The sequence below is a fragment of the Metarhizium acridum genome, assembly GCF_019434415.1.
Source record: "Metarhizium acridum strain ARSEF 324 chromosome Unknown scaffold_555, whole genome shotgun sequence".
Classification (NCBI taxonomy): Eukaryota; Fungi; Ascomycota; class Sordariomycetes; order Hypocreales; family Clavicipitaceae; genus Metarhizium; species Metarhizium acridum.
The window spans coordinates 1-263,175 of NW_027094039.1; the positions used below are offsets into that span (position 1 = coordinate 1).

General features: G+C 45.2%; 68 protein-coding genes and 1 non-coding gene across 79 annotated transcripts; 26 read left to right on the forward strand and 43 right to left on the reverse strand.

Moving 5' to 3' along the window:
- Positions 1–1,299: 1,299 nt before the first annotated feature.
- Positions 1,300–2,280, reverse strand: J3458_018696 (uncharacterized protein; the record flags this gene model as incomplete). The annotated part of the gene is made up of 1 exon (XM_066121184.1): positions 1,300–2,280. One exon carries the CDS (start codon positions 2,278–2,280, stop codon positions 1,300–1,302), a length of 981 nt encoding a protein of 326 aa, XP_065973539.1.
- Positions 2,281–2,659: 379 nt separating this feature from the next.
- Positions 2,660–3,408, reverse strand: J3458_018697 (uncharacterized protein; the record flags this gene model as incomplete). The annotated part of the gene is made up of 2 exons (XM_066121185.1): positions 2,882–3,408; positions 2,660–2,792 (listed from the first exon to the last, which is right to left on the reverse strand). The coding sequence occupies exons 1-2, from the start codon at positions 3,085–3,087 to the stop codon at positions 2,660–2,662; spliced, it is 339 nt and encodes a 112-aa protein (XP_065973540.1). The 5' UTR covers positions 3,088–3,408.
- Positions 3,409–3,766: 358 nt separating this feature from the next.
- LPD1_2 (dihydrolipoamide dehydrogenase precursor) lies at positions 3,767–6,627 on the reverse strand. Of its 2 annotated transcripts, XM_066121186.1 has the most exons (5): positions 6,303–6,627; positions 6,134–6,198; positions 5,987–6,066; positions 5,221–5,925; positions 3,767–5,102 (listed from the first exon to the last, which is right to left on the reverse strand). In XM_066121186.1, exons 1-5 carry the CDS (start codon positions 6,362–6,364, stop codon positions 4,422–4,424), a joined length of 1,593 nt encoding a protein of 530 aa, XP_065973541.1. In that variant the 5' UTR covers positions 6,365–6,627; the 3' UTR covers positions 3,767–4,421. The 2 variants fall into 2 exon arrangements, with proteins under 2 accessions (XP_065973541.1, XP_065973542.1); XM_066121187.1 differs by having other exon boundaries at positions 5,987–6,198.
- Positions 6,628–7,285: 658 nt separating this feature from the next.
- On the reverse strand, positions 7,286–8,182 carry SGD1_2 (suppressor of glycerol defect; the record flags this gene model as incomplete). Its single annotated transcript, XM_066121188.1, has 1 exon — positions 7,286–8,182. The coding sequence occupies one exon, from the start codon at positions 8,180–8,182 to the stop codon at positions 7,286–7,288; it is 897 nt and encodes a 298-aa protein (XP_065973543.1).
- A 40-nt stretch (positions 8,183–8,222) lies between these two features.
- Positions 8,223–10,219, reverse strand: SGD1_3 (suppressor of glycerol defect; the record flags this gene model as incomplete). The annotated part of the gene is made up of 2 exons (XM_066121189.1): positions 9,221–10,219; positions 8,223–9,114 (listed from the first exon to the last, which is right to left on the reverse strand). The coding sequence occupies exons 1-2, from the start codon at positions 9,856–9,858 to the stop codon at positions 8,223–8,225; spliced, it is 1,530 nt and encodes a 509-aa protein (XP_065973544.1). The 5' UTR covers positions 9,859–10,219.
- Positions 10,220–10,339: 120 nt separating this feature from the next.
- Positions 10,340–11,596, forward strand: J3458_018701 (uncharacterized protein). Its single transcript, XM_066121190.1, has 3 exons — positions 10,340–10,516; positions 10,594–10,672; positions 10,774–11,596. Exons 1-3 carry the CDS (start codon positions 10,487–10,489, stop codon positions 11,049–11,051), a joined length of 387 nt encoding a protein of 128 aa, XP_065973545.1. The 5' UTR covers positions 10,340–10,486; the 3' UTR covers positions 11,052–11,596.
- GBP2_2 (g-strand binding protein) lies at positions 11,597–12,909 on the reverse strand (the record flags this gene model as incomplete). Its single annotated transcript, XM_066121191.1, has 2 exons — positions 11,597–12,411; positions 12,472–12,909. The coding sequence occupies 2 exons, from the start codon at positions 12,907–12,909 to the stop codon at positions 12,127–12,129; spliced, it is 723 nt and encodes a 240-aa protein (XP_065973546.1). The 3' UTR covers positions 11,597–12,126.
- Positions 12,910–13,018: 109 nt separating this feature from the next.
- On the reverse strand, positions 13,019–15,035 carry GBP2_3 (g-strand binding protein; the record flags this gene model as incomplete). Its single annotated transcript, XM_066121192.1, has 4 exons — positions 13,019–13,242; positions 13,701–14,034; positions 14,426–14,451; positions 15,032–15,035. The coding sequence occupies 4 exons, from the start codon at positions 15,033–15,035 to the stop codon at positions 13,019–13,021; spliced, it is 588 nt and encodes a 195-aa protein (XP_065973547.1).
- A 2,484-nt stretch (positions 15,036–17,519) lies between these two features.
- Positions 17,520–18,391, forward strand: COQ9_2 (Ubiquinone biosynthesis protein coq9, mitochondrial; the record flags this gene model as incomplete). Its single annotated transcript, XM_007808256.2, has 2 exons — positions 17,520–17,966; positions 18,059–18,391. 2 exons carry the CDS (start codon positions 17,520–17,522, stop codon positions 18,389–18,391), a joined length of 780 nt encoding a protein of 259 aa, XP_007806447.2.
- A 24-nt stretch (positions 18,392–18,415) lies between these two features.
- smc6_3 (Structural maintenance of chromosomes protein 6) lies at positions 18,416–22,851 on the reverse strand. Its single transcript, XM_066121193.1, has 3 exons — positions 18,896–22,851; positions 18,715–18,815; positions 18,416–18,654 (listed from the first exon to the last, which is right to left on the reverse strand). Exons 1-3 carry the CDS (start codon positions 22,346–22,348, stop codon positions 18,621–18,623), a joined length of 3,588 nt encoding a protein of 1,195 aa, XP_065973548.1. The 5' UTR covers positions 22,349–22,851; the 3' UTR covers positions 18,416–18,620.
- Positions 22,852–23,049: 198 nt separating this feature from the next.
- J3458_018706 (uncharacterized protein) lies at positions 23,050–24,973 on the forward strand (the record flags this gene model as incomplete). Its single annotated transcript, XM_007808254.2, has 2 exons — positions 23,050–23,284; positions 23,358–24,973. The coding sequence occupies 2 exons, from the start codon at positions 23,050–23,052 to the stop codon at positions 24,971–24,973; spliced, it is 1,851 nt and encodes a 616-aa protein (XP_007806445.2).
- Positions 24,974–25,133: 160 nt separating this feature from the next.
- On the reverse strand, positions 25,134–26,537 carry J3458_018707 (uncharacterized protein; the record flags this gene model as incomplete). The annotated part of the gene is made up of 1 exon (XM_066121194.1): positions 25,134–26,537. One exon carries the CDS (start codon positions 26,535–26,537, stop codon positions 25,134–25,136), a length of 1,404 nt encoding a protein of 467 aa, XP_065973549.1.
- Positions 26,538–28,662: 2,125 nt separating this feature from the next.
- J3458_018708 (uncharacterized protein) lies at positions 28,663–30,519 on the reverse strand. Its single transcript, XM_007808252.2, has 5 exons — positions 30,299–30,519; positions 30,041–30,205; positions 29,487–29,939; positions 29,261–29,401; positions 28,663–29,185 (listed from the first exon to the last, which is right to left on the reverse strand). Exons 1-5 carry the CDS (start codon positions 30,377–30,379, stop codon positions 29,078–29,080), a joined length of 948 nt encoding a protein of 315 aa, XP_007806443.2. The 5' UTR covers positions 30,380–30,519; the 3' UTR covers positions 28,663–29,077.
- Positions 30,520–30,651: 132 nt separating this feature from the next.
- Positions 30,652–33,216, reverse strand: J3458_018709 (uncharacterized protein). 2 transcript variants are annotated; one of them, XM_007808251.2, is made up of 4 exons: positions 32,631–33,216; positions 31,793–32,499; positions 31,208–31,734; positions 30,652–31,140 (listed from the first exon to the last, which is right to left on the reverse strand). In XM_007808251.2, the coding sequence occupies exons 1-4, from the start codon at positions 32,815–32,817 to the stop codon at positions 30,840–30,842; spliced, it is 1,722 nt and encodes a 573-aa protein (XP_007806442.1). In that variant the 5' UTR covers positions 32,818–33,216; the 3' UTR covers positions 30,652–30,839. The 2 variants fall into 2 exon arrangements, with proteins under 2 accessions (XP_007806442.1, XP_065973550.1); XM_066121195.1 differs by having other exon boundaries at positions 31,793–33,216.
- A 79-nt stretch (positions 33,217–33,295) lies between these two features.
- On the reverse strand, positions 33,296–35,347 carry J3458_018710 (uncharacterized protein). Of its 2 annotated transcripts, XM_066121197.1 has the most exons (3): positions 34,986–35,347; positions 34,450–34,925; positions 34,297–34,396 (listed from the first exon to the last, which is right to left on the reverse strand). In XM_066121197.1, the coding sequence occupies exons 1-2, from the start codon at positions 35,198–35,200 to the stop codon at positions 34,919–34,921; spliced, it is 222 nt and encodes a 73-aa protein (XP_065973552.1). In that variant the 5' UTR covers positions 35,201–35,347; the 3' UTR covers positions 34,297–34,396; positions 34,450–34,918. The 2 variants fall into 2 exon arrangements, with proteins under 2 accessions (XP_065973551.1, XP_065973552.1); XM_066121196.1 differs by having other exon boundaries at positions 33,296–34,385; positions 34,450–35,347.
- Positions 35,342–36,807, reverse strand: ERV1_3 (Flavin-linked sulfhydryl oxidase of the mitochondrial IMS). Its single transcript, XM_066121198.1, has 2 exons — positions 36,539–36,807; positions 35,342–36,460 (listed from the first exon to the last, which is right to left on the reverse strand). Exons 1-2 carry the CDS (start codon positions 36,652–36,654, stop codon positions 35,995–35,997), a joined length of 582 nt encoding a protein of 193 aa, XP_065973553.1. The 5' UTR covers positions 36,655–36,807; the 3' UTR covers positions 35,342–35,994.
- Positions 36,808–37,103: 296 nt separating this feature from the next.
- Positions 37,104–38,173, forward strand: HEM4_2 (uroporphyrinogen-III synthase; the record flags this gene model as incomplete). The annotated part of the gene is made up of 2 exons (XM_066121199.1): positions 37,104–37,434; positions 37,545–38,173. The coding sequence occupies 2 exons, from the start codon at positions 37,104–37,106 to the stop codon at positions 38,171–38,173; spliced, it is 960 nt and encodes a 319-aa protein (XP_065973554.1).
- A 23-nt stretch (positions 38,174–38,196) lies between these two features.
- On the reverse strand, positions 38,197–39,905 carry OXR1_2 (oxidation resistance protein 1). The gene is made up of 2 exons (XM_066121200.1): positions 39,159–39,905; positions 38,197–39,004 (listed from the first exon to the last, which is right to left on the reverse strand). The coding sequence occupies exons 1-2, from the start codon at positions 39,558–39,560 to the stop codon at positions 38,579–38,581; spliced, it is 828 nt and encodes a 275-aa protein (XP_065973555.1). The 5' UTR covers positions 39,561–39,905; the 3' UTR covers positions 38,197–38,578.
- Positions 39,906–40,584: 679 nt separating this feature from the next.
- On the reverse strand, positions 40,585–43,273 carry J3458_018714 (uncharacterized protein). Its single transcript, XM_066121201.1, has 4 exons — positions 42,295–43,273; positions 42,011–42,206; positions 41,540–41,921; positions 40,585–41,376 (listed from the first exon to the last, which is right to left on the reverse strand). Exons 1-4 carry the CDS (start codon positions 42,405–42,407, stop codon positions 41,000–41,002), a joined length of 1,068 nt encoding a protein of 355 aa, XP_065973556.1. The 5' UTR covers positions 42,408–43,273; the 3' UTR covers positions 40,585–40,999.
- Positions 43,274–44,164: 891 nt separating this feature from the next.
- SEC24_2 (COPII subunit) lies at positions 44,165–48,121 on the reverse strand (the record flags this gene model as incomplete). The annotated part of the gene is made up of 2 exons (XM_066121202.1): positions 44,165–47,442; positions 47,516–48,121. 2 exons carry the CDS (start codon positions 48,119–48,121, stop codon positions 45,211–45,213), a joined length of 2,838 nt encoding a protein of 945 aa, XP_065973557.1. The 3' UTR covers positions 44,165–45,210.
- Positions 48,122–49,020: 899 nt separating this feature from the next.
- On the forward strand, positions 49,021–50,889 carry J3458_018716 (uncharacterized protein). Its single transcript, XM_007808245.2, has 3 exons — positions 49,021–49,912; positions 50,075–50,332; positions 50,434–50,889. Exons 1-3 carry the CDS (start codon positions 49,896–49,898, stop codon positions 50,450–50,452), a joined length of 294 nt encoding a protein of 97 aa, XP_007806436.1. The 5' UTR covers positions 49,021–49,895; the 3' UTR covers positions 50,453–50,889.
- J3458_018717 (uncharacterized protein) lies at positions 50,890–54,247 on the reverse strand. The gene is made up of 4 exons (XM_066121203.1): positions 53,394–54,247; positions 52,597–53,334; positions 51,707–52,474; positions 50,890–51,611 (listed from the first exon to the last, which is right to left on the reverse strand). Exons 1-4 carry the CDS (start codon positions 53,451–53,453, stop codon positions 51,327–51,329), a joined length of 1,851 nt encoding a protein of 616 aa, XP_065973558.1. The 5' UTR covers positions 53,454–54,247; the 3' UTR covers positions 50,890–51,326.
- A 20,697-nt stretch (positions 54,248–74,944) lies between these two features.
- Positions 74,945–80,421, reverse strand: MSN5_4 (karyopherin). The gene is made up of 11 exons (XM_066121204.1): positions 79,083–80,421; positions 78,838–79,026; positions 78,302–78,767; positions 78,124–78,239; positions 77,964–78,035; positions 77,667–77,891; positions 77,506–77,609; positions 77,187–77,445; positions 76,986–77,128; positions 76,317–76,921; positions 74,945–76,249 (listed from the first exon to the last, which is right to left on the reverse strand). The coding sequence occupies exons 1-11, from the start codon at positions 79,938–79,940 to the stop codon at positions 75,447–75,449; spliced, it is 3,840 nt and encodes a 1,279-aa protein (XP_065973559.1). The 5' UTR covers positions 79,941–80,421; the 3' UTR covers positions 74,945–75,446.
- A 378-nt stretch (positions 80,422–80,799) lies between these two features.
- Positions 80,800–82,345, reverse strand: J3458_018719 (uncharacterized protein). Its single transcript, XM_066121205.1, has 2 exons — positions 82,028–82,345; positions 80,800–81,944 (listed from the first exon to the last, which is right to left on the reverse strand). Exons 1-2 carry the CDS (start codon positions 82,255–82,257, stop codon positions 80,963–80,965), a joined length of 1,212 nt encoding a protein of 403 aa, XP_065973560.1. The 5' UTR covers positions 82,258–82,345; the 3' UTR covers positions 80,800–80,962.
- A 184-nt stretch (positions 82,346–82,529) lies between these two features.
- Positions 82,530–85,363, forward strand: J3458_018720 (uncharacterized protein). Its single transcript, XM_007812867.2, has 3 exons — positions 82,530–82,886; positions 82,944–83,476; positions 83,566–85,363. Exons 1-3 carry the CDS (start codon positions 82,694–82,696, stop codon positions 83,965–83,967), a joined length of 1,128 nt encoding a protein of 375 aa, XP_007811058.2. The 5' UTR covers positions 82,530–82,693; the 3' UTR covers positions 83,968–85,363.
- naa30_2 (n-terminal acetyltransferase c complex catalytic subunit mak3) lies at positions 84,103–85,368 on the reverse strand. The gene is made up of 2 exons (XM_007812866.2): positions 84,788–85,368; positions 84,103–84,701 (listed from the first exon to the last, which is right to left on the reverse strand). Exons 1-2 carry the CDS (start codon positions 84,965–84,967, stop codon positions 84,321–84,323), a joined length of 561 nt encoding a protein of 186 aa, XP_007811057.1. The 5' UTR covers positions 84,968–85,368; the 3' UTR covers positions 84,103–84,320.
- A 376-nt stretch (positions 85,369–85,744) lies between these two features.
- Positions 85,745–88,418, forward strand: LRO1 (phospholipid:diacylglycerol acyltransferase). The gene has a single exon (XM_007812865.2). It carries the CDS (start codon positions 86,242–86,244, stop codon positions 88,135–88,137), a length of 1,896 nt encoding a protein of 631 aa, XP_007811056.2. The 5' UTR covers positions 85,745–86,241; the 3' UTR covers positions 88,138–88,418.
- A 170-nt stretch (positions 88,419–88,588) lies between these two features.
- Positions 88,589–91,091, forward strand: LDB17 (pre-rRNA processing). Of its 2 annotated transcripts, XM_007812864.2 has the most exons (3): positions 88,589–88,796; positions 88,874–89,409; positions 89,470–91,091. In XM_007812864.2, the coding sequence occupies exons 1-3, from the start codon at positions 88,733–88,735 to the stop codon at positions 90,403–90,405; spliced, it is 1,536 nt and encodes a 511-aa protein (XP_007811055.1). In that variant the 5' UTR covers positions 88,589–88,732; the 3' UTR covers positions 90,406–91,091. The 2 variants fall into 2 exon arrangements, with proteins under 2 accessions (XP_007811055.1, XP_065973561.1); XM_066121206.1 differs by having other exon boundaries at positions 88,589–89,409.
- Positions 91,092–92,809: 1,718 nt separating this feature from the next.
- On the forward strand, positions 92,810–96,386 carry J3458_018724 (uncharacterized protein; the record flags this gene model as incomplete). Of its 2 annotated transcripts, XM_066121208.1 has the most annotated exons (5): positions 92,972–93,581; positions 93,705–94,192; positions 94,277–94,614; positions 94,744–95,717; positions 95,776–96,386. In XM_066121208.1, the coding sequence occupies 5 exons, from the start codon at positions 92,972–92,974 to the stop codon at positions 95,796–95,798; spliced, it is 2,433 nt and encodes an 810-aa protein (XP_065973563.1). In that variant the 3' UTR covers positions 95,799–96,386. The 2 variants fall into 2 exon arrangements, with proteins under 2 accessions (XP_065973562.1, XP_065973563.1); XM_066121207.1 differs by having other exon boundaries at positions 92,810–93,581; positions 94,744–96,386.
- A 228-nt stretch (positions 96,387–96,614) lies between these two features.
- CHO1 (CDP-diacylglycerol-serine O-phosphatidyltransferase) lies at positions 96,615–98,576 on the reverse strand. Of its 2 annotated transcripts, none has more exons than XM_066121209.1 (4): positions 98,236–98,576; positions 98,054–98,149; positions 97,761–97,954; positions 96,615–97,660 (listed from the first exon to the last, which is right to left on the reverse strand). In XM_066121209.1, exons 1-4 carry the CDS (start codon positions 98,312–98,314, stop codon positions 97,292–97,294), a joined length of 738 nt encoding a protein of 245 aa, XP_065973564.1. In that variant the 5' UTR covers positions 98,315–98,576; the 3' UTR covers positions 96,615–97,291. The 2 variants fall into 2 exon arrangements, with proteins under 2 accessions (XP_065973564.1, XP_065973565.1); XM_066121210.1 differs by having other exon boundaries at positions 98,054–98,179.
- A 214-nt stretch (positions 98,577–98,790) lies between these two features.
- Positions 98,791–102,676, reverse strand: J3458_018727 (uncharacterized protein). Its single transcript, XM_066121211.1, has 4 exons — positions 101,575–102,676; positions 99,710–101,432; positions 99,530–99,656; positions 98,791–99,462 (listed from the first exon to the last, which is right to left on the reverse strand). Exons 1-4 carry the CDS (start codon positions 101,947–101,949, stop codon positions 99,366–99,368), a joined length of 2,322 nt encoding a protein of 773 aa, XP_065973566.1. The 5' UTR covers positions 101,950–102,676; the 3' UTR covers positions 98,791–99,365.
- A 3,001-nt stretch (positions 102,677–105,677) lies between these two features.
- Positions 105,678–107,677, forward strand: J3458_018728 (uncharacterized protein). Its single transcript, XM_007812860.2, has 2 exons — positions 105,678–105,881; positions 106,003–107,677. The coding sequence occupies exons 1-2, from the start codon at positions 105,810–105,812 to the stop codon at positions 106,984–106,986; spliced, it is 1,056 nt and encodes a 351-aa protein (XP_007811051.1). The 5' UTR covers positions 105,678–105,809; the 3' UTR covers positions 106,987–107,677.
- A 926-nt stretch (positions 107,678–108,603) lies between these two features.
- Positions 108,604–111,178, reverse strand: J3458_018729 (uncharacterized protein). Its single transcript, XM_066121212.1, has 3 exons — positions 110,670–111,178; positions 110,488–110,619; positions 108,604–110,206 (listed from the first exon to the last, which is right to left on the reverse strand). The coding sequence occupies exons 2-3, from the start codon at positions 110,510–110,512 to the stop codon at positions 108,660–108,662; spliced, it is 1,572 nt and encodes a 523-aa protein (XP_065973567.1). The 5' UTR covers positions 110,513–110,619; positions 110,670–111,178; the 3' UTR covers positions 108,604–108,659.
- Positions 111,179–115,284: 4,106 nt separating this feature from the next.
- Positions 115,285–116,286, reverse strand: J3458_018730 (uncharacterized protein; the record flags this gene model as incomplete). Its single annotated transcript, XM_066121213.1, has 1 exon — positions 115,285–116,286. One exon carries the CDS (start codon positions 116,284–116,286, stop codon positions 115,285–115,287), a length of 1,002 nt encoding a protein of 333 aa, XP_065973568.1.
- Positions 116,287–116,464: 178 nt separating this feature from the next.
- On the reverse strand, positions 116,465–117,364 carry J3458_018731 (uncharacterized protein; the record flags this gene model as incomplete). Its single annotated transcript, XM_007812858.2, has 3 exons — positions 116,465–116,772; positions 117,092–117,220; positions 117,280–117,364. The coding sequence occupies 3 exons, from the start codon at positions 117,362–117,364 to the stop codon at positions 116,465–116,467; spliced, it is 522 nt and encodes a 173-aa protein (XP_007811049.2).
- Positions 117,365–117,420: 56 nt separating this feature from the next.
- On the reverse strand, positions 117,421–119,475 carry J3458_018732 (uncharacterized protein). Its single transcript, XM_066121214.1, has 3 exons — positions 119,222–119,475; positions 118,864–119,126; positions 117,421–118,773 (listed from the first exon to the last, which is right to left on the reverse strand). The coding sequence occupies exons 1-3, from the start codon at positions 119,388–119,390 to the stop codon at positions 117,982–117,984; spliced, it is 1,224 nt and encodes a 407-aa protein (XP_065973569.1). The 5' UTR covers positions 119,391–119,475; the 3' UTR covers positions 117,421–117,981.
- A 3,420-nt stretch (positions 119,476–122,895) lies between these two features.
- MCA1_5 (Ca(2+)-dependent cysteine protease) lies at positions 122,896–126,119 on the forward strand. 2 transcript variants are annotated; one of them, XM_066121215.1, is made up of 7 exons: positions 122,896–124,052; positions 124,146–124,257; positions 124,332–124,431; positions 124,501–124,887; positions 124,984–125,422; positions 125,654–125,823; positions 125,887–126,119. In XM_066121215.1, exons 1-7 carry the CDS (start codon positions 123,973–123,975, stop codon positions 125,910–125,912), a joined length of 1,314 nt encoding a protein of 437 aa, XP_065973570.1. In that variant the 5' UTR covers positions 122,896–123,972; the 3' UTR covers positions 125,913–126,119. The 2 variants fall into 2 exon arrangements, with proteins under 2 accessions (XP_065973570.1, XP_065973571.1); XM_066121216.1 differs by having other exon boundaries at positions 122,896–124,257.
- A 293-nt stretch (positions 126,120–126,412) lies between these two features.
- On the reverse strand, positions 126,413–131,279 carry J3458_018734 (uncharacterized protein). Its single transcript, XM_066121217.1, has 2 exons — positions 131,274–131,279; positions 126,413–131,212 (listed from the first exon to the last, which is right to left on the reverse strand). The coding sequence occupies exon 2, from the start codon at positions 130,717–130,719 to the stop codon at positions 126,979–126,981; it is 3,741 nt and encodes a 1,246-aa protein (XP_065973572.1). The 5' UTR covers positions 130,720–131,212; positions 131,274–131,279; the 3' UTR covers positions 126,413–126,978.
- A 420-nt stretch (positions 131,280–131,699) lies between these two features.
- J3458_018735 (uncharacterized protein) lies at positions 131,700–134,333 on the forward strand. 2 transcript variants are annotated; one of them, XM_066121218.1, is made up of 4 exons: positions 131,700–132,478; positions 132,564–132,741; positions 132,800–133,911; positions 134,001–134,333. In XM_066121218.1, the coding sequence occupies exons 1-4, from the start codon at positions 132,069–132,071 to the stop codon at positions 134,173–134,175; spliced, it is 1,875 nt and encodes a 624-aa protein (XP_065973573.1). In that variant the 5' UTR covers positions 131,700–132,068; the 3' UTR covers positions 134,176–134,333. The 2 variants fall into 2 exon arrangements, with proteins under 2 accessions (XP_065973573.1, XP_065973574.1); XM_066121219.1 differs by having other exon boundaries at positions 131,700–132,741.
- A 15-nt stretch (positions 134,334–134,348) lies between these two features.
- Positions 134,349–136,326, reverse strand: J3458_018736 (uncharacterized protein). The gene is made up of 5 exons (XM_066121220.1): positions 136,006–136,326; positions 135,827–135,921; positions 135,670–135,772; positions 135,210–135,600; positions 134,349–135,146 (listed from the first exon to the last, which is right to left on the reverse strand). The coding sequence occupies exons 1-5, from the start codon at positions 136,159–136,161 to the stop codon at positions 134,599–134,601; spliced, it is 1,293 nt and encodes a 430-aa protein (XP_065973575.1). The 5' UTR covers positions 136,162–136,326; the 3' UTR covers positions 134,349–134,598.
- A 42,229-nt stretch (positions 136,327–178,555) lies between these two features.
- Positions 178,556–183,068, forward strand: J3458_018737 (uncharacterized protein). Its single transcript, XM_007812853.2, has 3 exons — positions 178,556–179,193; positions 179,269–181,492; positions 181,551–183,068. Exons 1-3 carry the CDS (start codon positions 178,729–178,731, stop codon positions 182,636–182,638), a joined length of 3,777 nt encoding a protein of 1,258 aa, XP_007811044.1. The 5' UTR covers positions 178,556–178,728; the 3' UTR covers positions 182,639–183,068.
- Positions 181,579–186,573, reverse strand: UTP22_4 (U3 snoRNP protein). Of its 2 annotated transcripts, XM_007812852.2 has the most exons (2): positions 186,202–186,573; positions 181,579–186,143 (listed from the first exon to the last, which is right to left on the reverse strand). In XM_007812852.2, exons 1-2 carry the CDS (start codon positions 186,445–186,447, stop codon positions 183,042–183,044), a joined length of 3,348 nt encoding a protein of 1,115 aa, XP_007811043.2. In that variant the 5' UTR covers positions 186,448–186,573; the 3' UTR covers positions 181,579–183,041. The 2 variants fall into 2 exon arrangements, with proteins under 2 accessions (XP_007811043.2, XP_065973576.1); XM_066121221.1 differs by having other exon boundaries at positions 181,579–186,559.
- Positions 186,574–187,753: 1,180 nt separating this feature from the next.
- J3458_018739 (uncharacterized protein) lies at positions 187,754–190,142 on the forward strand. Its single transcript, XM_007812851.2, has 3 exons — positions 187,754–188,148; positions 188,221–189,588; positions 189,664–190,142. Exons 1-3 carry the CDS (start codon positions 188,089–188,091, stop codon positions 189,793–189,795), a joined length of 1,560 nt encoding a protein of 519 aa, XP_007811042.1. The 5' UTR covers positions 187,754–188,088; the 3' UTR covers positions 189,796–190,142.
- Positions 190,143–190,325: 183 nt separating this feature from the next.
- On the forward strand, positions 190,326–191,883 carry J3458_018740 (uncharacterized protein; the record flags this gene model as incomplete). The annotated part of the gene is made up of 2 exons (XM_007812850.1): positions 190,326–190,585; positions 190,716–191,883. The coding sequence occupies 2 exons, from the start codon at positions 190,326–190,328 to the stop codon at positions 191,881–191,883; spliced, it is 1,428 nt and encodes a 475-aa protein (XP_007811041.1).
- A 286-nt stretch (positions 191,884–192,169) lies between these two features.
- On the forward strand, positions 192,170–193,071 carry J3458_018741 (uncharacterized protein; the record flags this gene model as incomplete). Its single annotated transcript, XM_066121222.1, has 2 exons — positions 192,170–192,415; positions 192,487–193,071. The coding sequence occupies 2 exons, from the start codon at positions 192,170–192,172 to the stop codon at positions 193,069–193,071; spliced, it is 831 nt and encodes a 276-aa protein (XP_065973577.1).
- A 2,005-nt stretch (positions 193,072–195,076) lies between these two features.
- On the forward strand, positions 195,077–196,007 carry J3458_018742 (uncharacterized protein; the record flags this gene model as incomplete). Its single annotated transcript, XM_007812849.1, has 3 exons — positions 195,077–195,143; positions 195,258–195,802; positions 195,891–196,007. The coding sequence occupies 3 exons, from the start codon at positions 195,077–195,079 to the stop codon at positions 196,005–196,007; spliced, it is 729 nt and encodes a 242-aa protein (XP_007811040.1).
- A 542-nt stretch (positions 196,008–196,549) lies between these two features.
- On the forward strand, positions 196,550–199,552 carry J3458_018743 (uncharacterized protein). The gene is made up of 3 exons (XM_066121223.1): positions 196,550–196,975; positions 197,054–197,137; positions 197,308–199,552. Exons 1-3 carry the CDS (start codon positions 196,955–196,957, stop codon positions 198,799–198,801), a joined length of 1,599 nt encoding a protein of 532 aa, XP_065973578.1. The 5' UTR covers positions 196,550–196,954; the 3' UTR covers positions 198,802–199,552.
- Positions 199,553–200,079: 527 nt separating this feature from the next.
- On the reverse strand, positions 200,080–201,528 carry VPS74_2 (Vacuolar protein sorting-associated protein 74; the record flags this gene model as incomplete). Its single annotated transcript, XM_007812847.1, has 4 exons — positions 200,080–200,169; positions 200,294–200,745; positions 200,841–201,087; positions 201,262–201,528. The coding sequence occupies 4 exons, from the start codon at positions 201,526–201,528 to the stop codon at positions 200,080–200,082; spliced, it is 1,056 nt and encodes a 351-aa protein (XP_007811038.1).
- Positions 201,529–202,325: 797 nt separating this feature from the next.
- Positions 202,326–204,292, reverse strand: J3458_018745 (uncharacterized protein). The gene has a single exon (XM_007812846.2). It carries the CDS (start codon positions 204,033–204,035, stop codon positions 203,010–203,012), a length of 1,026 nt encoding a protein of 341 aa, XP_007811037.1. The 5' UTR covers positions 204,036–204,292; the 3' UTR covers positions 202,326–203,009.
- A 120-nt stretch (positions 204,293–204,412) lies between these two features.
- Positions 204,413–209,439, forward strand: IFM1 (translation initiation factor IF-2). Its single transcript, XM_066121224.1, has 3 exons — positions 204,413–204,556; positions 204,631–207,547; positions 207,652–209,439. Exons 1-3 carry the CDS (start codon positions 204,533–204,535, stop codon positions 207,801–207,803), a joined length of 3,093 nt encoding a protein of 1,030 aa, XP_065973579.1. The 5' UTR covers positions 204,413–204,532; the 3' UTR covers positions 207,804–209,439.
- Positions 208,060–209,439, reverse strand: TSR3 (ribosome biogenesis protein tsr3). Its single transcript, XM_007812844.2, has one exon. The coding sequence runs from the start codon at positions 209,390–209,392 to the stop codon at positions 208,115–208,117; it is 1,278 nt and encodes a 425-aa protein (XP_007811035.1). The 5' UTR covers positions 209,393–209,439; the 3' UTR covers positions 208,060–208,114.
- Positions 209,440–209,737: 298 nt separating this feature from the next.
- Positions 209,738–213,656, forward strand: GGA2 (ARF-binding protein). 2 transcript variants are annotated; one of them, XM_007812843.2, is made up of 4 exons: positions 209,738–210,633; positions 210,713–211,427; positions 211,511–211,992; positions 212,083–213,656. In XM_007812843.2, exons 1-4 carry the CDS (start codon positions 210,091–210,093, stop codon positions 212,287–212,289), a joined length of 1,947 nt encoding a protein of 648 aa, XP_007811034.1. In that variant the 5' UTR covers positions 209,738–210,090; the 3' UTR covers positions 212,290–213,656. The 2 variants fall into 2 exon arrangements, with proteins under 2 accessions (XP_007811034.1, XP_065973580.1); XM_066121225.1 differs by having other exon boundaries at positions 209,738–211,427; positions 212,083–212,612.
- Positions 213,298–215,145, reverse strand: HPC2 (HIR complex subunit; the record flags this gene model as incomplete). Its single annotated transcript, XM_007812842.1, has 2 exons — positions 213,298–213,574; positions 213,635–215,145. The coding sequence occupies 2 exons, from the start codon at positions 215,143–215,145 to the stop codon at positions 213,298–213,300; spliced, it is 1,788 nt and encodes a 595-aa protein (XP_007811033.1).
- Positions 215,146–215,395: 250 nt separating this feature from the next.
- J3458_018750 (uncharacterized protein) lies at positions 215,396–216,256 on the reverse strand (the record flags this gene model as incomplete). Its single annotated transcript, XM_066121226.1, has 1 exon — positions 215,396–216,256. The coding sequence occupies one exon, from the start codon at positions 216,254–216,256 to the stop codon at positions 215,396–215,398; it is 861 nt and encodes a 286-aa protein (XP_065973581.1).
- Positions 216,257–219,098: 2,842 nt separating this feature from the next.
- J3458_018751 (uncharacterized protein) lies at positions 219,099–220,379 on the forward strand (the record flags this gene model as incomplete). The annotated part of the gene is made up of 1 exon (XM_007812841.2): positions 219,099–220,379. The coding sequence occupies one exon, from the start codon at positions 219,099–219,101 to the stop codon at positions 220,377–220,379; it is 1,281 nt and encodes a 426-aa protein (XP_007811032.2).
- A 1,985-nt stretch (positions 220,380–222,364) lies between these two features.
- J3458_018752 (uncharacterized protein) lies at positions 222,365–224,493 on the forward strand (the record flags this gene model as incomplete). Its single annotated transcript, XM_007812840.2, has 2 exons — positions 222,365–222,952; positions 223,027–224,493. The coding sequence occupies 2 exons, from the start codon at positions 222,365–222,367 to the stop codon at positions 224,491–224,493; spliced, it is 2,055 nt and encodes a 684-aa protein (XP_007811031.2).
- Positions 224,494–225,427: 934 nt separating this feature from the next.
- J3458_018753 lies at positions 225,428–225,512 on the forward strand. The gene has a single exon. It is a non-coding gene; the product is annotated as a tRNA-Lys (tRNA).
- A 46-nt stretch (positions 225,513–225,558) lies between these two features.
- Positions 225,559–228,554, reverse strand: J3458_018754 (uncharacterized protein). Its single transcript, XM_007812839.2, has 3 exons — positions 227,366–228,554; positions 226,846–227,259; positions 225,559–226,773 (listed from the first exon to the last, which is right to left on the reverse strand). The coding sequence occupies exons 1-3, from the start codon at positions 228,043–228,045 to the stop codon at positions 226,026–226,028; spliced, it is 1,842 nt and encodes a 613-aa protein (XP_007811030.2). The 5' UTR covers positions 228,046–228,554; the 3' UTR covers positions 225,559–226,025.
- Positions 228,555–237,248: 8,694 nt separating this feature from the next.
- Positions 237,249–241,649, forward strand: J3458_018755 (uncharacterized protein). The gene is made up of 3 exons (XM_066121227.1): positions 237,249–238,018; positions 238,215–238,373; positions 238,543–241,649. Exons 1-3 carry the CDS (start codon positions 238,005–238,007, stop codon positions 240,701–240,703), a joined length of 2,334 nt encoding a protein of 777 aa, XP_065973582.1. The 5' UTR covers positions 237,249–238,004; the 3' UTR covers positions 240,704–241,649.
- A 3,477-nt stretch (positions 241,650–245,126) lies between these two features.
- On the reverse strand, positions 245,127–247,264 carry J3458_018756 (uncharacterized protein; the record flags this gene model as incomplete). The annotated part of the gene is made up of 2 exons (XM_066121228.1): positions 246,697–247,264; positions 245,127–246,569 (listed from the first exon to the last, which is right to left on the reverse strand). The coding sequence occupies exons 1-2, from the start codon at positions 246,754–246,756 to the stop codon at positions 245,127–245,129; spliced, it is 1,503 nt and encodes a 500-aa protein (XP_065973583.1). The 5' UTR covers positions 246,757–247,264.
- A 690-nt stretch (positions 247,265–247,954) lies between these two features.
- On the forward strand, positions 247,955–248,338 carry J3458_018757 (uncharacterized protein; the record flags this gene model as incomplete). Its single annotated transcript, XM_007812836.1, has 1 exon — positions 247,955–248,338. The coding sequence occupies one exon, from the start codon at positions 247,955–247,957 to the stop codon at positions 248,336–248,338; it is 384 nt and encodes a 127-aa protein (XP_007811027.1).
- A 108-nt stretch (positions 248,339–248,446) lies between these two features.
- J3458_018758 (uncharacterized protein) lies at positions 248,447–248,917 on the reverse strand (the record flags this gene model as incomplete). The annotated part of the gene is made up of 1 exon (XM_007812835.2): positions 248,447–248,917. One exon carries the CDS (start codon positions 248,915–248,917, stop codon positions 248,447–248,449), a length of 471 nt encoding a protein of 156 aa, XP_007811026.2.
- A 1,635-nt stretch (positions 248,918–250,552) lies between these two features.
- Positions 250,553–252,023, reverse strand: J3458_018759 (uncharacterized protein; the record flags this gene model as incomplete). The annotated part of the gene is made up of 4 exons (XM_007812834.1): positions 250,553–250,732; positions 250,802–251,386; positions 251,442–251,756; positions 251,826–252,023. 4 exons carry the CDS (start codon positions 252,021–252,023, stop codon positions 250,553–250,555), a joined length of 1,278 nt encoding a protein of 425 aa, XP_007811025.1.
- A 167-nt stretch (positions 252,024–252,190) lies between these two features.
- On the reverse strand, positions 252,191–252,925 carry J3458_018760 (uncharacterized protein; the record flags this gene model as incomplete). Its single annotated transcript, XM_007812833.2, has 3 exons — positions 252,191–252,473; positions 252,531–252,796; positions 252,854–252,925. The coding sequence occupies 3 exons, from the start codon at positions 252,923–252,925 to the stop codon at positions 252,191–252,193; spliced, it is 621 nt and encodes a 206-aa protein (XP_007811024.1).
- A 2,049-nt stretch (positions 252,926–254,974) lies between these two features.
- On the reverse strand, positions 254,975–255,895 carry J3458_018761 (uncharacterized protein; the record flags this gene model as incomplete). The annotated part of the gene is made up of 1 exon (XM_007812832.2): positions 254,975–255,895. The coding sequence occupies one exon, from the start codon at positions 255,893–255,895 to the stop codon at positions 254,975–254,977; it is 921 nt and encodes a 306-aa protein (XP_007811023.2).
- An 83-nt stretch (positions 255,896–255,978) lies between these two features.
- J3458_018762 (uncharacterized protein) lies at positions 255,979–256,296 on the reverse strand (the record flags this gene model as incomplete). Its single annotated transcript, XM_066121229.1, has 1 exon — positions 255,979–256,296. One exon carries the CDS (start codon positions 256,294–256,296, stop codon positions 255,979–255,981), a length of 318 nt encoding a protein of 105 aa, XP_065973584.1.
- Positions 256,297–256,903: 607 nt separating this feature from the next.
- J3458_018763 (uncharacterized protein) lies at positions 256,904–259,288 on the forward strand. Its single transcript, XM_007812831.2, has 3 exons — positions 256,904–257,451; positions 257,552–257,733; positions 257,864–259,288. Exons 1-3 carry the CDS (start codon positions 257,235–257,237, stop codon positions 259,154–259,156), a joined length of 1,692 nt encoding a protein of 563 aa, XP_007811022.2. The 5' UTR covers positions 256,904–257,234; the 3' UTR covers positions 259,157–259,288.
- Positions 259,289–259,544: 256 nt separating this feature from the next.
- On the reverse strand, positions 259,545–260,344 carry J3458_018764 (uncharacterized protein; the record flags this gene model as incomplete). Its single annotated transcript, XM_007812830.2, has 2 exons — positions 259,545–259,743; positions 259,830–260,344. 2 exons carry the CDS (start codon positions 260,342–260,344, stop codon positions 259,545–259,547), a joined length of 714 nt encoding a protein of 237 aa, XP_007811021.1.
- A 1,236-nt stretch (positions 260,345–261,580) lies between these two features.
- J3458_018765 (uncharacterized protein) lies at positions 261,581–262,651 on the reverse strand. The gene is made up of 2 exons (XM_007812829.2): positions 262,415–262,651; positions 261,581–262,340 (listed from the first exon to the last, which is right to left on the reverse strand). The coding sequence occupies exons 1-2, from the start codon at positions 262,590–262,592 to the stop codon at positions 261,931–261,933; spliced, it is 588 nt and encodes a 195-aa protein (XP_007811020.2). The 5' UTR covers positions 262,593–262,651; the 3' UTR covers positions 261,581–261,930.
- Between the last annotated feature and the right edge of the window lie 524 nt (positions 262,652–263,175).

Below are 263,175 nucleotides of genomic sequence, written 5' to 3' on the forward strand. Positions count from 1 at the left end.
ACACGACTCAACGTTCTGATGTGTCAACCAAACGACGCCATTTCTTACAGGGCCAAGAGCAATTGCCGCCGCAGCGAGGCCAATAGTCCCCCCTTTCGAGCATGAGGCTGGTGGACTGCATAAGCATAGTCATTGCACAGTTGCTCGAGAATATCGTGTACTCGTTGATAGTCCTTAGACGCGACAAGTCTCGTATGACTTTCTCTAACTAACTGTCCACAAATCAGAGAAGGCGCTCGTCGTTCGATTCAACATGTACAACCGCATATTTAAAAAAAAAGTGAAGAGAATGTCAAGCAAAGGCGATAAGAAAAAGGGACACATACTCAAGTGCTCCGACCTTGCGCTTGTCGTATAGTTTGTCGTTCAGGGCGCGTTGAATGTTGGTATCCATGGTCACTAGATCATGCTTTTCAACTGCGTCAGATGGTTTGCGAAGGAAATTATCCGCCTGACCATAGGTGCACAAAGCTTATACAGAGTTACGTCGGAGTACACTTGACAGGAGAAAATGGCCGCTGCCCCGATAGCTGCCTTTGAAGTGCCACGATCCTAAGAGGACAAGACAGTAAGTAACAAGAGACGAGACAACTTGAGCAGTTCGGCGGTTGCGATATGGCGCTCGAGGATAAGAGCAGACGGAGGTGTGTGTATTGATGATGTGATGCTAATTTGGTAGTCTCTGACGACCAGTTTACAGAGCGACAATTGACGACATTGAAACAGGAGTGAAGGATGGTTGAGAATATCAAGGCCGGATGGCATTGTGGCACTGTGGCACTGTGGAGATGTCGCCGAGGTGTGGCGTCATGTCAGCTGGCCACCACCAGTTAGTTAGTTGACTGTTGACTATCCGTGCCTGTGTGTTGTTGAAGGTTAAAAAGCATAAGGGCAAATGTGGAAAATGACCACAAGATGGATGCTATAATATCGAGTGCCAGGCGTTTGTACAGGCAAGGTTCCAAACGCGGAGTATAATTACGTTCTTTCCAAGGTGCACGAGTACATCCCACGCGTTGAAACTCGATACAAAGACCACACTTTAACACTGCGTTTTTACCTATCTAGATTATTTGCCTTACCGTTTCTTCTTTATCATTAAGTTTATTAATGCCCTTCATAGCCTCAATGACAGTAACTGACGGTATTAAGATCAGAGGCTCGCCCATACCAAAAAGGAACTTGGCCTCCTCGGCTTCGCTTTTTCCTCCAACGGAAGCCCATAGGAAAGAATATATGTATCAAAGCACACCTGATCCATGAAAAATATCTTTGAAAAGTCCTCGAATTTCTCCTGCATCAGTCATCGTGTCCAAAGACACCGCCATTCCTTGCTACAGTCTGCTGGCATTTTGCCAGAATAGCAGCCTGTCGGGAGACCTCTGAAAGTCGACCAATGACAGCCTTATTTCCATCAGAAAACCCATACAGCGCATAGGGAATGCCAACGTCTCGGCAAAACTCCACTACCAGCCTTTGTGCCTTACGAAGGTTATGTCGAGGCACCCGAGGGAAGAGATGGTGGATTGCCTGAAACTGTAACCCTCCGTGTATGAAGTCGAGCCAGGGAGGGCAATCTACATCCATCGTGGTACGGAGCATGCGCTGTGCGAAGGACTCCTGCGGTCCCAAGTCTGATGTGCTCATGGCAAAATGGGAGAGCACAATTTGCACATGGAGCGGCGATGAGGTAATGTGGCTGACCATGACAAACATAAACCGCGTCCAGCCATCAGGGAGCATCTTGTACAAAATGCCATAACCAAACCAAGCCCAGAAAAAAAATTGCCCCGCAATTTCCAAGTACCAGTGCCAGGCTCCAGGGCCACGCCTTGGGCCCCTCCGAGCAATGAGATAGTCCCACGACAACCGGTAGAGATTGAATCGTCCTAACGCGAGTAGAGGATAGTATGTCCAGGCTTGGATTCTCAACATAAACTTGGCAACGGCATCGTACTCCATAACCCGATCGTAGTATGTCGATCGCAAGCTTCCCAGTAAACGATGTGTCACGGCGAAGAGGGGTATATGCTCAATGTCGGGATCATGCTCTGGGGCATTCGTGACGATGTGATGAACATTGTGGTTCCTCTTCCACCAGCCAAGGGACAGGCCGCCGATAAAATCAGCGACGAATATCCCAATAGCAGTGTCGATTTGGTAGTCGTGTGTGATCCCCATATGCCCCGCGTCATGAGCAAGGAAGACAAGTTGATGCCAAGCAAAGCCTAAGAACACCGCACCCAGCACGTATTGACTATAACTGAGAGATATGACCATAGCGGCGAATAATCCAACATATCGGCAGCATTCGAAGGCATATGCGGTCCGACTGCATTCGTAAAGGCCTCATCCATAATCGCCTGATGCAAGCTTTTGTATTTCGCTGCTATTTCGTGCTGGGTTGACAAGATCAACACCCGGGTACTTGTCGATGTCTATACTAATCTGCTCTCTTGTAAGAGCGTCTAGATACGACATTCCAGTAGTATCAGGTTCCACACTTGACTGCGAGGATATTGACGCTGTTCTTGTGGGGTGATCTTCGTCGTGGCCTCGTCTTCTCAAGCCGTCATGAGAAGCGTCAAATACAGGGGATGGCGATCTAGATATGGGAGTGCTTGAGGCTAGCACTTTGCCATTATGCAGCTCCTCACAATCAACGTTGTCGGCGTCCATAGATGAGCGAAACAGACCCCCCTGAATCGGTGGTCGGAAATTTGTCCAAAAACCATCCAATCTTGCCGATTCGATACCGCATCATTTGTTCTTGGGCGGCCTTAGAGTGAAGACTGGCGTGTAGGGAAGAGGTAAATCCAGTTAGCAGGAAAGGTTCACCTTTGCAACATTGAGAAACTGTCAAGAGTGTGAAACCACCTACGCTTGGATTTCATCTGTAGCATCCTTGCCTACCATGTGCAGTAAAGCTTTCTCACCACCAGGATGGTAAGGCAGCCATGGGTCGACTTTTAGGACATATTGATTGAAAATGACGATTTTTTGGCCGCCTGCTATACGACTTTCGATCTCGTTCCTAGACATGTAAGGGTATGTCCGAACCCCGGCAAGCGTTGAGGTCGAGTTCATCAGGTTTGATTCTTGGATGACTGAACCAAGAATATTGATTGGGGGCTGTCTACTCCGTAGTAAACAGGTTGAGTGCAGGATGTATGTACCGCCAATCGTGTCTCGTCAGGGCAGTACTAATCTACTGCGAAGAACCGTCAGTCGCACGCGCCACCCTCCCAAGTTTTTGATGTGCATGAGACGATAGACTCAGGATCCTGAGAGCGATTTGCCAGTATCCCCCTCAAAACACCCAGCAATTGAAAGGCTGAATCAATACCGTCGGGGTTTTGTGTGCTTCGCACGATCTTGCTGGCGGTCTGTGGATGTTGTATTCACGACGTTTCTTGTCTACGTCCAGGGGAGAGGGGCGGAGAACGCTGAAGCTACCAGACCGCTAACAAAATTCGTTGGCAAAGCCCACCGGCCACTTCGGCTCGGCTAGATGCAATGTGAAAGCAGCCCACTTGGGAGTTGATTGACCTGTTTAACGCATTGGGTCGCTAATCAGGGAGGCTACGGCAGGGGGTTGGTGCGCAAGTGGCACGGAGAACGGAGAAGTACGGAGTACAGGCTGGATCTTACCACCCGACATGCCACCTGGCCGGTGCAACCCCGGTATGGAGACGACGTTGAGGGTTGAAAAGGCCTTTCGAAGAGCCAACATTACACACCATTTCCTCGCGAAAAGGTTCCTCTAAGCGGAGGTGCTGCACAGAGAGGCATTTCAAATGGCTGTGATGACTCTGACCAGAAGTAGGAATGATTTTGGCCTCCGATTCTCCGAGACACCTTCTGCGAAATATTGTGAGAGACATGCTGGCATAGGCGCCCCTGTACTCTTAAAACCAATGTTGTGTAGAGCCTCGACGCGTACCTACCCAGTAGTAAGTAATAATTAATAGAAAAGTAACAGAGGCAGCTCAATCACCTCGGCATTTGGATCCTTTTATGACTGTCCAGTCATCACAAAACTGCACTAGCATTTAGATCACACTGCTGGTTTGACCGTCGCATTGACCTGCTTTTCATTTGGTTGCGTAGAATTGAAAGGTTCAAAGTCAAGGAAGTATATGCATTCGCTGCAGAGGCTGATTTAAATACTACCAAAAATAAGAGCTGGCCATATAGTATGGCAGAGGCTATAACTCCTTTAACAGAGGTTTCATTACTATTTTACACCATCTACCATGAGAATATCCGGAACTACAACAAGCACCATAGCCAAATGCTAGAAGGAAGACAGATGTAGGAAGAACAACTATGCTTAACCCACCACCGTCGGTTGCTCCTGATCGGAATCATTTCCGCAGAGGCTTTGACCACCCACCCGCTCGCTCAACATTTGACATAGTCTATCGAGAGCTAATGACTCCTGAGCCTCGGCCTACTCCTATTTCCAGAAACGATTGCCGCTTTAGAAGTGAATGGCTTTTGAGCTGGTGGCCATAGCGGCCTCCTTGAAAGCTTCCGCTAATGTTGGGTGTGCATGGCAGGTTCGTGCAATATCCTCCGTTGATTGCACCATACTCCAGGGCCAACGTGCCCTCCGCAATCATTTCTCCGGCATTCGGCCCGATGATGTGAACTCCAAGAAGTCTGTCCGTCTCTGGATCTGCAAGCATTTTGACGAGACCATCGGTGTCTAAATTGGTCTTGGCACGAGAATTAGCGCTGAATGGGAAAGTCCCGACACGGTACGGAATCTTCTGGTTTTTCAGCTCTTGCTCGCTCTGGCCGACCCAAGCAACTTCAGGATAGGTGTACATGACAGAGGGGATGCAACCATAGTTGACATGTCCGTATCCCTTCTTGATATACTCCACGACAGCTACAGCTTCTTCCTCAGCCTTATGAGCGAGCATTGGACCGAAAGTAACGTCGCCAACACAGCGGATATGCGGGATCTTCGTTCGGTATTCAGAGTCGATAATGACGCGACCTCGTTCATCAAGCTCCATGCCAATGTTCTCCAGGCCCAAACCCTGCGTGTACGGACGGCGGCCAATGGCAACTAAAACAACATCTGCACTGAGCTGCAAGCAGGATTAGCAGTGGTACTCATCATGAAACAGTATATCAAAACGGTCAAGGAAAGTAGGAACGAAAAAGAGGCCGAAAACCGAGCTGATACAAGGAATAGGTTCGACTTACAGTTTCAGGCTTGCCACCTTTGGCAGCGTCAACACCCAGGGTAACCTTATCACCAGATTTGTCACCGCTGACGACCTTGGTGTTCAGCTTAAAGTCCATTCCTTGCTTCTTCAAAAGCTGCTGGGTTGACTTTGCAATTTCCGTATCCATACCAGGACCTCCGATCTGGCCCAAAAACTCGACGACGGTAACCTTAGTACCTAGTCGTGACCACACTGAAGCCATCTCAAGACCAATAATGCCGCCGCCAATGACAACCATGGTCTCGGGAATTTTTTCCAAAGCAATGGCACCCGTGCTGGTAATGACACGCTTCTCGTCGATTTCAAGACCGGGAAAGGGGGTGGCTTCAGAACCGGTGGCAATGAGAATGTTCTTTCCTCGGACAGTTGTCTCGCCACCATCATTGAGGGCAACCTTGATATCATTTTCGTTGACAAATGAGCCTGCACCTTTGATGTACTCGACACCATTCTTCTTCAGAAGAAATTCAACACCCTTGGTGAGGCCGTTCACGGCGGTTTCTTTGGCCTTCATGAAGTTGGCAAGATTCAGTTTGACGTCGCCAACCTCTATTCCACGGTTCTTCGTATCGTGCAGAATCTGGTGGTACAAATGCGAGTTATTCAGGAGCGATTTCGAGGGGATGCATCCGACGTTGAGACAGGTACCACCAAGGGTGCCACGCTTTTCAATACAGGCAACCTAAAGAATCGTCGTTAATTTACAAAATAGCTATCAATAGGTTGAACATCTTTGACATTACCTTCATGCCCTCTTGGCCTGCTTTGATAGCGGCAACGTACCCAGCGACACCACCGCCGATGATAACGAGGTCCTTCTCCTCTGAAAAATCGTTAGCTCCAGACACACGTCATGTTCGGAAATGGCTCGCCAAAATGACATCACAAACCAGAGGAAGAGGCGTAGCCACGGGTCCATCGCGACAATCCTGGAGATGAGACGATGGTTGGCAACCTGAGAAGACACAGTAGTTAGAGAGCTGAATTGATTGCAACGATTCCTAGGGACGACCATGGATGACGCATCTCAAGTGGAAGCTCCAAGATCGGACAACTTACGAGGAATGCTGCCAGGACGACGGCCTGACCGCGACCCTGGAGACAAGACGGCTAGTGAGCATCTTGAGGCACCGATATGCAAATTATGGTTGGTCAATGGGTGCCGGATGACATGCGATGGCGACGAGAGGGAAGGTTAAGGTTTTGAGACACAGATGCGTCGTCGGAGAGCTCCTGCGAGGCTTGACGGCAAAACTGCAGGGTGGCCCCGGAACAGCTGGTAATTTTCCTTGGGACCCGGCGCTTCCCTCAAAACATTGGGCTAGGTACCTAGTAGGCTGGGCACAACGCACGCAGCGAGGTCTCCCGAGTACCTCAACATAATCCACTGGGCGAGGGATGACCAATGAGGCGGCTCTGAGTTGGTTGTCGTTGCTCAACGTGATTAATGCCTCAGGACAAATGCCGAGCCACAAGCCGTACGATTCCGCCTTGAGGCGACCTTAGCCGCGCCAACATCGAAGTTCGAGAAACCAAAGAGCGAATGGTATCAATTATCAATGGACAATACTGAGTTCCCTGACACACCAAAGTCAATGATTGTTATATATCTAAATACTGGGTGACTTTGCAGCCTGAGAAGCCTGCAGCACAGAGTCTAATGGCTGAATTGTAAAGGGAAAAGAGCCCCCCTTGACACAAACAGGAGAACCATTATTTACACCTGTCTGTGCACCTGACAACTTACCTCCTAGGTAGCTACTAGACATTTCTTTTGGATTTGACCTTCTCAAGTTCTATGAATCAAGCTGCTTGTGCTAGGACGTCATTCTGCAAACGATATCAATTGGATCATAATTTACGAATTACGCCAAACCAGAGTTTGTATGTACCGGCCTGCCTTTTTACTCGAAGGGAGTGGCTGTGAAACTGACTCGTGGGCTAGTAACTACCTAGGTACCTAGACCATGATCCTTCAATTCTAAAGATCCCCCACATCATCCGACGTCAAAAGGTCATTTACCTAAATAACATAGAGTACGCTATTGCCTATCCCCGTCTGATCCTTGGATAGCGGCTTGTGCCTTTTGTCTCACCCGTTGCATCGCCTTGGTCTGCTTGTTCTCTATATGCTTGGACTTGCGGACTTTTTTCCTCAAAAACCAGTGCAGATTGGCTGCCAGAGCAGGTAGCTCGCTGGCAGGGCCGAAGATACGTTTCACCTTCAGATCTTCATTGGTCTCTTTCCCTCTGCATTGCCGTAAGAGACTTAGAAGAAACAACTCCACAAATAACGAGGCCCATACATTCAGTTCTGGGAGGTCAATGGGTTTGAGGATGCTGATGCTGAGGGCACCGTTAGCCACAAGTGATGCGTAAAATTGAGCAATATTGCCCAGCCGGCGTTCGTTTTTTGAGTCTTTCCCCTTCCGTAGTCTCCTCAGCTTCCTCTGAACCTTCGCCGAACAGGGATTCGCCCAAGCTTCGAAATATTTTCCAAAGACGATCTTGAATGCGAATCTGATCCGGCTGTTCAAGCAAGCTTGTCCCCCCACCAAGGCATAATATTCATTGTAATCTGGTTCGCTTCCGACACATTGGACCAAAACTCTAGTTATTTCAAGCTGATCATCCTTTTTCAATTTCAAACCCACAAATTGGCGATGACCATGTTCGTAGTTAAGCCCCGACATAATGGCCGTAAATATGGCAATCTGGGTACCCGTATGGAGACCTTGCGCCTTCGCCTTGCTTGGATAATCTGGCAGAACAAAATCCATGTCCTCATCGTCCGCTGCATCTTCAAGGTCACGGCTCACTGTCTTGGAGATCATTCTCGCTCTTTCTTCCGCATCACGGTAGGTCGGAACACTGGCACCAACTAGCCACCATTTCCCATGCTTGTCCACGCTTTCAGTATCTTTAAGGCCAATACCCATTGGTGCTAGACCATCCAGCCGTCTTGACTGTGACTTGAGCTCACCGAGGCGCTTTTTTCATCCGAAGAACGTGCTCGGACACGATGGTAGAGTCTGTTCCTTTAGCACTCGGCTTGTTATTCTTCAGGCCCTGGATTGTTTCAATCATGAACTTTGTGCGTACTGAGATATTCGTATATCCAACGCTGTTAACAGAAGAGCTTAAAACGTTTGAAACATGCTTAAGCGCTTGAGGATCATCTCTTCGTAATAGCTTTCCAGCCATTCGACAGACCCTGAGTAGCAGTTCAACGTTCAGCTCGGAGAGGTTGTCTAACAGTTTTTCCATATAGTCGAATACAATTTTGCAACTGACGACTTCAAAGACGTACAGCTGCGTAAGAAAAGTCAGGAAATTGGAGGGTTCCTTTTTTAACGCTTGCTGACTGCTATCATGGTCTGCGGCTTGACCATAGTATTCACCAAACTCCTTCACTATATTTCGCACGAGATGTGATCCAAAGCTGGAACCCGTAATTTTGTAAACTGCGGCGGAAAATCCGCCGATCAAGACGAAGAATTGGTCAGGCAGACTCTCTTGTTTGCGCAATTGTGCCAAAATAGCATCAGTGAGAATATCGGTGACTTCCGCGCGGGCATTTGATTGGTATAACTCTTCGACAGACTGCACAATCGATATAAGGTTGGTGTCCGTCAACCGATTGATCAGGCCACGAACTTGTCGTTGTAGCCGAGGCTGGGCAAGCTTCTCTGATTCTGTACTTTCATAGCGTCGTGACAATGGAACATACTTTGCAGTCACTGACCCTCCGGTAGGTGCGATGTAAGGATTCTCTCTTTGCGGTTGTTTGTAATTTTCAAATGCTCTTTGGTCGGAATCATGTCCACCGGTGGTGTCGTCCTCGTCTATAACAGATGAACCCGGTGAAACGCTTTTCAGTCATATCCCGAGTCGGAGCAGACCTCACCCTAGAAAGAGAGTCTGAAAGGGGTTGTGAAACAGGTCTGGACACCGTCTTTCTCCTCTTTGAAGACAACCAGTCATCGTAGACAGATTTTCGTTTCTTCATATCATCTTCACTGCTGGCAATATCCTCGCCCGGCTCGCCAATTAGTTCCTCCAAGCCATCTTCCTTGAATGCTTGCGGTAGAGATCGACGACCCTTTTTGATACCAAGCTTCCTCTCGAAATCTTCAATTTCAGCATCATCTTGGGCTAACTTCTCCAGGTGTATCTTTGATAAGCCTCGTCGTTTTGTCGTATTGGGAGTTGTATCTGCTGAAATTTCACCGGACGAGTCCTCCCAGTTCTCCACTTCTTCAGTGCTGTATTCCGAATCGCTACCCTTGCCAGCATCTGATAGCATATCATCGACCTGGTCCACGTCTGAGAACTGGGATGCCAAAATGCGAGGTACTGGAGACAAGGTTTTCCTGTGACAAGATGCAGAATTACCCTCTTTTCTTTTCATCATGGGCCTCGAGGGATGGTTAGAGTGCCTCTGAGATTTCCTCTGCGTCCTTTGAAGTCTGCGATTTTCCTTGCGTGTGAGGGAGTGAGGTGAGCCATAATGTCGATGGATTGCCGCTCCTCCAGATTGTTTCTGTGTGTGTAAGTCGACGCCTATGCGCTTGAACAGTTTCTGTTGGAGGTCTGTAATTGAGCCTGCTGGCATTTTGAGCAGACTGTCTGCAAATGATTCCAGAACAGGCCGATTCTTTGTGTGTAGTGCACTCGTATCACCCGAAATAAATAGAAGACGGATGGGAAAAAATCGCAGATCTGTTAACTGGGACCTAAAGTTACAAAGCTTAGGAGGCTAACGATGCTCGGGAGGAAAAAAATGAAACGAAATGTCTGGGAAAAACAAGCAGACTCTCTCAGCAGAGGGGAGCTGTTTGCTTAAAGAGAAGTTATGGGGTTTTGGGGGGGATATGACAAAAAAAACTAATAAGTCTGATGAAAACCAACAGTGATAAGAACGGGCAAGACGCGTTTTCAAGCTGGAGATCCAAGCAAGGCAACTGTGCAAGTTCTGTCAACGGTCCAACTTCAAGAAGAATATGGTCAACTCAGAACTGGTGACCAGCGGAATGAAAAATAAATATGGAGCCCGCCACAACTCTCAGCCCAGGCCCATGACTTAGGCACCCATTGGTCGCCCCACATTGCACAACATTGCAAGCTTCCATGGGCATCAAGCTGCTAAACTGGGCTGCCGCTCAACTCTGCAAGTTGTTCACAACTCGACGAACAGATGCGCTTCTGTAGCCATTGACTTCTCGGCGCCGTGGAACTGTACAATGGAGCCTAATCAAGTAAGCCAAGATGAGGTTAGTGATCTGCACTTCACTCAAAACTCTGAGCTTTTTCTGCTAGATACAGCCATACGACTAACCCCGCAGAGCAGTTTTTCTCCAAACTTGACGAGCTCTTCACACAAAGGAAAGGGGCAAGTCATGGGGCGGTTTATTTAACTCAGAAGCGCTGTAAGTATAGTATTCTACGCCGTCACTGATATGGATATATACTCCCGTTTTGGCGACTCTCTGTTATGAACCTTTTGATTGTTGACTCTAATCATCTATAGTGATGAGCCATACAGAAGAAGATACCATGGAGAAGAGCGATGCAGGATCTGATCAGTATCCTACAGGTCCCATGCCCGTCCTCATCAGAGCGTCAAATGGGAAATCAAAAAGAAACAGGTCCGACAAGATCAAGATGTCGACAATAGTGGAACCACATGATCTTGACAGCTTCTATACCCGGTTTGCTGACATTTGCAAATCTGGAATGGTGGCGCTGAAGCCTAGAGATCGAAGCAAGAAGAAAGCCAAAGCAAAGAAGAAGAAGGCCGCGTCGTGAAATCATTTGTGCATTGTTGGCTGCAGGCCAAATTGAGTCTCTGTCCCAAGACCGGGTAATCAGGTGCGGCTACCTCGCATGTGTCTACATGGAGCATCTAGGCAGCGTCGGGAAAGCGATGTCCAAGCAGGAACAATTATGCTTGGTATGAATGAATACATAGGGTCTAAGCATCCTGTGCTATATTGCAACATGAGACTCTTCCTCAACGTTATTCATTTGTGTTCTTTTTTTCTAGCGGGATGAAAGTCTACATACGAGCAAGCATTCAATGGAATACGGTGTGGACGAAGGTTCAAGTGTCAACTGAGTGAAACCCCAAATCCACTCCATAGGGATTCACCGTTGAGATAATTCTGCTATCACATATTACCTTGATTTGACGGAGACAAGAATAAACACTATAAGCAGAGAAACTACACGGTATGTATTCAATATCAGGGCATTAGTGAAATATATCTGAATCAATGTGCTTTAATCGCAACGGTCCGGACGAGAACATCTGCTCTTCATCAATCTCCCATCTTCAATCACTAGGAACGTAGATTTTGTTCGACAAATCCCACACGACGTGAGAATGCATTACTGTCTGATTCATCTACGAACTTAAGATAGCAATCCCGTCTCTTAAAGCAGAGAATACCATCTGGTTTATAGTTTCCAGCATCACGCCTAATTACAATCACCTCTTATACCACGTTGCTCGTATCACTGGCTACACTGTTCATTTGCGTACTAGCATCAACACCATCCGGCGTGGAAATGTAACTGTAACGACACTGCTCACTAATCTCAACTCATTCAGAGGAGAGCCACCAATTTCCACGCAGCATGGACTATACTTCATCCAACTTTTCAAATTATCAATTTGCGGAAAGATTGACCCCAAAAAAAGAAAAAGATAGGAAAAAATCAAGGGAAAGACGATAGACGTGTGGTAGAATACCGAGGTGAAGTTCTCTAGTAATTCGCAGTGCAAATCCACTTGCGAAGGTGTAATCCACGGTCTATTTCCGGACCATGGCCAATTGAAAACCTTACCGAGATATCCGCACCAATCGTCAATCGTCCTTGCCTACATGATCTGGTCTTGTGTCAAGCCACCATGCGTGTCTGTCTCCATGCTCTCGCCACTAGGCTGATTAAGGTACTTGACAAAGCTCAGGTTGAGAGGACGACCGCCGTATTGGTAACCTTGGAACTTGGCAATCGCAGTTTCTGCAGTATCTGCAGTATCGAAACGGACGACACCTGTACCTCTAGACCGGCCACTAGGTTCATATTGTATTTCAGCCTGTTCCACCTTACCAATTGTGGTGAACAAGTCAACCAAATCGTCGTTGCTCGTGGACCATGGAAGCTAGTGACAAGTCAGCTCTGGGATTCCTGCTTGGTTTTTCATGGTTCGTTGCCGACTCACATTTCGGACGTAGATTGTCTCGCTCTTCTCAGTTCCAGCAGTAGCACCATCTGTGAATGGATTCGGGGCGACAGCAGTGGCGGTTGAGGCATCGAAGTTCGCACCACCACCAGAGAAGCCTCCACGACCGCCAAATCCGAAACCTCCACGACCGCCGCCATAACCTCCACGCCCGAATCCGCCGCCGAACCCGCCTCTCATACCGCCCCCGTAACCGCCACGTCCCGAAAAGCCCATACCGCTAGAACCGGCGTATCGGTCTTCACGGACTTCGAGCATTCGTCCTTGCCAGTCATACCCGTTGAATTGCTGAATAGCATTCCGAGCATCGTCGGGATTCTCAAACACAACAATACCAGAACCTTTGGGACGGCCATCAGGGCCGATGTGGACATCGGCGCGAATTACACCACCCACACGAGCTAACGGGTAATACATGTTAGAGGAGTTTCACCACTGAGCATAGTGTCCAATTCTTAACTCACCTGCTTGTCGGAAAAGATCTTTCAGATCCTGCCACCCGATGTTGAATGGAAGCTGCCAAGAGTTAGTCTGGCAACGCAACATTTTCCTTATCATCATTATATGAGGAACAAACATTAGCTACGTAGATCTGTCGGCCACCTGCGCCAGGAGGACCACCATAACCGCCTTGGTTGTTGAAGCCGCCTGACATCCCCCCACTAAACCCACCGCGGTTGCCTCCGGTGGCACCAATAAATCGTGGCTCAGCTTCACGATCCTTGATGAAGATTAGTCGAGTTACGCTGACTTAGGTATAAAAGAGACTTACCTCTCGAACGTAAACTAGGCGTCCCATCAAGTTCTGGTTGCTAAGTTGAGCAACGGCTTGCTGAGCCTGTTCTCTCGTTGCATATTCCACAATTCTATGACAAACGGTGAGCCTTTTTTCGTCATCCCAAGCAGGTCCACAATGCCGGCGTAGAATACGTACCCGCATCCCTACAATCATCCAGGACATCGTCCGAACCCGTCAACCCAGCCATCCATCAAGAGCCAGCGAAAGGGAGTGTGCCAAATAGGAGGAGAAACGGAGAAGGGAGTGAGAAAAGAAAAGAAAAGAAACCAGCCAAAAACTATGTGATAAAGCCCACCTTCGACATTCCATTAGGGAGAAGGAGCACATCAGCGAAGAGCACCTCTCCGGCTATAGAAAAAACAAGACCGTTAGATGTCCTGCGCCTGCATCATAGTCGTGGTCGACGTACCCTGTCTCATAAAATCTTTTAGATGATGCCATTTCACATCATAGGAAAGATTGCCGACATAGACACGGCGGTCTTGCTGTGAAGTTTCCCGAATGTTGTTCATCATTTGTTCCCTTGCCGCGGCTCGCTCTTCATAAGATCGATGCGGTGCTTGTCCGCCGTAACCTGCGCTGGATCCTCCGCTAGGGGCACCTGTTCCAGTCATGGGCGAGCGATCACGGCCACGACGATAATCGTCCCTACTATTCGACCTGCTACGAGGCGAGAATGAGCGCCTGCGTGATTGTCGACCCGGGCTTCTGGAGCGTCGGCGGGGCGATCGGGACCTCTCTCGCTTTTGCCAGTTAGTACGAAGGCTGCAATGAACAGATGGATGTATGATGGATGGGTGGATTGGGGAGGGCGATTGAATGAAGGCTATAGCAAAATTTTATGTGCGAGCAAGTGAGCCACGTAGCAATGTGTATTGAACCATGGGCTTGAACATGGGGAGGAGAGTGCTTTTCCAGCCCCAAAAGATACCGGCACTGCGTAAACGACCTCTTGAAGTCTTGCCGGCGCTACCAAGGACGCCCGAAGAGGAGACACTGCGCTGAGTTCTGCATGGAGCGGCATTTGGTGGCGGCAAGTCCAGAGAAGAAGGGGCCAAATAGTTGCAAAAGCATACAGTTGAGGGGTAAAAGCAAAAACAAAGAAATGGACGGGAAAGCCAAAAAGTCACTTACTGGTCGATAGGTATCGCCTGAATCAGCTATGCGAGAGGGTTAGATATTCCAGTGGACAGTATTCTTGAGGAAGATGTGACGGAGACAAGACGATAGCCAGGAATTGAGATCCAAACAAACACAAGAGTAGTTTGGAAGAAGAGTGTGGGGTGTGTACCAGAGAGAATACGTTCTGGCAGGGAAGTAGGCAGGACCGGAAACATGCAGGTAAGCGGGCTTGTGATAATGCAGTGTACGGGGAAGGGCCAGCAGACCAGAAGGTTGTTTGTGCCGGTGTGTATCTTGGTGTGGATGACAGTGAACACGTTACAGTAGGCAAGAAGAAATTACATCAACTGTGATGCGTGATAGTGATATGTGTGTAAGGCGTGCCGTTTACAGCCGATCGGCAACAAGGCTGAAGGCCTCGTATGGCAGGAAGAGACGTCGAGCAAATACGTGACAATTCGTAACAATTTGCTCGTGTGTGTGTAGACAACCAACGATATAGCCAGGAAATATCTGGTGGCCGTGGAAGGTCGTGGACAGCGAGGACAGCTTGAACGGCGTGGACGGGGTAGGAGAGGTGCGGGCAGATGCAAATGTGTGGCAGAGGGGAGGACATACCCATGACAAAAGTCTAAGCGTTGTGAACAACGAGGCTCTGTGCCCAAAGCTCGGTGAAAGGCGAGCGGGTGTCTCAACAGAGGGAGGGTAGGTCAAGCCTGGTTGCGGTTGCGGACACTGAGCGGGAATATGACGAAAGACGGACGAGCAACTGTGGTGAGGAGAAGACACTACAGTCAGCAAACAACAGAGTCGCGCATAAATGCAAGATGGATGCAGCAAAGTCGGAATCGGGATGGTGGTGGCGCGACGGTTGAAGGGGGGTGGGAGGACGATGGGGTAAAGCTTCCCAGAAGTGCCAGAGCAAGTTGGCGAGAAAGAAAAGACGCGCCTCCAGCTCCAACGAGGGGGGAATCAGGCAGCGAATGGGATTGCAAAGGAGCAAGACGACAAGGGGGTCAAGCTGCAAGCTACCCTACCTCAGGTACGAAGTACAAAGCTTGGCCTGGAATCAATCCACTTGGGCAAGCAAGAAAAAGGATTGGAAAGGAAAGGAGGGATAGCGCAGGGTCTGGATGAGGAATTTTGTCAAGTCTCGTCGCAGGTTGGGTGCAGAAGTTGGAACAGGGAGCGAGCGATTGAATGGATGGGCAAGCCGCTCAAGCCTGGTGCGAGTTTCCAAGGGAGGCAATGGGGCTGGGCTTACCGCTTACCGCTTACCGGTCCGGTCGGAAATAAATGCACGTTCAGTGTTGCTGCATCAGCTTTCAAAGCCGTCGTCGAGAAGAGTGCTGCCGGCGGGAGACAGTGCGTGGCTGAGACTTGCAGGCCCTGCTGAGCGAGCGAGTGCAGTTGATGAGAGATGAGAGCAGGCTGGGATATCAAGGTGGTGGTGGAGTCTTGAGCCTAGAGCGCTACGGGGGGGAAGCCAGGAACAAGACCATCTCGAGACAAGAAGAGCCTGGTCTGCTCTGGCCAACCTCGTAATTAAGTACCTCTAGTACCGGGTACATACCTATAAGTAGGTACCTAGTGGGCATGTATGTAGTAGGTACAATACCTAATACCCAGTGCTTTTAATGGTTGGTACTCCGTACAATACTCCGTATAACGCCCAAGTTGATGCGGCGGGTAAACGCTGCAGCGGAAATTTAAAGGCACGGGGGCTGGGGCTATTACTTGTTCTCACTTCTCGTCCACTTAGTCGCTGACGGGTAACTACTTGACATGTGTGATGGAGAAAAAAATAGGTAGGTAGGTAGGTAGGTAGGTAGGTACTTCGTCTAGGGCAACATGCATTATCCGTTCGCAAGACGCAGTGCTATTCTACGCAATCAATACAACAGCTTTCTGGCCATGTCTTGCCTGCTGCAGGAAGAGAGAGATCTTGACTCTAGCTCGGGCAGCCCAGGCCGCTATTTGAACACCTGCATCACAATGTACCCGAACATTTGTGATGGTGGCAAACCATCCCTCATTGCTCCGTATGGTGTGCCAGACTCACCTTCAACATGCCATAACGATGGGATGGCATTGGGGGCACTCGCAGCCACGGCTCAGCCGCGCTTTGGTCAACTGGCAGTGTAGCAACAACGCCGCTGGTGCATGTGTGCTCGACATATCGCACCGGTTGGGACTTTCGACACGAAAGCGAAACCCTTTTCAGCCCCCAGTACTCTGGAGGCAGGGGCTGTGGTGATTGTGGGAATCAATCGCTGAGTATTGGGACAAAGAGGTGCACGACTCCACCGAGTATCTCAATCCCGCGTAAAGGTTTTATCGAGCGTTCTTGTAGCATTGTACTTCGGTGCTACAGAAACGTAAGAATAATGAAGATGCCGAGGCTTGCTCCAGAAAGAACACGTCGAGAATACATAGTATTGAATTAATTCTCCTCTGAGACTTCGTGCTGCTTCGCTAGCCATGGGAAGTACGGGACATATAATAACTCTACCTACCTACCCTACTATCTGCCAATGCAGAGAGATGCTGATCAGCCCATTAGACAGTTGGCGGCAATAGAAATCGGTCCATGTTGCGGACCAGAGAGCTACCTACTAGGTACTAGGTAGATAAATGCCTACATGTACTGGATCCAAGCACTATTGCGAGCCAAGGGGATTCCCATTTTATTTTCTTTCAAGTAAGACTTACCACTGTGTGAGCTCTGGGAAGACAGTGTATGAGTCGAACAAAGTGAAACACAAATCCGACTGTCTTATTAGACACCTTCGCCTTTTGGCTCGAAACGAGTATTGTCTTGCCAGGTTGTTTAAAGAAAGGCACGGCATGAGAACTGGCACTCGAGTGTTTACAACCCACTCCCACCACCAGCGCCGGGGTCTCTATGGTCGGGAACAATTTTGCTATCGAGACTAGGCCGATCTACGACTGCCACATGCCATCAAACAAATTTCTGAGATCATAGCGCACAGCAGAACCGCGAATACGTTGCCTGTCTTCTCCCCGATATTTAACTCTTTTCTTCTTTTCCCACTTTGACTTTTAATTTATATCTTTATCTTTGGCACCCTCCTATGCAAAATCTATGCCAATGATGCGGGCATCACCGACGCGACCGACCTTGCTTCCGATTGCACAACTAGTGATTCCTCGATACACCTGCCTTACCCGAGCGAGCTTCCACTCATACGAGCATCCTCCGTCAGCGAAGTCGTTTGGTGACGTGGAAAATGCCATTCTTTCCGCGGCCTATCAGCATGTACCGGAACACGGCTTCTCTCACAGTGCCTTGGGCCTCGGAGCGCGCGATGCTGGTTATCTCGACATCAGCCCCAGCGCCTTGTCGGACGGCGTGTTCAGCCTAATACAATTCCACCTCGTCCGTCAGCGCCTGGCCCTTGCAGAAAAAAGCAGGGAGTTGTTTGATACAAGCAACACAAACGTTTCGGGCAGCGGCATTGGATTCAAGATAGCTACATTGGCGTGGGCCAGACTGATGGCAAACAAGGACATTATTCACAGGTGGCAAGAGGTATGATTCTCTTTCCCTACTTTGACACACTGTTTGCTTCGCAATTTTTCTTCTTGCGGTCTCTATGCCTAGGCTGACACCATTATTGCAAGGCACTCGCCATAATGGCCCAGCCGAGCTACGTCCCAGCCTCTCTGAAGGAACTCGCCATGCTCTCGGATGAGATGTGGTATCTAGCTGGTGACAAAGCAGTAGACTCTTCCTGGTACACCAAAAGGGCATCACTTTCTATCGTATATAGCACGAGCGAGCTATTCATGACAAATGACAAGTCGCCGGGCTTTGTTGATACACGCAAATTTTTGGATAGAAGGCTAGAAGAAGTGACTACAGTGGGAGGATTTGTCGGAACTCTCGGTGCTTGGGGTAGCTTCACAATGAATGCAGGTGTGAACGTCTTGAGAAGTAAAGGCATGAGAGTATAATGTACAAAACATTCGTCTTCCCAATGGGATCTACTTTTGTATTATATTTAGGCCATTATGAGTCTTGTATAACATACACCGAAGAACTGCTATATTACGCGGCCATCATCATGCCCCTATTGCAGCTTTTTCTATCCCCTTCTCAGGACTTGCGGTGGGATCTCATGGTCTGTTGGCTGTCCCGGCAGACAGTGCATCAATAAACGTCAAGGACAATTGAACAGCTCAGTTAAACCAGCGTGCGCTGTCGGGGATCCGTCAACCTTTGATGCTATTGTTAGCATTTATGGTCCTCATTTCGCAGCTGAAGTGAAAAAACGTACCGAATAATTTTGACGTCCTTATCAAGCCTGGCTCGTCCTTCAATTGCATTTGGAGTGATCAATATATATTGCCGCGACACAGAACGACGAGCCGCATCCACCTGGTTTTGCTGGTGTTAGCCTCATTGTTATCATGTTCCTGGACCTTGGGGAAACCTGAGAGAGAGATGAAACAACTCACCAGCATGTTAGTACTTATAGCTCTGTTTACGTTGTCCATAAAAACATCGAATTCGTCCAGGCACCGGATAGGGGAGCCAATCGCCTCCCAGACTGACAAGAGCATGCAAATTGAAGAGAAAGACTTTTCGCCGCCAGATAGAGTCTTGGTATTTCGACCTGCGGAGCTTTTTCTGGTTTCATCTGGCTCAATGTGAATAGTGACCTTTCGTCCCCGGTGATCGAGGTCTATTTTCCCTCGAAACCCACGTTCACTGAGGAGATAGTTGAACTGGATTCGTATGCGAGCGCTGATTTGTCTTTGAAACTGGCGCCATAAGTGAAGGCGGTGCTCAATGGCGCGTTTCATCAACATTATCGTTTCATCCACATCTTGTGTCTGCTTCAAAACACTCTGATACTTTATGCTGGCTTCGTTGGCTCGATCGTATATTTCCTGATCGGTTGCTCCAATCCGGGCTTCGCGCTGTGCAAGCTGTTCACCGATTTTTTCGTACTTCTTCTCAATACTTTGGTAGTCCTCGCCATTCGGGATATGTACACGGCCGGGTGCTACCTCCTCAGCTTGGCGGGTAAAATCCTGAACTCGTTCAGCCTTTTCATCACGTTTCGACTCCGCTCGATGCAGCTCAGCCCGCTCGATATCGACTCGTTCGAACCCGTCGTTTTTTTTAGATACAGCTATCCTCCTCATCGAATCATAGCTTTTAATCTTCGCGTCTGATTTACTGACACGATTTTGAAAGTCTTTTTGCTCGTCCCTTGCTGCATCGAGCTTCTTTTTGGCTTCGTCGGCCTTGGCGCCGAGCTCTCGCTTTGATAGTTTGAGACTCCCATATTGATTGCCAAGTTGAGTTTCTTCTGTACGCTTGGCACTAAGCTCAGACCGTAGCAAATCTAGACGGTCGTCCACACCTTCAAAATTGTCCAACTCCTCTGCCGCTTTCTCTATATCAGCCTGAGTTCGGCGAAGGTCGTTTTCAAGCGCCTTCATGTTCTTCCTGTGTTTCTCCAGTTCCTGCTTAGCCTTTTGCAGAGCTTGTAATGCCTGTCGTTCCTCTGCCATCAGGTCTCTAAGCTCGAGTCCGAGTTGCTTTAAATTGTCCTTTTGTATAGCTAGTTGCCGAGCAGCATCGGATTGCATCCGTGGTCTCATGCCCGATGGGATCACCGGAGCGGTCCCTATTGTACCAGCTCGATGAGTGATTCGCAAACCTTGTCCCCTTTTTCCCTTTCCATCGTGGAAGCATATGCAGGCAGCGACGTTCCGGGGGGGACCATTGTCAACCATGACGGCCTCGGCCTGAATTCGATCCTTTACGAGAATGACTTTTTCGATTTGATTATTGATGATTAACTGTGACCGAACAAGTTCATCGTCGAATTCCAACACGCGCAAAATTGTGTCGTATTCGTCGGCAGGTTCTTGAGATGCAGTGTCAATCTGACCTCCATACGCAATGTATACTGGTGGAGGCTTCTTCATGCCAGACTGACGAATTAGACTTGATAAGCGAGATTGGTCCCTTTTGCTCCTTACGACAAAAGCATTGAGGGCGTCACCTAGTGTCTTCTCCAGGATACCAGACCATTCTGGCTTGAGCAACTTGATGTGGGCGCCGAGCGGTCCCAGGGGCTTGCTGCCAAAACCCGAATCTGCTGCAACAGCTCTCACCAACTGTGTGATATCGCGATCAAACCCATCATAAATGGATCCCGTACTCTTCTCAAGCTCCCTGACCCCTTGTTCCGCAGCCACAATGTCCTTGCGCTTTTGTTCTTTGAGTTGCTGATGTCTCTTCACGGCATGCTCAACTTCTGCAATCTTGGATTGCAAGCTGGGTAGTTGTTGAGTGCAATCCTCGATCTGGTCATTTAGCTCTGCCTCACGGGCTTGTGCTCTCTTATGCTCCGCTTCCTTTTCCACCCTAGCAAATCCAGACGACGCAACAAGTTTTGCTTCTTCTTCCCGAATTCTTGTCTCGTATGTTTCAATGTCAGCTTTGACCGCCTTCAGCCTTGTGAAAGCATCCCGTTCTTCAAGGTGTAGCTCCGCCAAGTCTTTCTTTGCTCCAATGAAAACGCCTTCTGCAGACGCAATGGACTCCTCAATCGCGCCGTATTCTTCATCCAGTCCGTTCCGTATTGCCTTTGCACGCTCAAGTTTCTCCATGATATCATCCAGTGCGCGTGACAACTTGACACAGTTCTCTTCCAACTGGATGATCCTTTGCTTCCGTGCTTCCAACTCAGCATTTTGGAGTTCGAGTTCTTGTTCTCGTTCAACAACCTGTGACCAGACGAGTTGATTACGGTAGTGTCGAGCCCTTTCTCGTAGGGTGTTATTCTTTTGTACGGTCTCTGCTAGCCTTTGAGCGTCCTCCATCTCCTTCTTAACGTGGGCAATCTTCTCGCTCAAATCGTCTCTCAGAATGATTGTCCTGTCCAGTGTATCTTGTGACATTTTGTAGTCGTTATCAAGCTGTTCTAATTGGACACCAGAGACAAAATATTTGTATTTCTGGGACGGGGTAGCAGAATTAAGAAATTGTCTGGCGTTATCTTGAGAAAGCACAGTTAGTGGGTTTCCCATCTGTAAGGCATACCACTCGGATATCTCGTCTACTTCTTGCTTCTTGGTAGATATGATACGGCCTTGCTCATTTTTTATCTTGAAACCACTGCTTCCAGACTTGGAAAAGTGACGCTCAACAAGAATGGAGTCCCCGTATATATCAGGCTGGTAGGCATCTGACCCAGCATTCTTCATTTTGACAACAAGGCTGCCATGATCTTGACCTTCCTTCACAAATGACTTCAGGCTTCCTCCTCTATTAGTATCGCTCGCCTTGCCTCCAAGGCAGAGAGTCAGTGCCGTCAGAACTGCGCTCTTGCCGCTGCCGTTTTCACCAACAATGAAGTTGATCAGGGGGCCAAGCTCCACATGCAATCGCTCGTGGCACATGAAGTTATAACAAGTAATACTCTCGATAATACCACTTTCCGCAGCCATGTTCTGACCAACGGTTGTCGGGCGCTGTTTGAGTTTCTGCGTAGCTTGAAAATCATCTTTGTCTGTATTTTGCAGATGTTTGAAGCCAGCGTCACGCATTATTTCGTACTGCGTTTGGGGCGGGGAGTTGGGTATATCGGCGCCATTGTCGACATCATCATCATCATTGTCGTCGTCGTCATCATCTTCTTCTTCAGAACTTGATCCGTCCTCGCGCGTTGCTGTTCTCGGAATGCTATCACGGGCGGCTTCAAGAGATATTCGAAGTCTTTTCGTCTGCACATTATGTATCAGTCCATGAGTCCGCTCCGCGAAGATAACAAATATGTCTCTTACCATTTTGACATCATTTGCCAGAGGAGAACCGCCCTCAGTACTGTCAAGATCTCCGCTCATGTCATCGCTGTCTACAGCCATTCTAGTACGCTTCAACGGCGCCATGGTGACAGGCTGTTGTTCCCCACAAAGGCTGGGCAAAGATCGTTCACTCAGTGGTTTTGTGCTGAGAGAAATAGAGTCTGCTGTGTTGAAGAGTGGTTGCTAAAAATAACATGCGAGGTGCGCTGTAGTCCGTCATTCTAAATGGTACCGTGGGCAGCCGTAAGGTTGGCCACAATAAAAGTGATGATCTCAAACTGCAGAAGTTGCTGGGGGACGCGACTGGCGCGTCAGATCGCGGGGCGGGGCGGGTACAGTAAGCAATGAACCAGACAGCACGAGTGCACTGCACAGGCACAAACCCACCAGCCAAACGCTTGCGCTTTGTCGTTGGAGGGGATACTGATCCACTCCTGGACCCCCAAGTTTGCCAACATTGGATTGACTCTTTGTAACTACTCCGTACCTCCGACCGAGAGTATATAAATAATATAATAACATCCTAGATCTCAACACGTAATTTGATCACAGGCAAATGAATGGACTAGAAGCCATTTGCATGCCGATATGCAGAGTCACCTGTGAAAGTCTATTCAGCGCGTTCAAGTAGCCAGTTATATATTTATAGATTCGCATTTCCGCTGGCAGCAACCCGAGCCTTCCACTGACAACATATCGGCCCCATAAATTTTGCTCGTCCAAAACCTGTTACATCTTGCCTCATGACAACTCATGCCACCTCGGTACTGCACGATATGTGAGACATGATGGACGAGCAGTTGTCCTCGGTTCCCCCAGACTTCAACTCTGGTCGCGGACGAATTCCTGAAAATTACGTTGAATATGATTTGCTTCTTGTCCAGCAAAAAAATGGTTGTCGAACACTACTCCAGGAGCTGGAAGTGCTTCGAAAATCTGCCATCAATCTTTGTAATACACTTACGAAAGACTATATCTGGCAAAGAGATGAGTTCCATCTTGAACTGAAGTCATCCGAAGGTGTGTCTCCCCCGATTTTGCTCAGACTGGTGTATTCCCAACTTTCTAACTCGATTCTGGCTTGATATCGCAGGCATGACATATTTGCATGGCATGACTGACTATGGCGATGCTATCGAGGATGAGTGGCTCATTGTCTACTTGCTACGCCAACTGACCCAATCGTTCCCTGACCTTTGGGTGCACGTTGCAGATGCCGATGGGGAATTTCTATTGATCGAGGCCGCCAATGTGCTGCCAAAATGGATTACTCCTGAGATAGACCAAAATCGCGTTTGGATTCACGACTCCAAACTTTTAATCATACCACCGTCTTCAGCAGCCGACGCCCAACAAGAAGGGAAAGCCGCCAACATGACTTTGCGGAACGCGTTCGACTACCTGAGAACCAAGCCTAACGCGCTACTCCATTCTCCTTTGATTGAAGCGGAAGCCTTCTATCGTCTTGAGAAGTATCCCGATTATATACACCATTCCACACATTACTCCCTAGTCACTATCCCAAGAAAGCTCGCATATATTCTGCACCTGATACCGAAATCTGTTTCAATGGCTGTCGAAATGTTCTATCTTCGAGATGCCGTTACAATGAAGTCAATCTCTTCCGCCTCTGCGCCGCTAGTATTTCCCCCGGAAGACTTTGTTACTACAAGCGTTCGCTTTACGAAGGTGCTTTTCGCGCAGCTCAAGTCGCAACGCTTGGAACCCCCTCCGAGATGGAGAGCTCTTAATATGGATCGGTCGGAGGCATCTCCCTCGGATTTTCAGAAGCTAGCCCGACAAGATATGGGGATGAAGTTGACGTGTGGTTATGAGATGCTCTCGGTTCACGCCGATAAAAGTAGGCACCGAGTCGTCAGAGAGCTGGCTCTCTTGCTTCAAGATTTAGCCGAAGACGGAGATGCTGGATTACCTACAGATCGTGACATGGAGTCTTGGATAAATCATCAGCGTGATGACGCTGAAGATTGGATGGATATAAATTACCTAGATTTTGAGCGTGAGTTAGATGGAAAGCGCCAAGGTACATCAAAAGAGGGTGGCTCAGGTTTCGGTGATCCCCAAGCCCAAGATCACCTCAGGAAGATTGTATCACGTTTCGAGACGTTTCTTAGCGACAACAAGGCTGGCATAGACGGGGTCGATCTTGATCATTCGGATGGCAACGACAACGAAGACACCGACGATAGCGATGACGATGAAGACAGTGAGTTTGAGGACAAAGCTGTTAGCTTTGACGAGGAAGCCTTCCAACAAATGATGCGGGAGATGATGGGAATGCCCGGAGACGACGCAACGAATAACTGCGGTGTAGATGCTGGGGCAGTAGACCTAACGCAGCAACCGATTTGCGAAGAAATCGAAAGTAATCCCGATGATTTGCAGCAGCTTTCATCCGAAATGGAGGCTGAGTTGAGGCGGCATGGGGCTTTGGATCTGAAATCAGAAACACCTAGGCGCGTTAAAGGACCAGCTCCAGAGCAATCTCAAAACGAGCAGCAACAGTCTTCTGCCATCTCTACAGTTGAAGAAAGCATGGAGGAGCTAAATATTGACTATAACCTGGCTCAAAATATTCTGGAAAGCTTCAAAGGACAAGCGGGAATGGCTGGGCCAACTGGCAATCTCCTTGGTATGATGGGTTTCACGCTACCAAGAGATGAAGATGACAGAACAAGAGAAGATTGAGTACATATCCATATGCTGGACTCTTGTTTGAGGACCTACTGCACCCACGACAGAAAATAGCAGCATTGACAACCGACTATTCCCTTCGGAATGGATGTCTCCCTTCAAATCTCTCCGCTAGACACTAGTCTGTCATGTTCCTCTACAAAGGATTGATTGATCAGCCAGACTTTTTGCGCTTTGCGATGGGATGGGATGGGCATGGATGTGGATGTAACTTTCTACCCTGGTCGTCCAAGTCGTCCAACCTAACTATCGCTTGTACCAGCCTTCGTCGAGCCGGGAGCTCCCGATCATCGCCGTCGACTGTCATTCTATAGTATCCCGTTACTATTGCAGTCACCGAATGATAGCAATCGTACAGCAGCCGCCGCACATCCACGTGCTGGAAGTCTTTTGCCAAGTGGATTGCCTGTCTTACTGCTTTGGACTCAACATGGCCAGTTTGATCCATCAAGCCATCCAACATATCCGTATTCTTATTCCTGGTAAGCACGGACGTGAACAATGGATCACCAAAGACGCTGTTATGCCAGTCCTGAATACCAATAACTCTCGGTGTATCCGGGTTCTGACGCGTGGTGATTGGCACCAGCACCGGCACAGGGCCACGTTCGTCGTCCTTTCGCTCATTTCTGGCGGATCGATTTGCTTCCAGCAATGGGGCTGCTACAGTTTGAGGCTTCTCTGTTTGGAAAGATGTTTTGCCATGCCGTTGCATGGAGACTTTGAGGTCTTGCGTTGTGGAGTCGCTAGATGTAATGATATGGGTATTGACGTATTCGCCGGCATCAAGAATCACCAGGCAAGGCACTGTCACCTCATCAAGTATTTTCTTGAAGCGGCCGGCATGAAAACGAAGCCTGTCATATTCCAAAGACAAGGAAACGTCTTCTGCGTCTCTCAATACAGATTCAAGCAGCCATAAGAAGGCGTCGGACCACCGAGCATATACGGCATCGTTCGTAACCTGTTCAGTCGGCACAGTTGAGGCTATGAACATGGTGTGGTGAATACCAGCAGCCTTCAACACAGCAGAAGCGACCCCAAAGTGTCCATTTGGTGACTGGTAGGTAGATAATCCACGAATCAGCTGTCCAATCTGAAAATCGATATGCCTTTGTTGGGGTTTTGACAAAGTGTTGATCACAGACGAAAGCATAGCTCCACTTGTCCGTTTTGTCAATAGGAACTCAACGTCATTCGGACACTTGACCCGGCCATGTTTAACGACTCTCGGCAAAGTCTTCTTGAATTGACAAGTGTGCTTGGATAGTTTAGCCTCCGCGTCGCTGCCTTTGGGAGCTTTCTCAAGCGTTTCAGGGTTCCTCTGTCGTTCTTTTGTTAGGGGACTAACATGACCAACAGAACCTAGCCACTGCAAGAGCACTGCTTCAGAATTTATTGAAGCTTGTTCTGTTCGCAGAATCTTCGTCGAAGTGGGAACCAAGGTCAGTGTCAGTTGCTCCTCGTTGCTTGATGATGCAATGTAATGTACATGAAGTCTGTTTTCAGGTGTCGAAAGTCGTTTCAAGTCTACTGGATGAGCATCATCGAAACCCATGGCTTCCTGGAGTTCATTCATCCCTACTTTTCTGCTGTCCAGGCGCTGAAACGGTGTGGCAACACAAAAGGACTTGTATCGGCCTCAAGATCTCGATGTAGCACGTTGTGACTGTCGAGGCGGCCAGGCATCAAGCCGAAAGGCCGAATAATCCGCTGGTCGTATTCCAGGTTGGCCCACTGCTTAATACCTCTGGGTGGTACTGCGGAGTGCGTTATATCAAGGCTCAGAAGGAAAGGATCGAGGCGTTTTGAAGAGGAGCGGGACAAGTTCCGCCTGTCTGGCAAAACCCCATGAATATGTTGGTTTACCAGTTCGGGAGATGAACGTGTGGATGGGCAAACGTTAATTGTTATCGGATTGTAAACTGATCAGCAACCGGGCGAGGGTGAAGTCACGATTGCTTCTTCGCATAAGAATTAATATAGAAGTTTGCTCAGTTGACGAAGGATTCTGACGAAATATGCCCCGTGGTAATGGGATACCTCTATGTGTACGAGCCAACGTTGTGGGTCAGTTGATGCGGGAGACGCTGCCATGTAAGCCCTCTCGCATATGAAAACTGTCAAAAATGGGTCCAAAGATGAGGAATGCCCTTTTGTCTGTTGCATGAATGTTCTTGCGTATGTCTGTATACGACTTACTGCCGGCTATAAGGTCTGTCCGACTAGACATTCCATGAAATTATGTGCCAGGTAGCGGTTGAGATGATGAACGGGGACCATATTCGATATCTCATATTTGCGTCGTTTACCATGATCCATGCTGCCGCCACGTTGCCGGTGTCACTTAAAGACAGGTCTCCAGTACGAACGGGCGCAAATCGGCCTCCGCGTTCAGCGTTAATGCCTGGTAGTTCAATGTTACGTGTGCATCTGCATACTCGCGGCACTAGAATACGACACGACACAAGGGTAGACAACAAGGAGCGGAGGGAAGGAGGGAGGCCTTCGATGAGCAGAATGTGGATGGGAACTTTTGAATTGGCCGTACGGGCCAACAAGCTTCAAGGGGTTAAGTTAAGCGTTTGCGCTCAGGACAGGTCTCAACGCAAGAGCCACAATATGCAAGATGCTCAATGACAGGTCGTGTCATTTCAGTGTTTTCAAGCAGCCACCAGGACGTCTTTGCGTGTATAGAGCCGAGTCATCGTCATATTCGCGTCGCCTGCCTGGCAGTTGGACCTCGTCATATTGGTCCGAGCCACCTTTCAACCACTTGTCGACGCCGCTTTCCTCCATTGCGGCCAGCAACAAGGAGACGGGGAGACATTATTGGATTGCTTCTAGCGAGCTTGCATCGCCCAGCAAGACGGGATGACTGGAGCGGCGTAATGATCCGCGAGAGTGGCGTATGGTGAGTAGATACTACCCACGTACCCGTCCAATTGCCGAGTCCTCAGGGCGAGTGGGAAACCCTGTTTTTCACATTGGAATTAATATGCGGCACCAAGCAGGACAGTGAGTGGACCATGGAACGCCTTTTTTGCTTTGGGTTGAAACGAGCGTTGAGGAGGGTGTTCAGGAGCATACTGAGGCTATTGCCTAGTCGGGATAAAGTAGGCGAGACAGATGTCAACGCCGTGGACCTTATCGCATTGTGACATCCAGCGCTTCTTGATACTGACAACACCTCACCCCAAGACAAGCTCCAAGCCCCGTCAGTTTGTTGGTACGGTTCGGCCATCTAGTAGGGATCAGGTGGTTGGGTTGAGGAGACAGGGCTACACAGTACGGGATTAGTAGTAGCGTCTGGTACAGTAACATGTTGGGGACGGGACTGGCTCTCTGAACATGGGCAACAGCACCCCAGAGAACGGTCAGTATGTACAACCAACTGTACTTAAAAGTACTCGGTGCTCCGTATGCGACGCAACATTATCTCCCTCCATTGATGGCGATTCCTGGTGGAATGGTAATTGGTGGTTGCTACTCCAGAGTCCATCGTCCGGTCCAGTTCGTCGGTCAACCTGGCTGGTCGCTCATTGGCCGTCTTAAGCGAGGCTTCTGCGGTTGCATTCCGCGGACCACACCGCGAACTGGCAGGGACTTGACTTCATGCGGTAATGTGTAGGGCGCCTTTTAATATCGTCTTCACCCAATATTAAAACCAAAAGTTTGAAATGTATAGATGAGAATCAGAAGTTTGCAGCCGAGATCCCTATGTGGCCTTTAATTGATTGTACCGTTGCATACTATATCCATACGCACAAGCCTACACGTTCAAGCAGAGGAGTCGGACAGATGCGCCAAATGCAGCAGCATCACCATCACCCCCTAGGTATACTCTATGACCAAGTATGCCATTACACCATGAAAATCGTCCTTTCAGAATAAAATACCAAGTCGTCCCCGATCCGAGGATTGTTCCTGGCTTCAAAGTTTCCTAATAGCTACATAGGCAGTTATATGCCAATACACCCCATGCGACCGATGCTTCACTTGGCAATTTTCTGTGACAACGATGAACATTGAATACCATTAGCTCTTGATCCTGGATACTCCACCTTGTACCGTTCTGTTCCTGGCAGGCACATAAGTTCAGTCTTTCTTTCCTACGACAGGAGGAAGACTGTAAAGTTCGTTCATGTTGTACCGCTTCAGCTCTTCCCATTCCTTCCCGTCAACGACCGATATACCACAAAAAAGCTTTATACCGCAGTGTCAGCTCGAGGTTGGGTCAGGACAAAAGAAATAAAGAAGGTGAGGGGAGACTACACCGACCTGGAAGATTTCCACGAGGATCACCTTGTCCGGTTTACTCAGATTGACGCTGTGTTTGGCATCTATAAGACCCGCAATCTTCTGGATAACTTCACCCGATTTGAACGTGGTGTGATTACGAATGTTATGTCGAATGGCGTACTGAAAAGGGGAAGTTGTACTTCGGTTAGTTGCCGAGACTCCATTGCTTCTCACAGACTGTCAGATGCCAATGCATAGCACGTACCGTGTAAGGGGGGGACGGAACAGCTGAGGTGGGTGCTTTTGTTTTGTCTGCATCGCCTTTCTCTTCGTCTTTTAATTCAAACCAAGGTGACAGCACAGCACGTGCCACCTTGACAATACCGTTATCCGTGGCTTTGTCCATGTTGACCACGGGTGTGAGTCGGTTGATGTATTTGCACTTGCGCTGCCTTTGGTCTCGGCAGTCCCTGGCGTCTTCGCACATTCTCTTTGCCAGGGATCCAGGTTGAACTGGATCCATCGTCTTCATGAAGAATAGGCACTCAACGCCGGATGAGACTGGTTTGAAGGTTTGATTCATATCTGCTTTCCCACCCGACTTCATGCTGCTCAGTTCTGCTTCGATGGAGGCCTCAATATCCTGGTGTTCGTCCCCTTGCGCATTTTCGTCGTCGGCGTTTGCCGGGGGCTCAATACCATACATTGTCTTGCCGTACTTTGAACATTTTAGGTCAGCCAGAAACTTCATGGAACTGTTCTTGGGTGGGGGGTCACAAGGAGGTGTGCTCGAGGAGTTTACAACCAGTCGTTTCTTACCTCAACACAAAGCTCTTTGAATTCCCTTATTGCTTTGTATTTCATTCCTCTCGCGAATGTGACCCATATGCCTTGATCGCCGACGGCAAGTGTTGTTCCCAGTTCCACCTTTTCAGCTATTTTAGCCTTTTGATGAGGAGTTTTCCATCTTCCAGCGCTGCCCCCCTGGAGCCATCCCATGGGAAATGTCAGCTTCGAAAGTTCCACGTCAAAGAAGTGCGCTTGTACTTAGAGCTCGACATCACTCGCCATGCGTACCTTACTCTTCTTGTGGGCATGCTGGGTACTACCGTTGGCTGGCCCGGGGCCATCTTTACGTTTTCGCGACGTAGAATCCATGCGGCGCAAGTGTCTGGTGCAAATAGTAAAGGCCAAAATGTAAATGGGTCTCACGACTGTTGAAGGTGATTGAATGGGATATGAGCTTGACCCTTTCCCTATCTAACTTGCTGCTAGCGATGGGCGTTTTACACTTCCGGTCTTGTGTCATTCTCTGCCCTCTCTTTTCTGTCCCTTTTTTTTCTGGGCCGCGTCGTCTCCTCTGTCTACACGCACTGTACTGTGAAGTGGGGTTCTCACCACCGCGCGGAAGGCACCAGCATCACACACCCTGGCTACCCTGTGCTGAGTTGTGTTTTCACTGTTTATATGGCATGGTTGTCCTGGGACAAAACCCGGTTGACGATCTTCGCAATAATCACGCTTATACTGGCAATTTACGGGCGACATCACCTTTGAAAATGTGGTGCAGGTAGAAGGCGCCATTTGATTGCAACTACACTCATGTATTCATTACCTATTACTCCTTCCTTGCATTTGTTTTGGCACTGGCCTCGGCTGTCATCAACAGTAATCTCGGCGCATCCTTCTTTGGCATATATATCTCAACAAGCTGCAATTGGTTCGCGGCTTTAAAAGAAGGGCTTGCAAGCAACTCATTCAACTCATCCTTTGTTTTCACAGCAAACTTCTGAGCCTTCCCTTGGCCGCCGAAAACATCAACAAGGGCCCGATTGTCCCATTTGGCAATATCGTTGTAAGTTGCATCCATACCATGGATAAATCGCTCAATAGTGAAACCCTCGTTACAAATGACAAATCTATACGCAAGTCAGTATCCTGGCATGGCAGATTTGTTGCTGTGCTCCTTCACTGGAGGTAACTCACATGATGGGGCTCAGCTCATGGCGTATCATGGTGCTCAGTTCCTGAGCAGTCAACTGAATTGAGCCATCCCCAACAAACAAAATGGTCCTTCGCTTCTCACCCATTTCCCTGGCGGCGAGTGCGGCTCCCTGACATGCACCTACTGACCATCCTATACTGCCCCAGAGAACCTGACTCATTGCCGTTACTCCGGAGGGAAACTTGGTGTCCCAGATACCAAAATTTGAAGTCCCTGTTTCTGTGACAACAATGTCATTATCAGTAAGGAATTCGCCAAGACGTGGCCAGAACCAAGCATGAGTGATTGTCGCCGATTCATCATGGTGTTCCTTTGCCTCATTCCGAACGGTGGGGGAAGCGCGGATGCTGAGCTGTTTAGGATCAACTCGCTTGACAATTTTCTGCAGAACTCCCTTCATCCTCACCCCAGGATATGTTGAATATCTCACAACACAATGGTCGCTGTGAAGGTCGATGCTGTTCAGCTGTGATGTTCTGTAAGAGAAGCCAGCCGTATTGAAGTCACTCTAGGCATCGTGTGTTAGCATCAAGACTCATATTTCCGGGATGGGTATGCGTGAATACCTTCAAAGCGCCAATAGACACAACCAGATCTGATGATTCCACAATGTTCTTCACTTCCGGAGGGTGTGAGCCGCTTCCAGCGTAGACACCACCAAAATTGTCATGTTGTTCATTGACAGCACTCTTGCCCATTGGGGTGACAAAGACGGGCAGATTCGTCTTGGCCAAAAGATCATGAACCTCTGGAAGGACGCGGTGACGTACGGCACAGGCGTCAACGAGCAGCACCGGGTTCTTGGCAGCGTTGAGGTATTTCATGATGACATCAACAACATAATCCTCCTTTTCTGGATCATTCTGTGGCTCCGTCAGGTCAATTGGCCGATCAAGCCGTGCCCCTTCCACCTTGGCGTCGGCCATATCCGTCGGTAGGGTGATGTAGACGGGTCGCGAATGAACCCAGCACTCACGCAAAGCATGATCAATTTGGTCCGCAATTTCCGATGGCCTATTCAACTTGGCAACCTGGCATGAAATTTGAGAACTCATGTTGGCGAACACGTTGAAGTCCCCATTGCCCAGGGTGTGGTGCAGAAGCATGCCGTCTCGTTGCGAGAGCGTCGACGGGTACCCGACAATATGCACAACAGGTATATGCTCAGAAAAGGCCCCCGCGACACCATTGATGGCAGAAAGCTCTCCTACACCGAATGTAGTGATGAGCGCACCGATCTGCTTTATACGGGCGTACCCATCCGCAGCGTAGGCTGTAGAGAAAAAACACAAGTTAGAACGGGTTTCTCTCTCGCCCTTGAGCGGTGGAGGGCTTTAACGGCAAACAAATCGACCCATGATAGCACAGAAAAACTTCCTCGTCGAAGGCTATGAAAGGACTTACCGGCGTTCAGCTCATTGACACTGCCAACCCATTTCAGCCCACATTTGGGAAGATAGTCGAGTGCGACAAGATTATAGTCGCCGGGGACACCATGTACCGAGCGAACACCGACTTCATAGAGCCGCCGGAAGAGATATTCGGAGACATCAATCGGTTTGCGCAGGCTTTGAACGCGTATGTCGGCCATGATGGATGGACTGTCGTATCACGATTGATAGCTATGGATCGGGACTGGTCCTTGATTAAAGCTATCTAGCTAGGTGAATTGGAGGCTTTTTATAGATATCGTAGGTCATCCGTTGGGTAATTTAATGAGGGATTTATCTGTACCGAGGAGGACAGCTCCAATAGGGCCGTGGCGTGAGCCTTTGTGAGGCTGATTGAAGCTTTTTGGCAGCATGATGCGGATAAGCCGGCTTTGGTTGTAGAGTGGAGAGCTGATGATGGAGCAAGGGCTGCATGGTCTCATCATCCAATATGTACGTCACGGCGACCTGACACGCATCTGAGTGGAGGTCACTATTTTCGCCTGGCGCCACCTTGGCGCCATATGGCGCGGTGGATGGGTTGGATCTCGGTCCTGTCGCACAGTAACTGCCGAGATATAGATAAATACCGTGACGTGGCCATGCCCATTTTTTAGTATTTTTTTATGCAAGAGTTATGTGACCTGCAGATCGGATACGCTCCGGATAGAAAGGGAAATAACGCGAGAGAAGGGAGGAGAGAATCTTTTCCTTTCTTCTCCTCAAGTTTACTATTACTTTCAGCGGCGTCTACGGATTTAAACCCTCTCACAAGCCACCAGACATGACCTACATAAGCCCTATCAAACGCACTATGCGCCCCACTTCATGTAACGATACAAGATTTAAGCTCTTGGGTACGTAATCCTAGGCGCAATAAAACGCTACCTATAGGAACCAGGGGTGTGTGTCACACAATCCCTTTCTTGGTATTTTCTCGTGTGACACGATTTATTCCCGTTCCTCAAAAGACATGTCATGGCACATGCCATGGTCTCATCCGTTATATGGATCTCTCCCCGAAATTTTAAACTCGGCTGGCCATTCAAGAGCGACTCCCTTTTTTCGATATTGTTACAAGCTAGCCGCGTACCGCAACGTCTCACGGCATGAGGAATGGTTGTATATGTGTTCCTTTTGATCTTGGTGCGCAATTCGTCTTGGCAAGTGTCCGAACTTTGAAAGACCACTAGCTTCCCCAAGGTTACTCAGACTGCTCTTCACGTATGGCTTCAAAATTTCTGTTGTTTAGCTTTCTACTTATTCCCTTTTTTACTTATGTCTTCTCATAATCGAATTACCGAGCACAATAGTTTATACGACACTTTCACAGGCCTAATCATTAAAACTTAAAGGGCTACTCGTTACTACCACCATGATCCTCGGGATAGCAGGTACTTTCCTGTCTGTTGATCTGCGTATTATTTTTCCTGGCAACGTGAAAGTCAATCCACACAGACACCTAAAAGTACGACTGCGAGTTTGGTAGTTTTGGGCCTCGCCGAGATGTTTCTTAACAAGTTAGAACAAAACTACAATACAAGTCGCTTTTTTTAGCTGCTTGAATATCCTATCCCCTGTCCGAGGCCACACACACACAGAGAGAGAGAGCCAAAAGGGCGCACCTATAAGCTGGATATCGGGGGCATTCGACCGGGGGCCGCTGTCGCTGCATCTTTTTTGCTCCATGACTCGACGGTCAAACCCGAAGACCGTCGTGAGGGTATCACTGACATCGGACTCATTCGCTCGTTAGACGTATGCCTTCTGGGAGAAATTGCCGAGATGCTTACTGGTTCATACTCTATGAGAGGAAGCACCCTATTGTTAATGCTCCATCCCCTGTTCATTCTTCCTCTTACAGCGGGCATATAGTGCCAGGTACGGAATGGCGTTGCGAAGCACTCTTGGGACGTTGCTGTTAGTTCCATCACATCAGAGGTCACCAAGGTTCATCCTCAACAACAAACACTCATTTTTATCGCCATGTCATCGAATAACTCTTTTGCTAAATAGAGCAATATTGGGGTGCATACAGAGGAGTCGGTGAGTTTGGAACTTCCATTGCAGGTTATCCAAAAGTCTGCCCTACTCACACGCATGCGTCAATGGAAGCGCGTAGCATTAGAGGAGAGTAGAATTGTAGAATGATGGCGCAGGAACTAAACATGAACGTCCGGAGGGGAAAAGATAGAAAGAAGGAGGGGAAGGGGGGGGAGTATCGCGAGATGGAACATTCATTATTCATTCGTGCGCGTTTCCTCAATACCTACAAGCTAGAATAAGCACTGTAACCGCCATAAAGGTGTCAAAAATATCCATCTGTTACCGAGAATAGAAGAGGAGCATCAGGGCACCGATAATGGTAGCGCGAACGTTGACCACCATTACTGGAACCGCAGCCGGCGTATTCGCAATGCGAGCTGGGAGGCCGAATTCGAGCATGGCAGCTTGAGCATTGAATGGTGGCCAAAGGCCATCAAAGACCATTAAGGAGCCAGAAATGAGCGCAGAGATATGGCGGTGGTGGAAGTCTAGGATCATGATGGACAATGTAAAAGGGCTGCGTAAGTAGATTGGCTCTTTCCTTTAGCAGTCACTTCTAGTAAATAAAGGATGAAAGATGAAAGATGAAAGATGAAAGGTGGATGTACGAATGGTGTTGTTAATGATGTAGTAGAAAGGGGCGGGAGGGATAGTATTCAGTGTACGGAGTAAGGCTAGGGATTAATGCTTTTGAGCATAGGGCACTCTATCTCAGCTATCAGCTGATGGGATATGGACAAACAAGCTCGATTCTGTAGGTACTTGCGCTCCAAGAGTCAACTGAGATATGCATGACGATGTATCCAACCGCGTTATGGAGTAATATTGGTCGCTGGCATTGATGTCCGAGCCTGCAATCGCCCGGAATGAGCAAATTGATAAGGCGCCGTCAAGAGGCAGTGCATTCAAGAGCATTGTGTACCCAAAGCAACTGTCCATATCGGTGCCAAAGATCAGGAGATTGGGACACCTTGGCCATGCGCACAATTTTGTTGCTACTCGACTACTCGGTGCGAGGTAGTTGGTGTAATATACAACAGTATGCCAGAGAGGAGAATGTATACAAGTCTAAATCTATATGCCTGTCGCCGACCCAATATATGCGCCTTTCTTCTCGTCAATATCGTACAGCGTGCGGATGCGCGTTGTTGAGGCTGGAAACCTCTACTCGCTGTCTACACGGCCTCCAAAAGCAGCTGTTGTGTCATGATGCGCCCGTTCGTTGGTAAATCCTAAAAAGCAAAAATGCAAAACCTAGTCAACCGGCTTGTGAGTTGACAGCGTAGTTATTCTCAGTCGCATCGTCCATCTTTCCACCCAGTACGCCAACGCTCCTGCCACCGTGAACAGTCAAATTCTGGTTTGCCCAACTTTCGGTTGACGTCGTTGTGAGCACCGCATAGCCATTTGCCAAAATCGTCGCGACTCTCAACCCTCGGTACCTCCCGTCCGATGTATGTTCTGAAATCTTCGGCACAAACCCAGCATGGGTACAATTTGGAGAAGAGCTTGACAAAGCTCAAAAGATCCGACTGTTGTGACGTGGATGGCGACTCGGGATACGAGGCCGCTATAGAATGAAGAAGCGTCCATGTTCCGCGCCCCAGGACTTCCACATCTGGAGGGCAATCTGATGGCGGATTGCTTGGCTGCGACGTATCCGTGGCCGATGTCTTGTTGCTACTCGCTGGGTTGTTTTGGCGGGCATTTTCCTTAGTCATGGCAGCCCATGCGGCAAAGGATGTGCAGCTTCGACAACTGAAGTGATTATCAGACAATCAAGTTTCTCATATTTGCAACTCGACGCCTTGAAAGAAAAAGGCAAGGTTCACTCACGGCTTGCCGTCCTTGCCCAAGACAATGCCCTTGGGCAGTTTCTTGGGTTGATGGTCTCCGTTCGCAGCTTTCAGCGGCGCCACGGCGGATTCACTATCGCGAGCATCATCCTCCATGATCGGCTGTCCAGACCCTCTTGCGATTGACGGTCAATGTCGAAGCCCTATGGCCGTTTTATGTCTCCCTCTGAGGAAAATGCGATGTTGAGAAAGAAGCCAGCTGATGTGAAGATTATTTGTCAGCCACCAGCCGCCGATGATGGCTACAGCTGAGCCGTTGTTGCATCGTAGCATGGGGGACGAGAACCCAAGTCGAGTTATTATCGATAAGCCACAGTGCTAACAAATTGCCCACCACCACCAAGTACCAAGGTACTAGGTCGGTACTAATTGTAGAGTCTTTTGCGATGTATCTTGCCATTGTTTCCATGTTCTAATGGTGTTACGGGATTCTCCAAGGCGATTTAATAGGAGTTCGACCTACTTGATACCTTACGCGACTCTGGCTGCAATCTTGCGGAAAACCAAGAAGCCTATACGCCGTCGTTATACAACAAACTCCAAGCATGGCATCGCAATCTCCGGATACCGAGTCAGGCCATACAGCAGCCTCAAAGGTGCCCATATTGCTTCTCAAAACAAGATCAACACCAAGTGATGCTTATGAGGAAATCTTGACAACTTCAGGACCCACGAACGAGTCACTCGGTCGAAAGTTTGACCCTCAATTTGTCCCTGTACTACGTCATCGGTTTGATGCCGGCGGGATGCAGAGAATAAGGGCTTTGCTTCGAGCTAAGGAGATCGGCAATACACCGGGTTGTAAGTATGGAGGAATGATATTTACGTCTCAGCGAGCCGTGGAAGCTTTTACCAAAGTGGTCAACGACGAGAGAGGTATGATACATCATGGCCTCTCCTCCTACTCTGTGCCATGGTCTGCCGGCAAGCTCTCTCAACCCCTATGCGTGACCCGCGGTGCTAATACCAAATATGAAAATATGCAGGAGGACTTGGAGAATCGCCGTTTCTTCAAAATACGCCAATATACAGCGTCGGGCCCGCGACTACCCGTGCGTTAAGGGCTATCCAAGTAGAGCCGCCGCTACAAATATGTGGCGAACACACGGGCAATGGCGAGGCTCTGGCGGCATATATTCAACAACACTATGGACAGTGGTACCATGATCGCGAAGTCCGGCCTCCCCTTCTGTTCCTGGTCGGTGAGCAACGCCGTGACGTCATCCCCAGAGTCCTGATGGACCCCAGTTTACCACATGGCGAAAGGATCATCGTCGACGAGGTGGTGATATACGGCACTGGCGTTATGGAATCATTTTCGGAGGAATTCGAATCCATACTGAATGACACCCGACATGAGCCTGAGCGGTGGGTTGTTGTATTCTCCCCCACGGGGTGTGACACCATGCTTCGAGGGTTGGGACTGCTTGATGAGAGTGATGGGAAAGTCAATTTAGAACGCAGGGATGGCAGGACTTTTATTGCGACAATCGGTCCAACAACAAGGGCGCATTTGGTCAACCGCTTCGGGTTTGAGCCAGATGTGTGTGCCGAATCACCCAGCCCGGATGGAATCCTGCATGGTATTACAAAGTTCACCACAGGCCACACCTGAAACTGGCGCAATCATACTCTTTGTTGTTGTTGTTTTTAGACTATGGATTCTATAGCTGTAAAAAGACTGTTGCATGTTGTCGGCTAAACCACTTGCAAATCACGCCCTCCTTGTATTCTCCAGGGTATCCGTTTTGTATTCCTCAACAATAGTTTTGAAACCGTTCCTCTCTCAGGCGCTCAGGCGGCCCCCCCGGCGGGTTGCAGTTTGACTTCCGTCTCCCCCAAACAGTGTGTCTTTCGGGGGCGGTAATCGACTGTTGATGGCAGTCTGCTGCGCTGTCTAACAGCATATTTTGATGGCATATCGCACACTTGTGTCATAGACCTTGCAATTGTATAAAAGTAATCAGCCATCCCACGCAGGCAACATCACGAAGGTGTGTTGAAAACCCAAGGTGGACGACTATGCACCAAGAACCCATAGCTCGACACCCCAGACACCAAACTTTTCACCTGCATCGCTAAGCGGCTCGTTGCCGAAAGTCTCGCATTGTGAACTGTGTCCAATATCCAGGGAGTCATCAAGCCAAAGTCCGTAGTGCCCACCGCCAGAGCCGACGGAGACGAAACCTGTTTCGCAATTTATATAACAATCATTCAGGCCGCTATACGGAAATGCTTTGAATCGTACGGACTCAGACGGGGTGGAAGTCCCGCTCTCCGACGACGGTATCGGTGCGAGGGTCGTGCTTCGAGTAAGGTTCGTCGTATCGGCTGATGGGGGCAAGGGGAGGGAGGCGAGAATCGAGGCTTTCCAGAGAAAGCATTCGCCATTGCCGAAGTACGAAGGAGATGGGTGAGGATACTCTGAGAGATAAGCTCCGAAGGTCTGCATCGTTTTACCAGCCACAACATGTTGTAAGCCCATGTAAGTCCTGATAGGAGCATGACTACCGCTAACGCCTTGTTCATGATGCGATTGGGAGAAAAAAAAAAGAAGAAGAAAAGAAGGAAAAGAGGACTAGTGACAAGTGCAGACTCACCCCGCCTTCTTGGTCTTTGACCACAAGCACGAAGCCAACTCTGAGGCCCTCATAGTGCCGGCATTTCTGATACAATGTAGACAAACTAGCGCCGTCCTGCTCAAGACTGTAAACTAAATGCCAATCGTCGACAATACGCAGCCTCTCCGGTACCATGGTCCGGATCTCCTCTGCAATAGCACTGGTCAGTAACCGGGCTGCGATCGGGGTATTGTCGCGATACCCATGTAGGATCAGCGGCTCCAGCGGAGGAGGGCGAAATGGGCTGGCGGTAAGAGCACGCCGACCGCTTGGAGTGAAGACGCCATTTACGCCGTCCTTGCCTTGGTCGTCGCTGGTATCTGCTTCGCTTCCGAGCTTTGTGTCTTCCGTCGAAAAGCGCCGTATCAGCCCCGTCCACATGCTGCCTAGCTACAGACGTGAATGCGGGCGGGGATGGCGGGGAAAGGAAGTGCGGTGTATTGGTGTTGCCAGGCTGGCCCGTTGCTCAGATTTCCCCTAGCTCGTAGCCTGGAAGGGGATATCGGGTCGGATACATGAAGGATTTATGTTTTGAGATGAATCGAGGACGACATAGTTGCAGAAGGGAGCCACAGTGGAGATGATTACATGCTCGGTATAGATGCGTGCCCTGGGTAAGCTCCAGTGTTTGTGCAGGATAACTAACATGTAACCACTTAGCCTGGGTGCGTAGGCAGAAGAACCTTGGAAGCTGTCGGTGCGAATTGCTGCAGGCCAAGACGTTAGTCTCTACCTGATGCAAATATCTCAATCACTAAATGGAAACCAAACATTGAGCAAACGAGGACCGGAGTAGCTATGCATTTTCCGGCACCGTTTAGGCGACCGATGTTTTATTACATCAACGGCGTTATGATGTGGGTCACGAGCGTATTTGAGTTGTCGATGGGCCGAGACTAGAGCATTGAGAATCTGAGAAAATGCCTTGATTGCTATGCAGGCGACTGTGGATAATGGCCGTTGAATGACTCCCGTGTAGCGACACCTGGATGCTTGGATACCGCAGCCTCTATCGCAGAGAAGTTTGTTGCAGAGCCCAGTCGCAACCGGTTGGCAGTGACATTCCGACCCCATCTGCCCAGGCCATGGCCTTACTGCGATGTCCCCGATATTATACATGTGTCTGGTAAATTCCGGACACAACCGATCATAGTCACGTAATCGATCTGCCCTGTGGGCTCTTCGTTGTCTCTGCTGCATCTAGCGCTGAAATATTGTTCATGGCGTGTAACGGCTCTATTTCTTGCGACTCCGCCTATTGCTCAGTCACATACCAGGCCAGTTCGTGACCTACACAATAGAAGCTGATGTCTCCTCCACGTTGTGGGTTTTGAGCTTGAAGTCCTGTTTTAGCTTTCCAAGGAAAGGCACCATCAGTTTCTTCTTCTTTGTTTTTAAAAAAAGAGAAAAGGAAAGAATGTTTGTATTTTTATTTTTGTAAAAAAAAAGTTGGCTCAACTATGACAAATCATTTTTGCTTTGCAGATACTAAACTGTTCGTAGACAACTGGCTATTCTCCCCCGTCACAAGCTGGTCTCCTGCCTGCTCGTCCGGCGCACATGGGAGTATCTATCCGCAACATTCAAGAAAATTGCAACATCATTCCATCCAAGTATTGCACTGTCACATGGAAGTCGAGGTAAAATGAGTACTGTTCTGCTACTTTGTTGCTTCAGGTTCACCCACTCCCCTGGCACCTCCGGTCAATGCAGCCTGGTGGACATTAAGATTTTCTAATCCATCGAACCAGTCCTCCCGAAGAAAGCTCCCTCCCAAGCCTCATGTTTTTGTATTCGTGTCCATCTTCAACCAAGTTCTCTTACCTCATAATCTCCTGATAAATGAGTTGTTTCAGCTGTTCTTTGCTCAGGGTATCCTTGTGTTTGTCAAAGTCGAAAAATTCTTCAGGAGTCGGAGGTGCAGTTGGCTCATCCTCGGGGTCGTGATACGGCTCCAGGTAGGGATGCTTTAGAGCTTCCTCAACTGTGATGCGCTTGACAGGATTGAAAGCTAATAGCTTTTCGAGGAGATCGAGTGCCAAGTCAGACGTTTTTGGAAATAGAGTCCTGAATGGCACCTTCTTCTTGAATGGTAGAGACCGGATATACTCTCTAGCACGCCGCGACTTGATGCCATAGTAGTCTTCCATGGTAGGTGTGCCGAGAACATCGAGAATCAGAGTCAACTGGTGATGATCTACAACATAGCGCGACTGTCAGCGTCATGTTTCCGTAGCCACCACTGCCTCGAAGGCTACCTGCTGCCACCACCTCATACGATAACAACAACAACAAAAAAAAAAACACTCCCTCGAGGGAAAGCGGGGTTCGGGTTGGGATCGTTGATTGTTGCCACTTACAGTCTTTACCAGGGAACAGAGGTTTTCCACTGAGCATTTCGGCCAAGATGCAACCGACAGACCAAACGTCAATGGCCTTTGTGTATTCCTTGAACGTTAACATAATCTCTGGGGCACGATACCATCGTGTTGCAACATATTCCGTCATGAAACCAGAATTGTCTTCTTGAGATGCAGCCGATCTTGCCAGGCCAAAGTCACAGACTTTCAAGTCGCAATTGGCATTGAGAAGTAGGTTGGATGGTTTCAGATCTCTGTGCAGAACGTTTGCTGAATGCATTGCTTTCAATGCGCGCAAGGTTTGATAGATGAAATACTGGCAGTGATCGTCTGAGAGATCCTGTGTTCGGATGACTCTGTGCATATCAGTCTCCATCAATTCCTGAAGCATTGCATGTATGGTTAGCATGTTAACCGCAGTAGAGTAGTTGAACGGCCAACAAGTGGCCGAGACATCGGCGACAGACTCACCTGAATAAGATAGACCTCATTGAATGTATCGTAGCCACGGGGCTTCTGGATATCGAGGATAGAGATGATGTTCTCGTGATTGAAGTAGCGAAGGAGCTTCATTTCGCGCAAAGTTCGGAGACAAAACATGGAATGATCGAATGGAGTGATCTTCTTGATCGCAACCTTCTGCCCTGACGGTTTGTGTATCGCGGAGCTACACATTTACCCTTGTAAGCAAGTAGGCATTTTGGCTTGCTACCTTTCAGACAGGTCTCTCAGTAGCTCACGACAAACGCACTCACCAAACGACTCCATATGCACCTTCTCCTACAACATCTTGAATGTCGTATTGCTCGCTGACATTGAAAGAAATCTTGCGGGAGCCTCCAGCATTTGGAGGATTCGTACGGGACATGATGTTCTGATGAGACACGTCTGTTTGGCAATGGCGGGGTAAAAAGCACGACGGCGAAGTACGAGAGGGGATGTCGAGCAGCGGTAACCTTTCAAAATCGCCCAAGGAGCCTGTATGCCGTCGGGCAGTGTAGTCGTTCCGGCGCTGAGATAATTTGAAGGTAGAAATGACAAAACGCTTTCTCCACGGATTGAAAGGAAGGGTGATGACGAAAGGTGAGACTGGACGAATGCTCAACTTGAAAACGACGGACACACCCTGAAATTTACGAGGCGGCTGTCAAGGTGTTAAGACAAACCCCCGCTCGGGCCTCGTGTTCTAAAGTCGACGGTTGGCGGGCAAGGGAATGACAAAAGGATCGCAGTGCGGCGAGAATCAATCTGGAATAGAGCCGTCGAGTAAAGTAAGATTCTCTGTCTTGAAGACTAGCGTGCAAGGCGATGGCGGTTTGAAATCACAAATGGGCGACGACGCGAGACGACGAGCCAAGGTGAGGCGAGGACGATGGCTAAGGTGCCGGTTGCTAAGATTATCGACGGCAGGTGGGGTCTGGTTCAATGTTGGTCTGGTGGGTGAAAAAGGGGTGGGGGGGTTCCTTCAGGTGTCTCCAGGCGCCTTCAGGTGGTAAGGTTGCCAGTGTCAGTCAAGACGAGGCACCAGACGCTTTGCGAGTTTCAAGTCGGGTAAGAGACCAGAATAAACCAGGAGCAGGGGCGCAAAGGCGCAAGGGCTCAAGGTCTTTTGAGCTTTCAAAGTTGTTGTCAGTCTGTCAGTCAGTCAGTCAGCGACACAATGGGGCCATGCAAACGACAGCATCGAATGCTATTATTGTCCAAAGGTCCCGTCTGGCCAAAAGGGTCAACTGGTAGCTTCGAGCAGTGAACGCCTTAAACTGTCCTTGGGGCAGCACCCAGCGGCCTTCTAAAAGCAAAGGAACTGAGGGGTCCGAGTTCCACCATGCGAACAGAGTACGCAGTACTACTCCGCACCGAGTACAAGGTCTACACTACACTAGGAGCACGGAGTACCGAATACTCAGTACGGAAATGCCTTGGACTCGAAATGACAAGGGGTTTAAGCAGCATTCGTCAATGTTGCAACCCGCTCTGAAATCACTGGTGGTGGTGAGCACTGGGTGGCCTCAATGGTCATCGGTTCCTTAACGGCGGAACAAAGTGCATGGATTGGGTCAAAGGCAGGCAACACACCTGAGGCTAGTTGACCACACAAAGCCATCAAAATTGGAGGCCAGGCCAGGCCCGTCCCGCCCAAGCCAATGGACGACCCGATAGTTGCGCGGCGTGACTTTAGTGTTGCAAAGAGAAACTACCTGCAGTTGTATGTCGGGCCATCACATCATCCATCATCCACCGTCCATTCGTCCATCGTCCATTGAGAACGGTGCCAATGCAGAGTGGTCAACTCCAAGATGCACCAACTATTGGGCCCTTGGCACTGCTTCAGAGGCCCGGCCCCTAGAGGCAAGTACCTATTTATACCTACCTAGTACCTAGTGTCTTGGTCCGACGTTGAGATGTGTACAGAGTCTCTCCGTGCTGATGCACAAAGTGACCCCACCCAGCGGTTAACAAAGCAGGCTGCCAGCGACTGACCAATGACCGACCGCTGCCTACTGGGCAGCAGTCCAGTGGTCGCATGCATGGCCAGGCACACCCTGGTTCTCCCACCACACACCTCAAGTGCTACCGTCCCATCCACTATTAATAAGGCATCATCAGACCAGTTGACCTCTTTACGGAGCACCCGCCAACCAAAAGAGTTATTACAACTTGAGAACGAGTGCCAAATACGGAGTGCTGCGTACGCATGATCGATCCTGGTTTTAAACTCGAGCCAACCGTTAACAAGCCAAAAGGGGATTGTCCGGTCTGAAGAGTCCAGCTAACCAACCATTGGGCGCATCTCTCGGCTGCACTTCTTCAGGATATTTATCATCTTGAGTTGAGCCATCCCATTTACGTTGACATATCACATATCATCTTACACTCGTTTTGTAACCGACCATTTTGATCAACCCCATGTATTTTAGATGAAAAGATGTGTGTGTATGCCATAAATACCTTGCTAGCCGATGCCGCCGAGTCTCTGGAAAGCCCAGGACCCAAATATTTCGCCTCGTCTTTGACGAAATCATCGGTACCCAACACAATTTATATGCAGAGGAGTTGGGATGGGTGGCCGATTGATCAATTCTCCATGCCGGGATCCTACAGGGGCTGGCTGCTCATCACCTCCAATGACTGCATGCATAAAACAGGACTTTGATTGGCACAGTGCATAAATTCCTAGCCGCTAATCGACGTTTGGACTGGATCACCCCTTCGGCATAACTCGTCTACACCATGGCCAAAATGTACTATGAACAACCGAAGACAGTATTCTCCCGTTTTTGATATCGAAAATATTCGTCAACATCTATTCTGCAAAAAACCACCCATGAATTAGGTCAAGGCACGACATGACTCTCTGCAACTCCTCTTTCTTCAAACTCCATTGCCTCGCCATTGCCATATTCCCATCATATTGTCCGTAGCGTTTCATGGCTTCTTCCCTCATCAGACTACATGGTGACGCTAACAAACGACACATTGCGCCACATCCCATTCCCAGGCCATTTGCTTGATATTCGCCGAAATAAGTAAGGACAATGCTCCTACGATCAGATGTCGAGTCCACATCTTTACTACTGTACGACCTATTCCTAGTTAGTAAAATGGTATTATCCTTCTGGTGCTGGAACAAACTGCTGAATGCTCTGTGACAAAATAACACCCCAACAAGTCTAGCGCATACTGACCTTTTCTCTCAGCACACCGAGCCATTGGGCCGCACTGACTCCCTGGTCTGCTCGGTCCTCAACAAGTAATGTTTGTGCCCACAGCTTCAAGCTAGGCTCGCCGTCTTCCCGCACTATATAAAGGTGCGGTACTGTGATGCTTCCGACCCCGAGCGACTTGTGGTCTCTGCTCTTCTGGATGACTGCTCTCACACGCTCATTGAAGTCGTTATCAAGCTCAGGGACCCGGCCTTTACCAACGTGGACCTGAGCGCGTTCCTCGACTCCGAAGACGTCTGCAATTAGTTGGGGGATAGCATCTCGCCCAACCCAAAGGAATTGAGTCTGTCCGTCATCGATCAAGTAAAGCCCATACGGGACCAGTCGCTCCGATGACAGGTTTATCGCTGGTGGCAAGCCGATCTGACCTGTTTCCTCGTCTGGCATTCCTGCATTGTCAGGCATATCATGCAAAGAGTACATTCTGGGGTAAATGTAGCGCATCAGCAGTGGCACCGGCAAAGTCGAGAGCAGACAGAGTGCTGCAGAACGGATGTCTGAGGGAATCTGCGTCGACTTTCGCAGCCCCACGTTCTTGATAAGACCCAGAAACAGAACGGGCAAGCCGCGGAGGTTCGCAGGGAATTGCAAACCACCTCCACCCATGCTACCACCAGCAAGTTCCTTCTTGAATGTCTGCAGGACTTCAGTGAGCTTAGCCTGCAAAGCATCTCTTGCCGCCTCCAGGCCGCTGTCCAGAGTCCGCTCTACAGCCTTGTGGCTGAAGTATGCGGTGATAGCACACTGATCAGCGGATGCATATACATCAGACAAGTTTGTGGTAGTCGGAAGAGAAAGGGTCAACACTCGAATGCGGCGTTCACCGTTGCATGTGGTGTGAAGAACAGCAGCTTGCAGACACACAAAGTTTTTATTCAAATTTTCGTCAATGGCAACCTCCACGACGTAGCACTGATCGCGTGGGAATGCTGGGAAAGCACAAAGATCAGAGCTCCGATTGAAAAAGTTGCCATAGAAAGCATTCATACGCAAGCCTGTAGTGGCACGGACGCGAAGCACTGCTTCGAGACCGATTTCTGATGACAGGTAGTCGCTGAATTCCGACGCAAATTTGAGGGCATCTTCAGGACGCGAGGCGTGCCAGCCTGGGTAGAACCATGTCTGGCCACCAGTATACCGTGGAAGATTGCTGAGTGAGGCGACATCTTGGTACTGCGACGAGAACAGAAACATGTCGATGGAAACCTGGTTCTTTGAGCATTCGACAGCAAAGCTTTTGTAGAAGCTATTAGCAGTCTGCAGGAGACTACCTTCCCTTGATGTGCCGAGTAGCTTTTTGTCTTCCCTCATATCCAGTTTGCCATCGCCAATATTGGGCAACGAGGAGGTCAGAACAACGATTTTGCCGCCAAGGGAGGAAATGAGCTTGTGCCCTGCCCTGAGGGCTGACCCCATGCAAGAGCCATTGCTATGATTATTCTGGAACATATCTGGCAACTTCTGAAGGAATTTCTCTATGCTCTGGCGACTCTCGGTGAGAGACACGAGGAGATCATGTGGGACAGGGAGAAAAGGCTCCTCCAGGTCGCTGACAACCAGCATATTTGTTTCCCCGTTTTCATCTTCATCCTTCGGAATTGAAAAGTAATGCAAGCTGGTGTCCACTGCGAGGAAACCAAGCCTCGTACGTCTGTCAGCATTGGGGATCCTGCTGAGGCTATCGAGTATTGTGCGAGCGCTGGTAGCCAACATGCCATTTGAAACCGAGGCATAACTGACATCAAACAGAAAGAGGTACACCAATGGCTGTGGAGGTCGAACCATGTATTCCTGTGGCGCAACAAACTCCACGACGGAGTGATTTAGTTCGTGACGTTGCATTCGGTTTACTGTCTGCTGCGCGGCCGCATCCCAGTCGAATGCCTGAGGAACATCGTTGCTCAAGTTACACATGTTGCATCTCCAGCGATGCCCATGGTCTAGGAATGTCACAAAGGGGTTGATATACGTCCTGCAACGGCGACAACGCGCAATGACCTGGTCTTGGACGACCGGAATTTGGTCCTCATCGTCGTGGAGCGCGCCATATGGCTGAATGACGAGAGCAAAAGGGAGTTTGGATTTCTTGAGAAGCGAGTTGGTCGTTGGCACAGCATTGAGGGTTGAGCGAATGTACCGTGGCGAGCAGTTGGCGTCTGGAGAAGGGGTTACGCTCGACTAGATCAAAACCGACGTTTGTTAGACAGTTTGTCCCGACGCACCGATACGATAATGGTAATAGCTGACTTACATTGGCTGGCAAGACAATTGGAGGAGGCGGCAAGTCCAGTTCAGATACTGAGAAGGGATTGTTCATGAGATCGGTGGGATATAGCTGGTTAAGCGGGCCAACTCGAGCCGGTTGCTGTGTGAAGGCCTGACCAGGCTGCTGATACTGTTGTTGAGGCTGGCTACCCAGTTGCATACCGCCCATGCCCTGGGTGATTCCGGCGACCCCTGGACCGCTGGGTTGAGGACCGGCACCGGCATAGCCTTGATCAGGTGCTTGGTAGCCATATGAAACTTGCTGTTGAGGCTGTACAGGAGCCTGCGAATACTGGTAGCCTGGGCCGGGAGCTTGATGCTGTGCATCCGGCTGAGGATAGTTTCCATACGCAACAGATTGCTGAGCGGCAGGCATTCCGTATTGCTGGCCGCCGCCCTGCATCTGACCCCCAACAGCAGCATTGGCTCCAGACCCGACTTCAAAGGCCTGGGCGGCGTATCCCCTCTTCTTCTTTTTTGAGGGCGCCGCGACGGAGGCATCTTGTGGGGCGAAGCCAGCTTGAGCAGGTTGCTCAGGTTGCTCGGGCTGGCCAGGGTACTGGCCGTAACCGTCGGCGCGAGGAGCGGACATGACGGGAGACGGTACGTGAAGGAGACTCGACGATAGCCTCAAGTGCTGTTGAAGGGGGCGGACGGGGACGATGAAGGCTTGAGGGAGAAGAAGAGCCTGTGGTGGGCTCTGCAACAACCGCAGGCACAGTCAGAATTGAAGCCAGAGCCGAATTCGCGGTCGAATTCGAATCGAGGTGGAATCGTCCGGAAGGAGGACACGACAATGGAAATGACAGGAATTGGAGGGTTGAATTGTAGTTGGACGTTGCGATTTATGAGGTCCAGGCAGACAGGCAAGTATGAGCACTTGAGGCGGGCCTTGGCTGAGCGCAGGCATTGGTCATTGGTAGCTCAGGGTTGACCTGGAGAGCAAACAACTTTAGAAGGATATGACTGGCCACAGCACACTTGGAGAGCTGTCCTTTTCAGCACTCCGAACCTTGAAAGTACATGTACACCCGCCTTGCCTTGCCCGCCCGAAGCCATTCTTTCGTAGAGCTCTCGACAGGTGGCGTGCAAGCCAGCTCAGCAAGATGTAAGTAGATGATACTTTTATGGCGGGGTTGCTGGCACACAATTAGTTGCCCAGTTGTCCTTCACAAAATGGTACTCAATACTTCTCGTTTACTGCGTCCCCGTCCTGTTCTATGCTAAGTCTAAGTACTTTAGGTACCTACTTTAGGTACTTTAGGTATGTACTAAAAGTCTGGTGAGTTGCCCTTCGAGTTTCTCAACTGTAAAAAACCTTGGCACCTTCTCCGCTTAGGCCCGTCTTTGCCGGTGCAATGATTTTTTCCGTCCTTGGCTATTTCTTCCGGTTGAACGCATCTTGGTTCCAGCGGCGGTTTGAAGTGTTGAATGAATTCGGACGATGGCGTAACGGCAGTTGACGGTTGCGCAGGGACATCACCTCTGCTTCCCTACTTAAGTACAGTTGTATGATGCCACAGAGTCAACTCCTGCGGAGTACTCCGTACAGTCACAAGTGTCTGTTTCTATTAACACTCGAGCAGCCCTTCGGCGTGTGACCCCTGGACCCGCAGTGCGGCCGCCTCCAAGAATTCATGGGACAATCCCTCGACGTGGCTTCAGCGGCGCCATTGGCCTGGCCCATGTTGCACAAACCACTGTTGGCGGCACCCGGGCACAATTGAGCTTTTAAGCATGGAGGTTACGACTGCGGCTGCTTCAAGTACGGCATGCTTACGAGGTGAGCCCACCCAAGCTGCATCCCAGTTTGGGGGCTCCCGTCTCTCAGCCTGCGATTCTGACAAAAACCTAGACCATTGGTAACAGCAAATTATCTACACGAACCTATCGCTACACCACAGGCCTCTTCACGTGCCTTACCCAACATCGGCCTTGCATTTACCTGCCACCGGCCTGCCTTTGTGCAGCTCACCGTTCGTATCACCCCAGCGCCGTCGTCTCTGACCAACAATCCGAGACCTACACCCGCTGCGAAAGTCGATTGCGCGCCCTTGACACCGACGCACTTCCATTTCGCCGCAGCTCAACTTTGTTCCCAACTTCGCTTTCGTCGCAGCCTTGGCCAACCCCGAGTAGCTGTTGCGACCTGCTCACTCGGTTTGATATCTTGCTCGGAAGCCTTGTTGGAAACAGTTTGCCCACTCGCCCACATACACTGTGACTGACTGGTTGACTGGTTGACTATTTGCAAATCAAAGAGTCTGTCGCCGACCGCCTTCAGCCCAACAACTCTATTTTCCATCCTTCCCCTGGGGATATCCAACCTGCCTTGTCTGTCTGCGTACTCCGCAAGTGAATGCATCATGGCATCAACTATTGGGTGAGTTCCTCCCAAATATACCCCTGCAATCAACAGTTATACTACTCAGCCATGTCGCTTTTGCGACTGACGCATTTCCACTTCTATCCCCTTGTATCCTTGTCTAGGGCTCCGGCATCCTACCCGTTTGTCAAGTTTCTGACAGTCTTGCTATGGCCACAGAAAGATAATCCCTCTCGTTATCGCTATCCTCCTCGTATCTGCCATCGCGTGGGTTCTATACCAAGTCTATGAATCAGCAACCAAGTTTCGCGACACGGCGTCGGAGCGAATGGGCAAGAAGAACGTCGTCTTCACCAAGGACGGCGTGCGAGTTGGTGTAAAACATGTGCAGAATGAGAAATACGTTGATAAGACCCAGAGTTGGGTCGTGAAGGCCTGGAACCTGGGCCAGCCGCAGTCACAACCTAAGGAAGACTTGTACGTTAAAATCCACTTGTTCTTCCTGAGGAGTGCACGCCCATGAGGTGCAGGCCAATTTTCTAGTTCGTCAGATGCTGACTACGATTTTTTTTTTGTAGGGCAAGGCGAAGGAAATAGACGTCCTCGCGTGGTTGATTTCATGAAAATGTTGCAATTCCTCCCGCTTGCATATGTGTCTCCAACCCATGAGCAACACCTAAATGCATTGTTAGAAGATTATTTGTTTCTTTGCAATTCTGGCGCAGGAACGCTGTTTCGCCCACTGGACGCTATTACTAACGGTGTTTCCAACTTTTGTTGAAGAGTGTTGGTGTTGCAATATGCCTTCCCACATGGTTCAGAAAGAGGGATGGAAGATACGAGGAGCAAAATGTGGTCCTAAGCCGTTTTAACGTCAATTTGAGACATGAACAGATACATTTGCCGTTAATATGATAATCCACGCTTAATGGCAACAATTCATGATTTTCGTTTCTTCTTCTTTTTGGCACTGCAGGACAAGAGATTTTCTTGTATTATTATTGGACTAAAAGACATCGAGGCATAAATAAACACCCCTTTTTTGTGTGTTTGTGCACCTTATCATCAGTTCATGATCTTGCACATGTCAATTTGAATTAGTAGAATGGTGTATTGATAGTTGAGCAAAATACATGTCCATGGCCGGGGAATTTATTGCAGAGTACGCCCAAGGCACCCGAAGCAACACATTTAGACGAAGCGAGCGGTTCAAGGATCAGCCATCAGACTTCTTCCAAACCAAACTTAAATATCCTTTTTTATGTTGCCCCATCAATGTTTTTGTAAATAACAAGCGCTCCAAAGCAAACGACGAGCGGCGGGGGTAGCCGCTGGAGTGGTACATACGGCCATGACACAAAGCTGGCTTGGAACATATTTCGACAGTATAGAGAAAAGGGTACACCGGCATAGATTGAAACAGAGTCTATGTCTGACAGCTGGCCAAATGAAATTGGAGACCAGTGAAATATTAGATAGTGGTCGTGGTGACATGTTGGAACTCGAGCCACGTCTTCGTTCTTCGCTCATCAACATTGTTAGAGGACCTCACAGCTTTCGTAAACACACTGGCAGCTTCTTGGTCTAATTTTGCCTTCTCTGCAGTTTCATGTTGTGGTACGAGTGGGCTGGCATAAAAACTCGGCGTCGGGCGGGATGCTTTGGATGCTTGCCGCTCAAAGTCGCCGGCAGTTGCGAAGGGTCTTGTAATGAGCCCGTCTCGAAAAATTAGCATCGACGGAATGCGTATGTTGAGCTACATGGGAATGATCAGCCGTCGTCTTCCAAAGATGTTATGGTACTAGAGCAATGGGCAGCATGGCTGGAGGAGCATGCTAGCAATAAGCCTACCTGAGTTAGTAGTAAAGCATATCGGACCCCTAAGTGAGAGCCGATGTACTGGAGCCGACCTCGAACCCAAGTCCGCTGAGAGTCTGTCAAATAATCCAAGGAGTGAATGAAAGCGAGGGGCCAAGTCATAAAGTATCCCGATAAGCCCTTTGACGAATCGTCCTCGCCGCAGGCAAAGGTGGAGAGGTTCGCACGTTCCAGTAGGTCCCTACGTTTGGAGAACCAACCAAGTTGGTAAGGGACGGAAGAAATGACGTCGGTGACAATATCCACGGTCGTTCTCGCGGCATTGGCATACTCTGGAGTGGTTCGGTAGTCGACGGGAGCACAGACCCAGGCTGCACATCGCACAATAATTGAGTTGAGTATGATTCGTCCGCATCGCAGCATATTCCAGATCGTAGCGACCCACAGATCATTATAAACGTCTACTCTGCCTGGGTATACCTCTGCTTTGGTGTAGTCGCCATTCGGTACATTGTCCTCCCAAGTAGCGGTCTTGCATTGAAAATAATCGGGGAGGTTCTTGCACCAGCTTGCGCAGGCTTGGTCCTGCGCTTGACACCGTCGAATCATGTCGATAACGATTTCCATATTATCCGGCGTCCGAGGCACAGTTGTGAGAAGCCGGTTGGCCTCTACCCTGAGCTCGCCAACCTTGATACACAGTCGCTGACATTCGGACGCGTGTCTGTCCCTCACCGCATCCTCGATCCACCAAGACACATCCATCCCCGGCGATTTTGATGTGCTTAGACTATGAATAATCTGTAGGCTGTTAGTCCAAAGTTTGACTTACTCCGAGAGACGTAGTGAATTTCAAGCTGAGGAGAATACCAGCAGGATGCTTTGTGTGCGTGTATGTGTGTGTGTTTTTGCGTGAGACTCACCATTTGTGTGCGCACAGCGATAAACATATTAAGGCCAACCTTTGTTTGAAGCTGTCTACGGCCTCGAGCCTTGGCCAGCTGTATTGCACCCTCGATATGAGAACCCCAAGCTAGCATTCCCATAGTTTTGGCAGTGATGTTCTCGAATAAGCCCAAGAGAAGCACGGCAGCCAGCGTCGCATCCTCCTTGGCAACTTCAGGGTCGCGCAGGGCCGCAAAAGTTGTCGACAGCGCTTTGGTGTACTTCCCCAGTGCCTGCTTTTCAAAATGATTCCCGTTGCCGACCCCGTTGTTAAGGGAGGCCAACGCACAGGCCTCAAATGCGTACTTGTAATGTTGGGGGACTGTGTCGGCGTTTAAGAGAGGGACAACGAACTCCATGAACCCAACAAGATTGCCGTGACGAGGAACTAATACATAATTGGAAATGAAATGACACGCAGCCTGATCCTCTAGAGGCAGCTGAGGAGTTGTGGAAACACGGGGTAAGCGAATATTGTGCGATGTTGGTGATAACGGGCCACCACTATCGGACGACGAAGACGAGGATGACGGTGACACTGCTTGCTCTGCTTCTCGTCCATGTCTGTGTGCCAGAGCTTTCTTCGTCGCCCTCCTTGCTCTTCGCTCTGTTGCTTGGGTTTCATTCCGAAATACCAAATCAAATTCGTCTTTGTATCCAGGACAAATTCTTCGACTTTTGGCACATTGATTACAAGTGGGCTTTGTTTCGTCACACTATCCCAACGAATTATTAACACAAGGCGCGAGATTGTGTGGCGGGGGTGAGACTATACCTTTATACGACGGGTTCTGCACATCTGGCAGCCCCTCGAGGGCTTGCCGCAGTACACCATGATCTCAGACACGTAGGCGCGCCGATAGAATGGCAAGGAGAAATCAACAACAAAAGCAGAAACGACTCTCACTTTGTCCTGTCTTGGGACGGTCGACGCCGAAGGGCCTGCCTATGGTGCCAGGAGATAGGTTCTGTCACGGGTGCGACCAAGATCCACGTTCGGTAGTGTCGATGTGACCAATTAGTACGGCAACGCGGTTCAATGTCTGCAGAAGCAGACGCGAATCTGGTGATGAGACGGCAGGACAGTTGGTTTAGAATGTGCAAAAGTGTAGGCTCCCTTCCTTCTTGCGGTAACGGATGTGGGAGGAAGTTTGAGCGCGCCGATGAGAGGGAAGCCGACGTATGAGAGTTAATGCATGAGGTACAAATAGGCTGCCGATTCCATATGTCCAGCTGATATGGACGTCTGGTGGTGTTCACTTGGAATGATGACAAGCCAGAGCGCTGTCAGTACTGTGAGCATTAAGCAGTGGAGGTCAATCGTCGGGGCCGTTTACTTGCGCACGCAATGGAAGCTGGAAATGAGGCCAGGGACAACAATGAACCGACCAGCCAAGTGAAAGCCGGACAAACAATGTGCGGGAATGAAAGCGAAATCGGGGAAGGAGGACCTGGAGGTGATGATAATGAAGGAGCGAGTACTCGGCAACCAGCAGCCTTGGAAACTGGCAGGCAGACTGCTTCGGCGAGGTAACCCAAGTACCTGGGTTAGTTTGGTTGATAGTCCCAGACCACGGTCAAGGCAGGAGCAAAATGCGGGAACTGGCAATCTGGGCCAAATGGGAACATGGGACCGGCGTTGACATTGAAGGGGTAAAAATGTCACTGATCCGCTGTGGGATGCCCCAGATGCCCCAGCCAGCGGTGTCCTGAAGCCTCACGCCGGTCAGCAACGGTTAAGGGTTCAATGTTACATCAAACATACAATTACTAGGCGATGGCCAGCCATTGACATCCATGTCTGGACGGGTGATTGAAATGTTCGGCAAGCTGGGCAGCTCAAAGCTACCCACTAGGCTAGGTTGGCAGCCAATTAGTTGAGTGGAGCCGGGGGAGGCGGGGGAGCTTTTGCATGTAGTGGCTTGCCGGGATTGACTAGGCCATCGATTCAATGTTGAGGAGCCACTAGCCTTGGCTACTAGTAGTAATAGTCAAGTCTGGTAGTACTCAGCACACAGGTCAACTCTTGCCAGAGCCGCCGTAGTATCCCCTCTGGTGTGTTAAGGCTCCAGTGAGGTATCTGCAGGGATGTGTATCTAATAAGAAGCTAGATTCTAAAGGGTATATATATTTACTAGTAAATTAAGTGATAATAAAAGTTCTAATAAGAAGGTTTATTATAAATTATTATATTATATATATTATAGCTTTAACGCGATTAATAGGCTTAATACTAGCGATTAAGGGTATTATTAAATAAAGCTTTAAGAGGCTTTTAAGAGCTTTTTAATTAAGGCTTTTTAATCTAATAACTTTAATAAGCTAAGTAATGTAATTTTTCTTCTCTTTAAATAAATTTATACTATAATACTAGCGTAAATTTATCCCTAGCTTAATATTATTATTTAAAGTTACTTATCTTTTCGTAGGCTTTATAAAGCTTATTAATTAGCTATTATTATTATTAAAGCTATAATTTATAACGCTTAAAAATAGGCTTATTATAAAGCTATAAAATATAATTATTAATAAGTGAAATATTAAGTAAAAAGTTCCACGTTAAAGCCTATTAACCGCTCTTATAAATTCTATGTTTATACCCTATTAAGCTTCTTAAATAATTATTAATTTTTACTACGTTTATTTAATTATTATAATTAATTATAATAAATAAAATTAAAAGCTCTTTCTTTAACTTATTATTAAAAACTCGCTTAATTTCCCGTAATTTTAATTATATTAATATTAAGTATTACTATAATTATAATTAATACTTAAAACTAGTATAAAAGGTAATTAAAAATAATATAAGAGCGTTATTCTTCCACGCGATTTAAAGTATTTAAGTTACTTAAGATAAATTAATAAGGGTTTTCCTAGTAATTATATTAAAAATAACTTACTGTAAGGTGGTTGGGGAACCCCGCCTACCTGTAACGCAATTAATAACGTTACGTGGAACGGGGGCTTTAGGACTATATCCCTTATATCTCGTATAACTAGAAAATAGAATAAGCTTTAATTATTATAATATAATTACTCTTACCTTAGCTACCTAACTTTTAATCTCTCTTATAATCTTATAATTTTTAAAGCTTCTTAAAAAAGTTACTTAATTAAAATAGTAAAGATAAGTACCTAAAGAACCCCTATTTTATAAGCGCCTTTACCTTTAATAGTAGAGAATCTAATAGAATTACTAAGTAATTAAAAGGATATAATAGCTTTAAGTAAAGAGAAAACACTTAAATAATTAAATGAGATTATTATAGCTCTTTAAAATTAAATCGCTTAATTAAAGGAGTTATAAGAGCTTTAAGAAAAGAAAAAAAAGCTATAAAAATTAATTCTTAGAACCGCTTACTTAATAGTAAAAAAGAGATGTAACTCTTATAATTTAAAGGGAAGTATTAATTAAAAAGTATAAGTTAAAAATATTAATTCTCTTTATTATTTAATAAACCCTTAAAAGTATAAGATTTAAATAAATAACTTAAATTATACTTTTAATAAAGCGAAACGTAAGTATTATAAGAATTACTAAAAATTTCTCTTTACCTTAAATTATATAAACTTAAAATATAAGGTAAGATAAGACTAATACCTTAATAAATAGCTAATAAATTAAAAGAAAGACCTTAAGAATAATTAAAATACGTTTTAAAATTAAACCCTTATACTTTTAAAAGACGCGGAAAATTATAAGACTTAAATAGCTATATAATTAAAATAAGTAAAGTAACGCGAAAATTAAAGCCCTATAAACTTTAATATTTACCTAGATTTATTAAAGAAACACCTAAAAAGAGCTAGCGAAAAGTTACGGGCGCTCACCCTTTTCGTTAAGCTATAACCTAAACTCTAAGACCACATAAACCTAGACCTCTAAATGTATTGTATTTTTTGTATTTTTTACTATACTGTATTGTATTGTATTATAATGTAATATATTACAATACATTACAAGATTAGAATACCTATAAATGTATTATAAGGCTATAAAATATCTAATATTATAAATAAATGCTTATATAAGCATATTATATATTAAAATAAAGCTAAAAATCACGTGATTTTGAATCTTTAAAAATTAACCTTAAAATGTGGATATTAAGCGAGATATTAAGCTTTAAAGTTATGTCTTAAAATAAAAAGTAAGTAAAGCGGGGCGAATTTTCAATTGCTTATAACTTCTTAATGTAGTAACTTATAATAGTAAAAAGTGGGGCATTTTAAAGAGCTGATTTAGCTCTTTTAAATGATATAAAATTTCCCCTTATAACCCTTATAATTAGCCTTATAATTTTAAGTTAAAAAAACAAGGGTCTTTTTTCCTTAAAATACATTTATAGGTATTTTACTAATGTAATGTAATGTATTTAAATACAATACACGAAAATACAATACAATACAAAATACAATACACAATACACTTGTATTTACTATATTTGTAAGAGCTCTGCTTATATACGAAGAAATATAAATAAGCCCGGATAAGATTAAAACTATTAAGAAATAGCCTACACTAAAGAATCTAAAAGAAGTTAAAGGATTCACAGTATTCGTAAACTTCTACCGTAAGTTCTTAAGCGAATATAAAGATATTTTATAACCTCTTATAAACCTAATAAAGAAAGAAGTTAGCTTTTAATAGAACGAACTAAAAGCTACGGTATTCTAAAAGATAAAAGATTTAATTACGTTAGAACCTATATTAAAAGCACTTAATTAAGATAAACCTTATAAGCTTAAAACGAACGCCTTAAACTTTATACTAGGCGAATAGCTTAAATAATAAGATAATTAAGAAAGATTACACCTAGTTACATTCTTCTTAAAGAAACTCTACGAACCTAAACTTAATTATAGGATTTATAATAAAGAACTTATAGCTATTATTAAGTGCTTTAAAGAATAAAGATACTATCTTATAGGAGCAAAGCACTAAATTAAGGTCTATATTAACTATAAGAATCTCATATTATTCTTAACTATAAAGGATCTAAATAAACGATAGATTAAATGGTATAAAACCCTTACGAATTATAACTTTAAAATTATATACCGTAAAGAATTTAAAAACGAAAGAGTAAACGCGCTTAGCCGAAGAGAGAACTTGAAATTAGATAAGTAAGTAAGTAATACACCCTTATTACGCGCTACTAAGAATAGGAACCTTATACTAGGCACCCGAGAAATTAATATAACCTAATAAGTTAAGCTAAATAAAACATAAATATATTAGATCGTATTATACATTAATAATAACAGTTATTTAAATAATTAAAAAACGAAAACGCATTTATTTAAGAAAGGTAAGACCTTCTTATATAATAAACGGTAGTATATTCCTAGTATACTTTAAGAATAGCTTATTAAGGAAATACACGAGCACTTATTACACGAATATTAGAGTGTAAGGAAAACGATTAGTAGGCTAAGAAGATTATATAACTTCCTAAAAAGCAGAAAAATAATATAAGAAGTTATTAAGAAATACGATACGTGTAATAAAGTAAAATTAGCGTGACACGCATTATACGAAGAATTATAACTAATACTACCACCTAAAAGAGTATAGTAAACTATTATAATAGACTTTATCGTTAAACTACTAAAGTTAAAAGAACCTATAATAGAAGTAGCTTATAATAGCATCTTAATTATTATAAATAAACTTATAAAATACGCCTATTATATTCTATATAAGGGATCGAGTAATACTAAGGACTTAGCGTATATATTCTTTAAAATAGTTATTATATAACATAAATTACTAATAAAGCTTATATTGAATCGTAATAAATTATTTACCTTAAACTTTTAGAAATACCTTATAGAAACTATAAAGATTAAATAAAGCTTATTAATAGCATTCCACTTATAATTAGATAGACAAATAGAAATCTTAAACTAAATACTTGAATAATATCTGTGAAGCTATATTAATTACTAATAGAATAATTAGGTAGAATAGCTACTACTAGCATAATAGGCTTATAATAGCTCTAAGATTAATAATATAAAGATGTTACTATTTAGGGCAAATTACGGATTTAACCCTATTATTAAGACACACGCGGCACGAAATGTAAACGCACTAGTAGCTATAGCATATACAGTAATAATAACAGAAATACAGAAACACTTATAATAGGAATAGATATTTTTACAGAACCAAATAAAATACTACGCGAATAAAAAGAGATTATTAGCGCTAATCCTAGAGAAGGGATATAAAGTATATCTTATTCGTAAAAACATTAAAATTAAATAACCTAGCAATAAACTTAACTAGAAGAAGATTAGACTATTCCTTATTAAACGGAAAATCTTAAATACTAACTATAAACTATTATTACTAAATAAAATAAGAATTCATCCTATATTTCATATATTACTATTAGAGAAAGCACTAGATAAATCTATAATCGCTATAAATATTATAACGAAAGATACTAATAAATATAAAGTTAAACGAATACTTAAAGTATAAGGAGATACAAAGAATCGTTATTATCTCGTTAAATAAAAGGGATATTTAAACTCTAAAAACACCTAGAAACCAGCTAAAAATCTTACGAATTACTTAACGTTACTTGAATAGTTTCATTTCTAAGAAACGTATCCCAATTAATCTTCTAAGCACCGTCTAATAACTTAATACTAAATTTAGCATTTAAGAAACGAACTAAAGTAGGATTCAGATTCTTAAAAGGAGTAAAAAGAACCCCTATAGCCTTTTAAAGCTATTCCGCTTCCTTACGTTCCACACGTTTTAACTCTTTAACGTTATTAATACCACGCGTAATCGCATATATTATTTTCTTAAACCATAATTTCTTTTATTTTCACAAGTAACGCACCTTAGCGCTTGCCTTTTTAAGTTCTTCCTTAATAGCTTCCAACTTAAACTTAGCTTTCTAGTATTAGGTACTAATATAACGTAACTACTACGGGGTAAGAGGATTTATATTATAGTAAGACCTATTTAAACGAATATACTTATAATAACGGGATAAGTTCACGTTAAACGCCTTATAATTCTAGAGGCCTTAATCTCGGTAAAAGGAACAAGCGGGTATATTAATTAGATTCCTAATTATTAACTTAAGAAGGGCGTTTCACTTGTTTATCTTACGAGAAGGTTTACGAGATTAAATGAAAGGTCTTAAGACACGATTAGCCGATATAATAATACACTAGAAGGATAAAGAAGGGAAAATTACCTAAGCCTTAGCCGGCCTATTTTAATAGCCTTAAGGATAAGACTAATAAAGGAGGGGTATTATATTACGAACGTTATTACACGAGACGTGGGAAGCTAGGCTATACTAGCAAGGGTAGGTATAGCTGCTAACTAATAAGGATATTAAGTTACGTAATAGCTTATTAAATTATATAGATGATCTAATAAGACGGGATTATTAGAATTATTAGGCGATCCAAATAATCCAGGTCTATAATAAAGAGATAAACGAATACTTAAGGAGGAGGTATTCCCATAATTAAATAGTCTAGATCTCTATTAATTAATCTAAGTAATAGTTTTACTATTAAGAGTTATACTCTTAACGGCCTTATTGTAATACTACTTAAAAGCTACTCTATAGCATTTAACCTAACTTACTTCCTAAGAAACAGACCTACTGTGCCTTAGAACCTAAGCCACCGTTACATCTAGATATAATATCTTTAGTAATAATATTTAAAATATAAGCTATACAACGAATATTAAAAGGTTTTAGGTTTTTTTTCGTATAAAAGTTTAAAAAAAAGGTAAGAAAAGTGTTATTATTAGAGCTATTATCTCTAGTAAAACTATAATTTAAAATAAGTTAATAAAATATCATAAAATATTATAAAATAACCTTATAATTAACTTACCTTAATATTTTTTCTACTTTTATATTATATTCTAATAATAATTAATTAAAATAAAGATTAATAGAACTTCTAGTGTAAGTATTAGGTAAATATTTAAATCCTAAATATAATTAGTTTAAAAAGTTAAATAATAATATAATATATAATAAAAATAATAAACTAACCAATTAAATAGTATTCTAAATTAAATTTAGGGTTTAGCCAATTAGCTATAACTCCTAAATAAGATTTAGAATTAATAGAAGTCTAAATATTAAGTTAAATAAATATATAACCTAATTTATTAACTTAATTTTAAATTATATTAATTGTATTCTTCTTCATTTTTAAATATAAAATATTTATATAAGAAAGTATATTTTAATAGTGAAAAAAGCTCGTATCTTAACTAAAATAAGTTAATATTATTGAATATATATTATATTATTAAATATATAATATAATATTATAAACTTACTTATTATAATAGCTAATTAGCTTTTTAAAGCTTTTACTAGTAATAGTAGTAAAAGATAGGTTATTTTAAAGCATAAACTTAATAGCTAATATAAGAGTAATATCCTTAGAAAATTCACTAATAATAGTATTATTTCTAGGTCTTTTATTGTCTCTTTTACTGCTAGATATACTAGATTGAGCTGATATTTCGGATAATAAAGGTGATTTCGTAATAATAGGCACTATATATTAATAAATTAGTAATTAATATCTTTAAAATATTATAATATTATATTAATATGTTAAAAGAATAGTTTAAAGATAATAACTTACACGTTAATTTAGAATTTTCTTTGTTTTTTAAGGTTATAATAGAAGAATGTTTTTTTTTATAGTATGTAATACTATTAGAAGACTAAAAACGCTTTACTTTACTATAAAAAGTAAATAAATAGTCTAGTTAAGTGTAAAAATAATGAATTAGTCTTTCTTTATTAAAATTAATCTCTAATAATCAAAAATTAAAGAGATTATATTAAAAGATATATGATCTAAACTAAATTAATAGCTCTTATCATTTTTAGGGTCATTTTAATATTAATTTAGCGTTAGAAGACTTATAGTAGAGTTATTATTCGTAGATAAATCGGGTTCAAAATTAAAGGGATTTTCAGCCATTTTTAATGATAAATAAGATAGGGATTTAAGGTTAAAAAAGCAGTTATTATATACCCTAAAAGTAGGGTTATTTAGTGAAAAAAAAAGGTTTATTAAAAGTAAGATATTAATTAAGTTATAGGTGTTTAAGTGTTAATGTAGAAAAAGAGAATTCTAAACTTTAAAGAGGGATAATATAGTTAATATATAGAGTTTAAATATAATGAAAGATGTAATAAAAACCTTAAATTTCAGGCATTTTTTTAATGCTTAACTTACCCTTAAAACGTGTATATTTATATAGAAATCGGTGAAAATTTTATAAGACAAAATACAACTATTATAAAATAGTAGAATATACTAGTGTAATTATAATGCATAGAGGGCTTTCTATTGTGTTACGTTAAGGCGTTTTTTTACCTGAAACATACATATATATACTATAAGAAGTATTTATATTTTTAAACTTTAAGTTAATATAACTTTAGGAAATTAGACGTATAAAGATACACCTAGTATATAAAGATAAAGCTTTTTAAGAGCTATTAATTAGTCCGATTTTTATCTATTTTAGTCTATTATTAGTAGAGATATTCTAGTTTATAGAATATAGCGTTTTTCTTAAAGTAGGGTAACTTAAATACTCTACTTTCTTTACACTACTAAATACCGCATGTAATATCTTTATAATTATTAATTGAAAATAAATAAAAATATTATTTTTAAATACCTAAGATTATAAGCTTTTAAATGATATTAATTTTATAATAAAATTCGTTTTTTTCGTAGAGTTATAATAGATTAAATATATAGTATAATAAAAGTCATAGAATTTATTTTTAATGTATATATATATATATATTATAATATATATAAGTATATGTAAATATTTTATAATTATAAAATATATGAATAAATATAAAAAAGCTAAAGAATTTTATAATATATAATTTATATATAATTTATATTATATTAATAAAATATTTAAAATATAAAGTATAATAAATAATTTAAATTAGTAATAAATAAAGGAAAAATAAGAAATATATATATTATTAAGAATATATTATTATATAATTATCTTATATTATATATATATTTTTATTTATTATTTAATATTATTTTTAAAATAATTAATATATATTATATATTTTTTTAGTTTTTTATATATAATATAAGTAAAAAAAATTATTTAAAAAATATTTACTTAATTTACATAATATAACGTCTTTATAAAGCTTAAAAAAAACCTTATTTTTTTATTTATTTTATATAAAAAGTTATATAATATTTTATATTTATTCTATTTTTAAAGTAAATATTTCATTAATACATAGACTTTTAAGTATAATTTTTATATTATTATAATGAGAAAAAGATCTATTATTATTATGTATTTTTTAAAATTTATTATTATATATTCTAATAATACATTTATAGGTATTTCATTTATATATTATATTATAATATAATACAATACAATACAATATAATATAGTATAGTAAAAAATACAAAAAATACAATACATTTAGAGGTCTGCCTACACACCTCTACCTCTAGGAAAACTCGGGAAGAAGTAGTTTAGATTACCCAACGATTTTAGGATGCTATACTAAGGAGAAATAAGCGAAAGGCTAACTCGTTTTAACTAAGAAGCTCTAAAAAAACACCCTAATAAGAAAGGAGTAACTTACTAGGGGCTCGCTCTAATAATAAGAGGTTCTTATAATTAAATTACTATAACCGAAACCTAAACTTAATTAAGTAAGAAAAGCTACGTTATTATAATTATAATAGTAAGAATTACCTTTAACTTACTTATAATAAACCACTTAAAAATAACCTAAACGGTTAAGGAAACGCTTAAAGGCTAAAGTAGCTACTCTTACTTTAACTTTAAGCTAAGAAGTATTAATAAGCTAATACTTTAAAATAAAAGTTATTATATATAAGTGTAATACTATAAAAACCCACGTTAATCTTAATAATTATATACTACTTAACCTTATTAGTATTAACTTTATAAGGTAATAAGAACTACGCTAAGTAAAGGTAATAGCCCCTATTTTATAATTAATTAAGACCCTTATAATTCTCTAATATAATATATATAAAGTACTCGTTTAAGCTATTAACTCTCGTATGTATAAGTGTACCTTAAAACTATTATACGTTACTATTAAAAGGGACTTAAACTTAAAGGGAAACCTTATCTTAATAGGGATATATATACTAGCTAAATAAAAGATATATATAGTTATATATAGCTAAAAATAGTAATATAAGTCTTAAAAAGAGGGTTTTTTACTAGATAATCCTCGTAAATTCGCTAAGAAGTGCTAGAACGTAGCTTAAATTTACGCTACTACTAGTATACCCAGACCTCTAAATGTATTGTATTTTTTGTATTTTTTACTATACTGTATTGTAATGTATTGTATTGTAATATATTACAATACATTACAAGATAAGAATACCTATAAATGTATTATAAGGCTATAAAATATCTAATAATAGAAATAAATGATTACATAAGCATATTATATATTAAAATGAAGCTAAAAATCACGTGATTCTAAATCTTTAAAAATTAACCTTAAAATGTGGATATTAAGCGAGATATTAAGCTTTAAAGTTATGTCTTAAAATAAAAAGTAAGTAAAGCGGGGCGAATTTTCAATTGCTTATAACTTTTTAAGATAGTAACTTATAGTGATAAAAGGTGGGGCATTTTAAAGAGCTAATTTAGCTCTTTTAAATAATATAAAATTTTCCCTTATAACCCTTATAATTAGCCTTATAATCTCAAGTTTAAAAAAACAGGGGTTTTTTTTACTTATAATACATTTATAGGTATTTTAGTTATGTAATGTAATGTATTTAAATACAATACACGAAAATACAATACAATACAAAATACAATATATAATACACTTGTATTTACTATATTCGTAAGAGCTCTGAGTATACCTAAGAAAGACTTTCTTACCTTAAGGGGTAAAGAGCTAATAAAAGGGTATAATTCTATAAATAATATTTTAATAGAGCTTTATAGCTTTAAGAATATCTTTATAAATAATTATTTTAAGACCCTATTATTATATAAGAATACTAATTATAATATTAACCTTTTACCTAGTATTACGCTACCTTATAAACCTATTTACCCGCTATTTTAAGCTAAGCTAAAGGAACTCTATTAGTATATTAATAAAAACCTAATAAACGAATAAATAAGACCTTTAAAAAGCTTAGTTAAGGTATTAATTCTATTTATACCTAAGAAGAATAAGACCCTAAGATTATATATAGATTATAAGAGATTAAATAAGGTAACTTAAAAGAATTATTATATATTACCCTTAATTTTAAAGTTACTTAATAGATACTAAGAGGTTAAGTTCTTCTTAAAGATTAATATTAAGAATATTTATTATAAAATATAAATAAAAAAGGGGAATAAGTAAAAGATAGCCTTTTAAACCTATTATAAGTACTATAAATACTTAATTATACTCTTTAACCTTATAAACGCGCCTACTACTTTTTAGAATTATATCTATTAAGCCTTATAAGGGCTAATTAATACTATTTATATAGTATATTTAAATAATATCTTAATCTTCTTAAAAATAAGAGAGAAATATACCTCTTATATTACTTAAATATTAGAACAAATATAAGTAGCTAAGCTATTTATAAAGCTATTTAAGTATACCTTCTATTAAACCTTAATAGAATTCTTAGGGTTTATTCTATTAATTAATAGCCTTTTAATAGATTTAAAACGAGTATAAATTATTTAAGAATAAAAAGAATTAATTACGTATTATAAGGTATAAGTATTCCTAGAATTCTATAACTTTTACTAATAATTTATATAAGGTTACTTTAAAATAATAATACTCTTAAATACCTTATTAAAGGGAAGCTAAAATAGTAAGAAGCCTAGTTATTTAACCTTTATAAGTAAAGAATAATTAGTATTTAATCGTTTAAAGAATACCTTTATAAAGGCCTTTCTCCTTTAATATTATAATTCAAGTAAAGTAATTTAAATTAAGATAAATGCGTTTAACTTTATAATAGCTAAAATTCTCTTATAGTTAAATAATAAAAGATAATATTACCTTATTATATTTTAATCTTAAAAGTTTATTAATATAAAAAGAAATTATAGAATATTAAACTAAGAACTATTTATTATAGTAGAATTATTTAAATATTAGTAATATTATATAAAAGGGGTAATAAATTTAATTAAGATTCTATTAGACTATTATAACCTTTAAACATTTATAAGGTAGCTTAAGTTAAAGAAGTATTAAGCTTACTAATATATATTCTTATTACCCTTTAACTTTATTATTAAGTATTAATTTAATAAGAGTAACCTAATAAATAAGCTATTAAAATAATCTAATTATAAATGTAAAGCTATATTTAATAGGGAGCTATTATTAAACTTATAAAAGAAGCTAATAATTATTTAAAAAGAAGTAAAGAATACCCTAAGAAACTATAAAAATTATAGTAAAAAGCTAACGTTTAATTAAATATATAAAGCTTTAAAGCCTTTAAGAGAAAGGTATTTAGCTTATATAAGCTAAGTAACTATTATAAGTCTAATAATTACTACCCGTTTTATTAATAAATTTAAGAAGAAAGTAAGTGTAATAAGTATAATTACGTGAAGTTAAGTAAGGTATATTATAAGATAATAGTTAATTTATAAGAATAAACTAGCTATATTACTTAAAGAACTCTTACTTTAAGCTTAAAGCTATAACTTAAATATATAAAAGTAATTTATTAGTAAGCTAATAGTAAAATAAAAAGAAAAGAAGAATTAAATAAGAGATAAGAGTTATCTTTTATTATATAAAAATAAAGTAATTATACCCTAAGATTTAAAGATATATTAAGAGTTACTTAAGTTATATTATAATAATTTATTAGTAAATTACTTTAAAATAAAAAAGACCTTAAAACTATTATAATGTAACTTTTATTAGCTATATATACGAGATAAAGTAAAAGATTATATTATAAGCTATATAGTTTATTAAGGGGTAATAACTTAATAGTATTACTTATATAGCACGCTTAAATTACTATTAATTTTACGGTAATTTTAGGTTAAAATATTAATAGACTTTATAATAAAGCTACTTAAGATAAAGTACTTTAAGTAAAGCGTTAATATAATACTAGTAATAATAGATTAATTTATTAAGTATTCCCTTTTCCTAGTAATTAATACTACTATTAATACTATAAAACTAGTAAAACTCTTTTATTATAAGGTTAAACTTTAATTTAACGTATTAAAAGGTATTATCTTTAATAAAAGGCTAGTATTTATTAGTTAATTCTAGTTAAACCTTTATTACTTATTTAAGATAAAAAAAAAGCTTTTAATAGCCTTTTACCTATAAATAAATAAGTAAATAAAAAGAATAAACTAAACTATAAAGTATTATTTACGTTATTTTATTATAGATAATTAATTAATATAAGTATAATTACTATTATAAGCTTAATTCGCTTATAATAATACGAAGAGTAATATAATAAGCTACTTACTTAGCTATAATTTAATAGGGTATAACCTAGAGTTTTACTTTTACCTTAAAGCTAAAACTTATTAAGAGAGAGTACTTACTATAAAAACCCGTATAATTAAGCTTAAGAAAGTATAAGAATAACTTTAAATTAACTAATAATAAGCTATAGAATTTTAAGTAAAGTACTATAACTAATAGTATATATCTCTTACCTTATATAAGAGGGATTTAATAGGCTTAATTATAAAGAATATTAAATTTAAGGTAAGAAAATAAAAGCTTATTCCCTATTATATTAAACTCTTTTAAATTCTAAAAACTATTAAGAAATAGGTATATTACTTAGCGCTATTAAAATAATATAGCTACCTTTATAACGTCTTTTATATTAACCTATTAAAGCTATAAAAAAGGCGGGAAAATACTAATAAAAACTCGCTTTTAATATTAAATCTTAAAGAGAATAATAAAGAGTATAAAGTTAAAGAAGTTAAGAATTAAAGAGAGTTTTAAGAAGATACTTATTACCTAGTAAAGTAAAAAGAATAGCTCTTTAAGTATAATTAATAGATAGCTATTAAAGATATAATTAATACACTTAAGGTAATTACTACGTTTTAATAAAATAAGAATAAATAAAAAGCTAATAAAATATTATAAGAAAACTATAAGTAAGAGACTATTACGCGAAAATTAAACGGCTATACTCTTAATACTATTAATTTTATTTATTTTAATTTTTAAGCTAATAAACTATTAAATAAAAAATAAATAAAATAACGCTTAAAGTATAAAGAGAATTAATAGAAAAGTATTTAAGGCGTTATTTTTAGGTAAATTATTATTAAATTTATTAGTAGTAATTACCTTCTTTATACTATTATAAAGGCAATAAATTATTATTATTTAAGTAATATAACCTAGGTTAAACGAGTATAAACGTAAGACTTAAGTCGCTTTTTATTTACTAAAGACTTAATTATAATTCACTTAATAATAATTAATAAGCGAAATAATAAGGAGTTATTAATAAAGAAGTTTACTTATACTATTAAACTATAAAGAAGAAATTTAAGTAATTAAAAGCTACTCTTAAGCTATTATATACTACTAATAAACACTTTAAGCGAATTAAAAGAAGAGAATTAATTAGCGAATATATCGCGATAAATTAAGGAAAAACGCACTTATAAGCTCTTTATTATACCGGTTAGCTTATAAGTAATATAATAAATGGTTTTAGCGTAATTAAAGCTATAAATAATTTCTAGTAAAAGCTAGGTAAAGCGCATGTAAGTTACACGTAAAAAAATATAATTAGCGTTATTATTATCGCTATTATTCTTATTCTTTAAAATTAAGGTAATTATAAGCTACTAAAGATAGCTTAAAAGGCGTAAGAGATTAATTATATCTTTAGCTATAATAGAAATAAGCTATATAAACGTTAATAAAAATATAATAAAATTATAGGAAAACCCTTTAAGTTATAAACTAATTAAATTACACGTATTAACGCGTATAATATACTATTAATAGCGCTTAAAGAGGCTAGTATTTAGGCTTAAGTTATTATTAAAAGTGTAAGAAATTTAAAGGAGTTTAAGCTCTTTTAAAAAGTTATAATAATAGGCGTTTATTATTATACGTAGGTAATACATGTAAAGATAATGCTTAATACTAATATTTACTATTTTAATAATAAATAATAGGCGATTAGCTTAATAAAATAAGGTTTCTTAGGTGAAAAAAAGGGAATTAAATAAGTAAGATAAGAAAGAATAAAATAAGTAGTAATATTTAAGAAAGAAATAACTAGTAAAAGTATAAAGAGGCTATATTAATTTATACATATAATTAATCGCGTAATAATACGGTTAACCTTAATTAAACGTTTAAATTATTTATATATTAATTAATAATATACTATTATATAATTAATAAGTAATTATTAAGGCTATTTAACGCTCGGCTAAAGTAAAGGGAGATAATTATAAGGTAATTAGGGAACCCCACTTACTTATAACGCGATTAATAACGTTACGTGAAACGGGGGCTTTAAGATTATATCCCTTATATCTCACATAATTAAAAAATAGGATAAGCTTTAGTTATTACAATACAGCTACCCCTACCTTAGCTACCTGACTTCTAGTCCCTCTTATAATCTTACACTTACTATTTCGTTTTTTATTAAAATAGCCTTTAAAGTACTTTAAAGCTAATATTAACCCTTTATATTATAGGCCTTAGCTATAATAAATAGCTTATAAAAGCTATAATTAACGCGGTAAATACTTATAATAATAGTATTTAATTTATAAAGGGTCTTAAAGAGATTAAGTAATAAAAAGAGATTATTTAAAAAGACGTAATATATTTATTATAATAATAGATTTATTAGGGTAATAATAATACTTTAAGTTAAGTTAAGGTAAATTTTATTATTATCTTTAAGCTTTAAGAATCTCTTTTATTTCTAGTAATTAATAGGGCCTAATAAAGCCTTTAAGTTATATTAAATTTACTGTAAAAAGAAGTCTTATTAAGTTATAACTTAAATTTTAAAGCTTTAAGGCGTTAACTTTAAAGGGATATATATTATTTAGCTTAATCTTCTTAAAAAGCGCTTTATAGCCTTATTAATAGTAATATTTATACTTAAATTATAAAGTTTTAAAGACGCCTTTTATATATAATTAAACTACTTATTAACGCGAGTAAAAGAGCTTTTTTTAATATCTTTACGTTTATATAAGAAGATTTATAAATATTAAAAAAGCTATTAAAATTAATTAAAGGTTATAAATTTAATAATATTATACGTAAAGTATTATTAACGCTTTTTATAAATAATTTAATAGCTTAAAATCCTTTTTTTCTTATAAATTCTTATATAAATTAATATTATAAGCTATATATAGATTTTTACGTTAATTATAGGCTTTTAAGTGTTTTTTTAAGATTATCTTTAAGAGAAGTTATAATTACTAGGTATTAAACCTTTATTTATATATTTAACCTATTTTTTAACTAAAAATTTAGGTATAAAATGCTAAAAAAAAGTAAGTATTAATAATAAAAGAGATTAAATTAAAGGCTTATAATATATAGGTTAAAAAGAATAGAATTTAGGCTTATAAGCCTTAATAAGTAAGTTATTAGAGTAACACGTGTTATTAGCTACTTACTTACGTGTGTTATTTTTATTATTAATTAAAAATTCGCTCTTAAATACCCTTAATATAGCTTATTATAAGAGCTATAAGCCTTTTAAGGCTATTAAAATATTAAAAGTTATTAGTAGCTTTATAAAACGCGTTATATGGTATTTTAGTATACCAAAATTTAAGCTGCTACTAATATCACCCGAGGTCACTAGTTGCCGGCAGGGGTGTTGTGGGGCTCGTGACCCCACTGGAGCCTTAACACACCAGAGGGGATTCTAGTTGACCGGTTGGTGGTGCCGTTGCCAGGTGCCTTTTGCTGCAATCAATTGATGAGAGACTACTCCGTACGTACTACCGGGATGCTCATACGCGCTTCAGCGTCCAGGCCAGTCAGGTAAGGTACCTGGCAGACCCAGCGCCAAGCTGCAAATCTCAAGCCGCAGATCACAACATTGAAGGAGCCAGGTAAGCTGCTCACTGCGAGATGACGGTAAGAGCCTACCAAATGCCGGCGGACAGCTAATAGTTAAGCAACTACATACATATACCTACCCAAAGCAGGTGCCTATGTAGGTACCTAGGTAGTTATTGGCAGTTTCGAGTACAGCATGCAATATGCATGCATAATGCGCAAACCTCCCACGGCCAGCCTTATGCATCCTGCGTACCTACAATACTTGTAATACGCGCTTGTGCAGGTGTTGTACCTAAAATATACCTAGGTAGGTACTCAGTAGGTATTTGGGCCAATTGGTATAAGTAAATAAACAGGCGATGGGCTGATGGGCTGATGTACCGGGGAGAACAAGGTGGAGGACCACGGCGTTGAGGCACCTGAAGTTCGGTGGCCAGTGGGCACAAGTTGTCACTTTGGCACCTTGTAGAGAGCACTAGCGCGGTATTAATTGATGGCTTATTGTGCGATTGTTGTGCATAGTGCGGTTGGCGCCGCCACGCACAGACGGCCTGAATAATGCGTGGCCAGTAATAAATACGATGTGTCGGGTCGACTACGGGGCAGTTTTGTCAAAGTCGTGGGGGGAAAGAATCGAAGAAGCGGGGAGTCAGCTGTTGACGACCTCCTCCACTTTGAGATGCCCTGAATAAGTGGTGCCAGGACCAGGACCAGGGCTGGACCCGGGCCTTGGAAATGCCTCGATCGTGGTCCACGTGGATTCGCCACGCCACATCGTTCAATGTTGCTCAAACAAATGTGCGCCAAGGGCCCCGCGGTAGCAGCTCGATTGACGATGCATCTCAAGGAACCACTAACACGAATATAGGCCAGTAGTATGGAGTACGTATTGGTACACTCGCACTTTGCTCCAGAGTTCAGAAGCAGGACAAAGCATTCAACGACAAATGATTGACTCCTTCCGGCTGCGTATACGTGCCTCGTGTGAAATGTCGTGCTAGGGTATTAAGTCGGATCCTGGAACAGCCGTGTCGTGTTGGTGGCATTGTTTGACTCCTCTGCTCTCTGTACACTACCCCCCCCCCTTTTTTTTTTTTTTTTTTGTGCTAGGCTCAGGTGTGGCGGTCGCTGAGTAGATTCGCACCGCACGGAGGCGTGTTTCAGCCCAGTGGCGGTTTAGGAAAGACGGACGCATGTATATATACGCATAATCAAAACAACCAGTGATGATCTCGGTGCTTTCCCTTTTTGCGTTTTCGTGCGGTTAATGGCTGGCTATGACATCGGAGTATGTCTTGACGTTGTTCCCGAACCGGGTCACAGGCTGCCATGGTTTCTTGTCAATCTGATATCCGAGAATCCTGAAACCCTGTCTCGAGGAGCTTACAGTGCCTGCATAGGCAGGTGGTCATCCATGTACCCATTCATTACAGAGTTTCTGGTGTCGGGTTCGGTTTTTTTTTTTCGGCCTTAATGCGATCCATGAGGATGGATGGGAGGAGGCCCTGGCCTGCGAGCTGGGGCCCCTTAACCTTGGAGAACGAACTGCGCTATCCAACTTGATAGGGCTGAGGTTTATCCTCCGTGATCAGCCTATAAGCAGCCAAGTTATATTCCAGGTGGCTCGTGATTGCGAGAAACATGAACCGAGTCTGTCTCCATGTCTACGAGTGCTCAGGCGCGCCGTCCCGTTTGAGTAGAAAGGCCCGACGTCAAGGCCCTCACACCACGTTTCCCGCAGGGCATCTCGGAAGACGAGCTTGCCGCCGGGCGCAGGCGAGACTGCGTCTCAACAGCCTCGCGGCAGCGCCGTTCTCTGACACCGTCTTTTGAATGTTTTATGATGCACGCTGATCTGTCCAAGGATCAGACAAGTCCCTGCCTCCCTACATACCTTACTCTTGGTTCCGTGCATCCTTGCGGCAGGTGTCAGTAATAAAGGCTCCGCTTATTCTGCGATACCAGACCCAATGGACACGCTTTTGGCAACAAGATCAGGTGCTAGATCTTCTACGCGCATTAGGTCGCAATAGGGCTGTGATAGGTGTAATGTACGCGTGCCTCATTATAATTCTAGAAACTCTACGGAGTACTACTCTTACTAGTATTACATTAATTCTTCAGCGAAAATCATCATCTTTTAATTTAAAATGTTTGATTAAATGTGCACTTCCAAAGGGATGCACACCCTCCATCAAACACCCATGTTTAGTTCCAACCACTGTCTCATCCCAACAACCATCTACCGAGTTCACAAAATCGGCGCACATATCACACCTCGCCAACCCGAAACACGACTTTTGGCCAATGTTGTCGAATGTCAAATGTGCCCACACAGGCGAGTGGGGTTTCCCCAACTCTTCACGATTGACATGTGCGAGCACGACAGACGGAGCAGCATTTTACTTCCGGTGACAGAGTAAATAACAGAGTGGTTGCTGCGCGGCGAAGCCGAGGCAAAGAGGGACCGTGTACGGAGTAGGCATCTTTGGATTGTGTCCATGATTTTTGCTGTCAAAGGGGGGAGGGCGTTGCACAAGACGAACCCACGCCAGTAAAGCCGTGACTTTGGAACTTGCCACTAGCTGGACTCATACACCCGTAGGTAAGGAATTCAATGGATAAAAAAGGTTCGACACCAAGTTCCCTCTGTCAAATTGTGCCAGGAGCGGCCATGTCCTCACCATGGCCTAACGCCACCATGCGCGATGCCACGCGATCCACGCGGTACCACTCGATTCACTCGATTCAGGCGACTTTGTGGGCAAATTCAACATATTATCCCTCCCCCTAATACATACACGCTTGAACGAGAGCGTACAACGCGGGTAGGTATACACGGTGTCCAGAAGAGCAGACTCCGAGGAGACACGAGCTTTCAAAATCTGCCAGTACCCCGAATACGTATTGTGGATGCGACGCCCACCCACACCTCACATGTGCTCAAGACATGGCTGACGACCCGCCTCGGCCGGCAAAAGTGGCGTGTGGGGAAACCGCAGATTGCCTACAGCACATGTTACGTGTACGTACTCCGTGAAAACCAGGGCCTGATTGCTTGGTTTTCTTCATTGCAGCCATGGGCCATGGGATTGGGGCTGGCGGGCTGGCGGGCTCCATGGATGCACAAGCCGGATCTCCCGTCACCGAACGCCAGGTTTCTAGATCTGCAAACCTCCAGCGTCGGCTGCGCGGCGTCGGAGCTGCCACCCCCAACCCAGGTATCCTCCACCTGCATCTTCGACCATCGGCCAAGGGTTCAAGGCGAAAAATGAGGCGTCATGCCCCCTTCCGGCTTTACAGTTTGCCGTTGCCGCCGTTGAGACACGACATGGAACCAAAAGGATGAGAAGAAAGCTTCGCCTCCTTGCAGATTATAATGATCTACGGCCAAGCAGCCCAGTGCCCGTGTAGCAAGCAATTCATGCGTGGAAACTTCTCAAACAAGGTTTATTTTGAAATAACTCGCTACTACGTAACTAACAGGTCCGTCCGACAGGCCGGCTACTCAGCCACCACGCAATGCCCTGAATAGACGGCTGTCATGTCACCGTGTCGTAGAGCATCCAGACATCCATCCATTCACAATCCCGAGTTCACCATGAGCACGAGCTTGCCAACGTCGACAAATGCAATCTTTTACAGACTTGCTGCCGAGGCTCTGGCTCCATTGCCCTCCACCCTGTTGCCAATCCTTTCAATGTTAGCTCCGGGACCCTCCCCCCCCCCACCCTTCTTCCTTCTTGGCAGTCCGATCCGGCCCCGACGTGCATGACGAGCCATTTGTTTTCGTGGGCAGCATCGCGCCTGCACTTGATCCGCTCATGGGGAAATAGGCCGTAGCCTTGCGGACCTGCATTTGCTCCAAACGAGGCTCCCAACCCCAACCATGCAGGACCGGACCTCGTTGCTCAATTGATGTTCCGCCCCCCCGTGCGCCACCGCCGGCCGCCACCCCCAGCCTGTACATCAATGATGCTGCCTGCCACGTCCCCGGCTTGAGAAATATGATGCCATTGCTGACATCCCAACGTCCCTACGTCCCACTATGACCGTCAAACAACCTTTAGCATCGCAGTCATGGCCTCTTTTTTTTTTTTTTTGGCTTTCTTTCTTCTTTTCGAGTATCAAGTTGAACGTGTCATTAGGCTTTACAAATGTACCCTACATAGACAGGCATAGAGACAGAGATGCACCACCTCGTAAATTTAGTCGTGAAACTAGGTCTATTGTAGCTAGCTGCATGTAAGAAGCCGTCGTCATCTCCTCCGTCAACGCTACTTGCTCCGAAACTCTATTGAGACCAGCTGACCACGTCCTACGCTGCGCTGCCCTATGCCTATTGCACTTGGCGCTTATGACTTACTTGCTATGCGCAAAGATAGGCAGACACACACACGCGCGCGCCCTGGGAGAGAGAAAGAGAAAGGAGAGAGAGACAGAGGCCCACGACAAAAGTCAGTGATATACGACATCCCCTGCAGTTGTCCTCTTTTGCTGCATGGATGGCATCAGACACGGACCCTACTGCCAAGGAACGGCCTGTATGGACCCCAAAGGGTCTGCTAGTGCACATGAGAGCAGCTTAACAGCTGCCGTCCGTTGGCACACTCTTTTTCTGGTCATCTGTTGTGGGTTGTTGTGGAGTGCAAATTCGCCTAGAACCAGGTCAATTGTGATCGTGATCCTCATCTCTAGCCTTCAAACAAGTTGGACACGCCTTCCAGGGCATCCGGTGTTGTTCGTCGAGCACCCATCACGCCATTTGCTCGTGTTACACCGCCATCAGCTTCATTTGAAGTATTCATGAATCCCTGTGCCATCTTGCTCCCGTTGCTTCTTTTGGCGCGTGACGAACCACCAAAGCCAGCGGTTTTGGCGAGTTTCCCCATTTCAGATACACTCACTCCCTTAAGGTCCTTCAAAAGCTCCAGAACAATCGCGCGTTGTTGGCGAGGATGAGACCCCGGCTTGGCCATGTACGGTGCAAGTCGATCAAGCTCAGCCGGGTTCACATTTGGTAGAGATAAAAGAATGTCCTTCGGTGTTGATGTAATGGGGCTGTAGTAGACCACAATAGTTGCAATTAGGGAGGCGAGCTCTTTCTGCACCTCCACAAAGTAAGGTTCGTGGAACGATGTCAAACAAGCCTTCAGCACGTCTTGCGCGATATATTCCCTGATCACCGAGGCGATTTCGGCGGGCACCGGCGTGGTGTCCGTATGGGAGCTCGCCTTGCCATCGTGAACATTCCCGGTCGACCCGTATTGTCCTTGGCCCTGAACTAACTGGAACTCGGGAACCAGAGAGATGAACAGGCGAAGAACCATTCCACAGCATCGTGTGTCCCTCATCCGGATGCCGTGAGTGCAGAATACCAGCAGCGGCTCAACAATTTCCCGTCGCATGAGACAAAATTTCCGGAGTGACGGATAAGGCGTTGATGGCTCATCTTCGGATCCTTCCTTTCGGCTTCGGGACTTCAGAGTGTGTGAATCTAACACTTCATGTTAGCGACCGTTTTCCACGGCAAATGTACATAGTATCAATCATCTCCCACATACTTGATTTTGTGGGATCCAGGAAATCCGCCACCATCATGACGGCTGTATACGTAACCTGCCGGAGAATGCTCTCGGCCTTCATTTCTTCCTTAAGTCCTGCCTCGCCGTCTACCACGCATGTTTGCTGCTTTTCCATTCTCTCCCACTCGCCGTTAACTTTGGCATCCATCTGTCTGAAGCAAGCTGCTAAGAGCTGGGGAAGAAATTGTTCCCGGTAGTCCACCGGGCAGTCGTCAACTAGGTACCGCACCAAGTTCAGCAAGTTGCTCTGTTGGTGTGTAGATAGCCATATGGAATCTGAAAACAAGGCTTCTGATAGAGGGCCAGAGAGGCCGCTGAAGCCGTAAAACTGCGGGTCGAGTCTGCTCATACAATAGATTATAGCGTACGCCGTTTCCCTGACAAAACGTACCGAGCCCCGGATAGTCGAGGCAAGGCCTTCGATTGTATTTTTCTTGTCCATAACCCTCGCGTAAAAGTCATCTTTGCTGCCTTCAGATATTCCGGCTTGCCAAAATCTGTCGCCGAGAACGCGCTCTACCATGCCTCGCATTTCTGTAGGCAACTCTACCCAACTATCAGGATTGTGCGTGGCATGTGCAAATCTATACATTTGTCAGTATATCCGATAGCCGCCCAGACAATTTAAAATGATTGACATGGACACACTTCAAATATTCAAGTAAATCAGCAAGAATGTTGGAGAAACCCTGTTGCCAAAGAGCGTACGACGCCTGAAAAGCTGGAGAGGACTTATCCAAGCGTTCTACGGAAAAGGCAAGGAATGATTTGGTAGGCCGTAGAGGAAGAGTCTTGAACGTCAAAGTTAGCATGGACATACGAGCGTACTTTACCCGACATGAGCCGTACCTTTAACCGCTCTTCAAGTTCATTTTGTAGCAATAAACCCTCTGAATCCAGTTCGCAAGAACCCCAATCCTCAAGTTCATGTGCGCGCCTGCTCGCCAGATATTTCTGGGCCTTGTCAAGGCCGAGGTAGTGGCAGAAGTCTGCATAAGATTTCAGCGATGTTCGAATCGGTTCACTCTGCCACTGAGCTTTGACAGGATCAACGAATTCAGCCAGCTTTTGAATTTTCATCTGTGTGTCGATTCCACTAGCTCGATGGCTAAAATGGACTGTCAGCTAATACATACCGAACCAACTTATGCTAAATTTGAATCCTTACATGATGAGGAAGAGAAAACTTCTGTACGCAAGGGATCGCTTTTCATCCAGTGCCCCTGAAGTCATCATCACATTCACTCGGCTCTCAATCTGGTCATAAACACCCTTTCCCGCCAATTAGCCACGAGATTTAGCTACAATTGCAACATGAACTTGTCTTACCAAAAGATGATCAGGCATCTCAGCCGCAAGACGCTGCAGCTCAATCATACTCTCACTTTGCAGGTCCTTGATGGCATCATTATATGCACGATATTCAGGTTCGAGTGCGGGCCATGTAAGGAGAATATGCTCGAGAACCTTCAACATGAATCCGGCGTTTTTGTTGAGCGCAGTAGTTGAGAAGAAAACAAGAAGTTGCAACGCCCGCTTGCGAATTATTGGGTCCTTTTTAAATGAGACAGTTAGCATCTCGGCAAAGTTCGGATGTGTTCATTTGGCGTTCTCGAGTGATCTCACCTCAAAGCTCATTTCAAGCAACTTATTACACCACATTTCTAGGTTAGACTCCATTTCAGCCACTTGCTGCTCCTGAGAATGCATGTATTAGCCCAATCAATTTTTTTTATTTTTTTTTGGTCGCGGTGGGGATGATTATTCCGTGTCGTAAAAAACCTACGTGGTCTCGCCCATGGTATCTCCTCCATTTCACATAACCTTTCAACGTAGCCTCAATGACAGTAAAAAGAGAATCGACTTGCAAGGCGGGCGTTGAATGCTTGGTATATGTTTGTTCTGAAACAGTTAGTAATGTAACTTCCAAGACCACTTCAGTGGTTTCGACAATTGGCCCTTACTGCTAAACGGAGGCTGTCCATCGTAGAGGTTCTGCAGAATATGCTCGGTACGGCCTAATATGTAGGACACTGCGTCGACAAGTTTCAATTGAACAATTTGCTCGATAATCTGGGAGCTATACCGACGATAGTTTCCCAAGAACGCGTGTCGCTCAGGGATAGTATCCGTGTCATCTAGTAGGAAAAGGTATGTAGGATCGGTAGAGTTTTCTGGGAGATTTTCATAGCGCACCAATCTGGAAGTGCAAACGTCCAGTAGGGGACCGACGTTTTCAGACACTAGGTTGCTGGGGCCAAGATTTCTATGACCAAGGATTCTGGTCCATGTTACCAGTATTGGTATCGAGACCATCAAACTCGGACTCTGCGTTACTTGAATCAAGAGTCCAAAAAATCCAGAGCTGGCGGCTTCTGGAGGTACCTGTGCAAACTTGCGTTCAAAGTAGTCCCCAAGATAGGACAGCATCTTTGAAGGCGTGTTAGTGAGAGAGGAAAAAACGCATCATCGAGGTATTTTCTCGCAATCTAATTCATACCTCTGACAGCTTCTTAAGAATCTGATATTTATCTTCATCAATATCCTCGGGGTCCACAGTGGCCCAGCTATACAAACCCTTGCAAAGATCAACTGAGCTGGGACTGTACATTGGTGCTACAAGGTCGCGGAATTCATTATCGGAGAAGTTGGACCGATAGTATAGAGCATTAAGCGCTTCTAAAGAGGCCTGAACGAAGAGTTTAGTGACAATAGCTAGTAAACATGGGAGAAGTTGGGTTCTACCTTTTGAACATCAGTGTGTGAGGATGCCAAACCAGCAGTCATGACGTTCACACATTGTGCAGCTGCTATGGCCTTGGGGATAGCCCATGGCATAAGGGACACAAAGACGGAGAGGGCCTTGACTGCACAGCTTTTGGCATCAGCGGTATCCTTGGCTTCGGAACTGACGCAATAGTTGAGGAATTGAGAAATACGCTCAAGCCATCCTTCGGGTCCATGGCGCACATCCGGGCCGGGCTGACGACTCGGAAAAGCCTCAACCAGCACTGACGTTGGTGTGAATATCTCGACGCATGCCTTACTAAGAACACCTTCCCTCATAGTCACGACTGAGTCATCCCCAGTGAAGACTTCATCGGACAAGGTCTCAAGAATAAACAGTACTAGTTCCTTATGAACGGCCGAGTCCTGGATCTGCCAGAGTTGGACAAGTAAAGAATCCATGTCCATCCATTCGCTCCCCCAGCACCGCTTTGCGATTTCAACCCACAACTGTGCCGTCTTTTTCCTGAGGTAAGACGCATCTTCTTTGGAGACGGACTGGCTCAACTCCAGTATCCAATGTCGCAAAGCTGTAGCTTGCTCCTGTTTGTAGGTAGACCATCGGTAACGTATGGCATGTTCGAGAAGCGAGAGGGCGTAGTGTCGAACGACTGGTGGCTGAGTCTTATCAGCAGCTAATTGATATCCTTGAAAGGGTGCTTCAGGTATGTCTTTGACTTCTTCGAGAAACGACTGAGCTTGCCGGCGGGCTTCATTGCCTGAAGAAGCGCTGTGCACGACATCCAGAGCTTGATGAATTCGTCTCAATATCTCAGTGTCCTCGCCATTGCTCGGGTTGCCGCTGCTAGCAGACATAATTTTTGCAGGCAATGGCGAGCGCTAAGACGTCGACGGGATTCGACCTCGAGGCAGCCTTGCTTATACTCACGAGGCGTTCTTCAAGTCTTGGTCGAGTCTAAAACGGGAGAGGAGCGCAAAGTTCGACAAGAATTGTGTCCGTAGTCGTCGTATCGCGAAATCGGCAACGCAAAAGCGAAATTATACTGTCTTTTCTCTGTCGTTCGTGGCGCCTGGCGTCCGTGGTGTGAAATTTTTTGTGCACGATATCGAAATCGGCGGGAGGATGCAAAAGCACGTTCGGGTAAGCAGGGCAAAGGCGATACCGGCTGCGCGTGACGACGGAGGGGAAACGTCAAACAGAACGCAGGAAAGATGAGAAGAGCGACGTTTGCAAGCACAGTGGTCCTTTAAATGGGTTAAGATTGACGCGGGTGGCCGGAAAGCATGAACGCAGGCGGCGAAACTGAACTAGATGATTCAATATTTGTTGGTGTCGGTGTCGGCGAGCGGTGTTCAGCAGTCTGGCAGTTACGCGGTGAGTGACAGGCTGAGAGGGCCCAAGTGCAGGGCGCCTTGATGTTGAGTGGGGACCAGACAGCAGCTGGTACCAGACCGAACACTAGTTAATAGCTGAACTTGAACTTGGCATTGAACTAAGTTGACATTGAACATGCATTGACCAGACCAGCCCCAGGTGCCCACACTCTAGATGTCTCCTTGAACATCGATCTGGAAGCTCAGTTGCCCAAGCGTGAACATGGTGCGCATGGGTTGGACAGCAAATTCCGCCGGAAAAATTGGTGTCTTCCAGATCAACGAGATTTTAGCCCATACAAAGGTGGTACTGGTCGTCTAGATACTTACCTGGGTAGGTAGGTACCTTGACAAACCAGAAATGCGGGGAGAAATTGTTCAATCAAATAAATTACCGTCTTGAACTACATCCATTTGGGCCTGGCCGGTCCATGACACCTCGACATTCCACGAATAGCAAACTTTGCGCCTTGCAATACTTTCATGGCACTGCAGCAGCCTCGTTATAGGTTGCACGTCCATAGACACAGTAGCCTATCATAGAAACTTGTCGAGAGGCATGTCAAGCTACGCTCGTCAGGGTTATATACACAGTCGGATGCGTAGTTCATGCTCTGGTGCTCTACAAACTTTGCAAGTACTGCGCTCCGCCAGCAATCGCCATCATCAGTCACGATTTCCACTATTCTAGCCCCGGCATGCATGCAGGACGCCAGAAGGAGGATGTGGACAGAGCCCTTTCCACAAGAATCAACGTCTGACTTCAAGTCGATCAAATCCAACCGCCATACACCACCGCCGAGGTCAATATCTGTCAACAACTGCACCATCTTAGCCCCATGGCTTTCATGCGGATCATTTATAGCAAAGACTCGAAGCATATCATCATAGCTCCCCGTAACAACAACCCTCCAGCCAGCTGATGTCCAGGTTGAGAGGGGTAGAATCGCAGTCACGCCGGCATTGTGTGCCCCCTTTATGCCTATCGAGGCGGAAATAGTCTCCATTTTTGCATCCTTGTCGCGGGGGACCAGAGACCACGATGTGTATCTCAGTATTGAGTCGTCGCCCCCACAATAGACAGTTGTCGGCTGGCCCATTTCACCTCTACTATTGTCTGGATTGGAGAGGCAAACTGACCAGGCTTCCAAGGTGTTTTGAATGTCCAAGTCTGTCCAGCCCTGGATGGACCAGGAGTTGTCAAGGTGCAGCAACCGCGCAAGACCGGTCGAAGTAGTCACCGCAATCATGTTTTCAACGGAAGGATGCCAGTTGCACTGCAAAAACAAAATATCCTCTCCCAGATCGGCACATCGACTCGTTGCCACATGCTCCAGCGCTGGGCCATCACTTGTTTTGAGGCGATAAATAGCCAGCGTGCCCGTGCTCGACACAACGGCAAAGACGCTCTGGGGCGCTCTACGGGTTGGGTGGAAGCGAAGATCTAAGATTGCGGAAGGTTGTGGCTCCGTTTGAAGCTTGACCCTGGTTGCGTGGTTAGGGTCTCATGTCGGTAAAGAGTAGATAGAGTATGTACTACTAGGCAAAGGCCGGCATTGAAGACTTACAAGTCGCTCCCGGCCAAGTTGAAAAGCACTAAGCTACCATTTCGACTCTGGGGTCTCTCGGATGTGCTTTCCTCCGGCAGATCTTGTTGCTGCTCTGTTGGATCCTGGTTCTGTAAATTATAGGTCCCAACCACGAAACAAGACCGGTCGACTGGGCAAAATTGCAAACAGCTCGGCGGTAATCCAAGCAGCACACTCTTCGTAGATGATATCACCCTTAAGTTGTCCATGGCTGGCAGCTTTTGGAAGTAGCCGTTCAAACAAGTGTTGTGCCCTTCACAGTCAAATTCAATGCCTGATAGGTTGACAGACCCTTTGATGGTTGAGCAAGTCAAAATCATCTCGGCAGTTCAACGGGCGCGGCTGGTGGGGCAGACCCATCTGAACCTCATCGTTTGTGGCTCCTCTCGTTGCTCACACCATGGATCGGACCGCACATGCATTAGCCAAGAGAAAGGCCCCCTGCCGCCTTGCAAAATGACCAAAATCAGCCGCTGGTCTCCAAAACTACAGAGTACCAACGTAGTTGTTAAGTTTAGACTCTCCAGATGTCGCGACCAATTCGAAGTGTAACCACATGTGCCGAGCCCCGTCCAAACGCCCAGTCCCCTTTTAAAGTGAGGTTACGAAGTATACAGCGAGCCGTTGATACACAACTGCTGGTGTATGTGGATTTTTTTTCTTTCTCTTTCATTTGAGAAATTCCCCTCAGCTTGGCAACGTTCGTTGATAGGTAAGGGCTGGCGTGAAGCCTCAAACCACTACAGCACTTGTACAAATCCGTTTGTCTGTGAACATCCCCTACTGCCACATAACCGGCACCTCGCGGGAATGGATTCTGACGACTCAGAATTCTATGGTATAAGCTTCCCGAAATAATGCCGCATTGGTGACTAGTTAATAAATGGACTTCTAGGGAGCCCAGAGGAGAGGCGGCAGCTGCAAGCCCGCGTTGACAGATTCGACGCCCACGCCTGGGCCGAGCAACACAGCGTCTGGGGATGCGGTTCTCCTTGCAGAAGCCCAGCGGTCGCGGCCAAATCTACAAAGCTACACAACCCTTACGCTGGAATTAGCTACGCGTGGCAGCTCTCTGAAACACTGGATGATTTCTTGTCGAGGCTGCCTCCTGAAACTACTGACGGGAGTGAGGATTTGCCCTGGATTTTCATATGCAATCCATACGTTTCGCGGACGGGGAAGCAGGAAGAAGACGGCGTCAACATGAAGGGGAACGAATGCGAAGCTCCGACGGAGAAGGACAGCCACGTCGGCCTCGTGGTTGAGGGTGGAATGGAGAGATTGGAGCTTCTGGCAAATTTCAGGCAAAAGTTGGAGCAGTCGGGCAGATCAGCCACATTTTTGAAGCAAGAGTTGTTGCAAGAACAGAATCAGGCCGTGGTCGATATTCTCCGTCTAGCCCAAGCCGGCAAGGTTCGAAGCGGCAAGGTATGTACGCCATTGTCACAGAGAGAAGGTGACTCATCCAAGCTTCTCTACCCTGTGCTAACACTATCGTACTCGGTTAATTCCTCCAGTGGATGCTCTTTTGCTCGCCTTCCGAGGTCAACGAAATTTGGGGCTTGGTTGCCAAAGCTACAGCACGAAATGAGCTCGGTATAGCGGCCAAGGTAAACCCTAGGTCACAATTCGATGATGTTCGCAAAGACAGGGTTATCTGCATATATACGGCCGATTTCCAAGACAAATCCGACGTCGGCCGTGTCTTGCAACAGCTGAAGAAGCTCAAGCTTGTTGGGCCAGGACTACCAACCATGTACTACAAGCCCGGTGAGTCAACATGGCGGGGTAACTGCAGGACAGAGCCACCACCGCATCATTCTAACGACGAGTCAGATATCTTTACCTACATTGGTCTTTCACATGGAAACCCCTGGGGCCTCGCTGCTTCGATATACAGCTCAAAATCGTTTCAGTAAATGGATTTTCGGTTTGCCTGGCTCAACCAAAAATCTCAAGTGCCTGGGGAATAATATAAGTTTACAGCACCCACAAGCGGTGGGTAAAAGATGAGGGTAGAACTAGGTTTGCTAGGTTTCACGACATCTAGACTTTTGAATATGACGGACAGTTTGTTCAGCTGGACTGTAAGAATGATAATTTTGTTTCCATTGTATGCTGAGTCAACGCCATAAACGCCATATACTCCATTTGATGCTAATGTCGCCTTTGCTTCTACCAAGTCAACAAGTATAATGATGTAGTCATGCGCCGGCTTCTTTCATGTATGTTCGAGAACCCCAAATGCCATTCGAATCCCCAGAGGTATGTATCAAGACACTTCCCCAGTGAGATAGTCCTGGGCGATGTCGAAGTCAACGCTCCTTAGCGGGAGAACGAGTCGATAGGCGCTATTGCCATTCAGGTAGTAACGATGCAACTTTTTGGACCGCAAGAACCCCAGCCGTTCGTAGAGTCTCATGGCCGGCGTATTTGATTCTTCAGTCTCCAGTACAATCTCATCGGCATTGCGTTTGGTCATGGCGTCGATGGCTTGTTGCACGAGGGCTGTTGCGATGCCATGGCCGCGAAAGGACGACTCGACTGCCAGCATAGCAATATACCCGCGCCGAGTCGGTGGAGAGTGAGACGAGTGAACTTCTAGTTTACAAATGATGACACCGACAAGGGATGAGTCGGATGGATTTATGGCCTGAAGTCAACCGAAATTAGCGGACTGAGCGTGTTGCCAGACAACGGACATGCTGAACTTGGGTGCCAAGGCTCCATACTACTGACCATGAAGCAGAGATGGGCCCATTGACAAAGAAAGTATCTGTAGACATAGATGCTGTAAGGCTCGCTCAGGTCTTTAGAGATGAGTGACCGTATGGCTGGCAAATATTCAGACTCAAGACTGTGCTGATACTGGATGAAGCGCAAGTGCGAGGACGATTCCTCTTTTCGTGGGAGCGCCATGATGGAACGAACTTCTGCCGCCAAGTCTTGAAGTACGGGCTAAAACAGGCCTGGTTGCCTCCAGATGTATATGTATAGCGTTCCGCGGCAAGTGACGAGAGTATGCCCGGCCGGTTAACGCTATTTAGGGCAGACTATTGGGCTGGCTGTCAGGACGAGTTGCAAGCAGTCTCCGATATTGCCTCCGACTGTGCCTCCAAGTTCCAACTGGATCACACTGGTTACCAACAACCCAAAAGCCAGTCAGGATGGGCTCTTACATTGGGCGTTGGGCCTCCAACAGCTTCCAAGGCCCGGTCCGGTAAGGCTGACACGGAGGTCAAGTGTCTGGACGGCGTGACGAAGACAGACTCCAGTTAGTGACGGGTTAGGCAACAGTCCATGTCAGCTCTTGAGCATAGATGGATTGCATGGATCGAGCGGGCCGGTGCGGCTCTTGAGCGGCGTGTCCAAAAGGTCGACTGGTACTCCGTAGTCTGGTGGCACCGCCGTGGCATGGCGGGGCTTTTCAATGTTGACAATCACATGTGAATCCCCTAGTCAGCGGGGTGCTAGCAGCCTGGTACTTGACCAGTTGACATTGATGTATTGACGCGACGGCCTGAGCTGGCAACGTGCGGTACAGAGTCTGGTGCTTTGTGCCAACAGAAGGACAGTGACTGCACGTGCCTTTTTGTTTGCGGAAAATAAGAAAGTTCCCAGTAAAGAATGGGGAGGGCATAAATAGCTACATGCCCTGGTTACTAATGCAGTATTCTCCCTCTTTTTACATCTGCCCTTTTATTTTTATCTGATTTGATTTTCTGGGCGTGGTCTTACCTATGTCAACGGCTTACCCCGAATTCTGGTCGTCCGGGGTCCCTGACACGGCCCTTGTCCTCCTCTAATTTGTCTGCCAGGCTAACCTGAGACAAAATACTACGCATAATAGTCAGTGCCGACTCGATCCTTCCCGTACAGTTCGCTCTCGCCTCTGTTTACTCTTCTGCTCAACACCACTTGAGCAGCATACCTCAAGACATGAAGATTACCCAATTGCCGACAAAACTTTAACCGCTGCCGGTGCAACACAGAAGTGTCATCAGCGCAATTCCCTCACTACTCCCTGGCTAGTCTGCTCGCGACTAAGCCTTACTGTTCTTTTGCTTTCACCGCCGAATCAACTTGGCGCTGCCAGCATCAGACAGGAGTCTGGGATCTTAGATTCAACGGCCAAGGAAAAAAAAAAGACACCGGACACCACACGGAGAACGGATCTTGCCGTATTGTGCCACATGGCCACCACGCTGCGTCGCCGCGCACCACGCGAGACACAACCAGTCGATGACGGTTCGCCGACCCGCGAAGATAGTCCAGCCATCGAGCCGACGGCGCATATCCATGTGGTGGAAAAGGCACCTAGGGCGACCCGAAAGAGGCGGAGTACCTTTATATTCTTACTGGGCGGAATATGCGGCTTGCTAGCTGCAGGCTTTTTTGCCAAAACCAATGATCTTATAGACTTCCCTGAACTCGGCGAGCTGAGCATGGACAGCTTCTTCGATGTCCTTCCGGCTGGCCTAATTAAGGATATGCGCGACCTGGTGCAAGGAGAGCGAGAAGTCACGGATGCGTACGACTCTTTTTCGGTCGGCCTCAAGGCACGATCCGAAGGCCTACACGCTCACCACCCTATGATCATGGTTCCAGGAGTCATTTCAACCGGCTTGGAATCCTGGGGGACTGCCAACACATCACGTCAATACTTCAGGAAGCGCTTGTGGGGCAGTTGGACAATGATGAGAGCCCTCGTGCTCGACAAGGAGTTGTGGAAGAAGCATATCATGCTCGATAAGAAAACTGGGCTCGATCCGCCGGGCGTGAAATTACGCGCCGCGCAGGGCTTCGATGCCACAGACTTCTTCATTACGGGATACTGGATCTGGAACAAAATCTTCGAAAATTTGGCCACCCTTGGTTATGACCCGACAAACTCTTTCACAGCTGCCTATGATTGGCGATTGTCCTACCAGAATCTTGAGGTAAGAGACCGGTACTTTTCCCGTCTGAAGTCACACATTGAGTCTGCTGTGGAATATGACGGGGAGAAGGTGGTCCTAGCCTCTCACAGTATGGGCAGCCAGGTCGTTTACTACTTCTTTCACTGGGTTCAGTCTGAGAAAGGTGGTCGTGGAGGAGAAGACTGGGTGGATCGTCATATCGGGTCTTGGATCAATATTAGCGGATGCATGCTTGGTGCAGTGAAAGACCTTACCGCGGTATTATCTGGTGAAATGAGGGACACCGCACAATTGAACGCCTTTGCCATATATGGCCTGGAAAAGTTTTTGAGTAAAGAAGAGCGGGCGGAGATTTTTCGCGCCATGCCCGGTATCTCTTCCATGCTCCCGCTCGGCGGCAACGCGGTTTGGGGTGATTTGGACTGGGCACCAGACGACCGACCGAACCAGAATTTTTCGTATGGTTCTGTTCTCAATTTCAAGGTCGGAGCCAATTGGACTGCTCCGGGCAAAAACATGACTGTTGAGGGCTCTATGAAATATCTCTTCGAAACTACAGAGGACTGGTATCAGAAACATGTCAAAAACAGCTACTCTCACGGCGTTGCGCACACCGCAGCTGAAGTGGAAGCTAATGAGAAGGACCCGGATAAATGGATCAATCCACTTGAGACTCGTCTGCCTAACGCCCCCAATTTAAAGATATATTGCTTCTATGGCGTAGGCAAGCCAACCGAACGCGCATACTACTATCGAGCCCCAGACCAACCAGCAAGCACAAGGCTCAAAATTATAATTGACACGGCGCTCACTGAAGGTGAAGTTGATCATGGTGTGGTAATGGGCGAAGGTGATGGCACAGTGAATCTTCTTAGCACAGGATACATGTGTAATCGTGGGTGGCATATGAAAAGGTATAACCCTGGCAATTCGAGGATCACGGTGGTAGAAATGCCTCACGAACCGGAGCGATTCAATCCCAGAGGCGGCCCGAAAACTGCTGATCACGTAGACATTCTGGGCCGCCAAAACCTAAACGAAATGATACTTAGGATCGCGGCGGGCAAAGGTGATACGATCACTGATTATGTTGTTAGCAACATCAGCGAATATGCGGACAAGGTCAAGATCTATGAGGAGGGCGAGCAAAAGGCCACAGCGAAATCATAGTATATGTTTCGCATTTTGTATTGCGAAGTAGAAGGTTGGCTTGCTTGCTCTATGTAGAAGTTGATGGGCTGGCGTCATGGTTGGTTGCTAATTTCGTTCCCGAAAAGGTCGGAATGCTGGGCATGTTCCCTCAGTCGTGATGCAAAGAATCATCCTAGACCAAGGCCTACCAAACATGTTTATTCGTAGGATACTTGACCTGGAGGGGTTACAGGCCACGTTCATGACCTGCAATATAAAGTATCGCACTGTCCGCCTGCCCACCACACTTGGGTACCTACATATGTAGGTAGTTTGACATGTCTGGAATGGGTGCATGTGACGGCTACGCAGAAATAAAGTCAAGTGTTGCGCAAATGTGGCTTGCTGTGCCCAGCTATGGATGGCTTACCCCACCACCAATGGTCTCCAAAAGCGTGGCCATCTCTGCCAAAACCACCCTCCTTTCCACCACAACCTTGAGACTCCAACCCCCTTGGATGAAGATAACAGGGTGGCAGGGAGACGACTTGTTTGATTAAAGGACATTGCTGCCGTGTACCGGCTAGGAGAGGCCCGATGCTGCCGGTGTCCCTCTTTCACCCGACATCCAGTCATGGAGGACAGTGACAAAGTCGTCACTGCAGTCGGCTCCGAAGATGAGCATCGACTTTGGAAGGGTAAGGCATACCTGGGGCGCATCGTGTATACATTCGAGAACCTATCCATTTCGCTGCAGCTTACATATGTTGTCCAGAGATGAGCGAATGCCTTGCCGCCGATTGCACGAGCCGCGAGTCCATCGACGACACCCTTCGAGAGTGGCTGGAAATCACTGCCCGGTTGCGACATTGCACCGCGGATTCGCACGACGATTTCTTAGCATGCGCTCATACGTTACTAGAGAGCGATGTCTTCAGAAATAATAAGAACTACGTACGGACTCAGATTATTCACAGTCTACTGCAGGAAGACGAGGCCGCGCCACTGCATGCCATCACCAGCTTCCTGTTTCTTGACGGCTGCAGCAATGAGACGACGTTCCCGCGGATGATTGAGGAATCATGCTTTCCCCGGCTTTTAGAACTCATAACTGCACAGAAAGATGACGCGGATCCTCGGTTGCACCGCCTCCTGCTCCAGCTAATGTACGAAATGTCACGAGTGGAGCGGCTCAAGGTCGAAGATTTGACACTGGTTGATGATTCTTTCGTCCATTACCTTTTCCAACTGATTGAAGGTGTCTCCGATGATGTACAGGATCCTTACCACTACCCTACCATTCGAGTTCTGGTGAGCAAGCAAACTGTACTGATTAAGTATCAACGCGTCGTCTGGACTGACCTGGCCTAGCTTGTTTTGAATGAACAATACATGCTGGCTTCGACCGATTCTGTAACAGATCCTGCAATTACGATATCGACCCCATTAACCAATCGCATTGTCAAGTGTCTGAGTCTTCACGGACCCCTGTACAGAACCTTTGGCGAGAATGTCATCCTACTTTTGAACCGGGAAACAGAAACTTCGCTTCAATTACTGATTTTAAAGTTATTGTATCTGCTGTTTACAACAAAAGCCACATACGAATACTTCTACACCAATGACTTGCGAGTTTTGCTGGATGTCATAATTCGGAATTTAATGGACCTTCCGGACGAGAAGATATCTTTGCGCCATACATACCTGCGCGTCATGTACCCGCTGTTGGCTCATACACAACTCAATCAGCCACCTCACTACAAAAGAGATGAGGTCCTCCGTGTCCTGAGAATACTTCGTGGGTCCCCGAACGCGCATTTTGCACCCGCAGATGAGACGACTCTACGATTGGTAGCTCGAGTGGCAAAGGTTCCATGGATCGAAGAGAAGGAAGAAGAGAAAGAAAGTCCGGGCCAAGCTGAAGTAGCCCGCAAATTCCTTGGAATCAGCCTGTCACCGTCGCAATACGCCAGTAGCATCAGTGTGGGTGATGTGGCGGGAGTAATGGAACGGCCTGGTGTCCAAACTCCAAGCCGAAAAGCATCGACGGCATCAGATACGCACGGCAAGACCGATAGGGAAGGCAATGCCGCAGAATTGTCTGTAAGGGCAAAGAAACCACTCCCCATCGTCCCGACACATCGACATGGCATCCCATTTACTCAGGCAGCCAAAGTTTGTGGAAGTGTGAACGGCGAAGGCAAGAAGATTCCTCCTAAAGCACCACCGCCCCGGCGTTGGGGTCGGAGGAAGAGTTTGACGGAGCAATCACCCATAGGGCCCATTAGCGAAGCTAACCCAGACTGAGGACCGCAAGGGTAACGGGGCATGTGAAAAATTCTTCGAGAATGCATTATTGCTTGGACTCGAGATATCATTCCGTGTTTATCGAAGTAGTTGGTGTTTACGACATGGCGCTGCTTGGCTCGGAGCACATCTGACTGTTCGTGCATGTGGCAAGCTGACAGGAGGGAATATTGGGTACGCCTACATAGGTATACGTCGAGGCGGCAAGTGTATTGGTTATCAAGATTTCTTAGCGTTTATGGCGTCACGGAGTTACGGGTGCGCGAGTAACATTCATCCAGCAATAGAAATCAAAATGTTGCAATCAATCGGCTTCTTGTGCCCGCACCAACTAATCTGTAGAGTACATATACAGATGGAACCTACAGTGGGCGGATGGCAAGCAGATGAATTCACACGAGTTTGATTAGTCTAAATTGAGTACTCGGGGGGTTGTGTACAAACGGATTGCAAGTTGTTCAGTTAAAAGAAAGCCCAAGAAATGATGAGCATCTGCTGGCCAACTAGGAACATGGAGGCCAACTTTTTAAAAAGCTTTAGTGAGGCACCGATGATTCCTTGCGAAGAAAAGTGCGGGCGCGTCATTTGGATGCCATACCATGTAGTTACTCCGTACAGAGATTGAGAAATGAGAAACGGGGAGTTGGAGTGTGAAACAGCCGGTACTCCATAGTGGCTGAGCTGCCGATGTAGGCACTCCATAATATGATCTATCCCATCAAGAGGAGTGAAACGTACTAGTACTTGACATATGCTTACATATCCTCACGCCCTGGTGACTTGGTCTGACTCGAGAAAACAAAGCTTGTTAGGAGCTTTTCGACGAGGATCGGACGTCTCGAAATGGATATCGGCTTTTTCACTTCTGCTATTTCCATGTCAACATATTTTTTGGGGGATGCTCTGAAACTCGTACGCAATCTGGACACTGAAGTAGCTACTAGTAGCTAGGGTAGGTAGGCACGTACCTACTGCGAGATCGTGCAGATGGTCTCAATTGACGCTATCGGGAGGCTTCAGCTTGGAAAGCTATGGTCTGACGTCATTTTCTGGGTCCCCCCGGTGTCTTTTCTTGGCGACGAGGGAGTTGTCTCCACCACCACTATCGTCACCACAAGTGGCACCAGTGGCTAAAGGCCTGCCTGCATTGTATTGTAAGACAGCACGAACATGATTTTCCACCACCACGTCTCCCAATAGCGGCCATTGACCGCACCATCTGGCCATAGCTGTTCTTGGCACGCTCCAATGATCCGTAGGTTTAGTGGCAATATGCGCCTGAATATTTGTCATTAGAGTATGGAGCATCTAGACGCAAGTTTATTAGTCCTTGGCCTGACATGAGGCGTCGCAGATGTAATCAGTAATCATCAAGCGGTGATGGGCAAGAAAGCTGACTTGCCCAGACTGTTTGCAGGCGAATTAGGTGTCAACTACACTGCCTAGCCAAGGTCTTTTTCTATATTGCTGCTGTAGTCCTTTTGCTAATTTTTTTTTTTTTTTTTTAAAAAAAAAAGGGGGGGGGGGGGGGGGGGGGGTTGTTTGAATAGCTTCCGCATATTGGACCTTATCACTGCCGTATCGCAAATAAAGATTCCAGCACGTCCATCGTGACATATTTTCAGGCATCACTGCGGTATAATCACTCGTTGGCCGTGCAGGTTCACGGGAATGGACTGACTCGAAATGGCTGAGATGCACGCCCATATTTACGTACACGGATGAATCATGGAAGACAGATTCCATGATATCTTGGGAGGCCACAGCTCTGTAGCCACGTCCAAGTGTCATGAACCTGTTTCCTCTTTACTGCAGTGATTGACGCATAGTGACGACCTAGGACAGGTCACAGCGCTGCAGGGCAAAACAGAAATGTAGCTACTTCTGGGCTCCATGTCGGTCCAAATGTCGTTTTTGACCTTGTTTCCCATTGCTTCCATGACATCAATGGACGTACAGCCATGAGAGACGGAGTGTGCTAGCTTCGGGCCAAGTCTCATTGGGAGTCAAGCCATTGCGTCAACGCATGTCCGGGAGCCCGCCTTGCCTGCCCAGCCCCTTGGGACTACTTGAGTGGGTGATGGGTGGTGGTGGAGGAGTCGTCGACTGAGTCCCATGTCGGGGATCTCTTGAGATTAATTCAAGTTCAATGTCGAGCCGGATATTTGTTGCATCTAGAAGGCATCAGGGGTAAGCCATTGATGGTATTACTACTAGTAATCGTGTGCAGATGGACTGGCGGTACCAGTCGCAACCCACCGTCGACTTACTTGCACCAATAAGGTTGCAACATCCGAGTAGGTACGGAGTACTCCGTAGTTTGGGTGGTTTTCCGAGTCTGTGGCGCCATTCCTCCCTCCTGCCTTCCCCAATTCCTAGCTCCCAAGCTCCCGAGCTCCCCACACACGCCTCCACCCCCCCCCCTCCGTCCTACCGTTCCCGTCTGTTTGCGCTCGGATCTGTGACCAGGTCGCTTCCTCACCCTCCCTGCCTCAATAACTGTCTCCAAACTGTCGAGGTTCGCTTGCTCTTCTGGCCCTGCGGCCTTTATAGCTCCACCTCCGTCATGGATCGTCTGGTGTCGTCTTCTCTCCCGCAGCAGACTTCCAATGCCAACCTGAACCGAAGTTCCTCCCTCTCACACAGCCAGTCCCAGAGTCACCCACGGCAACGGCAACGGCAACAGCAGCAGCAACAGCAACAGCAAGAGCAACAGCAAGAGCAACGACAGGAATACAATCACCAACACAACGCTTCTCAGGCTCCTATACTGCAGCACCAGCACGCGCTAGACAGAAAGACTGCATCTCCTGCTCTCCTGGCAGGCGTGGGCAGATTCGCCGAGGAGTGGGACGCCAGCCAGCGCGGCAGCTCCATCATCGACGAGAGCTACCGATCTGGTTTCGCCGCCATGCAGCGCTCCAATTCCGTGCACAGCTTCGCTGCTGGCGACGATCAGCAGCTTCCCGTGCGAAACAACACACTTCGTAAGAAGTCGTCCATGAGACGAACCAGCAGCCTCAGACGCAGTAGCAGTCGCCGAAGTAGCAGACCCGGCAGTGTTAGGAGTTTGGCCTTGCATTCGGCCTCGGACCGGGATGATGCTCACAGCGCATTTTACTGCCCTATCCCTACGTCTGGCACTCCAACAGATGTCCTTGCCAACAGATTCCAGAGTATGTGAAGTGATTTTTCGTTCCCCATATATACAACGCCATCTCGTCATCCGTGACTATGGCTCTAGCTCTTGTCGCACACTCGAACCTGGGATAACTCTGCTAATGCCAGCATACTTCTAGCCTGGAGAAAGGTTCTCAAAGACTTGATAACCTACTTTCGCGAGATCCAGTCGCACTACGAGCAAAGGTCCAAGGCTCTTGTTAAGCTTGCCAATGTTGCAAACAATATCTCGACGCCCCCGCAGTTCCTTCGATCTGCCGGGATTGACGATGCCCTGCAGTTTCTCCGTAACTACAACACAGCTGCCATTCAAGAAGCCAATAAGTCCAAGGAAATCGAGGAGGATGTAATCTTAGCTCTGACAGGGTTGAGAAGCGATCTTCAGCAGAAGATCAAGGAAATCAAGCACTTATCTGGTGACTTCAAAAACTCAGTGGATCGCGAGATGGAGGCCACCTCCAAAGCCGTTCGTGCTCTTGCCGATGTGCTCGACAAGACGGAAGTTGACGCCTCGTCTACAACTGGGAAGCAAGATCCCTATCTGATGCGCCTCGCAGTCGACCGACAAGTCGAGCGCCAAATAGACGAAGAGAACTACCTTCACCAGGCAAGCAACCACCCCCTCAGCCGACATCTTCCTACCGACTGGGAGACAATATTTTCAAGCACACCTTTCTTACCATTCTCGTAGGCATATTTGAACCTTGAAGGCTCTGGTCGTGAGCTGGAGTCAATTGTTGTTGGGGAAATCCAAAAGGCGTATAACGCTTACGCAGGTATTCTCAAGCGCGAAGCCGACAATGCTTACGCAGTGGTAGATGAACTGCGCGATGGACCCATCAGCATGCCCAAGGACCAAGAATGGATTCATTTCGTCACACACGAAGACCAGATTGTTGACCCCACCGTTCCCATGCGGTCCGCTGATCAGATCCATTACCCTGGCCAGGATCACGTCTCAGCACAGGAGATTCGAGCTGGGCTTCTGGAGCGCAAGAGCAAATATTTGAAGAGCTACACAGCCGGATGGTAAGTTATTATCACCCCGGTATTTTTTCGCATTTCTTCATTTCGGTGCCTGCTGTTTATTCTGCGATTCATACTGCTTTCAAAGTTAAATCAGCAAGTACCACGGGTCGACTAACAAGTTAATCCCAGGTATGTCCTTTCTACCACACACCTCCACGAGTTCAAGTCGGCGGACAAAGCACAAGCCCCGGTCATGTCACTGTACTTGCCCGAGCAAAAGCTTGGCTCCCACTCGACCGAGGGTGGCTCATCCAACAAATTCATTCTCAAGGGGCGACAAACTGGCGCGATACACCGCGGGCACACCTGGGTTTTCAGAGCCGAAAGTCATGATACTATGATGGCATGGTACGAGGATATCAAGGCATTGACTGAAAAAACCCCCGAAGAACGATCCCAGTTTGTTCGCACCCACTCTCGAAGCTTAAGCCGATCATCCCATCGATCCGTTAGCAGTGATGGTATCGTGGACGAGGATGACGAAGAGCCTTTCTCTGCAAATCAAATGGACGTCAACCCAGAGCCACGAGAGGACATGGTTTCCAGACGGCCTCAACCAGGTGGGCGGTTTCCATCAGATCTTCAAATCAACGCACAGCGTGGCTTACAGGCGCCACAATCGCCATCTAGTGTAAGCTCCGGTCACCAGGATCACTCTCCGGATGCCCAGGCCTATGTGGCCGCGGGAGCTCTACCTGTCGCTGCGTCTGTAGCCGGACGTGAGAGTCAACATCTGCACCATGGCCAGGAGAATCACATGGGCTATGGAGGCACCGACCAAACTCCAATGGAAGATATGCCATCCCAGGCTGCCATAGCCAGTCAACAGGCGCATCACGATGGCGTTAATCCATACACAAGTGAACCAGTTCCCCATCCGTCAAACCAAGATGGTGGGTATTTTACCGGCGCCTTTGTGGGTTCACAAGGACATCAAGAGGACCTAAACGGAAAAACCACCAACGTTGTCCCTGAAGCCTCTGAGCTTTCAAATGCACCCGGGCAAAACATTGATACCGAGCCTGTTCATCCCGGTGAAGGCGAAGTGGTAGAGTGTACCACTTCTAACGCGACCGAAAAAGACAGTCACAACTATGCAAATGGTAATGCTACGGCCGACAAAATAAGTCCCCTTGTATTGGCAGCCAGTAATATTCCTAGATCCGAAACTCAACGAGAGTTAGCCCTCCAGGTAGTCCCCGAAGCCAGCGCCACCGAACACACTATTCCGGCCGAAACGCCTTTGGGAGGGACGAGCAGACCGAAGAGAGAAACTGACGACAGGACGGATAGCGTTGCCACTATCTCGAACTTGCCAATCCCCGGGAAATTCCCGAAGGGTAGTAGTGTTGTCTCCCCTTGAGTGTTCCCTTTTTTTTTGAAGGCTTTTTTTGTTTTGTTTCGTAAAAGCGATTGACGGGGCTCCTTTCATGTTTCTTTTCCTTGATAGATGCTATTCCTATATCGTTCTACTGTATATGCTGTGGTGTTTTTGTTGGTGTCTTGTGTGTCTTGTTCCTACTACTATTTGTTAGGCTATGTTTCTTGGATTATGAAGGCGCCTCTACTCGTACAGTTTTTCCTTGTTAGCTTGCTGTACGCTGCTTTTTTGAACGGAATACTTTCCCTCAGCCGCGTGTGTATACAGACTGTATACTTGGCTGCAACAGGAGATATTTTCATGACAGAAATTGAACACGACTTCTTGGTACTCCACCCCCCAAAACGCATACGTGTCATGGAGAAGCCAGCGCATGTCAACTATGCCAACTGGCACAAGGAGGGACTTTGTAATGCTCACGGCACGCACATTATACCATGCTGCAGTGATCCGCGCCCATGACTCGACAGCCGTCTGTCCCAGTGACCAGTTCCCCTGGCTAGGCGTCGCGCTCCCGCCATACTGCACATCTCGCCCAAGACTAGAGCCTGCCAGTTGTCTTCCCGAGAAAACATGTAGTTGGTTGCCCATACTTGGTAGTTTTGTGTTGTTCTCGGTGGGCAGTTGTTGTGTGGCGTGTAAAAAGGCCAAGTACCTACTGATGCACATGTTACCACGAGGTCCCCTGTATGACAGTGGTGAGCCCAGTCTCTTTCCTACCGCAACACCTATCAATCGGAGTCTGAACAGGAGGGCCGTATTCACAGCTTCAACATGTTGGGGGATCTGTTGTAGCATCTCTACACGGCTCACTTGATGAATTGTGATGGCTATCATGTGCAAAAAGTCATCGATTTCACGACCTCCCAAGTTTCCGTGTACCCGACTCTCCCCATTATCCGCTATTGGGTATCATGCATCTCATTTTTATTTCTTCAAGCATGGGTTTTCCATCTGAAGCTACGGGTATTGTAAGAATTGCTACCCGGTCCTCGTATGTCATTCCGGTATCAATATTCCCATTTCCATGTACCTCGTTACTCTACTCAACTTCCCAGATTCCTCTCAGCGCTTAAACCGGCTTACGCTCTGCCTGCTTCAAGTCAGTTCCGACTGTAAGTCATAATTGCCCTGGCCCGCGTCTTCGATCACAGCCATGTACGAGTGGCTCCAATCCACGGCGCACCGCATGAACCATTTGCTCAACCCCTCCCTCTCACAAAACGGCTCATTGTCGTCCAATCAGCGCCGCTGCTCAATGCCAAACAAAATGAATGGGGGGCAAGACGGTGTCTCCTACGGTTTGGGTATGCGGATGGTCTTGCTCGTCATTAGGCATCCATGCAACATGAACAGAAGTACTGCGGGATGGAACTCTAGCGCCGAGTCTTTTAACCATGCCCCATAAGGCACGTCGTTGAGGACCTGGCCACGATACACCCAATATGCCATGAGGCCATCGAGAAAGAGAGACGTCGGGATCGGTGTACCCTCGAAGAACTTGCTCTTGCCTGTAGCGTCCTTGGGAAGCACTGAAACGGTAACGTTGAAGCGAGCAAGACGCGTTAGGCCACATAGTACGAAGAAGGCGAGACCGACGGTGTCGAGAGTAGATCGAAAGCCGATAGTAAAGGCCACCATGGCCGGCGCGACCCCAAATGAAATCTATATGAACGAGGGTGTTAGCAAACCATGTGCGTCGATTGCAATGGAATCTTGCATCGCGTTGTAAAAAAAAAAAAAAAAAAGGGAAGAGCAATCGCACCAAATCGGCTAGAGAATCCAGCTCTTGACCCATGAGACTGCTCTTATTCCTCCACCGTGCCACCCTCCCATCGAGGAAATCGAAAAACAGGCCAAAGGGCAAAAACGCCAGCGCCAGCCAAACATTGTCAAAAGAATCCGGATCGCCCAGACAGTATCGAAGAGACGAGAAGATGGACATGACTCCGCAGAAGCCTATAGAAGGGTCGAGCAGTTAGCACGTTGGCCATCCCAGGAGACACAAGACTTGTCGCATGTAGATTTGCAGCATGAAGAGGGAAAGGAGAGCAATACCGTTCATTAAAGTGATGAGGTCGGCGAGATGCATGGCCCGCACGAGGGAGAAGTGTCCAACGTCTGCAGATAGTAGCGTCTTTTGCTTGTCGATAGCTTCACGAGCAAGCAAACCAGGTAGTTAGTCTCGAAATAGGCTTAGATTTCGGTGAACTCTAAGATAGCCGTCAATTGCAACATACCAGGCTGATTATGATTGAGGCTAGTCTTCCCCATGACGCCGTTCGCGCTTGAGGACGCGACGCTACTTCTCTTTGACATTATTTTACCCGGTAGTACTGAGGGTTGGAGGGTGGGAATGGCGCAGTTGGGAACTTTCAACCTCAGAAACTGGCGTCGAGGAAGGAGACCAGGGGCGTTCAAAGTCTTTGACGTCGCGGTTGCAGAGCGAAATGGTTTTTAAAAAAAATCGACAAGGGAAAATGGAAGAGACAGCGTTGAGAAATCCCTTTGGAAAAGCTAAAGAGAAGGAAGGGAGAAGACCCAAAGACGTCGGGATCTGGCAGCGAGGTTCAGAATGACGGATGACGCCTCGATTGGAGGCTTGTGGCCGTGACCTTGTTTTTTCGGGGGGGGGTCTGTGGCGGTGTCCATTGAGCAAGCGCGTCGATTGATTGGCTACCGGTTCCAACTTTGAGCTCAAGGTACTTGGGTACGCACCAGGCACGGCGTCGGAGCTTCCAGGGACCCCAGCCAACAGCTGGAGTTGAATTGCTAGTTATCAGAGAGCCGTTTAGTCCGCATTATTCTACAGCTCCTACAATCAACTCCCATCCATGGTGCGACTACGTTTTCGATTCCAATTACCTATGTACTTTACTAACCAGCTATCATGAGTACTCCATACATCACTGTGAATTCCCTTCACACGCTCGGCCAAATCCAGTCAACAAAACAGGAAAACCATGCCGCCGTGCTACACTATATAGCCTTGGTCATAATCAATGCTGGTTTCAAAGGGCAATACAAAAACAATCAACAAAACTAGATGTTCCCCCCCTAACGCCGTATTGCGGTGTCGACCCGAATATAATACAACACTTTCTTTGTGCTGAACATTAAGACTGCAGCCTGTGCCGCCAAATCACCCCTCACAGCAAAGGCGGAGGAAGCATCGCACATCGCGTTCCCCATGCATCGCTCAACCCTGTCCCGAATCCATAGACATCTATTGGTGCTGGCAAATTCGCCATGGCCAGCTAATTAAATTTGAAGCAGTCGCTTCGTCATTTCACCTGGCGAGAAAAAGAAAGGCAGCGTCAACATGTTCGAAATAGAACCAAGGAGGAACCTTGAACTCATTCGTATCGCTTCATCGCTTTATCAAAACCGACAAGCCATCAACCCATGACCCGCATGAGCCCGATATGCCACAAATGCTGTATCCGCGTGGTGGGATTATGTTATGGCTACAAGGAAAGCCTCGTTAGTGCCTGCACCTCATCAAGTCCACAACCTCGCAATTCCCACACTTACGCGGAGCCTCCATGAGCGTTGCCAAAAATGGGCGATTTTCTACCCAGGCTTGTCAATATTTGTACACCATCGATCCAGAACCCTGCTCGGACCAGAAGCCCGCTCAAGTACTCGCCACGACGAATATCTGCGCCAGGTTAACAAGTTGACAGTCCTCGGGCCACTGCACCATTATCTTACCAAATTCAAACGTGTCGCCTCTCTCCTTTCCACCCCTATTGCCAAATAGTTGTGAGGTATTGTCATCGTATACAAATTCCAGGCCATTCAGTGCCGACCCGTGGTAAACAGTTACTCGAGACATGACTCTATCTTGTTGGGTTGCACTAGTAAAGACGAACTCTTGTGCTTCACTGCCTTCCATTTTGGATTCGCCCAGCTTCTGGCTTCGAGAAGCAGTCCTGCCATTTCCCAATTTCACCAGAGAACTTTTCGAGGTGAACTCCTTGAAATCAGTAATAGTAAGAGAACCTCCTCCGTGAGACTTGATCGATATTGATATGCGCCCCTTCCGCTTGGCTTCGGGCAAGCGAGCCCGCAAATCTTGCTCACCCAGGGCAAGTTGCCGTTGTACCGGCCCGTTTTCCGTCGTATATTCAAGCCATGCATGGCAAACATCGTCTCCCTCACCTAGGATCTCCACAAAAGAAATACCCGTCGCCGCCATTGCCAGAACAGTTCCCCCTTCGATTGCGAAAGCTTGGACACTGTCGTCCGAATTCAAGGGAGCATCATTGGGAAGTCTGAAGGCTGGATGAGCTCGGAATCGCAAACAATCGAGGCGGTGCCACCCACACTCGTCCGCTTGCTGCACCAATCCGCCCTTTGACTTCGTCCTGGTAGAGAACGCCTCTCGTGGGACGAACGAGCGGTTCAAGACAACATAATCTCTCAGCATGATACCGGACTCCTGGTGTGGACAGCCAAACAAATGCCCAGTCTCATGCAAGTGAGCGCCAACACCAATGTTCACCGCCTCCCAAGAGCTTCCCGCCTCATTGCAATCATTCGCGACGTATCTCGTATCTGTAGGAGTGCAATCTGTAAAAGCGGGCACCACTTCTTCGAAGCTGGAAGGGTAACTCTGCAGACAGTGTGAGCCAAAAATTGCAAGCTGCAAGTCTCCCGCATTACCGCCCAGAGCAGCGTGGCCTCGAATGACTTTCTCCTGGGCATCCCAATGCGCATCGAGGAAAAGCACTGAAACGTAGTTCTTTTGACCTGGAAGGGGCTTAAAGTATTCTTTAACGGCGTCAGCAGCCACGCCAAACAAGGCGTTCTTGTCAGTCGCTTTTTCGAACTGCTGGGCTCTGTTCAAGTCGAGAATCTCCGCCACAGTTTTATTCGAACGAATAATGTGAATCCGAGCCTCAGATCGCATGGTCCCGTTTTCTCTATCACGATAATTGGAGGTCCCCAAAGTCCATTCCTCTTCGTACCGGAATACTCGACGCCCTAGTTTGTGCCTCCTCATTTGCTCCGCGGTAAACGCCTGCCAAAGATACGCCGCCATCCGAAACTTTCGTACAGCCGTTTCCAACCCATTACCCTCTTTTTCTGCCCGAGCTGGCGTTGCATCATATGTTTGCGGCGAATCCTTTGCGACAATAATCGCAAGCTGTAGTGGCGGAGCGTTCATTGGGGGTATCATGTGGAGGGTTAAATACGAGGCATGAATAGGATTAGACGACGAGCTATTGGCAAGTTTAGGGCTGGAGAAGTCGAGTCGAAACTTGTTTGGTCCGGGTTGCAAGTATACCAGAGCCTTGAAGTGAGATTCGCATACTGGCCAGCTAATGGCAGGAAAGCTGTCATCGTATCGACTAATAACCACATTACCATCGATCGAGTACTGTCCAGGCTCACCAATGGTGCCATGCAGCAAAAGCACTTTTTGATACACCTGGGGATGAGTGGTCAGCACTTGTTCAACCCCAAAGTACAAAGAGTTGGTTGGGCGCAAAGCATCGCCAGTTTATGCATGACCCAATCTGATTACCAACTCTATTGTGCATTATATTGGCCAGAGACAAAAAAAAACGCACCCATGAGTGTTCCGAGACATTATGTATCCGCGGGGCATATTGAGACAAGGGCACACTGCCTCGACTACTGCTAGGTGGAGCTCCAAGGCCAGACATGCCTGACACGCTGTGCCTGCTGGTGTTGCTCCCAGGAGACATCATTGGCCGTGTTGGTTGAGGCATCTGCACCTGGTTTTGCTGCGAGGTGTTGGTTTTCTTAATTTGAAGATCAAGAGCAGGGTCGGACTGGTGTGCGAGAGACGGAGGAGTTACAGAACCACTTGATGGAGATGTGCCTTGGCTGGTGGCGCCATCGCTAGAGGCGTCGGTAGAGTTATCGGTTCGAAAGCTTGCTCTGGATCGGCGGCGCAATTCTTTGAGAAATGTAGGAGCCATGGTTATTCACGGTTCGGAGAGAAGGGGTGTCTTTTGGCCAGGAATGGTCTGTGGCAGTGCCGGTGTGGCCCTTTCACTGCCAGCGGTATTGTCTTTATCTTTTCAGCGAGACTCGTTATTAACGAACGTGGTTCCAGAGGTGGTGATGGCTTGTAGAGGGTTGGACAAAGCGTGCGAGTGAGGGCGGGAGGGACAATCGATTCAAGTGGTCCAAGAAATGGGCGGGATAGCTCTGGAAGAAGCAACGAAAGGGTATGGAGCTCTGTACAAGTGCAATGGCAGCGATGGGGAGAGTTGTTGGTTGCCAATCGGCGGGTAGTCAGCTGCGAACCGTCGAACCGGCGAAGGGTGAAGAGTTACACAGAGCTCCCATGTGCTATAATTCGGGTCAATCTCGCCGACGTTCAGCGGGAAAGTCGGATCGTCGTAAGTTGGTTAATTCGATTGCCGCTCTGTCGACAGCTCCTAAGTTGCGAGGGAGAACAATGGCAGCTAGCGAGGGAAAGGGCTTCTCCCAGGATGAACGAGCGGCAAGTGGCTGATGGGAGAGGACTGAGAAAACGAAACAATTCAACGGTGAAAGAAACCAGGAGTGTGGAACATCGAACATTGAAAGGAGACGAGCTAAGCGCAGCAGACGTGTGCAGGTCAAACGCCAGTCAGCAACACAGCCTTACACAGACGGATGGATATGCAGCCAGACCAGGAGGACTGAACAGCTCGTAAAGATGGCCTCTTGCCTCTGTATGGAGTAGCTAGCCAAACTAAAGTTCTGAGGCGTCTGAACATGGTCAGGGCTGTTGCTGGGTGGGAATGTACTCCGTACCAGGGTGACGGCGGGGCACGGGGGGACTTGGGTGACGTAGTCGGTACGGAGCACTCCATCAACTCTTGTTAGATGTCGGGCCGTTCGTACGCCAGTCGACACTACCAGGCGGCCAAAAGTACGTGCAGGCACTTATCCAATCGAAGAGGGTTCTTTTATTAGTGCGGAGCATGGAGGTGGTAATCAGCTCAGTGGTTCCCAGGCGGCGTTGCAGGTGCAGGCGCAGGCGCATGCATCATCACAGTGGCAAGTGGCCCCGTGGCACCGTTGAGATTGCTACATTGATTGACGTCTGGATCCATGTCCATGGCGCATGTCTGCGCGGGCGGCATCGATGTCCAGCCCTCTGCTGCATCAACATTGTGAATCTACTATATTATCAAAGTTCTATGAAATGGAGTTCAAAATGTAGACCACCCTGCTTGCGCGCCGAGTGGTGCTTGGGCTTGGGCTTGAGGCTCGACTGCTTCCGCTTCTGAATGCAAATGCCAGATGTACACTATTACGCAAATGCTCCGCCGCCTCCATCTACTACTTTACAAGTACGGAGTTGACGAACCGGACCAGACCCACCAGACTGGTCACCGCCCCGTTCACAGCGACTTGCCTGACACGCTGCTATCAACGGTTTGATACGAGTTGATGCCACGCTCCAACACGAGCAGGCCGACGACGGCAAAGGGGACGGCTGGGATCGCTCACGGCTTGCAGGTATGTAGCCTTGAACAATGGACGAGACATGGTGCCAACGATGTGACTGGTATTTGGCATTCACGCGGGCGTCACCAGACGGAATACGGCAGTATTGCTGCCCAAATGCTTGCACGACGGCAACAAAACCAGCGGTAGCGATGGCGACATATTCTGTCATGGCATGACTTTGGGTGCCAAACATCAAGGACGCCGGCAGGGATCAATGTCTCCCCCTTCGAGATCTACCATATGACGTCTTGTATTAACCTTGCTACTACGGAGTAGCTGCAATGTCCTTCTCAAACTTGTTTCCTTCCCTGGCTCGAATTATAATTTGGCCGTCATGCATTAGTATGCATATCACTGCTCACTACGGAGTACTAGGTACTAAGGAGCACTACTGCGGAGTACTACCAGACTGGAGCCTCGATGACACAGAAAGGTCAACTAACAGTGGGCCAGTCAGCAGTCGACCAGCCAACACGACCAGAACTTTACTGGCAAACTCCCCGTCAGATGTCGTCCGGGCGCTTGAGTGGCCAGGTACCATCTCAGGTTGGGGAAACTCGTGGCTCCCTCCAGATGTCCCTTCCATCCCTACGTCTCCACCTGTTTCCAGCTAGACAAGGAACCAACTTATCAATTTGATGTCTTCGCGGTCCTGGATGGTGCATGTGCCGATTGTCGCAACCGGCCAAAGCCCCCTCCAATGGTCAATCAGGTGTTGCTCCCCAGCTTTTGAGGTTGGCTGTTTGCAGCCTGGCTAGCTACCTAGGTAGGTACCTAGGTACCTAGTAGGTAATACCTCCCCGCCAAACCAGACATTTAAAATGTCAATGCAACCTTGATACGCCGAGCAGGAGAGGGCTAGGATTGGAGCGCACTAATAGCACTCACTGCAAGCGCAACGTGCTAGGCTTTTTCGCTCTTCAGACCACATTATTCCAAGTATTCAGGTATACAGGGCAACATGCACAACCTTGTGCAGATCGCCACCTATGGCATCGCGGAGAATGGAAATCGAAATTTACGATCAACAACCACAATCGCAGCAGACCATGGCCGGGTTTTTTGAATCAACCACCCTTCGGCGAGTGCTACTATTATGAGTTCTATTCTCGATTGGCAATCATCTTCCAAATTAAGTCGATTCGACAAATATAGTGGCATCTGCTGGCGGATCGAATTGGAATGCAAGCAATCAGAAGGTTAGGCATGTGTTTTTCATATCTCCATGACACTCGCCTCCTCCTAGACAACATGAGTCGATATTCGAAAGAGGCCTACAGTTGGTTTGTGTCACGGGCAGCACAGACCGGGTAATGATTATTAGAGAAGCCAGTCTCGGGGGGGTTTTTTTTGGGTTTTTTTTGGGGGGGGGGCCCTCAAGCTCTCTTGTTGTACATATCTTTACCCTACCGCTGATTTCCATTATGTGGACATACATCCAATTGTGCGATACTTCGCAGACGTTCCACTAACGTATTGTATATACACGTAGTCACCTGCCCTACAAGAGGGAGACAGACCTGTTTATTGATTCCCCAGTCGCTATCTATACAGAAAACTACCATATACTCCGTATCGATATCACGACGTCTTCCATCAATGGTAGTAATAGTACAGTGACGCCCGGAGACCAAGTCCAGTAGTCTCGTAGGATCCACCTCGTCTCCCACCAGACTCTCGCCGTTTCTGCATTTCTCCCGGGAAACGAGCAACATTATTACCCCTCTGCATGAAGAAAACAGGGGCTGGCAGTCGACGAAAAAAAAATCGATTGTGTGAATCATTATGACATAGTTAAGAGAGGGAGGAAGAAAAAGGTTGGCCAGATTCTTACTCCCAGTCATTTCAGTTAGTTACCATGCACACCTGGTTTGCTTGACACTGTTCGGCCAAGTCTGCAAATAGCCTTCAGAACAAAGGAGGCACGGGCTAATTGGACAGGTCAAGTTTTGAATGCCCCTGCCTTGGGCCGCCCTTCACAGCCTTCACAGCTGCAGCGCTTATGCCTCGTTTGGGTCTTAGCTGAGCTTTGGTTCCGTCTCACCCCAGGTGCCGCTTTGTCGCCCAGGCTCTCCAGTGTTCCCGCGCTCCAGCGCTCTCAGGCATGTGGTGTATGTGGCACAGCGTCCTCCGTTGCCAGGCATTCTCTTCCTCACTCCCTGCCTCCCTCCCTTCAACATCTGAAGTTCACATAGCGCCATCGTAATCCCAACTTTGCCGTGACACCGTCAATTCGGCCCCCGGACACAGTTGCCAAGACGAAGCCGATGGTAGAGAAAGCAGTAGCATTTCTCCTCTTCTTGTCTTCGTTTTCCTTTCCAACGTACGGACCATGTCCTCTCCGTGGAAAAAACAGCCGGAGGATGTTGTCGACAGTGTTCTAAAGCGGGCAGAAGTCAGCAAGGTGAGTTGAGGCAACAATAGTCCGACACAAATCCGCCACGTACCTGTTCCCTTTTCTCGGCCACTGCATGGCTCCATGTTAGTCTCAAACTCAAAGGCATCCATGGCTGACATTTGTTTAGATTGCACGCAGACTGCAGAACCGCTTGGCTTTGGCCCAGTTCAAGACTAAGCATGGCTGGGAGGACTTGACGCTCGACTCCATCGAACCCAAATTAGAAGAGGAAATGCGAAGACGACGCCTCTACGACGGAGACGTGTTATCCGACTCGTCATCCAGCGCATCCGATCTACCGTACCCGACAAAAGCTCTGATGAGCTCGCCGCTCAAGGCACCCTTATTCTCCGATGCCATCGGGTCGAGTAACGGAAGCTCGGGTCACCGAAAGCGTACATACTTTGCATCGTTTGACCACACGGCCTCAAGCCCAAGCAAGCGCTTTCATGCATCGCCGACGGCGCACAAGTCCTTTTCAGGACACTCCACGTGGAAGGACAGTCATGAGTTGGCGCAGTCGTCACCTATCAAGCCTCGGCGCCAACAGCACTTTACCACATCAGGTGGGCCAGATGTGTCATTTTTCCAGCAACGCAGGATGACAGCCGCTTTAACATCGCCCAATTTTGCAGCGCCTTCGGACGACGACGACGACCTGCTTCCTGCGCACTCGTTGACCGTCAATAACGTCCGGTCGTCTCCGCCACGTACTCCGCCCTTGCAAACCCGAGGCCTCGGAAGCAAGCGGAGTAAAGAAAACCTGGATGCTGGCAATGGTGGCAAGACGGGAGAAGAGGGTGCAGACCTTTTGCTGTATCTTGCAGCGTCGCCATCTCCGGCGGTCAAGTCAAACCGAGGCCGCATGGAACGTCTGTCCACCCCTCCACCTAAGAACAGCAAGTTGGACCTCCCATCGTCCATGATGACAACGCCCGGCGGAGGCAACTTGTTTCCCAATACCCCTGGCCAGGGATTTGACTTTGCAGACTTTGTCAACATCACTCCTAGCCCGGCACAGAAGCCATGGAGAACACCTGGTCCCATCTCTGCCCGCACACCCCTCAGTGTAACCAGGCGAAGGCTAACTTTTGAGGAGCCTCTGGCATAAATCCATCCATAATGTTAGCCCTTGCTCTTACATATGGAGAGATGGGACGCTAACCCTCTGGCCCTCTCTCACATTTACAATCGCATTTATTTCTTTGTGTATATGATACCATGATTACAGTACTTGTTAGACTGTGGCAACTACGGATTCTACCTAACTATAAAGCATTACGGGAACCCAAAGTTCATCACCAGAATGAGGCGATTCGGGAGTTCAGATATCTCATGTTGTTCTTCGTTTTGTATCTCGAGATATATTATTGCATGCTGGGAGCTACCAGATTCATGCTATGGGTTTGGCTCCTGTGCCTTGTCGCTGTGACATCGCAAAGTATGTCTATCTATCCCGCTGGGAGGATAATTGAGGAGGGAATACTGGATAGGTTTGGGCTTGGTGTGTATGGAAGCGGCGGTCGGACGGTCTGGTTTACTTTTTGTCTATATAATTCTGTCTATTTTGCGTTGCCTCTCATGCGCGAGTTAGATTTCCCGGGGGGAAGCGGGGGGTCAAGCCGTCAAGCACAGGTTCGCTGGGCGGCGAAGAAAGTCTAGAATCCTAATTGACTATTTACATGGGTTTTTGGCGTATGAAAATTTTCCCACCATTGTCGATGCACGGCTGCCCCGGCAATGGTGTCATCTATTATCGTGTGGTCAGCCGTGTAATTCCGTACCTCTCAATTGAACTTCAGCCAGCCACTCGACACTCGACGTTGGCTTCCAGCCGCGGTCAAGGTCAACGCGCCACGTCAAGCGATCAACGCGTCTTTTTAACGGGGCAACGCGAAAGAGTCGCGTTATAGTCGCGACGGCTAACATCGGCCCTGTCCAATCAGAAGCAAGATGGTCCGTTTCATAAATGACCCATGATGTCAACCCAGAAGTCCACTGGATGCTGTCGCCATTGGGCCTGTTAATTTTTTTCTCTTTTAAACAAGAAAAACCGGTTTGATCGAATCGTTGTAACGATGCCCGTCCCAATGAGAAACTGCTGTAACTGGCCGCACCCGAGAACTGTATATTTGATTTCCGTCGGATTTTTGCACTGTTGAATAGTGTAGTGCTGTGAGGGACTTTGGTGGCCTTTGCGTTTAATCGGTCATGTATACACATATATTACAGGGTAAATGCACACAAACCACCAAACGACGTTTAACAGAGAACACATAGTGCCATGGCTCCGTGCGAGAGTCCCTAGCGTCAGCCGTTGCTCATGTTCGCACATTGGCTCCATTGCTGCGCTGGGTAGTAATGCGACCATGCAAAATTTTAGCCCGTTAGCGTGTGAGACGCAATCATATTCTAGCATATAACTACTGTCCAACTATTGTGATTTCCGTAATCGAGGAGATCCTCCCCCACGGGACGTCACCTGTGTCTGTGTTGTAGTTTTAAGCTTTGAATAGATCAGGGAACCAGCGTGGTTCTTCATTCTGAATCATAAATTTTCATTTTCACCGCCGAGTTGGCTGTCGCTCACACACCGCGCCATTGATTGGGTTACGCTAGAGCATCGTGTAAGCGATGATGATAGCCACATGCCACTGGGTTGGGGTCCGAATACTTCTTGGCAATGTGGGGGTTATAATAAACCGCCGAGAAGCAGTTCCCAAATATACCGTCAATGTGTGTATTTGTATATACAGTGTTTTCATCTATTTATTGAACCTAGTCTTATCCACGCTGGTCTCGGCTTGGGGGCTTTCTCATTTGGTACGCCACTACCGCCCAAACCAATCTCATAGCTGCAATCCTCTGATCGACGTCGAAGAAGTCGTACCACGCACTTTTCCAGGCTTGGACTTTGCCCCAGCTGCGTCTTGATAAATCTGGCTCGGGCGAACCGTCCAGAACCTCGAGCAATCGAGTAGGGACGCGGACCCTTAGAATGGAGACGTGGTGAAAAAGAGAGCTCATCACAAAAATGTCATCATAGATGGAACCTTCAACTTTGCCAATGGCCTCGTACTTGGCTTTCCGGTCCCATGAAGACGCCGGCGGGCGAACCATACGGTAATTGTCATAGACGGGCATGGTTCTACGAGCCTTCTTCACGGCCGGTCCGTTCCGGCGACTGTTCAAGTCCTTGTCCTGGTGGCGGTCGTCCACGGGGGAGCCGTCCTGCTTGACTTCACGCCCAATGGGCCCCCCTAAGCCGCCGCCCCATCGCCTTTGAGTCGTCCACCACTGATTGTGTCCAAAGCGGACTTCTTCCCTCCCCTCACGGTTTCGATGTTGAGCCGTGATCAAGGCGGCTAGCACCTCCCGTGCTAGGTCCGATGACTGCGCTGTTTCGGCATCTGGTTCAGTGAAATTCACTGTTGGGCGTGCACTTACTGCGGCAACTGGGCCGTAGACAACACCCGCTCGGGCAGCCTCTCGTGTCATTGGGCTCTGGAACACAAAGTGGCAATTCGAAGGTGTGTATGTCTTGCGTTTTTTCCGTCCAGGAGGCGAGCTGAGATGGAGCCTCGGTTCTAGCCTTGCTCTAGAAACATTACAGCCAAAGTCATAAGCAACTAGCTTTATGAAGGCGTTTAGGAGATTTTGTCTGTATTCTTGGGGCATGGACTGGCCGGAGGAGGTCCGGCCCGTTGTAGGGGGGGCATGTGGTGGTTCAGCATGTGTTTGGGTATCACACTCGATACAGGGAGATGTGTCACTTGCCGTGGTCAACTCCGGAGACGGCGGCAGCTCAGGAGGCCGGGATGGATCGTCCCAGAAGGAAGTGAATAGTTCCAGGCAACGGAAGAATTCATAAGTGTTGCCTAACCTTGCGTGCTGCTTGCCCTTGGGAGGTGAAATCCTCCTCACGGTGCGGAAGGCGTCGTCATTGGTATTGGAGAGTTCTCGCCGGCGTTCAAGGTATACCTGGCATCCTGGGGACAGATTCCCATTTCTCAATGGAAACCGGTCTTTGCCGTCCTGATTACAGGCTTCCTCGGCTGTGAAGCGGTCCCATTGACGGAAATCTGGTAGGCAGCATGTATCAGGTATAAGGTCAGATTCGTCGGCATCTAGTTTCAGATCGAGCCCGATTGCCAAGAGACCAGCAGGTCCCAGAACAAGCGAATCTCGGCCAGTCTGTTCAAGTAAAGCTGGCAATGATTGACTCTCGCCGCCAATTATCACATCATCTTGTGCAAATGGCTGATACCTTGGTAGATTGATGGGTGTCGGACTGGGTATATCCCCTGAGTCTACCCTCGGGGTCAGGCTTGCTATGAGCTGGGTCAGACAAGTTGTAATTGATGGCAAACCAACATCAGACAAGGGAAGCAGAAGCACACAAGCGAATGGGCTTGAGGATTTGTTTTGAAAACCAGACTGTATGCCTCAAGCTAACTACACGAAGTTGGTTTGTGGCTAGCAAAATCATGGGCCCACGACAAAAATGTGTGTTTCGGTTCTAGGAAGAATGTGTATGAAACTTGAAACAGGTTTTACGACATGAACGGCTTTAGAGGAAGAGAGAGCTCACCCCGTGAGCGATCAAACTTACGAGGAACAGGAAAGGGTCCGAACATGACGACACCACTAGTAGGTGGCCCAGAAGCCCTAGATGATTGGTTCTGTTCGTCGGTAGCGTCGCTATCAATAGCAAGAGAGGAAGGCTTTGTCCATTTGTCGAAAACTGCCCGGATCAGTAGCCTTATCACCAGAGGGCTACCCCAGAAAACCAACCTTCCCGTCACGCCAACAGGAACCAAGATGTGAGCCAAGGCCAAGCCTAGGGTGTTGATGTGGTCCAATATGTGCAATATTTGATGACCAGGAGTTGGTTATGGAGGCAGAGACTGCAAATCCGGCCACCAAGAAACCCAACGACTGTGGTGGACAGGCAATTGATGGATCGATATCGAAACCACAACGCACAGACGACTGACAAGCTACCGAAACAGACACCACTATGATGTCGAACGCCGACGAGGACGAAATGGAAGAGAGGGCCGAAGCGACGGTGAAGATTCTGGGTGAATGTCGCGAGGGCCTGTCGGAGGAACCAGGCCCAATACTGGTCTGTGGAATCTGGAGCGTGCGTACGAGGACGGCTTGGTCAAGGCACTTGAGGTTGAAGATGACCACACACCCGCAGCGGAAATTTTAGAGCCGAGTCCGTGGGCGCCAGGATTGAGCACTTGCGGGAGGTCAGGGGAAGAACAGGGATCCTGACAGCGTTAACGTAATAGAGCGTTGAGTGGCGAGCATCGAGCATCGAGCCATCGACTGAGATTTGTGCCTCTGTCAATGACACTCCAAGCTCCACCGCTCGCGAAGTATCGAACGGGGGGGTGCGAGTGGGTCTCCCGAATTGGAAACAGACAACAGACAGGCCATGTTAACGATTTCCATTTCTATTTGGATGCACGGCACTCTGTAGAGAGGAGTGAAGATAAATTGATGTGCAGTAATGAATTGATAGTAAGCCGATCAGTCAAACACGGTAAGTTGCCCACAAGGCCTACAGGTCTGGATTCTGGATATAGACACGTGTGGCCAGTATTCAGCAACCCAGCATTGTGGGGAGTAGAAAGGCGAGTCTCGTTACGGAGTACAGGCGAGTCGTTCAAACGACACGTCTTAATCGCTCCACGTTGATACTGCGTGTGCGCCTTCAATACATCAGACAGCTTCATCAAAATGCTTCCATTGCTGGTGTTGCAAAGTAACAGGTTAAATAGGGAGGAGACTTAAAGAAAGAACGACCCAGGATTACTCGTAGGCGCTGTTTGAAGTATCCATGTCTGTAATGTTTCGAAACGATTCTCTATCTTCCCCTTCCTCCTGCTCGCCAGACCCCCCCGCTCAACTCAGCCAAATTCAAAGTGTCATCAAAAGAACAGAATCGAGCATCACTATCGGGTGACTCTCCCATGCCCGCTGATCCGTACCAAGGGCAAAGGGTAAAACATATGCCGCCGAAACAATCTCGAATTTTAATCCTGACGGAAGCGCCATCGTCCCGGACACGACGCAGGACACGACGCAAGAAACATGCCGACAAAGGGACGAATCCTGCTCCGTGCCGGCCATGGCGCAGCAATCATTAGTTGATCCGTTTTAAATCGCCGAGATGGAGTTGGGCAAGTGCTTGGCTACCCTCAACTGGCCCGCTTGCATATGGTTCTGACGATGCTTGTGCTTCAGAAGTGTCGCAGACCCAGGGTTGCCGCAACCCCTGTTCCATCGTCCCCGACTGAGGGTTGTTAAAGACTCTTTGCATCCATCATCCAAAACGTATCAATACAAGGTCTGCATAAGATCGTGGTCCAGTCTATACCCATTGAGGACGCTCTTCGTTTCTGGATTGCTTCGTGCACATGGCCATGCTGCCCACCCACAACCCCTCGCCTCCCCTCGCCTCCTCTCAGGTCCTAACTTACCGGATCTTCTAATACCTGGCCCCGACTGTGCTCGGGAATTTTTGGGGTTTTTCTTTCTGGATAAACCCTGCTGAGAGAATAAGTTTCCAAACATTCAACATTCAACCTAGTTCTACTACTCTTCCAATCCCGCATCCCAACTCGTAGGGCTGGCCTTTTACCATGTCGTGGCATGGATCTTGACCCAGATCTTTCTCAACACAGTCGAACCGATTGATACCAGAGCACAAACACCTTGATTCGAGTGTTGGATGAGGTCTCGCGGCTGTCTTGGTCACGGGTTACACATGATACGTAGGAGCGTCGAGGTTCATCGACACTTCTACATCTCGACCCTGGCTCCAATAAACACCATCTTCGAGTATCTCGACGACTGCTTCTGGCCCGAACATCGACTTCACCATGTCTCAGTCCCTCCCAGGTGCTCATATGACTCCGAATCGGGGGCGGAGATGCAATCCATTGGCAGGCCGAACTCTCGTGGGAGTCAACTACAATGTCTCTACAGAATGTAATACCTCGCGGCCAAACGGAGTATTGGAAGATGACTTAGAATTGTTCACGATAGTCATACCACCAACAAAGCATCGGCACTCGCCTGACCATACTCTTTCCAGTTTTGTCATCGAGGATGAGGAAGGATCCTCACCGCAACCCACAAATTCTTCTCAATTTTTCGCCAGTTCTACGACGAGCCCAACGAATCCAACTACATCAGTCTTAACGTCATCAACCTCACCGTCGAAATCAGCTGCACCATCGAGTGTAGCGTCGTTGACCTTGACCTCATCCTTGTTGGATGTCACAAGCTCTTTCAACCCAACTTCAAGCGTGTTGTCTACATCAATTTCGAGCGCTGTAGCTCGTCCTCCCAAGCAAGACGACCCGGGAAATCCCCCCAGTCCCTCCAGAGATCCTTCTCCTCCGGAATCTAAACCTGGCACGGGCAACTCTCCACCAGATAACCTTCCTCCAAGCAACGCTTCTCCAAGCAACGCTTCTTCAAGCAACGCGCCGCCTCCAAGCAGCACTACTCCAAGCAGCACTTCTCCTAATAACCCTCCTCCAGCGCCTAAACCTACAGACAGGAACACGCCGCAAGATAATTCTTCACAAATCCAGAAATCTACCGATAATAATACAAAGGCCCCCAAAGCTTCAACCCCTGAACCTCGGGTTGAGGCTACGCCGACGAGCGTCGAAACATCATCTGGTGAAAGCCGCCAATCTTCAAGCAATGGACTCCCGAATACACCTGTGCCGCTTGTGTCACCTCCACCAAGCAGTAACGTAAATAGCCCAACATCTCAAACAGCAGAACCAGCCACCTCTGACCAAGGAACCCCCAAAATCTCGGGGCCCATTAACAATCCTGGAGCAAAACCGTCCAATCCTGGAGTTGTTGTTCCGGCCATCCCCATCCCTACGACCTTGGAAACGACCGCAAATAACTTATTGCCTACCACTGAAAAAGAAGCTGAGAATACTCCTGCTACTAGTGCCTCCCCTATCGCCATCTCCACCGAACCATTTACAGGCAATCTGCCTGATACCACATCCATTGGTAGACCTCGAGGGGGTAAAGGCCCCGTTGATGCCGGGGTCTCACCCGCTTCGGGTTCTCACGGGAAAACACAAATGTCAACAGGCGCAATTGTGGGAATATCTGTCGGCAGCGTTGCGTTTATAGCTTTAATAGCCCTTTCAATTTGGCTTTGTAGAAGAAGGTCAAAGAAGCAGCGGGTAGAGTCGATGCTGAATCCACCCCTTAGCAGGTCTAATACAGGACCGAAGATCAGGGAAATGGCTACGCTTGGCGCAACCAAGAGTTGCCTATTTCAGTGGTTACCAGGGAATGGGAAAGACCTCACCGGTGGCAACAATCCTGTATCCTTGAAAGTTGCAACGGCAACACCAAATATGTCCGAGAGGACGGCGATGCCTGGGCTGCTTGGTGGAGATGCCACCAGCAATCATCCACGTACTCAACCGGGATATAACGGGCATTTTCGTGGAGAATACAGCATCAATGGAGCAAATTGGCCGGAATTGGGCGTTAACCAAGGCCAAATTGATCCCCTCAATCCCTTCTCTGACAGGCATGCTGTGGAACTGTCTGGTCAACCACTGTCATTTCCTCCTGCAGCTCTTTTCTTTGATATGCCAGGGGAATATCGAACAAGACCTATGCCTAGCAACGGTCCTGCCAAGTCACGTCAATCTCGTGGGAGATCTCTTAGTGTTAGTGCCAGAGCATCACAATACCCAGCAGTACAGCCTCTGGAGTCGAGGCCACACTCGGTTCACCGAGAATCCGTACAAAGCATCGATTCGTTCACAACCAGGCGGAACAAATTCCGTTCAGACCCTTTTGACTTGGAGGAAATCGAAAGTCGCCTTTTATCAGGCCCAAGCCAAGTTCCAGAGATGCCGCGACGAACAGCCACCAGTTCGAAATATAGTTCTCGTGCTGACAGTACGTCCTCGTCGCGATATACCAGTGGAATTAGCGTGAGCGATTGGAGCTTGTTTCACGCCAGCAGGACCACTGGCCCGTCGGCACCTGCACCGGCCAATAAACTCGTCAGTTGGGACAATCTCTCGTCGGTACATGGCTTCCGACCAGGAGATAGAAGCCGACCGTCTAAAGACAAGCAAGAATCGGCGGTCATGTTCGGTCAGGCCTTATAGCTGGGGGATATTGCAGAAAGGGGCATGGTAAGCGTAGGAAAAAATGGCGTTTCAGTGAGCGGAATGTGGCATTTTATTGGAGTGATACCATGTAAAAGACGGATATCGTAGCCTGAAAATACGACGAGATATGAGCATTATCAAGAATTACCCCTGAGCAAAGTGAAGGAAAACGGATGACATTCAGAAAGAGGCCATGAATACGTTGCTTAGGTCTGTTTATCTCAACTTGGCATGTCGGTTCGCAGTATCTCATCTTTTGCTCCACTCCACGCCCTTCTATTTCCATTCTCAAACAGCCGGAACTGATGCGGGCTGGGAGTACCGTCCATCAGCACTCTCGAAAGCTGCCGGTCCTTGAGCCACAGGGTCCATCCCTTGAGTCCGTAGCCCAAGTGAGGGAAGACATCCGAGCCCGCGGCTTCGTCGGCCCAGGCCATCCACTTGGCTCCATCTACCCAGCCGGGGATTACTGTGCCTTCGGAGGCCAGAGATATGAGCCACTTGCGCTGGTCTACTTGCGCCGTCATCTCTTGCACAGTCGGTAACTGGTGCCCAGCAGCCCAGATGCGTGTAAGAGCCATGGAGGCCAAGTCATAGAGCTGAAACGCCGGAGAAGGGAAAGTGATGGCTCCCATAAAGGCCAGATGGTGAGGCAGCTGCAGCGAGAAGATGTTTCGGTACAGCCTAGCCAAAGCACGAGAGTTGGATCCCGGCGACGCTGTCCAGGCCTGCGGCTGTTCCAATGTGGGATCATATCGGCCAGCCAAACTGTAATCCGCCTTGTATCCTGTACAAAACACAATGGCGTCGGCTTCAATCTTGCTTCCACTGTCAAGTTGGACAGTCTTGGGACCAGTCACCCTGTCCAAGCCCTTGACTAGTGTGATGTGTTCCTCTAGTATCTGCGGTATCACCGTGTCTGAGATGACGGGGGTGTGCGAGTTGGTAGCGGAGCGGTGCTCAAGTTCCAGTCCTGCGGAAGTTCCGGAAGACCCTTGTGTATCGTGGCCGTGGGAAACTTTCGCATAATCGTGCTGGACACGGCCGAGGGGAGGAGTTGCAGAGTCTCGAAAATGACGCCCTTTCTGCGATTGAAGGTGTGGTCCATCGGCTTGCCTTCTATGAACCGAGGGAGCTAATAGTATTTTATTTAATTTGCTCAATTCTTTCTTTATTTTTTTTCTTTCCCCTTCGCGGATATCCGCGTTTTTGGGCGGCAACATACTATGAACGCATCGTGTCGACGGGATATATATACATGTTTCGCGTGACCGCCGAGGGTCGTTGCCGTGTCCACGACGGAATTTGAAAGGCCCACGATCGGTACTGTTTTGACCTTCAACGAGCTTGGCCTATGAAACCCATACGAGAAATACCAGTCAGTCCGTGTTCCTGTTGGGGTCAAGCAGTGGCGGCGGGGATATCTGACCTCTTGTACCCGGCGCTGTGGATAACTTCGCCCTCGAACACGTCTAGCCCGTCAATTTTAGGCATCAACGGCAGCTTGTTGATTCCGGCAGCAAGAACAATCTTGTCAAATACCCGAGACGTGGTTGCGCCGTCTTTGAGCATTCGAACAGTCCACTGTTCGCTCTTTTTGTCGAAATCCACATGAACAATCTCCGTCTGGAGTCGGATGTGACTCTGGAGTGAAAAGTTCGAGGCATAGTCGTAGAGATATCTCTGAATGTGGCGAGCTTCTGGGGTGTCTGGAATTGTGAATCGGTTAGCCAATCGGCTCGGCCGAGTCTGATATTTGTATATGCTTATACATAGTGTTATTACCCTCGGAGAAGGGAAAGTCTGCGAAGCATCCCTGGAAGTCGTCAATTCAGCCTCAGTGAATTGTTCCGCAATATAGTTCGAGGCGGTAAAAAGCAGTTGGGGTGGACTAACGCGCTATTTCGAAATATTTGACACGGTGCCTGTCGAATATTCAGACCCATGAGCACCGTCATGTTCTCAAGGAATCAAAGAAAAAGAAAGAGAGAAGCATGAAAAACAACATTGTCGCCAGCTGTGACGTACTCTCGAGAACTGTGGTCTGGCAGTCATCTCTATAGTTCCAAAGACCGCCCACAACATCCGCCTTGTCGAACTCCGTCGCTTTGAAACACTTCTCAAGCAAGTTCTTGAGTGTTACTAGACCCAACGGCCCTGTTACCACGTTGATTTAGCATCTGATCACAATTTCAGGAGCGGTGCTGGCCGCATACCAAGACCAATAATAGCCACTGTAGCGGTCGCCATTCCGACAATTGTAAGAGAAGGGTGAATCTCAAAGGCAGGATAGAAGTCCATACAACGCAAGACAAAATGGGTGTTGCAGGGATTCATACATGTACCATATAGAGCCTGTTTGGTCCGCCCGGAAGCCGGGGGACGACCAGGGGACCCTAGAATTGATCACTCCAGCCGATTAGATTGATAACTGATGGTTCCCACTATAGTATGCATCTAAGATATTATACGCGAAGCGGCTGAGCCTTGGCTAGGACATGCACGCAGTAAGAACGGGGCCATATTGAAGACTTGACATGGTCTATTCGTCCGACCCGCCGTCAGCTATTTCCCCGGTTACTCATCAAGCTCTAATACGGATGCCTCGGTTTGGACTTCAATGCTACCGTGGTGGTATCAAGGCGAGCTGGCAAGGTTGGCCTTTTGGGATATGGTGACTCACGCCCGTCAGTCCGCTTAGACGCAACACGAGGCTGAAATGAAACAGGCCATCCGGGTTCACTACCACTCCCGATATGGCGGCGTCACTGAGACTAGTAGGGCAACCCAAATCTTTTCGTCTGGCACCGCGTATATGCATATCCGTGTGTTCCAACACCTGCATATTTCGGTGTTAGCTCTAGGAATTTGTATCTGCGATATATGAGACATATCATCAAGGAAGTCCTCGTAATCCTTCATAGCAGACCCTCGGTAGCTGACTTCAATATTGCATCAATATGCCAATGTAGCAAATCTCGCGTTGCCAAGGCGTCTTCTAGACTGTCGTGGCCACGACCCTTGACCTGAATGGTTCTGTCAAGCCGTTTCAGCGCAAGGGCTTTCAGTGACAATCCACCCTCTTGTAAGTTTGTGGCAGCGGTGTTATCTTCATCTTCAACAGTAGAGCTAGGGTTTGCCGATTCTCCCATCTCGTTTTTTTCGGACTCTTCCCACTCCTTGCGCCGAGCCATGTCCGCCTCAAAGCGACGCTTTCTTGTTTCCAGTATCAAGGTATCGACGATTCGATGGTGAGTCCAGCGTAGTGACGTGAGATCTTGATGTCCGGCATGGCCAATGACAACAGTATCAGGTCCGACAAACTTGTACAAAGCTTGCCTCGCTGAATCTCGCCCGAGAATGCACTTCCGGTGGCGACGAGAGTTCTCCATGCTATGCTTTGTTACGCCTGAGAAACGAGTGTTATAATGGGCCATCTTCACACTGGGATAGACAAGACTGTCTATGAGCACGGCGCCAGTGAAAAAGTCCACCACGGATAGACGAATGAGCTCCGATTCCCCGGAACTGGCCATTCCCATTTCACAATCCAACACCACAGCAGCAACGTGAGTTGGGAGACGCACGGTTTTCGTTTCGTAAAATTGCCAATTCTTCTCGAGTTCACCTACATTATAATGGCGAGGGGAATGCTCATGCTGTCCGGCGCAAGGTTTTGAGAACAGCGGCCCGTTGCAGCAGGTCCACTTCTGGAGTGCTCTGTCAGTCATCTCTCACATGAAAACACGGCAGTGAACTACCTAGGTTGTTATTCAGAGGATAAAGAAGAGAATGCTCACTCTGTTTGCTACTTGGCCTGGGTGATAGCTGCAGATGAAAGATGTGTTTCCAGAACTGCCATCTCGCGTACGCTCGATCCCCTTGGCCGCTGTATCCAACGCTTGCTTGGTATGAGGGCTGATTTGACTTTCGGTGACGGCTGCGTTTGAGGCACGATTCGAATTGTGCAGATCAATATGATTTTGCCCGGCCATAGCAGCATCAGACGCAGGAGGAAGCTTTGGTTCACCAGGCTGATTTCGTTGCCGCTCTTTTTTCAGCACTTGAGACGAAACGGCGTGTTAATAGCGCAGTCTTGACTGTGTGTTTAGGAGAAAAAAAAAGGGGTGGTTTCTTTTTGGCCATATTCCATCTCACCTTTGCAGCACTTCTCGCATCGTTTCTTTCTTTGCAGGTCCGTGGAGCTCAACTTGGAAAATATATACCCAGCCTTTTTCAGCTCGTCATGGGGGTGCACGTAGTGGTGCAGCAGCTGCAAATAGCCGGGCGTTGGCTGGACAGGCCCGTACGACCTTTCAGTCTCCATGATTTGCGCACGAAGTCGGGAATTGGGATGAGAGGTGAAACTGTGGGATTTTGATATGCACAAACTGGATGCTTGGGAAGTCGAGGTACCTAAGTACCTATGTACCTCTACTTGGGTCAAACGGTCTCGTGGCAGCTGGCGGCCCCTATCTCCCAGCTGTAAAAGACGGTGCTGAAGTGCCAGGGCGGCGAGGCTGCTAATTAATAGTGGTCAAACTGATCGATTTGGTTGCTATGTACTCCGTAGCAACATTGACATAATTGAGGCCAAACTGCAGCCTGACCGGTTCACTTGAGCAATGCTGGCTGCGGGCAGACAGTGTCCAATGATTGGTCCCGGATGTTGGTGAAACGGGCAGCACTCTTGACACAGTGGTAGCAACATGCAAGCGAGTCTGAAGCTATGGGAACGAATAGGAAAGAAGAGAGGGTCAAGCAACGACGACAAAAATCTGGACTATCGCGAGGATAGCCCTCGCCGGCGCGTCGCTATAAACCACTCATCTTATCAGATCTTAACTTGTCGCGATGCGTTCATGGTGTATCACGTGGTTTATTATTGCGGTTCTCTGGCTTGGGAACGGCCGCTATATTGTGTTGCTTCTATTGGGCCTTACCTGACGTAGTGCTTGCACGATCATTTGGATAGGCCAAGAAAAAAAATCATTAAAACTAATCAAAAATCCAAAAAGAAAAAAAAGAAAAGGAAACTTGATAGAGCTTGTTTACAGTGGACACAGAATCGCAAATAGAAACATCGGAACAAGTATCACTGTCGAAACAATGGCTGCACAATAAAGCAACTTGAGCTTTGAGGATGCGTTCAAGTCAATAATGCAAAACTGGTGATCATCAGCGAATGGGCTACAAAGCGGTTAGGCCCGGCGGTATCTCTCTTTCGCGGCCTTTTCCCTTCTTCTTTCTTGACCAGAAAATGAAAGGAAACCGTAAAACAGGTGATACTCGTAGGATAGATAGTTCACGCATTTTGGTAGGCCGTTTTCCTTCACGGCCGCGCATATAATTTTTGTTGTGCGACGGCTGTCTTCCGATACCGCCTGAGCATTTGGATTGGCCAAGCCACGCTCTCCGTTCAGCTGTCGGCCTCGCCGCTCAAGGCCCTGGCGCGCCACACAGCCACACAGCCGCGCAAGTGGGCATCAGGGTATCCATGGATCGGATTCTTTTCTGGCATTGGGCCGAGCGCTGAAGAAGTTTCGGATGACATGGGAGATGCTTGGTCTGTACGGTATGGAGCACCCCTAACCCATAATATATCTGTTGAGTGAACCGATGGGCACATGAGGTCTGTACCGCTAGGCTATGACGTTTGGTAGGCTCGTCCTTGTCGAGCTGTTGTGTGGGATCAAAGGCAGAAGCATCAAGTGAAGCTACCGGGCGCGGAGCGAACATGATGCCCTGGGTGTTTAACGCTGCGATGAGAGCGGCCAATGGGTATTTTTTTGCTTGCTCCCTGGGTACTTGTTTGCCTAATACCACGTTCCTCGAATATGCTCTCAGATTGAAGGGTACATATGTAGTATTAAAAAGATGGGACGCGACCATCAGGCTGCTACAATGGAGGGGAGGCTACGATGCGGGATGACAAGATGTTGTCTACTAACCCACTACCTATTGTACTAACTAGATACAGACCTGCCTGGATATGGAGGAGTTCTAGTTGTCCCTGGTAACCCCATATGCCGATGGAGAATTTTTTTTCTTCTGCCACATGGCTGTTTCGCCAGGGGTTGAGTAAAGTCCACGGACGCTGACATGCAGCCACGAACCGGACTGGAGCGGGAAAAAAAATCAAATAAGTTTCAGGGCGCATGTAATATACCTGTAGGTAAGATGGGAATTTCAAACGGTAGCAATGACAGGAAGATGGCGTGAATAATAATAGGGTAAGAGAAAAAAATAAAAATAAAAATCATCAATGACTGCGTTGGCATCATCAGCACAGCAGAGAGAGAACCGCGGTTGACTAGCGCAAGAGCCGCCATCCGGCTGTGCTGCGCCTCGTAGAAACAGATGCCAACTGGCCGATTGATCGTGGTGGTCCCTGGTTTAGTGCTTGGCGGGCTGGTGGAGTACGGCGCATGCACGGCACCGGCACCGCCACAGCCGACCTGGACAGCTGGTGCGGTGCTGCCCAGAAGTGCACAAGTGCTTAAAATGTTCCAGATGTCCAGATATCGGCGTGGCCGGCCCTGACCCTGACATCCCCTGCCGGCCTGAAAACCGTCAACGGCTGGAACACTACCAGCCAGCCTTCGGTGACGTTTGGAGCCCCGGGGCCGTGGGACCAGACTAGACGGACCCAGGTGCCTTGGATCATCTTTCCATCGCTCCATCATCATCCATCATTCTCGAAGCTGCAGATCGGATCAACTTGCAGCATCGTACATGATTAGCTTCCGGCTTCGGAACCACACTTGGTATAGCTCTCCTTGTTGGCCCAGCCGTGCCATCGAGGCGCAGTTGCGAATGGCAGCAGCACAATGGCATGTTGTTCATCATCGTCATCGTCATCGTCACCATCGTGGCCAGACAATACGCCTGCCGCATGCCCGATCAAAGTCAATTCGTTTGGCATAGGGCGCGTCGGCAGCAAGCCTATTGGATGGACTGTGGCTTTGGTTGACAACAGTAATAAGCTTGAGTTGCAATACTCAATGTTGCGACTGGTAGTGGCTCCAGTTCGCCCATGTCCGGATGCTACGAAAAGTACATACGCCGTGCCTAGGAAGATGAGACCTCGACCGGACATGCAGCAATCTTCGAGTACTATTACATAGCAGATCAGTTGCATCTCGGGTTGCGAATGCTCAACATCTCCAAGACCCCTACGTCCCAAGGGTCCAGGGTGTCGCCAGTTGGGTTGAGCCACATTGAACCACCTTGGGCACGCCCAGTTCATGCAAATTTATGCAATCCATGCTCGACTTGCTCCGGCGTCAGCGCCCTCGTTTGGCATGTGTCCAATATAGTAATACAGTGAGCAGACGTGATGATGATCCCTGTTCGACTGGATCGACCGGCAAACGAACTAGAACCTCTGGATAGGTACCTACAATACGGAGTAGTAGGTACACGATATCAGAACATTGAACATTTGAACATGCAAGTATTTGGACGTTCTGCCAACTGGGCCGTTTCAAAGCACTTGAAAGGATCCAATCAAACCAGAACTCGAGACACTAGTAAACAGCCACGGGTCTACGACCATTGAAGCCTGCATTGACATCAATTGATGTGTACATGTGCTGGCCCGGGTGCTGTTGGGGGCTCCTCTCCACTATCAACACTGACCAGCCCCGCTGACTGGCCTGGCCTTAACTTAGGTCCTGGGCCGTCTGCATCCCGGGTGCATGTGCGGCTTTGGCGAAATGCATCCATGCATGCAAAATGTCCGTCGTCCAGCCCGATGTTGCTCTGGCACTGGGCCATCGTCATAATTCGTGCTTTTTTTTGTTGTCCATGTGTGGTTGTTGGACAAGGAGGGAAAAAAAGGATACCCAACCTGGCTCCCCTCCATGGTCGTTCGTTCGTTCGTTCGTCCCGTCTACTCCGTAGTATATCTCGGTGCTCATCGCCCGTCGCCTGCCGCCCGTCGCCAGCTGGCAATGCCGAACGACATGCGTTGACGCCAGCTAGCTTGAGCCCTTGAGCCACAGACACCAGACCAGACATATATTATTGACTTCCAAGGTTGTTGATCACATTTGGCCCGTTGACACCACCGCTCGGCACACACCACCAACCACCTCGTCCTTCTCGCACTCTGCATTCTGCGCACTCGTGCTCACGCCCAAGTCTCACGCTGACCGTTACCGTCTCCATCTCCGTCTCTATCACCCTCCTCCATTAAGCCAAGCACAGCCCGTCCTGGGGCGCTGGGGCCTCGCATCTGCCCTTGGACCAGTGCATCCGTCATCGTCGGCTTTCCTCAGCCAGCTTCAGCGTTGCCCGTCTTCTCAACTCGACTCTGCTTACTTTGCTCCCTCGCGCTGCTGTTTACTTTCGCCCTCGCCAATACTCGCACCCCCTCGTCGTGCAACATTAAAAGCTCAACTGGCCCTGTGCTCTGTGCCCTGCGCCGCTGACCGCCCATTCACGCGTCTCCCTACCCCAGGAAACAGCAGCCACTTCGGCCTACAAATCATATCCACTCCATCGAGCTTGGGTTTTGGGTCGTGATCAACACCGCTACCCGTCCGACCCGTTCACGCCGGGCCTTTTTCCTCATCCTCCTGCATTGCATTTCTCGTCGTCCGATATTGCAGCGTCAGCAACATTTGTTGTGTGTCTGTCTGCCTGGTGTGTTGATTTCTGGAGCTCGCAACTCGCTTCTCTCGAGCAACTTTATAAGCCGCGTGCTGGTCAATCCCCGATCTCCGACGTTTCATCTCCCGGCCAGACGCTAAGCGCCAATCTCGACCTCATCAGCTACCATCCCCACGCAGGGCAACACCTTCGACCGCTCACAGCCCGAGCCGCTACTGAGACGTCATTAAAAGGTGCAAGCTCGAGTCCAAACTCCGTGTATCCAGCATCGCAAAGCAACTCGTGAGCTTGAAATGTCCGCATATCCGGGCTACGGCGGTGGGGGCGGCTACGGCCCCCCGCCATCATCTCAGTATCAGGGCAACTACTACAGGTAATTACACAAGTTTAGTCGTCAATTGTCGACTCTCAGCACCGTCGCTTTTACAACTATCCGGTGCTGACATAGGTGATTGACTTTGGGCAGGCCGCAACAGGGCTACGGCGGATACCCTCCTCAGGGCCAACCATCTCCCCAGCCTCAACCGGGCTACGGTTATCATCAACAGCACCCTGCCCAACAACAGTATGCATATCAGGTATGCTCAAGTCAATGCCAAACAGAACATCTGTCTTCTGTCGACTTGCGTGGCTTACATCGCGTATTATATAGCATCATGGCCCTCCACCTCCCCAACAGTATGCAGGCCACTACAGCCCTGCACCACCACAACCACAGCCTGGTTACGCTTCTAGACCCGGACAAAGCCCTGGTATGTGCTGTGCTTCCCGGGCCCCCCTCACCATGTCATAGGTGCAAGTTTTTCTCACAGAGACGGCAGGAATACCTCCGCCGCAGCAGCATGGTGCCTACAGTCCTCGGATGAGCGGACCCCCAGTTCCTCCGTCCGGTTTACAGCATTTTGGCGCGGGCGCGCCTCAGGGTTATTCGTTTCAGTATTCCAACTGTACCGGCCGTAGGAAGGCCCTTTTGATTGGCATTAATTACTTCGGCCAGCGTGGCCAGTTGCGAGGTTGCATCAACGACGTTCGCAACATGACGGCCTACTTGGCGGAACACTTTGGCTACAGACGAGAAGACATGGTGATTTTGACAGACGATCAACAGAATCCTATGAGTCAACCCACAAAACAAAACATTCTCCGTGCAATGCACTGGCTAGTCAAGGATGCCCGTCCGAACGATGCGCTATTTTTTCACTATTCTGGTAAGACCCTTCACTCCTGCGCAATCTACCCACGAGGTGGCCGAGCGGTGATGATTTGAGACGTTTGGGCGTTGGGGAACTGACGCTGTTCAATAGGCCACGGCGGTCAGACAAAGGACTTGGATGGTGACGAGGCGGACGGCTATGACGAAGTTATTTACCCTGTCGACTTTCGACAAACCGGTCACATTACAGATGACGAAATGCACCGAATCATGGTTCGGCCGTTGCAAGCCGGCGTGAGACTAACAGCGATTTTCGATTCGTGCCACTCTGGAACTGCTCTTGATTTGCCGTATATCTACTCAACCCAGGGCATTCTCAAGGAACCAAATCTCGCCAAGGAAGCTGGCCAAGGCCTACTTGGCGTCATATCTTCATACAGCCAAGGCGACTTGGGAGGAGTTGCAAGCAACATCATGAGCTTTTTCAAGAAGGCCACCAGCGGAGAAGATGCATATGCTCGTACCCTCGCCACCAAAACTTCTCCTGCTGATGTCATCATGCTGTCCGGTAGTAAAGATGACCAGACATCGTGGGTCTACCTGTTTCTTTTTGCATTCCCCCATGCCCTGCAGATAGCTGCCTGGTTTCCTTTTGACGGGATAAGGATGCAGTTAGCTGCATCTCGCTCACCTCCGCCACCGCCACCACACGAAGCGACGCGCGGGGACTAGTCCTCCAAGTTTTTCGATTTGTCTATTACCAGACTAGAAGTTTTCTGAGGACACCACGGAGATGGAACCTAAACTAACGCGTCGTATAGTGCCGATGCCACTATCGCATCCCAAGCTACGGGAGCCATGTCTTGGGCTTTCATGACGGCCCTCAGGAAAAACCCCCAACAGAGCTACGTGCAACTTCTCAATAGCATCAGAGACGAACTGGCCACTAAATACACGCAAAAGCCGCAGCTGTCTTGCAGCCACCCGCTGAGTACATATCACCGAATCCAAGCCCCTTCGGCCTGAGGAAGGCATTCCTAACCTAATGAATTAGATACGAATCTCCTTTTCGTCATGTAAATAATGATGTCGCGATATAGTGTGGCTACATTGCGTAGTATGCTGTACGAGGAATAATGGGATATTTGGAATTTTTGAAAGACGATTTTGTTTTCCTGCTTATTACAAAATTATGATTCTCATGCTGGTATTGGGAATGGGACAGGTGCATCAGTGGTCGATATCCTGGGGTTCAAGGAGAATAATCTTCTTAGGACGATATTATTGCATTACATTCTTTGTTTTATTCGTGGGTTGGATGTTTTACTCCAAATTCATTCGTCTGGCATTGAAGAAAAGGTTTTGGGGTTGGACGACGGGGTTGGCTAATACTACTCTGGCATTTTGTTCAGCCATGCCTTGGAAAGTTATAAATACAGTAGCTGTGCTATCGTTGAATTTGACACACATTTTGTTTTTCATTAAATTGGCAAGAGAAAAGCCAGTTCTCTGTGCGATTCACTCTTCACCATCTCACGTCGCAAGTCGCAAGTCGCAAGTCGCAAGTCGCAAGTCGCAAGTCGCATTGTGAAAATGAATCTCATAGGTCAGTAGTATACGGTGACGTCTTGAAACCTTGAACTACAGACTTGCTGTACGCAACTAGCTTCTCCATGAATACATGCCAACGCCTTTTCCTACATGCCCGGTATTTGTAAACCTAAACCATACTATCCAGAAAACGTCCTTTTGTCGTCATGTGTATCATTGCAATCTAACCACGTTTGCAATAAGGTGTTAAAAAAAAAAAGAGAGAGCCAAGTGAAACGTACGTGCCTGCTAATGAAACCAGCCAATGATGAAAAAAAGAAAACGTCCCTCTCATGCATCCATTCGCACAACTTTAAACAGTCGAGATCTCTTGACGCGTCGCTGGTCATCCCTAGCCGCGACCAACTTGAGACGAACCTGCTCTTGTTGAGCCCAGTTGCGGGAGGCGATGCGCATGCGAGCAATGAAGCGAGCCATTGTGAGGAACGGTCGAATCGATGTCGGCTTTACCTTGCCGAAAGCGAGGCCGTTGGGGGCAGCGGGCAGGGCTAGAGGCTTCTTGCTATGCAGAAGATTGGTGCGGATATGCTCGAGTTCACGCAGCTGTGCTTTGTTGCTGTGCGGCGAAAAAGGTAATATTGTTAGTAAACTGGACAAGTAGCACAAGAATCAAACATGAACCACGAGGAACAAAAGAAAGGGGCGTAGGAAGAACCAACCAAGCGTTGGCAACATCAAGCTGCAGCTGGATAAACTTCTTGGCATATGCGGCGTCTGATCTGAGCGACGCCTCTCGCTCCCAACGAGCCTGCATCCATTCCATTTGCATCACCATGCCCTTGAGTTCCTTCCTGTGGCGCTCTTCAGCTCCCTCGGCAGCTCGAACAAGTGTTTCAAACGCGTGGTTGTCGCCATCCAGTGTCTTATCATGTCGTTTCGCGACAGCACGTCCATCATCCTTCCCTGATATAGGACCGCTAGTCGCCTGTAGTAGCTGAATGTCCCGTTGCAGCTTCTCGGCGCTCATGCGGAACGCCGCTCGCTCGCTACGTGCTCGTTCCAATTTGCGTCTGAGCGATACTTCAGCAGCAGCAAGGCCATCAATAAGTTCTTGTTGTTGCCTAACGTCGTGCTCTAGATTTTCAATCTCAGCCTGCCTCCTTTTAAGGTGTTGTCCCTGCTTGCTATTTTCTGATTGCGAGGCAATGGCCGCGTTTCGTTCTCGTTCCGCCTTGTCCAGCTTGTGTCTCATACGACGCATAGCCTTTTCATTTTGTGCCGCCGCTTCTTCAGCTTGTTGGTTTGCTTCTTCAAGAACTTCTTCGAGGACGAGTTTTTGATCTTCTAGATCGCTCATCTCCTTCTGCAATTGCTCAATTGCCTGAGATGCCATTCGCTCCGACTCAGCAGCCTGTGATTTTAATTCATCCAAAGCTCGCTGAGAATTGGCTAGCTGTTGCCTTGCAACTTCAGAGTCAGCTGTAGACTTGGCTGCCGAGCTAGGAGGTGAAGCCGCCATTTGGGAAACCTTGCTTTCATGTAGCTGCCGCTCTAGCTCCGCAATTCGCACATTGAGGCTCCTGATGGTATCACGATGAGCCGCCTCTTTTTGCATGAAATCAAGTTCTTTTTGACGCGACGCGGACAAGTCTCTTCTCAAGATCGACATATTGCCAACATCGTCGCCATCGTCGGCTGTTTGTACTTTGACTAGCTGATCCTGGTAATCTTTAACCCGCTGCTCCAACTCTCGTATTGTACGCCGAGCAGAAAGAACTTCTTGATTGTTGAATGGAGTTGCTGTCGAGGATTTTGTCTTGGTCTGGAGCTGTTGAACTTCTTGCTTGAGACGGTCCTCAAGCGTGGCGACTTTTACAATCTCGTGCTCGAGGGCCTTTTCGGCTTCTTTGCGCCCTTCGCTAAGCGCTTTGTTCTCATCCTTGAGGAGACGGACTTCGTTATCAAGCTTGATTTTGGCTGCTCTCAGATCAAGACGTTCTTGGTCTACTTGCAGGGTATCGTCTTCCTGAGTGCCATTTTGATGCAATTGTCTTTGGAGCTCATCCCGTTGTGCTCTTGTTTCCGCTAAAGATGATTGAGCCGAGCTAAGCTCCGCCTTGAGTCTGGTAATCTGGTCCTGGAGATACTGTGAATCCCGTACTATTGCATCGCGGCGACCGGGTGTCAACTGATTGTTGCTCTTCGATCGTAACACCTCCACCTCATTTTCTAATGCGACAATCTTGTTCACTTGTCCCTGATAGTCGATCTGGGTTTGTCGGAGCTCGTCCCTGACAGTAGAAAGCTCATTTCGCAAATTGGTGAGCAATGCTTGTCGCGTTTCTAGAGCATCCTGGAGGTCGTCAATTTGACGAGCCATCACGGCCTCCTCGCTTTTATGCCGTTCCATTTCACTCTCCATGGCTTTCTGCAAGGTGGACTCTTTGTTTGACAAGTTTCCTTCCGCTTCGCGAAGACGCTCGATGGTTCTTTGAAGACCTGCAGCCTTCTCCTCGGCTCTCTCCCTCTCAGACACCAAAGCTTGCTTCTCGTTTTCCCATTTTTCACTATCGTTATCGTAAAGATTGTCACGCTCGCGAACCTCGGCCTGCAAGTCTGAAACGGCGTCATTCAATCGTTCTAACTCATCCTGATATTGTTGCCGCAAGTCTTTTTCGATCTCCACCGCATATTCCCTCTCGTCTGACACGTTTTTCTGTAGCTCCTCGACCTCCCTTTCCAGCTGCTGCACGTTACGCTGAAGGGCCTCGGACTCGACTCTCAGTGTTTCGTGCCGCACCTGTAAAAGATCCTTCTCATCTGCAACAGCAAGTAGCTCTGCTTCGAGCTCCCGAACTTTAGTTGAATTGTCGTGCTGCCCTCGTCTGATTTCTTGTTGCTCGTTTCTGAGTTCAACCACCTCAGCCCGGAGCTGCTCATTTTCCTCATTTGCACCAGCCAGCTCCTTTTCCAGGTCTGCGTATTCCTTCCCAGATTTATCAAGCTCTTCTTGCAAGCGGGATACCTTCTCTTCAACTTGCCTTGACAGGCCCTTGGTCACCACAGACTTATTAGCCATTTCCTCTTGAAGCTCCTCGAGATCACTTTCGGCTCGATCTTTTTGAGATATCGCCTGATCTACCTTCTCTTTGAAGTCTTCGACTTGTTCCTCTAGTCGACGAATAGTGAGCTCAAGGTCTTGAATAGTCTCTCTGGCTTCTTCCAATTCCTCATTCTGGTTCTCTGCACCTTCCAACTCACTCAGTCTCCTCTGAGCTTCCCTTTGCTTGTCTTCGGCGGCATCAAGTCTGTCTCTAAGATCATCCAGCTCATCATCTCTTTCCGTTATCAGGCGATCCTTTTCTCGCAAATCTGCTTCTAGGTCTTCAATGTTGTCGCGGAGTTTTTCCAATTGGTCTTTGTCATTATGACTCTGATCCACTTGCTGTTGCAGTGCATCAATGTCGGACTTTTTTTCCTCCAGGGCCTTGCGCAGTTGTTCAAGTTCCAGGCGCTGGCCTTCGTCATTTTGCTTTCGCCTTGCTTTTTCTTGAAGCTCTTGCATTTGTTGTCGATAGGCTTCAAGGTCCCGCTTGGCTGCTGTGACATGCTTCTTATATCGGTGAAGCTCTCGTTGCATTGTTACTTTATCAACTTTCAACTCTGTGTTTTCCTTCAGGGCTGCTTCGCTGAAGCCGGGACCGGCCTTTCGCAATGCTTCTTCGAGGAAGTGAATTTTCAGCTTTAGGCCGAAGTTTTCCTTCTCAATCCTATCAATGACGTTTTCTTGTTCGCGCAGCGACAACTGGTTGCCATCCTGTAATGGCCCTTTATCCCCGCCTCTCCGAGGCTGCATAGCCAAGGGGGTGGAAGCAACACTACTACTTTCGAGCTGGGGTAGGGTGTTGTCGAGAAACGATTGGCTTCGAGAGCCCAGATAGACGGAACTGTCCACCCGTGGTATGGGAGTCATATCGTCCTCGTCTATCCTATCCAATGCTGGCGCATTCAATGCAGTAGTCCCATTTTCCTTGCCGTTTTTACGAGCATTCCGTCTTGCGGAGAACTTAAGCATGGGAGTAAATTCAGCCTCTCCAAGATTTTGGGGTAGATTTCTGCGATCTGCGAGCGGCCCTCTTTGGCGTGGCGTTCGCAGACTGACTCCATTCGAGCGTCCGTTGCGAAGCTGTTGGAAGAAGTCGCCATCTTTTCCTGGGGACTGAAAGGAGGCTTCTTGGGAGATGTCGGCAAAATCGGGCTGCCTGCTAAGATATGTAGCGTCACCGACGTTCGTTCGAGGCGTCTCGAGCGCGCCGCCAAACCCTGGTTGGACCATGGTTGTGGACGATGAGAATGTGGTTAGGAGACTTGGCGGAGATGACGGCGTGTTTATACCGAGATTGTTTTCATTGGGGACTCAATAGCTTCTAGCATTGGCGGCGGGATTGGCGATGATGGGAGCGAACGATTGTGGCACCTTTTGTCTTTGGTCGAGATCGTCAGGCGAATTATGGCTGTCACCTGCCACTAGAGGGGAGAAAAACTAGCTCCAGGGAAGCGAGCAGTGAGTGCGCGTATGCGTTATCGGGTGACGTATCCGTTGCGAAATAGACAAATCAAGAGTCCAACCCGGCCTCAAATGAAGGATTAGAGAGAAAAGCGAGGCCTCGAGCCTGACTCTTGCCAGCAGGGCATTCAACAGGTTGTCGCGGTACTGCGCACTCAATGTGCCGGTCCCATGAGATGCTGGCACCGCGTTGGGTCTTTGTTTACTTGCTACCCTGTTTGGGCTTAGCGCAAAACACCAGGGTGTGAGTGCTGCCCGCAAACTGGGGTTGTTGCAAGGTCAATAACTACTAGTGCAAGGTACCTAGGTACGGGAGATCTTACTGTGTGCAAAGGCAAAGGCCTGTGTAGCCAATCAACTACTGTGATATTTTCCTAGCCAATGACACGGCTCGAGCCACACCAAGATTCCGTTGCACCAACTCAATTTTGCACCGGTATATGCGTCTCAAATCATATCTCAAGTGCTGGGTTGAGGCCAAGCCGCAGATGAGAAAGTACAGGTAGCTTCACCTCACCGTGTCCCGTGGGCTGACATCGGAGCTACTGACGCCAACTGGTCTATCCAACTGGGAGCCCAGGAGGGCCTCGAAGTCGCACAAGTCGCACCAGACGACAGGTCGCAGACGTCGCAAGAGTCGCAGAAGTCTCAGCGGAGAAGTTGCAGCCTCGAGTCGAGACTCGAGAGACGAGAGACGAGAGGCGAGAGGCAAGACTGTGGAGAGGTCGGAGGGCATAGTGCGGCCGTTTGCTTTACACACGTTTCTACGGCTCGCCGCGTTTGCTGCCGGGTCCCTCGTCGAAATATTCAAAGGGGGAGACGGAGAGCTTGTTTCTCATCACGAAAACAGGTGTTTCTGCTGCCTGCTGCCTGCTCCCGCTGGTGCTGGTGCTGCGTGTTTGCCCAAAGTGCTGTCATTGACGACCTTGGCTCGGCTGCCCGCTACCAAAGTACCCAGTACAGAGTGCAGAGTGCAGAGTGCAGCAGTACAGAGAGCTGATTGTCTGGTCCTGGCGCGACCTCGACTCCTGCCGACTCCCGCTGCTGCCCCCTTTGCTGCCCCTTTGCGGCCCCTTTGCTGCCCCCCTCAGCGCCGTCACCCTTCCACATGGGCTGCCATGTCGTTGGACCGAGTCCCAGACGAAATCATTCAGCACCTGCTTCATTATGTTTCGCCTGAGGATACTTTGCAATGCTTCCAGCTGCTATGCCACCGCTCCTATAGATTAGCAAATGAGGGCCTGCTCTGGAGATATCATTGCTGGAGCACCTTTAGATACTGGCACCCCGATCACGGTTTTGGCCAAAAGCTGCGCGCCGCCGTGGCAAGTGTCGACTGGAAGCACTTGTTTCTGCTGAGGACGCGCAGGAATCGGACTGTCTCCCAGCTTCTTGACACTATCCTGAAGACCAAGGTTGGCCGTTTAAAGAGGATCGAGAGAATCTGCCGCCTGGGGTACGATGCCAAGGATTTTCTGCTGGTGCAATGTCACGCACCCGAGTCCGCGCCGGACGTTCTAGCGAGAAGGTGATTAGCCAGTTCTACCCTCCCTCTCACACACAAGCACGGAGACAACGAGTGATCGTGATAATTAAAACTTTTTGACTACTAGATATTTTAGCAATGCCATACTCGACAGTATTCACCGGAGCATCGCTATCGAAGAATGGCACAGGCTTGGGCTGGACCGCGACTCCCCCCCTGCACAAGTTGCCGCCCAGAGACTCGAGAGAGCCCTCGGCGCCTTTGACATGTTCGTGTTACACGACCAGCCCGGTGACCTCGATGACGTACGTCCTCATTCCAACTGCTTTCCCCCAGTCGGCGCTGATTTTTGACTTTGCCTAGATTTCTCAAATGTTGGACCATTTGGTCATCCAGTTTCGAGCTACCTGTGCTAATCTTGCCGAGCTCACAACTCGAGAGACAGCTTTGGCGCTGAATCGGTGGATGCGTGCCAATAATCTCACCGGCCTACAGAACCCGGAAAGAAATTATCGAAATCTTCGAAATTGCCTGATAGGCCAGGCTTTGCGACATGAAGACCATGAGTCCATTCCACTAATATCCAGCGCCCTCTTTTGTTGTCTTGCCGGACGGCTGGGGCTCAATGCTCAATGCTGTGCCTTCCCCAGCCATGTCCACGCCATTGTTTTCGCTCAGCCCGGACAAACCTTGGACGGCGATGTCGTTGATAGCTGCCGCGAGCAACTCGAGAGGATGTATCTTGACCCATATGGGCTCGACAGCGAAGTCCCCGCGTCCGATCTGCAGAACCTCCTAGCTCACTATGGATGGCAAACCAGCACAGATGCCTTCTTAGCTCCTGTTCCTCCCATATCAATGGTTCTGAGAACGGCTCAAAATATCAAGGCCACTTTTGCTAGAATTCTGGAGTTGCAGGAAGACGCTCATCCAGAATTGAGTCAGCTTCTGCGTGGGAACAACGCAATGAACGTGGACGCCTCCCTATACTCAGCCATGTGGGCATCCCTGATGCTGACGCCTCCTAACACTTTCGAATGGGACGACAGATTAGCAAGCTTTCTACGTCGATTTGCCGGATCATGGCCTGAAGATGCATGGCTAGTGGAAAAATATCTTTCGCCCATGTATAACAGCTTTACGCCACTTCGTGATGGCTTTGCTCGTCATATCAATCGCGGCTTGGGGGATTCGTGGGATCACTGGCGTCTCGTGCGAGACAAAGACGACCTCATTCCGCCTGTTTCCCGCAGAGACTCAGACGGCAACCAATCAGTCCCGTTCAAGATCGGTCAGGTTTTTCGACATAGACGTTACGGCTGGATAGGTGTCATCACGGGCTGGTCTGACCAGAGCACGAGGCGTTTGCCCGTGGCAACATCTCGAGACACAGACGATGAGGGAGACGCTGGCGATCCAGGCGGGCAGCCACGCTTCCCTATTCGGCCGCCGAATCAGTTCTATTTCATGTGCTTGTAAGAGCCAGATTCACTTTCCTTGTCCAAGTCGCAGTTCCGCTGCTCTTTTATTTTCGAATGCGCTGACACTCAACGTTTCGCGGAAGTCCGAGCACTGGCTCTGAGCCGCATGTAGTAGCTGCGGATAATATTGAGCTCATACACGATTCTACGAACATTGATGACAACATGTTTCCCATGGCTGGCAAATTTTTCAGGCGTTTTGATCCAGAATCGTGCAGATTCGTTTCCAATATCAAGGAACAATATCCAGATGACTAATGACTTCAGTTCAGTACGTGGTTATGAACTTGGAACGGCCGTGTTACAGTGGTAGATGCGCACTTTGCAAGCGAGATGGAATTTTGGTGAGCATTTCAAGGAGTGGGTTATCATGGGCGGGCAAAATTATTCCAAATGGGCCGGTAAAAAAAAAAAAACTTATGGACAGCTTGGCCAACATCAGTGTCTCGATTTGTTCTTGCTTTCTTTTATAAGCTGTCTCAATAAGGGTGTTGGAGGCGGCAGCCAACGCTGACTCTATTTAGGGAGGAGGGTTGATTCTCTATTTTTTTTTCCCCTCGGCACAAGCTGCTCAAAATTGAGATATCCCATGCAGCCTGCCTTGGGCCATCATATACACCAAGATGCTGTATGATTCATGAACTCTTGAAATTCCCTGCGAATGCACAACATAGATGTTCACTAGGTCATTTTGATGATATCCTCCAGCACCCCCTTTTCTGCTAGCTTCTGTACCCAGCAGTGTAATGCACTACCATAATCCCGTCTACGGCCGGTGACCCGACGCTCGTCCTCTTCCATGACGATTAGCTCGGCGCGAAATTCACCAACGGCAGCTCTTGCTTCTGCGCAAAACCTCTGGTAGAGCTGGTAGGCATCTGGGACCTCCCAGTCGGAGCGTGCCGCCGCAGCCAATAGTTGGGGTGGTATCTCGGCATTCTGAATATCCGAATGGGTCAGGTTAAACTCGGCGAGTTGAGCTTGGTTATCCATGTCCAGGACCGGCTCCTCCCCCGATATCAACTCGCTGAATGCCGCGCTGTCCGCCATACGGGATCTTATATAATCCAATGCCGCTAGCATAGTGGCAATGGTTCGGTTGTGTTGTAATAACGGGCTGCGGCAGACGGCCAACAAATTGAATGAGAGCTGGCTGTCCTCGTTCTGAAGCATTCTGGCCTCTATCTGCGGCCTGGCAATGGTGGTCCAATCTTGGGATTCTTGCGGTCCTATGGGCAAGGCGCGTTGACAGTTAGATTTCATGGCCATGACATCGGGATGAATCGTCTTACCGAGTTTTAAAGGATTTCTCCTCAGACCATCCAACTCCCACACGTATCCACCAGAAGGAACATAGGCAATAAAGTGATATCCGTACTCCTCGAGGGACGCCTTGTTGCTCTTTCTTTTCTGCTTGCCCGCTTTTCTAGACACTGCCTTCTTCTTGGAATCACTAACGTCGTTCTCCAGACACAGGTCCGCATTGAGTTGATCCATGCGCCTCGTGAAGGAGTTGTGGACCTTGCGAATGAATTTATTAGAGCTGATGCTGTGTCCCCGAAGAGCAGTACAGAGGTCCTTTGTGGATTCTTTGAAGCTCTTCAGTTTCTCACCAAGATCCAGGTTGTCGGCGTTCATGACGATGTTTAGCAGTGCAACAGTGGCGCATGCATTATTGGTAGTCTGCACTTGGCCGTTAGTAGGTGATTTGGCGAAACCCGAGTGAGAGAGGAGGAAGGGGTGGGATCTTGCCTGGTTCGCGAACCATATCTCGCTTTCTGTGGTGGTGGGTTGCTCGTCTTCTTCATATCCAGGGCCGTATTGGAACAGAAATATCAGGCCAAAGACGGGTTTTCTGTCATGGCGTCAGGCTATCGCTGCTGTGTCTTGAAAGAGGGTATTCACCCACGGCAGGGCGTCCAACGAGGCTTGATCAACTGTAAACAGCTCTTGGATTTTGACATGTTTGACACCCAAGTCTCGAAGAATGATGTTGAAGAATGCCTTTAAAGGCAATGATTAGCAAACGGGGCAAAACGTTTGGGTGCTGCAGCTCGGCGGTCGTTGGGTGATTTTGCAAACACGCACCGGTTCGGATTCCAGCTCGATCCACCCCTCCCATTCTTCAATCTCTTGTGATGTAAGAGGACTACAAGCCTCCTCCAGAAGCTCGCGAGGAGGCACGTCAGGAGAATCTATGTTTTCTAGTGCTTTGCGTTTTGGGTTCCGCCTCGGTCTGTCCATTATATCTTGCTCATGTGGAGTAAAGTGAAGATAGATGTCTCTGTGTCTTTATTGGGCAGGGCAGGACAGGGGAAGATACGTGCACATTCGTAAGACAGGGGAGAAAGTAAAATACTCAAGAAACTCAGTGGTGAAGAAGTGCCCTTGGATAGGCGAGTTATTGCAGTCTATGTACACTGTCGAAGCCGTCATGTCGACATGCCAGCCTGGATGCAATTTAATTGCGGGCAAAAGGTGGGACCCCACCAGGTGAATACTAATAGGTACCTGCCTAATGCGAGGTACTTTGTCAATACTTGGGCGTGTAGGTACCTCCTAGGTACTCGTGCCCGCCCCACTATTTTAGGCGTCTCGTTTCACTCACCACCTAAAGGTGGTGCTAGACAGCAAGGCGAGCCACCTACTAAGGCGAGCTACTTCATATAAAATGTATATATAATATATAAAATAAAAGGAAATAAAATACTTATTATAATATTTTAAATTCTATTAAATATAATAAATTTAATTATATTATAAAAATTAAATTTTATAATTTTATATTTTCTTATTAAAGAAATATTTAAGTTTTAAATAAATATATAAAATTTTACTATTTTTATAAAAATATTAATTAAAATATATAATAATATCTTTTAAAATATTAAATTATTCTTACAATATAATATAATATTTATGACGTTTTTTCAATATAATATTTACTTTTCCATATTCATCCTATCTCTTTTCCCCGCATTTTCCTCTCTTCTCATTTCCTCACCCCGTTTTTCCCCCCCCTTTCTTCCTTTCCTTTCTTCCTTTCCCCTCCCTTCTCGCCCTCTCTCCCCCTCTCTCCTCTCTTTTTCCTCCTCTTTCTTCTCTTCCTCCGCTTTCCCCTCCTCCTCTCTTTCCTCCTTTCCTCTTCCCCTTCCCTTCCTCTCCCTCCTTTCTCTCCGCTTCTCCCTTTCTCTTCTCTTTTTCTCTTCTCTTCTCCTTTTTCCGTCTTTTCTCTTTTCCCTTTCTCCTCTCTTCTCTTCTCTCCTCCCTTTCTCCTTCTCTCTTTTCCTCTCCCCTTCCGCCCCTCCCCTTCCTTTCCCCTCTCTCTCCCCCTTTCCCCCCTCTTCCCCCCCCTCCCTCCCCCTTCCTTCCCCCCTCCCCTTCTCTTCTCTCTCTCCGCTCTTCTCTTCTCTTTCTTCCGCTTGCCGTCTCCTCTCTTCTCCTCCTTTCTTTCTCTCCTTCTCTCTCCTTTCTCTCTTTTTCTCCCCTCCTTTTCTCTTTCTTCTTTCCCCTTCTCCCCTCTTTTCTTTTCCTTCTCTTCTCCTTCCTCTTCTTCTTTTTCCTCCCCTCCTTTTTTTCTTCTCCTCGTTCTCCTTTTTCTTCTTTTTTCCCCTCTTCTCTTCTCTTCTTCCTCTCTCCCCTTCCCTCCCTCCCTCTCTCTCTATACCTATAAAGTAGCCCGCTGTTACGAACGACACTGCACGAGAGACGGGACGGGACCGCACCGGCTAGGACAGGCATGACCCGTAGGCATAAGAAAAAGGTAAGGGCACGTAACTAGCTACGTAACCTAAAAGACGATTAAAGAGGTTAATATTTAAACGTATTAATTAAAAAGAATTAAATTAATTAAATCTTAAGCTAATTAATTAGGGTTTAAAGGGATTAATAGTTAAGCTAATTAATTTAGGACTATAATAGAGAAATAAATAGGTACTTAAAGAGAAGGTATTCTATTATAATTAGGTAATTTAATTCTTTATTAATTAATTTAAGTAATAGTCTTATTATTAAGAGTTATACTCTTAATAGTCTTATTATAATATTACTTAAAAGCTACTTTATAGTATTTAATTTAATTTACTTTTTAAGAAATAAATTTATTATACCTTAAAATCTAAGCTATTATTATATTTTAATTAATTCTATTTAATAAGTTACCTTAAAACTTTAAGTAATAATAACTTTTAAGATATTTACTTTAAGTGAAAAGACTATTAACTTTAAGAAGATAATAAAGTACCTTTATAATAAGATTACTAAAATAAAGAAGTAAAATTAATAGCTTTTTAAATAATAAAATAACCTTTATAAAAAGATTAATAAGTAAGAAGAGAAACTTATAATAGTTTATAGAACTATACCTATAACCCTTATAAATACTTATAATATATTAAAATTTCTTAAACTAGAATTATATAATAATTATAAGAGAGATATAAGAAACTTTCTTATATAAGTGTAACGGTGGCTTAGGTTCTAAGGCACAGTAGGTCTGTTTCTTAGGAAGTAAGTCAGGTTGAATGCTACAGAGTAGCTTTTAAGCAGTATCATAATAAGGCCGTTAAGAGTATAACTCTTAATAGTAAGACTATTGCTTAGATTAATCAATAGAGAACTAGACTATCTAACTATAGGAATACTTCCTCCTTAAGTACTCGTCTATCTCCCTATTATAGTCCTGGATCGATTGGCTCGACCATCGATCCCTTCGAACCTTGATCGACTAGCTTGAAGTTCGGTCGGTTTGATTCTCCCTGGTCGATGTGTTCAAACATTAACCTCTTTAATCGCCTCTTAGGTCACGTGGCTGGTCACGTGCTCCTGCCTTCTTCTTGTGCCTACGGGTCGTGCCTGTCCTAGCTGGTGCGGTCCCGTCCCGTGTCTTGTGCAGTGTCGTTCGTAACATTATACCCCTCCTCTATTAGTCTTATCCTTAAGGCCATCGAAACAGGCCGGCTTAAGTGTCGTGCGTTTTCTTCCTCCCATCATCATATACCATCATATCGACTAACCGTGTCTCAAAACAGCGGTCTAAAGCTTTGTCTACTTCTTCCCTTCGCCGGGATAACCTTCTTTCTACGATAATTAATAATTCGTCTTTATCCTTTATAAAGGCTTACGCTCGCTGCGCCCGTATAGGACTTCCCTAATATAAAGCCTCCGTTTCCGATTTAAGTCGTTATGTAAAGTGTGTGGTGGATAAGTAAGGGAATTATAATATTACGGGGGTAACCCCTTAACAGCTTCGCAGTATCGCGGATTAATATTACAAGCTTAAGAGGGAGCTTAAAGAAGCTAAGGAGCGTGCCTTAGCCAAGAATTAAAAGGTCTTGCGTTTACGAAAATAAAAGAAATTATGGTTTAAGAAAATAATACGTGCGGTTACGCGTGGTATTAATAACGTTAAAGAGTTGGAACGTGTGGAACGTAAGGAAGCGGAACAGCTTTAAAAGACTATAGAGGTTCTTTCTACTCCTTCTAAGGATCTAGATCCTATTTTAGTTCGTTCCTTAGATGCTAAATTTAGTATCAAGTCGTTAGACGGTGCTTAGGAGATTAATTAGGATACGTTTCTTAGGAATGAAACTGTTTAAGCAACGTCGAGTAGTTCGTGAGATTTTTGGCTGGTTCCCAGGTGTTTTTGGAGTTTAAATATCCCTTCCATTTAACGAGATAATAACAATTCTTTGTGTCTCCCCGTGCTTTAAGTATCCGTTCAACTTTGTATTCGTTAGTATCTTCCATTGTAATGTTTATAGCAATTATAGATTCATCTAGTGCTTTCTCTAGTAGCAATATATAAAATATGGGATAGATTCTCATTCCATCTAGTAATAATAGTTCGTAGTTAGTATTCGAGATTTTTCGTTTAATAAGGAATAGTCCGATCTTCTTCCAGTTAAGTTTATCGCTAGGTCGCTTAGTTTTAATGTTTTTGCGAATAAGGTATACTTTATATCCCTTCTCTAGGATTAGCGCTAGTAATCTCTTTCTGTCCGCGTAGTGTTTCATTTAGTTCTACAAAAATATCCATTCCTATTACAAGTGTTTTTGTATTTCTGTTATTATTGCTACATGCGCTGTAGCTACTAGTGCGTTCACATTTCGTGCCGCGTGTGTCTTAATAATAGGGTTAAATCTATAGTTTGCCTTAAATGGTAACATCTTTATATTGTTAATTTCGGAGCTATTGTAAGCCTATTATGCTAGTGGTAGCTATTCTACCTAATTATTCTGTTGGTAGTTAATATAGCTTCGCAGATATTATTCGAGTATTTGGTTTAAGATTTCTGTTTACCTATCTAATTATGGGTGGAATGCCGTTAATAAGCTTTGTTTTAATCTTTATAGTTTCCATAAGGTATTTCCAAAAGTTTAAGGTGAACAATTTGTCGCGATCTAATATAAGCTTTATTGGTAATCCATGTTATGTAATAACTATTTTAAAGAACATATACGCTAAGTCCTTAGTGTTGCTCGATTTCTTGTATAGAATATAGTAGGCGTATTTTGTGAGTTTGTCCACAATAACTAGGATGCTGTCGTAAGCTACTCCTATTATAGGTTCTTTTAACTTCGATAGTTTAACGATAAAGTCTATTATAATAGTTTACCATGCTCTTTCAGGTGGTAATATCGGTTGTAATTCTCCGTATAGTGCGTGTCGCGCTGATTTTGCTTTATTACACGTGTCGTATTTCTTAATAACTTCTTATACCATTTTTCTGCTTTCTAGGAAGTTATACGATCTTCTTAGCCTGCTAATCGTTTTCCCTACACCCTAATGTCCGTGTAGTGGGTACTCGTGTATTTCCTTAACAAGCTATTCTTAAAGTGTACTAGGAATATACTGCCGTTTATTGTATAAGAAGGTCTTACCTTCCTTAGATAGATGCGTTTTCGTTTCCTAATTATTTAGGTAGCTGTCATTCTTAATGTATGATGCGATCCGTTACATCCATGTTTCATTTGGCTTAACTTACCAGGTTATATTAATTTCTCGGGTGCCTAGCACAAGGTTCCCATTCTTAATAGCGCGTAGTAAGGGTGTATTACTCACTTGCTTATCCGATTTTAAGTCCTCTCTTCGGCTAAGCGCGTCTGCTCTTTCATTTTCGAATCCTTTACGGTATATGATTTCGAAGTTATAATCCGTAAGGGTTTTATACCATCTAATCTGTCGTTTATTTAGATCCTTTGTGGTTAAGAACGATATAAGATTCTTATGGTTAGTATAGACCTTAATTTAATGCTTTGCTCCTATAAGATAGTGTCTCTATTCTTTAAAGCACTTAATAATAGCTATAAGTTCTTTGTCGTGGATCCTATAATTGAGTTTAGGTTCGTGGAGTTTCTTCGAGAAGAATGCAACTAGGTGCAATCTTCCTTAATCATCTCGTTGTCCAAGCTGTCCGCCTAGTGCAAAGTCTAAGGCGTCCGTTTTAAGCTTATAAGGTTTATCTTAATTAGGTGCTTTCAACACAGGTTCTAACGTAACTAAATCTTTTATCTTCTAGAATGCCGTGGCTTTTGGTTCGTTCCATTAGAAGCCAACTTCTTTCTTTATTAGGTTTATAAGAGGTCGTGAAATGTCTCTATATTCGCTTAAGAACTTATAGTAAAAGTTTACGAATACTATAAATCCTCTAACTTCTTTTAGATTCTTTAGTGTGGGCCATTCCTTAATGGTTTTAATCTTATCCGGGCTTATTTGTATTTCTTCGTGTATAAGCACGTACCCTAGAAAGTGCATAGTGTTCTGGTAGAACTAGCATTTTAAGGCTTTAACTAAGAGTTTATTATCCTGTAGAGTTTATAGTACCTTATATACATGTCGCTTATGTTTCTTAAGGGTATTCGAGTAGATAAGGATGTCGTTAAGGTATATAACCACAAACACTCCTAGTTGTTTCCGTAAGATTATATTAATTATTCTTTAAAAGGTTACTAGTGCGTTAGTAAGCCTAAAAGGCATTACTAGATATTCGTAGTATCCTCTACTAGTTTGAAATGCTGTTATCCACTTGTAGCCTTCTTTTATTCGTATAAGGTTATAGGCTCCTTTTAAGTTAAGTATAGTAAACCATTTGGCTTTTCCAACTTTGTCTCTAATTTCCGTTATAAGCGGTAACGGGTATTAATTCTTAATTGTAATCTTATTCAAGTGTCGGTAATCGATACATAGTCGTAGTTTCCCGTTTTTCTTTAGTACCTATAGGATTAGGTATCCTGTTAAGGACTCTAATAGTCTTATGTATCCCTTCTATAACATGTTCTCTAGATACTCCTTAAGCGCCTTGTCTTGCTTAGGGTTCTAAGGATAAATCTTATTAAACGTTAGTTTAGTACCGGGCTAGAGTCTAATCTCATGGTCCTAGCGTGAATGCTCCGGTAGTCCTGTTTTTAGCTCTCCGCTAAATAGCTTGCTATACTGTGAGTATTCCTTGGGAATCTCCGTTGTCTTAGCTTTTAGCTCTCTAGCGATTACATATATTCCTAGAGGCCTGTTATAGTCTAAATAAGGTGCTCTTTGTAGGCCGCTCTCTGCTTCGTAACCGTATCCTAGTAAATCCCATTAAAGTTAGCCGGTTCTCCAATTAACTCGTGAATTACTCGCTCGCAACTAGGGTATCCCTAATATAACATCGTGTTTTAAGATCACTGTAATATCTAGTGTAACTCGGTGTTTCGTGCCTTATATATTAATAAGAAGCTACGCGATCTTCATATCAACTACTCTGTAGCTATACTTTACCGTAGTTCCTTCCACAATTATAAGTTAGTAGGGCTCGTCTTTAGGTGTCTAAGGCAATCGTAATTTATTAACGAGATTTAGCGAGATAAAATTTCCTTGTGCTCCGCTATTAATTATTACCTGGATCTTTCTTCCTATTATAGTCATATTAACCATGAGGTGTGTAGTATTGCCAATGTTTGCAATATATAAAGACCTGTTAGATCTCCGTTAAGGAATCGGTCTTAATTGCAATGACGGCTGTCGTTTCCCGATTTATTAATCCTATCCTCATATCGTTCTTTAGCGCGTTATTCTAGGCGTTATTGTTAGCGGTTGTCTTCTAACGCATTATTAGAGCTTCCTTAGCAATTACTTGATCTACCATCTATGTTAATTGAACTCAGACTAAGTGAGTTACTCGCAGTCACACAGTTTCCTTCCTCGGATTATAAGGGCGTAATCCGGATAGTGTGTACGTTATCCTTAGCACAGTATAACTTCCCGTTTAATATCTTTGAATCGGTTCGTCGTAATTTCGGTTGTATTATAAGGGTTATTCTCCTTCCCTTTTATTCTCGTGGAAACCATCCGCTACCTTACTTGCTACTAAGGTGCGTGTAGTAATTATTATCGTAATAGAAGGTCCAATTAAGGAGTCTATGTTCAATTTTAGGTTCGTCTTTCTTAGTTAAATAATTCTCTTCTTCTTAGATCTGTTCTAGTAAAGGTTCACTTTTTAGTAAGGATGTCTAGTATTCCTAAAAGTTATTGGGTACTAGTTGGGTTCTGAATTCCTAATCTTCATCTAAACTAATGTTATTTACTAACATAGGGCTTCCTTTATTGCTTACTATACTAAGATTTCGCGTGGGTAAGTCTTCTTGGTTTGCGGTATAGAGCTTCCTGCCTTTAGGAATTGGCTTTCATGGCTTTTTCGGGGCTCTACATTTATTCGTAAAGTGTCTAGTCTTGCCATAATTGTAATAAGTCTTCCCCTTTTCCTTATTCGCGGCGTTAAGTTCCATAGGTCCAGCGTGGTACCCGTATGCTATTAATGTTCGGCGTGGCTTGCTACTATTAGGTTTATTAAACCTAGCATATAATCCGAATTTCCTGTGACTTTTTTCGTGACGTCGCTCGTATAGACGGTTATCTGCCTTAATAACCATTTCGACGAAGTCGTTAAATAACTTAGGATAATCTTCTTAATAAATGTTATTCTTCACTTCTTCTTTAAGTCCTTAATAAAAGACTTCCATTTTAGGTTTGGTATTCCAGTTGAGTTTTACTGCGATACGTTTAAACTCCCTAGCGTAATAAGCTGCAAATCCGGTCTACTTAAGTTGAGTAAGCTGTCGTGTAGCTTCTTTATGCTTATTAGGGTTTTTAAATGCAACGAGAAGTCATTCTTTAAAGGTTTCGTAATCAGAGAAGATGTGGATAACTTCCACTCCGGCTTCGGCGCTATGCTTAAGATGTGCGCGGAGGGTTAGCTCCCACTATTCCATTGCTTTCCCAGTCAAGAGGTTGCCAATGTAAAGAATCTGTAACTCAGGTGTCGTGTAGATTTTTTCGTTAACTCGTAGGTAAGCTTAGGCTTATATGAGAAAGTTCCTCACATCACCCTTATAACCATCGTATAATTTAGGCTTGGGGAATTTTAGCATGTTATTATTGTTAATAGAGGATACAGGTGTGAGATTTTAAACTGCTGCAAGTTCCTCTTCTCGTGCCTCAAGTTTTTCGTAGAGATCATTCTACCGGTCGAGAAGCTATCGATTCTGCTTCTCGAGCTCGGTAATCTTGTCATAAAGGTACTTCATTATCTCCCTGGGGTTGGTGGTCTTTCCGCTTAAAGTAGACATCTTGGAAGTCGTTACTACTTAAAGTTTCAAGGTAACTTACTAAACAGGATTAATTAAAATGTAACGGTGGCTTAGGTTCTAAGGCATAGTAGGTCTATTTCTTAGGAAGTAAGTCAGGTTGAACGCTATAGAGTAGCTTTTAAGCAGTATCACAATAAGGCCGTTAAGAGTATAACTCTCAATAGTAAGACTATTGCTTAGATTAATTAATAGAGAACTAGACTATCTAACTATAGGAATACTTCCTCCTTAAGTACTCGTCTATCTCCCTATTGTAGTCCTGGATCGATTGGCTCGACCATTAATCCCTTTAAACCTTGATCGACTGGCTCGAAGTTCGGTCGGTTCAATCCTCCCTAGTCAATATGTTCGAACATCGACCTCTTCGATCGCCTCTTGGGTCACGTGGCTGGTCACGTGCTCCTGCCTTCTTCTTGTGCCTACGGGTCGTGCCTGTCCTAGCCGGTGCGGTCCCGTCCCGTGTCTTGTGCAGTGTCGTTCGTAACAATAAGCTTAAGCTTACCTTTAAGTTAATAAGAAAATTTATAAGACGCTTAAGTTATAGATTCTTTATATTAGTAACCTTTTAATTAAAAAGGTAATAGAATAATAGAAGCTAACCTTTTACGTATATCTTAAGTATAATATTAAAGTTAAAGTAAAAGTTATTTATATTTTCTTTAATTATAAAACCTTTAAAGAATAACTTCTTATTATATTTAAAAACCCTAATAAGTATAAGAAAGCTATATAATAGCTTACTTAACTTAAGTAAATTAGATTTATAGCTTATTATACTAGGGAGTTTAAGTGTATTATAATAAAACTTAACTAAAATACTAAACCTAAAATAAAAGTCTTTTATTAAGGACTTAAAGAAGAAGTAAAGAATAATATTTATTAAGAAGATTATTTTAAGTTATTTAATAACTTTATTAAAGTAATTATTAAAGTAAATAATTATTTATACAAGTAATATTATAAAAAAAGTTATAGGAAATTTAAATTATATACTAGGTTTAATAAACCTAATAGTAGTAAGCTACGTTAAATATTAATAGTATACGAGTATTACGCTAAACCTATAGAACTTAATATTATAAATAAGAAAAAGGGAAAGACTTATTATAATTATAATAAGACTAAATACTTTATAAATAAATGTAAAGCTTTAAAAAAGCTATAAAAGCTAATCCTTAAAGGTAAGAAGCTTTATACTATAAATTAAAAAGACTTACTCACGTGAAATCTTAGTATAATAAGTAATAAAGAAAACTATACGTTAATAAATAATATTAGTTTAAATAAAAATTAGAAATTTAAAACCTAATTAATACCTAATAACTTTTAGGAATACTAAACGCTCTTATTAAAAAGTAAACCTTTACTAGAATTAATTTAAGAAGAAGAAAATTATTTAATTAAGGAAAATAAACTTAAAGTTAAATATAAACTCCTTAATTAAACCTTTTATTACGATAATAATTACTACACACACCTTAATAGTAAGTAAGGAAGTAAATAGTTTCTACGAGAATAATAAGGAAAGAGAACCCTTATAATATAACTAAAATTATAATAAACTAATTTAAAGATATTAAACGGAAAATTATATTATACTAAGAATAATATATATATTACCTAAATTATAACCCTATAATATAAGAATAAAGGGAATTATATAACTATAAGTAACTTGCTTAGCTTAAGTTTAATTAATATAAATAGTAGATTAAGCGATTACTAAGAAAGCTTTAATAATACGTTAAAAAATAACCGTTAATAATAGCGCTTAAAATAACGCGTTAAAGAATAATATAAGAATAGGATTAATAAATTAAAAAATAATAGCTATTATTATAATTAAAATTAATTTCTTAATAGAGATCTAATAGGTCTTTATATACTATAAATATTAATAGTATAATATATCTTATAATTAATATAACTATAATAGAACGAAAGATTTAGGTAATAATTAATAGTAAAGTATAAGAAAATTTTATCTTACTAAATCTCGTTAATAGATTATAATTACCTTAAACACTTAAAGATAAGCCTTATTAACTTATAATTATAAAAGAAATTATAGTAAAGTATAGCTAAGAAGTAAATAATATAAAAGTAACGTAGCTTCTCGTTAATATATAAGGTATAAAATATTAAGTTACATTAAATATTATAATAATCTTAAAATATAATATTATATTAGGGATACCTTAATTATAAGCGAGTAATTTACGAGTTAATTAAAGAATCGATTAACTTTAATAGAATTTATTAAAATACAATTATAAAGCTAAGAGTAGCTTATAAAAGGCACCTTATTTAAACTATAATAGGCCTTTAAAAATATATGTAATTACTAGAGAGCTAAAAGCTAAGATAATAGAGATTTCTAAGAAATACTTAAAGTATAATAAGCTATTTAGTAGAGAGCTAGAAATAAGACTATTAGAGTATTTATACTAGGATTATAAGATTAAACTTTAGCTTAATATTAAATTAACGTTTAATAAAATTTATTCTTAGAACCCTAAGTAAAATAAAGTACTTAAGAAGTATTTAAAGAATATATTATAAAAGAGATATATAAGACTATTAAAGTTTTTAATAGAATACCTAATCCTATAGGTATTAAAGAAGAATAGGAAACTATAATTATATATTAATTACTAATACTTAAATAAGATTATAATTAAGAATTAATACCTATTACCGCTTATAATAGAAATTAAAGATAAAGTTAAAAAAGCTAAATAGTTTATTATACTTAACTTAAAAGAAGCTTATAACCTTATACGAATAAAAGAAGACTATAAGTAAATAATAGCATTTTAAACTAGTAAAGAATACTATAAATATTTAATAATACCTTTTAGGCTTATTAACGTATTAATAACCTTTTAAAGAATAATTAATATAATCTTATAAAAACAACTAGAAGTATTTATAGTTATATACCTTAATAATATTCTTATTTATTTAAATACCCTTAAGAAATATAAATAACATGTATATAAGGTACTATAAACTCTATAAAACAATAAACTCTTAATTAAAGCCTTAAAATACTAGTTCTACTAGAACACTATGCACTTTCTAGGGTACGTGCTTACCAGAGCATTAACAAGAAAACTACATTTTCAATTTTCAAAAAAGCTTAAATAATTAATGATAAATCTAATAAAATACTTGAATTATAATCATAAATGCATAAATTAGCTAATATTATAACCAATTAGCTTATATAAAAAGTGGGTCCTTCTAGCTTATTATAAGCTTAAAAACTAGATTATGTAATTTTCTAAAAACACACTACACTACACTACACTATAAAAACTACAAAATGTAGTTTTTGAAGTTCTAGGCTTATAAGAGCTTATAAGGACCCACTTTTTTATGTTAGCTTATAGTATAAAATTTATACTATTTATTTGTAAGACTTATAATCTTATAAGTATTTTATTAGATTTAATATTATTTATTATATTCGAAACTACAAAAACTATAAAACTACAAAACTACACTACTTCCAATGCTCTGGTGCTTACCAGAGCATTGACAAAAAAACTACACTACATGTAGTTTTTTAGTGTAGTTTTTAGTGTAGTGTAGTTTTTGTAGTTTTAGTGTAGTTTAACTACACTATAACTATATGTAACGGTGGCTTAGGTTCTAAGGCATAGTAGGTCTGTTTCTTAGGAAGTAAGTTAGGTTAAATACTATAGAGTAGCTTTTTAAGTAATATTATAATAAAGCTATTAAGAGTATAACTCTTAATAGTAAAACTATTACTTAAATTAATTAATAGAGATCTAGACTATTTAACTATAGAAATACCTCCTTCTTAAGTACTCGTTTATCTCTTTATTATAGCTTTAAATTAATTAGCTTAACTATTAATCCCTTTAAACCTTAATTAACTAGCTTAAGGTTTAGTTAGTTTAATCCTTTTTAATTAATGTGTTTAAATATTAACCCCTTTAATTACCTCTTAGGTTACGTGGCTAGTCACGTGCCCTTATCTTCTTCTTATACCTATAAGTTATGCCTATCCTAGCTAATATGGTCCCGTCTCGTGTCTTATATAGTATTATTTATAATATTATACCCCTTCTTTATTAGTCTTATCCTTAAGGCTATTAAAATAGGCTAGCTTAAGTGTTATACGTTTTCTTTCTTCTATTATTATATACTATTATATTAACTAATCGTGTCTTAAAATAACGGTTTAAAGCTTTATTTACTTCTTCTCTTTACTAGAATAACCTTCTTTCTATAATAATTAATAATCTATCTTTATCTCTTATAAAGGCTTACGCTTACTATACTCGTATAGGATTTTCTTAATGTAAAGCCTTTATTTCTAATTTAAGTTATTATATAAAGTATATAGTAGATAAGTAAGGGAATTATAATATTATAAGGGTAACCCCTTAATAGCTTTATAGTATCGTAAATTAATATTATAAGCTTAAGAGAGAGCTTAAAGAAGCTAAGAAGCGTGCTCTAACCGAGAATTAAAAGGTCTTACGTTTACGAAAATAAAAGAAATTATAGTTTAAGAAAATAATACGCGCGATTACGCGTAGTATTAATAACGTTAAAGAGTTAAAACATGTGAAATATAAGAAAGCAAAATAGCTTTAAAAGACTATAAGAGTCCTTTTTACTCCTTTTAAGAATCTAAATTCTATTTTAGTTTATTTCTTAAATATTAAATTTAATATTAAGTTATTAAATAGTACTTAAAAGATTAATTAAAATGCGTTTCTTAGGAATAAAACTATTTAAGTAACGTTAAGTAATTCGTAAGATTTTTAGCTAGTTTTTAGGTATTTTTAGAGTTTAAATATCCCTTTTATTTAACGAGATAATAATAATTCTTTATACCTTCTTATACTTTAAGTATTCGTTTAACTTTATATTTATTAGTATCTTCTATTATAATATTTATAGTAATTATAAATTTATTTAATACTTTCTCTAATAGTAATATATAAAATATAAGATAAATTCTTATTTTATTTAGTAATAATAGTTTATAGTTAGTATTTAAGATTTTTCGTTTAATAAGAAATAGTCTAATCTTCTTCTAGTTAAGTTTATTACTAGGTTACTTAGTTTTAATATTTTTACGAATAAGGTATACTTTATATCCCTTCTCTAGAATTAATGCTAGTAATCTCTTTTTATTCGCGTAGTATTTCATTTAGTTTTATAAAAATATCTATTTCTATTATAAGTATTTTTATATTTTTATTATAATTATTATATACGCTATAACTACTAACGCGTTTACATTTTATGTTACATGTATCTTAATAATAGGGTTAAATTCGTAATTTACCCTAAATAGTAATATCTTTATATTATTAATCTTAGAGCTATTATAAGCCTATTATACTAGTAGTAGCTATTCTACCCAATTATTTTATTAGTAGTTAATATAGCTTCGCAGATATTATTTAAGTATTTAATTTAAGATTTCTATTTATTTATTTAATTATAGGTAAAATACCGTTAATAAGCTTTATTTAATCTTTATAGTTTCTATAAGGTATTTCTAAAAGTTTAAGGTAAATAATTTATTACGATTTAATATAAGCTTTATTAATAATTCGTGCTAAATAATAATTATTTTAAAGAATATATACGCTAAGTCCTTAGTATTACTTAATTTCTTATATGAAATATAGTAGGCGTATTTTATAAGTTTATTTATAATAACTAAAATGCTATTATAAGCTACTCTTATTATAGGTTCTTTTAACTTTAGTAGTTTAATAATAAAGTCTATTATAATAGTTTACTATACTCTTTTAAGTAGTAATATTAGTTATAATTCTTCGTATAGTACGTGTTACGCTAATTTTACTTTATTACACGTATTGCATTTCTTAATAACTTCTTATATTATTTTCCTACTTTCTAAGAAGTTATACGATCTTCTTAACCTATTAATCGTTTTCCTTGTACCCTAATATTCGTGTAATAGGTACTCGTATATTTCCTTAATAAGCTATTCTTAAAGTATACTAGGAATATACTATTATTTATTATATAAGAAGGTCTTACCTTTCTTAAATAAATACGTTTTCGTTTCCTAATTATTTAAGTAACTATTATTTTTAATATATAATATAATCTAATATATTTATATTTTATTTAGCTTAACTTATTAGGTTATATTAATTTCTTAGGTGTTTAGTATAAGGTTCCTATTCTTAATAGCGCGTAATAAGGGTGTATTACTTACTTACTTATTTAATTTTAAGTTCTCTTTTTAGCTAAGCGCGTTTACTCTTTCGTTTTTAGATTCTTTATAGTATATAATTTTAAAGTTATAATTTATAAGGGTTTTATACTATTTAATCTATCGTTTATTTAAATCCTTTATAGTTAAGAATAATATAAGATTCTTATAGTTAGTATAAACCTTAATTTAATACTTTACTCCTATAAGATAGTATCTTTATTCTTTAAAGCACTTAATAATAGCTATAAGTTCTTTATCGTAAATTCTATAATTAAGTTCAGGTTTATAGAGTTTCTTTAAGAAGAATATAATTAAGTGTAATCTTCCTTAATTATCTTATTATTTAAGCTATTCGCCTAGTATAAAGTCTAAGGCGTTCGTTTTAAGCTTATAAGGTTTATTTTAATTAGGTGCTTTTAATATAAGTTCTAACGTAATTAAATCTTTTATTTTCTAGAATACTATAGCTTTTAATTTATTCTATTAAAAGTTAACTTCTTTCTTTATTAGGTTTATAAGAGATTATAAAATATCTTTATATTCGCTTAAAAACTTATAATAAAAGTTTATAAATACTATAAATCCTTTAACTTCCTTTAAATTCTTTAATATAAGCTATTCCTTAATAGTTTTAATCTTATTTAAGCTTATTTGTATTTCTTTGTATATAAGTATATACCTTAAAAAGTGTATAGTATTCTAATAAAACTAGTATTTTAAGGCTTTAACTAAGAGTTTATTATTCTATAAAGTTTATAGTACCTTATATATATATTGCTTATATTCCTTAAGGGTATCTAAGTAAATAAGAATGTTATTAAGGTATATAACTATAAACACTTCTAGTTATTTTCGTAGAATTATATTAATTATTCTTTAAAAGGTTACTAGTACATTAATAAGCCTAAAAGATATTACTAAATATTTATAGTATTCTTTATTAGTTTAAAATACTATTATCTATTCGTAGCTTTCTTTTATTTGTATAAGGTTATAGGCTCCTTTTAAGTTAAGTATAGTAAACTATTTAGCTTTTCTAACTTTATCTTTAATTTCTATTATAAGCGGTAACGGGTATTAATTCTTAATTATAATCTTATTTAAGTATTAGTAATTAATATATAGTTATAGTTTCCTATTCTTCTTTAATACCTATAGAATTAAGTATTCTACTAGGGACTTTAATAGTTATATATATCCCTTTTATAGTATATCTTTTAGATACTTCTTAAGCGTCTTATCCTACTTAGGGTTCTAAGAATAAATTTTATTAAACGTTAATTTAGTATTAAATTAGAGTTTAATCTTATAGTTTTAGTGTAAATACTCTAGTAATTCTATTTCTAGCTCTCTATTAAATAGCTTACTATACTATAAGTATTTCTTAGGAATCTCCGTTATTTTAGCTTTTAGCTCTCTAGCAATTACATATATTTCTAAAGGCCTATTATAGTTTAAATAAGGTGCCCTTTATAAACCGCTCTTTGCTTTATAATTATATTCTAGTAAATCCTATTAAAGTTAGCTGGTTCTTTAATTAACTTATAGATTACTCGCTTATAATTAGGGTATCCCTAATATAATATTATATTTTAAGATTATTATAATATTTAATGTAACTTAATATTTCGTGCCTTATATATTAACTAAAAGCTACGTAACTTTTATATTAACTACTTTTTAGCTATACTTTACTATAATTCCTTTTATAGTTATAAGTTAGTAAGGCTTATCTTTAAGTGTTTAAGGTAATTATAATTTATTAACGAGATTTAACGAGATAAAATTTTCTTATACTCTACTATTAATTATTATTTAGATCTTTCGTCCTATTATAGTTATATTAATTATAAGGTATACTATACTATTAATATTTATAGTATATAAAGACCTATTAGATCTCCGTTAAGGAATTAGTTTTAATTATAATAATAGCTATTATTTCTTAATTTATTAATTCTACTCTTATATTATTCTTTAACGCGTTATTTTAGGCGCTATTATTAGCGATTATTCTTTAACGTATTATTAAAGCTTTCTTAATAATCGCTTAATCTACTATTTATATTAATTAAGCTTAGGCTAAGTAAGTTACTTATAATTATATAGTTCCCTTTCTTCTTATATTATAAGGTTATAGCTTAGGTAATATATACGTTATTCTTAGTATAGTATAACTTCTCGTTTAATATCTTTAAATTGGTTTATTATAATTTCGGTTATATTATAAGGGTTATTCTCCTTCCCTTTTATTCTTATAGAAACTATTTATTACCTTACTTACTACTAAGGTACGTATAGTAATTATTATTATAATAAAAGATCTAATTAAGGAGTTTATATTTAATTTTAAGTTTATCTTTCTTGATTAAATAATTCTCTTTTTCTTAAATTTATTCTAGTAAAGGTTTACTTTTTAATAAGGGTATCTAGTATTTCTAAAAGTTATTAGATATTAATTAGGTTTTAAATTTCTAATCTTTATTTAAACTAATATTATTTGCTAACGTAAAGCTTTCTTTATTACTTACTATACTAAGATTTCACGTAGGTAAGTCTTCTTAGTTTATAGTATAAAGCTTTCTACCTTTAGAAATTAGCTTCTATAGCTTCTTTAAGGCTTTACATTTATTTGTAAAGTATCTAGTCTTACTATAATTATAATAAGTCTTTCCCTTTTCCTTATTTATAGTATTAAGTTCTATAGGTTTAGCGTAATACCCGTATATTATTAATATTTAGCGTAGCTTACTACTATTAAGTTTATTAAATCTAGTATATAATTTAAATTTCCTATGACTTTTTTCGTAATGTTACTTATATAAACGGTTATTTACCTTAATAACTATTTTAATAAAGTTATTAAATAACTTAAGATAATCTTCTTAATAAATATTATCCTTTACTTTTTCTTTGAGTTCTTAATAAAAGACTTTTATTTTAGGTTTAGTATTTTAGTTAAGTTTTACTATAATACGTTTAAATTCCCTAGCATAATAAGCTATAAATCTAGTTTACTTAAGTTAAGTAAGCTATCGTATAGCTTCTTTATACTTATTAGGGTTTTTAAATATAATAAGAAGTTATTCTTTAAAGGTTTTATAATTAAAGAAGATATAAATAACTTCTACTCTAGCTTTAGCACTATACTTAAGATATACGTAAAGGGTTAGCTTCTACTATTCTATTACTTTCCTAATTAAAAGGTTATTAATATAAAGAATCTATAACTTAAGTATTATATAGATTTTTTCATTAACTTATAGGTAAGCTTAAGCTTATATAAGAAAGTTCCTTATATTACCCTTATAATTATTATATAATTTAAGCTTAAGGAATTTTAGCATATTATTATTATTAATAGAGAATATAAGTGTAAGATTTTAAACTACTATAAGTTCCTCTTCTTATACCTTAAGTTTCTTATAGAGATTATTCTATTAATTAAAAAGCTATTAATTCTACTTCTTAAGCTTAGTAATCTTATTATAAAGATACTTTATTATCTCCTTAGGGTTAATAGTCTTTCCGCTTAAAGTAAATATCTTAGAAGTTATTATTACTTAAAGTTTTAAGGTAACTTATTAAATAGAATTAATTAAAATGTAATAGTAGCTTAGGTTCTAAGGTATAATAGGTTTATTTCTTAGAAAGTAAGTTAGGTTAAATACTATAAAGTAGCTTTTTAAGTAGTATTATAATAAGGCTATTAAGAGTATAACTCTTAATAGTAAAACTATTACTTAAATTAATTAATAGAGATCTAGACTATTTAACTATAGGAATACCTCCTTCTTAAGTACTCGTTTATCTCTCTATTATAGCCTTAAATTAATTAGCTTAACTATTAATCCCTCTAAACCTTAATTAACTAGCTTAAGGTTTAGTTAGTTTAATCCTTTTTAATTAATATATTCAAATATTAACCCCTTTAATCACCTCTTAGGTCACGTGGCTAGTCACGTGCCCTTGCCTTCTTCTTATACCCACGGGTCGTGCCTGTCCTAGCTAATGCGGTCCCGTCCCGTGTCTTATATAGTGTCGTTCGTAACACTATATTTGTAGTGTAATATGTAATTATAAGGGCTTTAAAAGTAGACTTATAAGCTTATAAAAATAACCAAAAAATACTATAATTTTAGCTTATTATAATGCTATAAAAATATCCTTTATAAGTTAATTAATAAGTAAGATATTAAAGTTTGAAGAATTCTAAAAATAAAGATATTAACTTGATTTATTTTAAGTATTTAATAAGAAATAAATGCTTTTTAAATGTTATTTTTATATTTATAATATATATAATTAATATAAAAATTTAAAATATTTTTTTTTACCTTAATTATATGTAAATAATATTTTAAAATATTTTTAGTTTTTATTTATATTTTATTTAATTAAAATAAATCTATAAAAATAAGTAATAAGTATTTTTATATTTTATATAAGTTATCTTAATAGCTTATTAATATAAAACGTATAAGTTTATCTAATATATATTTAATAAAATTTATATAAATTATTTTATATATAATTATATATATTTTTTTAAGTTAATTAATATATATTATTTATATTAAAGTAAAATTATATATATTATTAATTTATATATTATAAAGTATTTTATAAGCTTAAATATATATTTAATATAATTAATTCTATATATATAAAGATTAATATAAATATTAAAAACTTTATTCTTAAGTTTTTTTTATTCTATATATTAAAACTATTATAACTTTATGAAAAAAAGAAGTTTAAAAATAAAAGTAGTATTATTTTAAAGCTTATAATCTTAGCTATCTAAAAATATTAACCCCACTTAATTTCACCCATTAATTATAAAGATAATAGCCGCGGTATTTAGTGGGGCAAGTTAACTAGGGTAAAACGCTATAGCGTTTTACCCCACTTTAATAAAAAACGCTATAATTTCTATTTCCTAATATCTCTACGAATACTTAACTAAAATTTATAAGCTTATAACTAATTAATAGCCCTTAAAAAGCCCTTTAATTTAATACTAGTTGCATAATTATAAGTCTAGTATTCTAGGAGTTATATTCGGTTAAAGTTTTAAGATATAAAGGTTTCCTATAAGCTGTATATACATGTTTTAAGTGATAAAATAGCATATTATTACACAATATAACGCCTTTAATGCATTATTAGTACACTAGCTTTTTTAACTGTTTCACTATAGTTACATTTTCTCGTAAAACTATTCTATTGTTTTCCACACGAATATGCATGTTTAAGGGGTAAGTTAGGCATTAAAAAAATGCCTAAATTCTAAGGTTTTTAAAACCGTTTGTATTGTAAATTTATTCTATATATTAACTGTGTTCTCCCGCTTTAAAGTTTAGAACCTTTCTTTTTTACATTAATCTTCTTACCCTTATAACTCTACGAATACTTAACTTTTATCTAAACTTTTTTTATTATTAGATAGCCTTAAATTTAAGCTATCTTTTAATAACTTTTCATTATTTAAAACCTACCTTTATAATGGATTAAAACCCTCTTAGAATTACACCGCTTATTATTACGAATAATTTAAGCTTTTCTTAGTAAACTTCAACTAAAAAAGACTATACAAATAATAAGAGCTATTAATTTCGCATAAAATCATATATTATTTAACATAACCTTTTTTCTTATAAGGTTTTAGCAGTTAATTTAGAAAAACCACGAGAAATCACCTTTTTTTATAGCTAGCCAAGCTGTAACTTTACTTTTACCTGCCTAGCTAGCCGTTTTCAGTCCTCTAATGGTTTAGCACATTATAGGAAAAAACATCCTACTATTATAGTATTAAAAGCCGAAGAAAACGATAAAATAACTAGTAAGTTACTTCTTTTATTATTTTATATCTTATTATATTATTATTTTATATCTTATTATATCATTAATTTATATATTTATAATATTATAAATTTATAATTTACTAATATACTTATAAATAGTCCCTGCTATTACAGAATCACCTTTAATTTCCGACTTTTTAACCGAATCTAGCTTTTCTAGCTTTTTAAGAAGCAATAAAAGACCTAGAAATAATACTATTACTAGTAGTAGTAATGGATTTTCTAAGGATACTACTCTTATATTAGCTCTTGAATTTATGCTTTAAAATAACCTATCTTTTGCTACTATAACTAGTGAAAGCTTTAAAAAGCTTTTAAGTTATTATTACAAGTAAGTTTATATTATTATATTAATATATAACTTAAATATAATATATTATACTAATATTAAGTTATTTTAGTTATAATATTAGCTTTTTTCATTATAAAGGCCTTATATCTCACATGAAAATATTATATTCTAATATAAAAAAGAATATAATAAATAAAATTCAAAATCAAGTTAATAAAATGGGTTTTATATCTATTTAACTTAATATTTGGACTTCTATTAATTCTAAATCATATTTAGGGGTTATAGCTAATTGGTTAAACCCCCAATTTGACTTAGAATATTATTTAATTGGTAAATATATTTATATTTATATTATTATTATTATTATTATTATTATTATTATTATTATTATTATTATTATTATTATTATTATTATTATTATTATTATTATTATTATTATTATTATTATTATTATTATAATTTAAAAGCTAATTATATATTTAGGATTTAAATATTTACCTACTAGCCATACCAGCCATTTAATTAATTCAATTTTTAATGAATTATTAACTGAATATAATATAAACCCTAAAGAAATTATAAGGTTAGTAGTTTATAATTATATATAAAATAATATTAATTTACTAACTTTTTAATTATAGCTTTACTAGAGATAACGGTTCTAATAATAATACCTTTTTATCTTCTTTTTTAAACTTATATTCTAAAAGGTATAAAAAGCCTTTAGATATTCGATGTACAGCCTATATTTTAAATATAGTAGCTAAAGATATAATATTTATATTTATTAACGAAACAATAAATACCGAAAATATCAAAGATTATATAAATAGCGAATTTTTACATTATTCTACCGAAGAATTTAACGATTTATCTACTGAAAAAAGAATAAAATTTAATAATTTAATTCCAGGTATTTATTATATTACTTATTTTAAGTTATTTTATATAATTTAAGCTAATTATAAAATAGGAATTATTGGAAAAGTTAAAAGAATAGCTATTCTTATTAAAAATAACTAATAACTTTATTTATAATGGTTATGTTATAGGCTTAAGCTAGTAGCTTAGGCCTAGGCTAAACCTGTTATAAAGGTAGCTTAAACTTAACCTAGATAATTTACGGGCTAGGTAGGGATATAAAGGGGAGTAAGAAGAGGGAAACCTTTCTTTCTCTTTCTCTTTCTTCTTAAGTTTATTTTTACTTTTTAAAGATATATACTTATAATAATATAATATAACTAGTTCTTAATAAAGAATAAACTTTACTATAAATAACCTTAATAAAGTAATATTTAATATAAGATAAAACCTACTTATACCTAGTGCTTTTACGCTAGGTAAAAGTACCCTATTTAACTTTATAATACTATAAAAGATTATAAATACCTAGGCTAAAAGACTCTATTAACTCTTTAAATAATACTATTACTTATAAAACTAGGTAATATAAGCTATATCTACTATAAGAATACCTATTAATAATAATACTCTAATAAAACGAAAACTAATTTTAATAAAAACCTCTTTTAATAGTAATAAGAACGTGTTTAAGGCTTAAAAGAAGCTTATAGTATATAAGTTAGTTAAAGACATATAATTTATTAGTAGCTCTTATAATTAATAGGTCTTTATTTACTAGAATCTCTTTAATAAAGTTAAGAGTTATATAGCTTTATTTTTTAAACTAGGTAAGGTAAAGAGCTATAACTTATTCTAGTTTTTAAAATACCTATTATTTATATATTTAAACCTTTACTAAAAGAAAATTACACTTATTAAGTTAAACTAAATATAATAGCACTAAAACGAGTTATTTATAGACTTCTTCGTTTAGTTTAAGAATAAGCTTACGCTTATTAAAGAAATATTATAAGCTAGTTTTATAAAGCTTATAAAACTATAATAAGCCTTAAATAAGCGTATATAAAAAGGAATTATAAATAAGAAAATATTACGCTTTAAGTATAATATAATAATAGCTTAGCTTTATAGTATAGCTATTAATATTAAATTCTTATAGTTAAAGGAGAAGTTTTAAAATAAGTAAAATAAAGGGGTTACCTTTAAAACGAAATAACTAATAAATAAAGATACGCTAATAATAAATGTAATAAAGATAAGGTTTTAAGCTAAACCTAAAAAAAGCGCGGGTTAAAACTACTCTAAGAGTAACTAAAAGAAAAGGGCCTATTAGGTTTTAAAGAAGGTAATTAATTAATAAAAGAAGAAAAGAAAGTGTATTTATTATAAATTAATAAGGTATTATATAATTAAATATACTCTCTTACTCGCGTAATAGCTATAAACGTTTAGTATAAGAGGTGCTATAATAAGAGATATAATTAATAGCTTAAATAAGAATAGTAAGTAATTAAAAAACGATATACCTCTATAATAAGTCTCTTAATAGGGGCGTTATAGCGTAATAGTAGTTATAAAATAAAGAGTATTTTATCTAAGAAATAAGAGTTAAAGGAAATTAAGTTAAGAATAAATATATTATCTCTTTTAATTCTCGCGTTAATTAACTTCTTAAAGTTTATAAATACCTAAGTAAATATAAGCTATAATTATTACGTGGTAATAAGCGAAAAGTTTATATAATATATAAGCCTTAAGTAAGTTCTACTAGGGTAATAGTAATAAATACGTATAATAGTAGAGACTAAGTAGCGTAAAGTAATATAATAAAAGTTACACTTTATAATCTTTTACCTAGTATAATTTATAATAAATATAAACGGCTAAAAATCCCTAGTAATAGCTTATATAATACTAGGCCTTACCTAAGATATAATACTAGGAATACCTTAAATAATACGCTATAATATATACGTATAATTAGCTAAAAAAGAGCTTATAATAAGCGCTATAAGTAACCTAGTAATTAAGGGATCTAGTAATTAAGTAATACGAAACCCTATAATAGTAATACTAGGGTTAGTATTTACGAAACTTATTTAATAGGCTTAAAGAAAGAAGAAGAAGTATTATCTTATAGCTATAAGTGTAACGGTGGCTTAGGTTCTAAGGCACAGTAGGTTTATTTCTTAGGAAGTAAGTTAGGTTAAATGCTATAAAATAGCTTTTAAGCAGTATTATAATAAAGCCGTTAAAAGTATAACTCTTAATAGTAAAACTATTACTTAGATTAATTAATAGAGATCTAAACTATTTAACTATAAAAATACCTTCTTCTTAAGTATTCGTTTATCTCTCTATTATAGACTTAAATCATTTAAATCGCCTAATAATCCTAATAATCCCGTCTTATTAAATCATTTATATAATCTAATAAGCTATTATATAACTTAATGTTCTTATTAGTTAGCAGCTATACCTACCCTTATTAATACGGCCTAGCTTCCCGCGTCTTATATAGTAACGTTTATAATATAATATCTCTCCTTTATTAGTCTTATCCTTAAGGCTATTAAAATAGGCCGGCTAGGGGCTTAGATAATTTTCCCTTCTTTATTCTTCTCGTATATTATTATATTAGCTAATCGTGTCTTAAAACCTTTCGTTTAATCCCATAAACCTTCTTATAAGATAAATAAGCGAAACGCTCTTCTTAAGTTAATAATTAGAAATTTAGTTAATATACCTACTTATTTCTTTTACTAAGATTAAGGCCTCTAGAATTATAAGGCGTTTAACGTAGACTCGTCCCGTTATTATAAGTGCATTCGTTTAAATAGGTTTTACTGCAATATAAATCCTTTTACCTCGTAGTAATTACGTTATATTAGTACCTAATACTAGAAAGTTAAGTTTAAGTTAAAAGCTACTAAGAAAGAACTTAAAAAGGCAAGCGTTAAGGTGCGTTACTTACGAAAATAAAAGAAATTATAGTTTAAGAAAATAATACGTGTAATTACGCGTAGTATTAATAACGTTAAAGAGTTAAAACGTGTAAAACGTAAGAAAGTAGAATAGCTTTAAAAGGCTATAAGAGTCCTTCTTACTCCTTCTAAGAATTTAAATTCTACTTTAGTTTATTTCTTAAATATTAAATTTAATATTAAGTTATTAAATAATACTTAAAAGATTAATTAAAATACGTTTCTTAGAAATAAAACTATTTAAGTAATATTAAGTAATTCGTAAGATTTTTAGCTAGTTTTTAGGTGTTTTTAGAGTTTAAATATCCCTTTTATTTAACGAGATAATAATAATTCTTTATATCTTTTTATACTTTAAGTATTCGTTTAACTTTATATTTATTAGTATCTTTTATTATAATATTAGTAGTAATTATAAATTTATTTAATACTTTCTCTAGTAATAATATATAAAATATAAGATAGATTCTTATTTTATCTAGTAATAATAGTTTATAGTTAGTATTTAAGATTTTCCGTTTAATAAGAAATAATCTAATTTTCTTTTAGTTAAGTTTATTATTAGGTCGTTTAGTTTTAATGTTTTTACGAATAAGGTATACTTTATATCCCTTCTCTAGAATTAGCGCTAGTAATCTCTTTTTATTCGCGTAGTATTTTATTTAGTTCTATAAAAATATCTATTTCTATTATAAGTGTTTTTATATTTCTATTATTATTATTATATGCGCTATAGCTACTAGTGCGTTTATATTTCGTGCTACGTGTGTCTTAATAATAGGGTTAAATCTATAGTTTACCTTAAATGGTAATATCTTTATATTATTAATTTTAAAGCTATTATAAGCCTATTATACTAATAATAGCTATTTTACCTAATTATTCTATTAGTAGTTAATATAGTTTCGTAAATATTATTCAAGTATTTAGTTTAAGATTTCTATTTACCTATTTAATTATAAGTGAAATGTTATTAATAAGCTTTATTTAATCTTTATAGTTTCTATAAGGCATTTCTAAAAGTTTAAGGTAAATAATTTATCGCGATTTAATATAAGCTTTATTAGTAATTTATGTTATATAATAACTGTTTTAAAGAATATATACGCTAAGTTCTTAGTATTACTTAATTCCTTATATAAAATATAGTAGGCGTATTTTATAAGTTTATTTATAATAACTAAAATGCTATTATAAGCTACTCCTATTATAAGTTCTTTTAACTTTAATAGTTTAATAATAAAGTTTATTATAATAGTTTACTATACTCTTTTAAGTAGTAATATTAGTTATAATTCTTCGTATAATACGTGTCGCGCTAATTTTACTTTATTATACGTGTTACATTTCTTAATAACTTCTTATACTATTTTTCTGCTTTTTAGGAAGTTATATAATCTTCTTAGCCTATTAATTGTTTTCCTTATACTCTAATATCTGTGCAATAAGTGCTCGTGTATTTCCTTAATAAGCTATTCTTAAAGTATACTAGGAATATACTACTATTTATTATATAAGAAGGTTTTATCTTTCTTAAATAAATGCGTTTTCGTTTCTTAATTATCTAAATAACTATTATTCTTAATATATAATATAATTCGTTATATCTATGTTTTATCTAGCTTAACTTACTAGATTATATTAATTTCTTAGATACCTAATATAAGGTTCTTATTTTTAATAGCGCGTAGTAAGGGTGTATTACTTACTTACTTATTTAATTTTAAGTTCTCTCTTTAACTAAGTGTGTTTACTCTTTCGTTTTTAGATCCTTTATAGTATATAATTCTAAAGTTATAATTCATAAGAGTTTTATACTATTTAATCTATCGTTTATTTAAATCCTTTATAATTAAGAATAATATAAGATTCTTATAGTTAATATAAACCTTAATTTAATGCTTTACTTTTATAAGATAGTATTTTTATTCTTTAAAGCACTTAATAATAGCTATAAGTTCTTTATTATAGATTCTATAATTAAGTTTAAGTTTATAGAGTTTCTTTAAGAAGAATATAACTAGGTATAATCTTCCTTAATTATCTTATTATTTAAGCTATTCGCTTAATGTAAAGTCTAAAGCGTTTATTTTAAGCTTATAAGGTTTATTTTAATTAAGTGCTTTTAATATAGGTTTTAACGTAACTAAATCTTTTATTTTCTAAAATACTATAGCTTTTAGTTCGTTCTATTAAAAGCTAACTTCTTTCTTTATTAAGTTTATAAGAGGTTATAAAATATCTTTATATTCGCTTAAGAACTTATAGTAAAAGTTCATAAATATTATAAATTCTTTAACTTCTTTTAAATTCTTTAATATAGGCTATTCCTTAATAGTTTTAATCTTATTTAAGCTTATTTATATTTCTTCGTATATAAGTATATACCCTAGAAAGTGTATAGTATTCTAGTAAAACTAGTATTTTAAGGCTTTAATTAAGAGTTTATTATCCTATAAAGTTTATAATACCTTATATATATATCGCTTATATTTCTTAAGGGTATTTAAGTAAATAAGAATATTATTAAGGTATATAACTATAAACACTTTTAGTTATTTTTGTAAAATTATATTAATTATTCTTTAAAAGGTTACTAATACGTTAATAAGCCTAAAAGGCATTACTAAATATTCGTAGTATTCTCTACTAGTTCAAAATACTATTATTTACTTATAGCTTTCTTTTATTTGTATAAGGTTATAGGCTTCTTTTAAGTTAAGTATAATAAACTATTTAGCTTTTTTAACTTTATCTCTAATTTCTATTATAAGTAGTAACGGGTATTAATTCTTAATTATAATCTTATTTAAGTATTAATAATTAATATATAATTATAATTTTCTATTCTTCTTTAATACTTATAGGATTAGGTATTCTATTAGGGACTTTAATAATCGTATATATCCCTTTTATAGTATATCCTTTAAATACTCCTTAAGCGCCTTATTTTACTTAGGGTTTTAAGAATAAATTTTATTAAACGTTAATTTAATATTAAGCTAAAGTTTAATCTTATAGTCTTAACGTAAATACTCTAGTAATTCTATTTTTAGCTCTCCGTTAAATAGCTTACTATACTATAAGTATTTCTTAGGAATCTCTATTATCTTAGCTTTTAGCTCTCTAGTAATTACATATATTTCTAAAGGCTTATTATAGTTTAAATAAGGTACCCTTTATAGGCTACTCTTTACTTTATAATTATATTCTAGTAAATCCTATTAAAGTTAACTAGTTCTCCAATTAACTTATAAATTACTCGCTTATAATTAGGGTATCTCTAATATAATATTATATTTTAAGATTACTATAATATCTAATATAACTTAATATTTTATACCTTATATATTAACGAGAAGCTACGTAATCTTTATATTAATTACTTTATAGCTATACTTTACTATAATTCCTTCTATAATTATAAGTTAATAAGGCTTATCTTTAAGTGTCTAAGGTAATTGTAATTTATTAACGAGATTTAGTAAGATAAAATTTTCTTATACTCTACTATGAATTATTACTTAAATCTTTCGTTCTATTATAGTTATATTAATTATAAGGTATACTATACTATTAATATTTATAATATATAAAAACCTATTAGATCTCCGTTAAGGAATTGGTTTTAATTATAATAACAGCTATTATTTCCTAATTTATTAATCCTATTCTTATATTATTCTCTAGCGCGTTATTCTAGGCGCTATTATTAGTAGTTATCTTTTAACGTATTATTAAAGCTTTCTTAATAATCGCTTAATCTACTATTTATATTAATTAAACTTAAGCTAAGTAAGTTACTTATAGTTATATAATTCCCTTTCTCCTTATATTATAAGGTTATAGCTTAGGTAATATATACGTTATTCTTAGTATAATATAACTTTCTATTTAATATCTTTAAATTAGTTTATTATAATTTTAATTGTATTATAAGGGTTATTCTCCTTCCCTTTTATTCTTATAGAAACTATTCGCTACCTTACTTACTACTAAGGTACGTATAGTAATTATTATTATAATAAAAGGTTTAATTAAGAAGTTTATATTTAATTTTAAGTTTATCTTTCTTAATTAAATAATTCTCTTCTTCTTAGATTCATTCTAGTAAAGGTTTACTTTTTAATAAGAGTATCTAGTATTTCTAAAAGTTATTAGGTATTAGTTAGGTTTTAAATTCCTAATCTTTATTTAAACTAATATTATTTACTAACGTAAGGCTTTCTTTATTACTTATTATACTAAGATTTTACGTAGGTAAGTCTTTTTAGTTTATAGTATAAAGCTTTTTACCTTTAGGAATTAGCTTTTATAGCTTTTTTAAGGCTTTATATTTATTTATAAAGTATTTAGTCTTACTATAATTATAATAAGTCTTTCCCTTTTTCTTATTTATAACGTTAAGTTCTATAAGTTTAGCGTAATACCCGTATACTATTAATATTTAGCGTAGCTTACTACTATTAGGTTTATTGAACCTAGTATATAATTTAAATTTCCTATAACTTTTTTCGTAATATTACTTATATAAACGGTTATTTACCTTAATAACTATTTTAATAAAGTTATTAAATAACTTAAAATAATCTTCTTAATAAATATTATCCTTTACTTCTTCTTTAAGTTCTTAATAAAAGACTTTTATTTTAGGTTTAGTATTTTAATTAAGTTTTACTATAATACGTTTAAACTCCCTAGTATAATAAGCTATAAATTCGGTTTACTTAAGTTAAGTAAGCTATTATATAGCTTCTTTATACTTATTAGGGTTTTTAAATATAATAAGAAGTTATTCTTTAAAGGTTTTATAATTAAAGAAAATATAAATAACTTCCACTTTAACTTTAACGTTATACTTAAAATATACGCGAAGGGTTAGCTCCTATTATTCCATTACTTTTCTAGTTAAGAGGTTACTAATATAAAGAATTTATAACTTAAGTGTTATATAGATTTTTTCGTTAACTTATAAATAAGCTTAAGCTTATATAAGAAAGTTTCTTACATTACCCTTATAACTATCGTATAATTTAAGCTTAAGGAATTTTAGTATATTATTATTATTAATAAAGAATATAAGTATAAGATTTTAAACTACTATAAGTTTCTCTTCTTATATCTTAAGTTTCTCGTAGAGATTATTCTATTACTTAAGAAGCTATTAATTCTACTTCTTAAGCTTAGTAATCTTATTATAAAGGTACTTTATTATCTCCTTAAGATTAATAATCTTTTCGCTTAAAGTAAATATCTTAGAAGTTATTATTACTTAAAGTTTTAAGGTAACTTACTAAACGAAATTAATTAAAATATAATAATAGCTTAGGTTTTAAGGTATAATAGGTTTATTTCTTAGAAAGTAAGTTAAGTTAAATACTATAAAATAGCTTTTAAGTAGTATTATAATAAGGCTATTAAGAGTATAACTCTTAATAGTAAAACTATTACTTAAATTAATTAATAAAGATCTAGACTATTTAACTATAGGAATACCTCCTCCTTAAGTATTCGTTTATCTCTTTATTATAGACCTAAATCATTTAAATTGCCTAATAATCCTAATAATCCCGTCTCATTAAATTATCTATATAATCTAATAAGCTATCACATAACTTAATGTCCTTATTAGTTAGCAGCTATGCCTACCCTTGCCAGTGCGGCCTAGCTTCCCGCGTCTCGTGCAGTAACGTTCGTAACAATAAGCTTACGTGAAATAATAATAGTTTTACGTGTATAAGAAGCTAAGGTAAATTAAAAGTAAGAATAAGTATTATAGCTTCTTAATAAGCTATAGGATTTCTAAAACTTATTTAATTAAGAAAAAGCAAATAAACTTTCTTTATATTAGGGGTAATTAAACTATTATATATAATTAAAGAAGTATTTAAATGAATTTAACCTTAAGTTATTATAAGTATTACTTTATAATATACTATATAAATACCTATTAAAGATTAGGAAATAAGTTATAAACCTAATAAATAAGGGTTAAATTCGCGTGAGTTTCTTATTAGTAGTAGCTTTAGTTTTACTTATAAAGAAGCCTAATAAAGGCTAGTAATTCTATATTAATTATCGTGCCTTAAATAAAGTTATAAAGTAAAACTATTACTTACTCTTATTAATTAAGGAAATACTATAGTCTCTTTTTAAGGCTAGGTAGTTTATAAAATTAAACGTATATTTAGTATTTTATAGGCTTTAAGTTACCTTAAGAGAGAAGTATTTAATAACGTTTTAAACTAGGTTTAAGCTATTTAAGTAGCTAATATACTCGTTTAAGCTAGTAGGTGCTCTTATAATGTTTTAACGTTACATTAATAGTACCTTAAGAAAAATACTAGGGGATTTTATAATAGCTTATTTAAATAACATTTTAATTTACTTAGGTAACTTATAGAAAGATTATATACGAAAAGTACGCGAGGTATTAATAAGACTTTACGTAGTAAAGTTATATTTAAATATTAAGAAATACGCTTTTTACGTGTAAAAGGTAAAATATCTTAGGTTTATTATTCGTATAAGTAAAGAGATCTATTTTAACTTAAAGAAGATAAAAGTAATATATAGCTAAAAACCCCTTATATATTAAAGAGGGGTTTAAGAATTTTTAAGGTTTATAAACTTTTATTAGAACTTTATATTAAATTTCTTATCCCTTATAAGCTTACTCTTAGGGTTACTTAAAAAAAGCGTTTAATTTAAGTAATTTAAGAAGTGTAATACCGCCTTTAAGTCTTTAAAAAAAGCGTTTATATTATACTTAATTTTAAAGTAATAGAATTCTATAAAGAAAACGATTATAAAGATAAATTACTTAATTAATACTCTTAAAGGATACCTATTATAATTTAATAATAAGATTCTTTATCTAATAGTATATTACTTTATAAGGCTTATAACTTTAAAAAGAAATTATATTATTTATAATAAGAAACTCTTAGCTATTATCTTTTACTTAAAAGCTTAATTAATAAAACTTTAAAGCGTTATATAATTATTTATTATTCTTATAAATTATAAAAACCTAAAATACTTTACCTTATTAAAGGAAATATTAAAGAGATAAGCGTATTAAGTAAAAACACTTTCTTTATTTAACTTTTACCTTTATTATAGACCTAAGATATAAGCGTAACGCCTTAATATACTCTTTTAAAGGGACTAGAACTAGAATACCTTTTTATTACGCTTTAATAGTATTATTTAGCTAATAAATATATTACTTATATTACTAGGTAACCTAGTTTTAATTACTAATAATAAAGAAAAGGCTAATAGAACTATTAATCTCTTACTAGAAATAAAGATATTTAGTAATTATTACCTTTAAAGCTTATAGAATTAAGGTTAACGTAAGAATAAGGTAATAGTATATTAAATTAAAGCTATTTAAAAGAATACTTAAAGGTTTTTCAAGAAGGTGAATATACGAGAATAGATTATAAATTACACTCTCTTTATATACGAAACGCTATTATTTTAAGGCTATACCTAGGCTTTAAAGTAAAAGCTACTTATAATAACACTTATATAACGCGTGTATAACTTCTTAATAATAGGTTACCTTAGAAAAAATAGTACCTTTAAGTTACTTTAATAAGACTGACTATTATTAGAAAGAAATATCTTAAGACGTTACGCGGTTTATATGTAACTACTACTATTATAGGGGATATAAGAGTAGGTAACTCTAATAGGGACTTTTATAGCTAATTTTAATTATAAATAAATATTAGTTATAAATCTTAATTAACTTTATAATAAACCTTCTCGCTTATAAGAAGGGAGATACCAAATACCTAATAGTTATTATAGATTAACTATTTAAGTATATATAGCTAAAGACTATAATATTAATAGGGGTTAAAGCGTGCGTAAAACGTTTTAAGTAATATTAATAGTAGTTTTATGAATTTCTAAAATAAATTATTATAAACTATAAGTTAAATTAGCTTAATAAATTTTAAATAATACTTTATAAACTTATAGAGATAACTTAGCTTCTCTTTATAGTATATTACCTATAAATAAACGGTAATATAAAACGCGTAAATTAAGAGGTATAAGTAGTTCTTTAAGTTATAATTTTATTTAAGTAATTTAACTAGATAAAATATCTTATAGCTTATTAGTTAGCTTTAAATAACTAGAACTTAACTGTAATTAAAATAAGCTTAAATAAAGCCTTACATAAATTTAATATAACTATAATTTAAAAGCTACCTTATATATAGAAATTAAAGACCTTAATAAAGGGAAAAGTAATAGTATTTATAACCACTTATAAGAAGAAATAAACCTAGCTTAAGCTATAATTACGTTTACCTAGTAACGTACCTAAAACTTAATAAGTAAATAATAATACCTAGTAAAGAAGTTTAAGATTAGAGATAATATTTAATTAAACCTATGAAATATTAAAATAAATTAGCCGAGTAAAAAGCTAAATTAAGTTATAATAAAATATAAGGTTATAAATATATTAACGCTACTTATAATAAGGCTAAACGTTTTAAGTAATATTTACCTAGTATTTCACGTTAATCTCTTAGAATATATAGCTTATAACTTGCTTTTATTTTAAGAGCTATAGGACTTTAAGCTAGGCTTTAAGTTAACGTAAATAAATAATAAGGTAAGCGGTTAACTAGTAAAAGAATTTAAGGTAAAGGAAATTCTTATAATAAAGAACGTATTAAAGAGAGATAAGAAACGAAAAGCCTACGTAAAATAGATAGATTATATATAATTAATTTAAAAGCTATTAGAAAACGTATAAGAGATAATAGTATTAAAGCGTTTTAAAAACTAATAGGGGAACGTAAGGTAGAATAATAGCTTTATACTACCTTCGCGTTATACTTAAACTATTATAATTATAGTAGTACCTATATAAAAAAAAAAAAAAAAGAAAGGGCTTATAATAGGCTAGAATAAAGGTAGTAGAAACGGTAATATAGTTTAAGAGCCTTAAATCGTATAAGTAAAGGGACTATAAGAGGCTAGTAAATTTTATTAGATTAATTAACTATAAATATTATAATTAAAGAATATAAAAAAAAAAAAAACACCTTATTTAACGGGTAATTAGCGCAATTAAAAGAGCTAATATATAGCTAGCTTAAATATAAGACGTTCACGTAAAGTAACGTTTAAATTACTAAAAACTAACGGTAATAAAGGGGAATAATTCTTATTAGTTAAGATATAAGATAAAATAAACTACTAATAAGAAGTAATAGAGACTTCTATTAGAGTAAAAAAAAGTAATATTAAGGGGGAGCTATTAAAGTCTTTAACCTTAAATTAAGCGAATAGGGAGAGGCTTAAATTAAATAAATTAGTAGAATTAGTATATCTAATAGGTAAGTAAACCTTTAATAAAAGGCGCGTAAACTAGAACTAAGTTAAAGGCTTAAAGTAGTATTAGTAAAAGTAAAACCACTAATATTAGCACTATTAGCGCGTAATAAGAAACCTTAATAAAATTACGTGTTATAGGTATAAGAGCTAGTCTTATAAGAGAAAAGACCGTAAGATAAAGCTAGGTTAAAGGTATTTTAGAAATAATTAGGGGCCTTTCTCTTACGCTTATTCTTACTTTTATTTATTAATAGGGAATTATTAGAATACTAGTTTTAATTAATATTAAACTCTTTCCCCTTAAAGGAACGTTATAGCTCTAAGATAAGCGTAGTTAATTACCTAATTATAAGAGATAAGAGTATATTTAAGTAAGAGGTAAAAGTAGCTAGCTATTAAGTTATAAAAGGTAAAAGCGCGATTAAGCGGGAAATAAGGGTAGCTAATCATATAGTAGAATTAATAAGAGAAAGATTTTTAATTAAAATAAGCTTATTAGAATTATTAAGGGACTATTTAAGAAGCTAATAATAAGTAGTAAGATTAAGAAGAATAAAAGGAAATTCTAATAAGATAATATTAAAGGCGCGAATAAGATACTAGTTATAGCTAATAAGGGATAAGTTAATAAATTTAATTACCCTTTTAAGATAAGCTATTTACGCGGCACGTTCTTTATAGTTAATACGTTAATTATTAATAAGCTAATTAAAGGCCTAAGTAATACTAGCTTAATTATAGTAAAAATTCGCGATTATCGCTTAATAGCTAGAATTCTAGTAAATAATAGCGCCTTTATAATAAATAATAAGCGTAAGGGATATACTAAGAATAATAGCCTATTAAGCTATAAATAATAAGTTTTAATTAAACTTAATAAAGGAGTTAATCATTTAAATTAAATTAAAATTAATGTAAGTATAAGTAAGTATAAACTAGAATTTTTTTACTATAAAGAAGAACTTACACGAGAACTTAGCCTAAAAAGCCTTAATATTAGCGCTCTTCTTAATAGTCTTAATAGTAATATAATTATTACGGGTAGTAATACGCTTAATTTTCTTTTATTAATAATAAAGCTTAGAATTTACTACGTAAATATATAACTTTTAATCGCACTATTAATAAGTATTATAGTAGAGTTAATAGGCTATATTAGAATTAAAGGTATATTTATAATAACTAGTATTTAAAAGTTAATTTTAATATTACGTATAAGGGTTAATAAGCTTTTTACTATTAAAAATATTATTCTTATTAGAGTTATCTTCTATAATAAAGTCGCTTAAATAACGCTTAAAGTATAGGGTAAAAGGGGGTAAAAGAGTACTAGTAATATTAGTTATATTATTATTTTTCTTTTTTTTAAATTAACGCGAGAATAAAGAGATTAATTTAAGAGCTTAACGGATAAATTCTATAAGAAAACGCGTGTAATAAGGTTTAAAATTATTCTAAGAAAGAGGTAAAAATAAGGGGTTATAAAAATAAAAAGAAGATATTATAAAAGATTTATTTTATACTTAGCTTATCTTACCCTTATAAAGAAATAAAAATAAATAAATATAAAGAGTAAAAAGAGAGTATAATACGCTTTATATAGCTATTAGCTAAGTACTAAAAGGGCTTAGGTAAGTAAAGGGGTATATTATAGGCTTAAGCTAGTAGCTTAAGCCTAAGCTAAATTTATTATAAAGGTAGCTTAAACTTAACCTAAATAATTTATAAGTTAGGTAAAGATATAAAGGGGGGTAAGAAGAGGGAAACCTTTCTTTCTCTTTCTCTTTCTTCTTAAGTTTATTCTTACTTTTTAAAGACGTATACTTATAGTAGTATAGTATAGCTAGTCCTTAATAGGTTAGAAGCTTTAAAAGAAGCTAAAGATAAAGGATTTATTACTAGAAATAGTAATCTTACAAAAATACCATTAGGTAAGTTATTAATTCTATATTATAAATATTATTTAAAGCTTTAAAAGCTTATAAATATTATTATTAATATTAATAAGTTATAATAAGTATTAATAACTAACTTTACTTATATTAGCAAACGCAACAAGATGGAATTCAACCTATAAAATGCTTTACACAGCTATTTTATTAGCAGAACCTATTAAAATATTACAGAAAAAAACGAATTTAGTAGCTTTTAAAGATGCTAGCTTAACTACGCAAGAATAGGCTAATTTAAATACTTTAACAAGTATTTTAGAGATTTTTAATTAGCCTACAATACAATTATAAAGCTAATCTTATAATACTATAAGTTTAATATGTTTTTTCTTAATAAGAATTTATACTTTACTTTAAGATATATTAAAAGATCAAAAAAGTTAGCTTAAAAATGTAAGTTTTATAATTTTATAAATTTATTTTAAATTACTAATTATTTTATAGTTAAATACTTATAATCTATTAGCTAAGGTCTTTATTTAGCTTTAGAAAAAGGCTTATATAAATTAAATTACTATTTTCCTAAGGATATTAATAGTAATTATAATTTTTAGAAGCCTTATTTATTTGCTACTATATTAGACCCTAGACTTAATTTATAATCAATTAAAAATCAATTAAGTATTAATTCTAATACTATTAATTAACTATTAAAAGACTTAAAAGCCGAATATAAAGAGTAAGTTAAATTTATTATATATAATATTTATTTTAAATTTCTTAATAACTAATTATATAATAGAACCTATTACGAATATATAAAAGACCCTAAAAATAAAGCAATTCCTTATATAGAATTAGAAGAAATTTCTAATTCTAAAAAATCAACTAAAAATACAAATAATACTCGAATTAAAGTTAATTTACAACAACCAGCTAATTCAGCTTCTTATAATAATATTAGGCTTTAAAAAAAGCCTAGCTTATTTAATAACTTATTTCCAAAGCAAAAAACTAAAGCTATTAAAAAAACTAGAAAAAATGAGATTTCTAGTTATTTAAAGCTTAATTTTGAAGAAGATACAGTATTTCTAATCTTTTATAATCTTTTATAATATTATTTATACATTTATAATTATAAGCTAACTTTTAATAGCAAGATATATTTATTTAGTAGGCTAATTCCACTAAATCTTTCCTAATTCTTTCTATAATAGCTCGAAAATATTTAGCTATTCCAGCTACTTTAGGAGCTATAAAAGGGAATTTTAACTAGGGAACTAATATTATTACTAAGCGAAGAACTGCTTTATTACATGAAATTATTCGAATTATTTTATTATTAAAAAACTAGGTTAAAAATAAGAATAAAAGGGTGGAAAATAAGAGATATTATAATTTATTTTCATATTCTAGTGGAAATTTAGAAGAAAAAGAAGAAGAAGAGGAAGAAGAAGATCAGAATAAAGTTTTAACTAATTCTAATAAAAATAAGGATATTTCTAAGTCTAATTATTTAGATATTAGTGAGGATATAGAAGAAGAAGAAGAGGAGGAAAATATTTATGATTCTAATACTTAATTTAATATTAAAAGGGTTTTTTTATTATTATTTTTTATTTTATATGAAAGAGTGAAATTTTAGCTTTATAAAAGTTTAAAAAGTAATATTTAAAGTTAACTATATAAAGAGTTATTTAAATTTATATTTTATATAAATTTATATATATAATATAATTAAAAGAATATAATCTCTTATATTTATAATAATAATTATATTACTTATAAGGCTAAGGCTAGTATATATAATTAAGAATATTATTTATTACCTTAATATATTTCTTATAAGCTTTATATTTAATTTTTTTATATTTAAGTTATAGGGTAATAAGTTAAATCTCTTTTTTTATAAAATATTTATATATAAATAATAGAATTTTTTTCCTTTCTTATATTACGTAAATTTTAATTATAATTATAGTATAACATAATACTTACTTACCTAATAAAAATCCCTTAAATTTCCCTTATACTTTCTCTTATTTTTATATTTTTATTAGTTTTTTAATCCCTGTTTTTAGCTTATCTAAGCTAGCTAATCCCTGCTTATTAATACTAATATTAGTAAGCAAATTTAGCTCTATTTTAGCTTACTAATTATATTAGCTGATAATAGCTTATAAATTAATTAATACTACACATTACACTAATTTTTAAAATGTAATGTAGTGTAGTAAAACTACACTATACTACACTACACTAAAATTCACTAAAAACTACAAAACTACACTACTTTTAATGCTCTGGTGCTTACACACGGAGAAATATAAATAAGCCCGGATAAGATTAAAACCATTAAGGAATAGCCTACACTAAAGAATCTAAAAGAAGTTAAAGGATTTATAGTATTTATAAACTTCTACTATAAGTTCTTAAGCGAATATAAAGATATTTTATAACCTCTTATAAACCTAATAAAAAAAGAAGTTAGCTTTTAATAGAATAAACTAAAAGTTATAATATTCTAAAAGATAAAAGATTTAATTATATTAAAACTTATATTAAAAGCACTTAATTAAAATAAACCTTATAAGCTTAAAATTAACGCCTTAAACTTTATACTAGGCGAATAGCTTAAATAATAAGATAATTAAGAAAGATTATACCTAATTATATTCTTCTTAAAGAAACTCTATAAACCTAAACTTAATTATAGGATTTATAATAAAGAACTTATAACTATTATTAAGTGCTTTAAAGAATAAAAACACTATCTTATAAAAGTAAAGTATTAAATTAAGGTTTATATTAACTATAAGAATCTTATATTATTTTTAACTATAAAGAATTTAAATAAATAATAGATTAAATAGTATAAAACCCTTATAAATTATAACTTTAAAATTATATATTATAAAGGATTTAAAAATAAAAGAGTAAACGCGCTTAGCTAAAGAGAGAACTTAAAATTAAATAAGTAAGTAAGTAATATACCCTTATTACGTGCTATTAAGAATAGAAACCTTATATTAGGTACTTAAGAAATTAATATAATATAATAAGTTAAGCTAAATAAAATATAAATATATTAGATTATATTATATATTAAGAATAATAGTTATTTAAATAATTAAAAAACGAAAACGCATTTATTTAAGAAAGGTAAGACCTTCTTATATAATAAATAATAGTATATTTCTAGTATACTTTAAGAATAGCTTATTAAGAAAATATATAAGCACTTATTACACGGATATTAGGGTATAAAGAAAATAATTAATAGGCTAAAAAGATTATATAACTTCTTAAAAAGCAAAAAAATAATATAAGAAGTTATTAAGAAATATAATACGTGTAATAAAGTAAAATTAACGCGACACGTATTATACGAAGAATTATAACTAATATTATTACCTAAAAGAGTATAGTAAACTATTATAATAGACTTTATTATTAAACTATTAAAGTTAAAAGAACCTATAATAAGAGTAGCTTATAATAGTATTTTAATTATTATAAATAAACTTATAAAATACACCTATTATATTTTATATAAGAAATTAAGTAATACTAAGAACTTAACGTATATATTCTTTAAAATAGTTATTATATAATATAAATTACTAATAAAGCTTATATTAAATCGTAATAAATTATTTACCTTAAACTTTTAAAAATACCTTATAAAAACTATAAAGATTAAATAAAGCTTATTAATAGTATTTTACCTATAATTAAATAGGTAAATAAAAATCTTAAACTAAATACTTGAATAATATTTACGAAGCTATATTAACTACTAATAAAATAATTAGGTAAAATAGCTACTACTAGTATAATAGGCTTATAATAGCTCTAAGATTAATAATATAAAGATATTACTATTTAGGGTAAATTACGGATTTAACCCTATTATTAAAATATATACAACATAAAATGTAAACGCGCTAGTAGCTATAACGCATATAGTAACCAGACCTCTAAATGTATTGTATTTTTTGTATTTTTTACTATACTATATTGTAATGTATTGTATTGTAATATATTACAATACATTACAAGATAAGAATACCTATAAATGTATTATAAGGCTATAAAATATCTAATAATAGAAATAAATGCTTATATAAGCATATTATATATTAAAATAAAGCTAAAAATCACGTGATTTTAAATCTTTAAAAATTAACCCTAAAATGTGGATATTAAGCGAGATATTAAGCTTTAAAGTTATGTCTTAAAATAAAAAGTAAGTAAAGCGGGGCGAATTTTCAATTGCTTATAACTTTTTAAGATAATAACTTATAGTGATAAAAAGTGGGACATTTTAAAGAGCTAATTTAGCTCTTTTAAATAATATAAAATTTTCCCTTATAACCCTTATAATTAGCCTTATAATCTTAAGTTTAAAAAAACAGGGGTTTTTTTTACTTATAATACATTTATAGGTATTTTAGTTATGTAATGTAATGTATTTAAATATAATACACGAAAATACAATATAATACAAAATACAATATATAATACACTTGTATTTACTATATTTGTAAGAGCTCTGATAGTAACTATAATAGAAATATAGAAACACTTATAATAGAAATAAATATTTTTATAGAACTAAATAAAATACTACGCGAATAGAAAGAGATTATTAGCGCTAATTCTAAAGAAGGGATATAAAGTATACCTTATTCGTAAAAATATTAAAATTAAGCGATCTAATAATAAACTTAACTAAAAGAAGATTAGATTATTTCTTATTAAACGGAAAATCTTAAATACTAACTATAAACTATTATTACCTAATAGAATAAGAATCTATCCTATATTTTATATACTATTATTAGAGAAAGTACTAGATAAATTTATAATTACTATAAATATTATAATAGAGAATACTAATAAATATAAAGTTAAATGAATACTTAAAGTATAAGGGAATATAAAGAATTATTATTATCTCGTTAAATAAAAGGGATATTTAAACTTTAAAAACACTTAAAAATTAGCTAGAAATCTTATAAATTACTTAACGTTACTTAAATAGTTTTATTTTTAAGAAACGCATTCTAATTAATCTTTTAAGTATTACCTAATAACTTAATATTAAACTTAATATTTAAGAAATAAATTAAAGTAAAATTTAGATTCTTAAAAGAAGTAAAAAGAACCCTTATAGTCTTTTAAAGCTATTTTACTTCTTTACGTTTTATACGCTTTAACTCTTTAATATTATTAATACCACGCGTAATTACACGTATTATTTTCTTAAACTATAATTTCTTTTATTTTTATAAACGTAAAACCTTTTAATTCTTAGTTAGGGTACGCTTCTTAGCTTCTTTAAGCTTTCTTTTAAGCTTATAATATTAATTTATAATACTATAAAGCTATTAAGAGGTTACTCTTATAATATTATAATTCTCTTACTTATTTATTATATACTTTATATAATAACTTAAATTAAAAATAAAGGCTTTATATTAAGAAAATCCTATATAAGTATAATAAGCGTAAGCTTTTATAAGAGATAAAAACGAATTATTAATTATTATAAAAAGAAGATTATTCTAGTAAAGAGAAGAAGTAAATAAAGCTTTAAACTATTATTTTAAGATACAATTAATTAATATAATAGTATATAATAATAAAAGAAAAAAAACGTATAACACTTAATTAGCTTATTTTAATAGCTTTAAGAATAAGACTAATAAAGAAGAGGTATAATATTATAAATAATACTATATAAGAGATAAAATAGAACTATACTAGCTAAAATAGGTATAACTTATAGGTATAAGAAGAAGATAAGAGCATGTAATTAGCTACGTAACCTAAAAGATAATTAAAGAGGTTAATATTTAAATGCATTAATTAAAGAGAATTAAACTAATTAAACCTTAAGTTAATTAATTAAAGTTTAAAGAAATTAAAAATTAAGCTAATTAATTTAAAACTATAATAGAGAAATAAACGGGTACTTAAGAAGAAGGTATTCCGCTATAATTAAGTAATTTAATTCTCTATTAATTAATTTAAGTAATAGTCTTACTATTAAGAGTTATACTCTTAACGGTCTTATTATAATATTACTTAAAAGCTACTCTATAGCATTTAACCTAACTTACTTCCTAAGAAACAGACCTACTATGCCTTAAAACCTAAGCCACCGTTACACCCGCCTTAGTGGGTGGCTCGCCTTGCTGTCTAGCACCACCTTTAGGTGGTGAGTGAAACGAGACGCCTAAAATAGTGGGGCGGGCACGAGTAGGTGTTCGACCTCGATTGATTAGGTTCAAGTGCCTTGGGAACAATAATTCACCCACGAGTGGCTCGAGGGACGAGCTTTCATGTTCAATGCCGTGCAGACGTGGAGCCGTGGACACTCAAGATCGACTCCACTCTCGCTCTCGCTCTCTTGGCCTACCGGGTAGCCCGTGCCCTCGACTTGGTTGCCTGGCACTACTAAGTTAGTCCTTGTATCTCAACACCAGCACAAAAAAGTTGGTCACACGCCTGGAAGCTTTGCTGCCGCATCATCAGCTCGTGCTTCCATCACGTCTCACCTGCACCCACGACGCGCTGCACGCTCTGCACACACCGTCCGTCACCTCATCCGTGTTTGGTTTTCGATGCTTTCCTGCTCCCCTCGTTGTTGATACGGAATGCCATGAGCGCGACTCCTCGCTTGCGGTCTGGGTTTCCAGCAACCCCAGCTACCGTTGCACGACGACAGAACCTCCAAGAGACGCCTTCCACAGTCGGCACTGTTTCATCCAATGGCAATTCTGCCAAGTCTCCCACTCTCCCTCTCGCCCCCGAAAAAAATACTGCGCGTCGAGTTGCGACCGACCCTGTTATTCCTCTAACCTTCCTCGATGCTCCCCAGCAGCGTCTATATGCCCTCGCTGTATACGTGCTTCTGTGGGCCTGGAAGCTCTATGACTGGCTTCAGGTCGTAGAAGACGGCGACTCATCTTGGTGGTTGTTTATCAAGTGGATTTTTATTGACTTTGCTTTCCTCTTTGGGTTACCTGAGCTCAGGATACCATGGCTTGAACTTTCGCAATTTTTAGTCACTACCCTCTTTGCTGGGCACGTCGTCTTCAATTACATGTTGATGTTCAATATTCCCGTGAGTCTACTGACTTCCACACCAAGTTGGATTCATACACCCACCTCATGCACATCCAACTAACCTTCAGCACAGCTACCATGGCAGTCCTGGCTCCTCGGTTTTGCCAAGGTCTTGTACGATCGCGAAATCTCCATTTCTGAGCACAACGTAAAGATCTCGAGCATTTTGAATAATCATTCGTTAATTATGGGCAAACAAATCATCAACATTCTCCCCGAAGGCTCTGCTGTGTTAAACCCGGACTTGCTACCTTATTGCTTGAACCGAAAGGACAAGATTGGCGCCTCACTACCAATCTATTTTAATGCCACCGTGCCCGCCGAGATTGAACTGATTCGCATCGATCTTGATACCAACAAGGAGGAAACAATCAAGATACCCACTCGCGAAGTCAACAAGGTTGCCAGAGCCATTCGTGATCACAATGCTGACCCGACCGCCGACGGGTTCAGCTGGCTATATGTCGTCAAGAAACCCGGTGTTTATCGGCTGGGCAAAGTCTTGGACCAGTACAAACTCGAGGTTCAGCGCGCCGCCAAGGAAACTTACGTTGTTCCCTGTCCGCAGGCCAAGATTCGGGCCTCGGAATCCTCCCAGCGATGTATTCGCGACCTGTCTGACCTATCTCTTGAAGTTATGGGCACTCCACCTCTCAAGATCAAATATAGTCGCTCTGTCAACGGCATAAACCACGATTTCCGATTCCAAAGCCTGCAGCCGGACGGCTTTGCGTCACCTCTCATTACTGGCGCGAACACGGCCACCGTCTCTGCTGCTGATGACTTTTCGTGGGCACGCCCTGCCACAGTCACAGTCGGCCTCAACGAGTCCCTCACCAACCCTGGAGAATGGGAGTATTCAGTTGACGAAGTCCACGACGCATTTGGAAATGAGGTCAAGTACGCCAAGGAGGGCGAGGACGTTGATGTCGCCAGCTCAAAGGGCCTGACTCAAAAGTTCACGGTGAAAGAGCGGCCGAAAATTCGCATGGATGGTTGTGACCTTCGAAACCCAATCAAGGTTGCGAAAGGACGAGCTGCATCCCTGCCTGTTTCTTTCAGTCTCTCTGGCTCTGTCAAAGACACATCACACGAAATTAGCTGGGAATTTTCGCCCATCGACACTCTGACTAACAGCGGGGATCATGGCAGCGAAGCTACAACATTCCGCCACTCAGCAAAGAATTCCAGAGACCGACCCTTCGTATCTGAAGCTGGACTTTACACGCTCAAGTCGGTGAGCAGTGGCTCTTGTGAAGGTGAAGTAGACGAGCCATCATCTTGTTTGCTGCTCAACCCCCTGGAGCCCCATCTATCCATTCGTTCCGAAGACATACCTGATAAGTGCGCTGGCAACTCCATTGGTCTTCGTGTTGATATTGACCTTGTGGGCACTCCTCCGTTCGATATCCACTACGATATCATCTCAGACGGCCCCCCAGAACACAAGACCTTGCGCGTCCCCGGTTTGCGTTCACAGCTTGAGCTCATCCCTAAGAAGGCCGGCCGACACAGGTATGTGTTCACGTCGATAAGTGACGCGGTGTACATTGGCCTGCCCCTATCGGGTCAAGACACAGTCCTTGAGCAGGTTGTCAAGCCAGCTGCCTCAGCCAGAATTGTCCACCCACGCGACACCATAAACGCTTGCCTAGATTCCGAAGTCGAGGTAGATGTCGCTTTTAATGGCGACGCCCCTTTCAACCTTGAGTGGGAAATTGTCCACGATGGCAAACGCAAAACAGAGCGTGCAAGTAATCTAGAAGACAACACCTTCAAGATCAAGACGCCGGTACTTTCGAAAGGCGGAGATTATATTCTCGCTCTTAGCAGTGTGCAGGACAAACGTGGGTGCCGCACCTTCCTGCAAGAACAAATCAAAATTACAGTCCGACGTCAACGACCACGCGGCGGGTTTGGCTTGATAGAGAAGAAGAGCGCTATCATGGCTGTCGAAGATACATCCTTGCAACTTCCGCTTCGACTTCAGGGCGAACCCCCTTGGACAATCAGATATCGAAATCTAAATGAATCTGGAAGTGAGCTTTTCAAGACTGCCATCGCCCCGAACGACCACCTAGTTGTCAAGTCTCGAGGTGTGTATAAAATCCTCGAGGTACATGATAGCCAGTGTCGAGGCACTGTAGATAAGGCCGCCTCTACATTCCAGGTGGACTGGTTCCCCAGACCGGAGATTTCACTGATTCAAACTGAAAGCGTCACAAGCGCCAAGGACGCATTCATTAAGCAGGATGTATGCGAGGGTGATATCGATGGATTCGAAGTCAAGCTTCAAGGTACGTGGACAAGCCTACGTACTCAATCGTTCAGCCAGCGCTTGCTAATTAAACTCAGGATCACCCCCATATCATGTGTCGTACGAACTGGAACACAGATCTTCGCAGGGCTCCTACTCTAAAAGTCCCAGGAGCTTTGACGCCGCATTATCCAAGGCGTCGATATCCATGGACACTAGCAAGGCTGGTGACTATGTGTACAAGTTTGTTGGACTAGCGGATAATCTTTATAACAGTGACAAGAAGCTGCGTCCACTTGTGGTGCAGCAGCGCGTTAACGCCAAGCCGACGGCGGTTTTCTCCAAACCTGGTCAATCCTTCAAGTACTGCATGGAGGAACAGGAACATGAAGACAAAATTCCCATCGCATTGACTGGCGTCCCTCCATTCTCCGTTGAAGTGGAAATTAAGCACCAGTCCGGATCGGCGCCGGATACTTACCGAATTTCCTCCATCAATTCTAACTCTTACTTGATGCCTATCCCACGAGAGCACTTACGCCTCGGAGCGCAGCAACTCCGCATAAGGCGCGTCCGAGATGCCAAAGGATGTCAGCAAAAGTACGATGTCAATGGACCATCGATTCAGGTGCAGCTCTTTGATGCCCCTTCCATCTATCCGCTAGAGTCCCGCGAAGACTTTTGTGTTGGTGAAAGAATCGCGTACACACTCTCAGGAACGCCGCCGTTTGATATCACATATGACTTTAATGGCCGCTGGAATGCTAAATCACAGACCACCAACTTCCGCCGTGTGGCTGAGAAACCTGGCGATTTCATCATTACCAGCATTTCGGATAAGGCCAGCGAATGCCGTGCAGCAGTCAATCTGCACAAGAAGATCCACCCTCTCCCTAGCGTCCAGATCAGTCGTGGCAAGCAATCTCGCGTCGATATTCATGAGGGCAACGAAGTGGACATTTTGTTCGAGTTCTGGGGGACACCTCCTTTTGAGTTCACGTACACAAGAAGTACCAACGCCAAAAAGGGACATAGAAGTGTTGTCTTGGATAGAAGACATGATATCTCGTACGAGCACAGCAAGGTTATCAAAGCCAGCCAAGAGGGCACGTACGAGGTGGTGGCGATCAAAGACAAGTACTGCTCGTTCTCGACGGAGCAGGTTTCTGAGAAGAAGGACGGGTGATGAGACACGACATGCCTGAAATGTCAACGAAGCAAAAGATGCTGTAATGGGTGGATTAGAGGACAATGGAAGAATTATTGTACATATGCATCTATACCACGGAAACGGCGTTAATTAATTTCTTTTTTTGAATACGGAGGGCACGGAGTCGACATCAGGTACATCAAATAGCAATCAATGTCTAAGCAAATAAACAAGATTCATATGTTTGTGGCTGAGCTGACATATAACCGTTCTCTTTGTCCCGTTAATCTTTCTTGTGCAGTTTGTATACTGATATATTTATAAATGACGCCCATGCGCTCATAGCCCCTGCGGCTGATGCTGCCCGTGATAATCGACGGTACTTGGATAAATACAACAAATTGTTGGACTTGGTAGCCTGGGACGAATTTGCGTCGAATTATTCCTCATCGTCTCCAACTTCAATTCTTTTAATCATGTCTCCGCCCGCCCTTGCTAGCTCCAGCAAAATGGCCTGTCGATTCACCTCGACCATATCAGCTGCTGCATCATCACCACCAACTACAGCTACCCTTCGGAAGTTATATGACAGTCCAACTCTGAACTTTTGTTTCTTTTCCAGCTTTGGGTTCCAAATAGCCGCCAGAACAGACTCATTTGGTCCGCCTGGGAAGAACACAAGCGTGTCGTCATAAACGCGCTGCAACTCCTGGGCCAAGACGGCGGCGGGGTGTGTTCTTATAGGTAGCGGCATCTTGCCTGTGCGCGCATCGAGGTTCTTATACATCGAGTGCTTCCTTGCGCCGGATTCGGTAGCTGCTTCGTGCAAGATGTTCTTGATGGTCTTGGTGGAGAGGTGTATCAGTACGTCGTAGTCTTGCAGCGACGTTTCGAAAAGGCTTTCGGGCTCGACGTTGGCTCCCTGGTCGCGAACGAGTTTGCAGGCAGCCTTGGCCAGGCGAGTCATTCGGAAGGCGATGAGCTTCGATGGTCCATGACGCGTGTATCCGAGTCCCGAGTGATCGCTGGAAGTAGCAACAAACATGACGGAATTGTTCATGTGAGGGTCTCGTTTCCTCCAGGAATCGAGCTCCCGGTGCATGGCCGACCGTTCTGCCGCAGAGACGGTCTCTGCGGAATCTACAATTAAGGGCTCATCCCGCCAATCCCACCTCGCCAAGAAGAAAAGAGTACGCAAGAATCCCGTCATAGGCGACGAAGGCATCATCCAGGGATACGGCTGAAGAAAGACATGCAGAACAAAAAGTTCAATGAGCTCGTCAGACAAGTGTCCGCAGAGTTTGTGACTGGCAAACCAGTGTTTGACGAGGCGAATTGACTGTGATAATGGCTGCAGACGAGTGCAAAAGGTTGCAATGGTTTGAGTATGCAGCGGCAGTGTAGCAGAATGCCACTTGAGTGTCTCGAGAGCTTTTGATGCCTCCTCACGGACAAGAGGATCGAGTACCATATTTTGGACTTGACGCTGCAGTAGCGTCTCTTCGAGATCGCAATATATTCTCAGGCGGAAAGCTGCGCCGTTGTTATATACGATATCTAAATATGCGAGATTTTCGATGCCAACGTCTCCGTTTTCGCGACCCAGATATGTGACGATTTTGTCGTTGGCCGCCGTTAATCGGCGGTCAAAATCGAGAAGAAATTCAATCTTGGCCTCCTGGATGGCAGTGAGGTTTTCCGGCCATTTGCTAGATGCCTCAAAGTACAGGTTAACGTCCATTGGTTGAATGCCATCCGTATGAAAGCCAAGCATAGGCGGCTCCGGGGACGAGTAGCGAGCAGATGGTGAGACTGGTGATAACTGGCGTATCTGCAGTGGAAGATCGTCCAAATTGCGAATGTCGCTTTCAAACGTCGTAAATGCTCGCCTGGCTGAGTCGAAGGCTTCTTTGTCGAGATGAGACAAGCCAATGAGGGGGGAAAACCTGTCTCCGTAGGCAACAATATCTTCATTTGCGATATTGAAATGCCGCTTCAAAGAGTAGCTAGTTAATTCTTCGCAAATTTGTGAAGGCAGCTTGCCATTCCACTCGACGCATTCAAGGATACTCCCATCTTTGAAGCGACGCAGCTCCGCCTTTTCATCCCAAAATTGTCTGAACGCGGCAGCCTCCCTTTCTTCCTCTGCAGGTGGACCGTACTCCATTTGTCGCGCCATATGAGCGGGATCAAAAATCACCCCAACAAGAAGCTTTGTAGCCAGTTCCGCAGGCTGGTCAGAAAGTGACCATGGCTTCACTGATGGTAGCTGAATATGTACGAGTTGGGCACGGTTTCCGAGGGCTTTTTTGAGCACTTGGTGCATCTCTGATCCGAGTTTCCAGGCAATGCTGCTGCGATCAGGGGAGTCTGCGTACTTGGAAATATGAGAGCTGTTGATCTCAAATAGCGCGTCGAAAACCTGCAGTGTAATGTCCGTTTTTACGATGAATGTGGGCTCGAATTTTTCAGCACCGTCATCGGATAACAAGTCTGAAGTGGACTTGGCATATAGCTGTAGAAGACTAGCGGACGATGATGTCATCTTGGACAAAATGTTTAGCTCTCGTACGGGATCGAACATGACAGGACCTGTTTCTCTAATTAATTTGGCATCGACTTTAGCCATGTTGAAGGCAAACGGCTTCTTATTAAAGTCTGTTGTCGACAGAAATTGAATACCGGCCTTGAACAGTTCGGTACTACTCAGGGAGCCCGAAAGAGCCGGCTGCCCGTTTCTTCCGCCCATCTGCAACAGGAGGGCTATCAAAACAGCCCATTCAAAATGACCGAAGCCGCCTTGAGAAATAGCGCCGCCAAAACCTCGTTGTTGGAGCCATATCCTACCCAAGATGCACGCGTCTGGAAAGGCCGGGCATTCGTTCTTTGCGAAAGTCAGTACTCTAAGGTACTGTATGAAGGTCCTCTCGGCGTTGAGAGTCGAGTTATAAAATGGCGAAGATGTGTTATTCCCCTTCCTTTTCTTCTCTTCCTTCTCCTGCGTCTCTCCCAGCCGCGTACAATTCGCCGACGGTGTAAGTTTTGACCAAGGAAAAAGGTTGTCGGGAGCGCATGGGATTAGCCGGATGCAATAGCCGTGCTTCTTGCTATCCTTCTTGCTAGACTTGAATATCGTCTTCTCGGTTCCGTCCGTCGTATCTTCATCGGTCGACGGCTTGAGAACCAACACTGGGAGAAGAGGGTTTTCATGTAGGTATTCGAAGCTCAACGTCATGGAATCACCCATCTCATGGCGAACATGTGCGGCGATGTAGGCAATGAAGTAGGCTCTCCGATAGAAATATCGCATGCTAAGATAATCTTTGTCTTGGAACAATGAAACAGGCATTTCGACAACCATATCAACACCCAGGGCGGATTGGGTCTTGACCATGGTCCTAGAGACGTAGCTGCCGACGACGTTGCACTGAGAGGGTTTTGCGTATGAAAGTTTGTAAGGGGAGTCCTTTCGTGGCTTGGGATCTGGGTAGGGCACGGTAATTCGATGCTGCCTTTCGAACTTTACTGTCGCCTCGGCAATCTTGTGCATTGAGTTGATTAGCGTCTAAGCCAGCAAAATTGCAGGAGGTGAGGCTCACAGGAAGAGGTGCATGCGGTTCGATGGAATCCACAATGGTTTTCAGCCGAAAGAGTGTTCCGTCCACATCTTTCAGCGTTTTGCTGTAATCAAGCTTGGCCTTCCTGAGCAGCTCATCGGTTTGAAGGACAAAGGTGCTGGCGGACGATACTAGAACAGCGTTGCGAGACTCGAAATCGATGAGGCCGTCATGCCGGAGGCTAGATCCGCCACGGTCAATCTTTCGACGTTTGACCCCCGACTCCATGGCTTCAAGCGGGCTGTTGGGCTTCTACGCGATGAGATGTGTATGAGATTTCGTCGGCGTTGGTTTGAGAAAAGTGATTTGCGGCAGCTCGCTGTAGATTCGAGCAACTCGATGGCGCGCCTTGGCTGGGCCAATGGGTGGCATGAAATTTTTCTAATTTTCTTTTTTTTTTATTTGAAGCTTGGTTGCGCTAGCTGCGGGGCGATAAGCTGATAAGCAGCTGTTGCTGCGGGCTGGCGCCATTTACTCAAGTACTTGGGCACCCGGGCTTCCAGCAGGACAGAGTCTTGGTACGGGGTCCGGAGTACATCACGGACACAAGTGGTCACCCGTAAAGCCACAGAAGAGTGATGAGTCTGGTTCAATATTGCTTTTCCATAGAACGATGGGTTATAGTCAAGAGCCCGGGTACGGAGCAGCGAGCAAATCAATAAGCAACAATCGACTTTGGAACAATAAATAAACTTTAGCATGGTAGGCACAAGCTCGGCCATCTCATTGCGCGCCTGAGTTTTTTGGGCATGTAGATTAATAGAGAGAGAGCACTTGTCTAGATCTGCACCGTCAAGAGCCGATAACCGGCGCGAAGCAAGTATTATTCCCGACAATTACCTTGTGTACTATGTAGGTAGGAAGGTAGTTCATCGTCGCTGGAGTGGTCGGCCGCCGCCGGAAGACGGTTTACCCTGACGTTTTCCGTACTCCGGAGAATAATTACGGACGACTCATGGCAGCCAAGGCCAAAATGGCGGCATCGGATCCGATGGGACAAGCCAAGCGATTTCTACGTTTCGACGGCGTGAGAATGGAGCACTCGGCCCAGTATTTCGCCAAATAAGTGAACGTACTAACCAGAATGGACCAAAGGCAGAGTTCGTGAGATTGAGCGTCGACAACTCATGGAAAGCCTTCAGCATCTCAAGGGGACACAACGTTTCGGAGGAGGAATTACCACCAGACAGTAGAAGCATGTCGGTAAGGTTGTGGGTTGGGCCAAATTCGGCTTGCCTTCGGAACCGATGCTTGTCTCCTTCCAAAAGCTTCATGTTCTCTCATACCCATCCGGACCCGCCCCCACAGCTCTCGATGGCCAACCTGCACCTGCCGCCGCCATGGGCCATTGGCGGCTGCGCGGAACGGAAACCGCTTACCAGGTTCCGAAAGGGAGAGCTCTTTGCCGACGCTGCACCCGAAGGGAAGAGTCGGCTCGGCCACTAGCGGCACAGTTCCCATCATTCGCGTGTTGCCGCCTCCAATTGATTCCTGCGGACCCTCGCGGCTCGAGAGCTTCATAAGCTGTTAACAAGACGCATCTGCGCACCCGCCCATCCCACACTCCGTTTTCCCGAGACCAGTTGCCGGTTTCCTCTGTGCTTGGCCTTCTCCTCTGTTGCCGCCAGCTTTTGTTTCCGGTGTACCTTCTGTAATTCATCCATCGCTGCCATCTTTTATCCTTAGTCCATCTTTCCAAGGGAGCTGAAGTCGGTTGGCGGTGCGAGGCTCAAGTTTAGAAGCAGCACCCAAATTCCCCCATTGGCCAATCTTTCAAAATCGAGCTCTATAGGCCATCATCGCATCCGTGTGACGCTTGCTGTTGCATAGTATAAACGTCTCCAGCTTCAACGTATAAATAATCTCACAATGCCGTCCGCTGCTCTTCGCATGGCGACTCTCCGGGCCTTCGCTCGCCATGGCTGCAACGTACGTATTGCCTAGGCTCATTCACCGCTGCGGCGTCCTTGACTCCCTTGGGCTAACACAAACCGCCATCAGCCTTCTCCGGCCCTGACCAGGTCATTCTCCGTATCTCTACGCCGGGCCGAGATCAACAAGGTCTTCCCCTCTGCTTCAGCAGCCTTGAAGGATATGAAGCCGAACTCAACCCTGCTCTGTGGTGGATTTGGGCTTTGTGGTGTCCCCGATACCCTCATTGACGAGGTTCTCGAAAAGCCTGAAATCACTGGTCTCACAGCTGTTTCCAACAATGCCGGTACAGACAACTCCGGCCTCGGCAAGCTCCTCAAGACCAAGCAGGTCAAGAAGATGGTTGCTAGCTACATTGGGGAGAACAAGACGTTCGAAACCATGTACCTGACCGGCGAGGTTGAGCTGGAGCTCACTCCCCAGGGAACCTTGGCTGAGCGCTGCGCTGCTGGTGGCAAGGGCATTCCCGCCTTCTACACCCCTGCTGCTTTCGGAACCGTGGTTCAAACCGGCGACTTGCCGTTGAAAAACAAGGCCGACGGCACCCCAGATGAATACTCGTATCCCAAGGACGTCAAGGTGTTCAATGGCAAGTCGTATTTGCTAGAGCATGCCATTGATGGCGACTATGCCTTTGTCAAGGCCTACAAGGCAGACAAGCTCGGCAACTGCCAGTTCCGTCTTGCTGCTCACAACTTCAATGGCGCCATGGGCCGAAATGCCAAAATGACCATTGTCGAAGCCGAGCATATTGTTGAGCCTGGTGAGATCCCCCCCGAGGCCGTCCACCTGCCTGGCATCTACGTGAAGCGCGTTATTCAGAGTACTAGTGAGAAGAATATTGAAAAGTTCACTTTTGCCAAGGATGAAAGCGACGCCGATGCCAAGGCAGCGTTGGGAACCGGTGACACCGCCGCCAAACGTGAGCGCATTGTCAAGCGAGCAGCCAAGGAGTTCAAGAACGGCATGTACGCTAATTTGGGCATCGGCATGCCTATGCTAGCGCCGGGTTTCGTTGGTCCTGAGGTTGAAGTCCAACTTCAGTCTGAGAATGGTATCCTTGGCTTGGGTCCTTATCCCAAGAAGGGTGACGAGGATGCCGACTTGATCAATGCTGGCAAGGAGACGGTAACCCTCAACCGTGGTGCAGCTGTCTTCGGCAGCGAGGAAAGCTTTGGCATGATTCGCAGCGGAAGAATCAACCTCACTATTTTGGGAGCTATGCAAGTAAGCGGAACAGGTGACCTTGCCAACTGGATGCTGCCCGGCAAGGTCAAAGGGTTTGGCGGTGCCATGGATCTCGTCAGCAACCCCTCCAAGACCAAGGTAGTTGTGACAATGGAGCACACCGACAAGAAGGGCAACCCCAAGATAGTCAAGCAATGTGCATTCCCCTTGACTGGACGTGCATGCGTGTCACGAATCATTACTGAACTGGTGAGTCCTTTGAGTCCTGTTGACCGAGACAAGGTGCCGAAAAGCCGAGAGTGAAGCTAACAATTTGGTTTCCAGGGAGTTTTCGACGTTGATTTTGCACATGGCCTAAATCTTATCGAGATAGCTGATGGCGTGACGGTTGAAGAGATTAAGAGCAAGACCGAGGCACCTTTTACCGTGTCCAAGGATCTTAAGCCCATGTTGTAAATTCATGCATCGACATCGACTAAGAGAAAAGAGCGAGACGAATACTTTGGACGGTGGCTAAGAGAATACTTGTTTCTAGTTCCATGTCGGGTGGAATTGATTGAGCTTGTTTGATCTGGCTTTGACACTTGCTAGCGACATAATTGGGGCGTTTGGTTGGCTGTTGGCGCATGTCTTTGCCAAACCGGGATTTAGCAAAGATAAAGACAACATGAAATAAAATTGAAAAAAATTAAAAAAAGAATAAAAAATCAAGTAACCATGCATTCAAGCAAGAATCGTTGGGGTGTTTTGTCCTTGACTCTTGAAAGGTGTGTTGGTCTCTCTCTGGTACAAGCGCGACACGGGACTTTGGGTCAGCTATTTTAGCCGAGTCAGTGCTCAGTGTTCACCATGTGGGTGGGCAGAGGCTTACCGGAACATCTACGTTTGACTTTGACAGCAATTTTTTCCTGCCCATTTGTCTTTTCTAATCTTTGGAGCTGCGAACCCCTACCGCATCATGTCGCAAGTGCCGTCACATTCCCGCCATGTTTGACAAGTCATCGGGCCAGGTCTACAGAGAATGGACGGTCCCGCGACAGAGCCTCACCGTCCATGGTGGCGACCGAGATTGGTCCCGTCGGCGACCGTATCCTTTATTCACTCCTCGAGGGACAAAAGGTCCCCGATCACTGATTGACATGGCAACTCATGTTATTGCCAACAATATTGGAGACGTGACGGAACGCCATCTAGACGCAATGCCTATCCGGCTACTTTGGCGCATCTGGCTGTTGCTCGAAGCAAGGTAAATGACCCTGGCAGCATGAATCTGGCAATGATGAGGTGTATTGTTTTTTTTTTCCTTACCTTGTTCATGGCGAGGCTGTGACGCTCTTGGCGAACTCGTTCGACAGCTAAATTCAATAAACGCCTAGGGGTGTTTGCCTGCATGCATGGAAACTGTTCTCCAAAATCTTGGTAGCAGACGATGAGGACAAGACTCTCGGAGTATATCGGTTCAGGCAACACATATGCCACCCGGCAGAAGAGCTCAAGATCTACACCCAGCCTTTGATATCCTCATCAACCGACTTCATTGCGCATCTGGTCATCAGCGGCGGCTGCCAGTTTACCACCCGTGAACTGCTTTGTCTCGCGAGTATGAAGAGTCTCGGGGTGTTGGAGCTCATCCAACCAGCTGACGAGGTGCGAGCTTCGTTCCCCGAGGTCAGCGATAGGCTCATACGTGGTTGGGCCGAGGTGGAAAATCCGTTCCCACTCCTGCGAGTATTGCGCCTCTGGAGGGACCAAGATGCTACGCAGGAGTCACTTCGCTGGGTGACGAAATTTCCATCATTGGCATTGTACGATGTCATGGCCTCTCGAGGCGACTGGCCAGATCCATCCGGTTCTGCTCTTGAGCATGGCTGGGAGATGGCCGGTTCCGCCAGCGGCACGGAAGACTCATTACTGCGATATCTGATGCTCTTTGCACCGCTTGAGCAGATTCGAAGTAGTCGCCTGAGAGATCTCGCGAGGAGAGTAGAGGCAGACTTGTCTTCTCTCTGCGGCGACTCTCGCTGTGCTGTAAAATTCGTCACAGACCGTCAAGCTCCGCCTTTATTGGACTACCTGACAGATACCGCAAAGGCTTACCTCCCTACCTGGGATATAGAAGCTTCTTTGAGAGACGTAGGGTCTTGCCACGGAATCACATTCGAGGCATGGGCCTTTTGGCTGTACGCCTTCATCGGCCAGCTGGGCGGAGACGAGGACTTGAGATCCCGTGGCGTTCAGTCCGATACTCAAGCTGTTGTCGGACCATTCATTTTGCCCTCAAAACCATTCGCCAGCTTATTTCTAGGGCACAACGGTCGTGGCGGTATCACCAACACTCCATCCTACGTCAGCCGAGGACTTTTTGCAACAAAGCGAATGACATTCACTCGGCCTCCCAACTTGCGAGGCCAAGAAGAACCCCGTTTACCACAGAAGATGTCGAGGAAGACAACAAACTTGGCGTGGGGTGAGCAAGTGGAACATTCATTGCGCAGTAAAAAGAGACAGAGACTGGATGATATTTTACAGTCGCTAAGTAAATAATACTCATGGAGTTTGGGACGCGGGTTTGACGAGGTGCGTATCTCAATCTAGCAACTTCTTCCAAGCATGGGTTGAGTTTTAGTGAACTCTAATCTCAACTTTAAGCTGTCAAAATAGAGTATTCCAAGTCGGTAGTTTGTCAGTTCTTGTGCGGAGTGCGCGGCCGTGGAAAACTAACAATGCAAGCTTGGCGCAAGCCTCCAGCGCCTGGCTTGAGCCAATTCTTCAAACCTGAATTCGTCCTGGGAAGCTATATAAAAGACGTAGCCACCCTTGCAAAAAAAATATGGTCATGTGTACCATTTTTCTTTTGTGTCTCAAAGACGCTTGGCCGTGTGCCTTATTGTCACCAATGTCAAAGTGTACGCGAATGCTTTATCCTCATTCAGTACAAGAACGCAACAAAGGACAAAGGATAAATATCATCACAGGCATAAAAATGAACTACTCGCCTAGGCCCAGGGCTCATGGTTCACATCCCAGATCAACGACGATGGATGAATCAAAGCAATGGATGGCACTTGCGAGATGTGTACGTGCAAATCTGTTATAAGAGGACTCGCTACCTGTACCAGGATTTTGTTTCTAACTACCCCGAGACAGATGCCCTCCAGAGAAGCTGGAAGAATCGAATCACCTTGTATTTCTTCTGGTATGAGGATACTTAAAATCCCTGACTTGGGATATTCCCGTCCCTTCTGTGGGAAGAAGGCACAAAATGGACTGCGCAGTCCGACTTCCAACCCTCAACCAAATTCGACTACGTCGCACTGCAAAGTCAATAAAGCCTCTCCGACTTGCTTATTTTCACGCCTTTCCAAGCCGAATGATGCTCCATCATCCATGTATCGCCAGGGTCATGTTAGGATTAGGCTTGTCGTCGCAGAGCCCTATGATCGTCTGTTTTCGCAGCTAGGGAACGACGAGCAGCCCAGTCCTACTCCGTCGGAGCAACTGTGGGAAAATGTCAATGCTAGGCGCCCATCCCGCAACGCCCCTGATACCCGGCCGCTGCAAGCACAACAGGAAGACGCTCAAATCGCGTCTGAGCAGTTCGAAGTCAACCGCCGCGCGGTTCTAGCTTCACGGGCTGGACAGGGGTTACTTGAGGGTATGAGCGGGGGCTCTATCTCGAGATGCACCCCTTTGGAAGCAGATTCATGCAGCTCTGGTGCTGGTCAAACTTGACAAGGCTCCAATCACAATGGTATACGTTTTGGCATGAGTAGACAAATTTATGGCGAGTCGCCGTTCAAGCCATCAGGTCGGTTGTGGTGAGAAGAGAGGGGACACAGGGAAGCTTAGAAGTCGTATATAAGTAGTATTGTGTTTGCGGCTCAGTTCATTTCACGCATATTGAAGAGCTACGAACAAGTTATAGTCAAGTTTTCTTTTCATTTTTTGTTTAACTACAAGGCTTGTGACCACGAATATTTGGTGCTGGCACTGTGCAACTACCAGGTACCTAGGTAGGTAGTATTGCTCCATTTCCCACGGCTAGTTAACTTGGCCCCGGCAAGGTTGTCTCTGACAAAAAAAAAAAAAAAAAAAAAAAAAAAAAAATAATGCCCATAGCGATGTGAGCCAAGGTTTGTAATTAATAGAGCGTTCAACGCAATATGGAAGGTATCAAGGCCTAAGGCTGCGGTGTGGATGAGTCAACTGAGTGTGAACAACGTCGATTGATGCTCTTGGCTATCCCATCTGTGTGTGCAGCAGATTTTGATCATGGAGCAGAATAATAATAAACGCGCAGGCAACTCGTTCGCCAGCATATGGAGCTACGCATTTGACATGGTACATGAACAAATATTAGCGACCCGAGAGCCATTCGTACGAGAAAATGACTACGCCCCCGAAACTTCTCCGGGGTTGGTTGTGCAAATGCTTGTGCCGCCGGTTGAAATTTTTATCTGAGCCACGAGCACCGAAATGCATGCAGAACAAATGGTAAGATCGACGGTTAGGATCCCATCTTTCCTCCAGTTTCCCCTCCGGTGGCATTCATTGAAGTGAGTGAAAGCCAGAGTGAATATGAAGGATTGATATTTTCTAGTAGGTTGAAGAAGAGAAGAGGAGAAAAGTCCAAAGCTGCGCGGCGCAAGATATGGATGCGAAGTGGCTCCAGGGCCGGAAGAAAGATGAGCCTGTGCCGCATTTGGCCCATTTACGGTTTGTCCACAGAAGGGGCAGGATTGGGCGCCCATTGACAACCCAGATACAAAGCATTATTTATTACCTACACAATGGCAACACGCGAGGTTTGACTGGCTATGCACCCAGGCGACTTTTTGTTAGTGCGCGGGTGCTCCCGCGAACCTCCCCTGAGTCCCGTCGGTCGCCTCGATGACCTGGCCAGAAATGAATTATTAGGGGGCCAACCACGAATACAGGACAAGGAATGCCGATCTGTGTGTGCGCGTGTGTGTCACACAAGAGCTCCAAGTCGCCAAGTGCTTGCCCAAGATCCAAAGCATGGCAACTTGCCCATGTCAGGGGTCCTCAGCGTGGCAGGCATCAAGTGGCCATAGGTTTATTGTCAACACGTCAAGCTCAATTGAAAGATGCATGCGTGTGGCATGTGTGGTCGTGTGAGCACCAAACATTGAATTCCTGGCACACAACATAGACGGATCGGACACACCGGCTTCCCACCTTGTTGTCCCGAACCTTGACTCACAGTCTCACAATCTCACCATGATTCTGCACGCCTTGACTCACCACCCCTTTGGCCCGCCTCATTGTGATGAATCTGGGAGCTTTGTCTGCCTGCCAAGAAAACCCCTGTAGCACAAATCACATCCCCCTCCATTAAAGCAAACATCTTGGGACTTGGCTCACTGGGTTATCATCCATCTTCAAAGCGGTCGTCAACAGCAACGGCAACTCCGTTTACGTTTACCATCTTGCCTCTTCTGTTTGGTCAGCCAGACAGCACTTGAGCACAACTGCCCAAAAATCAACCCCGCTACCCCGCCTCGAGCGCCCACCGAAACATTTCTACTACCTTCTTCTGCCCATTGCATTGTGCAAATCGACACGTCCCTGCCGTTTCGGCCTGATATCCTCATCGTCTTGCTTTTTATTTCCTTCAAAAGGGTCGACGGTCATTCTCTGACCTCAACCCAAGGTAAATCCCTCGCTTCTCTCATTCTGTCTTCTTCTATATCTTTATCAATTTCTACCACACAACATGGCCGGAGGCTCAGTAGCTGGTCCTCGCGGTCGCGGTGGAAAATTCAACAAACCAACCAGAGGCGGTAAGTTTTTCAAAGCACGCGAACGTCAAGTCTTTTGCCCTGCGCAGACTCAGGAGGCTTAGACTTGAACGTCTGGATCTGAACCCAGTTCTAACCCACATTTCTCCTACTTAGGTGGCAAACACTACTCTCGTTCACTACAGCCAGTCGACGCCGATGGCAACCAAGTCAGCATGTGGTCGGCCGGTGCCGCAGACGAACGTTCCGAAGATGACTCTGAGGAGGAGTCTAGTGAAGAGGAAAGCGATCATGCTGGCCCTTCAAAGGCTACAGCCGATGTCGAGAACCGCGACGACCGCAAGGCCCTGAAAAAGGCCCGTAAAGAGGCTGCCATTGCCAAGCAAAAGTCTCGTGCAGTCCAGGTGGGCGATATGCCCTCTAGCGACGACGAGAGCGACGACGGCATGCCCGCCAACCCGAACCACTCCAGGTCAGCCCGGAAACAAGCCAAGAGCAGCGATGTCGATGACATCACGGAGGGCGTCCAGAACATGAATGCCCCTGGGAACCGCAAGGAACGGGAAGCTGCCGAGGCCGCAGCAGCCAAGGAGAAGTATATGAAGTTGCAGGCAGAAGGTAAAACAGATCAAGCCAAGGCAGATCTTGCTCGTCTTAAACTCATTCGAGAGCAACGCGCAGCCGATGCTGCACGAAAACAGGTACGGAAACGCAAAAATTTTTCCGCATGACTTGGTCCGGGATATGTCGGGACCCTTTCTTACCTATGCTGACTCATTTCCGAAATAGGCTGAGAAGGAAGAGAAAGAAGAGCAAGAAAAGGCTCGAAAGGCAGAAATTGAGGCCAAAGAAGCCAAGAAGCGGGAGGCTGCCGCTGGTCCCAAAAAGGCCAGCAAGAGGAAATGAAATTTAGCCTCTCGCAATGGTTTATCTTGTAGCAGGCCTAAATACATGGACCGCGAATGGCCACTGGGCTGTGGGTCAATTATTTCACGTACGATCTCGCGAAATTGAAGCGGAAAAAAAAAATCACAATAAGCGGAATACGAAGCGCTTCACCATGTTGCTCGTATCGTTGTTTTGCATCATGTACTTATGTTGGCATGGAAATCGGTGCAGTTCGATTAGAGGCCCGTTGTGGCCTGGTATTTGGTCGATGCACATGTCTGATGGACCAGAGCCCATATGTATTCCATCAAGGACATAATTATACCTGCGTCACTGTCTTCTCTGGATTAGAGGCGTATTGTGTTTCCAAGAACGACCCAGTGCGTATGCTGGATGACATTTCCGTCATTTTTGTCACGTGCCCGGATAATTCCCAGGCGGAGAAACAGGGTTAGACCGTTATTGTAGTAAGCTGATGCTGGGGGAAAACAAGAAAAAAGGAAAAAAAAAGAAAGAAAGAAAGAAATTTTTCATTCGAGAATTAGTAAAAGATATTATTTCGCTATTATTTATCTCGCAATTCGCTATCCGGGCTGATTAGATCGAGGTGTGACAGTTCCCTCTACCATCGTGATGGATGATGCGCCTGCAAGTAGCATCCAAGTACCCCACATTTGTTTGTTGGACGAGACCTCTCGCACCAGGCCAGGGTCTCTCGGAACCTCTTCAAGTGGAGAGCAAGAAAAAAAAATCCCAGAGGCGCCAATCTGCCCACCGCCTTCACCAGTCGCCGCCGTTTACTACTTCCCATTGCTGTGGACGTGGGCAACACGTTTGAAAGGGACAAAGATATTTCCCAAAAAAGAAAAAAAATCTTTTTTTTTTTCAAACATAGCTACTTATCGTTCACAAAAGAGTGTCTCGATATCCTTGAGGGCAGGGGCAGGTCAAGAATATTGACAGCAATGGAAGCATCGTCGCTGCAGGTTCGTTTTGGAGCCCTTTGCCCCGCTGCTGTTGCCCAGCACTTTCGTGAAATCTTTCGAGCTGACCAACATGTACAGGATCGCTTACGCGATTACTCAAAGTCTTTCGATGGCCTCTTGAGTCTAATCCCAGCGAAGATATACTATGGAGAAGATACAGCCGTATGTGAACCCCCCACGCCGGCGCTTTCTACGCCGGGTCAACCTAGCGACCAACCAAAACTCGCTACTTGCTCGTGAATCCTGTCCGCCTCTTCCATGCCTTAAATATCATATTGCTTCGTCGTCTTGAGGTCTGCAGCCAGTCCATTCTCTAATCAAACACTTTGCAGGATCAATGGAAGAGAAAGAAGCAGACAAAGAAAGAAGCCGCCGCCGCCCGAAGGGGAAAGCTGGATCCGGACAGCGAGCTGAACCGAAACGCCAAGGAAGTTATGGACGAGCGAGCCAAAAGCAAACGAAAACTGAGGCAGATGGAGGAGCAAGCCGACGAGGATAACGAGGCTGAGAACGAAAATGAAAACGAGAATGAAAGCGACTCGGATGGCGGCTCGTTTGAAGCGATTGATGGCATTGAGACTGAAAAGCCTGGCGAAGGGCTGAAAAGGAAACCCGAAGAGAGCAACAAGAGGCCGAAATTGTCCAAGGACGACGAGCACAAAAGGGACACCTTGGAAACAGCGGAAGGGACGCCCAAGCTGTCCAAGAAGGATGCAAAGCGAGATGCCAAGCGAGAAAAGAGGGCCGAGAAGAAAGCCGAGAAGAAAGCCGAGAAAAAGTCATTGAAGCAGAACGCTGTCGAGACCTCCATTCAGAATGCTAATGCGACCGAGTCCACGGAACATAAGAACGAGGCGCAACCCGAAGGCCCATTGAGCAAGACCAAAGACGACGTTGTTGAAGTGGCTTCGAGATCCGAGTCCGAGCCGCAATCACCCACATTCGACACGACTGATCCGTCCAACTCATTGAACGATGCCTCGGCCGAGCAAGCCAGCACCACCACTTCTGTCTCCTCCACCATTCCTCCATCAGAAAAGCCCAAGCATATCAAGGTTCCTGCTGACACAACTGCGCTGCGAGCACGACTTGCTGCCAAAATCGAGGCGCTGAGAGCTGCCAGAAAGGCGGATGGTCCAGACGGCAAGCCTATTAGAACTCGACAGGAGCTCATCGAATCGAGACGGGCCAAGCAAGCGCAGCGAAAACAACGCAAACTGGAACTTCGGAAGCAGGCTAAGCTTGAAGAGGCAATGAAACGAGAAGAAGCTCTGGCTTCCAACTCGCCTAGTGTCATGAGTCCTGCGGTCGAGCTAGAGGAGGGTGCGGGTAGTTTTTCCTTTGGTCGGGTTGCGTTTGGAGATGGGTCGCAGATGTCGCACGATCTTAGCTATGTGCTGAGCCAGGGAAAGAAGAAGGGTCCATCTGATGCCAAGACGGCGCTGCTCAAGGTACAGAACCAAAAGAAGAGGTTGCAAGAATTGGACGCAGAAAAACAAGCCGACGTTGCCGAGAAGGAGGCTTGGTTGACGGCTCGACGCAGAGTCGAGGGTGAAAAGATCCGAGATGATGAGGCTATCCTAAAGAAGGCAGTGAAGCGTAAGGAAGCGGCCAAGAAGAAGAGCGAGAAGGCATGGACAGAGCGCACCAAGGGCGTGCAGCAGGCACAGAAAGAAAGACAAAAGAAGCGTGAAGAGAACATCAAGCAGCGCAGGGAAGAGAAGCTACTCGGCAAGGCTGGAAAAAAGAAGGGCGGCGCCAAGAAGAAGAAGGGCGGGCGACCCGGATTCGAAGGCAGCTTCGGAGTTGGTGGTCGTCGAAAGTAGGCCCAGGCGACAGATGTTTATGTCTAACACGTGGGCAGTCTTCGTCCACTTCTCTCCTGCTGCATTGTGCTCGAGTCACGTTGTTCTTGCGCGGCAAGGCGATTTGTCTTTTTTTTCCCCTTCTGTTACCGGCGTTGGCGTTGGCACATGCCGTGTCTAGGACTCATCAAAATCCAGCATTGTTGTCGGTTTACACGGTTGGAGTTGGTGAATGGGCGAGGAAGAATAACCAGCGAAGCGATCTCGAGATGAGGTACGGGATGTTGCAGCTAGTGTTTGTCAATCGTATGTTGATTGTTTCTGCATGACGAGGCGACGGCCGGGAAGTATGTTGTAGTTGTTCAGCAATCATTTTATTCCTTGACCTCGAGGATTTTTATAAATCCGTCATACATTCTATCGGTGTACTTGTTCAGTCTTATTCAAGCATCGCCAACATTCCCATGACAAGCCAGACTCCCGTAAATAGCAAACGAAAAATGACTTGATTGACTCGACTCTAGATATGTAGAACTTGAGCTCGTCTTTTCTTGGTCTTTTGCATCCATCCACTCTACATTCCCCCCTTGCCAATGGACGTATGCGTTTCCCACAAACCACACACACACATGCAACAATTGGAACAAGCACTCGAACCAAACTACCCAGGTGCTTGTACTTGGGCACTGTACTTTCTTCTGCACACGTCGTTTTCTGGTGAACCCTGCCAATGCCCCCGAATATGACTTCCCCTGCGACAAGCAAAAAAAAGTACAAAATAAAAAAGAAGGCAAATAAAAGGAGAGACGAAGATGAAACGGGTAAAATTTGGCATATAATTAAACAATCCATCGAATTTTCCTTTTTTTTCAAAAAAAGAAACAAACAAGGCTTCTTCCCTCATATTCACCTCGACCTTTTTTGAACACTTTCCATTTCAAGTTTTTGTACTTCTCTCCAATACTCTAGTCGTGCCTAGCCCATCTTGCCTGCGACAGGGTCCTTTCCAGCCTAGAGATGTCGGAGATGGACGCAGGTTGGTAACAAACCCTGCCGTGAAAGGTGAATGAATGTTCGAACTGGAGACGATGCGGTGGAGGCATTCCCCTCCCTCCCCCAAAAAATGGCGATTAGTTCTGTAGGTGAGAAGTGCAGAAGCAGTTCGATTCGAGGACGGTATCCGGTTGGCCATGGAGGAGCTGTAGGCTCAGTCGGTGTAGCAACAGGGCCGCCCGAGTTATAAAGGGCGATATTTTGCTTCACGATACATTGACGCCATGCGGGTTTGTGTTGGGTGGATTATAGGAGAGAGTCGAGGCGAGTAAAGACGCTCAGACAGGCGGCAACGACTTCCAACTGCAGCTCCTTGTCTTTGGCCTTGCTAATTTCCTGTGCACATTGTCAGTCTCTCAACGCCCCTTACTCTTAAAGGGACTCCCGTTGGATTTGAGAGTGGCGCAGTACTTCATCCTCGAGCCAACGCCCGCGTCTGGGGGGGGAAATCAACGCTTACCTCTGAAATGGCCTGTGGCAAGTTGGCACCGATGCCGTTGCTAGTAGCCTTCTTTCCAAATGGCCATTGGCTATAGTCTGCCAGCAGCTCGTCTGTCTGAGCAAAAGCTCTCTCGCGGGCCTCGTGACCAAGGGTTGACAGAGCATTCTCCAAGACATTGGCGGCATATGCGGCGCAGACCATGCACACGGTCCGGAGGTATCTGAACTCGAGGTTCTCAGGTAGGAACTGGTTGCCGCCGAGGACAACGGTTCTTTGTGTGAGCACGTTGCGGACTCTGCGGCGCAACTCTTCCTTGGCTCCGCCATCGGCAACGGGATGAGTGGCCATGTCGAATAAGAGGAAGTTGCGCTTCTCGGTTCGGAGGATGCCTTTGTCTACGAGGCCCTTGGCTAATCGTTCACGAACTTGCTTCAATTGATAGCCAATCTTCATCAGGTTCCATGTCTCGCCTTGGAACCGGCAAAAGTTAGCATTGCATGGGCGCGATGCAGTTTTCGAATCCTCAAGGCCAGGGGCAAAGGGCGTAGTGAGCCGGCGGACTTACCGCTCATCAAATCAATCCAGGAGCTAACGCTCATCTTCTCGCTCTGCTTCATCATTTTGAGAGCCTCGTCGAGCAAGACTTCTCCGGTCAATGTATCATCTATGACTTCGATATTTCGATCGGCCGGGGGAAATCGCCGTCGGGAAGGGTCCTTTTCCATGCTGATGCGACCACGGAAGGCCAGTTCGAGAACAATGCATCCTCGGAGGGCGTAGGAAATGTTGTCGTTCCAGAAGGACAGGTATCCCTTGAATGGTAGGAAGTGTCAATTGAAATGCCCTTGGCGCAGAAAAAAACAACCGGGTCATCAATGGTCGACCGAATGAACCAAGGTACGGGGGCCCGTGAGGGACAGAATTGAGCATTTGAAAATTGAGAATAGGCAGAGAGCGGCGGAGACGGGCTCGCATTTGCGTCTTACCTGCTTATCTTTGAGTCCCAAGAGCAACACCTCCTCCATCATGGTCAACTTGGGCTGTTTGCTGCGCTCGGCGCTCTCGCTGATATCTCTGGGGTCGAAAGCGATTTTGTGGCCATTTTCGCTATTCTCGTAGCTCGTCTCTGGGCCGCTGTCTCTGACGTTGTGGGAGGAATTGGTCCTAGAGGCAGCGTTGCTGCCCTCGCCTTCAGTGTTGGCTATGCCGCCTCCGCCAGCGCCACGACGCCGGGTCAGGCCAGACGACGACATTTCAGCGATGTGGGGATACGGAGAAGGAGCAGAAGAACCAAGAGAGCACGTATATGGGCGGCGCCGGGGAAATGCGCCGCTCGTGGCGAGGTCGAGCTGCTGCGGTCGGCAACGAGGGTTACGAGGCTATCAAGAGTCGCTGGGGCAGAAAACGGCGTCAGGCGTATGTACGTGCGGAAAGGGGGTGGGGCGCAGCGAAGACGAGAGACGAAGCCAGTTGCCCTGGAGGCGGGTGCTTTTTGGCGAAGGATGCGGTCCCTGGTGATGGAGCACAACTATTGGTACCTACGTGGGAAGGGCACGAGGGCACGAGAGCACGAGGGCACAGAATGAGGCAGCCGTGTTGGTGGTACAAAAAGGGGATCCGTGGACCGGTGACGATCAACGCAGTTGCGAGGTCGAGTGATCCACTCGGAGCCAAATTCGAAAGACGGAAGTTGACTGGATGCGCAAGCGCCGGGTCGGGAAAGCAAGCGCGCGGCCGTTCGTCTACTTTGAACAGGGCAAATACGGAATTGATGCTGGGGTAGCTGGAACAGAGACTGGAAGCCAACGGCCAACATGGAAGCTGCCAGGTGCCAGGCGCCAGGTGGCCGGTACGGAGACATGTAACATAGATGCCAGCGCACTGGCCACTTGGCCTCTGGACAATGAGCGAAGACACTTGAGCACGCTGTGGCCGAAGGGCACATGAGCACTGGCGCCGGCAATTGATTCTTTTTACTGAGGTCTGGTGCTCACAGGCCTGAGCAGCAGTGCTGGGTCCACCCACTGACAGCGCGCCCCAACTGCCTCTGGGTGTACTACTCCGTACCCACCTAGGTACCTGCCTGCGTGCGCGGCCCTTGTTTCTGGCGACAGCACAACTATCACCATTTATCAGAAGTCTAATACATCAAGTAAAAAAATTTGATAGCTGATAGCCAGAAGACAGTCACCAGAAAACCCCTTGGCGCGCTAAGGTAACTAGGTACTAGGTACCTAGGTAGGTGCTTCTCTTGTGGGCCACCGGCGGGAATCTGATCTGCAAACTCAATGCCGACAGCAGCCCAAGGCAACATCTGAACCCGGTACTCTACAGAAGTTGACTCAACACGTCACCATAAATAATGTTGACTGCCATCATGCGCTACGGAATGCACCGAACCCAATCCCTAGATGGCCAGAATGGCATATCCATAGTTGCTGCTGCAGACCAATTGCTTTCACACGGGTAGCCCATCACTGCCTTCGATATCCGGTGTGTGTTGCCGTCTGTTCTTTTCTTCGCGTGTCTGTTGCGAACCCACGCATGGGCACCCTCGTCGTGCGTTTTGTCTTGCCATATTATGCTGTGTAAGCCCATGTTCTACCTGGAGCCGAGACTCAACCTCAACCTGGTTCGATCCGCCGATAAGCCCCAAAGGATTGATTACCCGATGCTGTTATATCGTACAAGGGGAAATTGAATTCCGTCCAACGCTAGCTGCACCAAGCACCATCTATATCCTCGCCTCCCCTACGGCGTCCCTCCATAGTTCATCAAAGTTGACGTTGGCAGCCTCAAACATTTCGCGTATCCTCTTAGCCGTAGCCTCCTGTTGCTCGGGGCCAAAGCCGCCGGGCTGGGTGGCATCAAACTGAACCATCTCCACCCACCGATAAAACAAGTCTTCTTTGCCCATGGAGGTGAGCGCGTTTCGAAAAGCAAAAACTTGTCTGCGTTTGTCGTCTTCATCCGCGGCGATGCCAGCCTTCATGTCGTAGCAGAGCCACCCAAAGTCCTTGTGATGTAGCAGCACAACAGTCCTGAATGCCTCCATGGCCGCAACCTTATGGTCGACCAAGGCGTGGGCGTGGACCATGGAAGCCCAATCGAGATCCCACTGGCCGTTCATTAGCAGGTAGCCCGTCTTTTGCTCCTGCAAGATTGGCGATGTGGCGGCATTGACATAGGCCAGCAAAATCCTCTTGGAGTCGTCGTCCTTGAAAATATCTCCCAGAACCCGATCCCAGTCGCGACTGCGCCGCACGTAAATCTCCTTGTCCTGAAACCCGACCTTGCGCCTCCAGAGCATGGGATTGCCGTGAGCCTGACCGGCGGCGAATTCCACGGGCCAAGGCCAGACAAATACAAACAGGACAAAATCAACAAACATGGTGACACCGCGCTTCACCACCTCCCAAGCAAAATCTTGCCACGAAGACCCTGCAATGGGAAACGTGGTCTCGTTGGGCCAGCCAAAGCCAGACTGCACAATCTTCCAGTACCAAGGCAAGATGGCGTACATGCGCCAAACGAAGAGCAATGACACGGCAATGTTCATGGCAACTGGAACCAGAAATATTTTGCGCTTGAAAGCAGCGGGCTTCGAGTCGATGTGCGTAATGTATACATGCTTCTCAGAAAGGCCCTGAATAAACGGGTTGAGAACGTCGGGGGGTTGTTTGAAGGGAGCCGGCGGCAGTCCGTTGGCACCGCTTGACTTGGGAGGCTTGGCCTTTCCGGCCCGTTTTGTAGGTGCCATGGTGTCAGAGACTCAGCGCCCTCAAGGCAATGGGAGCCGCGCTGGGGAGGGAATATAATGTGTTTTGCCTTGGTGGTTGGCAAAGAAGTGAGTCTGGATTTTGCCCGGCTGGAGCTCAACGTCAGCCAGCCGAATCTGCCCCACGTCAACCGTCAACTTCCAGTCAACTTTAGAAAGCATTCACGTATCATGTATGAAGTCAACCCGCAACCGAGTGCTCCACGCTATGGACGGCGCATTTTTGCGGTGAGCGAGCAAATTATCGACGTGAGAGTAGATGATTTCAAATTGGAGCCTCCTCCATTGGCTACTGATGTTCCCGAGCAGACTGTGAGCTTGACGGACAATCCCTGCTCCCGAAGGGCCCTTCCCAGATTCCCTGCTCCACTCTGCCTCTCCATCGTTCATCTTCCTTTAAAAGCTTCCTTGTAGCTTGCCGCGCAGAAGTAAATGATTCAGGCAAGTCGCCGCTCGCCTGTCTTGTCTGTAAAACGGCGATGCTTAGAGCCCGTGCCTGGAAGGTAACCTCATCCTAGCATCTCAATCCACCATACGCTACGTGCAATAGCTAATATATCTTCGTGCCAACCACCAGGGCCGCGGCCATCCGTTCGCTTGTACATACTGCCGAGTCCAGTTGTCGTCGACCACATCGCAAACCCAGCAAGCACTGTGGTCTACTCAGGGTCCCTGTACGACTTCCGCGCGGCATAATTCAAATACTGGTGGAAGTGCGCCTTCCAATGGAGGGTTTCCCGGAGGCTTCGCGGGCTCCTGGGGTGCGTTTGCGGCCAACACAACCCCAAGGACGCTGGATAGCAACAGCTCGCCAGGTGGAAGCCTTCTTCCCCATGAGCTAGAGGCAAGGAGTCGTATGAAAGTAGCTAAAACCAAGTCAAATACAAACAACGACGCAGCGAATCGGGCGTTGGACAAGGTCGGCTCGCCCCCCACGCAGCCAAGAATCCGGAGCCGAACCCACGATGCCCACCAAGCACAAGTCACAAAGTCAAAGTCTGTCCTCGCCGATGTATTCAAATCGATGCGAGAACCTAAAACGCCGCCGACGCCAAAGTCTTGGTCTGCGGCCGGTCAGCAGGGAAGCGCTAGCCAAACGACGAGATTTGCGTCAGAGACCCCAATGGTCACCCACCCCTCCAATCCGTCTGCCACTACATCTCAGACAGCTCATCGCAGAGCTCCTACTCCAGAGCCCTCAAAGCATCCTGCGGGCGGTGCGCCGAAGCAAATCGGATGGGGCTCCTTTAGCCACCGTAAGCAACAGATTCCGACTCACGGCCACAGTCATGGTAATGACTCCACTACCTGGTCAGAAATCACAAGATCAGCCCGAGCAAAGCCAAGGTCGCATCAGAGACAGAAAACTGCCAATACTAGTGGTGCAACTGCTACATCCAAGGACGGACCTGAAGTAATTGCATCGGAGCCGGACTTCTGGGGAGAGCTGGATACGAGGGTAGCCAGGTTCAGAGAGGGCAAAGGCAAAGGCCGACGAGAATCTGTTGCAGCAGACAGCTTGAGCAAAAGAACCATCGACAAAGCACGAAGCAAGGATGAAGATGCGTCAGGGCACAACCAAAGCACAGCTTCACTCCATCAAGTCCATGACAAGGTTCGGGAAAGGGAGAGGAGAAAATCAAGATTTGATATTGAAGACGAACCAGCCTCTGACGATCGACGAACGAAGAAGTCCAGAAAATTCGCCAGGGGTCGCCGCGTAGAATTAGACGAGGACTGGGATGACCAGTCGTCGCGTCGCTGGGAACAAAAACAGCGCCGAAAAGCTGAGAAGGAGGCACAAAAGGAGAGAGAGCTTCATGGGGAAAATCATGCCATGCCAATCTTTCTTCCCGAGTATATCAGTGTGTCAAATTTGGCGCAGGCTCTGAAGCAACGACCGGATCAGTTCTTGGTTGATATGGAGGAGATGGGCTTCGAGAACGTGACACCCGATACAATCATGACAGGTGAAACCGCAGCGCTCATCTCCATGGAATATGGCTTTGATCCCACTGTCGACACTGGTTCTCAACGCGATCTGAAGCCTCGACCAATTCCGGATGACGTATCCTCACTCCCCAGCCGTCCCCCGGTAGTCACCATCATGGGCCATGTTGACCACGGGAAGACAACGCTATTGGACTGGCTACGAAAATCATCAGTTGCTGCTCAAGAGCATGGCGGCATCACACAACACATCGGTGCCTTTGTTGTGAAGATGTCTACGGGCAAGCACATCACTTTTTTGGACACGCCAGGACACGCAGCTTTTCTCTCCATGCGTCAGCGCGGGGCCAACGTCACTGATATTGTCGTCTTGGTAGTCGCAGCAGACGACAGCGTCATGCCCCAGACCATTGAAGCCCTGAAGCACGCCACGTCTGCAAAGGTGCCCATCATCGTGGCGATCAACAAGGTTGACAAAGAAGATGCTCGGATTGATCAAGTTAAGGCAGACCTTGCTCGACATGGCGTCGAAATCGAGGATTACGGGGGCGACGTCCAAGTTGTTTGTGTAAGTGGCAAAACCGGTCAGGGCATGCCCGACTTGGAAGAGAGCATCATCACGCTTTCAGAGATCCTCGACGTCCGTGCCGAGACAGACGACATGGCGGAAGGCTGGATTCTAGAATCCAGTGTAAAACAAAATGGCAAGGCTGCAACGGTGCTGGTTAAACGCGGAACTCTTCGACCAGGAGACTTCATTGTTGCCGGGAAAACCTGGGCCAGGGTCCGAGTTCTCCGTAACGAAGCTGGGGCCGAGGTAGTGGAAGCAGCCCCAGGCACTCCTGTTGAAGTATTGGGGTGGCGAGAATTGCCAGACGCCGGAGAACAGGTACTGCAGGCACCTGACGAAGGCAAGGCAAAGACGGCCGTCCAGTACCGGCTCGAAATGGCCGAACGTGAGCAGAGCTCCGTCCAATTGGCTGAGCAGGAACAACGACAGCGAGAAAAGGCTGCTGCTGAAGACAAAGCAGAAGAAGATGGAGACGTCAATGCCGGCTCTGAGCCTGGTATCTTGTATCAAAACTTCACCGTAAGAGCCGATGTCGTTGGCTCAGTAGAGGCCGTCTGTGGCAGCGTCCTGGAACTGGGCAATAATGAGGTACGACCCAAGATTCTTCGATCGGCAGCCGGCCAGATATCAGAGTACGATATCGACCACGCAGCGGCTTCAAAGAGCGTCATTATCAACTTCAACGTTCCCATCTTGCCCCATATCAAGCAGCGTGCAGAAGAGGCCAAGGTCAAAATTCTCGACCACAATGTCATCTACCATGTAGTAGACGATGCCAAAGCAGTCCTTTCGGAGCTTCTACCCGTGAACATCACCTACCGTGTCAGCGGGGAGGCGGACATCCTTCAGGTCTTTCCTATTAATTTGAAGAAGAGAGTTTTTAAGAATATCGCCGGGTGTAGAGTACGCAACGGGTCCATCAAGAAATCTTCCTTGGTCAAGGTGCTTCGGAAGAGCAAGGTTATCTTTGATGGTACGTTTTTTTTTTCTTAGTTGTTACTGCTTTCGCCTCCTTCTTGAAAAGTAATAGTCTTATATCTTTGGCGATTAGAGCTAATCAACCAACTTTGTTCACAGGTAGCATCGATACCCTGAAGCACGTCAAGAAAGATGTCATGGAAATGGGCAAGGGCACAGAGTGCGGCATTGGCCTGGAAGGCTTTGAAGACTTTCAAGTCGACGATCAGATTCAAACATATGAGGAAGTCAGGGAGAGGCGGATATTGTAATTGGAAAAGACGGATACGTAAAAGGCCATATCGGGGCCCGGAAGATGGTCGGCGGCACAAAACCCATTTGCCTATTTTTGTAATACTAGAAGAATATTCGTCATGTATAACTAGCCCCAGGGGGTTGAGGATTCTTAGACAAACTTCATGTACCATATACGTCGCTTCTCTCAACACATGCAATACAAGAGGAGACTGTTAACTCGCCAAGGTCTTCACCCGTCACAAGCACTTGGTTGCACCGGTTGTTTGTGTGGGCAAGGATGGAACTAAACGTTCAATGAAAATTATATTTAATCCACAGCCGCATTCTACCACCTGCTCGGCGCAGAGACAGAAGTCGACGAAAATGTCTTGGTAGTTGTCGTTGCCTGTCTACGCTCCTTCTCGAGCTTCGCCAGACCAATCCTGTCAGTGACGGGCGTAGCTTCAATAATATTATCAAACTCGTCGTCATCCTCGGCAGCATCACTGTCATCTTGGTTGTCGCCGCTCCTCTCGTTATCCGAGTCGGGCTGCATATCAAGGTCGACTTGGTACCGATGCCGTTGCTGAGGTCGCGGTATTGACGCAGGCTTCTTCTTCTCTTGTTCCAATTCGGGATTTGGATTGCTAAAGGTTTTGGAGGCCAGGACCTTTCGCCGGATTTCTTCCATGGCGGCATCGCCATCTTCGCTGTCGTCTGTAATGTCAAATGGGTCTTTGTCTCTTCTGGCGTGCTCATCTGGTATATTTGCAGGAATCTCGCCAGGTTTGGGATCTAACGGCTTCTTGCCCAGATATATGCCATCCACACTACCGTGGCCATCTGACCTTGCGTCACTGTCGCCCTCTTCGTCGTCGTCGTCATCATCATCGTCATCGTCAGAGGGAGGCATTGCCAGGCGGTTAGTATTGCCGGTCGTCCACATGTCGTCATGGCCTTGTTCTCTGCTCTCTGCGTATTCCCGCTCTAACCTCTCCATCCATTCCGCCTCTGTCTTTTTCACTTCGGCAGCATCCTGGCAAGCTGCATATCGTTTGAGAATGCTCGCGTTGATATGCAAGAAAGACTCTCCGTACGAAAATGGAGCCAGAATCTGCTCCGCCCAGTCGGCATGTCCGCAGATGTAAAAGGCGGCGGCGAGGGCCTCGACGCAATTCAGTCTCCACGGCTTTCCGTAATTGACAGTATTCGCAGCGACGAGGTAAGGCAGCAATCTTTCGCATTTTCCGCCAACCTTGCTCCACTGAACCTCTTGCGTACGGGCCCAGGAGCACTCGACAACAGCGGCGCCGTACTGGTCCATGAGCTCTCGATCAGCGGGGGAGACGACTTGTCGGCCGTTGGGGGTGATGATGACCCCATTGTGTCTCTGGCCCATGTGAAGATCGCGCATCATTCCCAACTTCATGAGTTTCTTCCCTGAGCATCGTTTGGGGTCACAATGGCCCAGATCCCAGCACGCTGCCTTGAAAGCTGGGCGTGCTGGCTGCTGGCCTTGGTTGCAATCTTGATGGCGGGGCTGTCTCGAGCCGCCACCTCCATGGCCACCACCACGGCCGCTCTTTTTGCCTCTGGCAGCAAAATCCTTCTTGTGACGAACCATGGCGCGTGTTTCGTAGGGGAAAATGGGTATTTCTAGACCGCTATGGCTCAATGCTCTTCGTAGCAGTTCGCACATCAACGGACCGATATTGGGATGGGGTAAAAAAATATATATGGCGACGTCTTGGTGGGGGTGGGGCAGGGAGAAGTACCAGCACCCTGGCTAGCCAGTTGACATGTACATGGGAGCTCCTGAGGTACCTACCCAGTACGTACTTCCCACGTTAATATTCTCCATGTGCGACGGACGGATGCAAGTGTGGCGTGCAAGACAGTTGCGTGTGGCTGGACCTTCATTGCTTGGCACCCCCTCCAAGGCCCAAGTCATCTCCACCGTCCCATACCGCATACTTCATCGCCCGTTGAGTCTTGCTTGTCCTTTTCTCTTCAATAATCTGCCAACTTGTCTTCACGTGCTCAGCGCTTCCGCACTTCAAGACCTTTTGGCAGCAGCCATGAGGGACTTTTCTTAACGGACCGGCCGACGCATTAGTCTATCCCATCACACTTGTCCCGGTCTTGCTCGGCATACGACGCCGAACAGCCAGTTCCCTTCCCCTCAGGTCAGACTCCGCCTCTCCACCGGCGTACCCAAGCCTACGACGAACCTTCTGCCTGTCTCTACAGCCGCGTCCGTCTCCCGTGCTTCCTCCGTATACGAATCTCGATACCTTCTATTCTTCGACATCGTAGGCCACAATGGAGGCTGCTTCTGCAAGGGCGGCCGCCCGGGACCGCTGGAGCGAGTTCGGCCATGCCCCCTCCCAGCTCCAGCGCTTCATCCAAGGTGCCTGCAGTCCCGAAAACTATGAGCCGAACCTGGCTTTGAGTCTGGAGATTGCCGATTTGATCAATAGCAAGAAAGGGTCCGCCCCGCGTGAGGCCGCCACCATGATTGTCAGCTACATCAACCATCGAAACGCAAACGTTGCGCTGCTTGCTCTCAGCCTGCTCGATATCTGCGTCAAGAACTGCGGCTACCCTTTCCATCTACAGATCAGCACTAAAGAGTTTCTGAACGAGCTCGTTCGCAGGTTCCCCGAGCGCCCGCCTATGCGCCCGACTAGGGTTCAGGCCAAGATTCTCGAGGCCATTGAGGAATGGCGCGTTACCATATGCGAGACGAGCCGCTACAAAGAAGACCTGGGCTTCATTAGGGACATGCATCGCCTCCTGAGCTACAAGGGCTACATGTTCCCCGAAGTTCGACACGAAGATGCCGCAGTTTTGAATCCCAGTGATGTAAGTTGATAGCGCGACCTCGTGGCCGCCAAAGTTCTTGTTGGGTTAAGAGCCTTGCCCAGTACTGATGCATGCGCAGAATCTCAAGTCGGCTGAAGAGATGGAAGAGGAGGAAAAAGAGGCCCAGTCCGCGAAGCTTCAGGAGCTTATTCGACGTGGCACTCCGGAAGATCTTCGAGAAGCCAATCGCCTCATGAAGGTAATGGCCGGTTACGATACCCGATCCAAGACCGACTACCGCGCCAAAGCGGCGGAAGAAGTAGCCAAGATCCAAGCCAAAGCCAGGTTGCTTGAAGAGCGTCTAGAAGCGTTCAGGCCCGGCGATGAAATGTCCGAAGGCGACGTGTTCAGCGAACTGGCCTCGGCATTGCAGAGCGCACAGCCCAAGATCCAGAAGATGTGCGAAGAGGAATCGGACGACCATGACGCCGTTGCTCGGTTACTTGAGATTAAGGATAGCATTCGCCGCACTGTCGAAAGGTACAAGCTGATGAAGAAGGGGGATCTAGAGGGCGCGGCTAAAGTTGCAGCGGGGTCTCTTATCCCCTCGGGTGCGGCCAAGACGCCATCAAGCTCTGGCAACGCAGCGAACGAATTATCTTTGATAGACTTCGATGCCGACGCAGCAAACGACGGTAATGGCATTGGAAACAACCAAAACAACAACGCACCTGCGGGTAGCACCTCGCAGGCCAGTGGCTTGGAGAATGACTTGTTAGGGTTGGATATTGGCAGCTCATCAGGCAATTTCGGCCAGGGAGGCAACATTGTCCTTGGCTTTGGAGCCAATCAAAGTAAGTACAGTGTTCATGTACTTTTTTCTCCTTGGAGCGAAGTCTCCTGTCAAACGCTCAAAGGCTAACATTGCGCCTCATAGATATTCCTGGTCCAGCTTTGTTATCTTCCATGACACAGGACAATAGCGCCAGCGGAAATGTCTCTAACCAGACGCCTTCCTTCTCCCAATTTGCCTCATTCACATCTCCTGCAGTCTCACAACCCGGCACCCCGCAACCTGCAGTTCAGCAACAACCCAAACCCCCTTCATATCAGTCAGCCTCGGATCCTTTTGCTGCTGTAGGAGTCGCGTCAGCATTAATAAACGCCCCAACTCCGCCACCTCAACCCGCTGCTGTCTCTAATGACGACGACGAGTGGAACTTCTCATCATCGCTTCCTCCAGCAGCGCCTAACAAGCCCAAGGAGCACAAGGGAACCATCAATCAGGGTCTATTGCGGACGGATTTCCTGGCAGGCCGTGCCACTAGCGCTAGCAACTCAATCCACATAACTTTTGCCTTCTCAAACAACTCTGCCCAGCCCATCACCGAACTGCATTTTCAGCTGGCAGTTACCAAGGTTAGTAGAAGCCAGTCGAACGAAGCCCCTAGTACTCGCGGAAAGTAAAGGTAAAAAAAAAAATATTCAACTAAGCTAACTCCACGCCAGGGATACGAGCTACAACTCAAACCACAGACTGGCCGTGATCTTGCGCCCAAGCAGAGTCGCGGCGTCACCCAAGAAGTAGACATTTGGCACGCCGGCAACCGAGAACAAAAGGTAGACTCAGTCAAGCTGAGATGGCGCGCCACGTTCAAGGTTGGTGCGGAGCAGAAGAACGAAATGGGCGAGATTCCTGAATTTAGCCTGGCATAAGGGTTGTCGTTTTGCAAATCATAAAAATTTACGAGGTCTGATGGGGACGAGGGGAATCGTGAGAGGAGGGAGTCAGAATTGTAGGAAGGCGGGCGCGCCGACACAGCCATCCGGTTATTAATTGTAAAAGGGCTTGGTCGGTATCAAGCAGTTATATTTTGCGTAGGTACCTACCACTTCAAAAGCGAATTCAATGGGCAGAGATCATAGCGTATCATGAAGCAAAATCGGTAGAACGGGTACTCCGGGAGCGGCAGGCGACCCTGCATTTTATAGATGCGACTCTAGTGACTATGTCACTGGGCAATAAAAAGCGCATCCCGGATGAAGTCTCGGACAAGATTCATGTGTATTATTTACACATACAGGCTATTTAGACAGAGCAAGCCCCGTTGCTGTAGGTGCAGGATTGCTTTATCCGCTGGTATACCGTACACTGGGGGTGAAATCCCACCATCACAATGTTCCCACTCCCTCACACACAAGCCTGCCAGTTAGACACGCCTGGATGAAATAGGAAAATTCCCAACAAAAAGATGACGAACCACTCCAAACTCCATGCAAAATTGGCCAATGCATCCATCGTCGTGGAATGGAGAACAGCCCCTGGCAGCATTATTGCGTTGGTAATCGAATTCTCGGCCCCATAAAAACCAGTCCGCAAGTCGACCTGACATCCCATGAACGACGACCGCGAAATCCGTCCTCGAAAACTGAAACTATAAGGCCGTTCCTGTGGCCCGCATGACTCCCGTACGAGTTGCAAATAGCGCATTAATACATGAATAGAGCAAATGAAACAAGGGCGATACACAAATGTTTAGAGGGACATCAATGTAAAGAGTGCAAGAACCAAGGCAGGGATGGCTGCTGCCGACGAGACGTCGCATAGTGCAGCAACGAGGACAGCGCAGGGTGCCGAGAGACATCTCCAGAGGCATCCTGCAGACTATGCTGCTCAAATCGCCGAGTAACCTCTGCGCAAGCTGCGAAGTACTGTGGGCTTGCCTAAGCACCCAGTTCACTAACAGAAAACGCGGGCGTAGAGGGTTGGAGAACGTATCCGTTGGTCGGTGTCTTGTTGATTTGTGCCATGCTTTCTCTCTCGGCCTTTTCTCGCTCGCGCTGCAGCCTCTCAGCTTTGGTGATGCGAGGCTTTCTGGTGACGGCACCACCACGAGAACCAGGACCACCACCCCGACCGGTACCTGTGCCGCCTCTAGTTGAGCCTCTACTGCCTCGGGCACCTCTGCTGCCTCGGCCACGCTTGGGTCGTTCGTGAGTACTATTAATACTCTGTTAGTTCTGGCACAGCCACATCAAGAATGACGAAATAAAGACATACATTGCCGGTTTTTCTACCTCAGGCACAAGAGGCCCAGAGTAGACAAAGAAGCCATCCCTACTGGCTGCAGCTTGAGCCTCCCATAACAGCTCCGAGTCATCTACAAAATCGTCCTCGACATCGTATTGATCCTCCTTGAAGTTTCTCTTTTTCTTGGGCTTAACCTGCGCATCAGGTCCACTAGTCCCTCCGTTCTCCGGATTGCTAGCTTCGCCGTCGGAGTTGTCCAGTGACATCTCATCCCCAGACTCTCGACCCAGCTCGGCCTTTTCAAGCGATGCCGTGGCAGCCTCAATACGGGCTTTACGGTCCCGATTTGCAGCCTGACGTGGGTGAAGGGCATCCCACCCATACTGCTCTTCAGCTAATCGCATAAAGTTGACATACTTGTTTGTTTCGCCAGCCCCGATGGGGATAGTCAGGACAATAGTGGGAGCCTGGACCTCCTCCCCGGGTCGAGCCTTGCCAAAATCCAAAATGGAGCGCCCTTCGCTGTCCTGGAAATCGTCGAGAGTATCCGTTCTCGGTGTAGACACGCCCGTAGCAGGCTTCAGTTTGGGGGAGGACCTTCGGATAGGGCCATTTGATATAGTAGTAAAGTTGGCCTGGTTTACCACAGGTCGTTGAATAGCTGCTACAGTGCTCTCTTTCTTCGAATCGACTCCAGTTGGGGGAGCACCAAGTATTGATGTAGGTCTGTAGGAAGGCGACGGCGGCATGGATGACGAGTCTTGGCCATGGAGCCGACTATGAGCCGAAACTGTTGGGTGTCCATGCTGTGACATACTCGGCGAGGTTGCCGATGCCGTTCGAGCTTGTGGCTCTATTATACTCGCTATCGAGGGAGATCGGTTTGCCGCTTGCGCCGGGCCCCGGGGGGAACCAGAAGTCGAGGAGTATGGATTTGCATTATGGGGTGTAATAGTTTCGCGTACGGGGTCATAATTGCCGCGAATTGGATCATAGCTAAGCCCGCTGCTGCGCACGGGTATTGAGGCGGATGGCGGGTCAGCATTCAGAATGCTCTGCATCGACCCAGGATACCCCTCTCTCTTTGGCATCTTGGGCGATCCGCGAAGGTCTGAGGCTCCCAGAAGTTGATGCTGCTGTGATGGCGATGATATGCCACCATGCTGGCCTGAGGCAGTTCTCGAGACGTCAGAGTCTGCGTCTGCATCCGAGGCGGGCGCAATTTTTCGCTTGCGCTGGATAGGAAGGGCGCTGGGGTCGCGAGGCTTTCGAGGCTTGCGCACTTTGCTCGGGTCGGCGCCGTCTGTCGTCTTGGGTTTCACTGTAGAACCAGGCTTCCGACCAGGCTTCTTGCGCGGAAGGCCGGCTGCCGTTAGCTGAACCCACTGTCCATCGATATATTCGTACCGCTTCTGAGCCTGCGCGCGCCCACTGGCCGTGGTGCCACTTGGCGATGGTTGCTGGTATGACTGGAAGGTTAATTGACGCTGGCCAGGAGACTGGTCGCTGCCCACGACAATCTGCTCTCGGTCCTTGTCCATGGCGACGAGGCTATTGGGTTTGATGGCGGAATGGCGGAGGGTCGGATATCGAAGCCAGAGCTTCTACAAGCTCGAGACGGCGCCTCTCGACTGATGCGCTTGGCAGCAAGGATACACCGTATGCCGGAAGGCGGCTTCCCAGCACGGAGGATGGGCCCGAGTTTGGTTTCTGTACAAGGCCGACGGTCTATAGCGTCCAACGGTCGTTGCTGGGTGACGAAGCATGTGTCGTCGAAAAATAGCGAATAAATTAGACGATTATATCGAACTCGGCCGACTTGAAAGATGGAATTGCTGGGTGACGGAAACAAGCAAGACAAGATGTAAAAGGACCCAGGCTCTGCCAAGGAAGAAGAAAATCGCCATGAACTCTAGCTGGGAACACAAACAGACAGAAGAAGAATGACTGGACAGTGCTGAGACCCAAAGTCGAATTTAATGTCTGGTTGGATGGACTCGGATGCAAGTTGTCGCGCAGTGCAGTGTGGCGGTCGGCAGAAACACGAAAAAGTACCTTGTACTCGCAAGAGGTAGATTGAGCGGGCGCTGACTGGCTGGGGGGAAGCGCGGGCAGGCGAGCGTCGTGAGTGGCCGAAAAAAATAGACTGCGGGTGCGCCGCGCGCAGCAGCAGCGTCTGGTGGAGACACGCCTTGAAACTTCCGCTGCCGCTGCCGCTGGTGCTGGCTGGTGCTGTTCCTGCGAGGTGCGAGGTGCCAAGGGCCAGGTGCCAGGTGCGAATAGCCTCACGAACCACGCAGGAGGGGTTGGGCAACGACGGCGGGCGGCCCGGCAGCTCTGTCTGCGCAAAAATGCACTAGATGCGTCGACACAGACAGCTTGGCTATGGCTCTGTATGCCCCGGAGAGCGCTGCACAAAATGATGACGGTCTGGCGATGGCACGGATGCGGCGACACGGGCAAATCGATGCAATCTGACGATGCGCCGTGTTGGATTTGGGTGATGTGGGCGGTTGGGGATGGTGAAGGAGTCAAAGTGGAAAGGAAAGGGGGAGAGAAAATTCGAGGGGGGGGCGGCGATGGCGATGGGAGGATAGGAGCATGGGGCTGGAATTTGGGGATGGCTACAACTTTCGGAACAACGAACAACATTTCTTATTCCACCTGCGCTATAAGGACGGAAAACCGGGGCACGACGGCTTAATCAGGTAGAATAACTCAAATGACGGCCTCAAGTCATGGCTTGACTAGACGAGAAACGAAACACCAGAACCAAGGATCTCCAAGAGCTACAACGACAACAACAGGGGGGCCAAGTGGGTGAGGGAGGACGGGCGAAGGGGCCGGAGCGGAGGGATGGCCTATGGGGCGTGGGCATGGGAAAGTAAAGCAAGAAAGAAAAGTAAATGGGGCCACTGGATGAACAGGTCGAGCGTGGACAAAGGGAGGAGAGAGACGGGGCTTGCCTCGAGAGAATAAAAAGGCGTCAACTGTGCATTGGCAAAGCCATGAGACCAAACCAGAGGCGAAATGATAAAACACCAGGCCACGTCCAAGATTGGCGGCTTGGGAGACGGCCGGGAGCCTCAGGTCCGACCAGACATTTGAACATACATGTATGTACATGGGCAATACAGGACACCTCTGGGGGCGGGCCGGTACGGAGTACAGACATGGGAGGGGCTCGGTAAAGTGTAAAGGCAGGTATTCATCCCAGGCACTTGGCACTTGGGCGCTCACTTGCCTCACAAGTACCAGACATACCAGACATACTTGACAAGACATCTATCACTGTATGCTCATGCTTCCACAGGCTCACCACTCGCTGATATCAGACTTGATACTGGGGACAAAAGCTGCTGGAGGGGGGCCGCTAGTTGGCCTGCCCATCCCACCCCCCAAGTGCCACCGGAGCATACAAAGTGCAGAAACAAGCAGCCTGGCGCACTGGGTTGAATCGGATTCAACGGTGCAGCTCGTCAACGTGGAACTTTATCATAAATAAAGGGCACATGTGGGGGGGGAGACACAAAAAGAGGTAAAGAAGAAAGAAGCTCAAGCCAGGTTTGGGGCCCCCATGCAAGATTATTCACCCGTTTTAAGTCGGCTTGTACAGACTGGCCAATCACAGGGTGCGCCGCTGCCGATGAATTGTGCTCAATGCTGGCTTGTCAGGTTCTCGATGACACCTGAGGGGGGTTCGAGCAAGGGGCGTGCCTGTTTCCAGCTTAGCGGGCCCCGAGGTTGATGAACGAGAGATCCTGCCACCCCAGCTTCCCCCTGTCACCGTGTCACCCTGCTCGGTGTCTGCCATCGGGCTCTATTGTACCAAGTACGGAGGATATTGTGCAGAGCATTGTACGCAAGTGCCGAGTGCTCTGGACTAATTATCTGCTGTGCGGCCACACTGACCTTCTTGGTGCTGCGGCTGCGGCCACATGCTGCGCAAGACTTGAGCGTTTTCTCGCCTCTGCTCGGGACGAGTGCCCCTTGTCTTACCTGGCCCTCGTTAGTTTTAATGCTTGATGCCCCCAATAAGTGTCAGATAAGCGCGGCTCGCGCACCCGGACCATTAGGCGACTATCTTTGTCTGTCCCGCCAGCAACAAAATTTTCCTTTCGCGTTTTGGTCGGGCAAGCATCGCAATGCTGCGTGCTCTTGCAGTGTCCTGTAAACGACGTCTGGAGAAAGGTGCAGTTGTATAATTTGCTGCATGCCCGGCAGTTAGTAATTGGGCAGATCCAACCTGACATGGTCGCTAAATAGGGTCACCCGAGGATTGGAATTCTCTGGCCCGCCCCAGTAAATCACATGTGTATTACAACACTACGCGAGAGGCCCCCGCTTAAAAAAGGGAATGGAAGAAAAAAAGCCACCGCCAAGGGGTCTCCAAGTACATGAACCGTACTTGGCATCGTTGACCTGTTAGGTAGTCCCTAGCAGTAACGTCGAACTGTTAACCCTTGCTGTACCACTGTAGGAAGCGCCTTGCCTTCTAAAGTTGCTACCCTAGGCCCCAATGCTACGGTGTATTAAGTACCTAAGTACGGGGTTACACAGAAACCTTTGCACTAGGTCTGCGCCTAAACCTCCGAGACGTCGAGCTTAGAGGGCATTGACAAATGACTGTAAAAACGTGGTTTACACGCGTGTATATATGTTTATTTGACATTCCTTTTTTCACGGATCTCTGCACAGGCGTGGTGTGCGGCTAGTTCTATGCCTTCGCTTCCCAAGCCCTATAAATAGAGACGATGGCATGCGGCCCGCTGACCTGCAAGATCTGAGGGTGTTCTGGAAGCCTTGGGCAACATTGAAAAAGGCGCCGATCGACGCTAATGCAGGTGTGGCTGTGCTGTGCCAGAGCAGCCCCAAGCCCCAGTTTCCTCTGACCTACTCCGTACCCTTGCATAACCAAGTACCCGTGCATTCAACACAAGTACTCCGTAGCTCTACAAAGAATGCCAGGTAAGTACTACCCAAACATGCGGCTTGACCGAATCTTCTATTCATAGAAAGCTTGTATATACGCGAAAGCTATTTTAAAAATTCAATACCACAGAGAAAATTTACTCTGCACCGCAGGAAATGTTGATAGGCTAGACGAGATGCGCACGAAGAAATTTTGTTCGCACGGAGTATTGTGTGCTCTAACAAATCCACCCCGGGCTACTGGATGAAAACACGATGTAATACTCATGGCGCAGGGAATTTTTTTTCTTTTTCCTTTCTTTCTGTTACTCACATATATACACACATTTTTTTTCGGCTGGGGCTCACTCTGTTCTGCTGTCTACTGCATGGTGCAAATGTACCAAGAATGTGCCGGCTCACGTGTCTCGACATCGCCTCCACAGTGCAGGGGCAGATAATATTATCTGCTGCCCCACGTCGCCAACCACCAAGTTTGTTAGCCATGACGGCAACGCCGACTGACGATCGAGACCACAGCATCTAGCTTCCCCCTAGCTCAGAACAAGCATTCGATACCAATATGGATCCGAATCTCCTCATAGGAGACATTGTAGAGAGAGATTCGAAAGAGAAAGGGCCTGTTCGCTTTCCTGCAGCGCCGTCTTCGTCTACCGGTTTCCCTTCACACAAGAGGCGCTGGAACAATTCTGCCTTTAGACAGCAGCGAGCCGGGAATCTCGACAAAAAAGCACCTGTATCCGAAGAGAATGCGAAAGATGGCATACAAGGAACTGAAAAGCAAAATGACAATCCGTCGCAAGGGTTTGACCGGGCGGAGAGACAGCGCATCGACCAAGAAAACAGACAGAAATTGGCGGCGATGACACCGCAAGAAATCGCACAAGCACAGGAAGATATCATGACGGGGTTGAATCCTGCGCTTATTCAGCGCTTACTGCAGCGCTCAACTATAGATGAACCAACTGGGCCTTCACCGTTTGATCTGCCGGATGACGTGACCAAGACCACAGTGCAAGCCGAAATGCCCTTGAGCAATCCTCCCGCGATCGAGATATCGGATCCCGAAAAGCCGCAGAATGAGCAGCCTTTGAAAGAGCGACCTAAATCTGTCTCAGGCTCATATGGCAGAGGATCTGCAGGACTATCGTCGAAAAAGATTGCAGATGATTACGACGAAGATAAAGCCCCCCCCCAAATTCCAGCAGATTTATTCCCTATTACAGAGCTGCCGAAGACGGCGCACTTCCCTGTGCCGCCCAGCCTTCCAGATATTGATCCTTCCGATCCCAACTTCCTGGCGACTCTTCATGAAAAATACTTCCCGGAACTCCCTGCGGACCCGAGTAAGCTTGCTTGGATGGCACCCTTGCCCAGCGAAGACAGCACTGCGGATAAGGACTCGACATATTACCCACACCCTGAAATTTCCGTATCAGCTCTGCGATTCGATTTCCGTGGTCGTTTTCTTCCTCCAAGAGTGAGCCGCTCTATTGCTTCAAGCAAAGGCCTGCACCACCACGGAGAGGCGCCCGAGGCTGCTGGTTATACCATTGCCGAGCTAGCACGCTTGGCCAGAAGTGTCGTACCTGCTCAGCGATGTTTGGCTTATCAAACCTTGGGAAGGATTCTGTATCGCCTGGGCAAGGGCGAATGGGGCAAAACCGACAACGACCCCATTGCCATGGGCATATGGGCAGCGGTTAAGAAGGGCAGAGTACTGGATAGTTTAATGGAGGCCGCTGCTGGTGAAGGCGGCCACCGAGGTAGCAGGGCATATGCCACTGAAGCCTTGTGGCTGTTTGAGAGGGGAGGCTGGAAAGAGAAGTATCAGGGGCGTTGAAGAAGCGTTCTAGGGTCAAGAGAGGGTCCAGGGCGAACGGGAAAACAACAACAACAGTTCCTCTTTGTGGTTTGGGCATCAACAAAGACCCGCGGATACATAACATACAATGAAGAAGGCACTCAAAGGTCGAATTGCCCACAATTTGGACGACTCGCAACTAGGCGTGGGCAAATCATTAATGCGTCAAGAATTTTTTGCAATGTCGCAGCATTTGCCAAATTTGATTTTTCGATGCGCATAAGTTTTCAAATCACGAGGCATTGAAGGCCAGCATTCTGCATGACGGGCTGCATGACGGGCTGAGACAGGGTTGGGTAACTACATCCCTGGCAAAAATGGTACCCCGAGTAATGCTGGCGTCTCCATATGCAGGTGTCAAGGTGCGAGCAGAGTGAGATCTCGGCCGGGAAAGTAATACTAGCGATGGGCACTTGAGATAAACTCTTGTCCGGCTCAAGGGATACTACTTAGGAGTGTCCCGCCATGGATTAAATTAGTTGACATCGGCTGTCTCCTACTGGGATGGACTGTGAGGCTGCGGACACTACTACTCCATGCTCTGTCGGCATTGCCAATGGCCAGTCAGACTGGCAAAACAACAATCCATAATAATGTATGCTCCAGTGGTGATTGGTCCTGATGGTCGTCAATGTGCTCAATGGTGGGACGGGGATCGGCACTGGCTGTACGGTACGGAGTATTAGTTCAAATAAGTGTTCACATACGGAGTATTGACTTTTTATTTTGGTTCAAAGTTGCACGGGGACTTGCGCGGCGGCGTGAGGCTGCTTGCAACGGCACCGGCGCGACTTGGTTGAGCTGGAAGTTACAAAGAGATGGGCCCTCTGGAAAGGTTCGTTGACGCGGGTTCCCAACCAAGTCTGCAATTGGACTGGCACGGCACTCATTGATAGCAATTGATCTAGGTCAAGTGCACTAGACTTGACTCTTCGTTGCCGGCTAGGCATGACCAGACAGACCATGTACGGAGTCTGGTGCCTTGACAGGCTTCAATGTAACTGATTCTGCTGCATTTCTGGTGCAACTGGGCCACATGCAGTCAATGAGGCAAGGCGGCTCCAGTGGCACATGAGCTGCGCTGAGACTGACAACTAGCACCAGACCAGACTTGAGTTGACCCAAAAAAAAAAAAAAAAAAAAGAGGACAACCGACCAAAAAACCAGTGCCCGCATTTTCGCCTGCCCTTGTTCTGCTTCTCTTTCTCCCCCGTCCCAGCCCGACAGCACAACGGCATCGCCGCCGACGTCGCCAATTCCCGTCCTCCCCCCTCTGGGTGCTCGCCCTTTGTTCCTTGTACGCCATTCTCGCTGCAGCCTGTTCTTCTAGTCTTCTTCTTCTCGACGTGTAGAAAATCTTCTTGGCCTTTGCCTACTGTCGCCGCCAATCCCAGACCGAGTCGCTGTCTTCCCTTGATAGACCGCCCTTTGCGTCGCCCTCAGCCCATTGCTCATCGCCCGTCTCCCTTGGCAAGCGGACGAATTCAACAGATTGTCAAGTCTGCTTGAACTGACTTCAGGCTTTGCTTTGTCGGCCTCGCTATCTCAGAAGCGATTAGGGGCCCGGTTGTCTGTGACGCCGCTCATACCGCCAAGCGACAAAGAAGACTTTCCATTAGAAGCTCCCCATCGTGCCCCATTAGCATCAGCATCGGCCTTTGTGTTGAGCTCGTGGGAACCCTGCATTTCGCTTCGAACCCTATCGAGAACAATATAGACGCTGTCGTCGATCTTGTTTACCGATACGCTCTGTCGGCTTGCGAATCGTGACGAGCCTGCCTGCCTATCTTTGCGAGTGGCAACCAACGGCACGGAAAAAGAAAACAAGAGAAAAGCAGGACCGAAGTCAAGCGAAAATCCCTGCACGCAATTGCGAGAACGTTTGCAACAGAACAACTCTACAAGCTACCCCACGTCTACTGCAAAACGCAATCACGTTTGAGATTCTGTGACTTTGACTAGCCATGGCATCTCCCTTGCAGTTCGCATATCGGACCCAGAAGGCCATTGGTGTCTTTGACGCCGCCCCGGTCTACGAGCCTCTCGCTGGGTTCACCAAGCCCGAGGGGAATCTGCGGTGCAGCGCATACTCGCCCTGCGGCCGCTTCTTTGGCTGGGCCTCTCCTGAAACCGTGACTGTTGTCGATGCCTCGACTGGTAGTGTCGTTCTGGTCTTACCCATCATCAACGTCTACGAACTTGGGTTCTCCCCTCTAGGTACCTTTGTCATTACCTGGGAGCGGCCAGGCAAGGATGAGGCTGGTGACGCCACCAAGAACCTCAAGATCTGGCGGACAGTCGAGGACGGCGTGGCTGGAGCTGACAAGCAACCCATTGGACGCTTTGTTCAGAAGCAGCAAGGCGGCTGGAACCTCCAGTACACGGCCGATGAGAAGTACTGTGCTCGACTGGTCACGAATGAGGTCCAATTCTACCAGAGCCACGACCTCGTCACCGTTTGGAACAAGCTGAGGGTGGAAGGGGCCGCTAATTTCGCTCTTGCACCGGGAAGCCAGAACCACGCCGTGGCCGTCTTTGTTCCCGAGAGAAAGGTAAGCTTTACTGTCACAAAGTGTGGTTAGCATCGGTTCCTGTCGGGACATTCTTGCTGACTTGCTTTTTCTAGGGCCAACCCGCTGTCGTCAAGGTCTACAACGTCCCGCTCTTCCAGAACCCCATCTCGCAAAAGACCTTCTTCAAGGGCGACAAAGTCCAATTCAAGTGGAATAAGCGTGGCTCCTCTCTGCTTGTCCTGGCTCAGACGGATGTCGACAGATCTGGCAAGAGCTACTATGGGGAGACTACTCTGTATTTGCTCAGCACCAACGGCGCCTTTGATGCTCGCGTGACCCTCGACAAAGAAGGCCCTATTCACGATGTGTCTTGGTCGCCAAACTCCCGTGAGTTCGGTGTAGTCTATGGCTACATGCCGGCCAAGGCTACCATCTTCAATGACCGAGCTGTCGCCAAGTACTCTTTCCCTCTCGGCCCACGCAACACCATCACTTTTTCCCCGAATGCTCGCTTTGTCCTCGTTGCTGGCTTTGGCAACTTGGCTGGTCAGATCGACGTGTATGATCTGGAAAAGGACTACCGCAAGGTCTGCACTATTGAAAGCGGCAATCCCAGCGTGTGCGAATGGAGCCCTGACAGCCGCTACATCATGACGGCCACAACATCCCCGCGTCTCCGTGTCGACAATGGCGTGAAGCTTTGGCACGTGGGTGGTAGCATCATGTATAACGAAGATATGGTCGAGTTGTACAACGTTTTGTGGCGTCCTTCGGCTCCTGAGAATGTGGCCGGCGGTGATCCGCTCAACCCTGTGCCGCCCCCCCATGCCTCTGCTGCTGCTTACCTTGGTACTGTGAAGACGCCCAGCAAACCTGCTGGGGCTTATAGGCCCCCCGGCGCCAGAGGTCTTGCCACGCCTCTTCACTTCAAGCGTGAAGACGAGGGTGGTGCGGCCCACTTTGTGAGCAACGGAACGCAGAACGTTGGTCCCAACGGCTTCGGTCGTCCTCGCCGTGGAGTCCCCGGTGCTGAGCCAGCCGAACCGTCGCAACCCGCGGCGAGGATTGTGCCTGGAGCTGAGCCAGTAGGCGAAGACGGCGCCAAGAAGAACAAGAAGAAGCGTGGCAAGAAGAATAACCAGGACGGCCGGCCTGAGGCGGAGCCCAATGGCGGTGCTAGCCTTGCTCCTTACGACAACCGTGCCCCTGGCTCTGGTAGAAGCCCTGAAAGACGTGGCCCTGCTAATAGCAATGGTCGAGATCATAGAAGCCGATCCCGAAACAATGGGGGCAGCCGCAGTCGCAGCAATACCCAGCATGGTCAGCGTTTAAGCCCTGGCCAGCAGAACAATTACTCTGCCCAGCAGCAAGGCGGCGCAGCTGTTGCTGGTGCTGCGGCCGATGCCGGCCAAAGTGCCAACGCCAAAAAGATCCGCAGCCTTCAGAAGAAGATTCGTGCGATTGAGGATTTGGAAATGCGACTTGCTGGCGGAGAGAAGCTTGAAGATACACAGGTTAAGAAGATCAACACCAAGTCGGCTGTGTTGAGAGAGCTCGAGGGCTTAGAAAAGGAGGCTTAATCTTGTGACAAGATATCCGTGTGTATATGAAATGGACACTTTTTTATCATGATGCGACCCCGGATGGAGCGTTTCCATGCAGGGGAGATTTCATCCCTACGCTATGTGTGGATATTGAGGCTGTGTCGGCAAGCAAAGCAAACTGAACAGACGCCAACATGATTGACGGACTCTGGATGTATGTATGACAAGAAGGAAGCTGTCTTTTTGTGTTTTGGAAAACCGTCAATTGCATCGCATCGAGAACATGGGGCGTCGCAGTGGTGCATTCCCAGCCTGCACGGGGCTGGTATAGTATGATGAGCAAAACTTGATCTCACGGGATTGAGATTGGGGGCGGGCAAATGTTGAGAGCGGCATTTGGAGGAAGGAAAAAGTTGAAAGAAGCGGCTGGTGTTTGATGACGGAGAATTGCATCGTGATAAACCAGCGAGTCGACAAGGTCTGAATAGAACGATAATCGTCTACTTCATTGTAATTTGTGTCTCCTGATGATGTAGAGATTTTGGTTGAGAAACTGCCTATCGTGATGCCACCACTACCTTAGCGTAGCCTAGCTTCTTGAGGACTCCTTTAAGAATTGTGTCAACAGCCGCTGTGAGTGCAAGGATGTCGGGATGGAGTCAATGGCCTGGTGGACGAGATCAGTTCATCCAGATGTCAAGGCGCTTCGCCCGCCCCGCACATCTCGACCAAGTGATGTGTCGCAGCATCAGCGCCAAAGTTCAACGTGACAATTGAGCCTTGGAAAGCGCATGTTTGGTTCGCAAAAGATGGGGGAAACGTGTTCGAATTCGTGTTGAATCCGGCATGGTCGATTTTGAAATGCTGACCATGTGTGGTCCAAGGAATGAGGTTCAAGTTGTCCAGAAGGCACTCAGATTCATAAGGTGTAATAGCGCCCAACCTTCCCAACATTTCGCATCGATTCGATGCCCGGTTAGCTCAATCGGTAGAGCGTGAGACTCTTAAGAGTACACGAAATCTCAAGGTTGCGGGTTCGACCCCCGCATCGGGCTATTCCTATAAAGAACGATTGACACTTTTTTGCAACTTGTGGCGATTGCTATGTCCTCCTCCCCTCCCTTTTTTTTTTATCACTCTTTAAATTTTAGCAATTGATCGCTAGAAGAATTGGAAATTGACCGCTGTATATATTTTTCAAGCTGCTTGCTTCTAATTGCTGTGAGGCAGTATCTCATTTTGTCCCTATTTCAATATCCCTCCCCAGGCTGATCGATTGTCAGCATGGGATATTCGCTGCAGAAAAGGATATGCAGCACAGTTGGGCTGCTGGTCGGGGCAACGCTCCTTTTGCCGGTCAACCCATAGGAAGGAAGGTAGGCAATGCTGTAATATGCTCATTTCTATTCATCTACTATAACTAAATTGCATGTTACGTGACAGATATCGGTGGCCATGATGCAGGGCTTCAGAAGCAGAAAAAAAGGACAATAAAAATCAACTCCAAGCAACGCTATGCGAAACCGCCCTAGGCGAAAATATTCTATTGCGAGCCCTCACCAGTCGCCCTAACCTGTATCGGTCTCGTCGACTCTGGCGACATTTTTCGAGGCGGCATCTCTCTCAGCCAGCAGCCTGGCCGCCCTTCTCTCCATCCTGGCCACGCCCCTGGCCCTCTTCTCGTCCAGCTTCGCCTGGTCCTCTCGCAGCTGGCGGATGACTCTGCTCTTTGCGCGGATTTTGCCGCCATATCTCCAGAACACAAAGGGAATAGGGATGATGGCGACCTCGAGCAGACCGAGCAGGGTGCCCGCCCACCGCGCCCCGAGCGCGCGGTACATTTGCGGCCCAGCAAGGGGCAGCGTGCCGCCAATGACACTCCTGATGACGGCGTTGCCGGCCAGAGCGCTTGCGGCGTAGATGCCGTAGGCGCCGGCGAGGTAGTTGGATCCGTAGATGAAGCTGATGGTGTTGCCGCATCCAAAGGGTATGCCAAAGGCAATGGGGGCGGCCCAGTGAATGGACCCGGGCAGGCAAGTCCACGAAAAGCCAAGCTGGCCGACGGCCGTGGAAACAGCGCCAATGGCCATGATGGAAGCCTGCGCCTCGGGGTACGGCTTGCCCGTCTCTGGGTCTCGCGCCTGCAAGTTGATGATGTGTCGAAACAAGGGCTCGGCAGCGATGGCGGTCAGAGTGCCGATTCCGATTCCGCAGAATGCCAGGCCGGAAATGCCAGGACCCCATCCCCTGTGTTGCGAGAAGACGACGGGATAGGCAACGAAGCAGAGGTATAAAATTCCGTAAATGATGGATATCCTAGGCCAGCCAGTTTAGAGACGCGCACAGACAAAGACGTGGGGGGACCGGGGCGATATAAATCTTGCGTACCAGAAATTCATGAACCACAGAATGGGCTCAGTCGCAAACAGGATGAATGGCCGGCTCAGGTTTACCTTGAGCAGATGCAGAGTCGACACCCTTTGGTCGTACTGGCACCAGTACCGGGGGTCGTCCATTTGCCTGCGCATTCTGGCGGCCTTGCGCTGTAGAACCTTTGGCGCATACGTCTCCTTGACGGTGCACATGAGGGCAATGGCCAGGCCGGCCATGATGAGCACAATCCAGTTGGCCCAGCGCCATCCGAGGTATTGAAACACGAAGCCGCCGATGATGGGCCCCGTCACTGGGCCGTTGAGCGGCGCCACTCCGAAGAGAGACATGGACCTGGCGAGATAGTCTGGGTTTGAGACGTCGACAACACTGCCCGGCGCGTTGGAAATCATGACGGCGCCAAAGAATGCCCTGCACCCAGGTGTTGTTAATGCCAATGGTCAGCCGGCGGGGGGGCATTCTAGAGCTTCGGAGCCAAATGAATAACACGCCGGGGAAGAAGAAAGAAGAAACGTACCCGATAAAACGCACAACGATGATGGTGGTCAAGGAGTTCGCAAGACCGCAAGGGACAATTAGGACGGCCCACAGGCAAAGACACACAATGTAGATGATTTGGCGGCCGTACAGCTCACTCAAGGGAGCAACAACCAGGCTGCCGGCAGCGAGGCCGAGGAGGTACGTGGTCATGCCAAGAGTGACAATGGTGGTTGTTGAGCCAAACTCTTGGATCAAACCCGGCGTCGACGAGGTATAGCTGGTGCTGTACATGGTGGCAACCCAGGTAGCAAACGACACACAAAAGATGCACCAGCATCTGTACCACAGGGGCCAGTTCCTGGGGTTCTCGGGGTCGTTTTCCTCAAAGTACACTTCGTACTCTGGCGGACGGGATGCCGTGCTGCCGATGCTGGTGCCGGTCCTGGTGTAGGTGATGGGCTCGCGGGCCATCCGCTCCGCCTCCGTCTCGACATCGGGCGTGAAGCAGTGTTCGAGGTTCCCATACGCGTCAGTGGCATCCAGCCGTTGAGAAGCATTCGATGGCCGGCTGCGGTTGGTGTACGAGGGTTTGATGGGCTCGAGCCGGGGCGACTCGGCGTCAGACCCAGACCGAGAGGTGGACGACGGGATGGTATCGAGCTGGTTTCCGTCATCCGCGGACGGCATTGCCCCCGCATTTTCGGCATCTGGAGCCATTTGCCGGGCTGTCAAGACTCGGGTCTTCTAGGTGTCCAGGAAGACGCAGAGTTGGTTGATGGCGGAGCCGGATGTATCTCTATGTTTTCCACAACCGTGGAATGGGAGCCGGTGGGACATTGGGCACAAGCGCAAGACACACAAAAGCACACGGGACACGGATGTTGAGAAAGATGGAGGTTGGGGAAAAAAAAAAAAAAACTACGCGCACCCGAGGAGATGTTGAGAGACGAACCAGGGCCGGGCCAGAAAACGGACTGCGGTTTGGAAAGAGCACGGACAGACAGGGCTGGTTGATAGGAATCGGAATCGGAACTAAAAATAGGGAAGAGGAGCAGGAGCAACAGGAGCATGAATGGGAATAGGAGTAGAAACAGGGATGGAAATGGGGACCAACTATACGTGTATGAATGTAATGGGATGAGGAAACTTGTATCGTACGAGTCACGTAGTCCGAGTGGCCAGACGAGAAGTACGGAAAAATAAAAATAAAAAAACCCAAGGCCAAATTACCGGAATGCTTGCTACATTTGTTGCCAAAGGGCCAGCCAGGCAGACAATTGAGTCACGGATCGCGTCGGACATAGAGCGGAGACTTGGAATTTCCTAGGTGGGACGGAACCAAGTCCGCCATTCTGACTCGCCCGAGCATCTGGAGCATCCTGGAGCGGTTGGAGCACCCGTATGGCCCCAAGTCGCCCAAGTGGGGTTCCCCGTGTCCAGCAGTCCGCGGAATTTTGCACCAACCTTTTCCCCCAAAGAGACGTCGGCTCGTCCACCAAATCTATACGTTGCTCGGGTCGCCCATCTCGCCATGTGACGAATCGCGTGGAAGGGCGTAACAAAAATCGTGAAATCTAGCTACCCTTTTTCATCTTTCATCCTGTCGAGTTCCTCGTCTTGCCAGTCCAGTTGTTCCGTGGACGGCCGTGGTGAGCTACCAGACCGGATGTGTGTTGCCCTCATTGATCCATTGTCTGCGCAGCATTCATCTTCTTTTTTTGCCCTTTGCCTTGGTCGAGATGAATTGTACTGTTGAGATACGCCGTCACGTCGTTGAGATACATGACGCTGTTATTGAGATATATCACGGCATTATCGCGACACACTATACCGCCGGCAAAACCAGCTTCACAGCGTCCTCTTCTCAAAGGCCGTGGTCATTCCGGCTTTCCATCCTATATACTCTGCTGTATCGGTATCCCCCATGTGCCACTTATCCGTGGGTATTGCTGCTTTTCGGACCACACAGCCGGGCTTCGGTCCTAGAGCCTACATGTGTCCTCCATCGTGCGAGCCGCTTGATGTGTTTCCATATCCTGCTAGTGACATACTAGGCCTCGTGGCAAGTCCAACACTTTTTTGCTTCCGTACATGGGGTTGGCGTTGGGACTCCGTCCTACCCTGTTGCTTTGCCATCTTTAGTACGCGCTCTCTGGACCAATATCAGATACAATTGGCGCTATTTGTACACATATATACCGAAGGGTATAAGAGGCGACTGCAGGTCAAGACATGTGTTTCGAATCATGTGTAACTTGTTTGCGGCCGTGGTAACGACAAGTCGCGAGTTGATATACCATGATGTGGCATAGAATCTGCCTTCTTTTTTTTTTTCTCCCGCCTGTGTAGCAGACTCCTGCAAGCTTGCTTCCTAGACATACCCGTCCTACAAGAGTATTTTGTCGTGCAAAATACATGACCCTTCTAAATTCAAGCTCATTCACCTTGATCCACTCGCAAGCCTCACCCATGCCACTTACAACATCAAAAGATGGGTTGCGCAAAAAGAGTTGACAAAGTAACGTATGCCGTCGCGCCGCCACGCTTCCCTCCAAAACAGCTTACCCTGTACCAAGTCCATCTTCCCCATGTCACTAGTCAAACCTACAACTCCCCTCCAATTCAAGGTCTGCGCGGATGTGTGGCGGCCTGTGTACCGTGCCATACTTCCAACCATCGCAAAGGTCGGAGAAGAACGCTGGTGCGTAGCCGTGAAAGCGCTTTTGCCCCTTATTCCCCTTGTTCCCGGGCTGCGTGACGGGCTCTAACGCAGGCCGTTGAAGCTCCGAACCTTGAACTTGGAACACAAATGGGTACCTAGTTAGCACTCATGATGGGTACTAACGGCTCGTGCGTGCGCCCCTAGTATACCCATGGGTGCTCGGAATTCAAGTACCCACGGGTCTTTTGGAACAGACCCTACCCATCACAAGTTTGAGCTTGACCCTAGAGCCAGACGAGCCAAGCGCATGGTTCGAGGCCATAGCTGAAAGGAAAGGACCCTTACTCCGCTACAAGGGACCCGAAAACCTTGGAGCCTCCCAACGGCTATGTGGTGTTTTCTCCTCCCGTATCGCGAGAAACACGGAGTTTGGATTGGTCTCATCTGGTTGGAGAGACCCAGAGGCCTCCCAGAGGCCCGTGGTGAGCGTGCAGTGATATGACGTATTTTTTGCTCTGCCGTACAACAAAACTCTTTCTCTGCGTGTGTGTGAGTGTGTGTGTTGATCCGAGTAGAATGATTGACTGCATGGTCAGCCGCTTCGCTATGACTTCATTGGCGATATTGAGACCGCGAAGCATTCGCATTCTTGACCCAATCCAAGTTGACCTGACCTCACTGACTTGCATGTACATCAAACAAGGTGGCAAACCAGTTCTTCGTTGGCATCGCATAATTAGTCGGGTTAATGTCTCGTGAAAACAACAAACCCCCCCTTTTTTCCCCTACCTCCTCCTCCTTCTAAATTAACACCGCAAACCACCTGATTGTTAGTCTGTAATTGACTTCGCTCCCTATATTGTCTACGGGCTGCAGGGGAGTAGAGAGTACGGAGGAAATATCTCCCCCCTTTGGCTAAGACCTCCGTGGTGGAGAGGGGAGAAGCGGGAAACGGTAGCCGTCGGCGGGAGCGAGCAAGCCACGTCACTAGCCACACTAAAAAGCCCCACAGACCGTGGTCTAGACAAGGGGATATGCAGAGGGGTTTGAGGGGTTAGCAAGCAAATTGACCACTGAAATGAATAAAAGAAAAGGGACAAATAGAAAGCCTCAACGTACTGGTTGCTGGTCCAGCCAGGCAGAGTGGCAATTCGGAGAGTTGTGGTGCAGTGATTGGCGCTCTGGAATGTCTTCGACTGGGCTGTTTCTACACGATTGCCGTTTATGTCGATCCCAAGGTGTGGCGCTGTGCCGCTTGATTCGCCGCCTGCCGAGAGAGCCAAACGTGCCTAGAACATACGGAGTTACCTAGGCAAGTAAGTTTGAACTAAAAACATTCCGACGGCCAGCATTTTGCCTCTCAGCTACTCCGTACGCTGCTCCGGACTCGTACATGCGCAAAGGCTGCGTAAGAGTTGCGCCAAGATACATGTACACGTGTCTGCCGGCGCCATGGACAAATCATCTTCTCTTGGCAAATAGATGCGAGATTATCCCTCTTGTCTATTTCATGTTCGTACTCATGTTTGCCATGCTCACCTTGACCTATTAAGTCAGCGCCTTGTTCTGAACCACAGATTGTGACAACGTCTAAACTACATAGTGTCAGCCAACATCCGACACCAAATCATGCAAGGAGAGCGACGCCCCCTCGAGTTCATCACCTCACAAACAGTCGTCGAATGGCCTCGTACAGCAGTAAGGATTGAAGCTTTTGTAAAGGGTGGGGCCTCCCTTGAGAGCTCACGCATGAGCGCCGCATGATACACATGTTAAACCCGTTAGTTGGTATTCGTAAGATTCTCGCTCAGACTTTCGCCTCTGCACATATACTTCAGTGCAATATGGCCCGCTGTTGATGACGTGCCTGTACATTGACCCAACTTGGTCGAACGTCAATAGGAATATTGGCCAATGATGTCATTGTCGCCCAAGTCATGTATGGACGACAGAATTACATGTTCTCGTACTGATATACTCCGTAGCGTTAGATGTAATACAAGCCACTATGACGAGAGACTGTAGTAATTTGCCCCCTCTGGTTGCCAGAGTTTTAACGGGCGTCCGCCACCAGGACTCGGCATCTCAATACGCATGCATACATACGGAGTACCTAGGTAGGTAGGTAGTGACGGCAAAATAATGCCGACAGAGGCTGTTGTTTTTGACAAGGCTTGATAGGGTTAAATATTACCATGTATAAGCCAATATGCGTTGGCAGGAAAGCAAGAGCTTGTTTATTATAGCCGGCACAATACCCGCCGCCAGGAGCCCCTGGGCTTTGGTTGCTGTTTATCTCGGCGACCTCCGGCCTCCCTGTTCCGTCAACGTAGGACATACAGCCTCTCCGTCTGGCAGGACGGACATGGACAGTACACAGCCACACGGCATGCAACGGGGCCACCCGCAAAACATCGCTTTCGCCGAGCTACAGCAGTGGGCGATGATGAAGACGAAAACTGTAAGTGCCAGTAGCTAGGTATTGTACTCCGTAAATACGACGAAATCGATGCGATGCGAACGATTGGCTGTGTCAAAGGCATGATAGTGACGGGGCCACGGATGCACATGGTCTGCGAGTCCGCCGATCTGGTTTCTGGAGCCCGCTAGCAGAATCCACTCATGCCACGATGAGCTGCTTTCCGGGCGAACCCCTTTGATCCCCTTTACTCTCTCCATGTGGCTAACTGCCTTGCCAATAATGGACTAGGGTGTGTGTTGGTGCATCGCACTACTGGTCGCACCGTTGGCTGCTGTCGGCACGATGGAGAGTGGAGTGGTCTAGGATATCCATGCAAATCGCATGGGAACGGAATGTCGAGCTTTAGGTTCCGCGATGCATTCGGGCACCCACAGGAGTTTTGGGTGTTATTTTACCGACTACCGGCGAAATTACTCGTGGAAAAAGATCTTTCGACATGTTTTCTTGTACAGATTAGGTACTTCGTTCCGTAAGGCTGTGGCAGTGGAAATCCAAAGAGCGTCCAGGATGCTGCACTGCCGTGCCTCTTTCATTCGGGGTCAATTGCGTTGGAAACGGCTGTTGATGTCAGGCCTCTGATTAAACGTCCGCCCCATTGTCTCTCCCCTGAGCCGAATTCAATGCTCGTGAATGTCATAGCAAATTCCCCTGATAGGAGTGAGTCCAGTGTCCAGAAGGGCAGCAGACCAGAAGCTTACTGTAGCTGATCACCCTATGCCCGTTTGACGGCTCCAGCATGGTTCTAGTTGTGCATGCTATTGGTTTTCACTTTGGATCGTTGCCCACTGCATCTAGCTGCTGTAACTTGTCAGCCTTGTATATCAAAAGACGGGCTAGGCATAGCTCGAACAACACCTACAATGCTTTCGGCGGGGGGCGAGGAGGCTTGACACTATGGTTTAAAATGCCAATGGAACTGGACACAATTTTTTCTTGATGTCGTGGAAATGTTGTTAGACGCCTCCCAGCAACACGGAGGAGACTCCATAGTACCAGCCACAGTGGCGCTGTTAATGGGCGTGGCTTGAGAGCCGCGCATATTGCTCCAATAGTGAAGACACATTTGGCTGACGGACGAAGTCTATTACAGCAGTATGACGGAGCAGAATGGGCACCCCTTGCTCCAAGTCCCGTGCTCTCTCGGTGCGAAATCTATATATCGACTATGAGTTTGATGGGCCGATTTGGCTGGGGAAGTGAGATGCAACAGGCCGATGCGGTCTGTGCGGTGCAGATTATACTACCATGTACATACCCTAGGTTGGGGCTGGTTTCTGGCTGCAAGGTTAGACTGGACGGCACTGACGAATTCGCACAGACCGACGTTGTTCATATTTCCGGGAAGCTCAAGGGAATATTCAATATGGAACCAGAGGCAACGTGGAACATGCCACATGGAACACGAAACAGAGAACTTGGAACAACTCGGTGCTCAATAGCGAACCGGACCTTTCCAGATCATGATGCAGGCTGTTTATGCGCGCATGGCGGGCTGCGGGCTGCTATGGCATGTCAAGTTCAAACTAGACCTTCAAGCATTAGCACTCGAGAGGTTCAAATGTCCGGTTGGCCCTGCCTGTTTCGCAGTTGACCTTACACACATGGAAGGAAGGAAGGAACATAGGAAAGACCTGCCCGACACATGTCGTGGTGGGCTAGCAGGGGCCTGGACCATGTGTGTAGCGCTGTAATTCTTGGAGCCACGGCTAGCAGCGACCCGTTGGCCCCTCGGAGTTGGGAGCCCTTGCAGCGGCTGTGGGCTACAGGGGCCGCGTTCGAGAGCGCCGCCGAACCCGCCTTCCGACAACGCCAGCATCGCTTGCCCCTGTTCTCTCTCATCACTTCCCCATCTGCTCCATAGCTGCGTGTGGCATTTGCTTTTTATTTCTGCCAACCTTCCTGAACAACCGAAATCCCCGATGCCGGTCAAATGCAATGCCCATGTTTAGCGGACCCGTACCAGCATCGCCTACCCCTTGTTCATCTCCTGGCCGGACCTACTGCAGCGCAAGGCGGCCCCTATAGGACCCAGGCTTGCCAGGTCCCTACTCCGTAATCGCGCCAAGGTACTTGACTATCTCACATGCACCTCATCGTGGGGCTGTAGGCTGTGTTGTCGGGAAGCGACCAAACGTCCCGTCAAGCCCTTAGCGTCTTATGAGGTCCTCCAATATTGGAGCAAGCTCATTATTACGCTACTGGTTCCAACGGCGTCGGCGTACGCCCAACGATGGCTCCAGCAGTCATCTCACCGCAAACGGGGTCGACTATCACCGCCTGGCTGGTGTCTGATGTCTTACGGAACTAACTTGGGTCCATGGCCAAGTCGCCAAAAAATCAGACACACCTGGGTAGTCTGCGTTCAAGAAGAGCGACTGGCAAGAAGACCGCAAGCGCCGTGTGCGCGTGTGCGTCGTGGATGGCCCTCTCCAGCCATATCCTGGGTTCATATAAATCACTACATATCCTGCAATATGTGCGTGTTGCAGTCACCACGGGCTAGTCTTGATATGAGATATTATGCCATGGCATGTTTCCAACAGGACAGCCGCAGTTGCGCCAAGTCTGCTCGCAAGGATGGCGAGTTCTAGCTAGGGTGGTGTTGTCAAGTGTCAACCAACGATCGTAATACTGGGACAAGAGGGAAGCTCGACATAATACCTACACGCACTCACCATGTTGTTGCCAACAGACAAACAAGCAAACCAGTAAGCAAACATACAGCAGTGTTATCTGCTGATGCTGACTACCGCCCGTAGAGGAACATGAATACCTACTTGGAGGTGTATAGCACTCGATTAAATCGTACAAAGTACCTACCTGGGAAGATAGGCAGTCGATACGTGCACATTGAATACAATCGGCGCGAAAATGTGTTGCTGTGCAGGTCCCAGCCACGCGGTCATTGATGGTGTCGAGACGCCACTACCACCACCTCCCAAAGATGGGAGGCCACGGAGCCCTTGTTCCTTCGAAAGCGAAAGCAATACGCAGCGTGACGCCACCTGGGCGATTGGGCCATAACATCACGCCTACGACGTATAAGTGCCGACGTCATTATGTAAAGATGCTCGAACGTCAGAGGTCAATTGGCCGTGAATACATGAACTGTGGCTTCACTAGGAGATGGGATATTGGGATATTGGGATATTGTGATATGTAGCTAGAGCCACATGTTAGTTCCTTCCTTCTTTTTATTTTTGCCACATTCTCTTGGGACGCTCCCAGCATGCAAATAGACGGCATCATGTACTGCAAGATGCAAGGCATCGCACCACCATGGCCCCGTTGGGTGCCCAGGATATGAAGACTCCGACGGTTGCTTGCGAACAAGCAGACAGCACAAGCTTCAGCTTGGTGGCCCCAGGCGGTGAACCTCTGTGCGTCGCGCTTTCATTGAAGGGTCATTGGCAACACATACATGATTCAAATACAGGACAACTACATACTCTGTCCCGTACACAAACAGTGGTTTCTCTGCTCTTTTGCTTGTTAAGTCCACACCGCTCACGCCACAACCACAACCACACACCCAACGCCACCGACCCGCTCCCCTTTGCCGCCGGGGGGGTGATCTCGGTGGAGTCGACTGATGTCTACTCCGTACCTAGATGTCTGCTTCCTTTGCTGCTTCTCATAATGTGGAGTGTACACCTACCTACTTAAGCGAGTAGGCTGGTAGGCAACCGGTAGGCTCTCTGTATTATCGCAGCCTGAGTAGGTGCTCGAGTGCCTAGGCAATTAGTTTTGTGGCTAGCCACCGGGCCCAAGCCCCAGACGTTGTGATATCAAAATGATGGGTCTCTAAGCACAGAAATGTTGTCATGCAAGCACCTGGAGGCCACCAAGGCTGCCGCACTGACCAGTCTGCAGGTGTCAGCATCTCCGTGACTGGAAACGGGGAGGGTTGACCTCTAAAGAGGCACTTGAGCCCGGTCCCGGCTGTTGAATTGTCGCTGTACTGGAGGATTCAAATGTCTGGTTGGCGGCATCCAGAAAAGAACAAAAATCGATGCGTTAGCGCACAGGCGCTGAGCTGATGATCTCGGACGTGTGGACTCGGTCACTCCTTCTGCAACAACCGTCGATAATTCCGGTCTCCGACCCAGGAACGCCTCCCCAACGGCGTGTCAGTGTCTCGTCTGGTACCTACGCGCGCGGGCCCCTGATCCTAGTAGCAGAACAGCTGATGATCACAAGACGGGTCCTAAATTATCACGGACTGTGAAAAACTCGGGTATATTGAATAAAATTTCTGATACACTGTTTTCTCACGGCTAATAAGGTTGGTGGCAGTTAGCAAACCACCCCCTGCGTATTCCAGGTACCTTGGCAGTGCTGAAGTTGTCCAAAGGGTCTCTGGTCGAGGCCTGGCCCTTGTTCTCTGTGTTTATGCCTGCACGTGTCTGGTGTCCATCCTGTGCCCTGTGCCCGGCGACAAGAGACCAGTGACCACTTCACCAGGACCTGCCCCCGCCCACCAGTTGGCCCTCTATCTCTGCTCTGTCTGCCTGTCCCTCCCGCGCTCTCTCCCGTCTGGTTATAAGAATGTCGGTATATATGCTCCGGGATTCGAGCGCCAGGTCACTGGCCAGATAGCTGTCGTCTGCGAAATGCCTGGCAATGGGCCATCTAGGTGTGGCCTACAGCTGAGGCTGAGGGTGCTGAGGTTGATGGTATGGCCCCACTGGTCCGTTATGGAGCAAATACTACTTGAAGTACCTTAATGTACTAGCCCCGGATATAGCAACGAGTCCTTAGCGCTGTCGGTGTGAATGCCTGGGTCATCGCAGTTTTCAAATTTCAAGCGCACCAGATTCTATTCCGCATGTACATACATGTAGCTGCTCAGGTGCTCCGTTGCTCAAGTGGCTTGGCCCCTACCATTCTTTCCATTCTGCCATTCTTCCATTCTGCCCTTCCGCCATCCTCTCATTGTGCGCCAGCGCCTCTGAACCACTCGACACTCCCCAGAGCAAAGCAAACGACCGACTGATCGCCAGCCCTGGTCTTTCTCCTTCGCTCGCCGTGCGTCAACCTCGACCTCGACCTCATTCTCATCCTCTTTACCACGTCACTTCTCCCTCCGGTCGTTTCTTGTCACGCCCTGTATATTTTCTCCTTCCATCACGGTGCCTTGCAGTCGCATTCGCACTCCAACTTCCACCTGCGACTTGCTATCGGTTTTAGCCTTTAGCCGCCGGTGTCTGTTCTGTCGCCTTGCGCTTCCTCTTTGGAGCTACTACCAGGTCCCCGTTGCTCCTAGCTTACTCGCCCCAGTTCTTGGTCCTGCCTCGCGCCTCATCTTCGTCTTATAAGGCACGAGGAGGGCTTCTGACCTTTACTTACACGACGGTTTACAGTTTCTGCGGCGAAAATAAAAAGTTAAAAAAAAAAAAAAAACAAGACACGACAGATTATTTGGTAAAGAGTCTTGTCAGGCCAACCCGGCGAAGCAAATACTTGTTGCCACACTGCGCTGCGGCGTTGCGGTAGCTGCTGGGTTGTCACATACGTCCAGTCCGCACCACCATGTTTCGGCAAAGGCAAGAATCTCCCACAACTTCCCTTAATTCCCATGCGGAAAGTCTCTCATTGCTTGGAAAATATGCCAATACTGCACCATTTCCAAGTACTGCGCGTGCTTCGTCGCCTCCAAGACCTGGACTTGGACTTGGGGGCCATATATCGCCAACACCACCATTGACTTTGCCTGTGACTAACCTGACCGTCTGAAACCAGAACAAGCTCACAAAAACCGGGCGATGACCTGTTGGCCAACTTTAGGCAACAATTTCCGGAAGTTGCTGCCGTCACCTCGGAAGCGTCTGCACCAACTATTGCTCAGGCTACATCTGCCGTCGATCACCCCATCATCAACCTTCCCCCTCAGGATCAGAGGTATGTGTGCCTAGCTTTCTCCCTCCGGAGGCGCAATCTCTCGTCTCGAGGGCAAATTTGAAGTTGTTTATTCGCGCTGAAATGCGGTATTTGCACGTTTTGGCTCATCAAAGCAGGCATTGCCGTAGCGGGAGCCCGGGGGACTAACCTGACTGATTATAACCTGCAGGAACCCCAATGTCGAAACCGACGTATTTCGAGACCAAGATCCTACGCCGCGAGCATCTCATGAGCCATGGCGATTCACCCCTTCCCTCTTGGACCCGAACTCGTATGCTTTCAATGCCTTTGCCAGTGCCCAACCCGGGTATTATGCGCCAACTCCCGGGGGAAACAATCCGCTCCTCCATTCGCAGGCAGGAGACTTGCATACCCCGACAATGGCAGCCGGTGGACTTTCTACGCCGCTGTCCATGCCAAACTCTGGCGATGCGGTTCATGCTGGCGCGACTGCCATGGACTTGTCCGGATTCCAGACCCTGCAACCGCACCAGTTCCATCACTTTAATCCATTTATTCATGGAGCATCCTTTGCGCCCACTTCGTTTGTCCACCATGATACTGGATATGAAACTATGGAACCAGATAGTGTTGTTTTGGAAGCAGCACCGCCAGAACATCGCGTGCCCTCGATGGTCCCAGCCGCCCTGCAACAGCAGAAGGCAGTCAGCCATGTGCAGATGGGCCACGCGCTGCCGCCGAATGCCGAGAAATTTCGTTTCCAATGCACCTTGAATGCGCCTACGGCCATGATCAAACAAGCTGATGAGATTCCGATAACATATCTTAACAAGGGACAGGCTTATTCACTCTCGGTTGTCGACACGAGCGGAACCTTTTCGATCCCACCTGGCACCAAGTACAGGACGTTTGTACGTGTTTCATTCGAGGATGAGGAGCAAAGACAGAAATCCAGTGTCTGCTGGGGCCTGTGGAAAGAAGGTAGAGGCACAAATGAGGCCCATCATAGAGGCGGCAAGCTTCAAGCCGTGGAGTACGTCGAAGCGGGCCAACCGGCAGAGACTGACGATAAAAGAGCACGCATTGAAGTAGAAAGTGCATCATTTGATGGGTTTTGCGTTACGTGGACCCCGGGGGCGAATGGCTCTCCTGAAGTGAACCTTGCCGTTAGGTTCAACTTCTTGTCCACCGATTTCAGTCATTCGAAAGGTGTCAAAGGAATTCCAGTACGGCTGTGTGCCAAGACTAGTCTAGTACCCGCCGATGGCTCCTTACAAGATGCAGAATCGAGTTCCGAAGTTTGCTTTTGCAAAGTCAAACTTTTCCGAGATCACGGAGCTGAAAGAAAGCTGTCCAACGACATTGCCCACGTCAAAAAGTCCATTGATAAGTTGAAGCAGCAGCTTGCACAGATCGAAAGCGGCATGAAGGACATGGGCAAGAGAAAACAGATCGGCAATGCTAACAAGGGAAGTGATCCACAGCGACCGGGAAAAGTGCTGAAGCACAAACGGACCTGGTCCATGTCTTCAGCTAGCTCTAATGCTGGGGGCGGTGGAAGTCGGATGACTTTGGAAGAAGACCTGCAAATCAAGCTGCAAACGCTGCAAGACATGTTTACAAGCACCAGACCCGTCAGCATTCTATATCTGAGAGGAGAGGACTTGGACGATCCCGACCTTCACCCTGTATCTCTTCCTGGAGATATGTCTCCTCCAAATAAACTGGAAGTCTCCCGTGAAGGACCTAACTGGCAAGCTCGCAGTACGAAATCCTCGGTTACAGGGTCCATGGTGTCTCCATCGCCCAGCTCCTTGTCTCTGGTCTCTCAGGCATCTGGCATGTGGCAGAATATGGACAATGCCACTAGCTCAGGGAAGACGTTTGAGCAAATATCAAGAATACCTCGAATGGACGATGCTGGCACCTTGAGTGGATGGATTGAGGCTCTTGGGGTCGACCCATCATATCGACCTCCCCTAGAGCAGGCTGAAAAACCTGTTGCCTGCTTTTATGTCCAGTATCGCGACAAGTCAGAGCAAGAGAAACCGACATATCACCGAGCCATCTATCTTTCGAAGCGAACCGTAGAAGAATTCAATGGTCGGATTTCTAGCAAATGGGGCGTTGAACCCGCAAAAGTCCTGCGGTCAATACGTGTAATCCAGGGAGGACTGGAGGTTGAAATGGATGATGATGTTATCCGTGAACTCAAGGAAGGGCAAGATATGCGACTGGAAATCGAAGAGGTAATTGAACAGCCCACGCAGACTAAGCGCGAATGGGAGATGTCATTGGACGAGACTGGAGCTGATAGCGACGACGTTGCACCTCCCGCGAAGGGCTTTGTGCTTCGGCTGACCTTTTAATGACGCTGCCGTCATATCCCTCTACCGACTCCGCCACCATCCGACATGACATGCAGCGGGCGTAGTTGAGCGCTACTTCCCTCCCGCGACGTTTTCAAACAAAACAAAGAAAAATCAAAGCATCATCAAGACGTACTTGGGTTCATTCCCAGGTGGCAACATACCCTAGTACACGATGCACATTCTAGCGAGGAGTGATGACTTTGGAGTTTTGTCTTTTATTCTTCTTATTTTTTTTTTGTTTTTTTTGTTATCGATTCCCTTGTATAATCGGTCATGATATACCACGGGCTGCGGGTTTAAAGAGTGTGCATTCTCAAAAGACAAATATCCATGTTGAGAGAATGAGAGATAATGCAATGAGACGGACTACTCGACATCGACCAATCCTATTTACGCTTTGTTTCGTACGGATTGAAGAATAAAGCAACTTGTGTTGTTGGTGCCACCAAGCAAGCGTAGAAGCGGAGGCGGGCATTGCTTCTAAGCTGTGGGCACACTGAGTGTGCTTGAATTTTTTTGTCATTTAACTGAGCTCCTTCACAGGCAGCTTTTGTATAAGGACTTGTTTGTACGCCTTTCACTTGATTGTATTCAATTTACATGAGCAAGTGAAGAAACAGGGGAACAAGGGGTTGGAGATACCCCATGGTCTGGGTGTGGGAGTTGTTGGATTGAGAAATAAATAGGTCTAGTTTTATGAGTGATTACGACGACGACTGGTTTGACGGGTTGGCTGGGTGGCAGATGGTAGAGCGAGAGGAGTTCGGCCCTGTCCTCTGCTATTTGGCAGAGCATTGTGAAGCACTGTAATTGAAGCATTTACCGAGCACAACATTGTAGGTAAAAGTACCTTGAAGAGAGGACCTTCGATTCAGGAAGACAAATTATTCGCTGTTGCGATCAGCGTTGCATTGCATCTTAGAGTGTGGACGACCAAGTGGGGCGAAGCGGGACGAAGCGGGATGGAGTCCTCCTGTTGGAGGGAGGAGCTTGTGGCTGCTACACTGAATGGCTGAAATACCTGGCGCGCCAAGGGGATGTTTCTAGTCAGTGTCCCAGCCTATCAGCTCCGTTGTACGAGACAGTACGGAGTATTTAGACTGACTACCGGCACATGACAATTTTTGATCTTTTCTGGTGAGAGTTCTGCTGTCGTTGGAAATAAGGGACCGCGCCGCGTAGGTACTTATCTAGTAGGTAGGTAAGTTGATAGGACTCTGACATGGATGAGACGCACGGAGAAGATGGTAGGTAGATACAGGTGTAGCATGCAGTAGTCGGTCGAGAACGTTTACCCAATGTAGTTGCATGAGCCGCTAGTCCGGAAATGATGACAATATCCGAGTTCAAGTATTATCGACTTCTATTCTACTAGCACTTTAGTGTGCTCAAGTGCTCCATAACATGTACCTGGATACTCATTGCCCCCGGCCCCTGTTGCTTGAGGGCAGCAGAGTTCAAGACAGGTCTCGTGATTGCCACGGGCTGTTCAAAAGTCTAATATATTAAAAGAAAAATAAATTAAAAAACTCTGATAAGCCGTCTTCCTTTCGCTAATTAGGTATTAGGCCATGGTCACCAGAACACCCCTGGGCCGGCGAGGGCACCTGGTACTAGTCACCTACGGAGTACCCGTCCAGCCTAGGAAGGTACCTACTGGTCTTAGGTAGCGGGTACTTGGGACTCCGTAGGCAGGGCCATAATACAGATTCATATGAGTTAGTGGCTTGTGTGACAACGGGAAGGAGCATTTGCTCCTGGCGCAATGCGACCAATGACGGGGCGCAGAGCGCTGGTGCAGACAGAAATGTCAGTGTTTGTGATCCCGTATACGGCGTACCTGCGAGGCAAATGGAGCGCAAGACTGTTCCAAGTGCCTGTTGCTAATTGCTGTGACCTAGCGTGGCATGGATGAAATAGCGGGGGGCAAAAGACAGTCATCGCGTCAATGCTAATATCCGGCGATGCGGCTCGTTGCTGCACCAGCCACAGCTCGGTGGGTAGGCATTACGAAACAACCCAGAGAGGGTGTGTGCATGTAGCAGAAGAAAAAGAAGGGACGTCCTGCGAGCGTCTGCTTGAGAACCACGCCCGTGATGCCTCCGGATGGCATGCTGCGCGGCCTGACGGGGACTATTGTGATGGAGATGGCTGACTGCGAACGTTCTGGACTTGCCGGGGCAGAATGGTGCAGTGGGCTTGCCGGCACGCGAATATTTGTCATGGTATTTTGGCGAGACGGCTGGCCGATTCGGCACGTGGGCCAGCTGAAGTCTACGGGGAGAGACGACCTTGTTCTGCCATCAAGACGTGACGAGTGTATGATGGGAGGCATGGTTGGCAACTTGGCTGGTTCCAGGTGGGAGCACGGCGTGGGAACGCGAATCAAGGGAAACAAAGCACTTTGCACCATGTGCGGCGTAGATGCAGCAGAGCCGTGTGAGCCGTGTGAGACGATGCATGCATGCATGGCTGGGCGGGCGTAGGTTGGCTGCCTGTTGACGCTCAATACCGTTCCGTAATGCCGATGAGGGTGCCACCTTGGTCGCGTGTCTTTTCCTCAAATTGCAGTGACGAGTGGAAGGAAAACGACGCGTAAATTCGGAGATTGAGGCGCAAGGTTTTGGGAGGGGGAGATTTGAGATTTAAACACTTTCTGCGAACCAGCAAAATAGACTGGGGGCCATGCATTGGACTCTGTGTATAATATTATAGTATGAAGTGCAATACAGCCACCAAGAAGGGGGGTTGTATGTATGGCCCAAGTCTGGCCAAAGCCGAAATCAAGTTGCGGAAGTGATGCATGTAATATCGGGCTTGCTCCTCGATAGGCGCCCCAACTGCCCCGGGAACTACGGAGTGATGGAGCTTCAAATGCACGAGACAGTTTCGCAATACTATCCAGACGCAGAGAAGAGGGGCGAAATGGTCATGCGCAGACGTAGACGGGCCGTCGGGCAGGCTGAGCTCGTCATCTCCAACGGCTTTGCGTCTTTTACCAATCTTGCTTCACCACCGCCACTGTCTGGGTCTGCCGTGGCCGCCTCCTTCTCTCGTGGATACAGAACACTACCGATGTTGAACCCTCTGCGCTTGTAATATCAATGTGCTTTTGGCTTGCAAGACGTTGGTCCCCTCGGTCCCTGCTGGCCAGGTGCCGTTCCTCCGTGTCCATCCCTTATTATGGGAGGAATGTTACACAAACTATCGACGCCTAATTGCCGTTCCATCCAACTGCGTCAGGAGTGCTATTGCCCCGCCCCGTCTTTGGAGCCGGCCATCAAGAACGTTGAAACTGGTCTTCCATGGTGGTAAGTAGGGCCCGTGTGCTCTGTATATTGCTCCCATCTCGGCGCACATGTGCAGGCTGGAGTTGACAGTCGTGGTGACCTAGTATTATTTACTGCAGCACCGCGCCGCCATACCAAAATCGTCAACAACTGCTTGATGAATAAAACGGGCTGTGGCTTTTGAGCCCGTCGGCCCTGCCAAGCTTTCGAATATCAAGCACCTCGTCGATCATTGCCTGATGACCTCCACCGACGACCCAACCAGCGTTCTTGACGAGAGACACGACCCCGACTGCGACCGATCACATATTCGTAGTTTGAAAACGCACAAGCCAATGAGAGACAGGCACTCGGACGGATTTGGGAAGTCTTGCTTGTGTCGGGAATACGGTTTGACGAGACCTTTGTTGGGGTCTTGGTGCGACCGCCATGGAAAGCAGGCCCAAGACAAAATGGCGTCATTTAGGACGACAGGGAAGAACCGCCTGCCAATGGATACTGGCCTCTTGAGCTTGACCTGTTTGTGTTAGCCGGCGTTAACAGCGCGGCCATCTCAATGTGACACGGAGAAGGTCGGCAAGTATAAGCGTTTGACAAGAACAGATTCTACCAAATGCTAGATGGACTTGTACGCTTATTGAACGACACTTGCCATCCTCTTTAGTACAAACACGCACAGATTATTTTTACCCCACGGGAGAAAAGGGTGTCCCATGTGCCCAACGGCATTTGCCTGAGGACCAGGACCAGGACCAGGACCCAGGACAGCCGAGGTGTTTGAAGAGGATGAATGGAAGCCATGTTCCGTTTTGACACGTCTATTCAATACGAGGCTGTGCAACAAATTCTCCCGACAGCCAGCAAAGGAGCATCTGTGAAGAAGGAAAAAAAGATGACTCAACTACACAGTCACCCATGAATCTAGTATTCCACCAGACACCCCGTCCTGTCCCGGGGCCGTCGTACTTGCAAAGATTCCAAAACCTCCTTCGTATACCGAGTCGTATAAATTGACAGCTCTAACGTCCTCTGCTTCTTGGTATTATCCGAGGTGGAATAGGTGCATCCTAGAGGAGAGACAATTTAGCAACACTATGGATTTTCCAGACATGAAATCGACTTGTGGTCACTCACCAGTCTTCTCTGATACCCGAAAATCGTGATGGATGCACAGCCTGAGGCATGTTCAGATCCCCAGCGAGCATTTCCAAGTTCTTGTAGGCATGCTCCCTGGCCGCCTCCCCGCACATGTCGGTATTCTCAATGATACTCAGGGGCCAGGCCAGACTCCTGCCCGAAGGCGCGAATCGTCGCCCAAAATCGTCCATCTCCATGAAACTGGGGATGCTGGCGAGAACCTCCGTTGTAATGGCCTTCATGTTTTCTCTCGCGTATCGCTGAAGCCCGGACAAGTAATCGGCGAGGCTGCTTTCGCCATCTGGCAAACGAAGCCGAGACATGTCAGGATCCAGCTGCCCGGCGGCGAGTTGCCTTATCAAGACGGCTAAAAAAATTCTAAGAAGCCGAACAGTGTTCCATAGCTTGGCGACATGCGCGCTGGGATAACGATGGCAGACTCCGGCATACGCCCAGTCAGGGGAATGAGGACTGGGCTCGACCGTATACGACATCCAAGCGGGACACTCCTTGGAGAAGGCGACGATTCCCCGGTCTAGTTCCAGGGCCTCGTGGACTAGATTGCAATCAGGGCCATCCATAGCCCTTGCCTTGATGGAAGCAATCTGCCGAACCATGGGCGCCAGCTTGACAGAGGGATCGTTGGGGTCGTGCAGCAGTGTGAGCTGCTTGTCCAACGCGACGAAGTCGTCCGGCACCGGGATCGATCTTTGAATGCAACTAGTTTTGATGTTGTTGCTGGCGTGGGAAACCATCTTACGGGAGAGGGCGGACTTGAACTGCTGCGGTCCTCGCAATCTCAGGAGCTGCATGGCACCGACAGTGTGTGCCGTCCAGCTCGTGGGCGACTTGCCGGCCTCAAAGACAATGGCCTCGAACAAGCCGAGCACCAAGACGGAGACGAGTGTTCTGTCGAGGACCGCGGCTTCAGGGTTGGACAACAACTCGTTGACTCGAGTCAGTGCTACTGCGTACTTTTGCCTTGCGTATTCGAGATATTCGGCGGATCGGACGCGCCGTGAATACGCAGCCAGCGCCGTGGCCGAGACGGTGACGGAGCATGCGTCTTCCGGGTCTGCATCGGCAAGGCAGAATGAAGGCAGGTATCTTTGGAAAGGGGTAGCAGTGATGTAGGACGTCAGGAAGTACGCCATGGAGGCTTCCTGTAGGTTTTGCCGCAAAGGATACGAGGGATCTCCCATCAGGGAGCTCACGAGTCGACCGAACGGCCATGTTGAATGCTCAACGGGGTGTTCGGCACCAAGCTCCGGCTCTGGTATATGCTGTAGTGGTTTCCTTTTCGTTGGAGGCTTTGCAAACTTGCGAGTCGTGCGGCTCGTCTCATCTCGGACTCGTAAAGCGGATGGATCCCGGTATCCGGAACATTCTATTCCTTTGCGCTTGCATGGCGAGCATCCCGTGGGCACTCGGTCACACTAGATGTCACGATGGGTTAGATGGTGTCTTTGCCGCCTTCAAATTACCCTCATCCAATGCCGTGTATGGGAGACGCAAGGGGTCCTGCGTTCTGCAGGCTCCTGAGGGTGACGGCGCAGGGCTTACTCTTAACCTCCTCTGTCGACATGAGAGACATGCCGTGGAGGGCCGTCCACTAAACACCATGGGTACAATCAATCTCCCCCTGCCCTTTTTAGCAAGTATTGCGACGGGGCCAGGTGTGTTTGCGCCAAGGCTTGAGCAATGTGATGTCTCTCAGTACCCGAGGCTGGTTTCAAGGAGGCTGGGAATTAGCGGCGGGATAGCGACAACTTATTTGAGAATCACGACAAGGGAATACTAATGTGGAAGGAATCGAGAAAATCCCCGAGATTCTGTACTTATCAGAGTATATTGGGAGGCAGCCAGGTCACACAAGCCCATTTCTGAGCCTGTATAGCCCAGGAGTGACGCCCGTGACATGTGTGCCCTTTTGAGGACGCGGTGGGAATCACAAAGCTACTCCATACGTAGTCCCAACACATGTATTATCAGCGAAGCCATCTGGCCAATGATGCGGAATCGTGAGAAACAGCGCCGAAACGCCTGCCACACAGGGGAAGGCGTCGCATGTCAGATTTGGCTCGGTTCCGCCGAATGTGGAGAGCAAGCCACCATCTGCGGCCCTTTTTTTTACTCCGTACGTGTTATGCTTTGCTACCTGGCGGCAGCATTCCCATCAATCAGGTCGTAAGATGTGTGTGTGACTGAACCGTCCAAGGTTGGTGGCGCAGCCAAGATGATTCGCGTCACCCAGCCGCTTATTTCCGGGGGCTTCGGATATCGATGCCGGCTTGTACAAGGGAAGCTATATCGTACAGACCAAAAACCTCCGTTTGGATATTGTAAATTGAAGAAACTATCCACTGCCGCTTTTGTCAGCCCTATGGTAAAGCGACAACGAGGGCCAAGGAGGGCGGAACCTCGCGCCATGCGACGGATAGGCAATCACTATGAAGCCATGGCGAACTAGAAGGGTCCAAAGGGTACTAATGGTTTGGTGGTGACATGAATGATGACTAGGCCTCCTGCTCGGAACCCGCACACTGCCCGGTATTTTGCGATGCGTAATGGGGGAAATGGAAAGCTCGTGCCTGCGATGGATGCCTACAGCGGAAAATACGAGCCCAATTAATATAGACTGGCCAGGCAGCATCAGAACCATCCCCGGGCCTCTTCCAGGCACCAGTTTCCACGACAAAGGGCCCAGAATATAAAATCCATGGCTTGACGGCCAGTGTGCTTGACAAGAAGCATTTGGAAAGCCGCCCGTATAGAATAGAGACCAAGAACACTCTCAATCTTGTCATACTACACTTCGACAATGGCCTCCCGAACCACATTCACCGACCACAGGGACACCTACCAAGCCGCCTTGGTCAGTCTATTTTCCGGCAAGCCGGAAGACACAGAAAAGGATTTAACCAAATTGCTTGCTCCCAACTTTACTCAGCGAGACCAGGACGGCACGCGCGACTTTGCGGCGTTTGTGTCCCACATGCGCTGGCTACGCCAGAATATGCCCAAAGTCACTCTTACCATTACCCAATTCCTCCGCGACGGGCCCCAGGTGGCCGACAGACACATTGGGCTAACAACACTGGAAGACGGTACGGTTTTGAAATCCGAGACGTTCATGTTTGGAGTCGTTGCCGAGGACGGGAGACTGGTCTCTCTCGTGGAAACTGTCAATCAAATCAAGGATTGAGCAGCTGAGGCACAGAGGGAGACGGACCAAGATGGGCCCGAGTTTGGTAGACAAACTAGCAGAGCACGTACACAAAGTCATGACGAAACCTTGATTCAACAAAAACGCCTAATGCTTGTGGCCCTCGCGTCCCTTCCCACGGCAATCGCCCTCCATGGCAGCCCGTGCAAGCTGAGCACGGCTCAGAGGACGAGGCTCTGGGAGGAAATCGTAACCCATTAGGTCTGGCAGCTCGGCAGGCTTGACCTCTGCGCCCCAAACTTTCCGCTTGGCCACGGTAGACTTGTAGATGTTGTTGAGCCAGTTCCCGAGACGGTACCCTCCCTTGGCGATCTGGAGCTCGACGGTGTCAATGACAGCGTCGTAGTACTTGGGATACAAGTCGCCCTGCTGTAAAACCGCGGAGCCATTGCGCATCACGACGGAGCAAACAAGGGTATTGGCCTCCGAAGCCCATCTGGTCGCCGTCGCAATGGCGTCGGCCACATCATCTCCCCTGATCCAGTCTGCCGCCTGAGATTGGTAGCTCCCAGAGGTAATCTGCCGTATCAAATCGTTGGCCCAGCTCTGCACATCCATCAAGGCGCCGCCGCCGACAAGCTTCTTGGGGATATACGTGTTTCAGTCAGAGTGCAGATTGTCCTGGTATCCATCAAAGGTCACCTTGATATTGGTGCCGCCGACCTGGTAAGCCTCGTTGTGGAGAGGCTGCGTCAAGTCTCCGGTGAGACGAACCGGGAACTTGAGTGCTTGGGCAATGTTGTTCTTGCTCAGGCTCTTGCTCCCGGCACGCTGGGTGTAGCTGGCCAAGGCTGAGACGGAGCATCCTTTGCTGCCGCGCTCGTCTAGTCGTGCGATGAGGACCTTGACGGCCACGGCAGTGACTTATATATTCGCCAGAGTCACCGTCTGCCTCTTGTTTCCATCAATCCACCCACGCTCCGCAGCTGACCGTCAATTCTGCCCGCATCAGGAACGAGCCGAGTTCTCGACAACCGTCCATCATGCCAACGTGGGCAACGATGGAAGCAGTTCCGGGCTCTGAATGGTCAACGTTGCTCCAGCTGGTAGGGTCGACAGCCATCTCCGCCGGCTTTGACATTTCTGCAGCGTTGTACCAGTGTTGTGGCTTCTGAACCCCTTCCGGCTTCTCAGACCGTCGTTCGTTGCCATTTTTGGCGTCGGTGTAGAAATCGTACGTGTGACGAATAATTGGCCTTTTGTAGTGCTTTGGATTTTTGTACCCCTGCCATATATGCACACGAGTAGTAAATAACAACGTAAAAGGGGACAAAGGGTTTTCCCGAAGTTTCAAGCTATTCAGGCGTGTTGGCTTTTTCTAAGAAAACCACTACTGGTTGAACGGCCACCGCTCCGGACTGGGGGTTACGTCTCTGCCAAACACCATGATATCGCACGGCCTTCGACTCGGCCCGAAAGATGACGAAGCCGGTGTGGTAGCCACTTTTCCCGGACGCCGTCACCTAAAAGACGGAGGGGAGCAACGGTCTTCTCGGACTCCCCTTCCCTGTCCACGTCTCCATCTTCCCCAGAGTTCACTCAACAACCTGTCGCCAAAGCCATACTTTGTTTCTGTGGCTCGAGGCTGTCACCCATGTCCAAATCCACTGGCCGGATTCGTGCCGTCCATTCCAGTGCTGCCTGCTCTGTGGTACGGTTGTCCAGGATATGCCGTCCCGCTCAAGCATCCACCTCGCAGCAGCGTGAACCAGGCCTCGACATGTGAGGCGGACATGAGCAAGGACATCTTTGAGGAATAGAGAAGATAGATATTCGGTCCTATCCGGAAACAACAATCCTCTCGACCCAGGAAATCGACACAGGGCGGCTCCGACTCGGCCAAAGCATCGCAACTCCACATCGGTCCAGCTGAAGGCCCTGCCGCCGCGTCGACCAAGGACAATCAAGCAGGACTCACCACCCCCTCCAGGGACAATGAGATGTACGAGTTTGAGGACATTGTCGAGAAATGGAAGGACTGGCTTCTCCTAGACTGGGGCGCACAGTGGGAGCCTTCCCGGGTGCGTTTTATGTTTTGGCCCGGGCCATGTGGAACATGTCAAGTTGGAGTCCGGAGAAAGACATGCACCCAAGTAGGGCAACTTTGATCTATTAACAAAGTTGAAGCCGGTCTCTAGAGATAGCTTGTTGATTGCCTTGAGAGGGTTGTTCACGACTGCCATCTCCACCGCATTAGTCGACTTCTCGATTCACACCAAGCTCCTTTATCCTTTTCTCAGCCCAGGCTCCCAGATGGCCGAAATAGTCCTCGGGATCGTCGCCGCGCCAGTCTCGTAGTGCGAACCAGAGGTGGCGCGCGTCCTTGCCCGCCCGGATAGTGCGCTTGTAGTCCGGCGCTTCGAGGAAGAGGGCCTGTAAATATCTGTTTAACCACACTTTGTAATGCATTAGGACGGCAACTGTTTAAACGAAAGAACGAACCTCAAGGTACAGCCTTGGCCATGTCGCTATCCGCTCCAGCTCGTCCGCGGTTACGGTGCGAGGCAAGCGGGTCAAGGCGGGCGCCGCATCTTCATCAGCCACCAAATCGACGGTCACGGCCATCAACGGGTCGGACAGGATGGCTGGCACGATGCACCCGGTCTCCCAGTCGAACAAGGACGTCGCAAGAGGTTGGCCGTTCGCATCCATTGCAATCGAGATGTTGTGAACGCCAAAGTCGCCGTGGTCAATGACGAAGCGGTACAAGAGCTTCTCCTCGTCGCCTGCAGGCATTATGTGTGGGATGAGGCGAAGGAGTGACTGCTTGGCCGCTGCGGCAACTGGACCGACCGTGTTATGGTCATCCTCCCACCCAATCATGTCCCCCACGCTCTTGATGGTCGCTTCGACCTTGGAGGTAAAGAGGGCGACGCAGAACTCGCGAGTAGGAGCAACAGGAATAGGAAATGATTCCGGCTTTTGCTCAAAAAGGCGTTCGCGGAGCCAGGCAGAAGCGAACGCGGGTGGGACTTGGAATTTGTACAGCGATGCGCGCATGTGAGCTGCCTGAGAAAGAAGGCAAGACTGGAAGAGAAAGTCAGCATATGAAGGAAATAACAGCATCAGTATACGCCCGTACCTTCTGAGCCGGGCTGAGGGCGCTCCACACATTATTCTCTCCCTCAGCTCTTTGGAACACAAGCAAGCGCCGGCCCGCGATGTCTTTGGGACGATCAAGCTTAGGGCCCTCATGCTGCACGGGGACGCGATAATAAAGCAGACGAGAAGCCAAAATATCCGGCTCTGACTGCAGGAGCTCATACACCTCGGTCTCGAACTTGACCTCGGGAACTTGCACATGAATCGGGAAGCCCTCATAATCAGGCATGTTGACATCGCCGCGTGCTAAGCGTGCTACAACGTCCATTCCGTTAGACAACTTGAGGTGAAATCCCTTTTACCATCCGGCCTCATGTAAGCATCGGGTGTGTGATGGGACGGATGGCGCTCGACCACGACTTACATAATTGTTGGAGCCGTTGGAAACGCACGGAATGTCAATCACCCGGGCACAGAGATTCTCCTCGATTTCCTGAATGAGAAGGTTTACATCCCATGTGTCATGGAACGGACTATTACCACTACGGACTAGGGTGAGCAGATGCTGGCCATCAAAGTCGCGGCCATCAGGCATCTTGGGCCAATGATCACGGAATGGCATGGCGAGGCGGGAGATTTGATAAAAGTAGATTTGATAAGTTAGCAGGGCTAGAAAAAAATTGGTTGGCGCTGCCGACCTATATAAACGATCCAACCTAGCAGTGGTGGTCCGTGCGCCCCCACGGACCGTGCCACCAGCCAGGCACACAGTGGGTCGGCACTAGAGCCTTATTTAGGCTTCGACGAGTGCTTGTGGTCCTTGCCGCATTTGCCATGGACCTTGAACTCCGGCTTTTCCTTGTCGAAGGCAAAGGCGACGGAGATGAACTTGTCCTGGTTATAAGTCTCGCTACCATTGCTAGGCACGACAACGCTCGCATCGCCAATCTTCATTTCGGACCAGTTATTTTTAGCGAGTGTGTCAATGCCAAACAGTCCTTCGCATCCATTACTGGCAAGAACAGAGAGAAGTTCTTGCACAAACGCAGCCGAGGGGGTGGGAGTGGCGGCCCTGATAGGGTGTCAGTTGGATCATACAACGAGAATATACCGAAGAGAGATGGCTCACAGAGCAGGGACGGCAGCGAACTCCATGGGAAGCAACCTGCCACCGGAGGTCATCCATGTCGTCGGAACGACCTTGTTTCCAAAGGAAACAATGTCGTTCATGGCCTGGTCGTCCATGAGGTGTGCGGTGCCTTCGACCTTAACCACCGCCTCATTTGCAGCGACGGTATGATGGCGGTGCTGGAGGTAAAGACAGAAGGTCAGGTGAGCGGCATGCTTGAGGAAGGCGTCGCGAATCGGTCCATTGATAACATCAATAGATAGAGCCTATATTGTTGGAATGGTCAGCTTCATGGATGAGACGGGTGTAATGACCGCAAGTACTTGACGGGACATGTCAGCCTCCTCCAACGAAGGGAGGTTGTTATAGCAAACGTGGTTTACAACCGCGGCCATATCAAGAGACGGGCGAGGAGATTGTTTGCCTGAAGAGAAGGACTTGTTTGTCGTAAGAGAAGCTGAAGTTATGCAGGAGAAAGGAGACGTCTTTCCATGCTCTTCGCCTCATCTTTATACTTCAGGATCCAGCGCCCCGGAGAACAGATATGCCACGCGAAGCAGCAGTTCTGGATACGGTAACCCCGAGCTGTTCTGTTGAGAACACAGATGCAAAGGCTCAACTCACCAACAACACCACCGCTCTCCCCTGATTCGTCCACTTGAAGCAACTGCTGCAACAAGGTCGCATCGACAGTGCGCAGCTGAACTCGGACAGCGGTTCCGCGTAGGCCGAACCAGGCTCCAGGCTATATACGTAGCCACCAGTAGCCTTGGATTTGCACCGTATGCGCCCAGCTTAATCGACTTGACTTGCTCATCGGACCATTCCCATTGGGATGAGGTGGGCAGCCGTAACCGAGATATTTTGGTCATGCAACTGCGTCGTGTTGTTCCTGGTATCCAAGCATACAGGCACGCGTCAACTACGTATTTGGCGGCTCCTCTGATCTGGGGATCGAGGTGTGAGCGACGAGCAAGGGAGATCATCAATCAAACCCTTGCCAGGTTGGAAGCGAGGCCCGGTTCTCTATCACTCTTCATACGTGGTTCGCACTGCTGGGCGCTTCGGGCCTTTTTTGAAGAGCTGCATGTGATGATGGTGTGTTGTTGGATAACGATCGCTGTGGCTGTCCCGGATTCGGAGCCAACAAATTGACCAACTGTGAGAGTCGCCGACTAATCATTGCCCGGCTCCTTTTGGAAACAAATATCGGTCAGACGAGGCCAGAAGACTGCAGACTTCCACAATGGTCTTGTCATCCAGGCGAATGATGCGGTGAGTTCTGTCCCGTTAGGTAGCCATCTTGGAATAAACAACATTGGGGAGTCTGCGCTGGAGATGGAAAAGCATGCCCAAGGCAGAGGAGTGTGCCAAGTGGCACCTGGGGTATTGTCGTGTAAAGCCTGCTTCACAAAGCCATGTTGCTAGCAGTTAGATTTCGCCGTTGGCGGCCGAGATGGCACCCTCGAGGCAACTTTTGATCGCAGTCTGGATGAATCGTGCCCGTTGGGTGTACCGTAGCATTTGCCATTGAGGACCCAATCAATCCACCCAAAGACGCGGCTCACCAACAACCTCGAAGCAGCCGGCGCCAAGCCGCCAAGGCTTTGAAGGCCATCCAAGATGCTGGGCGTCAGTGGCTCTATCATGTCTATCATGTATGCGGGGTAGTTTGTGCACGTCTTTACCATTCCGTGGTACCCGATGACTTTCCCACGATCTCCCAGCGGATCCGAGCATCTATCTATTCCGCGGGGTGGCTGCGGGTCAACTGCCGGAGGGTGATTCGCTAGGCGGCTGACTACCAGAAAGAACCAACGCTAATAATTCTCAAGTTGAGTCAGACGACGGAGTACGAAGTAGTAGCCACAAAGGACGACCTAGCAGGGCACCAGGCCGGATAAGGCGGCCAATCACAGCATAAAGCCACGAACGTTCCCGACGAACCCTTTTCGAAACTAACTAACTAATATCTCGGGAGATGCGAGGCTTACCCGATGCGGTCCGCAACCACTAGCCACTATGGCGGCCCTGGCGGCTTCACACATGGTCGTGCGGGAAGATGGCCAAGTGGGAAAGATGCACATGCTCCCACCATGACCCTTAATCTCGCTACGTACATGATGGATAAGGCTAGCGATATGTTCCGGGAATTGCTCGCGGCAAAAGCGCATATACATGTCAACTGCAGGTGGTTGTCTGCGGCCAAGTTCATCATGTCCCACGTAGATAGCGACCCGACCGGCAGAGCTGGGCGGTCCCTAACAGCTGGCAAGAACCCCCGGCTTCATGGAGGACTACCACCAAGGTAGGTGTCAAAGGTCCACGGATACCCAGTATTGTGCGCAATGGCGCCGGGAAAAATCATCAGTCTTGGTCAGCGCTTCCGTCTATCGATGTCGACCGGCCAAAAGTTCGCTGGACTCACATGGACGGCCTTCGGATTAATGCTGGTGATGGCTGTCCACTGGGCTTATGAGACCTATAAAAAGGAGGAGGAGACGAATAAAACCGACGTGCGTGCCTTCCACCACATTCATAGCATCCCATGTTGCCGTTTCTTCAACCGTCAGAATCCTGCCTCCTATGCTCTCCTCCCCCTGATAGACCCCTTTCTCTATATCCCATTCCACCGTGATTGGCAACCAGGTTGTCTTCACCATGACCTTGATTGACATGTTGGGACCATGAACCAGTAGATATTCGCCGTAAACCTCTCGTTCGCCTCCTGGGTGTCTGACCCAACGCCGCCCATCAACAGTATTGCGCTGCCACGTATACTCGCACACTTTGCCGTCGTATTGTACACGTGCCCGTGTTGCCGTAATGTTGACCTGGCCAAAACACTTCAGTCTCTTTGCGGGCGCGGGTGCTGAAGCAGTTCGCTTTCGTTTGTTGACAATACGTTTCCCGTTGTTGGCAGATTTTTCGTTTGTGGCGGTGCCGTTTGTCATGGCGCTGGGGATGGCATCCATGTCCTCGTGCTGGCCGAGCGTCTGGGTTTCCTCAGCCCCCATGTTATAGCTGTACTCTGCCCCGTCCTCAACAAAAACGTCCATGGCGCCATCAGGCGTAGCAGGAACATGGACCCATTTCTTACCGCCGCTCACGATCTTGCCGTCGCTGGCGTTGACATGGTCAACGTCAATTTCCATCTTGCTGTTCCCGGCATCCATATCGTTGTCTTCGCAATCTGATTTGTTATCGCTGGCATCAGTATCGTGAATAATAATGTCCATTTCGCTATTGCCGGCGTCAGGTAGCGTCATCGCCGACATCAAGGTTGTCGTCGCCGATGTCCATCTCGTTGATGGGACCAGTATTGTTGTCGCAGACAGCGACATCTTGATGCTCATGGCAGCCATCTTCTGAAAACCTAATGCATCTTCATGTTCTTCTCCTTCTTCGGTCCGAAGGACCTGAAGAAGAGGCCGCCCATCACTGACGCTCAAGAGGTCAGGTTGGGTGTTGACATGTCCAGGGCCCTGCGTGAGGCTGCCAACACCCTGCTATCATCAGCAGGTTTGGTAGGTACCCAGATTGCGATTGACAGAAAGTGTCTTCCCGTCATAAAGTCATGGTGCAGTGCAAGATTGAACAGCTCCTGTAAAGGAGATGAGGGAGGCTTTGGAACGGAAAACTCGATGATGTTGGAGAGGAACAGATGGGGCATCCCATAGGAGCCCCCCAAGCTCTTATTTAGGCCGTTGTCTCGACTGCTTTGCGCGCCTTGGGATGTCGATGGGTCACGCTCCAACCTGGCCATGAAGAGCCTAAGAAATGTGAATTGCTGTAATAAAGGTTGTCCCAAGGTGGCCGCCCAAACCGGCGACGTGACGCCGCCTCTCACGGCTACAGCAAGGCGGTTGATTGGACCACAAACTGTGACTTGAAGAGCTTGAGCTCGTTGTCGATCGCTGCAAAGGGATTAGCTGCTACAACGTGCATTTCTATACGCCTTCTCCGGGCCATTTGTCCAATCAATGACTCATACTAACCCCGGTGGGAGTTCGCTATCTTTTGCCATGCGTGTGCCGTCTTGTTCCCAATCATGTATGCTTTAATTAACGGACTGTAGGATATGCTTGTGCGCACCAATTGCGACCAGACTCTACAACAATGGGCTCATTGCTGCTCTTTCGCGCGTCATTAGACTCTATTACCATCGGCTTGGTGTATTGCGTCATGCGGTAGGGCCCGTCTCGGTGTCTGCCAACTGCTGCGTAACCAAAAGAAAGAGGGAACTTTTTGAAATTTGCAAATCCTTCTCCATCAGGCACATACTCGAATAGGCAAGTGCTCAATCTCGACATCCACTTCCGAGGCAACTCAGCGTAGCTTTCCAGTGGTGCATACTCCGTACTGCAGACTCTCTCGCATTGCGGCTTGACCGCCATGCACCCCGATGCAACGGCGAATCCGGCAATGGCAAGCGTCCATCAACAAGACAAGAGGAAAGCAGCTCGTATTACAATGCGTGAGTTACCGGCTGCCCAAAGAGGTGCCCGGGTGGCCGACCCTTCGCTCCGACAAATGACGATATTCCGTCGGGAGTCGCGCAGAATCCAAACGCGGAGGCACGGGCGTCACGAAAGAGGAGAATTTTACTAAGCTCCATGTCGTCCACGGCATATAAATGCCATCCATGGTTGAGAGTCCTTTCCAAGCCGACTCAAGCATCTCTCGGTCTCAACCGAGCTACACATGATGAAGAACCAATTGATGCTGTCCCTGTTGGGACTCCTGGTTGCGACCGCAGCAGCGCGCACTTCCGAGAGCCACCGCCAGCTCCTACAGCAGTTGCACGGCGATGATTTCGCAGACATGTCCGACTACGGCGAGGCTCACACTCCTCCGTCAGTATATACCCGGACCAGCCCTGACTCGGCTCCCCATCGCTTCCTGAACAACAAGACCGAGAGTGAGTGTGACTCTTTGACTCCGTCTCCTGCGCCGTGGAAAGGGACATGTCATCTACCTGTGACCAAAACTGACCACTGATGCTAACGTACGTGGTACAGAATTCGCAGTCAATGGTACGGGGCTTCCAGAAGTCAATTTTGATACTGGCGAGTCGTACGCAGGACTCTTGCCCATCAGCGACAACAAGGACGAGAAAGACAACCTCTTCTTCTGGTTCTTCCCTACGGACAATGACGAGCACAAGAAAAAGAAGGAGATAACCATCTGGCTCAATGGCGGAGTAAGTCGCTTCTCCCCGCCCGCCCCTTAAAAGGAAGAGGGACAAAAGAAAAAAAAAAAGAAATAGATATCCCCCCCCCCCCCCCCCTTCTTTGTCATCGCCAGGTCTGACTGAGACACACACACCCCAGCCCGGCTGCTCGTCTCTCCTCGGTCTGCTCCAGGAGAACGGCCCATTCGTCTGGCGCCCCGGCACCTTGAAGCCAGTCCGGAACCCTTGGAGCTGGCATCATCTTACAAACGTCGTTTGGATCGAGCAGCCCGTGACGGTTGGCTTCTCGACTGGAAATACCACCATCCACAATGAAGATGAGCTGGCTAAACAATTCCTGGGGTTCTGGAAGAACTTCATTGATACCTTTAGCATGCAGGGCTACAAGGTGTACGTGGTTGGTGAGTCGTATGGCGGATACTACGGCCCTTACATCTCCAGCCACTTTGTCAATGCCAACGACACCAAGTACTACAATCTCAAGGGCCTGATGGTAGTTGACGGCATCAGCTTCGACGGGGATGTCCAGTCCGAGGCAATTGCCGAGACGTTTGTCGAGCAAAACTACAATCTCATGCCCCTAGACGACCGCTTCCGGGCCGAGCTGCACAACACTTCTGAGCGCTGCGGGTACAGAGACTACGTCAAGAAGTACTACGTGTATCCCCCGGCTGGAAAGCAGCCCTCCCTGCTTCCCTGGCAGCAGAGGCTTCCCAACGGGACCGTTGCCTACAAAGATGGGTGCGGCGACCTGTGGTCGAGCATCTACCGGCAGGTCAGAAAGGACAACCCCTGCTTCAACATCTATAACATTCTGGATCACTGCCCAGATCTCTACGATCCCTTGGGTGACGCCCCCTACTTCAATCGGGAGGACGTCAAGAAGGCCATCCACGCGCCTCTCCAGGTCGAATGGAGCGTGTGCGTCAACACGGCCTTTGTCGACCGTGACGAATCGCTCCCACCGTCCAAATACGAGCTGCCCAATGTCATTGACAAGACCAAGAATGTCATCCTCGTCCAGGGCGGCACAGACTTTATTCTTCCCGCGAACGGCGTCCTGCTTGCCGTTCAGAACATGACGTGGGGTGGAAAGCTGGGATTCGAGTCCCGTCCCACCGATCCCTTCTACGTCCCGCGATACAGCACAGGCAGGGGGGGCTACGGCACCGATCTGCCGGACAAGACGGGTGTGGTGGGAACTTCCCATCACGAGCGTGGCTTGGTTGTCGCCGTGACTGGTCTTTCTGGCCACGAGGGGCCGCAGTACGCAGCTACGTCTGCCTTTAGACAATTGGAGAAGCTCCTCGGGCGCGTACACAGCTTGAGCGACACTACGCCTTTTACATTGCCGCAGCTGAAGAACGTCAAGCAGGATGACAAGCCGTTGGGTAAAGGAACGTTTCCTATTCCCTGGGTCTACACCGGTTGAGGCGTAGGCAACGAACCCGTCTGAAGCAGGACTCAAAAGGCATGGTGTGAATAATGCAACTGCGAATTGCCCAGTATAGTCAATACTTGTCAGGTCTTGCATCAAAACCAACAGCGCACCCTATTGCGTCATACAAGTTCCAATTACTTGCAAAAGTGAACCGCGGCCTCTCCTCCCGACATTTCACGTATGATGAATGTGTCAAATGTATGTGACGTAGTCGTATGCGTAGCCAATGCGGAAAGGGGGTCAATGAATGCTATAAAACTCGCTCATAAGGCACACTATATACAGATATCCAGTGCCGCATATGTACAACCCTTGCGCCACGCGCGTTAGATCCATCTTGGTTCGTAATCCATCTCTTGATTCCCAGTAACCTTCTAGATTAGTCGAGAACTGGAAGCAGGCCCTGCGCCTGGGCTTCCTTGACTGCTGCGTTGTAAGCGGCAACAGCCTTGTCATAGTCACTTCTGTCACGCTTGGTAGCATCACCGCCTCCAAATTGCTTGACAGCCTCGTAGTAGACATTGGCGAGTCCGTCGCAAGCATCTCGCGCCGGGACGCTCTGACACTGGTAATACAGGCTGTTTCACATCACGTCAGCCACCGTCTGTCTACGCACGTTGCGATGGGTGGGTTTTCGCAGAAGAAGCAAGAAGAGACCACATACTCAGACTTGAAGTTGGAATCAATCCCGTCTTTGGCAGCCCTTGTGAAGCGCTGCTGAAGGCGGTAGTTTTGGTAACCAAGGTCGTGGCGGTGGCAGGCAGGGAGGAAGGGGAAGCCAAAGGGGTTGTCTGGCGACCTGGTGCAGCCATCTGAGGACCAGTCCAGAGAGGGGGGGTCCTCGGCGTTGCGACGAGCCTCAAACTGAGCGAGGGTCGAGCTGAAGAGGAGCTGGTCGGTGACGGTGTTGATGTCCTGGCGCTTCGAGGTGGTGACGTCGGACGCGGGTGCGGCCAGGGCCGTGGTGGCCAGGGCGAGGAGAACGGCGTTGAACACCATGTTTGGCGAGGATGACGGCCGAGAATCAAGAAGTGATATTCCCAACAGCCATCGAGGGCAAGAAGAAGAGGTAGACGACGAGAGAAACTGCGAGTGGGGAGGTGTCGTCTCGACATCTATATACTCCTGCGTCTCAGGGCCACTCGAGTGCCAAGAAGGCTCGACGAGATGGACAAACATGGCGCTCGCCCGCACCACGGACAAGGTTGCCGAATAAGAATATCTGTAGGCTCGGCTGGCGCCGTGGGCCAGTCAGGCCCGATTTGTCTCGCGAGTAGTGACGGCCCAATCGCCATGCTCTTCGCCAATGGCTGATCTGTTTCCAACAGCTCGAGGAACCCGGTGGAGTCTGTCTCGCAACCAAGTTGCCGCCGATCTACTCCTCTCCGGTATCAGCATCATGGTCAGGTGACGGGCGTTGGAGCCTACGAAAGGCAGGTGGACGAGCCGGTTGGGTGGGCTGGTTTTTGGTTGTTGGTGTCTTTAGCTTCGAGGGAGGAGTTGAGGTTGCGAAAGAAGTCGGGACCCTAGGCCACCAGACATGAATTCCATACTAATCAAGCGGGGAATGAGATGGGCTAGAGCAGCCATCGACACGGAATCGGACCTGGGTTGCTACGTGACACAACCTCGAGTGTACCGGGTTGTGGAGAAGCCGGGAGGCGATGGAAGGGCCAATTCTTTTGCCGTGGCGACCAACTACCGAAGCCAAGCTAGACGTGATGGATAAGTGCTTAGACTGTCTCGTCGTCTGGCTTCGTTGACTCAAGACATCGGTGCGCCAAGACGGACGGCCGCCAAGGGCCAAGATAAGTACTTTTTGCGAGGCAAATCTTGAAAAAATGTACATCTACCCATGACCGTTGCCAATGCCAAGCATCTGCCTCTACGGGCTGAAAGGACCGTGACCATTTGCCTACTTAAGTAGTCGGACGTTGACACCGAGTGCGCCATTTCACCTGCGGGCCGGGCCAAGACGCATCTTGTCTTTTTGGGTGGCTTGCGGTTTATACCAAAAGCCACAATAGAGGCGGTAATGTCCATTATTACCAAGTCTTATTTTATGAGAACTTCCGTACTGTTATTCAAAACTGACACGGGGATAGAATAGTTCCCAAGACGGAAACAATTGACTATAGGAAGGTGGAGTCGTGAGATGCAAACAATGTCACGGCGAATATGTTCACAGTACCAAGTATAAGAGTTTGACGACGATTCTCTATCAGTATTTAATCGTCATGGTACTCGTTCCCCTCTGCGATGCAGGATTTATACCGAACCACTCGGAGCCGCAGATTCAGAATCCTGAGCACCCAGCCAAGCGTTATTTATTCGTCCAATGCAGAAAACAGGGTTGTGCATGCCCGGATCAAATAGAATCGACGGATAACCAGTGGCCACGTTCCTTTGACTTCAAACGCCAACAAGACAGGCTTCGACTACCGAGACATTGCCACATACCGAGGAGACATCGCATGGTAATAGTTGATCTCTCATCCGTTAGGATGTGACTTGTAAAGCTATGAGCCAAGTTTTGGCACTAGACACGCCGACTATGGTATGCAACACGTGCCTCTAGGCTCGAGAAATACGCAGCCCCGGGAAAGAAGATGCGGAGATGCTTCTTCCGTCTACTTTTTTGGCATCTGGGACATTAAACAGAAAAAACCACCATTTGCGCCTACATGTATGAAAAGAAAAAGAAACAGCCCATTTTACAGTCCTGTCTTACAGTGCCATCTTGCAGTACGCTTCTGATCAAGCCGTCATCGGAGCGCGTTTCTCGTTTCGTTCTCCTGCAACTCCATCATCTCCTGCTCGCCATTCCTGTACGCCCCTTTCAACAGGCCGACCACCTCTAGCGACATGAGAGTGGCAAACGTCACCCAGATGAAGAAGCTGAATGCAACAATAGGCTGCGATATGGCGTATATGCTCTTCCGATTCTCAAAAAGATCGCGAAGTATCGACGCGATAGCTATTGAGCCGCCCAGCCACACTACCGTCGTGACTGCCAGCAACAGCAACGCGACGAGGTTGTGCAGCGCATACGATAACACGAGCGGCGCGATGGAAATAAACGCCAGAGCAAGGATCGACCAGACGGTGTTGCCGAGCATGAACAGAATCGACTTCGACGGCTTGATTCCTTCAAGGCCATTTTCTAAGCTGGTAGCTTGATTTCCAAAGTGTTAGCTGCGGCAGCTTGTCCGCGAGAAGAAGAAGTCCATGGCCAAACAAGTTACAAACCATAGCCCGTGAGCCCAAGCTGCACAAACAGCAGAATTGCCAGAAATGCCTGTCCGACGGCGATAAAGTACGGATTCATGATGCCAATTACGCCAGTCACCCGAACAAACACAACATGAACTTTTGATCTTCCGACGCGGCCCCAAGACACATGATCATGTCTTGTTCCCTGGGGCATATCTCTTGTTAAACCAAACCCCAAAACACCTAATCGAGTGTCGTCGCGCACAGCCTCAGACAACGCCTGTGGAGAGGCCCGCGAGTAAATTCGCAACGGCATACGCGGTCGGTCTGCAAGCGCCTCTTTTGGGGACCCAAGGACGGGTTCCAACCACGTCAGTAATCCTTGCTGGCTCAGTTTCGGCCGTTCCCAAAGCATCGACTCGGCCAATTGATGATAACTCGGTGGGAACACGGCAACTCCACCCTCGTGTTTACAAGTCTAATGCGCTCGGAAAGCCGCGTAATCTGATACTCAATCCAGCCATGTTAGATCCTACCAGGAGAAAATGCCGGTCAACTAACCTTAATCATTCATGCCTTTGTCATTGCGGCCCCCTCCGCGTGGCGCATCACTTACAGAAATAAACTCACTTGACAACGCAACAACAGAGAAAGAAGGCACGGCACTGCCATTCTACTCACTTGATCCACACCGAGACATTTCCCTAGCCAGCCAGCCAACTAGCTAGGGCTGTTTACGGGGGACCAAGGCGGCAAGAGTGAGACGCTTGTGGTGCCTCTGAATCCACGCAACTTGA

Coding starts and splice junctions, on each gene's coding strand:
- J3458_018719 (XM_066121205.1), bottom strand. CDS start 82,257: ATGGACAACTTAAGGGTGATATCATCTACGAAGAGTGTGCTGCTTGGA. Junction 81,945..82,027: donor AACTTGGCCGGGAGCGACTT/GTAAGTCTTCAA, acceptor CCACGCAACCAG/GGTCAAGCTTCAAACGGAGC.
- J3458_018709 (XM_007808251.2), bottom strand. CDS start 32,817: ATGGCCGACATACGCGTTCAAAGCCTGCGCAAACCGATTGATGTCTCC. Junction 32,500..32,630: donor TGTCAATGAGCTGAACGCCG/GTAAGTCCTTTC, acceptor TTTTCTCTACAG/CCTACGCTGCGGATGGGTAC. Junction 31,141..31,207: donor CATGAGCTGAGCCCCATCAT/GTGAGTTACCTC, acceptor ACTTGCGTATAG/ATTTGTCATTTGTAACGAGG.
- J3458_018714 (XM_066121201.1), bottom strand. CDS start 42,407: ATGTCCCGTACGAATCCTCCAAATGCTGGAGGCTCCCGCAAGATTTCT. Junction 41,922..42,010: donor ATGAGGTCTATCTTATTCAG/GTGAGTCTGTCG, acceptor GCAATGCTTCAG/GAATTGATGGAGACTGATAT. Junction 41,377..41,539: donor TCTGTTCCCTGGTAAAGACT/GTAAGTGGCAAC, acceptor GCTATGTTGTAG/ATCATCACCAGTTGACTCTG.
- J3458_018708 (XM_007808252.2), bottom strand. CDS start 30,379: ATGGATTCTACGTCGCGAAAACGTAAAGATGGCCCCGGGCCAGCCAAC. Junction 29,402..29,486: donor TTCCGTCCCCCCCTTACACG/GTACGTGCTATG, acceptor TCCCCTTTTCAG/TACGCCATTCGACATAACAT. Junction 29,186..29,260: donor TCCTCGTGGAAATCTTCCAG/GTCGGTGTAGTC, acceptor TGCGGTATAAAG/CTTTTTTGTGGTATATCGGT.
- J3458_018745 (XM_007812846.2), bottom strand. CDS start 204,035: ATGGCACCTACAAAACGGGCCGGAAAGGCCAAGCCTCCCAAGTCAAGC.
- J3458_018736 (XM_066121220.1), bottom strand. CDS start 136,161: ATGGACAGACCGAGGCGGAACCCAAAACGCAAAGCACTAGAAAACATA. Junction 135,773..135,826: donor GCCTCGTTGGACGCCCTGCC/GTGGGTGAATAC, acceptor ACGCCATGACAG/AAAACCCGTCTTTGGCCTGA. Junction 135,147..135,209: donor GAGAAATCCTTTAAAACTCG/GTAAGACGATTC, acceptor CCTTGCCCATAG/GACCGCAAGAATCCCAAGAT.
- J3458_018717 (XM_066121203.1), bottom strand. CDS start 53,453: ATGGTGTACTGCGGCAAGCCCTCGAGGGGCTGCCAGATGTGCAGAACC. Junction 53,335..53,393: donor GCAGAACCCGTCGTATAAAG/GTATAGTCTCAC, acceptor TCGTTGGGATAG/TGTGACGAAACAAAGCCCAC. Junction 52,475..52,596: donor TCGCTGTGCGCACACAAATG/GTGAGTCTCACG, acceptor AACAGCCTACAG/ATTATTCATAGTCTAAGCAC.
- J3458_018728 (XM_007812860.2), top strand. CDS start 105,810: ATGTCCTCTCCGTGGAAAAAACAGCCGGAGGATGTTGTCGACAGTGTT. Junction 105,882..106,002: donor AGCGGGCAGAAGTCAGCAAG/GTGAGTTGAGGC, acceptor ACATTTGTTTAG/ATTGCACGCAGACTGCAGAA.
- J3458_018737 (XM_007812853.2), top strand. CDS start 178,729: ATGAGCGCGACTCCTCGCTTGCGGTCTGGGTTTCCAGCAACCCCAGCT. Junction 179,194..179,268: donor TGTTGATGTTCAATATTCCC/GTGAGTCTACTG, acceptor CCTTCAGCACAG/CTACCATGGCAGTCCTGGCT. Junction 181,493..181,550: donor ATTCGAAGTCAAGCTTCAAG/GTACGTGGACAA, acceptor AATTAAACTCAG/GATCACCCCCATATCATGTG.
- TSR3 (XM_007812844.2), bottom strand. CDS start 209,392: ATGGTTCGTCACAAGAAGGATTTTGCTGCCAGAGGCAAAAAGAGCGGC.
- IFM1 (XM_066121224.1), top strand. CDS start 204,533: ATGCTTAGAGCCCGTGCCTGGAAG. Junction 204,557..204,630: donor TTAGAGCCCGTGCCTGGAAG/GTAACCTCATCC, acceptor GCCAACCACCAG/GGCCGCGGCCATCCGTTCGC. Junction 207,548..207,651: donor GAGCAAGGTTATCTTTGATG/GTACGTTTTTTT, acceptor CTTTGTTCACAG/GTAGCATCGATACCCTGAAG.
- GGA2 (XM_007812843.2), top strand. CDS start 210,091: ATGGAGGCTGCTTCTGCAAGGGCGGCCGCCCGGGACCGCTGGAGCGAG. Junction 211,428..211,510: donor TGGCTTTGGAGCCAATCAAA/GTAAGTACAGTG, acceptor TGCGCCTCATAG/ATATTCCTGGTCCAGCTTTG. Junction 211,993..212,082: donor TTCAGCTGGCAGTTACCAAG/GTTAGTAGAAGC, acceptor ACTCCACGCCAG/GGATACGAGCTACAACTCAA.
- MCA1_5 (XM_066121215.1), top strand. CDS start 123,973: ATGTCCGCATATCCGGGCTACGGCGGTGGGGGCGGCTACGGCCCCCCG. Junction 124,432..124,500: donor TAGACCCGGACAAAGCCCTG/GTATGTGCTGTG, acceptor CAGAGACGGCAG/GAATACCTCCGCCGCAGCAG. Junction 125,824..125,886: donor GTCTTGCAGCCACCCGCTGA/GTACATATCACC, acceptor CTAATGAATTAG/ATACGAATCTCCTTTTCGTC.
- OXR1_2 (XM_066121200.1), bottom strand. CDS start 39,560: ATGTGGACGGGGCTGATACGGCGCTTTTCGACGGAAGACACAAAGCTC. Junction 39,005..39,158: donor TCAAAGACCAAGAAGGCGGG/GTGAGTCTGCAC, acceptor AAAACGATGCAG/ACCTTCGGAGCTTATCTCTC.
- J3458_018701 (XM_066121190.1), top strand. CDS start 10,487: ATGGAGCCTAATCAAGTAAGCCAAGATGAG. Junction 10,517..10,593: donor ATCAAGTAAGCCAAGATGAG/GTTAGTGATCTG, acceptor CCCGCAGAGCAG/TTTTTCTCCAAACTTGACGA. Junction 10,673..10,773: donor TTATTTAACTCAGAAGCGCT/GTAAGTATAGTA, acceptor AATCATCTATAG/TGATGAGCCATACAGAAGAA.
- LRO1 (XM_007812865.2), top strand. CDS start 86,242: ATGGCCACCACGCTGCGTCGCCGCGCACCACGCGAGACACAACCAGTC.
- J3458_018734 (XM_066121217.1), bottom strand. CDS start 130,719: ATGGTCCAACCAGGGTTTGGCGGCGCGCTCGAGACGCCTCGAACGAAC.
- ERV1_3 (XM_066121198.1), bottom strand. CDS start 36,654: ATGGAGGATGATGCTCGCGATAGTGAATCCGCCGTGGCGCCGCTGAAA. Junction 36,461..36,538: donor TTGGGCAAGGACGGCAAGCC/GTGAGTGAACCT, acceptor TAATCACTTCAG/TTGTCGAAGCTGCACATCCT.
- J3458_018739 (XM_007812851.2), top strand. CDS start 188,089: ATGCCGTCCGCTGCTCTTCGCATGGCGACTCTCCGGGCCTTCGCTCGC. Junction 188,149..188,220: donor TCGCTCGCCATGGCTGCAAC/GTACGTATTGCC, acceptor AACCGCCATCAG/CCTTCTCCGGCCCTGACCAG. Junction 189,589..189,663: donor CACGAATCATTACTGAACTG/GTGAGTCCTTTG, acceptor TTTGGTTTCCAG/GGAGTTTTCGACGTTGATTT.
- J3458_018763 (XM_007812831.2), top strand. CDS start 257,235: ATGATGAAGAACCAATTGATGCTGTCCCTGTTGGGACTCCTGGTTGCG. Junction 257,452..257,551: donor CCTGAACAACAAGACCGAGA/GTGAGTGTGACT, acceptor TACGTGGTACAG/AATTCGCAGTCAATGGTACG. Junction 257,734..257,863: donor CCATCTGGCTCAATGGCGGA/GTAAGTCGCTTC, acceptor CACACACCCCAG/CCCGGCTGCTCGTCTCTCCT.
- CHO1 (XM_066121209.1), bottom strand. CDS start 98,314: ATGTCAAAGAGAAGTAGCGTCGCGTCCTCAAGCGCGAACGGCGTCATG. Junction 97,955..98,053: donor CCTCATCACTTTAATGAACG/GTATTGCTCTCC, acceptor ACCCTTCTATAG/GCTTCTGCGGAGTCATGTCC. Junction 97,661..97,760: donor TGGATTCTCTAGCCGATTTG/GTGCGATTGCTC, acceptor TCGTTCATATAG/ATTTCATTTGGGGTCGCGCC.
- J3458_018727 (XM_066121211.1), bottom strand. CDS start 101,949: ATGGCTCCTACATTTCTCAAAGAATTGCGCCGCCGATCCAGAGCAAGC. Junction 101,433..101,574: donor ATGTCTCGGAACACTCATGG/GTGCGTTTTTTT, acceptor ACTCATCCCCAG/GTGTATCAAAAAGTGCTTTT. Junction 99,463..99,529: donor AACGCTCATGGAGGCTCCGC/GTAAGTGTGGGA, acceptor CTTTCCTTGTAG/CCATAACATAATCCCACCAC.
- smc6_3 (XM_066121193.1), bottom strand. CDS start 22,348: ATGGCGCCGTTGAAGCGTACTAGAATGGCTGTAGACAGCGATGACATG. Junction 18,816..18,895: donor CTATAAGTACTAACATGCTG/GTGAGTTGTTTC, acceptor CAGCAAAACCAG/GTGGATGCGGCTCGTCGTTC. Junction 18,655..18,714: donor AAGGACGTCAAAATTATTCG/GTACGTTTTTTC, acceptor ATAGCATCAAAG/GTTGACGGATCCCCGACAGC.
- J3458_018729 (XM_066121212.1), bottom strand. CDS start 110,512: ATGTTCGGACCCTTTCCTGTTCCTC. Junction 110,207..110,487: donor CGGACCCTTTCCTGTTCCTC/GTAAGTTTGATC, acceptor CCCAGCTCATAG/CAAGCCTGACCCCGAGGGTA.
- J3458_018755 (XM_066121227.1), top strand. Junction 238,374..238,542: donor CTTCCCCCTCAGGATCAGAG/GTATGTGTGCCT, acceptor TATAACCTGCAG/GAACCCCAATGTCGAAACCG.
- J3458_018765 (XM_007812829.2), bottom strand. CDS start 262,592: ATGCCCCAGGGAACAAGACATGATCATGTGTCTTGGGGCCGCGTCGGA. Junction 262,341..262,414: donor GCTTGGGCTCACGGGCTATG/GTTTGTAACTTG, acceptor TTGGAAATCAAG/CTACCAGCTTAGAAAATGGC.
- J3458_018754 (XM_007812839.2), bottom strand. CDS start 228,045: ATGGCTCCAGATGCCGAAAATGCGGGGGCAATGCCGTCCGCGGATGAC. Junction 227,260..227,365: donor ATCGTTGTGCGTTTTATCGG/GTACGTTTCTTC, acceptor ACCTGGGTGCAG/GGCATTCTTTGGCGCCGTCA. Junction 226,774..226,845: donor CTGTGGTTCATGAATTTCTG/GTACGCAAGATT, acceptor TGGCTGGCCTAG/GATATCCATCATTTACGGAA.
- MSN5_4 (XM_066121204.1), bottom strand. CDS start 79,940: ATGTCTGCTAGCAGCGGCAACCCGAGCAATGGCGAGGACACTGAGATA. Junction 78,036..78,123: donor GATACCATGGGCGAGACCAC/GTAGGTTTTTTA, acceptor ATGCATTCTCAG/GAGCAGCAAGTGGCTGAAAT. Junction 77,129..77,186: donor AACTTGAAGAGCGGTTAAAG/GTACGGCTCATG, acceptor TTGACGTTCAAG/ACTCTTCCTCTACGGCCTAC.
- J3458_018732 (XM_066121214.1), bottom strand. CDS start 119,390: ATGGAGACTGAAAGGTCGTACGGGCCTGTCCAGCCAACGCCCGGCTAT. Junction 119,127..119,221: donor ATGCGAGAAGTGCTGCAAAG/GTGAGATGGAAT, acceptor TTTCGTCTCAAG/TGCTGAAAAAAGAGCGGCAA. Junction 118,774..118,863: donor CAGGCCAAGTAGCAAACAGA/GTGAGCATTCTC, acceptor AGAGCACTCCAG/AAGTGGACCTGCTGCAACGG.
- J3458_018743 (XM_066121223.1), top strand. CDS start 196,955: ATGGAAGCATCGTCGCTGCAG. Junction 196,976..197,053: donor TGGAAGCATCGTCGCTGCAG/GTTCGTTTTGGA, acceptor CAACATGTACAG/GATCGCTTACGCGATTACTC. Junction 197,138..197,307: donor ACTATGGAGAAGATACAGCC/GTATGTGAACCC, acceptor AACACTTTGCAG/GATCAATGGAAGAGAAAGAA.
- UTP22_4 (XM_007812852.2), bottom strand. CDS start 186,447: ATGGAGTCGGGGGTCAAACGTCGAAAGATTGACCGTGGCGGATCTAGC. Junction 186,144..186,201: donor AACCGCATGCACCTCTTCCT/GTGAGCCTCACC, acceptor TCAATGCACAAG/ATTGCCGAGGCGACAGTAAA.
- LPD1_2 (XM_066121186.1), bottom strand. CDS start 6,364: ATGCTCACTAGCCGTCTTGTCTCCAGGGTCGCGGTCAGGCCGTCGTCC. Junction 6,067..6,133: donor TGGCTACGCCTCTTCCTCTG/GTTTGTGATGTC, acceptor ACGATTTTTCAG/AGGAGAAGGACCTCGTTATC. Junction 5,103..5,220: donor AAGGTGGCAAGCCTGAAACT/GTAAGTCGAACC, acceptor TCCTGCTTGCAG/CTCAGTGCAGATGTTGTTTT.
- J3458_018735 (XM_066121218.1), top strand. CDS start 132,069: ATGTCGTTGGACCGAGTCCCAGACGAAATCATTCAGCACCTGCTTCAT. Junction 132,742..132,799: donor AGCCCGGTGACCTCGATGAC/GTACGTCCTCAT, acceptor GACTTTGCCTAG/ATTTCTCAAATGTTGGACCA. Junction 133,912..134,000: donor CAGTTCTATTTCATGTGCTT/GTAAGAGCCAGA, acceptor GTTTCGCGGAAG/TCCGAGCACTGGCTCTGAGC.
- naa30_2 (XM_007812866.2), bottom strand. CDS start 84,967: ATGGCGCTCCCACGAAAAGAGGAATCGTCCTCGCACTTGCGCTTCATC. Junction 84,702..84,787: donor GGGCCCATCTCTGCTTCATG/GTCAGTAGTATG, acceptor GGTTGACTTCAG/GCCATAAATCCATCCGACTC.
- J3458_018710 (XM_066121197.1), bottom strand. CDS start 35,200: ATGATCCTAGACTTCCACCACCGCCATATCTCTGCGCTCATTTCTGGC.
- J3458_018720 (XM_007812867.2), top strand. CDS start 82,694: ATGTGGATTTTTTTTCTTTCTCTTTCATTTGAGAAATTCCCCTCAGCT. Junction 82,887..82,943: donor TGACGACTCAGAATTCTATG/GTATAAGCTTCC, acceptor ATGGACTTCTAG/GGAGCCCAGAGGAGAGGCGG. Junction 83,477..83,565: donor GCAAGGTTCGAAGCGGCAAG/GTATGTACGCCA, acceptor TAATTCCTCCAG/TGGATGCTCTTTTGCTCGCC.
- LDB17 (XM_007812864.2), top strand. CDS start 88,733: ATGGAGGACAGTGACAAAGTCGTCACTGCAGTCGGCTCCGAAGATGAG. Junction 88,797..88,873: donor TGAGCATCGACTTTGGAAGG/GTAAGGCATACC, acceptor TATGTTGTCCAG/AGATGAGCGAATGCCTTGCC. Junction 89,410..89,469: donor ACCCTACCATTCGAGTTCTG/GTGAGCAAGCAA, acceptor GACCTGGCCTAG/CTTGTTTTGAATGAACAATA.